General features: G+C 40.2%; 2 protein-coding genes and 1 pseudogene across 3 annotated transcripts; all 3 read right to left on the reverse strand.

Moving 5' to 3' along the window:
- Nucleotides 1–1289: 1289 nt before the first annotated feature.
- Nucleotides 1290–214975, reverse strand: ANOS1 (anosmin 1). Of its 2 annotated transcripts, none has more exons than XM_005592928.5 (14): nucleotides 214645–214975; nucleotides 182680–182727; nucleotides 103148–103210; nucleotides 69567–69789; nucleotides 60964–61148; nucleotides 58413–58542; nucleotides 43186–43391; nucleotides 41218–41359; nucleotides 27328–27471; nucleotides 12661–12755; nucleotides 9172–9343; nucleotides 8000–8220; nucleotides 6725–6866; nucleotides 1290–5474 (listed from the first exon to the last, which is right to left on the reverse strand). In XM_005592928.5, exons 1-14 carry the CDS (start codon nucleotides 214849–214851, stop codon nucleotides 5416–5418), a joined length of 2037 nt encoding a protein of 678 aa, XP_005592985.1. In that variant the 5' UTR covers nucleotides 214852–214975; the 3' UTR covers nucleotides 1290–5415. The 2 variants fall into 2 exon arrangements, with proteins under 2 accessions (XP_005592985.1, XP_005592984.1); XM_005592927.5 differs by having other exon boundaries at nucleotides 27328–27474.
- Nucleotides 214976–266052: 51077 nt separating this feature from the next.
- Nucleotides 266053–267102, reverse strand: LOC102131770 (draxin pseudogene; annotated as a pseudogene).
- Nucleotides 267103–273180: 6078 nt separating this feature from the next.
- On the reverse strand, nucleotides 273181–281279 carry FAM9A (family with sequence similarity 9 member A). Its single transcript, XM_005592929.4, has 8 exons — nucleotides 281154–281279; nucleotides 280547–280667; nucleotides 280332–280363; nucleotides 278425–278539; nucleotides 277355–277580; nucleotides 275932–276030; nucleotides 273583–273682; nucleotides 273181–273475 (listed from the first exon to the last, which is right to left on the reverse strand). The coding sequence occupies exons 1-7, from the start codon at nucleotides 281242–281244 to the stop codon at nucleotides 273614–273616; spliced, it is 753 nt and encodes a 250-aa protein (XP_005592986.2). The 5' UTR covers nucleotides 281245–281279; the 3' UTR covers nucleotides 273181–273475; nucleotides 273583–273613.
- Between the last annotated feature and the right edge of the window lie 7079 nt (nucleotides 281280–288358).

Here is a 288358-nt window from a genome sequence, read left to right on the forward strand (position 1 = left end):
CCCCCTCCCATAAATTGTGTTGCCAAGATTCGAGCCCCCATTCTTTCTGTAACCTCAAGATGGCATAAAAGCGTCAAGCAATCCTCCACTGATAGCCTTGATAGACTGCTTCCATATCTCTACTCTTGTGAATAGTGCTGCGATAAACATGTAAGTATCTTTTTCATATAATGATTACTTTTTCTCTGGGTAGATACCCAGTAGTGGGACTGCTTGGTCAAATGGTAGTTCTATTTTTAGTTGAGAAATCTCCATACTGTTTTCCATAGAGGTCATGTTAATTTATCTTATGATCAACAGCATGTAAGTTGTCCCTATATACACAATGGAATATTATTCAGTCATAAACAAGAATGCAATCATGTCTTTTGCAGCAACGTGGATGGAATGGAGGCCATTATCTTAATTGAAATGACACAGATACAAAAAGACAAATGCCACATGTTCTCATTTATAACTGGGAACTAAATAATGTGTACACATGGACATAGAATGTAGAATAATTGACAATAAATACTTGGAAGGGTGGGAGGGTTCAGAGGGTGGGAGGAAAGAGAAATTACTTAATGGGTACAATATGTATTATTTCGGTGAATACCCTAAAAGCCTTTATTTCTTATGCTTTTTTTCCTTAGGCATTTTTTCCAATTCATCAGCAGTTACGGGTCAATTGCATGTCAAAGTGGGGATGTACAAGCCTCTCAAAACCCTACTTAGATATTGGAGATTTAAAGGCTTTCACCATAGTAGGTAGTATTGAAAAACAATTGAGTAGTATTGAAATACAGGTGAATGCTTATCGGCATTGCATGTATCTACAATTTTAGAATAAATATTGGTGACAAAAGAAAAACAGCTTAAAACTGTATATCCCTGACTTAATATACCACTAAAACCATCAGAAGTTACAATTGTAAACATGATGATAGAAATCTGAAGTGTTGATTGTCAAACTGCAAGATACTTTCATTAGGATGAAGTGCTGTCTTGTTAACATTTACCAGACCTCAAATTCCATTCACACTGACATGGAAAGAGGCTTTTTAAATCTCCTTGGCAGCAGGAACTGTCCATTTTTCTTCTTAAATGCAATAAAGTTTCTTTTCTTTTCTTTTTTTTTAAATTTTGTTGGAGACAAGGCCTTGCTATGTTGCCCAGGCTGGTCTCAAACATTCAGGACTCGAGTGATCCTTCAAATTCAGCCTCCCAAGTAGCTGAGACTACAGGTGCATGCCACTGTGCCCAGCAAAAATGTTTCTTTAAGAAATAAATGAGTCGATTCCTTGATCTGGTTTAAGGATACTTTATTATTGAACCAGTATGTACAAACTCTAACATGAAAATAATGAGTCACAGAATATCAAGACTATTTACAATACTTTTTTGTTTTTTACAAAACATTTTTACAAGATTATTTCGCTCTAAATAACATGACAGACATACACAAAAATCCAACTTTTTTTATTACATACATAAATAAATATTGACTTTAAATGACCACTGTAAGGGACATGAATTCTACAGACCACTTGGATGAGAAGGTAGCAGTTTTGTTATCTGCACACTACAATATAATTAAGTAAAGGGGGAAAATAATTTTATATAGACCTCTGTTAATCACTCCGTAAATCATATAACTCACTAAAATATTCAGTAGAGGTAAGACAGTCATGAGAATCCTCTCCGTACCTGACACTGAGTCTGGGCATGCAAAATCACAGGTAGGAGTCAACATCTTTACAGATCTGTTTATATCTTATAATAAACTTTAAAGTACATGCAACAGATATTTAGCCATTGTGTTCTGCCTATAATATGAAAGTTTATATAATAAGTTTTAGAGTTATTTGCAACCATAGAAATGAGTAAACTTGAAAACCCACGGCATAAGAAAGAGCATTAAATAAATAAGTCAATATCACAAATGACATTTACGGATACATAGGGCAAAATTAGTATTTGTACTTGTATGATACAGACACAAGTCAAAATCCTGTCTTTTAATCAAGTCGTTTAGTGGACATAAAAGACACAGTTTAGGCCTTTGAAGTTAACCATAATAACTTCTTAGCTGTCCCTTAGTTTTTGGGACTTGCTCTAGAAATTTACCAGGTTTCTTATGAAGCGCAAATTCTCATCTATTCAGTAAAGATCATTCTCTAGCAACGGTTCTCAACCAGAGGTGCCGTCCCTCAAGGGGTAGCTGGCAATATCTGGAGACATTTTTGGTTGTCTCAACTTGGGGGAGGGTGCAACTGGCATCTGGTGAGGAGAAAGTGTGGATGCTACTAAAAACCTACAGTGCACAAGACAAACCCCCATAACAGAGAACTATCCAGCCCCAAAAGTCAATAGTGTTGAGGTTGAGATGAACCTCTGTATATAGTCGGCTATGTATCTAAGGTTTTCAGGACACAGATGTATTTCTAATCTTTGAACTTCGTTTAATACACATTACAAAAAATTACCTGCCACAAACTTTATCTTCTCTACCATGCCATATTAAAACAGTGAATGACTGAAAAGATCACGTTGGTTTGCAAACATCATTCTATGGAGTTCCAGGTAGAAAAACAGGGTAACACAGATAAATTCATCATTAAGGAGCAAATGTTGTAAATAAAAATAATGCATGTAACTGCAATGTATATCAAATTAACCACCTATATTTGATGACAATATTTTTGATGAGCTCAATTTTTTAAAGTTTCAATACTATTACTGGATATATTTTTCTCACATTAAATAAATGAATCTAATTTCAATAAAACATATTACAGAATTAGGCACCAAAACTATGTTTGTTAAAAAAACATAGATTTTATCCTTTATTAGAGCAATCACATTTTTAAAATTCAAAAAATTGTAACTATATTTTTGATCATTGAATAATATTGGAGCTTATTAAAATCCACAAGAGAAACACGTTTTTTATTAGCCCATTAATAGCATTTTTCTTCCAATAACACCAATAAAATTTAAATTATTTATTTATATCAAAATTAGAAGCCCATAAGAGCTGCTTTAGATTTTTTTAAGGGAGATGTAAGTTTCAGAATCACCATCTGAACTAAAAATATCTGTACAATGTCTATTACCCAGACAAAAGAAGCAGGATTAAATTTTATAAAATTAAATTTATGTACTAATTTAATAATATTTTGTATCTATGTATAGACTTCCAGCATTTTTATGTAACAGTACAAAAATTTGCTGGCATAAACATTTGGATTTGTTCATGACAAGTTCATGTAAAAGATAAATGGATAGCCGATAATGAAAAATTTTAATTTTTGAAATTTTAAGAACTTGAAATTCAGATGCTGGTGATGACACCAGAATAAAACATAGTTTTAGAGAAGCTATCTATGGTATCCATTTATTCAAGCTTAGGGATGTTTTCAAATGAAGACTGTTTTCTATTTTCGCCATTCAAAAATTCTTAGAACCAGGTAATTTCACGACTCAATGTGATAAATCCATCCCAACCTGTGACAGGAGCTGCAGAAAACCATTCAGAACCAACATGAACTTTCATTATCAGGTGTCCAATTTATGTTACTTGTACAAAGCTGCAAAACACTCCTGGAATATCCACTTTAAAAATAGTTTAACACACAGGAAACAGGTTTCAGTATCTATTATCAGGTATCCTTGTTTATAAATGTGTTTCCTAAAGACATGCATCAACATCGGAAAAGTATTTTCTCTGCATTTTAATTTGCCTCGGCCTTTAGACACTGCAGTGAAGCCGTGGAGTCAATGACTTCTGAGTTATCCACTCTTCCCAGGAATGGCCAGGCATCTGCATGAGTTCAGGAAACAGTGGAACAACGAGAAGCAAGCACCATTGTCAAAACCTAAGGATAATGTTACTGATTTTCTTCCTGTTTTACTTAGGTAGGTGAAGACATGTGGACACCTTTCTTTTACAGTGTTTAATTTTGATAAATTGCTCTTTTCTCAGAATCAGCACTGATGGGGAAACTATATTATCCTTATGACCTTTAAAAGAGCTGTATCTTTACTCACTATTGGTGAGCTATGAAAACGATTTCTTCAGGGATTCATGCTCAAGGTATATTCATGTATATGCATGTGTCTGTGTGTATATATATGTATATGTACATATATTTGCATATATATACACATGCATTTATAATTATATAGACATGCATATCTATGCACATTTCAAACCACGTATGTGAGTATTCCTTCAAGGAAAAAAACAGTATTAAATTAAACATCTCTGCGTTTTAGGTTGTTACAACATACACTGTAACACTCCATATTGAAAACACGTTTTGACTTAAGTTCATGCTACCAGGCACTAATTTGTAGCATAAAAAATTTTCCAAAAAGTAAGATATAATAGATTTGAAAGCATATGGGTGAATTAAATGCAAGCAACTGTCCTTCTCTATCAATCAAAGGCCTTTTTAAAACATTACCAAGAATATTCTAGCATACAAATACCTTTCTTTGCTTAAGGAAAGGCAAATCTCTGCAAAGATTTAAACATGCTCAATAGTTGGGATTTTTTCATTTGAAGCAAGGAGTTTTGTGAATTTTCAGATGGTGAAACAAAAGTGCACCAAAAGCTGTTATCCACATTGAGGAAAATAAGGGAAAATATAAATAAGATAACATATCAGGAAAATCTCTCACATAATACGATCAAATATTAAAAGGCATCCCCAAGAAATAATTTTCATTTCTCCAAGGTAAAATCTGGTTAGCAGCTTATTTCATTGAGTTCCTCTGGCTTGGGTGTCTTTTGTAAATCATAATTTATAGAGGGAACTTTCATTTACCTTTGCATAAAGAGCAGCATAAGGTACTTAAAGTAGGAGTATTTTTAGATTTAAATTCGTTGGTATATTTTAGATTACACATTTTCATTTAAAAATCACCTAGGATAAAAATGATCTTAGGAAAGATTTGAATAAACAAAGCTGTATAATCTTAGTTGATTTTTCATATTGAATCAATAATTTTGTCAAAAATATATTTTATTGATTAGATTTAGGCTTAGTGTTATGTGTGAATTGTGTACTTGTTACTCTCCTTTTTGGGGCAGAGTTTGGTACTCCAAATTCAGGGAAAACTGAGTTCTGTTGTAATTCAATAGAAATAAGCGACACCATACATGAAAACAAAATTTAGCATTAAACAGGCCTATTCTTCATTTTCTCCAAGCTTGTAGGGAACTGGTGTCTGTCTTCACCAATCTACTGTTTTTCACTTGTCTCCAGATGCATCTGTGATTAACAGAAGTTCTTCCTGCACTAAAGTCACATAGGAGAGTACGGGCCTCTGAGCAGTTCCCACTGCCTCTGGAAGTGTGCATGTCTCGTGGCCGAAGTTCAACAAGCTTACACATCTGTCCAATTTCAAAAAATCTTTTTGAACAGTTTAGTATCTTTCTGGAGAAGGCTTGTAATGATGTGGATGACGATGCTTAAGATGAGATCCTAAAAAGTGACAAAATATGTCAGTCACATCCATTTATATGTATCAAATAAATGATAGAATTACTTTTATTTGTAGAAAAAGCACGAGACCCTGGCAAATGTTCCTTCCTATGACCATGTCTCTCCTATTCTGAATCTGAATGTACAACCACACTCTTTCTCTCCTTTTCCTGTTTTTCTCTTCCTCTTTGATGCCTTCCTAAACCATAAAATAGTAAGAAAAAGACAAGCTCCTTTCCTTAAGCTCACACTTATTCAATCAAACCATAATCCTTTTTTATTTGCTCAAAGAAGTTTTAAAAATTATCAAATACTTTTGTTAAATGGAATTTCTATGAAGGAATATCAGAAAAGCATTTATTCGATAAAAATTTTAGAGGCTATCAAGCTCACCCATTGTGATAGTTTTTGTTTTTCTTCAAATTATAAACATACCAAGTTATCAATTATAAGCATACCAATCTATCATTTAAAAAAATCAGAGTTAAAACTATGACTAATTCTCAATGTTTTATCCACACACTAATCATCAGACACTTTTTTTTAAAATTTAAGCTTGAAAATAAAGTAAACGAAGTACATAATTTAAAAATCAGCAAGAGGCTGTTTTGAAAATCTAGCTGACAATTTTCTTTTTAAATTTTACTTGATTTAGCAATAAATGAAGTAGGTGGACTTGGGTCATATCATGAAGAAAATTCATGACATTTATTACAGTAATATCTATGTAACAAGAACATAAGTTCCTTAGGAAAATATTATTTCCTATATTGTGATATTTGAAAATATTGATTTAAAAATATTTCAGTTTGATATGAAACTATAGATTTTTTTCCTGTATGTATTTATGATTTAAAAGACAAGGAAAAAAGCATGCATTATATAGGGAAAAATGCAAGGAAGGAAAAAAAATAAAGGAAGGATAGAGGAAAGGAGAAAAGAAGAGAGGGAAGGAGAGAGGGATGGAGAAAGGAAACAAGGAAGGAGCAAAGAAAGGGAGAAAAGGGGGGAAGAGGAAGGGAGGGAGAAAAAGAGCAATTAAGCATCAACTATGCATTTTATACTACAGGTACCGGAGTAGAATCTAGTAAGTTGGTACAAACCAGGAGAAGGAATTTCAGATGATGACAATTTCCCTATCTCATAGAAACCTGTAATAGTGTATTTATTTGTTTTCATTTTCCAGCAAGATTTTTCTCTATGTTCACAAGACCTGACAGGACGCCTTAATGCCCTGGCACCCCACTCACTGTGTGCTGAAGAGGGTGGGAGCTCCGGCGTCCGGAACGTCTTGATGGTGGCTGGCCCCTCCCCTCCTGGGGTCAGCACTTGCACTTCCAGTCGGTAAAGAGTAGACGGTCTTAGATTGGGCACTGTTAGGACATAGTGATCCTAAGGGGATAACATAAAAGAGGATGCTCACTGACCACCTTTCAGAGACAACGCGCAATGCACAGAGAGCCTAGAACAGGTTTTCCCCCACTGGAGAATATCATACACAGGCAAGTTTGGTTGCTTTGTAAAGGCACAGTTTAATTTATAGACTTTTTCTCATTTGTGGGGGTTCTCTGCCATATGGTTTCTTAGCACCTCACTCAATTCTTGGCAGCCTAAGACACTTGGCAGAGTTAAAATATACTGAGGTGCCAGTTCTCAGGGCTCACTCCTGGGATTTTATTTATTTATTTTTTAATTTCTTAACATAAGACTTTTCCATGGTTTAAAGTCTTCAGTTGCACATCTTGTGATATGAATTCTTGATAATCCAAATTTCAGTGAATGAGCCAACTGTTTTTCTTAAAACACAGTATCTATCAATGCCCACAACTGAAAGTGTTTATTTTTATGCCAACACATTCTTCTCAAAACTCAATAAAACCTAGTACATTTATAGAATAACTACTCTCTAATTCCATGGAATTTTTCCTTCTGAGATTTCAGTTGTGTTTCTTTCCCTCCCCCGCCCCACCCCCCTTTTGGATTTTATAACGGTAGTTGGCTACTCTAAGGGCATTTTCAGGGAGGGCAAAATCCCACACTATTTTTTTTTTTTTTTCTGAAGCCAAGGAATTAAGTGACCTGGAAGACAGGCCAACTCATTACAGCCTCGAGCCAAATTTGAAGTTGGGGGGAAGACAGACAAACAACAAGCTTCTTTTAGCTATTCCCCCCCAACCCTCTCCAATTCAACACTTCAAACAGGGCATGTCCACTTGGACCAGAGAGACATGAGGTTAACAAAGATAGAAGAAAATGGCTCAATCACTTACATACAAGATAGGGTAAGGTCTTCTTATGAGTTGGCTCTAGCCATCAAACTTTATCTAGATGGCAGCTTATGCTACTTCTTAGCTATGCACAGTCACATTTGTAATGTGTTAATGCTTGCAAAAGCACTCAGAAGAAGAAAATGCAAAAATAAGACTCAATTGTACAGCACACAGAATGACAGAGGTAGCCACCTCTGAAGGCCAGTATAAAGGAGCAGTAGATACCGATGACATAGTATAAGAGGTGGGACCTACGGAAGGCAGGATCTGGGACTGTGAAATAATGCTGTTGGGTAGGCTGTTCTGTCTGCTTTCCGTAGTGACCTCAGCCCAAGTCACTTGAAACCCAGTCATGGGCTGATAGAGATTGGCCTTGGCCATCTTCCAAGAAAAGTGGCCCGTGATGTTCACATCCTGGACGATGAATGAAGCAGAAAGGTTCTCAGGCTTAGCTAGCACCTTAGAAAGAACATGACCTGCAGCAATGCAAGAAGGAAAACCAGGATTAGGTGACTGGAGAAGGTGTGCCCATGGGATCCACTGTAGGAATTTTCAGCGGCCAGTCTGTGGGATGATATTAATAGAAGCAATGTGACTTCGTTCTTTAAACATGGGTTCAGGCAATCACCCCTTTGACATATGGGGATAGGTTGAGTTGGAATCTCCTCACGACACCTTTGTACTAAATGCTCCTTCCAATCTTTCGGGGGTCATTTTTAGAATGCTCTTTTGAAGTTGGAAGCAGGAGAGCAGTTTAGACCCTGGCAGGACTTAACTATTTCTTAAAGAATAGCATGGACTGCAGTGAGAAGGTAAATATTAAAGCTGTTAGAAGAGTTATTAAATCCAAGGCTTTTTTTTTTTTTTTTTTTCTTTAGAGGCAGGATCTTGCTATGTTGCCCATGCTGGTCTGGAACTCCAGGTTCAAGTGATTCTCCCATCTCAGCCTCCCAAAGTACTGGGATTTCAGGCATGAGCCGCCATGCCTGGTCAAATCCAGGGCATTTAAAAGAGTTTTTCCCACTGCAAGACAGGGACTTTGGCAAGGAAAGGGGTTGGAAGGTACAGATGTGAGATTTGCTAGGTTGGCATGGAAAGTGTGTGAGTATAATCCACACAGCAAAGAGGTGGGATAAAAATGAAATAATTATATCAAACTTTGCCAAAACACAAGCGGTATCTAAATGTTTGCCTTCATTTCCAAAGGGTAACATTACTATCAAAGGACATCTTTCCAAGGCTGTTAGATTTTAAAATAACACATTCATTCCTACATATCTTCTGTCCACATTGGGCCATCATTACACAACTTAGAAAGAGAGGCACTTTTGGTTTTTCTGGTCTTGTGAAATGCAGTTTGGCAAGGTTTGCAAAGTGCTGCTGACACCTTAGACCTAGATGCAGAAGTCCTTCAGGTGAAAACGTACCTGCTTCGCCAGGGCAGCCAACGGGTTTGTGGCTCTTCCCCTTAAGAGCAGAGCATGGTGGAGTAGTGAAGAAAATGGCCTCTGCCTTGGAGTGACCTTTTGGCCGTATTGCTTGGACAGTCACCTTATACTTACAGGAAAATGACAGATCTTCAAGAATTATATAATTTTCCTAGAGCAAGAGAAAGAGAATTATGCTAGCAATAAGTCCCATTAGGGATTAAAAGCCACTGGCAAGAACTGAAATCATATTCCATCCAACAAGGATGTTTTCCTATCTAGTGTGTGCAATATGGCTTTTAATAAAAGTACAAAGCACGCACTGTCTACATTTTGATTAATGACAATTGTGAAACACTCCCATGGCTGCGGGATACACCTTCTAGAATTAAACGGTATCATAATAATTCCTCATCAAAGCACGCTACTTCTAAGGTCACAACCAGCATTTCTGAGCTGGCAGCAGTGCAGGCAGTGGTGTAAAGCTGTAAATACAAATCTAACTTTTTTCAGTTAAAAAGAAACTAATGCCAGCTTCTCTGAGACATAGAATTAGTTTATATGTAAGTTTTTCTGTTAAAAAATGATATTCTTTAGCAATGTAATTTTTCCCTTTTTTGGAGTGCTGTTACTGTTTTCTGCCATAATGTTGTGATTAAACATAAATAAAAGAAAGAGGCTAAATGGTAAGGAGTCAGGGGCTAAGAATATAACTTTACGATAATGTCGAAAGATGACATTTCCTGTGATAATAGGTGTGTACCTCTGTTTCTTTTATATTTGGCTAAGTTGCACTTATCCATTCTGTTTTGTATTTACCAATTCTTAATGTATATATATAAAAGTGCAGATGGATAGCTGGGCATGGTGACTCGTGTCATAGTCCTAGCTACTTGAGAGGCTGAGGTGGGAGGATCGCTTGAACTCAGGAGTTTGTGACCAGCCTGGGCAACACAGTGAGACTTCATGATTTTGTATGTGTGTGTGTATGTGTGTGTTTAATTATATTAAGAGAGAAAAAAAGGCACAGATGGAACATCTCTGGTACTCATTGGATGATGGGTGGGGGTCTTGCTAGAAAGCAGCAGGGCTGACGGGAAAAACATGAGACAATAATTAAAATGAAAACTGAGGCTTGAGTGATTTACTTAAGGGAGGAGTGGAAGTGGCTGCAGGTGACACAGCACTGAATGTTCAAAAGAGATGGGGAGTGACCTCCAGGCCTGCTGGCCCTTCATCCAGATGGTGACAGGAGATGGGGTGCACCCAACTCTGCAGCCAGTTAGTATAAACAGTGAATAGGAAACAAATCAATCTGGACAATGCAAGCCCAACCCAAGCCCAAGCCAAGGCCGCCATGTCTCTTTGGGAGTCTGAATTGCTTTTGTTTGGAAATAAATCTGCTCTTTATATGGGACTGTATTGGAATCCAAGGTTAGCTATTAAGGATCCTGTTTCACAGATATTTCAAGATTGCTTTCATGTTGCATAGGAGGCAGACATCTGCAGCAGTAAGTGAATTAGTGGATGCTCCATTGTAGCATAAAAACAAATTATAATAGGCCGGGCGCGGTGGCTCAAGTCTGTAATCCCTGCACTTTGGGAGGCCAAGACGGGCAGATCACGAGGTCAGGAGATCAAGACCATCCTGGCTAACACGGTGAAACCCCGTCTCTACTAAAAAATACAAAAAACTAGCCGGGCGAGGTGGCGGGCGCCTGTAGTCCCAGCTACTCGGGAGGCTGAGGCAGGAGAATGGCGTAAACCCAGGAGGCGGAGCTTGTAGTAAGCCCAGATCCGGCCACTGCACTCCAGCCTGGGCGACAGAGCGAGACTCCGTCTCAAAAAAAAAAAAAAAAAAAAAAAAAAAAATTGGATCTAAAGGTTTAAAAATAAATACAGATAAGTTCTAAGGCCCTAGAAAGATAATTTTTCAGGAGTTTGATTTTTATTTCTACCGGATACATTATATCTGCTCAGCAAATAGTTGTTACCACTCTCAGAGTTCCTAAAGATGATAAGCCTAGGATTGGGGAATCGCACTGACATAAGCCCAGTTCTGTGGGGTTCTGAGGCACGCACATATCAGTAAAACAGAAACCTCACCCCTCTGCCCACAAAAATGTTAATAATTCTCGCTTCTGTTTATTTCTTTCTCCACTTTTCAAATCAATTTCTCTATTTAGAATGTCTGTTGGGCCGGGCGCGGTGGCTCAAGCCTGTAATCCCAGCACTTTGGGAGGCCGAGACGGGCGGATCACGAGGTCAGGAGATCGAGACCATCCTGGCTAACACAGTGAAACCCCGTCTCTACTAAAAATACAAAAAATTAGCCGGGCGCGGTTGTGGGCGCCTGTAGTCCCAGCTACTCGGGAGGCTGAGGCAGGAGAATGGCGTGAACCCGGGAGGCGGAGCTTGCAGTGAGCTGAGATCCGGCCACTGCACTCCAGCCTGGGTGACAGAGCGAGACTCCGTCTCAAAAAAAAAAAAAAAAAAAAAAGAATGTCTGTTGAATTATTTTACTGAAGGTCACAAACATTGGAGCTAATTTAAGGATAAATAAAGGGAGAAACTTTGGTGAACATGAGACAAATCAAATTCAGTAAAACAGAAAAAGAAGCTGTGTATTTCTGAAAATCCAGTGACTTGTTTTATCTCATTATCTTAAAATTATGCCAGTAGGTCTGGTTCTTAAAATATGGTGCTTGCTTTAGAAAATGTTCAAAACAAAAATATTCTAGTTACATATCACAAACCAAAACACTGTATGTTTGGGGCCATGTTTTTGGATTTTTTAAACTGTCCTGAGGTATTACATATAAATTGCCATCAAAGTGTATTATACACTTTGTATAATACAATGACCTCTTAAACATTTTGTGTTGGTTTGTTGATTCTAATCTATAATTCATGTACTAACCCCAAAATATTTAGAATAATATTTTGGGCAATATTGACAGAGTTGCTATCCTCAGAGAGTTTAATGTTCTCTTAAAGTTAAAAGTCAAAATATTGGTGCATGCTATACAGGACAGGGAGATTATTTCACTAACTGAGCTGATGGCATTTAGGGACATGGTGCGAAATGATAGAGTCACATAGACATTCACTTGTATAATTACACCTTTAGATCACAGTGACGTGTCAAAATTCAGAAAATAATTCAAAGGTTTTGTCCAGTTAAGATGAAGCACACAGATACTCAGGCATATTTCCACCTGAAATATGGGAGTTCTTTAAGAACTGTGTCTTTAGTCTCTGCACTTTAGGTTTTGCTCTATGATGGTAACAGAGTAAGCTCCCAGTGCAATGGTGTGAATGGATAAAATAATGAGTGAATATAATGATCATTCTGTTTTCCACTTCCATCAAGTCATTACTCAATAGCTGATTTGTGAGAATGAGTTATCTGTTTGACATGTCTAGTTTGTATATCCTCCGGTCTAATTATGTTCACAGATCAAGTTGGCCCAGAGATCATGTCCTTACGTGGGTCATGCCAGATGATGCCTCTGATCCGGTTGTTCTGTTGTGGGCACACACTTCAGGAAACCACCGCACATGATATCGGTTGACAGTAGGATCTATAATGCCAAAACACACAACCAAAAATAATAGGTTGGATGTTACATTCCATGTAGCCTGGGGTTCTTGAACTTGAGAGGAGAAAAGGAGAGGAAATGAAACTCTACAGGTGACCAGTAAATGCACAGGTGAGCCAAAGGAGGTGAGATTCTGATTACTTAATAATTATAATAATTAATAATTCTGAATACTTAATGATTAAGAACAAAGTAAGGGAAAAAAGTAATATACTGCCAAGGGAAAACCTGTGCTGAAGTGCAAGTACTAAGTAGAAAAAAAAAAATTAGTAAAGTCATAGCAAAATGATTCAAAAGATGTCTTGAGAATAACCTAGCCGTGGTTTTTACAGCAGGCAAAGCCCTATAGTGAAAGGTAACACCTAGCAACAGCTCTCGTAATTCCTGTTGTAGAAGAGAATCATCAGAAGTTTCTCAATCCTACATTTTTTGTTTAAATAAAGGCGAGATACTATTGAATCCACACAAGAACAAAAACATTGCCTTCACACTTACAGAATTGGCTATCCATGTTTATTTCCTGTTACGTATTGCCATAAAGAAGTTCTTTTGTCAAAAGGATAGGGATATATGCTTCCCACTGCCCCTTAACCAAGTGCATCGTGGCATTTCTGTATGGCTGATCCCTACTGAAATATGACTTGGTGTTCTCAAACACAGGCCAGAAGACTGACCTTTTGAACATGTTTATTCCCAGAGCAAGAGGCATATTTTCTGTACATTTATTTACTTTGGACAGTAAAGTGGGGGAAAAAAAGAGAAAATAATGACAAGCAACTCAATGAGTGTGGGAAAGCAGGCCTTGACAGTCTCAGGTTTATTAATCACCCCAGTGTGTCCAAGGGGTGTGAAATGGCACCAAACGGCACTATTTTGCAGGTGATTAACATCTTGTCCCCAACATCATGCCAAGTGTTTGATGGGGGTTTTCAGAGGACAAAACTCTTTGATGAAATTGGGTTGATCTAGTGGGAACTTTGCTTTGAGCACTTTGGAACCAGAAAAGAAGAACTTTAAATGAGAGAAAGCAAACAGATATAAAAGTGGGCACTCAGGGCATTTAGTTAAAAGAGAAATCACGTACTAGAGGTTTTAATTTTTACATAGCAGACATCAAGCGTTTATTTTTTTAAAAAAGAATTATAGGCTATTCACAAGGCTGACATCAATCACTGAGTGTGTTCATGTTCTTCCATTCAACAGCAGTGAAATAATCACACAGGAGTGGCTGCTGCCCTCCTGAATTTTACATAGAAATGGGGCCAATAATAACAGAGAATAAATATAATACATAGGTAAGATAGGTATTATGTTAGAAGGTAATAAGTCTACATATAAATACAGAAGGTGGCTGGGCACCGTGGCTCACGCCTGTAATCCCAGCACTTTGGGAGGCCGAGGCAGGCAGATCACAAGGTCAGGAGTTCAAGACTAGCCTGGCCAACATGGTGAAACCCCCTCTCTACTAAACATACAAAAATTAGCCAGGCGTGGTGGCAGGCGCCTGTAATCCCAGCTACTCCGGAGGCTGAGGCCGGAGAATCTCTTGAAACCGGAAAGCGGGTATTTCAGTGAGCCGAGATCGCCACTGCACTCCAGTTGGGGCAACAAGAGCGAAACTTCGTCCCCCCCGCCCCCGCCCCCACAACAAAAAAACCCAGAAGGTAAGAGCAGTAGCGTGGATTGACAAAAAGTGCTGATTTTATATAAGGCGGCTGGCGTGTGTTCAATTCTGAGTCAGGACTTGAAGAAGGTGTAGCAGTGGGTAGTGGCACTGCAGAGACCTGTGGGAGGGCGTTCTCAGCCAGCCCTGTCCAACGGAACTGGCGGTTGGGATGGAAATGTTCTGTCTGTGGTAAACACTAGTCACCTGTGCCTATAAAGCACTTCACATGTCCTCTGTTTAACAGAGGAATTAGATTCTTTATTGTTTCATTTTAATTAATTTACATTTAAACAGCTGCAGATGGCCATGGTTACAATACTCGGCAGCTTAAAAGCTCTACCAGCAGGGAATACACAGCACGTGTCAAAGTGCTGACATGAGAACGGAGCATGACAGATGACCGAGGGTCTTTGGTGAAGAGCAGCCAGGGGACTTGGGGTGGCTATATTACAGGAATACGAGGAGGCTTGGCTGCCCTGGGGATCCTCCATATCCTAAAAATCCTTTACATATTTTACAATGCAATTATATTTTCATAGGAGGCAGCATCAAGAGTGACACACGGGGCACTCCTTTTGGGTTCCCTCCCTTTTGTTAGCCCTAAATCTCGCCTTGTCTGAGTTCACTGCACTTGCATCTTCTCTCTGTGTCACCTCCATCAATCACTTCATTGATTCCCATGGCTTGAAAAATTTTTCTGCTGACAGCTCCCAAACGTCTACTTCCACCTGAGCTAGTCCCATGAAGAGCTGATGCTCCCTCGTTCCTCTCCCATGTGGAGGCTTTCCAAACTCAACTTTGCTGAAGCTACCATGTTGATTTCTGTACCTCAACTTCTCCTAGCATTCACGCTTTTCTTTCTGGCTGTAGGATACAGAATTTTAACCCCACAGACGACCTTCGAGGAAGGTGGGCTTCAGCAAACAACTCCAGCAGCCTCAGTGAGCCTCATTCCCTTTATCTGAAAATAAGGATACTAATTCAGCCAATGCAATAGGTTTGGTGTGAGTTTTAAATGAGTTCATGTACTGGTTTTCTATAGCTGCTGTGACAAATTACCATGAGTGTAGCTGCATAAAACAATATAAATGTCTTCTCTTCTGTAGGTCTGAAATGGCTGTCACTGGCCTAAAATCAAGGCAGGCCTGTACTCCTTTCTGGAGGCTCCAGGGAAGAATGTATTTTCATGACTTTTCCGGTTTCTAGAGGCTTCTGGCGTTCCTTGGCCGGTGGTGCCCTTTCACCAGCTTCAAAGTCAACAACACTGGGCTGAGTCCTTTGCACCATGCCATCTCCCTGATTCTTGCACTCCGCTTCCCTCTTCTACTTTGAAGGACATTTGTGATTGTATTCGTTTCCACCCAAATAACTAAGGGTAATGTCCCCATCTCAAGGTTGGCTTTGAGTCACTGAATGGCTTTTCTCTGCCCTCTGAATAAAGACACTAATACTCCTTAGCCTGGCTTCCAGGTCTCCACTGCCTCTGCATATTCATCTCATGCAGAGACTCCTCTCATTCCCAATGTTTTGTTTGATTCTGTTGTTACTTCACGAATCCCTGTCAACCCCATTTGGCCAGAGCTCCATAACTACAAAGATAATGCCTATTTGCTGTCACTGTTGCATAAACAAAGATGAGCATGGCGCCTGGCAGGTGATAAACAGACAGTAAACATTTAATGAATAAATCAGTGAAAGAAGATATAGCAGTTCAAATTCACTTTTATTTCTCTACTCATTCTGGCAACAGTGAAAATAATTCCTTATAATCTAAGATATGGAAGAAATAGTGTGAGAAGACATGATATTACATAAGGTAATTAAAAGCAATCTGAGAAAGTAAAATATAAATTAAACTTAGATTTAAAATGCCCTGAAAGTATTGTAAATGGCACCCCCAAATGACCAGTATGGGGACATTTATTTTTTAAAAGCAAGCCCTAAAAATGTCCACACTCGTTTACGTGACTTGAGTTCAATTTTAACAGGTCGATTCATAGATATTTGCTTTGATGGAAGTTATTTATACAAACATCATGTCCTTAGTTTTATCTTGCCAATTAATAAAATCCTAAGAGCTTGTATTTTAGGTTATGACTGCAGGTCTCAATCTGTAACTAGAATATTAAAAATAGCAGAGTTCAGGCTGGGTGTGGTGGCTCATGCCTGTTATCCCAGCACTTTGGGAGGTTGAGGCGGGTGGATTGTCTGAGGTCAGGAGCTTAAGAGCAGCCTGGCCAGCATGGTGAAACCCTGTCTCTACTAAAAATATAAAAATTAGCCGGGTATGGTGGCACATGCTTGTAATCCCAGCTACTCGGGAGGCTAAGGCAGGAGAATCACTTGAACCCAGGAAGTGGATGTTGTAGTGAGCTGAGATCGTGCCATTGCACTCCAGCCTGGGCAACAAGAGTAAAACTCTGTCTTAAAAAAAATAATAAAATAAAATAAATAGCCAAACACTTCCTGAAGGGCTGTATATGAAAATTCTGGCCGGGCGCGGTGGCTCAAGCCTGTAATCCCAGCACTTTGGGAGGCCGAGACAGGCGGATCACGAGGTCAGCAGATCGAGACCATCCTGGCTAACCCGGTGAAACCCCGTCTCTACTAAAAAATACAAAAAAAAAAAAAACTAGCCGGGCGAGGTGGCGGGCGCCTGTAGTCCCAGCTATTCGGGAGGCTGAGGCAGGAGAATGGCGTAAACCCGGGAGGCCAAGCTTGCAGTGAACTGAGATCCGGCCACTGCACTCCAGCCTGGGTAACATAGTGAGACTCTGTCTCAAAAAAAAAAAAAAAAGAAAATTCTGTGCTAAATACCCAACTGATCTGGTTCCTTAGCTTAATTCTTTCCACAAATAAATGACATTACAAAGAAAGTACTTGAAAATTATTTTTAAGTGATAAAAACTTTACTTGTAATATGCTTCAACTATGGTTCAAAAATTAGATGGATCTAATTTTCTTTTCAAATAGATCTAACTCACAGTGTCTGGCATAAATAAAGGACTCTAAAATTTTTCATTAAACGTGAATTCCTCAGTTTGCAAAAGTCTAATGACCAAGAATGATAGGGTTATTGACATTAGAGCTCTGAGAAAGAGGCAATCCTTGGGTTCCCCAGAATAATAATTGCTGTAAAAAGAATTGTAAGTCATAGCATCAGGGAAGGGGGCACACACTTAGAGAGGTGTCACAGAATGCCAATTCCACCAGGGTGGGGATTTTTGTCTGCCTCTTTGCAGTATTTTAGCATCCAAAATGGTGCACTGCATACAGTAGGTGCTCAATAAAGGTTAGTTGAATGAAGTCTTCTCATGGATCAATGCCCCATACTCTATCTGTAAAAATGATTTGGTGAAACAGAACTTTCTGATGTTGTACAACTAAAGTAAGAATTTCTGAGTGCCACATAGACACGCTACTTAAAATAGAAGCATGAATGTTTCCTCTATGTCTGAGCTAACTTTTCACATTTATGTTGTAAAAACACAAAGTCTAGAGCTAGAAAACCATCAAGGTGCAGTGGCTCGTGCCTTCAACCCCAGCGTTTTGGGAGGCTGAGGCTGAAGGATCACCTGAGGCCAGGAGTTTGAGACCATCCTGGGCGACATAGAAAGACCGCATCTCTACAAAAAATAAATTTAAAAAAAAAATTAGCTGGGCCGCCAGGCACTGTGGGTCACGCCTGTAATCCCAGCACTTTGGGAGGCTGAGATGGTTGGGTCACCTGAGGGTGGGAGTTCGAGACCAGCCTGACCAACATGGAGAAACCCTGTCTCTACTAAAAAGACAAAATTAGCCAAACATGGTGGCGCATGCTTGTAATCCCAGCTACTTGGGAGGCTGAGACAGGAGAATCGCTTAAACCCAGAAGGCAGAGGTTGCAGTGAGCCGAGATTGTGCCATTGCACTCCAGCCTGGGCAACAAGAGAGAAACTCCTTCTAAAAAAAAAAAAAAAACCAAAGAAAGAAAAGAAAATTAGCTGGGCATGGTGGTGCATGTCTGTAGTCCCAGCTTCTTGGGAGGCTGAGGCAGGAGGATTGTTGAGGCCAGGAGTTTGAGGATGCAGTGAGCCATGATCATGCCACTGCACTCCAGCCTGGGTGACAGAGCAAGACTCTGTCTCTACGACAAAAAAAGGAAAGAAGAAAGAAAGAAAAGAAAAAGAAAGAAGGAAAGGAAAGGAAAGGAAAGGAAAAAGGAGAAAGAAAGAAAAAAGAAGGAGAGAAGGAGGGAGGGAGAGAGGAAGGAAAGGAAGGAAGGAAGGAAGGAAAAAAGGAAGGAAGGAAGGAAGGAACGAAGGAAGGAAGGAAGGAAGGAAAGAAGGAAGGTCAGAAAGCCTAAAACAATTGTTTATTCTATTATTACACAGTAAAAATGAACTAATATCAATGGAGTAATAAAATTACTAACAAAATTAGCTAAGTGAAATTGTTTTAAAATAGTTTGTTCTATAAATGCAATGTTGAAAATATTTATTTTCTCCCAGAGCATTCACTATTACAACCCAACTACTATGTGTATTAAGTAAAGAAAGCTAATATTTGATGTTTAATTCATTTATCTATGAAACTACATGCTACATCCTAATAACTGAAACTGTCACTGAAAAATGTTGAGGGAAATGAATAGATATGGGCTTTTAGGTCCCTAACTCCAAGTCCAAAAGCAATATTTTGCCCACCATCACTTTTAGCAATGTGACGTAAGAACCCATTTCTGTTTATAATGGAGTTTTGATTAATGAACAAGATTCTTTTCTTCCCTTATTTGCCAAAAGCATTAAGTCCTTTTAGGTTTTCAACTCAGTGTGTCCACAATTGGAAATACATTATAATTCAAAAATATTCAGCTACTTGTCAAGGAGTTTGAAACCACTTTAGATGGATCTATTGAGTTTCATACAGAGCAGACAATTTCTCATTTTACAAAGTCAAAAAATCCAGAAAATCCAGCCAAAGTGTCCTTTCCCATGACAGAAACGGTGCTGATATTCACATTCCATACAGAGCTCCTATGCTAGTAATACTGAGTCCATTTCAAAGGTCTCCTTTCCTACATGTGTGATAATTACGAATAAGAACATGTTTTATGAATGTCTGGGGAAACTTTGGTTTGGGATTCTGTAGATCATGTGGTGAGTACATAAAAGGTTTCTGGAAGGAGGGAAAATGTGGAATAAGTTTGAAACATACTTTCCTCTTCGTTGTTCTTTGGACTTTCCAAAGCTTTCTGCCACTCCCTTCTATCATGTGTTCAACATCATGAACTCTGCTACAATTTATATGTACATTTGGCTTTCAAATTTAAAATAGCAAGGGACATTGGAATGGATAAAATTTAAGAAAAAGGACTTTTTGGAAAAATACGAAACTCTAATTAGAGCATGAGCTGTTCTCAGCTCCTGATAGTGAGTGGGTGTGTGATCCAATGGAAATCAACTAACATTTGCAGATCCCCTGACAGTATAGGCAGTGGATTGACCATAGCTCCAGTCAAATCCACAATACTATCACACAGCTACCTCCTGAGCTACAAGTATGTATTTCTGACTGCCTATAACATTTTCTGGCTATCATGCAGTTATCTCAAATTCAACACACCAAAACCAAATTCTCCATAGCATGGAGACATATCCCAGGAAACATCATAATTCTACTGCTCACAATCTTTGTTAATTGAAGTACTGTTAGTCATTCAAGCTAGAAGGTAAACACTCCATTTAGATCCATTTCTCTTTTCCCCTTCAGCCAGGTCTTAATATCCAAGTGGCCATACATCCTGGCTCTCCTACAGTCTATGTCTGTTGGTGGGGAATAATGTTTACAAATGCCTCCTTTTATTCTCAAATAAATCCCACTTCAGACAATAAATTATGTGGACACTTGTGTAATACTCTTACGTAACTCGCCAACCTTCCTCCTACTACTGCTGTCTTTAATTCACGATCTGATTATTTCTCGTCTTGGCTACTGAAATTAAACGACATGCTCTCTCTGAGCTTTCCCAATCCATTCTCCTTGCACGCTTGCTTTTGCTAACATCTCCAAGTCCTACTCAGACCTTCCCCTGCTACTTCACATTCCTTTCCTCCACATAGAACAAAATCCAAGCTTCCTGGCATAACATATAAGCTTCTCCATCACTCGACATTGATCTGTCTCTCCAGCCTCACACAGTCACTTCCTCAGCCTCACCAATACTTGACATTCCTGATCTTTCTCCCAGCTGCACCTCTTCATTTCCTGGGTCAGAAGTGTTCATCTTCCCTGGCCAAAAAAAGTAATCCAGCCTTTAAAACGTACCTTAAACTTTACCTCCTCTGTGAAAATTCCTCTGCACACAACATCAAAATCTCTCTGCTCTCAACTACTTCAGCTGTTTATCCAGACTGCTGTGAAGAATAATGTCTTATTATGTGGCAACTGCCTATCTGCCTAAGCCTCAGAACTGCAGGTTCCTTAAAGGTAGGAAATATCCGTTATCCATTATTGTATTCCCATCACATGGCACAGAGCCTGGCATAAAGTCGGTAATTTGTGTCCATTTGCAAAAGAAGACAAAAAGTAAATAGAAATGCATTCATTGATATATCTAAGTTAATTCAAAGGTTTTTTTTGTTTTTACGGAGTCTCGCTCTGTCACTCAGGCTGGAGTCAGTGGCGCAATCTTGGCTCACTGCAACCTCCGCCTCCCAGGTTCAAGAGATTCTCCTGCCTTGGCCTCCCAAGTAGCTGGGACTATAGGCACGCACCCCCATGCCTGGCTAATATTTGTATTTTTAGTAGAGACGGGGTTTCACCATATTAGCCAGACTGGTCTCGAGCTCCTAACCTTGTGATCCACCCGCCTCGGCCTCCCACAGTGCTGGGATTACAGGCGTGAGTCGGCCGTGCCTGGTCAATTCAAAGTTTTAAAACTTCACATTTTCAAATGAAAGTTGAACATACCATTTTTGGATGTATTAAAATACTCATCTAAAGACTCTTATTACTGTTTGCAATGTTTACTATATATCTAAAGGATCAACTTAAAAGAACTATCAGACCTTTCTTCCCTTTCTTTTTTTTCTATATTTCCTTTGTCACTTTAATTGAAAATGAAAAGATTCTGCCACCAGCTGTCAGACACAGGATTTGTGTAGGAAAATGAAACTCTATTTGTTTTTACACCTTTTATTTTGGTAAAGGGCTTGGTGTACTCAGTAGAGTCATAAGTATTCTGTCTAGATATTTTTATACAATGTTCCTTTTAGATTCCAAACTCTTTGGGAGGATCTTCCTAAACAAGGTAAAAGCAAAATGCCAAATTCCATATTTTTGCCCTTCTTTTAAAGGGAATCCATACCAAGTGTTTTCAAGAACTTCCTGTTACTTCAAAGAAATTTTTAGCGTGAATACGTAGAGAGGGCATGAGTTGAAACGGCAAGAAACAGATGCGTGGTCTACAAAAAAATCCACAGAACAAATCCTGACATGTCACTAAAGATGTAGAATGAATCTCTGCCTCTTGAGTAAGCATTAACACTGTAACCACAATAGTTTTGACTGAAGGCTACAGTGTCAACTGTTGACGGCCACTGCACAGAACATTCTCTTTTAGAAATATATTTGACATCAGTTGTATCTTTGGAATCAAGGTTTTGGCCAGCCACAAAGAATGTTCTCTGGCCAGCATGGATGTGTACTTATTAGATGATGGCTTCACATTGGTCTGCAGTAGGAAGCATTCCTGGAGGTTGACAGAGCTCAGAGGCTGGAAATGGGTATGAAGAAAACAGTTTGAACACTAACTGACTGCGAGGCATTTCGATTCGTGAAACAAGTCATTACTGACAAATAGAGGCTAGTGTATCTCCGTCACAGGAGCTCATCACTCCCAGCTTCTCCTTTGTGGCCCAGGGTCCAAGTCACTAAACATCAATCAAGTCAGCATCACTTTTGGAACCCAAATCAAGGTCACTCCTTGCCTTTGGATCTTGTCTCTTTATCGTCAAGTCCACAATTTCATGCATCATAAATTGGATAACACTATGGACTCTAATATTGATTAATAAATATTGATACAATTCTCTGCTTATGGTTTCTTTAAAGATTTCAGTATTTGAGAAAACCACTGATATTCTTCACATTTATTTCTAACTTTGAGTTATTTAAAGTAATGCGTGTGTATATATGCGTGTATGTGTGTATATGTGTACGTATCTATGCCAACAACCATGTTTCCTATTTGTCATGCACTGAAATCATTATTGTATGGCAATACTGGTCATACTACTGCTTGCTGATACAGTGCAGTGAAGGTGAATCCCTTTTCTTCTGCCAAATTTAAAAAGATGCTTAAGTTTTATAGCACTTGTATTGCAAACTGGACAACTAAATCGTGTTTTAAAGCACTGCTCTTTGTTCACAAAGGAGAAAACATTGAGAGTCAGTCCTAAAGCAACACCAAGCCTTACAAGGCTGGGCTCAGAGGCTCTTTACCTCTGTTCTGACATCCTGTCTTCTCTCCGCACTACAAGCAGTGCCGTAAGAATCCTCACACTGAAACACCTAAGGTGTCTCCTTTGTGTCAGCCACCGGCCCAACCAATCTGGATGTGTAATCTCATTTATTCCTCACAACAGACCTAGGAGGTGATCTGTAATGCTTCCTCTAGTTCATCATGTTAATAGAATAAAGCAGAAAAATGTATGATCATGTCACTAGATGAAGTACGAATATTAGATAAAAATCAGTATCAATTAACCACAAAAACTTTGCAAGTAAGAAGAGTAGAGGATTGTATTAATCTGACCAGGGATGTCTTCAAAAACCCTAAAGATCACTTAAACATCATGCCTAATATTATCACTTTTAGTCACCATTGTACTGAAACTCTCAGCCAGTTTTAAGGCAAGGGAAAACTAAAACGTCAAAGATATGGAAAGGAAAATATAAAATTCTCATTATTTACAAACTAGATGATGGTTTTTGTAGAAAAAATGCAAACAAATCATCAGAGAAAATGTTATAATTAACAAAGTACTAAAACAATATTGCTGGATTCACAGTCAATAATATATGAATATAAAACATTTATAATATACCAACAATAAAAATCAGAAAGTAAAATTGAGGAAAAAGTATGCCATCTATAATAGGATAAAAATAAAAACAAGTATCTTGGAAAAAGCATATTAAAAAGTGTCATACTCTCTATCCAATATATTATAAAACATTGTTGAGAGAAAAATTTTAAAACTGAATACAGCGACATATCATGTTTGTAGATTGGAAGACTCAGTATTTTTAAGATGCCAATTCTTCAAAATCATTGATGTGTGGATGAATTCAATCTCTATAAATATCTCAGGAGGTTTTTGTGGAAATTGAAAAATTAACTCAAATATGTATATAAACATTCAAAAGGTCAAGAATAGTTGAGACAATTTGAAAAAGAAGTAAAAACTAGAGGACTATCATTAGAAATATTTATAAATCTATGGTAGTTAAGACAGTAAGGTATTGTCAAAACATTGGAAAAATATGCCAAAGACTCTATAGAAAGTCCAAAAATTAACTTGCATGTATATGCATTATTTAGGGCAAATAAGGCACTGTAGAGCTTTGGGGAAAATCGTCATTTGAAAAATACATAATGACGTATCAGAGAAGGAGATCAGAAGAAAAAAAAAAAAAAAGAACACTGACCCTCTACAACAAAAATCAATTCTGGGTAAAAGAGCTTAAGAATAAAAGGTGATATGGTTTGGCTATGCCCCTACCCAAATCTCATCTTGAATTGTAGCTCCCATAATCCCCACGTGTCATGTGAGGAACCTGGTGGGAGGTAACTGAATCATGGGGACGAGGTTTTCCCATGTTGTTCCCGTGATAGTGAGTAAGTCTCATGAGATCTGACGGTTTTATAAAGTGCAGTTCTCCTGCACATGCTCTTTTGCCTACCGCTCATGTAAGGTATACCTTTGCTCCTCCTTCACCTTCCGCCATGATTGTGAGGTCTCCCCAGCCATGTGGAACTGTGTGTCCATTAAATCTCTTTTTCCTTACAAACTACCCAGTCTCAGGTATTTCTTCATAGTAGTATGAAAATGGACTAATACAAAAGGTGAAACAGTAGACAAGAAGACAAGAAAGGAGTATATCTTTGTGACCTTTGTATGAAAAAGGATTTCCTAACCAGGACACAGAGAATACTAAACCTAAAGGAAACAAAATGAATTGCTTATCTCTAAAATTAAGAACCACTAGGGGCTGGGAGCGGTGGCTCACACTTGCAATCCCAGCACTTTGGGAGGCTGAGACAGGGAGATCACCTGAGGTCAGGAGTTCAAGACCAGCCTGGTCAACATGGTGAAACCCCATCTCCACTGAAAATACAAAAAATTAGCCAGGCATGGTGGCAGCCACCTTTAATCTCAGCTACTCTGGAGGCTAAGACAGGAGAATTGCTCGAACCCGGGAGGCAGACCAGCCTGGGCAACAAGAGTCAAATTCCATTAAAAAAAAAAAAAAAAAAAAAACCACTAAGAAGAAAGTTAAAAATGCAAGAGTGGATCAGAGTGGAAGAAAATACTTACATGAAAACAAATGATGGCTGGACGTGGTGGCTCACGCCTATAATCCTAGCACTTTGGGAGGCCAAGGCAGGCAGATCACTTGAGGTCAGGAGTTCAAGACCAGCCTGGCCAACATGGTGGAACCCTGTCGCTACTAAAAATACAAAAATTAGCTGGGCATGGTGGCACACGCCTATAATCCCAGCTACTCAGGAGGCTGAGGCGGGAGAATCGCTTGAACCTGGAGGCAGAGGTTGCAGTGAGCTGAGATCACACCACTGCACCCCAGACTGGGCAACACAGCAAGACTATGTCTCAACAAACAAACAAACAAATAAACAAACACCAAATGACTTTTATATACAATATAAAAAGCATTCTTGCAGGACAGAGTAGCTAAAGAGTTGAAAGAGTCCTTCAAAAAAGAGAAATCCAATTGTCAGTAAACTTACAAAAAGGTGCTCAACTTCTTGGACATCAGAAAAGTGCGAATTCAAATAGCAATGAGGTATTACTACGAACATACCAGAAAGGATAAACTTACAAAGATGGTAAATACCACATGGCAGAGAGAATGTGGAGCACCTGGAACCATCACCATGCCCTACTGGTGAGAATGTAAACTGGTACAACTATTTTGGAAAACTATTAATGTTTTCTAAAACTTGACATACTCTACGGCCTAAGAATCCCACCTCTATGGAAGAGTATGCGTCAAACAACATGTGCTAATAGGGCATTCACACACGTACTATTCTTAATAGCTCCACATCTGAATAAGTAAATCTCCATCCACAGCTGAAAGGATACACAGATTGACATATACTAAGGACATCCAGGCAGCAATATAAATGAATTGTTTCATGCAACATAATGCATTGGTTTTTCATAAAATGCTCATGGCAAGAAGCCAAATACAAATAGAAATTGAGTGACTCCATTCTGATAAATTTCAAATACAGGCAAAATAAATATTGAGTTTCAAAAGTCAGGATGGTGGTGGTTACTCTTGTATGCTTGAGATATTTACTTTTTCAATAGTAGATGTTTACATTTTCATTTTATTACATTATGCTTAAAATTTTAATATTAATAAAATATGTTATATTTTTAAAATATGAATAAGTTGATAATTTTAATTAATATAATAGATTAAATAATTTTCTTACTTAATATTTATTATAAAACTAATTGTAATATAGACATATAATATAATCTTAATGCAATAAATGTTGAATAAACTTTAATTTTAATTAACATTATAGAAATAAAATATATTAATGTTAATAATAATATTATTTTACTTGCAGAATGGATTTCAGCAGCTTGAAAGAAAATCCTGGAATAGGAACCACTCCAACACCAATATCGCTTATGGCACATGGCCCATCAATATCTTGAGTAAAAGTGAATTTCAGAAGAATGAGGAGAATTTTGAAAACCTAACTCTTGAAACAATCTATTCTGCTTATGTTTTTAAGAGGCGTAAGAGTGATAAAGATAAAAGACTCTATGTTGAATAAATTCTAAAACTACCACCTTGATAATAGAAAAACAAATATTCAAAGACAAAAAAAAATAAACAAAAAGAATTTATGCTAAAGATAAATGTTCAAACGAAATGAATCTATCCTAAGGACAAATGTATTGGGGCCTTAATTAGAAAATAGAAATTCTAAAGGAACTGAAATGTTTCATTGTACTGGAATAATGACATGTATTATGATATTAAGATATACCCATACAGAGTAGCATTTATAGAATGTTATGAAAAATGCATTACAATATAGCAGCTCAAATAATGTTACACAGAAATATGCGTGTATGTTTTATAAACACACTCACACACACACACCCTAACTGAGTGAAAGACAGATGCATAGAAAATTTCTGAAAGGAAACCCACCAAAATGCTGTTTCAGGAAATGATACTGAGATAATAGGTGACTTTCCCCTCCTACTTTCTAAATTATTTGTATTATGGATCTTTTTTTTAAAAAATAAATAATTTATAACAAAAATTACAGCTCAAACTAATGAGTATTTTGAGTGTTTCGGATATAACATCAGCCAATCAGCCCTCTGGGAAAGAAATGAAGACAAGCTAATATTCCTGAAATGAAAATATTTAAGTAATTGACTGTTGTAGATTTCCAGATGTGAGATAACTATCAACTCATTCAGACTTATACTATTTAAGTGTTTTGTTCAACAACCATTTGCCTTAGTATCGATACAGTGGCTTGACATTTACTTCTTCAAAACTACCTCTACATTACTGTGCTGTTTAAAGCAAGTAGGAAATAAGTAAGTAATGTTTATGTACCTTCTATTTTCTTCCAGTAGACTTTAACTTGCAGTTGGCCATCCTGATAGAAGGGAGCTCCAACTTCCAGCGGGCGAGTGGGTCGTCGTCTTTGAAAAGGGAGTTGTGTTTGAATTCCACCTTTTCTAGTTTTCGCAAGCTGTTCTTCTATAACAAAGTACAACATTCTAAGTTACTTGTTAAAAATAATTATAGATTCCTGGGCAAGGTGGCCAAATAGGAACAGCTCCAGTATGCAGCTTCCAGTGACACCAACACAGAAGGTGGGTGATTTCTCCATTTCCAACTGAGGTATGCGGCTCATCTCATTGGGACTGGTTAGACAGTGGGTTCAGCCCATGGAGGGCGAGCAGAAGCAGGGTGGGGCATTGCCTCACACAGGAAGCATAAGCCCTGGGAACTTCCTTCACTAACCAAGCGAAGCCATGAGTGAATGACAGCTATCTGGCTCAGATACTACGCTTTTCCCACTGTTTTCACAACTCGCAGACCAGGAAATTCCCTCAGGTGCCTACACCACCAGGGCCCTGGGTTTCAAGTGCAAAACTGGGAGGCCATTTGGATAGGCACAGAGCTACCTGCAGGAATTTTTTTTTTTTTTTTTTTTTTTTTAGATGGAGTCTCACTCTGTCGCCCAACAAAGATCAAAAGAGACAAAGAAGGGGAATATATAATGGTAAAGGATTCAACGCAACAAGAAGAGCTAACCTAAATATATATGCACCCAATATAGGAGCACCCAGATTCATTAAGCAAGTTCTTAGAGACCTATAGAGATACTTAGACTCCCACACAATAATAGTGGGAGGTTTTAACACCCCATTGTCAATATTAGACAGAACAACAAGACAGAAAATTAACAAGAACATTCAGGACTTGAACTCAGCTCTGGACCAAGTGCACCTATGGATATCTACTGAACTCTCCACCACAAATCAACAGAATATACATTCTTCTCAGCACCATATAGCACTTATTCTAAAATTGACCACATAATTGGAAGTAAAATATTCCTCAGCAAATGCAAAAGAATGGAAATAATAACACAGTCTCTCAGACCATAGTGCAATCAAATTGGAACTCAGGATTAAGAAAGCCACTCAAAACCATACAACTACATGGAAACTGAACAATATGCTCCTGAATGACTACCGGGTAAATAATGAAATTAAGGCAGAAATAAGTAAGTTCTTTGAAACCAAGGAGAACAAAGACACAACGTACCAGAATCACTGGGACACAACTAAAGCAGTGTTTAGAGGGAAATTTATAGCACTAAATACCCACAAGAGAAAGCGGGGAAGATCTAAAATCGACACCCTAACATCACAATTAAAAGAACTGGAGAAGCAAGAGCAAACAAATTCAAAAGCCAGGAGAAGACAAGAAATAACTGAAATCAGAGCAGAACTGAAGGAGATAGAGACACAAAAAAACCCTTCAAAAAATCAGTGAATCCAGGAGCTCGTTTTTTGAAAACATTAACAAAATAGGTAGACCACTAGCCAGAATAAAAAAGAAGAAAAGAGAGAAAAATCAAATAGACACAATAATAAATGATAAAGGGGATATCACCACTGATCTCACAGAAGTACAAACTACCATCAGAGAATACTATAAACACCTCTACGCAAATCAACTAGAAAATCTAGAAGAAATGGATAAATTCCTGGGCACATACACCCTCCCAAGACTAAACCAGGAAGAAATTGAATCTCTGAATAATAGCCTACCAACCAAAAAAAGCCTAGGACCAGATGGATTCACAGTCGAATTTTACCACAGATGCAAACAGGAGCTGGTATTATTCCTTCTAAAACTATTCCAAACAATAGAAAAAGATGGACTCCTCCCTAACCCATTTTATGAGGCCAGCATCATGCTGATACCAAAACCTGGCACAGACACAACAAAAAAAGAAAATTTCAGGCCAATATCCCTGATGAACATTGATGTGAAAATCCTCAATCAAATACTGGCAAACCAAATTCAGCAGCACATCAGAAAGTTTATCCATCACGATCAAGTTGGCTTCATTCCTGGGATGCAAGGCTGGTTCAACATACTCAATCCATCACATAAAGAGAACCAATGACAAAATACACATGATTACCTCAATAGATGCAGAAAAAGCCTTCAATAAAATTCAGCACCCCTTCATGCCTAAAAACTCTCAATAAACTAGGTATTTATGACAAACCCACAGCCAATATCATACTGAATGGGCACAAGCTGGAAGCATTCCCTTTGAAAACTGGCACAAGACAAGGATGCCTTCTCTCACCACTCCTATTCAACATAATATTGGAAGTTCTGGCCAGGGCAATCAGGCAAGAGAAAGAAATAAAGGTATTCAAATAGGAAGAGAGGAAGTCAAATTGTCTCTATTTGCAGATGACACGATTGTATATTTAGGAAACCCAATCGTCTCAGCCCAAAATCTCCTGAAGCTGATAAGCAACTTCAGCAACGTCTCAGGATACAAAATCAATGTGCAAAAATCACAAGCGTTCCTATACACCAATAACAGACAAATAGAGAGCCAAATCATGAGTGAACTCCCATTCACAGTTGCTACAAAGACAATAAAATATCTAGGAATCCTACTTACAAGGGATGTGAAGGACCTCTTCAAGGAGAACTACAAACCACTACTCAAGGAAATAAGAGAGGATACAAACAAATGGAAAAACATTCCATGAGCATGAATAGGAATAATCAATATTGTGAAAATGGACATACTGCGCAAAGTAATTTATAGATTCAATGCTATTCCCATCTAGCCACCACTGACTTTCTTCACAGAATTAGAAACAACTACTTTAAATTTCATGCGGAACCAAAAAAGAATCCATATAGCCAAGAGAATCCTAAGCAAAAAGAACAAAGCTGGAGGCATCATGCTACCTGATTTCAAACTACACTACAAGGCTACAGTAACCAACACAGCATGGTACTGGTACCAAAACAGATACATAGACCAACGGAACAGAACAGAGGCTTCAGAAATAACATCACACATCCACAACCATCTGATCTTTGACAAACCTGACAAAAGCAATAGGGAAAGGATTCCCTATTTAATAAATGGTGTTGGGAAAACTGGCTAGCCATATGCAGAAAACTGAAACTGGATCCCTTCCTTTCACCTTATACAAAAATTAACTCAAGATGGATTAAAGATTTAAATGCAAGACCTAAAACCATAAAAACCCTAGAAGAAAACCTAGGCAATACCATTCAGGACATAGGCATGGGCAAAGACTTCATGACTAAAATACCAAAAGCAATTGCAACAAAAGCCAAAATTGACAAATGGGATCTAATTAAACTAAAGAGCTTCTGCACAGCAAAAGAAACTAGCATCAGAGTGAACAGGCAACCTACAGAATGAGAGAACATTTTTGCAATCTATCCATCTGACAAAGGGCTAATAATATCCAGAATCTACATGAAACAAACAAATTTACAAGAAAAAAAAAAACAACTCTATCAAAAAGTGGGCAAAGTATATGAACAGACACTTCTCAAAAGAAGACATTTATGCGGCCAACAAACATATGAAAGAAAGCTCACCATCACTGGTCATTAGATAAATGCAAATCAAAACCACAATGAGATACCATCTCATGCCAGTTAGAATGGCGATCATTAAAAAGTCAGGAAACAACAGATGCTGAAGAGGATGTGGAGAAATAGGAATGCTTTTGCACTGTTGGTGGGAGTGTAAATTAGTTCAACCATTGTGGAAGACAGTGTGGCGATTCCTCAAGGATCTAGAACTAGAAATACCATTTGACCCAGCAATTCCGTTATTGGATATATACCCAAAGGATTTTAAATCATTCTACTATAAAACACATACACATATATGTTTATTACAGCACTATTCACAATAGCAAAGACTTGGTGCCAACCCAAATTCCCATCAATGATAGACTGGATAAACAAAATGTGGCATATACACCATGGAATACCATGCAGCCATATAAAAGAATGAGTTCATGTCCTTTGCGGGGACATGGATGAAGCTGGAAACCACAATTCTCAGCAAACTAACACAAGAACAGAAAACCAAACACTGCATGTTCTCACTCATAAGTGGGAGTTGAACAATGAGAACACATGGGCACAGAGAGGGGAACATCACACACCAGGGCCTGTTGGGGGTGGGGGGCAAGGGGAGGTATAACATTAGGAGAAATACCTAATGTAGATGATGAGTTGATGGGTGCAGCAAACCACCATGGCACATGTATACCTATGTTAACAAACTGCACGTTGTGCACAGGTATCCCAGAACTTAAAATATAATAAAAAATAATAATCATTATTATATAACCTGATATTAGTCCCAGTGTACTTCATTTCATCCTGTTATTTAGTCATATTAAATGTCTTCTTTTTTTTTAAAGTAAAAGATGGTATAACTGCATATTCTTTCATGTTCAAGTTAATGAACCGTCCCCCTTCAAAATCCACTGGAATACTAAAAGTATATTACACGTAATCCCCAGTATTTAATTTGGTAAGTAACATATATTCACCAGGCTTGAAAGATGCTCCAATGTAAATAATAAGTATAAATAATATTTCTCATTATAGTTTTTTTATAGTTATGGGGAAAATAAAATAATATTACAATACCATTTCGTGAAGCAATTGATAGGTTTTCGTGGAAAACCCATATGTAATATGGAAGTATGAGTATTATCCATCATACTTGGTGCAGGGCTCTAAACGGAAATGTGGTTCAGCTTTGTCAAATAAATAGTAAAGAGCAAATTGCACCTACTCAGTTGACAATGCCAACTTCAGCTTCAACACTCAGCAACCCATCTGTGTGTCATTCAGATTAGTGACAGACATCCAAATTCTGACAGATATTAAAGTGAAACTTTAAAATATCCAGCAAATGAAATGAAATGAAAAGGCATCAGGTTGGGCAATGGAGTACAAGAACCCATTCAGTAATTAGCTCTTTCTGTCAGCAATTCTGAGCACTTCCCAAGAGCCAGGCATTGAGCTGGGAGTTGCAGAGATGAAGTTTTTGTACCTGAGGGGCTCTTGAAATACCACCAGACAAATCGCTCTCATGATGGTGTGCCAGCAGTGAGCTTGACCAAAGGCACCTGCCCAGTGGAAGAGCATCAGTCTGACCAGCCACTGTTTCTGTTCTTTGAAAAAGTGGCCACAAGTTTTCTGAAGAATCGAGTCATGGGAGTATAACTGCTGCCATGTGACATGGTATTTTGTGAAGAAACCAGGACACTTTAGGAAAGACGAGGTGAAAGTATGTTCACATGTTCATTATTGGTTGCTATTTAAAAGCATGAACTTTTTTCCCCTATTGTCCATTTCAAAGTGTTTTCAACACATATTTGTTGCAATGCTAGGACACCATAAAACTGAACAAGAAGGATTCCAAGCCCTATGTATCCCATATCCAGTGGGAGATAGAGACATACTACTATAAATCAAAACAGCATTAAATATATCTTTGAATCAGGCAGTTCAAGATTTCATTCTTAGCGCAGGTCATTTCTTACTGTGTTGTTGTGTAGAGTCATGATCTGACTCTAGTTTTAGTTTGTTTTTTATTATTCTGTTTTCATTTAGCTGTATCTTTCTCTCTTTTGCCATTCCTAATTCTCCAAATCTGCTTGTTTTCTTTGTATCTATACTTTTGATTGCTTTAGCTCAGAATGGACCAGCACTACTTGTTTCTGTCAACCTTCTTTGCCCATGAAAACTTCTCAGAGGCTCTCCCTGGTGAAGATTTTCCAGAGTAAATCAAAACACACCACTCTTTTGTGTTCCTGTATTTTTTGTTTTAAGTTATTTTTTCTTCTTTAATTTGTTTCTCAAACTCAACCCAGAAGTCCTCTACAAAACAGAGCTCATCCTAATCTTCCTTGGATGAAATGAAATAAATAAAATTATGAATTGATGGCTGTTTATACCAAATATATTACCAAATACTCACTTGCCTCGGGCTATTTGGGGTGTTTTATTTATGTCAATATAGTTATCCTTTAACATGAGATTCAAACATGTTGCAGGAAGGGCAATAAACTTAATATTTTATTTTCTTTGGAAACAGGGTTTCACACCATTGCCCAGGTTGGTCTCAAACTTCTGGCTCAAGTGATCCTCCCATCTGAGCCCCCTAAGTAGTTAGGAGTATAGGCACATGCCACTGAACTTCACTTTTGACTCCAGGTGTGTTCCTGAGGGGCTTGGTTGGGGTGGTGAATTTTGACACTAATTTACATTCATAGAGCCATCCTATGAAATTAAGCAGGGGCCAGTAAACTTTTCCTAAATGGCCAGATAGTAAATATTTTTGGTTCTGTGCATCACATGGAAAATGTTTTCGGTTTTGCAGACCGGTCTCTCTCCCAACTACTCAATTACTGTTGTACTCCCCAAACAGCCAGACATGATATGTAAATGATATGCAAACAAATGTGACCCTGTGCCAATAAAATCTTATTTACAAAACCAGGAGGGGGCTGGATTTGGCCTGTGGGCCATAGTTTGCAGACCCCTGAGAAAGGAATTAGCGTGCACTGAAGATGAAAAAAGCAACACTCAAAAATACTAAGAATTGTATTCAGTTTCACATAATTCAAAGAGTGAAGGTGAAATTTAATCCCAGGGCCATCCCATGCCAAACTTCTGTTTCCATCACCATGTACTGAGTCTTACAGAGTACCCATTTATATGATTTAATAATTAGGACACCAAAAATTTCCCTAGGCCCCAAATTTCTCTCTCATCTACTCACTGAATTTAGAGGTTGCATACATAGAAATTCTGCCCTTTGATGCAAGATGTTTCTGCTTTCTGAATTCCAAATAGCCCTTTGAGAGATAAAAGGGTAAGCTGTATTGATTTTATGCTTATAAACAATGTGTTATCGAAACTCTTCTAATAAAAGCAGTGAGGTTTGCATTCTTGGGCAGGTGAGAGGAAGACAGAAGGATGAGATGGAGAGAACACGCCCAACCTGGGGTAAGACAAGATCAGTCAAGGAAAGCTGTGGACCCCAGAAGATAATCTACATCAACTCAATTTTTCCTGACACTGGCATGACCAATGAATTGTCTATCCAACAGACCAGATGAAAGGAAAATAAAAACACACATTTGTTAAATTCGCATTTAGGCTATTTTAGCTTAAAGAGTTCAAATCAATGTGTGGATAACAGAATCATTTATGAGGTTGCTACTTTTTGAGAGTCAGTATAACCAATAACATAGGAAGCTTAGAACCCAGGAGAAGAGATAGGAACCAGATATAGAAAACTCATGGTTATCCTAGCCAAAGTCCATCACTTTCTTGACACTGTCACGGAGTTAAAGAGTCCTCCTACTTATACCCAAAGTCTTCATGACATAACTAATTAAGAATTTAAGTTTTCTTTTGCTTTTATTGTTTTAAGGGTTAGGGTCTCCCTCTGTCTCCCAGGCTGGAGTGCAATGGCACTATCATGGCTCACTGCAGCTTCAAACTGCTAGGCTCAAGTGATTCTCCTGCCTCAGCCTCCCAAGTAGCTGGGACTACAGGCATGCACCACCAAGCCTGGCTAATTTTTTTTAAGAGACACAGTCTCACTATGTTGCCCAGGTTGGTTTCCAACTCCTGGCCTCAAGCAATCCTCCTACCTTGGCCTCCCAAATTGCTGGGATTACAGGCATGAGCTACCGGGCCCAGCCAGGATCTAAGATTTTCACAAACCCATTTATGTTTCTAATAATCTGTGATAATATTGAGAACTCACCACCAGATAACTAAGATAGATACTATGTTTAGATAGATATCATGTTTAGATACTAGGTTTAACCTCAATGTCAATCTTGTCTTCCTACTTGCTTTATATCCTAGGCAAACTTTTTCTTTTCTTTTCTTTTTTTTTTTAAATGGAGTCTTGCTCTGTCACCCAGGCTGCAGTGGAGTGCAGTGGCACAATCTCAGCTCATTGCAACCTCTGCCTCCCAGGTTCAAGTCATTCTCGTGCCTCAGCCTCCAGAGTAGCTGGGACTACAGGCATGCATCACCATGCCAGGCTAATTTTTATATTTTTAGTAGACACGGGGTTTTACCGTGTTGGCCAGGCTGGTCTTGAGCTCTTGACCTCAAGTGATCTGCCCATCTTCGCCTCCCAAAGTGCTGGGATTACAGGCATGAGCTACTGCGCCCAGCCCTAGGCAAACTTTAGTATTTAATTATATATGTAAAAACATACTTTTATATATCAAGATTGAACCATTGTTGCTTTACTAAAATGATTCAAGAAGAGAAATCCACCAACAATTAGTGTTGCTGACACATGCAACACTAATTTTATTCGGTAAAAACTGAATAAGGTGCATACTACAATGCTAGCAGTACGACCCTGACTTTATAAGAATGTCTCCTCTACTTTCAGTAATAAGCAAAAATGGAATAATATCATATCTACCATATTCTGAAAAAGTTATGATGTCTGATTTATACTCTTCGATAGTCATAGAAATTAAGAAAATAAAATACGTACACTATTTTTCAAACATCCAAGTTTTGATTAATTTTACAGATCATCAAGAGATTCAGAGTATTTTCTCTCCCATCAATTCTTGTTCTGGAGAGCCAGAAAATAATTCCAGTTCCATGAGGCAACTATAAAACATTTGGAACCTGTCAAACTTGAAAATATTCCTCCTGTCTTCAAAGAAACAAGCTACCATTCCATTAAAGACAATGCTATATCATACTTCCTTCAAGGGACTCTTTCATAAAACTGCATGAACATTCAGCCTTTACTTGAATAGAAATGTTTATCATTAAAACACCTAGTAGCCTGCAGACCTGGAAAAATATAATTCAAAAAGTAATTTATATACTGACATTTACTACTCTCCTTCCTATAAAATGTAATTTCCCTTGCTTATACTATAACGTTGTAATTATTCTTTACTTCTAGTTGGTTCATGATGAAATATATAATGTTCTTATAAAAGTCACAGACTAGTGTTTATGAGATTATATATCAACATTGGGATATAAAATCCTGACAAACATTCAACTGTATCCTACATAATCTGTTGAAAAGTCACTCTCTTCTGTGGAATCACCTGAGACCCAAACAATATGTGTTACTATAGGTACTTTGCACTATGACTTCTTTTTCTTACTTTTATTTTATTCCTTTTCTGAATCTATGTAAGAGGAATCAGTCTTTAGAATAAAGTGGTCTTTGATAGGTTAACTACCATATCTCTTAATTGGTCAGCTAAACTATTACCCACTTTTAAAAGATAATTAGCAAAAGACCTTAACACAGGGAATCAACCGGTCCAATAGATTTCTTTCATTTAACTGCTTGCTTTGTTCATTTAACTGCCATAATTCCAGTGTCTCCCCACCTGGCTAAAAACTCCCACTGGTAAAGATAATTCCTCTGAAACAGCCAACCAAGTGAGAACACAAACTCTTGGAGGACACAGTTAAAACATGCAAATGGCTTGTAAAAGATGTCCAACCTTGGTTGTTCCAAGATGAGACCAAAAGCCATTTCTTTCTCTCTTCCCCTTTAGTATTTATGACCATAGCAGATGAAAGCTTAAGAGAGCTGTAGTGCTGGAGTGTGGCACAGAGCAGGTTGAATGGAAAGACAGTTGCGTTCAGCTGAGTTACAATCAATTTACTGAGCTCTTACTATGTTCCTGGAAAATTCAAGAAACCTGTGGGTCCTGAAATAATTGCAGGACCTAGAAACAAACTGAAGTGAACAGGAAGTGGTAAAAGGAAGTCTCCCAAGCTTCTGGTCAGTAGTAACCTCAATGGAGACCAGAGATACCTGGGAACATCAAGCTTTGTAAGTGGAGGGAGTGAGTTCAATGTGGAGTATGTTGAGGTTGAGATGCCTGTATGACATTCAGATACAGGGAATGACAGGCTAGAGACATCGGGTATTAGTGGAGAAATCGAGGCTGGAGCTGAGTCATTGAGAACAGACCATGAGTAGGTAGTGACTAAATTGTCAGAGCAGATAAGGTAGAACCCTGGAGAGCTCCAATGTCCAAGAGCTGGACGGAGGCAGGAGATCCTACAAGGAAACTGAGGTACGAGAAAAATTAAGACATCTGGGAGTCAAATATACAAAGGTCAAGATGTAACAATGGGGAAAGTGTAGTTAAACAAGGACAAACTCATCAGAAGTGGTCAATAAAATTGCAATGGAAAACATCCACCAGACTTAGAAATTAGCAGGGGCAGATTTGGTGGAAAAGTGAGATTGAGAAATAGATTGCAGACATTTGAGAAAAAATGTGGAAAGGAGAAAGATAAGATGGTAGCTAGAATGAAACCAGCATCAGTGAAAGTTTTGCTTTAGAACTGGAAGCTGAGCAGATCAAGCCAGTGGAGAGGAATAGGTTGAGGTTGTAGGCAAACAAGGGAGTAACTAATTAACTTGGTTTCAAAAATATTTTTGTTGCCATGTGTATATGCCAGGGATTGTGATGGATACCGTGACCAGATATATAGATAATCCATGGTCTCTGACGTAGATGAGATTTGACTTCAGTCAGTGCAGGTATCTGAGTTGGGAAGGAATGGGTCTAGAAACCACATGGTGAAGTCCACCACATACAGAAGGCAGGCTGACTCCACCTTGGAATACAGAAGACAGGAGAAGATAAACCTGGACATGAGAATAGATATGTTTATATTTATGGGGAACTGCATGGCTTACTGAGAAGAAGGGATTTAGACTGGACTGTGCACTCCATGTGCAATGTGACTTAAAGGACAGAAAAAGGCTTATAATCATACTTCAGAGGGTAGCAGAAGGATCTAATTAAAGAATATCTCCCTGAGTTACAGGATTCTGTGGGGATGCCCCAGGAAGGGTGAAAAAGCTGTGGATATGCTACAGAGATCCAGGGTTTCATAAAAGTTTTGTCTGTGGGCTGGACCATGACAAGGCTCTAGATAATGTAACTTCAACAAGGACAAGCTGAGGTTGGACTTTTTTTCTCCTTGCTTTTGGTTCTGGAAATTAACAGATATTAAATTATGGGAATTTGCAATCCCGTACCAGTTTCTAATGGGGAAAGAATGTTGTTTATTGGAAGAACCAGGAGACTAAAAGACATGCTTATTTTATACAACAGATGAAATCTCCACCACCAGTAGAGAAAGACAGCTCTTGCATGAGCTGAAGTTTAAAGGATTTTGGCCTGAGAAGGGGGTTGGTGAGGAATATAGAAGAATATAGTGAAGGATGCAGTTTTGGGAAAAGTGAGAATTGAAGATAACTAGGTAGCTGTCTTGAGAGTGGACTCCAAAAAGAGAGAGATCTGTAAGTACACTGATATTTTCTAAAGAAAACTGACTGCTCTTTAAAGAAAATGACTTCTGCATGTTTGGCTTGAGCAAAAGGCTGAATCTTGGTACCATTTATTGAGATAGGCAAGCCCAAGAGAGGAACAGGTATGGGCAAAAATCCAGACCTCGTGTTTGAACATTTTATTTGAAATATCTGCAAGCCATCCAAGTGGAGGTGCTAAGTGGGTGGCTGAATGTAGGACTCCGGAGTTCAAAGAGTGGTCAGGGTGGAAGGGCAGGGAGTCATTAGCACACAGATGGTGGTTAAATCCCTGCAACTCATGAGACCTCCAGGGGAGAGAGCAGTGGCACATCCACCTTCATTCTTTCCTCACGCTGAGTTCTTTGCCCATGCAATATGCTTCTCTAACTCTCTACGCTCATCCACGCTGCTGCGTTTGTGTGGAATGATGTCCATTCCTTGTGAGCCTGCAGATCGCTCACTCTTCAGGACTTCATGAGGGATGATGTGACTCTCATTCCCACCTCCATGTCGGTCATTTCTGCTTCCACTGTTTCCTGTAGTTCTGTCTGTATGCAACACACAGATCTTTGTTATTATTTTACATATTTATCTCCCAAATTCAAAGTTAGGCACTTTTAAGGCAGAAACCAAAATACATCATCGTGCTGGGAATAATGTATGTGTGTGTATAGTTATGTGCATGTTTGTGTGTATTTGTAGACACATGTGTATATGTATGCATATGTGTACATGTATACCTATGTGCACACTATATTTATAGAAAAGTACGGAACATATTGCTATACAGTGCATATATATAGTGTATATAGTATATTACAGCATATAGTGTGTGTATATGTATAATATAGTATTCCTGGCGTTAGACACAGTGATGTCATAATTCATAGGCACACAATTTCAATGTGATGAGTAGATGGATGAATGGATTAAAAATGAATGAGGTTACTAAACATATTTCCATGAGAACTTTTAGGTAAAATTTATATTGTACCGAGACTCACATACAAATCGACCATTTCAAGTCCATTTAATCTCCAAAGAGACTATTTCTCAAACAGATAGAAATCTCTGTTTCTGGACCATTTTTTGAAGCATTATTTCAAACAAACCTGCCCATTTGGATCCTACGTTTTCCCAGGGGTGGAAGGTAATTATGAGCAACCCCTGTGTCTCACTCTGCAAGACCAGCATTGCCTTTCCTAAATTCAGACAAATGTTTAACACATTCTTCTCCTTCTGAACGAGGCCCACCGCCCTGATCAAAGGCAGCTATGATGACGGGGTCCTGCTAGCCTAAAAAAAATCAACATCGAAGGAGCCCCTGAGACAGAGGCCTCCTCCCTCCTACTCTCATTTAATCTGTCCCAATTTCCTGAAACCTTGCTAGGAGCCTCTACATGGAAGTTCTAACCGGTATCGATGTTTGAACAAAGCCAGAAACATCAAGTAACTTATTCTCTGACTCTGATATGAGTGTCATATAAGACTCTTCTCTTGTTTTGCTCAGTTCCCAGCAAACATACTAACATACTAGGTAAGAAAAAAAGAAACAAGGAAAAGCAATATGAGAAAGATTTAGTAACTTCACTCAATGGAGTATCAGGTAACCTTTCGAGCAGTAATTATGACCACTGTGTAGTACTAAGAAAAACAGGCATGCCACATCACTTTTTGTGTTCCCCATCCACTCGCGTACATACACACACATTATTCTCAGTACTATGATATATTTTGGTCTCTGCCTTCAAAGTGCCCAACTTTGATTTGGGAGATAAATACGTAAAATAATTGCACAAAAATAAGTGTATTGTATACAGAACTAGAGAAACACTGTAATCCCAGCACTTTGGGAAGCCGAGGTGGGTGGACCACCTGAGGTCAGGAATTCAAGGCCAGCCTGGCCAACATGGTGAAACCCTGTCTCTACTAAAAATACAAAAATTAGCCGGGCATGGTGGTGCGCACCTGTGATCCCAGCTACTCAGGAGACTGAGGCAGGAGAACCATTTGAACCCGGGAGGCGAAGGTTGCAGTGAGCTGAGATCATGCCATTGCACTCCAGCCTGGGTGACAGAGCTAGACTCTGTCTCAAAAAAACAAAACAAAACAAAAAAACAAAAACAACAACAACAAAAAACTACAGAAACAGTGGAAGCAGAAATGACATCAATTTGTAACAGTTTAACTGTATGTATTCGCCTTAAAAACAAGTATGTAATACGCACATGTACACGTCATGTAAACATAAAAACAGTCAATCTGTTAAAATGAGACAAGGTAAGTTTTCTTAAATTTCCATTACAACACCAAAATTGCACCTACAATAGATAAAAACCATAAGAAAGAATTCAAAAGTCAAACTGTTTTGTATGTCATAGTTTAAATACTATAGTCACATGCGTGTGGGTAAGAAGACTTGCCATGTAATTATTCCAAATCAAAGACTCACTCTCCCTCCATTGTGCCTTGATGTGATATGGTGCCCGTCAGGTCACAGTCATCTTGAAAAACATGACACAGTCACTTACTGTTGGTTGCATGTGTGGATGTGAAGTGAAGGGACACCTTCGCACTCTTCAGCCGTGTCTGTCCCCAGTACGTTATGGCTTGCAATTCCACAACATAGTCACAGTCTGGCTGGAGTTTCTCCAGGGTCACAGAATTTTGAAACTAGAAATTAAGAGAATATACCCAAAATGCATTACAAACCTTCCATGTCTCTCATCTTCATTGCAAAATCTCGTGTGTCATTATGAAGCATACCAACTTCTGATTTCTTTTACCAACTTTTCTATATCTTTGGAATCTGAAAATTCAGTTTTACTACGGATCAAAATAAACTTCAGGCCAGGTGCCATGGCTCCTGACTGCAATCCCAGCACTTTGGGAGCCTCAGGTGGGAGGATCGCTTGAGCCCAGGAGTTTGAGACTACCCAGGCAACATAGCAAGACTGTCTCTACAAAAAAAAGAAAAAAAAAATTAACTGGGCATGGTGGTGTGCACCGTAGTTCCTCAGGAGGCTGAGGCGGGAAGATTGAGCCCAGGAGGTTGTGGCTGCAGTGAGCTGTGATCGCACCACTGCACTCCAGCCTGGGCAACAGAGTGAGACCCTGTCTCAAAAAATATAATAAAATAAAAACTAAAAATAAACTTCATAGAAAGGCCAAATGTATTTCAAAAATACTGTTTCTAAACCAATTAGTGGTCTCAGATAACATGGAAATAAATCATTCTGAGCCCTCTGCACTCTGAGACACCACCTCTCAGAGGAAAGGGAGCTGTTTGTAATAAAGTAACAGAGGTTTATGTTGCCACATACCTGGAAAAATTATGAACTGGCACTAATTGTAATTCTTTGATATCTGTTCTAAATTTTCTAGGAGCAAATTTCCACCAAAAGCTATACAAAAGAAAAATTCACTTGACAAAATGCTTCAAGGTGCTTCATTATTTTCTGTCATAATGTACTGGGCGGGGGCTGGAGGGCGGGGCCTGTCAGCATGTCATCATGTCACCTTTTCCTCTAGATTCCTAAGCGACTCCCCAATTTCAGCTCTTTCAGCTCATGAGGTAAGTGTGCACTACCACTGTCATTTGTAGCAAAATCCTTCAATATGAAAAATGGAACTGTCATAAAATTTCATAAAAATAAAGTGAAAATAGTATAATGGCTAAATATCAATGATACAGACTTTTGAGGCATGTTTTATAATTCTGAAGGGCACAGATATTGAAATCTTTAGCCTTGCTATCTTTTCATTTCTAAACATTTATCTACGAAATTCAACTTTATAAGTGACAGGAAAAGGTCTTTATGTAAATTTTATGACAAGATAAAGGAATGTATACTAAAAGGAATCCAAGTAACTATTTTTATGCAGTAAGCATTTCAAATAATACAAGATGATTGATATCGTAAGAATCTCACTGCAGAAAATGGTTCAATGAAGATTTTATTTCTTGGCATCTGACGAATAAACCACTCCAGATCCTTTTAATCAATGAGAAGAACATATTGTGACATGTGCCCTTCCTAAGCTGTTACTGCTCAGTGATTAGATTATAGACGGAAACACCTCACAACAGAAAAGCCATGAATATCCATTCTTTCATTTACAAGGATCTCTCTCTCTCTCAAAAAAAAAAAAAAAAAACCCTAAAAGTAAAGCACATTTTGCATAATATCATTTTCTATGGCCAGACAGGTAAGATGGAGATCATTTAAACTGTTCCTTTGATTTCCAGAGTTGTGACTGACATTTAGATAGGAGGAGGTCAACGGTCTAAATGCCAATGCTTCTGCCTAAAATATAAAAGGCAGAACAGCTGGCATGACCCTGCATTCTGTGAACTTCCTTGGTAGACGTGAATGGGAGGGAAGCTTTCCTGCATCCATGGCCTCTCTCAGTTCAGCAGAGGCCTCTTTTCAGGCCAGTTGCCTTGAGTTGAAATTCACTCTGTGGGAAGAACAATCCTTCCTCCAGTTCCCACTCACCCCATCCGTAGTCTTTCTCCGCTTCTTCTTCGTTGGGACAAGAGACTTACTGCTGACTGTCCAGCTCCAAAAGACCTTGTAGTGATGCACAGGGATGTCTGGCTCCTCAGGGAGATCCCAAACTATAGTGATGGTCACACTCCCATCACTGTTGACGGTGGAGTTGGCCAATCGGAGGTTAGCTGGTGCTGGTGGGGCAGATGGATCTGAAATTCCAGTACAAAGACACATCATATGAATCCACAAAACTAACATCTTTGGACATGTAATGACTACAGGGTCAACACGTGAAGCATTGCTTTTTATAGGTAGGAAAGCTGAAAACGGGGGTGAAGGGGCATGGTGGCTCATGTCTGTAATCCCAACACTTTGCAAGGCTGAGGCTGGCATAGCTCTTGAGCTCAGGAGTTTGAGGACAGCCTGGGCAACAAAGTGAAACCCTGTCTCTACAAAATATAAAAAATTAGCTGGGCAGGATGGTGCATGCCTGTGGTCCCAGCTGCTCAGGAAGCTGAGGCGGGAGGATTGCTTGAACCCGGGAGGTCAAGGCTGTAGTGAGCCGTGATTAGCACCACTGCATTCCAGCCTGGGCAAGAGAATGAGACACTGTCTCCAAAAAAAAAAAAAAAAGGTAAAAGAAAAGCAAAGCTGACAACAAGCAATTAAGTAAGATCTCCTTGTTAAGCCTCGTATTAAAGGATAGCCTATTAAACAGTAATATAAATTCGTTTGGTCCAAATTTGTAATACAGAAGGATCGTTTTAGACATTTCCATACCAGGGCAACCCAGCCAAATTTTTACTGTGTTGAAATTGACACATTTTGGTAAAATATAGTATAATTCAACCGGGGTGAATTGACATTAAATAGGTAAGCAACAAAGAATCACCTTTTAACACTCTGAAAAGGAAAAGAAATTCAGCTCACACAAGTAATTGTTTTCATCTTCATGCCCTGTAGCTAGTGATTCTTGCATCAGCTAAGAGCAATAAAGCGAAATCAGAAAAGAAAAAAAATTAAAACCTGCACTATTTTTTATCCACATTGCACACTGGATGACTTACGGATAGCATTCATTTTTGTGATTGTACTATTTCTGGTTTGTCTTATTAACGAAAAGCTTCTCAGCTGTCAAGAGAAAGATGAGGTGCTGGAATTACCACCTCACAAATATCCATTGAAACTATATATATGAAGAAGACTAAATATAGCAAAGCTGGAGGGTCTTTACTTCATTTTCTGTTACAAATTGAGAAGTGGAGATGCTGCTCACCACCAGTGATTTACAGAGGGTTTCATTTCAAGATGCCATCATGGGAAGATGCTGTAAATAATTCTAATTATAGTACCATCTGTGTTGGAGGCTCAAAAAAGTCATATCTAACTTGATATAAATGAAGAAGACTGGAGAAAAAAAATCCATGTTTTTACTCTCAGTCATTCGTGGTTTTGGAATGATGGAAACATAAGGTATTTTTTGAAATGTATTGCTTTCCTCTATGATATATCATGTCTGGACATTTAGTTAGGTTAGTTCCTTTATTTTCTAAAATAAGAAAGCTTCATAGTATTTTTTAGGTAAGAGGCTAATTGAAAGCATATTATGTGATACTGCTAGTCAAGTCATTCTCTCTTTTTTTTAAACTAACTTTTATTTTCAGTTCCAGGGTACATGTGCAGGCTTGTTACAGAGGTAAATGTGTGCCATGGTGGTTTGCTGCACAAACCAACCCATCACCTAGGTATTAAGCCCAGCAACCATTTAGGTGTTCTTCCTGATGTTCTACCTCCCCACCTCCCCCAAGCAGGCCCTGGTATCTGTTGCTCCCCTCCATGTGTCCATGTGTTCTCATCCTTCAGCTCCCACTTATAATTGAGAGCATGCAGTCTTTCATTTTCTGTTCCTGCATTAGTTCACTGAGGATAATGGCTTCTAGCTCCATCCATGTCCTTGCAAAGGACATGATCTTGTTCCTTTTCATGGCTGCATAGTATTCCATGGTGGATATGTTCCACATTTTCTTTATCCAGCCTACTGTTGATGGGCATTTGGGTTGGTTCCATGTCTTTGCTATTGTGAATAGTGTGACAGTGTACACAAGTGTGCATGCATCTTTATAATAGAATGATTTATATTCCTTTGGGTATATACCCAGTAATGAGATTGCTGGATCAAATGGTATTTCTGAGTCAAGCCATTCTCAATCAACATCAGGAACCTCTGGAATGTCCAAGACTTATACTGGGATATGCTGATTCCCTGAGTGCAGGTGGGACCCAGAATTATGTATATCTTACATGAAACACACAAGTAATATGAGGTAGATGACCTGCAGGTCAAAAGTAGACAAGTACTGCATCAGGTGGCTCCTATGAGGTCTGAACATCACATATGTAAGGAGGAAATGTTTTTTTCCTCTTGTTATCGCAATGGGAAGCACCCCAGTAAGGAGATTTGGCAGAGCCATCTGAGGACTCCCCCAGTCATCAATATTCACAACACCGCTGATCACTTCCTTCTCTTAGAAATGCAACCTTCATTTGGTGTTCAGGACATTACTCTACTGGATTTTTTTTTTTTTGAGACAGTCTCGCTCTGTCACCCAGTCACCCAGGCTGGAGTGCAATGGCATGATCTCGGCTCGCTGCAACCTCTGCCTGCCTGCCTGATTTAAAAGATTCTCCCACCTCGGCCTCCCGAGTGGCTGGCATTACAGGCACCTGCCATCATGCCTGGCTAATTTTTGTATTTTTGTAGAGATGGGGTTTCACCATGTTTGCCAGGCTGGTCTTGAACTCCTGACCTCAGGTGATCCACTCGCCTCGGCCTCCCAAGGTGCTGGGATTATAGGCGTGAGCCATCACGCCCAGCCTCTACTGGATTTTCATTCAGTTTCAACAGAAGCTATTTTTCAGCCCCATGCTCCATGATCCTTAACATCCCATGATCTCTAGACAGGAGAGTGTTCTGCGTCTGAATTCAGGGGCCTCTCTCTTCTCATCTACACTCACTCTCTAGAGATCGCATCAAGTGTCACAGTTTTAAAAAAATCTTTGTGCTGATAACTTTCAAATTGATGTCTTCAACATAGACTATGCCCCTGAATGCAGATGCAATCATTCAAATATCAATACTCAAAAAAATACATTCCAGTAGCTCCACTTGGAGGTCTCAGAGGCATTCAAAACTAATGTGCCCCAAAGCAAAATCATGATCCCTACGCATAGCCCACCACCAACACACATCCCACCACACATAGACTACCACTGACACCCCCATCACAGTACATGGGAATTGCTCTTTCCAGTTGCTCTGGCCCCAACCCTGGAAGTCATACATTTATTTTCCACTCACATCCCTTGAGCAAACTGTGTTAGCACTACCTTCAAAGTGTAATGGAAATTTAACTGCCTTTCACCACTTAAATGTCCTGGGCCAAGCCAACATCACCTCTCCCTGATTATTGCCAAGGGCTCACCACTGCCTCCCTAGAGGTTTTTCTGAATACAGCAGTCTGATGGTTCTGTACTGCACAGTCCTGAATGCCCTGCAACTCATGCCTCAGTTACCTCCCAGAGCACCTTTCCTTTTATCACCTTCGCCCCTCAGCCCAGCCACACTGGTTCCCACGCTATTTCCTGGAGAGGAAAACTGCGATGCTCCTAAGGCTTTTCCTCTCCCTTTGCCTAAACGCTTTCCTTGATGTCTCCACAGCTGGCTCCTTTCCTGCTGCAGGTCTACTAAAGGTGACCCTATTTAAAAAAAATAGCTACATATGCTTTGCTCCATTTACCAAAACAAAACAAAACAAAACAAAACACCATGATTATGCCTTGCTTCATTATTCTCCAAGCCCTTATTACTAACTGTTATGGTAAATACTGAGTGTCAACTGGATTGGATTGAAGGATGCAAAGTGTGGCTCCTGGGTATGTCTGTGAGGATGCTGCCATGGGGATGAATATTTGAGTCATTGGACTGGAAAAGGCAGACCCTCCCTCAATCTGGGTGGGCACCCTTCTACTCAGCTGCCAGTGCAGCCAGAATAAAAGCAGGGAGAAGAACGTGGAAAATTTAGACTGGTTTAGTCTTCTGGCCTACATCTTCCTCCCGTGCCGGACGCTTCCTGCCCTCGAACATCAGACTCCAAGTTCTTCAGCTTTGGGACTTGGACCTTTGAACACAGACTGAAGACTGCACCGTCGGCTTCCCTACTTTTGAGGTTTTGGGACTTGGACTGGCTTCGTTGCTCCTTAGCTTGCAGATGGCCTATTGTGAGACCTCATCTTGTGATTGTGTGAGTCAATACTCCTTAGTATATATAAACTCCCCTTTATATATACATCTATCCTATTATTTCTGTCCCTCTAGAGAACCCTGACTAATACACAAACTGACTTATTAGGTACCTTATTTGCCGTCTGCTTCTACTCACAATAGTGAAAACTGCCCTGAGAGGAGGAATGTTTGTCTGTTTTTTCACATCTGTATCTCCAAGGTCCAGAAGAGCATTTAGCCCACAGTATGTCCTCAGTAATGAAGGAAGGACAGTCTTCTCCTAAACGTTAGCTTTGATTTGTAAGGTGATATTTCAGTTTCAGGTTCAAACCCTGTCAATCAGAATTGCTAAATCACAAGATCCTAAAGTGAATTGCAAAATCAAAGGAATGTTCTTCCCAGTTTGAAATAAAATAATTAAAGCAACCCCTCTTCCTCTGGTGTAGGAATCAATCCTTAACCTACAAAAGGGAGTTACCAGCCTTCCTGGGAGGGAACCTAGCTTACAACCGAATCATCACTTCAAGGCAAGAGAAGAATTAAAATGTGAGAAGATAATAATAGCTGTTCGTGTTCTCGGCAATGCACCTGAATGTCTATATGCTGAAAATAAGTAGTCATATGAATTTTGCAGATATTCTAGGCTCATAAGGAAAAGCTCAAAATAATCTCCTCTTCTAAAGAAACCCTTAACATTTAAAAAGGTCACTGAATTTGATCATCTTCTTTAATTTATGTTATTTATTACATCATTTCCTGCCCTGGAAAATTTTTCTTAGATGTTATCATAATAATCTAGAATAACATCATCTATTTTATGAAACATGAAACAACACAATTTAAGAAAACAACATTTGAGAAAATAATGGTTTAAAAGATATGAATTAATAATATTTTCTTTACATTTTCTCAAAAGGAAGGCCCATTTTGAGTTTACAATACCAAAATGGTGTACTTCCATTACCAAGACGAGGTACTCCCATCTCTTTCTCCCCCAAAATAATCACCATAAAATTGTAAAACCAGGTCAGGCATCATGACTCACGCCTGTAATCTCAGTGCTTTGGGAAGCTGAGGCAGGAGGATTGTTTGAGGCCAGGAACTCAAGACCAGCCTAGGCAATAGAGAAAGACCCTGTCTCTACAGAAAAAAAAAAAAAAAACAAACAACCATAAAATTAACTGGGGCATGATGTTGTATGCCTGTTGTCCTAGCTACTCAGGAGGCTGAGGCAGGAGAATTGCTTTAGTCTGAGAGTTCAAGGCTACAGTGAGGTATGACTGCACCAGTGCATTCCAGCCTGGATGAGAGAGTGAGATTCTGGCTCTTAAAAAAATAAGAACAAAAAGAAAACAAAACCAAAAGAAAATGGCAGAGATCACCTGTTTATTGCCGTGATTCTCCCCTGTAAACAAGCCATTCATTCATCCACTTATTCACTATGGGGTTCAGGTGAGACAGGGTCAATCCAGTTTGTCTAATCTGAAGCATTTTAGTCAGTCCTAACAAGTTTCTATATTTAAGCCATTCTCTGCCTTGAGAATTGGTTCCCTACATTATGAAACAAGGTGTATTCATTTGGCTGAATTATACAGAATGTTTTCTTTCATTATGCATGATGTTTTAATTGTTTTAGAATTTTGAAATGTAGTTGGAGATTTCCATGTGAAATTTATATCTATGTGTGTGTGTGTATATATATGTGTATATACATACACACATATACACACAGACACATACATAGATATACATATGCATAAATAGACAGTGGCTTATGAGAGACAGAGTCAGAGAGGGAAACTCTATACTCTATGTTATTATAAAGCCCTCAGGAATTTCGCAACTTATTTCACGTTTTTTTAACTGATGAGGGTTTTAGGGGTCAGAGAGGTAAAGATATATGTCCAAGGTCATTCACATCATTGATGGAAGAACAAGGAGTGTGAGAACAAAAATGAGAGCAGAAAAATGGGGTTGAAGGTCTAACAATACATACCTCTACGTGCCACACTCTACATATATATTCCACCATCATAATGAGGGACAATATTCCTACAGAATGTAAAAATTCAAAGCCTTTTAATGGGAAAAGTGTCTGTTACAATAGTCTAGTGTAGGCACTGATAGGCTTTTTCTGGAAAGGGCCAGATAGTAAAGATTTTAGGTTTTGTGGACCATATGGTCTCCGTTACAATCACTCAACTCTGCCCTCATAGCTCAAAAGCAGTCACAGACAATATGTAAACAAATGAGTGTGGCTATGTTCCGATAAAACTTTATTTGCAAAACTAGGTTACAGGCCAAATATGGACCCTAGGCCACAGACTGCTCTCCCCTGGTTGGGAGAATTTCAAAAAGTGTGATACCATTAGGTTTAGGAAACTCGACATGAGCACTGTTTATCCCTAATTTTACAAACATACAGTTGTATTTTGTCTATTAAATGTTAACATTGTTGTTCTCATTTTAGAGATGGGGAAATTGAGGATCACAGTTTGATTCACTACTTCAAGAGCAGAGTTTGATTTACTGCCTCTTCAAGTGAGAGGGTGGGAGTCACACCACAAGACCAGTGCTCTCCTCACCCTTCCTCTGAGTCTCAAATCGGGCATTTTCCCCCAGCTCACTTCTCTTTCTGTTTGATGCCAACTCCCTCCTTATAATCTTCACAATTATCTGCAGAAACACACTGCAGAGAGCAAGCACATTTTCAGAGATAACTGAAGTAGGAAGGCTGTATTAGCTCTTTCTACACTATACAATTAATGTGATTACCAACATAAAATATGCTAAATATTTAGCATGTATACCCAATTTCAGCCTTGGGGAAAAATAGTTCCTTTTATTGATGATCACATGGAACATTTGGATTTCAGAAAGATAAATTTCAGGTTTCGTCACTTAACCTCTTGTGTTTCATGCCACAAACAGGCAAAGTAACAAGCACGAAGGTTTGACACAATGGAAAGACTTTGAGCCTATGTTGGGTAAAGTGACAATAAAGTCACGTATCACCCTTGGAGAAATGCAGGCCTGTTATTGCACTGACATGAATCTCATGGGAAAAGACCACTTCTGCTTGTCCCAGCAGAAATGCCATCACTTTTTCTGAGGCAGGCTCCTCTAGGTTTAAGACAACACTATTTGTTAAACACAGGAACCCATGAGGCTACAAAGAGAGCAACGAGTATAGATCATCATAAAGAAACATGCACATGTGCACATGGAGAACAATACCTATTTCAAGAAAATGAATGTTGATTTTACTTATTTCATTTCTACCAATAATGTCTATAGATTAAACTTCATACAGAAATGCATCGTAAGAATACCTCGTAAGGTATACTTGTGGTATATACTTGATGTAACTTTGGTCAAGTGCAGTTATATCTTAAAAACAATAATATAACTATGTCACAAAGTTTTCAACTAAATAGAAGTTTGGTTCTAATAATATTTCAACCTTTTTTTTTTCTTTCCAGACTTGGCAGTTGGGGTAGTGTTCCTTCTCCCTTTAAAAAAAAAAAAAAAAAAAAAAATCTTAGCAAAGCTGCTGAAGCTACACTGCAGGCAAATTTCCAACTATTAAATAGTTTCAAGACATATGTACAGCCAAGCCTTTTGCCCATTGGAAATGGCACATCCCGAGCAGCTGTAGAACAGAGTAAAAAGTCATGGGTCCCCACGGGGCAACAGGGAACTTTATTACCATCAGTGATGTCTGCTGTAGTTTTACTGACACTCTGTAATGCATGCATGGAATAACATCCAGTGTGATACTTATATGCTGTGAAAACAATGCTGTCTGCTTCCTTTTCCTTTGTAATGTATCCTATGCACATGGGGAAATAAGGAGAAAAAGATGGATGAAGGACTTGGAATTTGGAGGGAAATGAATGTAACAACCAGAAGATAATATGCTAGGTTAAGGATAATTTAAGTTGGATTTTTATGTTTCTTCATAAGATCCCTTAAAAGTGTGTTATTTTGTAGTGTCAAATTGATATTGACTAATTTCAAATGAACAAACATATACTTGCCCGCTTTTGGCAACATATCGAAAAAATGAATTTGGATTTTGCCTTACACTATCCACAAAATCAGAACTCTTCCTTCTTTTACTACCCATATTGACACACAGATGTAGTCACAGTAGCCAGAAACAAACACGTCATTTCCCAAATTCAGCAAACTGGTAAATACTATTTTGTAATAGGTAGTAGCTACTTAGCAATATATATTTCCAATGCTAAGCATGCAATATTTTGTATTTTTGTATTTTGCAATTTTGTATTTTAAAATAACTATTTTTACTCATTTGATACATATCAGCAATATCAAGGAAAAGTTAAACACCAATTTACTGAAAAAGATAAGCAACTGCAACATGGAACCCAAAGGTATTTTTATATTTGTAACCCTGACTCCAAATTGGCCATTCCCCAAATCTGGGCTCTCTGTTGGTTAGACATTAGTGGTCTTCTCATTCCAAGAAGTGGACAATAACGTAAAGCTTCTCAGATTTTGGGAAATGAGAGAGGTGAAAATAAAAAACTAGAAAGGGATGCCTGTGTCTGATTATTAACTTTGTACCATAGAGGAAGAAGCTTAGGAATATTTAGTAATGTGGGAATTCCTTTTATGATTTCACCACATTTTATTCATGAAACTATTAATATATTTATTTTAAACCATAATTCAAAATGTATTAGATCCACTCTAACAGGAATCACGCTGATGTCGAGTTAAACAAGAGGTAAACAACAGATGTTTTCAGGGTCCCGCCCTGACTTTCTTGTGCTATGCTGTTTCAGGGCACATCAGCTCAACTTCTGAATGCCCTCCCACACCTCCTCACCTAAGGTTGTGTCTGGGCTCAGAGCAAGCTCTGCCAGCATGCAGACCAGATACGCTAGGAACAGCTGCAGACAAAGACTGACTTAACACCCTTAACCCCCCTCCAGCGAGGAGTTCTGAGGTGTGTGTGCTTCACGCTAGCTCCCTGAGTGCCCAGTGGAGAGGAAGCTTAGGTTGCCTATGGTAAATAATTCGCCCTTTATTGTATTCTTTCTACACCCTGTCCTACTTCCCTTCTTACCTACCACATTCCTGGATCACTTCCTAAGTAAACTGCTCACACTCAAAGCCTTCACTTGGATCAGGTTCTGAAGGTGTCTGATCTTTGATGGGCAATCTCTATTTGTTGAAATTTGTGTTTCAAAGCAGCAAATATCAACTTATGTAGGAATATGAAGACATATCAACATCTTGTACCCAGAGGTTTCATGTTGTTTGTTCCAAATGGAATAGGATAGAAAAGTTTAGGCAGACCCCCGGGAGTGACCTGTGAAGGTAACTTACTATGTGCAAAGATGCAGTCCCATATTCTAAATAAAGCAACACAAAGTAGAAATGAGCACTAGGCATTCATCGATTAAACTGTTATTCATTTTTAATTTCAAAGCCAATTTCCCATCTCAAGTACCAGGAGGAAATACAGTATAGACAATTTAAGTAGGCAAATATAAAAATTATCCCAAACGCTAACAAAAATTAATGATTTTGCCCATCCTATATTTATGCATTTTTTCTGGAAGAGGTAAGAGTTAGCAATAAAAACATTCAGAACTGGTATTCACCAGGAAAACAAAAAGCATGAAACTAATTTACTGATCTATGAATAACTTAGAGTTTTCCATAAAAATAGATATGTTGAGTTAGGTCTAAGTTATGGGAAAATAAATGACTTAAGAAGAAATTAAATAGTAGCCAATCCATTTTGCCAAACATGGACTAATTTTGTATATAAAGAAGATAAGGACAAGAAATTTGGCTTTTCCATGAAAATCAGCTTTATAGTCCATGAATCCTATGCAGTGAGCCTAAACTAACTGGAACTCATTTTATCTATTTTTGCTGTTTAATTTTACTTTTATTTGCTGAGATATTCATGGTAGATGAAAAAAAATAAAAACCCTTCCTGTTTTCCTTGACCCAGCCTTAAGTTATCAACACTGTCTCTCTACCCAAACCAAATACAATAGATAATTGCTTACTTCTTGCACAGACTACTACCTTGGAAGTGGTGACTGTTTTTTATAAGTAATTTTAAACCACCGGAAGACTGGCACACTTTCAATTCTGGAGCAAACAGGGATAAATCGGCATTTACTGAATGAAAATGCACCATTTTTTGAAACACCACGGTCATTGCAGTTATTATTAAAATGTTGTTCTATCTCTCACTTTGACAAATACACCTGATAGGGTTTGGCTGTGTCCCCACCGAAATCTAAACTTGAATTGTATCTCCTAGAATTCCCACAAGTTGTGGGAGGGACCCAGGGGGAAGTAATTGAATCACGGGGATGGGTCTTTCTCGTGCTATTCTTGTGATAGTGAGTAAATCTCATGAGATCTGATGGGTTTATCAGGGGTTTCTGTTTTTGCTTCTTCCTTATTTTCTCTTGCTGCTACCATGTAAGAAGAGCCTTTCGCCTCCCACCGCGATTCTGAGGCCTCCCCAGCCATGTGGAACTCTAAGTTCAATTAAGCCTTTTTGTTCCCAGTTTTGGGTATGTCTTTATCAGCAGCATGAAAACAGACTAATACGACACCCAAAATTTACATTTCCATATGTCTCAATTTGAGATGCATCCCAAATGTTAGTTCTTACAGTCTTACAAACCAAAAATGTAAGCACTGAATTCATAGTGGATTCCATTATATTTTCAGTAAAGATGCACCACAGAATTATGGGAGTTTAACAAATCAGTAAAACGGTGGAAGACAAACCCTCCAGGATATGTATAAAGGAGACTTAAACAGTACGTTAACAAGATGCTGCCACATCTTTCCCTACCTTCCTCAAGCTCATCAAAAGTAGAAAAGACCCTCACTGGGAAAAAATGTCTGTAACAACTTTTTTGAAATATATAATTTCCATACCATAAAATTCTCTCATCTTAAGTGCTCACTGACATTCTTGTATTTACTGTGTTGTGTAACCGTCACCATCACTGGGTTCTAAAATGAGTCCGTCAACCCAAAAAGATTGATCCTTCATCCCTTACTGAGAAAATTTAAAGGTAGAAACAACATTTTCTGTCTTACCTTCTCTTTTTATTACTCATGTTTCATTTCTTCATATATTGAACAAGGATTTGCTGAGCAGCTACTATGTGTCAGGTACTGTTCTAGGCAGTGGAAATAATAAGTAAAAAAGAAAACATACCTGCTCTTATGAAACACAGAAAGAGACACACACATTCATCCTGATTGGATGCAAGGAGAAACCGTGGACAAGATGAATAAGCAAAATACTAAGGCAGGATAGACAGTCTTAACAGAAAATAAAAACAAAAATACAACATGGACGACATGGATCTGTTTGCTTGTTTGTTTATACATATGAGTAGCATGGCTAAAGACGGTTTTGCTGGAAAAGAGATACTTGTATAAAGGAGGTGAGCCAGCCAGCTTTTCAACAATCTGAAGGAAGAACATTTCCCCAGTCCATGACCAGGTAAATGCCAATATCCTGAAGCAAGGGAAAGAATATAGTATTCAGAGAACACAGAAGAGCCTAGCGGGTTGAGCAGGAAAACAGGGAGGGTAGCGATGAAGTCTAAGAGGAAGGAGAAAGGGGGGTCAACTGGCTCTTAAAATCCATTGTAAAGAACATGGCTTCTACTCTGAGTCAGGTGGGGGAAGCTGCTTGGACACGTTGAGCAAAAAACTGACGGGAAGTGGCTCAGATTTTAGTAGGATCACTCAGGTTGCTGTGTTGAGAGAACACTAAAAAGGAGGGGATCCAGAAGTAGAAATCGGGAAGCAGGGATGACAGGCCAGGGTGTGAAACCCAGGATCCGGAAGTGAGGATCCGGAAGTGGGGATCCGAAAGCAGGAATGAGGGGCCAGGATCCGTAAACAGGAATCCAGAAGCCTTAAGGCAGAAGCCAGGAGGCAGAAGTGGGGATGTGATTGGGAAGCTAATACAATTCCCAGTTAAAGACAGAACTGAGCTGATTAGGGGAAACACAGGGAAAGGTGAATCAAGGCAGATCTGAGGATTTGCAGTAGCTTGCAGAAAATGTTTAGAATCGAGAATGACTGCAGGCCTCTTTTGCCACAAACTGCTGCAAGAGCAGCATTGCCGATTACTCAAATGGAGGTTATTGAGAGAAACAGTGCTTAAGGGGAAAGTCCTTAATTTCCTTGGGGATGCTTGTATTTCCAGAAAGAGAGTAATCATTTATCGATCACTGTGACTGCTATACTTTTGGCCTTTTTTTTTTTTTTTTCCCAAATAGGCTTTTCTAAGGAATAGATTAAGTACCAAGCTGCAGGATACTCCCACTCTATAGGACTGCAGTTCAGATAAATGGGTAATAAAAGAGGCAAAAGACACAGAATTAACTTTATTTCTATCTTTACATTTTCCCTGTAAGTCATGAAGGATTTTACTGGGGTGATGGGCTCATTCTAAAACTAGATGATGGTGATGGTTGTACAACTCAGTAAATACTAAAAATTATTTAACTGTACACTTAAAATAAGTGATTTTTATGGCATAGAAATCATGTTTCAATGAAGTTCTTTAAAACATTTTTCCCAGTGAGTCTCTTTTCAACATTTGGTGAGAATGAGAAAAGTGTGGAAAGATGTCCCACCTTGTTAGTGATTAAGTCTGCTTTAGAGATGTCATAGAAGGAATGTCTACCGCCTTTTGGCTGATATGTTAAACTCCCGTCATTCTGGGACTCATCTTCACTGAAAATATAATGGAATCTTCCACAAATTCTGTACAGACATTTTTGGTTTGTAAAATTGCAAGAACTAAAGTTTGGGATGCTCCTCACAATAAGCCATATGGAAGTGTGAATTTTGGGTGTATTTGTAACAGTGACAGAACAACATTTTAATGAAAACTGCAATAGTTGCATTTTCATTCAATAAAAGTCCACTTAAATTTGGGAGATGCAGCTTCCATTCTAGATTATTAAGTTGCTCCGATATATTAGGAAGTGTCAGGACAGCTTGGCCTTCCTACTTTCAGTTAGCACCCTCATGACCCTGGGGCTGCCAAAGGATCTCTCTCCAGATCCTGAGGATCTTGTGATAGCAAGGCTCTGTAACAATCATGGGAGCAAAACTACCTTGCTCACCTCCACTAGGCAGGAGGTGCCACTGCAACTCTTACAGGAAATTAATTCAGCATCTGTCTCTAGAGGCTGAGAACCACTTCTGTCTAATGTCTGATTTTGCAGTCTTATTCACAGAGCACCAGCCCAAATCCTGCAGGCAACTGAACAGATGGTAACACATTTTGACCAGAACATGTCTGGATCACATTTGAACCATGAAACTCAAGGTGAAGCATTCTGAGGCTTTTTATTGATCACTACACCTCCTAACCCACAATTAATTATTTATTTCACTTGCCTCTCTAAATTTTCAAATCAGTTGGAGACAGAGTCTTAAGACAAGGTTTGGTGTCTTTATTTACAATTTCACTTTAAAGTTTGTTTAGTTCATGAATTTGCCTCCCTGGGGAGAAAAAAAAAATACTTTTTTTTTTTTTTTTTTTTTTTAAAGAGGCTTTTAAATGTAAAGGGTTACATTATTCATTAATGTCATAATAAATAAATTTATTTAAAATAAAATAAATTTAAATTAGCTTCTGTGTAAGAAGATAACTTGTGATTAGTAAGAGAACAATGTAACTAATCTGTATTTATGAAACCAGATCCTTATAATTAGTGAAGCAGATGTCTAATTAATTTGGAAGGTACACAGCCATATGGACACAACTAGAAAAATAAACCTGAAGATATTATTAATAGCTGGTCAAATTATGTCCTTCAACCATCACAGATCAACCACGAATGTAGCATACTGTTCATCTGATTCCACAGAGGTTTTAAAATATTGATGCAGTCAGAACTGAACAAAATTATAGCAATGATTAAATGACTCGGGCGGGGTTTAAATTCTAGATGTTATGAAGCAAAGGTAGGAGTCAAATTCACTTTCAACTTAACAATCATTTCAAGAAAGGCTATTTTGTCTAGAATAGCTAAAATTCAGTTGAAACTAGGCCGCATAAAACTTAGAAACTAGGCCTCATAAAAAAAGAACTTAAAAAAATTAACACCAGGTGGCTCTGGATAGGGTCCCACCCTGCCTCGATAGGGTCCCACCCTGATAGGGTCCCACCCTGCCAATTCCAGGAAACAACCTCATGGGGTCCCACCCTGCCAATTCCGGGGGTCCCACCCTGCCTCGAAGTTCCCGGAATCAACAACTCCAGGAAAAAAACCTCATAAGGTCCTGCTCTAACCAATTAGAACAAGACACCTTGCTCAGGCCATAGACAGACCCAATTACCACGCGCCTAAAGCTTTGTTTGAATTTCGCGCCCTAAGCTGTGTTTGAACTTGTGTTTGCCTATATAAATAGCCTGTAACAAGCAGTCGGGGTCCCAGGGCCAACTTAGAGCTTGGGACCCTAGCGCGCTAGTAATAAATAACTCTCTGCTGTGAATCTCGTGTCGGTGATCCTTCGCGGCGACCCCTGCCCAGGAGGGAATCGACAGTTCGGTTCCAACACAGTGTTTCTCTTTGAAAATCAATTGAATGGTGCTCGATACAGAATATCTTAAAGCAAAAACTCAACAGATGTTGATAATGAAAACCCCTTGCCACTTCAAAGTTTAAAAAAACTCCCTTATGTTATCTTCTATGAGATACTGCAGGTAAAATTCCAATTTTGTCCTTAACCATAAATGTACATGGTACCTTCAAACACATCTGGTCCCGTTCTCTAAAACAGCAAAGCCACCTGTTGACTAACTATAAATATGAACATAGAGACAGTGAATCTGCATTCCATGTGTGCCTGGGAGCAAGGATAGTATTCTGTGTCTGGGAAGAAAAGGAGGGCTGACCTTTGGAAGAACGGAAGTGTTTGCTGGGGGCAGTGAAGCCTCGAGTTCCATGCACATTCACAGCAGCCACTCGAAACTGGTACCATCGGCTGGGTCTTATGTCAGTCAGTTGAACTCGCTCATCTGTGGTCTGAGGGGACATGTCACAGAGCACAGGAAACATGTCATTTTTTTATTCCAATATGTTGGTCGGATCTGTTTTAAAAAATACACTAACCCATCAGCCAATGCAACTCAGTCTATCTTCCTCCTGATAAGAGGGGCTTCTCATGCCCAGTTAGGAAGAGAGCTGTCAGGGAACAAGGAACCACTGATATTTCACCCCAAAGAATTAAACATCTCTTGAAGTCAAAACATTATGACAAGAGCTTGGGCTATTTTAAAATCTGGTGACTAATTACAGCATTTGAGATATTCAATCAATAGAGAATATTGATGTGTAGTAATTGTTACATTACAGCAAGAAGATGAAGTCATTTTCAGATTATAGAAAGAAAATTTCTTTTTAACTCACATGCCAAATGTAACAGTAAAATAGGTATAACAACTCACATGCAACCCACTAGCAATTTCTGGAAGTAAATTATAACCCAAGCCACTGTTTAAAAATCTCTGGAGTAAATCACATAACATCTACGAAGAACCACTCCTGATCTAAAAGGGCGAGATGTGTTAGCATATATTTGTTCAATAAAATGCCCAAAAGGAAAAAAATAGACACTGGGGAAGACCAGAAGGTTTTGCTGTCTCTAGTGCTACAATTTTAAGATGTCAAATAACTTTGACAGTCTTCATACCACATATCTGCTTTCAACAATGCTCTGTGTTTTGTTTCTATTGGTAGATTGGAAAACCTTTGCCCTGAATTCCAAGAAATAACCATCTACGGTCTATGCCCTCATCTATATCAGGTGCCAAACTCAACTTGGATCTGTGGATGAAACTAAGGAAACAGGATTGAATTTGAACACTCCCAAACTTCAGTTTATAATAACTGAGGTTATAATAACCTCAGCTTAAAATAACTTAATGTGAAAATGACTGTCATGTTTACATCAATATCTACAAGAAGCTGAACATTTCTGAGATCAAAGGAAGAATATGAACTCTTACATGTGGCTTTCTACCTGATTTGGCAGACTCTGAGAAAACACTTTCACCTTTGTCATTTAGAGTTTCAGCTGTGAATTTAAAAAGCTTAAAGTCAGCGTGGTATCCACAGCATTTAGCAGAGAAGGAAGTATTACATGTAGCATTAACAGGAAAAAATAATACCAACAACAATAATAAAATAGCTTTTCACTTTCCAAAAATCTTTTGGAGATAAAAGAGATGATATTATTGTCAGTTACTTTCATAAATCTTTATGTAATTTGGAAAAATTACAAACGAATCTGTGCCATGATTTATGAAAGCATGCCGTGTAAATCAAATGGAATTTCAGGCTGTATTCTGAGTAGCTTTATGTTTTACTGAAGCAAATTTTTTTTTATATAAAATATAGGTATAGAATAGAATTACTAAATTTATTTGCCCAGTTTTTTGTTTTCTTTTTTCTAATTTAATGTTGTATTTTTACATCAAACTTCTTATTTATTTTGGGGTCTTTACATTGTTTTATTTTAGTGCTTAACCCCTTTGAGATACTGCTATTCAGAAGATATTCTTCTTCCAAACACCTAAATATTGACATTTATTTTACATTTACTGAAAAAAAAAAAATAGGAATCTAGTCCTTGGAAAAAATGATCTAATCAACATAAGGTGAGATTTTTTTCCTATAGACATAGATGTGGAGAAGGCGTTTTAGTTGTCTAAAGGCATGAAACAGTTTCATATTCACATTCAGAATCTGTTACTTTTTATATCCATGTAGGGTCTTTTTTTGTGTTGGGGGGTGGTTGCAGCTGGTAGTGGATTTAACAGCTCTTAAAAAGAAAGAAAATATTTTGCTTTTCTCATCAACAAGACAGAAGAGGAGGAAGCACTCTCTGGGAGTGTTGCCATGCAGGTGGTGTATCAGTTTTTAAGTTGACTAAGACAAAGAAGAAAGCACTTAGTGAAGATTTATGGGCTGCTGGCTATGTCCCACTAAGTAATTTTGTGATACAAATCTTATCCCATGCTCCTAAAGTCTGTGGGTGGAATAAAGGTGTAAATGCAGGAGAAACAGAAGAGAAGGCATTTAGATTGTTAAATGTCAAATTAGTCCTCATAATGTTGCATTTCCCCTACTCTAGTTGGCTTTGAGTTTAGCCGAGGAAAATGTAGTTCTTGGAGAAAATACATGTGAATAATCAGGTTATAAAATTAACACCCTTCCATGTGTATTTGAACAAATTAAGCCAATGGTCCAGTTTCTGAGCACATTTGTTTGTATCTATGAGCCTCATCCTCTCTTTAGAAGACCCCTATGATGTTCATTTCATATCTGAGTAAGTAATTTCTGTAGTCAAGCTATTTTGAGGCATAGCAAATTAATTGTATGTGCATATGTATGTAGCAGACACTACCTCCAGGATGAAAATCAAAGTCTATATGAGGTTTTTACCTGGGCCACTGTCTGCCAATGAGTGGCATCATCTTCGCTAGGATGGATTCCGTAATTCCATCTTCTTTGTACCACGTAGATCACAGGCTCAATAGAAATATTGAATTTCGAGGACCACTTAACCTCCAGCTGTCCAGACTGCAGTTCTGTAAATCGTAACTCTTTTCTGGGCTTCAGGGGGACACCTGAAATAGGACCGTATCAATTAAAACAATCTGCGTGTGACTCAAATTGAAGTAAAAGTTGAGGAAGAACAAATATGGAAGAGATGAATCTGAACTGATGACAGCTGAGATTTCCTTTCACAAAAGTGGCCTCTCCATACAGGGTTTCACATCTGAAGTCTTCTGACACTCAGTTCATCAGTTCAGCTATTTGCTCCTTTTTCTTTTAACTTGCCTTGTTTTGTTTTGTTTTGTTTTTAATAAGACAGTCTAAATTGATTCCTGATTCTGAACAAGTGGCTTATTCTCTAGTAATCTCTAGAGCAATCATTTTATGTGCATTCTTGTGAATAAATCATGTTACAAGGTTGTTTCACTTGAGGTTAACATGGAATTCACACTAGGAGATCATTATAAAGAGTTTCAAGTCATTTTCCCATTTTTTATCATGCTCTGTGTCTATTGACATGTTCTAACGTCATTATAACACGGTTTCCAGATTTGATCTTCCTTCTTTCTTAAGGAGTTTTCCATTTAAGGAAAACACTGCAAAGCAAAATCTCTTCATGTGAAATCTCCTAAGAGTGATTTCCAAAGTTCAAGTCTTTTGGATTCCCCAATCGATTGCTCAAGCACTCCCCTATAGACTTAATGGCTTAACATTGGAAAATAATGAATTTATTATGTTTGGTTTTGGCATGAGTGAGTGCGCTGCTTCAAAAGTTTCTCACAGGTGTTTCATTTTAAAGTAGTTAATCATTCTGATTTGTTTCTCGCCTTCTGTACATGCAAGTTGTCTGGCAACTGATATATTGAAGAACCACAGTTCAAAATAGCAGGCATTTCAAAAAGGGAATTTGTAAAGAAATCTGTAATACTAATAGAATATGCAAAACTAACTGAAGGAAACAGAATCTATGGCTCCATGATGGTGAATGCCATCAACACCAAGAACACCAATTACCATTAATATCATTTTCTGTCCACAATTTGCTGAAAGCATTGAAAACTCATTTCAAACGCTAGTTAAGAATGCTCTATTTCTTCTTCCATTTTGTAAGTTTAAACACAGAAGAAACTGGAAAATGTGCAAACACCAAATGCAAATAAGGTTTGATGCATGTTGACATGCTTGAATTTCAACTCCTATTTCATTTTGATCTTAATTCATGGTAAGTCTTGTTTAAGAAAATTTTAAAGTCATCAAAGATTTGGATGGATGGAATTGAATAATTTTTTAAAGCATATTTATATATGGTCAAAAGTCATTAATCTAAAAAAAACTACTTTCTGGAGAAAATGTTGACTGTACCTATTGCAGTCTCCTTTATTACTGGTGGGTCATGGCTGAGGAGTGACCTCTAGTTTACAATAAATTTGTCTCACCTAATCCTTACTGTGAGTTTCTGAAGTGGGTAAAGGGTTAATTATCTACATGTTGAATAGGAGATAATTGTGTCTAAGGAATACTAAATTAGTTGCCTGGGGCTACAATCTGATCTCTGGTTTCTCTCTGAATTATCTGCTTCCTTCTACATTTCATATTAGAAAAGGCCACATAGAGAGATAGAGAAAAGAGGTGGTTTTGATAGATATGCAAATCCCTTGGACATTCTTATTCTAAGATGCTCAGCTTTCCTGGTGGATCTGGAACTTCACCAAGTCAGTCTTTGACTCCTGTTCTGCCAGACATGCATTTATTTCAAGCTTGTATCATAAACTTTTCATCTCAGTGCATAACCATAGCAATGGGGGTACCTTGACTTGGATGATTAGCATATTGCTGCTAAGCAAATGTTTTTCCAGTCTATCTCTAATCCCTGGCTAAGCTGCAGACCATCTTTTCCACCTGCCTGCTGAATTTCTCTGTCCTAGATATGTCCCTTCTCCTGCGATATCTACCTTTATGACAACTTTCTTCTTTAGGATGTCTAAGGGATCTTAGAACCTTTTTGATTTGTTCTTGCAGCTAACAACATTTAGTTGTCTTACTGCTTAGTACATTTTCAAGAATTATCAAATCATTCTGTCTCCATGATGGCCACCTGACTTTACTCCCTTCCTTGTTCCGACCTTTCAACCTATTTCCCTGAATCTCAATCTCTTTTTCTAATGTCCCCTTATTGGTACTTTGTGGTTATTTTTCTAAAGTAGAAGCGAAGTTCTCTCCTTCAGCTTCCCAAACTCTTTAATTGCATCCCATCTTCTCTAGAATGAAGGGAAACTTATTGGCATCCCCCTCAAGGCATCCTTCTTCATAATGGCTACCATTTATTTGTCAGTCTATCTCCTGGTACATCTTTAGTTTTTGTCACAGATATTATCTTTAAGCCCAGCTTTCCTACAAACACACTGCCAGGTACTTAATAATACCATGGCCTGTTTATTTTATTATTATTATTTTTCACTCTGAAATGTCTTGCCTTCTGTTTTCTAACTGTAGACCCTTGAATACTTCCAGGCTCGGACCAAATGCCATCCCTCTGTGACACTTCCCCTAAACCTCCCAATTGGAAATAAAGGCTTTATTATTTTGCCCCCCTTCAATGTTGAGCCTGTAACTGTCAAGACATGCATTTAACTGCCTCTTGCTGCAGCAAACTCATTTAATGATGCCTGTCTTCCCATTGAGCCACAGCCCCCAGAGGTCAAAAACCATGTCTCCTTCATTCCCGCACCTCACAATGTCCCAGAAGAGAACATTCTGCAATAGCAAATATTCAATGAACAGTCAATGTTTGCTGAATGAATAGCCAAACCCACTTTCTTATTCTTCACTCAAGAATATATCTGTGGAAATAAGAGACTAGGGCAACATTTATGCAAACCATAGCAACAATGGTAATCCCTACTCTGCTTGAAAGTCACCTAGGGCAGGGTGAAGATTTATCATAGATATTCTGCACTGCCATCTTTATCATACATTGTTTCAAGCAACTCACATCTCTTTTCCAGCATGGGTTTATTACTCACATGAACATTCACTCTGTTTTTTAAAAAGGTAAATACCAGAAAATAAAGCAATGCCAAAACGTTTACAAGATAGAACTTTTTATTACATTGACCATAGGACTTTCCCATTAAAAAGAAAAAAAAAAAGACCAATTCCTGATGGGATAGAAATTCCAAAGTTAATTGATTTTAATAGAAGCAGCTCTGTATGTTTTGTGTCAAGTAAAAAGTCACAAAAATTTGTTCAGAGTGATGAAAAAACAATCTCAACAAGGTGATCATTTAGTATCATTCTTGCATTGAAGGCTGGCCTGCGTATGCCAGACAAATAGTTCTACCGAAGGGGTAAGGCAAGAGAGAGCAGTCGCAGAGGACATTTCATGATTTACTTGATTCCTTGGTGCATAGTAAAAAAAAATGATGACTAATTCTTCAAACCCATAGAGCGCATTCTCCGAGACTTCTAAATCTACCTTTTTCTTTGGCTTTCCAGTGTATAATCTTTTGGAGTAACTACAGCTACAGTAAATAGCCTCCTAAGTAACCTGAACTCACCAGAAGCCAATCCAAGCAACCCAGTCCCCTCTCTGTAAGGTTTTAATCTTGAGTAGCATTCAAGGACCAACAGCCTTAATCAAATGTAATGAGCATCAGGGCGGTGTCAGTTCAAATTTCTTCATTTAAAAATCTCTTTAATTATGATGAAGCATGACCCTGCAATTTGCATGTTAAGAAATGGTCCATCTGCTTTCCATTAAAGTCAGTTGGCTCCTTTGATTGGAAGTAACTCCAGCACTCTACTGTAATTGTGTGCAGATGGGGCTCAGCCCTGCTCAAGACCTCCAGCCCTCACTGCCGGTGCGCACAGTCCACACTGGCTGAACCAGCATCCCAACTGCATAACCAGATGTGTAGACTGGATCTCTTCTCAATGTGTTTTCTATTATGTAAATGATTAGCATTTTTCTCTTTAAAATTATTTTTGAACAAATTAGTCATCTGAAATCTAAATGATTCTGTTGAAAAATTAGCAAACATTATCATATGGCACCCTGCAATATGTGACATACACTTTTTTTCTTTAAAATGCAAGAAATAATCTGCTGAAATCAAAAGAACAAAAACCCAATGCTTTTTAAAAATGTTGAAAATCTATGGATAGAAAAATCAATTAGGATAAGCAATCTACAATTGCATACTCATTGTGAGATTTTATTATTACTATTAATTTTTATCATGTATCTAAATGACATAAAAATGTAGCAAGATGTATTGTTCTAGTGATTTAATCACTACTTGATATCTCTCATAAAGGTAATTAGAACTCTAGAATTTGTATTTACATCACATTAAGGCATTGGGCTGGCTACTGGATGCAAAATGTTGAAAATTTATTTGTGAGAAGTTGTATAAATCTATTTCCAGAGGTCTGAAGTTTAAATATTGTATATATTAATTATTTGTGGAAATACTAAATCAACTCTGCGATCGCGTCTTTTTGAAAAGAAACCGATTGACGTACAATTAATTCTTGGTTTATCCACGGCAAAGGGAAACTATAGGTCACAAATTAGTCTGAATCTTTAGGTTTGTAAAATTTTTTAACTTTTCTTTCTCCCTGCCCAAACCATTTTTGCTACAGTTGGAAGCCAAGAGAGGCAGTGGGATTTGGCAACAAAACAGTAAAATGTATCACTCTCTGGAGGAAAGATTGTCTCACCAAGCCATAAAATAGACGTACTATAGAAAGGAAAAAGGAAGTGCCCCCAAATGCACTCATTTGTGTTCTACCTGTAGAAGATAAGCCTTTTAAAGTTTCTACAGCTCTATGAAGAATTGCATTTCATAGAACTAGCACCAGCAGGCATCTCCAATCATGTTACTATTTCCAAGCCTTCTATTTTGATGCTAATAATTTTATTTAAAAAGTGAAAGAAAGGATCTCTGCTGTTTGTTTTAAACTATAGTCTGTGAAGGTTAACTTACTTCCAGGCATCAGTTAAGTGCAGTTTTTACAGCATAGCCCAAATGCAGTGCTCAAATATAATAGGGAATTTTGTTGATCATATTTTCAAGACACCCATCGCTTTTAAAAACTCAAGTGACCAGTATAAAAAGCTCTTGAAGCTATAAAATCAGTACTTTCTATCTTCCCTTCCACAAACACAACAGACCAAACAGAAAGTATGTATGTACGGGTTTTTATAATTTTAAAATATTTTTAAAAATTAATTCAATAAGTAATAAAATGAAACATATACAGAGGTTGGTAAATGTCCATTTACTTAAAGGTTAGAAAAACAATTTGCCCACTTAAAGAGTATTGTGAGCATGACAATCTCAGTAATAACCTACTGGACCATGTGGGGGGTTAGTGTCACATGGATCCTTGTACCCCAATGCCCATTATAGATGACAGAAAATAGTAGGCACTCTATAAATGTGTATTTAACTGAAATGTGTCAATACTTCTCCAATCAAGTGACAGCAGCCCCTTGTAAAGGTAAACTGGGGAAAATGTTAAGAAAATGTTATTTTGGATTTCCAAACAGCAGTATGCAACACTTTAATACATAAATAATGAATGAATGAGGAACTTCAGGTTTTCAATATTTATCCCATAGAATTTGGTTCTCTATACAGCACACACTGTATCTAGTTTTATATGCTTCAACCCTACAATGTAACAATCCCATGTTATTAATTAGTCTAAAATGATTCATAAAGTAGTGATTTTGTTAGATTAAAAATATTCTATATTGACAAATCTTTTACTTGGCCTATTAGATAGACAGGTAGGTAGATAATGGATTTAGATACATTTTGGGACAGGGTCTCACTCTGTTGCCCAGACTGGAGTGCAGTGACATGATCATGGCTCATTGTAACTTCGAATTCCTGCGCTCAAATGATCCTCCCACCTCAGCCTCCCGAGCAGCTATGACTACAGGCACGTGCCACCATGCCTAGCTAATTTTATTATGTTTGTAGAGATGGGGATATCTTGCCATCTTGCCCAGGCTACTCTTGAACTCCTGCCTCAGCCTCCCAAAGTGCTGGGACTGAAGGGGTGAGCCACTGTGCCAGGCCTTAGTTAGCCTATTATATAATAACACAACGATGCCCAGTGAGTGTTTCCATTAGGGCTCCATACATTCAAAACAAAAATGACAGGCGAGCTAGCCCAGGTGGGAGCAGATATTAGATCTATTTCTGCTACCTACTACCAAATCACTTAGGCATAGGCTGCAACCTCAGTTTCAGCAGCTGTGAACGGAGAGCCAAGGACTAGTTAATCTCAACCCACCATGACTCCCACTCTTATTAAGGAAAACAATTACACAGACCTAGCAGAGACAGAGAGAGGGAGGCAATCTTATTTCACATTAGTTTGTTTGGGGCAATAAGAAGGCATCTTGGAGGTAGGAAAGACAGTGATTATGAGTATCCTACGATTGCAGGTTGGTTTGTGCGCTGACTGGGCACATGGTTTTCTCCTCGCAAAGTCAAGGGATGGGTTGGAACGGACTGTTTCCCTGGGGCTTGTGTATATCAGTCCCCCTCTCCTCTTCTGAGAGTGAAGAAGCAGCTGGACTCCAGGTTGGGAATGCCAAAAGGGGCTTCAAATGGCTCATTAGCTAAGATGGTGAAGGAGTTGCTACAGGCTCTATTTGCCCTCCTTTTACACACACTAACATATTCAGAGGCACTGTCAAAGCTCCCAGGATATGAAGACAGCCTTCCTTGAGGGACTACTGAAGAAAGCAAGAAAAAATATCTACCTGCATATATGTCTTTTTTTGCAAAATAACAATCTATTAACTAGACTGCCTTCGTTAGGCAAAAGTCATTGTCAGGTCAACAGAGTCTGTTTATTCTATTTGTAGTTGATTCCCATTGATTCTGTCTCTCTCCACAAAAATCTAAGTTAAGAGCTAATTTGTAGTAGAAGAGTGACTTCAGTACTTTAACAAAAGTTCATCTGGTTTCATTAAATGTAGTTTTACATTGAAAGTATCTCTGCATCATTAGTCATTTATTCTGGCCCTTTCTACAATATTCCGCTTATTCTCTAGTGAAACAGGCATATTTGAAATTCATAGTAACTCTTCAGTCCTTTTATAAAAGCGCATATTTTAATTTATATTATCTCTTTAAAACACTATAGGTTTTACAAAAGAGTTTAAAAAGACCATTCCAAAAGCATCCTATTTTTATGGTGAATGCTACTCATACATAGCATATTATCTTTAATGACAGATAAAATTTCCTATTAACAGAGGCTTTAAAAATTAGATGGTTTTAAATTTCGCAATAGTGACTTGCTGTAGTTTAAAATAAGAGGCATGAACACAATAAAACTTTAAAACTATTAAAGAAACATCACTTGGTAAGAAGAGAAAAGCAGCGATTATTTTGAATGTAAGACATAGTACTTATGGCGTGTTTCCAACGATAAAGAAAATAAATGGTTGAATTACATAGATTTCAGAGGAAAGTATTCCCAAGTGGGAGCTAAAGGAAGATGGGACAGATACCTAACTTCTGGGAGATGTGAATTGTTATGAGTGTTAGAGTAACATGGACTTCCAAAAACAGGCAGCCAGCACATAAATCAAAACTGGCATTGATGGTGAATACTGCTTTATACACATTTTTTTTTAAGTACCGGTATTTAGAAACAATATGGATTTGGCATGTGTGTGTGAAAGACACACAGAGAGAAAGACATCTGTTACTCTCTGTACTTTAATGAATACTGCCTGCTGACTGACTCTATATTAGGGGTCCCCAGCTCCCGGGCCACTGACTGGTAGCAGGCTGTGGCCTGTTAGGAACTGGGTCACACAGCAGGAGATAAGTGGTAGGTGGGTGGACAAAGCTTCATCTCTATTTACAGCCGCTCCTCATCACTCACATTACCACCCGAACCTCCTGTCAGATCATCAGCAGCTTTAGATTCTCATAGGAGCGTGAACCCTATTGTGAACTGCACATGTGAGGGATCTAGGATGCAGGCTCTTTATGAGAACCCAATGCCTGATGATCTGTCACTGTCTCCCGTCACCCCCAGATGGGACCATCCAGTTGCAGGAAAACAAGCCCAGGGTTCCCACCAATTCTACGTAATGCTGAGTTGTAGAATTATTTCATTACATATTTCGATTTATTCTAGTGTACCTAGTAGAGCTTACTTGAATCAGTCTGACTGGAGAAAAAGACAAAAAGCTTCCTGAATTGTTGCTGTCCATCACATCTGTCAAATTAAACAGAATTAATACGAATGACTTGCTCTGCCCCAAGTCGAGTTAATATGGTTGATCTCTATGGGTCTGTGAATATGTTAAGATGTCTGTATGTGGTATAAAATAAATTTTCTTAAGATTTTGTTTTTTAGACTTTTCACGCTTACGATGGACACCCTTCCCTAGGCACAGATACATGTGACACTGCATGTCTCTTCACACCCCCAGTGCTGCCCCTTACCTTTGTACAGAGTCTTGGGTACTTGGCAGGTGTGTCCACACCCATTTGAACAACATTTCTTCACCCCAGAGCACTCATTGTCAACTTCGCAGCTTTCAACACAGGCGGCCGCAAATCCACTGGCTTTCTCAGGAGCCGGGCAGTCCCCCTGCTTTACCAACAGGATGTATTTGAGGAACTCACAGCTGGTCAAGCATTCGTAGCTCTTCTTAGGGAAGAGAGGCTAAGACAAAGAAGAATTTTAAAAAATATTCCATTAAAGACACATGAAGTCTGATTTCCAAGACATCTGAAAGGAAGTTCCACATTTTTTCCCTGTCAAACTTTTGCTTGAATATTTGACAAAATGCATATATTTGTTTTCTTTTCTCCTACCAAAGTGACACATTTTGTGCTGATTTCCCAAAGGAACATAATCCATAAGTGATGATTTTATATTGCATGCAACAGACACACACCAAGTATATGCGCCCACGTTCACAGATCATATATTCTACCTTGGTCAAAGATGTTTGTCAAAAAAACTGACTATAAATAGTCACCAAACCTGTTCAGTACAATTTGAGGGCCCTTTTTGGATTGTATACATTACAGGTATAGCACATCACTCTCTTTAATTTTTTTCTTTCTCTCTCTGTTTTTTTTTTTTTTTTTTTTACAGTTAAGGTCTCACTTCGTCACCCAGGCTGAAGTACAATGGTGCAATCATAGTTCACTGCAGCCTTGAACTCCCAAACTCAGGCAATCCTCCTGCCTCTGCCTCCCAAGTAACTAGAACTATAGACACACACCACCATCCCTGGCTAATTTTTATTTTTTGTAGAGATGAGGTCTTTCTATGTTGCCCAGGGTGGTATTAAGTCCTGGCCTCAAGCAATCCTCCCACCCTTAGCCTCCCAAAGCACTGGGATTGCAGGCATGAGCCGTTGCACCTGGCTACTTTTTCATGTATCATAAATACTCATCAAAATAGCAGGAGCTCTAAAAAACTTTACAATTCTCACAATGATAGCATATTTGTTGGAATTATATAGCACAGTTGTCTAAGCCTGCTAATTGAACATATTTCAATAATCTCCAGCCTTTATGATTAACATGGAATTGTCAATGAGCTGTGCAGTAGAAGAATGTGAATCTTCTTTAAAAATCAGCCCACACCTATGTCATCTGTGACATAGTTGGGGTCTGAACAGCATCTTGCTGAGGACATTTTGGTTGAGCCCAGAATCAATCAACCATTAGTGAGAATAGGAAGCCCTGGACTTATTAGAGGAATGCATTATTGAAAAAGCCTGAGTAATGTGAAAGAGCCATTTATCAAATGCCTATTTTTCCTTAGGAAAAAATGGTTCAGGACAGCACTCGGTCATCCCTAAGACAGGAGCTGCAATCGGAAGATAATGGCTTTTTTCTGCCACTGAACAGAGGAGTTGCTGAGACTTCTAAAAGCTGTCCCACCCAGGGAAAGAAAGGGAAGGATGCTCTCTGTGCTCTTGCCCTCCTTTTTCCTATGGAAGAGAATGGCCAAGACAGCCCCACCAGCCCCAGCCCTCCACCCAGCCCTATCCCTAACCCTCTTTTTGCTTTATAGAAGATGGCTGAAAAGATGATCACCATAACCCTAACTTTTACACCAAGCCTCCTTTTATCCTTATGGGAGATGGTTTCCATGATAACTACTATTCCATTAAAGACACATGACGTCTGCTTGAATGTTTAACAAAATAGATGTATTTGTTTTCTTTTCTCCTATCAAAGTGACATTTTCTCTTATCAAAATGCATTTTCACCTGGAATGCCTGTGCACAGCCAGGTTAAATTTCACTGTCTTCCTTTTACCTAGGGGTGGCTATGTTGTTGTGAATGGAATGTAATCAGCAAAGTTCTGTGCCACTGTGGACCGAGGCTTGCAGATGGTGGGGGATGGTGCCCTCATGTTCTTTATTAGCTGGATATGGGTAGCACCACAGCTGTAGGGAATGGTGGGGCCACAGGAGGAGAGATGCCAGAATGCTGTCTGCCCATATGGAGAAGGACAGCACCCTGCCGGAACAGCTACCTTGAACCGCTCCATGGGCATAAAACAAGTACGCACATGTTTGAACTCTTGTACATATCAAGTTCCGTTCGCTACAACCATTCAGGCTACTTGAACCAATGCAAAGGCCATCCAGTGAAGGGCTGCCATGGTTGCTCAACGTTGGAAGTGGAAGATGGACAAGGAGGACCCTTTCTGTTTATCTGATGTCACAACAGGGTTAGGAATATAAGAAATAAATGTGGTGGCTTTGGTGAACAGAAGTCCAGGGGGAGAATAGGAACATCATGCAGCTCAACGCCAGCATGCTGTTTGATGCTCCACAGTGATCCCTAACCAGGGCTCATTACTGGTAACAACTGGGAACACCTGGGTTACACCTGAAGGATACCTGGGAACACTCGCCTGTGTGCTGCCTGCTGCTGCTCCCTGATGACTAAATATGCCTCTGTACCATCGTGACACCTGTGTAACACCAGGTCATCCCTACCACTGCCTCATAATGCCTGGGCAACATCTGGAAAACACCTGATAAGACCAGCCCATGTGTTGCTGTTGCTTCTCAATAGTGATTGAATATGGTTCCCGACCGCAAGGTAACACCTGCCAAACCTGCCAGCATGCTGCTGGCTGCTCCTCACTGTCAAACAAGCATGACCCTTTAGTCAGATAGGTGTCTGGTAGCACCTAGATACCCTGGAGACAGGAGGTTATCTAGGCAGGAGACAGTGAATGGTTTGGGCTATTAACCAGAGAGTATTTCACCAATAGCGGAGGTATGTTATAAAACAAACACACAAACAAGCAAACAAACAAAAAAACCACCATTATCAAAGTCTCTAGTGGGAGGTGGGAAGTTGGTGGGAGGAATATCTCTCTTTTCCAAAAAGACAGATAGTTCATTAATTTTAGCCTATGATTCTCAGATTGATGATGACTGGAAATTCCACTGAAGACTCAAAACATAACTTCAGCAAGGAATATCTTAGTAATCCTAGGATAAACTACCATTTCAACATAAATTATTCTCCACTGTCTCACCTGGTTATTTCCCCCAAACAATGTTCAATTAAAATATGCGTAAGAGTTAAGACAGCAAATGTTATATTATGTGCATTTTACCACAATTAAAAAAAAAATTGTGATGAGAATGTGTGCAGCACCACATTGTATTGTTTCATAGTGACAATAATCTTTCTGATACTGTAAATTTAGTGGATGACAAAGCATCAGCACTTCATTACAAGTTAAATACAATTAAATGCCTGTTCTTTTCTTAGATTAACAAAAGGAAAACAGTGGAAACACTAGATAGAAAAACTATAATTTCAAGGTTTGAATTAGCATTGTAGATGTCATATAAAGTTGTTTGTTAGTAATTAATCATATATAAAATGTGAAAATAACATGAGTTGACTGAACTAAAATTATTTCTCAATTTAAGAACTTTAAGGTAAAATTTAGAAGGGCCATGGTGTCAATATTGAATTGTGATAAATTTACAGCTAATTAATTAAAATAAACTTTATAAGCACTTAAAGCATTATCAACTCTGAAGGCTTTTCTCTCTTACTCTATTTCGCAGTTCATTTTTCTGTTAGCTGTTAGATGTATTTTACTTCATTGAGTTTTGAAGCTCTAAATTTAGTTTCAGATCTAAGTTAATAATGAAGGAAGTATGCTAACAGATCTGTGACAATTATATAGTGTTTGCCAACTTTCTTTTTTCAACAGTTCATATACATTACACACAATGAAAGAAAATACTTAATACCAAAATCATTGGCCACTGCCTCATGGGCTGAGATTTCCAAGTAGAAATACTTGTATTAAATCCAGCAAGTGTTTCCTGCTTGGTAGCTTGGAAATCACAGTGACTTAGTTTGCACCATGATATAATGAAATCAACTCAGTTCATACTCTTCACCTATGAAAACAGAGTATGAGTCAAGAATCAGATAAAGTTTGGATCCTCTATTCATATATTATTCTAATTATCTCTATGCCAACTGCCACACACTTGAACTGTGAGGGACAGGAAAACAGAGGCCATGTCTCCTTATCTTCATTATTTACTGAACTATTGGGGCAGACATAAAAACAAATAAACAAAGACAGTGACCTAGAATAGTTACGAAGTATGTGTTCCCAATGACTCTAAAAGGGGAATGATCAAAATTAGCTCAACAATTTAGATCTTTCAGTTGATATGAGAGTTATTCTGTATGGATAATCAATGTTTTCCTTTTTGGTAAGGATTCAAACATGATTTCTTTGATTATTTTGGGGATCATAGAAACGCATATGTTCATCTTTGCACTCATGCTTCCTAGACTGGTTTATAATCTTGAAATAATACAGGTAACATTATGAATATTACATGAGGTAATGCACACAAAGAGCTAAGCACTATTGTGCATAGTTGGCCCATAATACATACTCAATAATAATTAATTTATGTCTTTTTTTCTTTTCCCACTGCTACAAGCTTACTCTTTATTTTATTTTTTTTTTTTTGAGACGGAGTCTCGCTCTGTAGCCCAGGCTGGAGTGCAGTGGCCGGATCTCAGCTCACTGCAAGCTCCGCCTCCCGGGTTCACGCCATTCTCCGGCCTCAGCCTCCCGAGTAGCTGGGACTACAGGCGCTGCCACCTCGCCCGGCTATTTTTTGTATTTCTTAGTAGAGACGGGGTTTCACCGTGTTAGCCAGGATGGTCTCGATCTCCTGACCTCGTGATCCGCCCATCTCGGCCTCCCAAAGTGCTGGGATTACAGGCTTGAGCCACCGCGCCCGGCCAAGCTTACTCTTTAACATTTCAAAATTCTTCTGCTATGCTGATGAAAATTTTGTAAGATCCACAGACAGAAGGAAGTCTGTATTTTTCCACAGTGTGTCCAGCCACTAGATCCCAACCCACTACTTCCAGATTAAGCACTGAAATCTGCATCTAAGGAATTGTACCCTGTACTTAAATGAAGTTCATCTTAGAGCAGTGTGGATTTGGTGCAACAATCTTACAGAGGAGCTTTATTTAGCTGTCCTATTAAAGGCAGATTTATCAAAGGGAGGTTTTGATGCTGTCTATTAATTTTCTTTCATAATTCTCTTGGATTAGGTTGAAAAAAATTATTTGTTTGAATATAAATTAGAGAACATATGGTATGTGTACATAAGGTCTCTCTCCAGGTCATTAATCATAGTTTAATGAGAATTTACTAATTGAATGGAATAAGGAGAAAAATGTGTACAGGTCAGAGAAAATGCTGTGTGAATATTAATACTCTAGATATAAACAAAATCTGCAAATTGGTCTCCAGCAGGAAATCCTGTGAACAAAGGTAATTTGAGTGTCACAAAAGTATAATAACTTCTGACCATTAAGCATGTAAAATTTCATGTGATAATACAAGTTAATTACTCAGAGATTTGTTAAAAGGAATGAGAAAATATTAGAAAAAGACATTCAAATCAGTATGCATGTAATACCCATCAATTTTATGGTGAATAAACACGTGTGACAACATAGATATATATATATATATATGCTCCATGTTCTATTTCCTGTTTCTACAATTATATGCAAGCAATGAAGGCAAATTGTTAACTGTAAATTTAGTTTTTATAACTATAATGCAGTTTTATACAACTATTCATATGATTAATTTCACAAATCACACAAATGTCACTTTCAAATTATTATTATTTTTATTTTGAGACAGAGTCTCACTCTGTCACCAGGCTGCAGTGCAGTTGCACAATCTCAGCTCACTGCAACCTCCAACTCCCTGGCTCAAGCAATTCTCCTGCCTCAGCCTCCCAAGTAGCTGAGACTACAGGCATGTGCCACCATGTCCAGCTAATTTTTGTATTTTCAGTAGAGACAGGGTTTCACCATGTTGGCCAGGATGGTCTCGATCTCCTGACCTCAAGTGATCTGCCCGCCTCAGCCTCCCAAAGTGCTGGGATTACAGGTGTGAGCCACCACACCCAGCTAAATGTCATTCTTTTGCCAGGTCATTGGCTCCAATTTAAAATTTGAAAAGAATATGGTCACTGCACCCATTAATTTTGTTTATTTTGCCCTTACTGTCCCCAAAACTAAGAAAGAAATAGTCTGCAAAGACTATGTATTTTTCTAGATCAGTGATTAATAGTATCTAATGGATGTCATTATGCCTCCAAAGAAGAGATAAAGCAAAGTGTTTAAGAAAAATATCTTTGAGGTGCATTGGATTAAGTAAAAAATCTTTCATATGTTAAGGAATAGATATGTTATACTATATATTAATATGCAGTATTAATGAATTCTCATATATCCCTCCTACATGTCATCTCCTAAGAGCTAAAAACTAAAATGTGGTTTTTAGTGCCTTACCTGGGTAATATGCTACGCTCCACTAAGAAGAAAATGAATAAAACATTAATTTATCCACCTGTGGCAAGTGGCTAAAAATAAAATTAAATACTAACAAAAGTAGGCAACATTTCTTGAACACTTTCAAAAAGAGAGACAGTACTATCTTTGTTTAGTTTGGCATAAAATGCAAGGTATTGTACAGTAAAATAATCTGTTCAGCAATCATGAAATGACAAAGACATCCAATTCAGTAAATTACCTTAATGTGTTTAAAATCACATAAATACTAGGCTTCAGCTTTGAAGAGAACATTGCATTTGGCTATTTGGTACAATTCAACAGACTTCTACCATATGTCAATTCTCTAGGATTATAATTGCCTTTGCAAAGAGTCAAGGAATTGGGGGCTTCTCTTCCTGCTCCTAGCCAACAACCAGGATTGTGGACTACAATGAAACTTCGAACATACAATTTCCTGAAGTGAGTGCTCCATCATTATCACCACTGTCATAACCACCACCATCACCGTCATTACCATCATCATTAGCAGTGGCAGTTAGTCACCAAGAGATGCTGATGTCTACCACATCCCTCACTCTACCCCAGCTGCTTTACTTTCTCATTTCACCTATTCTTGCCCAGTCCCCACAGCTGTTATTATTCCCACTTTACAAATGGGGAAACAGCAGCTCAGGGAGATCCTAACATAGCCCAGATCACGAAACACGTAAGAGTCTGGGCAACGATGAGAGCCAGTGTTTTCTGAGGACCCCACCATATCAGGGTAAAATAAGAAGACTGCGCTCGCCCAGTGGCTCTCAGCTTGCTTCCCTATTAGAATTTCCCAGGGAGCTTCTAAAACTGATGTCTTGGGTGAACTTTTGACCCGTTTCTTCAGCATTCCAGGCATGGACCCCGGAAACTGCACTTTGGAAAGAACTGTAGATGGTCCCAATGTCTGGCCAAGACTAGAAATCTGCTGGATGAATAGCTCTCTAATTTGTGTTCAGTTATTAGATTTCATGATTCTACATGTTTAGAAATAATCTGAATATTCAAAAATGCAATCTTACACTTCCTGGGAAGAGACAGTAGGGTGATTTCAAATTTCTTTTTTTGTATTCCTTTTCTTTAGCAAACGAATTTTTAATCTTAATTCTATGCTGAGTAGTTGAATAGCTCCATTTACCTAGATACAGAAAAAACAAATGCATTTATAAACAGGAAATCTAAGTGTACATAAACTCCTAGAGATCACTGAGGGTAATTAAATTAAATTACTCCAAACTATAATCCAGGGGTTACTGAAAATCTGATTCTGATACATCAGTCTCTGTATGTACAAAAGATATATTTCAGGATGCTCAAAATTAAAGAACTGACATTCTAAATACCAAGCAATCATTGAATTAAAGTATGTTGGTAATTCTTTGTACACAATGTCTCTGAAGTCAGTGACATCAAAAAAATAGCACATGCCCTTCCTTTTGTATTTTCACTATATTAAAAAGCAACATACAAATGCTATGGTGTTAAAAAGGATCCTTAATTTTAACGAATGAACTTTTATAAACAACTATGTAATAAAAGAAAAATAGTATCTTAATACATAAAAGTTTTTGTTAAACAAGATTTTACAGTTTTTAAATCAGAAAATGTTAAGATTAAATTCTTTCAAAGGTTCAAACAAAAAAAGCAACCTGCACAATTTCCATAAAATGTGTCTTTGTACACATGTCCTGGGCACTTTGAAAATGTTAAAATCATTAAAGTTTGACTTCCGCCGCTGCTGCCCCCATCTCAGCGTTGCCCTCTCCCTAACATGGCCAAAGGGTCTGATTCCAAATTTCTGAAAACTTCACTCCCAAAACGCACAGTGAGGTGAACAGAACGTGAATTCAATACAAGAGCATGAAGACAAGGTAGCGAGACAATGAAATGAGATGAAAAGGGATAGAAAAGAGTTAAACAAAAATATAAAATGTGAAATAAGACAAAAACATAAAGTTAAGAAATAAACTAGAAGTATCAAGGATCATCTGAGGTCAGGAGTTTGAGACCAGCCTGGCCAACATGGAGAAACCCCATCTCTCCTAAAAATACAAAAATTAGCTGGGTGTGGTGGCAGGCACTGTAATCCCAGCTACTCGAGAGGCTGAGATGGGAGAATCCCTTGAATCCAGGAGGCAGAGCTTGCAGCGAGCCAAGATTGAACCACTGCACTCTAGCCTGGGTGACGGAAGGAGGGAGGGAGGCAGGGAGGGAGGGAGGGAGGCAGGGAGGGAGGGAGGGAGGAAGGAAGGAAGGAAAGGAAGGAAAGGAAGGAAAGGAAGGAAAGGAAGGAAAGGAAGGAAAGGAAGGAAAGGAGGGAAGGAGGGAGGGAGGGAGGGAGAGAGGGAAGGAAGGAGAGAGAGAAAGAGAGAGAGATCAAGGAATGAAATAGAAAAAAATTATAAATCAAAGGGCATGTTATGTTCCAGGAATAACTGAAAAGAACAAGCAACACTGGAATATAGCTTCTGCTTCTGAACACCAAAGGGAAAACTTTAAATTTTCAGACATTCAGGTAAAAAAGGCAAGCTGATTATGAGGAATAAAATATAATTGCTACCAAATGTCTCTCTACTAAATTTAGTATGTGAAGCTAACAAAGCAATGTCTATGTAATTCTAAGGAAAATAAACTCTGTGTGAGTGGATGTGTCTTGTGGGGGGGTTGTGTGGGGGGCAGAGGGGAGGAAGTGCCATGCAATGGCAAAACCTAGCGATCCTATCGTAAACAGAAAACAAGAACAAATGGGCTAGTACAATATTCAGTGCCCAGATAAAATAAAGTAATACTTACAGAAGAAAAAAAAGTTGTCCAATCCAAGTGTACTTTAGATATAACTGTAGGTAAAATTTCTCATGCATAAACTTAAAGAAAACATGTGTTCATCCATAGACCCCTTTTTAAAAACAAAGATATGAAATAAATTTACAAAATTAAGCATAAAGTGGACAAAAGAATCAGTAAAATTATTTTTCTATGTACATAAATATGAAACTAATATTAAAATAAGAATGATGGTTAGGAGGGAGAATTTGCTATGATAAAACTAAGAATTTTCAAATAACAATTTATTAGTAAAACTGGTAGGTGGAAGGAGTGGTGGAGAAAACCTATGAGTGTGACTTATCTTGAACTTTATATTAGAACATCAGTAAATAATAAAACAAATATAGAATTGAAAGAGTAACAGTTCCAACCTCATAATATCTTTTATAATATTTTCTTTTTTTTTTTTTGAGACAGAGTCTCGCTCTGTCCCCCAGGCTGGACTGCAGTGGCCGGATCTCAGCTCACTGCAAGCTCCACCTCCCGGGTTTACGCCATTCTCCTGCCTCAGCCTCCCGAGTAGCTGGGACTACAGGCGCCCACCACCTCGCCCGGCTAGTTTTTTGTATTTTTTAGTAGAGACGGGGTTTCACCGTGTTAGCCAGGATGGTCTCGATCTGCTGAGCTCGTGATCCGCCCGTCTCGGCCTCCCAAAGTGCTGGGATTACAGGCTTGAGCCACCGCGCCCGGCCTTACAATATGTTCTTTATAATATTTTGGGGTCTCTTTTGTCTTCTTTTGCCTTCAAGTAATATTAAACTTTAAGCATTTATTTGAAACTAGTGTGCACAAAACTTCCAGGTGCTGGCCTGTGGCCAGTCATTTAAGTAGGTATTAGGAGAACAGTCTTGGCCTTGCTGTGTTCACACTTTTCTGCACGGTAAACCGTGGCTGTTTCTACGTGGTAAATCTGGAGTGATGGTTTGGTTTTACTTTTCTGTGCAGTTTGTTTTCTTAATTTTTAATGGACATGCATAGTTTCTATCAAAAATAAACAGTATACTTGGCTGGGTATGGCGGCTCACGCCTATAATCCCAGCACTTTGGGAGGCCAAGGCAGGCAGATCACTTGAGGTAATGGGTTTGAGACCAGCCTGGCCAACATGGCAAAACCCCATCTCTATTAAAAATCCAAAAAATTAGCCAGGTGTGGTGGCACACAACTGTAATCCCCGCTACTTGGACGACTGAGGCAGGAGAATCTTCAAACTAGGAGATGGAGGTTGCAGTGAGCCAAGATTGAGCCACTGTGCTCCAGCCTGGGCAACAGAGTGAGTGAGACACCATCTCAAAAAAAGAAAATAGAGTGTACTTTTTAAAAAGTAAGGAAAATTGCCAAGTGTGTCTTTCAAAGAAGACATCTAAACACTATGCATGAAATAAGAAAAATAACTCTCCATTCAAATGTTACTAATTTATGCTTGGAAGTATTACTATAATTTGTTTGGAAACCCAATTATAAATACTAATTTGTTAGATGTGATTGCAATTAATTGGATTCCCAGGCAAATTATAGACATTGGCCATGGAAAATATAAAATTAGGAAAATGTAAAATTAGGAGAAAAGCAGAAACATGCATATTAAGGAAGTCACTTTTCTACAAGTACATACCCTCTTCTTTCAATTATAGTAATCTCTACTTATGTTTATCTTGGCTTCCTTCTTCCTGACCTGGCTCTTCTATTTATTTTGAAAACAAATGTATCACCTTGTATGAGTCAGCCTTCAGAATCTTGCTGCAATATTTCTAGAAGATCATGAGGCACATAAATAGCTCAAGAAGTTCACAAATCCCTAGAGAATTAGCGATGGTTCAGGTACCACATTTAAACTATGATTTCTTTCCCTCTCCTACTTTCTGCATTTGTTAGTAGTGATTACCAAGAATGCCAATGCAATGTTGAGCCCACTAAACCATTTATATACTGATTTATAGACCAAACTGGCATTCTAGGTACTAGGAATTTAACGGTGAACAGGTGCAACTGTGAAAATGATGACCCACTATGCTTATAGTTTACATGTTTACTAACAAACAGGTAAAAATCATTAAACACTTTAGTTTGCATTATAATAAAGGTAGACACAGGAAGTTACAGATATATGCACGAGATCAACAAATAATTAGACAAGGACAAAACTTTAAAGACAAGTCATCAATACTGATGATTTAAGCAGGTAAAAGTGATGTGGAAAACAGAAGAAAAAGAGAGAGGGAACAGAAACAAATACAGTCTGTCCCCTTCAGAGCATGACAAATACTTAAGTAAGATAACTGCTGTACAATTTGGGGGGCAAAATTAATTGGGCAACTGTCAGTTTCTTCAAAATATTAAAGGAGGATAAAATATTATCCTAAGCCTTAAATAAAGCTTCCAAAACACTTAGCACAGATCCTAGCACATAATAAAGGTGGCATCAGTGCTAGCCACCTTTATTAGCATCAGAATTAACATAGTTCTAGAAATTTTACAAGAAACAATAGGAATCCATATACTTAATTATAGATGGCCTAAAATCCTCATGTAAATAATTTCTTTTGAAGAGGAACAAATTAGAAAGTTGTCAAATATAGTTGTTTACTCTTTGATTTATATTGTTCAGTTTCTTTGTTCATCTCATTTTACAAACACTTTCAAATTCTACAAACTCATCACATCTATCCAAGTTACAAGAAAAAAATATCCCATATTTTATCTCTTAGAGATATTCCTTGAAATTTCTTATTTCTTTGTTTATACACAACTATATTATACCACTTCTGGACTGGTTAAATCATCACAAAATGAGATAGAAACTAACTGATATGATTAGGCTTTGTGTCCCCACCCAAATCTCATCTTGAATTGTAGTCCCCACAATCTCCATGTGTCAAAGAAGAGACTAGGTGAAAGTGATTGAATCATGGGGGCAGTTTCCCCCATGCTCTTCTTGTGATAGTGAGTGAGTTCTTACGAGATCTGGTGGTTTTATAAGGGACTCTTCCGCCTTCACTAGGCACTTCTCTTTCCTGCTGCCTTGTGAAGAAGATGCCTTGCTTCCCCGCTTCACTTTCTACCTTGATTGTAAGTTTCCTGAGGTCTCTCCAGCCATGCTGAACAGTGAGTCAATTAAACTTCTTTCCTTTATAAATTGCCCAGTCTCTGGCAGTTCTTTACAGCAGTATGAAAACAGACCAGTACACTAATGTACACAGAACTTAAGTTTCCTCATTATGAACAAGTAAGGAAAAGTACAAATTCCATAAGTTAAAGGACTGGTTCCCAGGGGACATTAGGTAATATCTGGAGATATTTTCGTTCCTCACAACTGGAAGGAATATGTTATTGGCATCTAGTGGGTATGATCTGAGAGACCAAAATAGATGCCTCTTTATCAACTGAGAGGTACACTAAGGTTAAGGAAACCAAGTTACCTATGGGTAGAGGGTTTGGGGCTTGGTTGGCATGGCACATTTCTAAATTCCTACAGCTAAACTTGTTAACAATAAGAGCTATCAACTCTGATTTACAACCCAGACCTCTACAACTATGACTGGACAGAAGACTGGCCTTACAAAGATTATTTTCTGATAAGCAACTGCAGACTACAAGCCAGTTTCGGCTAGATTACAGAGGCTGTGCACAAACTCTATGTCCTGTAGTTCACTTTTCAATGTAAAGAGCCAAGTTCCACCTCATTTTAATGCTAAAACCCCGTCCCAAAGTGAACATTGACTGTTATGTTATTATGAGGGTATTTTAAGAAAGTTAACCCAAGATTTAGCAGAAAAATGCCTGAGAAAGCTTCATCAGAGAGCCTTTCTCCACCACAGCAGTGGCCCTGCTCATTCCTCTCATCAAATAACAGCAATTTTGCCAGAGTTTCAGTGAGAAATCATTAGGCATCCACCTTACAGTCCTGATTTGTCTCCTTCTGACTTGTTTTTATTTCCTGTTCTTATAAGACTCTTTAAAGAGCACCCATGTTTCTTCAGTGAATAATATTTTTTAAAACCTACATTGACATGGTTAAATTCCCAGGACCCTTAGTTCTTTAGGGACGGACTAGGTGGCTGGTAACATCACTTACAAAAGTGTCTTAAGCTTGATGGAGCTTATGTTGGGAAACAAAGCTTATACATTTTATTTTTAGCTTTTGATTCCATTTTTCCATGAACTTTCTGAAGTCTTCTTGTGTATGCAACCATGTTATTCAGACATTGGACAATAGGTAGCACAAGACAAGAAAACTTACAAGGACACAAATGAGATGAGCTCTAATTTTGCCAAAAAAATGATTTGACATAGTTTCAAATCCACAGTGCAAGGAAGGCTGATCCGAAGATAGCTCTGCAATTTTTCCAAGTTGTGGAGAGATTAAAGCTTGAGGCTGAGATGGCCAGATCTTGTGGGCAGACTATCAAGCAGGATGAAACTGCATGAAGAGAGAAACTTAGAGGGGTTTAAAGGGACCCTTTGATTTCTGGTTGAATACTGACTTTAATGTACATGGCTTCAAACTGCGTAAGTCTGGGGAAAGAATAACCAGACAGCAATAAAGGAAACCATTCTAGCAAAAACTCACATTTCAACCAGTCAGAGTGGAGAGAATGCACAATTCATGAAGCATTGGCTAGAGTCCTCAGAAGGATATCATCTTAGTAATGAGATTAATTGGGCCTAGTCTAAAGGCTACTCTAAACCCTCCCCCAAGAAAGCTGAAAAGAAACCTCAAAATAAGAAAATGAATCTCAAAAGGAACTTAACTACATGCCAGAACAAAGTCTAAAACTTTCTAGAAAGATAAGCAAAAATCAACACACGAAAATTCGACATCCAATCAAAAATAGTCCAGTGTGCAAAGAAGCAGGAAATTGTGGCACAGAAAATGAGAAAAAAGGGATCTACAGAAGCAGGACCAGAAATTATAGAGATGGTATAATTAACAGCAAAGGACATTTAAGAACTAATATAAATATGCTCCATATGCCCAGGAATGTAGAGGAAAACATGGACATAGGGAGGACAGGAATGAAAGATACAGAACAAAGCTGCATAGAAATTCCAGAAGTAAAAAAACAAAGAAACGAAAAATATGGGAGGTTCCAAGATGGCTGAATAGGAACAGCTCCAGTCTGCAGCTCCCAGCATGAGTGATGCAGAAGACGGGTGATTTCTGCATTTCCAACTGAGGTACTGGGTTCATCTCACTGGGGCTTGTCAGACAGTGAGTACAGCCCAGGGAGCAGGGTGGGGCCTCGCCTCACCTGGGAAGCACAAGGGGTCAGGGAATTCCCTTTCCTAGCAAAGGGAAGCCATGACAGATGGTACGTACCTGGAAAATTGGGACACTCCTACCCTAATACTGAGGTTTTCCAATGGCCATAGTAAACAGCACACCAAGAGATTATATACCGTGACTGGCTCAGAGGGTCCCATGCCCACGGAGCCTCGCCCACTGCTAGCACAGCAGTCTGAGATCGAACTGCAAGGCGGCAGCGAGGCCTGGGGAGAGGCGTCCACCATTGCTGAGGCTTGAATAGGTAAACAAAGCAGCTGGGAAGCTCGAACTGGGTGGAGCCCACCACAGCTCAAAGAGGCCTGCCTGCCTCTGTAGACTCCACCTCTGGGGGCAGGACATAGCTGAACAAAAGGCAGCAGAAACTTTTGCAGACTTAAATGTCCCTGTCTGACAGCTTCGAAGAGAGTGCTGGTTCTCCTGGCACAGAGTTTGAGATTTGAGAACAGACAGATTGCCTTCTCAAGTGGGTCCCTGACCCCCGAGTAGCCTAACTGGGAAATAGTTCCCAGTAGGGGCCGACTGACACCTCATACAGCCAGGTGCCCCTCTGAGATGAAGCTTCCAGAGGAAGGATCAGGCAGCAACATCTGCCGTTCTGCAATATTTGCTGTTCTGCAGTCTCCGCTGGTGATATCCAGGCAAACAGCATCTGGAGTGGACCTCCAGCAAACTCCAACAGACCTGCAGCTGAGAGTCCTGACTGTTAGAAGGAAAACTAACCAATAGAAAGGACATCCACACCAAAACCCCATCTGTGCATCACCATCATCAAAGACCAAAGGTAGATAAAACCATAAAGATGGGGAGAAACCAGAGCAGAAAAGCTGAAAATTCTAAAAATCAGAGTGCCTCTTCTCCTCCAAAGGAACACAGCTCCTCACCAACAATGGAACAAAGCTGGACGGAGAATGACTTTCACGAGTTGAGAGAAGAAGGCTTCAGACGCTGGGTAATAACAAACTTCTCTGAGCAAAAGGAGGATGTTTGAACCCATCGCAAAGAAGCTAAAAACCTTTAAAAAATATTAGACGAATGGCTAACTAGAATAAACAGTGTACAGAAGTCTTTAAATGACCTGATGGAGCTGAAAACCATGGCATGAGAACTACGTGACACACGCACAAGCTTCAGTAGCCAACTTGATCAAGTGGAAGAAAGGGTATCAGTGATTGAAGATCAAATGAATGAAATGAAGCAACAAGAGAAGTGTGGAGAAAAAAAGAGTAAAAAGAAACAAACAAAGCCTCCAAGAAATATGGGACTATGTGAAAAGACCAAATCTATGTCTGATTGGTATACCTGAAAGTGACGGGGAGAATCGAACCAAGTTGGAAAACACTCTGCAGGATATTTATCCAGGAGAACTTCCCCAACCTAGTGAAGCAGGCCAACATTCAAATTCAGGAAATACACAGAATGCCACAAAGATACTCCTCAAGAAGAGCAACTCCAAGACACATAATTGTCAGATTCAACAAAGTTGAAATGAAGGAAAAAATGTTAAGGGCAGCCAGAGAGAAAGGTCGGGTTACCCACAAAGGGAAGCCCATCAGACTAACAGTGGATCTCTCAGCAGAAACTCTCCAAGCCAGAAGAGAGTGGGGACCAATATTCAACATTTTTAAAGAAAAGAATTTTCAACCCAGAATTTCATATCGAGCCAAACTAAGCTTCGTAAGTGAAGGAGAAATAAAACCCTTTACACACAAACAAATGCTGAGAGATTTTGTCACCACCAGGCTTGCCTTACAAGAGCTCCTAAAGGAAGCACTAAACATGGAAAAGAACAACCGGTAACAGCCACTGCAAAAACATGCCAAATTGTAAAGACCATTGGTGCTAGGAAGAAATTGCAACTAACGAGCAAAATAACCAGCTAACATCATAATGACAGGATCAAATTCACACATAACAATATTAACCTTAAATGTAAATGGGCCAATTGCTCCAATTAAAAGACACAGACTGGCAAATTGGATAAAGAGTCAAGACCCATCAGTGTGCTGTATTCAGTAGACCCATTTCACGTGCTGAGACACACACTGGCTCAAAATAAAGGGATGGAATAAGATCTACCAAGCAATTGGAAAACAAAACAAAACAACAACAAAAATAACAGGGGTTGCAATCCTAGTCTGTGATAAAACAGACTTTAAACTAACAAAGATCAAAAGAGACAAAGAAGGTCATTACATAATGGTAAAGGGATCAATTCAACAAGAAGAGCTAACTATCCTAAATATACATGCACCCAATGCAGGAGCACCCAGATTCATAAAGCAAGTCCTTAGAGATCTACAAAGAGACTTAGACTCCCATACAATAATAATGGGAGACTTTAATACCCCACTGTCAACATTAGACAGATCAACGAGACAGAAAGTTAACAAGGATATCCAGGAATTGAACTCAGCTCTTCACCAAGTGGCCCTAATAGACATCTACAGAACTCTCCACCCCAAATCAACAGAATATACATTCTTCTCAGCACGACATCACACTTATTCCAAAATTGACCACATAGTTGGAAGTAAAGCACTCCTCAGCAAATGTAAAAGAACAGAAATTAAAACAAACTGTCTCTCAGACCACAGTACAATCAAACTAGAAATCAGGATTAAGAAACTCACTCAAAACTGCTCAACTACATGGAAACTGAACAACCTGCTCCTGAATGACCACTGGGTACATAACGAAATGAAGGCAGAAATAAAGATGTTCTTTGAAACCAATGAGAACAAAGATACAACAAACCAATGAGAACAAAGATAGAATCGCTGGAACACATTTAAAGTCGTGTGTAGAGGGAAATTTATAGCACTAAATGCCCACAAGAGAAAGCAGGAGAGATCTAAAATTGACATCCTAACATGACAATTAAAAGAACTAGAGAAGCAAGAGCAAACACATTCAAAAGCTAGAAGGCAAGAAATAGCTAAGATCAGAGCAGAACTGAAGGAACTAGAGACACAAAAAACCCTTCAAAAAAATCAATGAATCCAGGAGCTGGTTATTTGAAAAGGTCAACAAAACTGATAGACTGCTAGCAAGACTAATAAAGAAGAAAAGAGAAAAGAATCAAATAGATGCAATAAAAAATGACAAAGGGGATATCCCCGTCAATCCCACAGAAATACAAACTGCCATCAAAGAATACTATAAACACCTCTATGCAAATAAACTAGAAAATCTAGAAGAAATGGATAAATTCCTGGACACATACACCCTCCCAAGACTAAACCAGGAAGAAGTTGAATCCCTGAATAGACCAATAACAGGTTCTGAAATTGAGGCAATAATTAATAGCCTACCAACCAAAAAGTCCAGGACCAGATGGATTCACAGCCAAATTCTACCAGAAATACAAAGAGGAGCTGGTACCATTCCTTCCGAAACTATTCCAATCAACAGAAAAAGAGGGAATCCTCCCTAATTCATTTTATGAGTCCAAAATCATCCTGATATCAAAGCCTGGCAGACACACAACAAAAAAAGAGAATTTTAGACCAATATCCCTGATAAATATTGATGCAAAAATCCTCAATAAAATACTGGAAAACTGAATCCAGCAGCATATTAAAAAGCTTAATCACCACAATCAAGTTGGCTTCATCCCTCGGATGCAAGGCTGGTTCAACATATGCAAATCAATAAACGTAACCCGTCAGAACCAACAGAACCAAAGACAAAAACCACAAGATTATCTCAATAGATGCAGAAAAGGCCTTTGACAAAATTCAACAGCCCTTCATGCTAAAAACTCTCAATCAAATCGGTATTGATGGGCCATATCTCAAAATAATAGAGCTATTTATGATAAACCCACAGACAATATCATATAGAATGGGCAAAAACTGGAAGCAGAAAACAGGCACAAGACAGGGATGCCCTCTCTCACTACTCCTATTCAACATAGTGTTGGAAGTTCTGGCCAGGGCAATCAGGCAAGAAAAAGAAATAAAGGGTATTCAATTAGGAAAAGAGGAAGTCAAGTTGTCCCTGTTTGCAGATGACATGATTGTATATTTAGAAAACCCCATTGTCTCTGCCCAAAATCTCCTTAAGCTGATAAGCAACTTCAACAAAGTCTCAGGATAGAAAATCAATGTGCAAAAATCACAGGCATTCCTATACAGCAATAATAGACAAACACAGAGCCAGAACATGAGTGAACTCCCATGTACAATTGCTTCAAAGAGAATAAAATACCTAGGAATCCAACTTACAAGGGATGTGAAGGACCTCTTCAAGGAGAACTACAAACCACTCCTCAACAAGATAAAAGAGGACACAAACAAATGGAAGAACATTCCATGTTCATGGATAGGAAGAATCAACATTGTGAAAATGGCCATACTGCCCAAGGTAATTTATAGATTAAATGCCATCCCCATCAAGCTACCAATGACTTTCTTCACAGAATTGGAAAAAACTAATTTAAAGTTCATATGGAACCAAAAAAGAGCCCGCATTGCCAAGACAGTCCTAAGCCAAAAGGACAAAGCTGGAGGCATCACGCTACCTGACTTCAAACTATACTACAAGGCTACAGTAACCAAAACAGCATGGTACTGGTACCAAAACAAAGATATAGACCAATGGAACAGAACAGAGCCCTTGGAAATAATACCACACATCTATAACCATCTGATCTTTGACAAACCTGACAAAAACAAGAAATGGAGGAAGGATTCCCTATGTAATAAATGGGGCTGGGAAAACTGGCTGTCCATATGTAGAAACCTGAAACTGGATCCCTTCCTTATACCTTATACAAACATTAATTCAAGATGGATTAAAGACTTGAATGTTAGACCTAAAACCATAAAAACCCTAGAAGAAAAGCTAGGAAATAACATTCAGGCTATAGGCATGGGCAAGGACTTCATGACTAAAACACCAAAAGCAATGGCAACAAAAGCCAAAATTGACAAATGGGATCTAATTAAACGAAAGAGCTTCTGCACAGCAAGAAAAAAACTACCATCAGAGTGAACAGGCAACCTACAGAATGGGAGAACATTTTTACAATCTACCCATCTGACAAAGGGCTAATATCCAGAATCTAAAAAGAACTTAAACAAATTTACAAGAAAAAAAATCAAAGAACTCCATCAAAAAGTGGGCAAAAGATATGAACAGATACTTCTCAAAAGAAGACATTTATACAGCCAACAGACACATGAAAAAATGCTCATCATCACTCACCATCAGAGAAATGCAAATCAAAACCACAATGAGATACCATCTCACACCAGTTAGAATGACGATCATTAAAGTCAGGAAACAACGGCTGCTGGAGAGGATGTGGAGAAATAGGAACACTTTTACACTGTTGGTGAAAGTGTAAACTAGTTCAACCATTGTAGAAGACAGTGTGGCGATTCCTCAAGGATCTAGAACTAGAAATACCATTTGACCCAGCCATCCCATTACTGGGCATATACTGAAAGGATTATAAATCATTCTGCTATAAAGACACAGGCACATGTATGTTTACTGCGGCACTATTCACAATAGCAGAGACTTGGAACCAATCCAAATGTCCATCAATGACAGACTGGATTAAGAAAATGTGGCACATATACACCATTGAATCCTATGCAGCCATAAAAAAGGATGAGTTCATGTCCTTTATATGGACATGGATGAAGCTAGAAACCATCATTCTGAGCAAACTATTGCAAGGACAGAAAACCAAACACCACATGTTCTCACTCATAGATGAGAATTGAACAATAAAAACACTTGGACACAGAGTGGGGAACATCACCCACTGGGGCCTGTTGTGGGGTGGGGGAAGGGGGGAGGGATAGCATTAGGAGATATACCTAATGTAAATGATGAGTTAATGGGTGCAGCACACCAACATAGCACATGTATACATATGTAGCAAACCTGCACATTGTGCACATGTACCCTAGAACTTAAAAGTGTAATAATTAAAAAAAAAAGAAAAGAAAAATATACCAAGTAGGATTTTTAAAATGTTAGACACCACAGAAGATAAGATTACTTAAAAGGAATGCAAAGACAATGATTTAAAATAAATAAATAAATAAATTTTATTAAAATTGTATGTCCAAAGTTAGAGGAATCTCAATTACCCCTAAGCAGAAGAAACAAAGATAATTAAATCAAAGTATACTTAATCATATTGCTTCATATGCCAGATACTGAAGGAAAATCCTCAAAGCAGATAGAAAAATTAAAAGACACATTATATACAGTAAAACAAGGATAAGAATCTCAAAGGTTTTTCAGAAAATATGCATGCCAGAAGAAAATAAAGCAGTATCTTTAAAACACTATTTAAAAAAAAAATCAACCTAGAATTGTATACCCATGAAATATCTTTGAAAAGGGAAGATGCCTTAAAGACTACCACAGGTATACAAAAGGTGAACTCATAGCCACCAACCCAGCATTATGAGAAATGTTAAAAGCAAAAGGAAAATGATAACAGATGAACATTGGGGTCTACACAAAGGATGAAGAGCTCTAGAAATAATAACTACATGATTATATTTAAAAGATGATTTTTCTTATTTTTATATCTCTGGAAGAAGATAAGTTTAAAGCAAAAACCATAAAAATGTGATGTGGAGCTTGCAACAAATGTAGAAGTATGATTTAGGACACTAATAATACAAATGAAGGGAGTAAATAATGAAAGTATATTGTTGGCCGGGCGTGGTGGCTCAAGCCTGTAATCCCAGCACTTTGGGAGGCTGAGACGGGTGGATCACGAGGTCAGGAGATCGAGACCATTCTGGCTAACACGGTGAAACCCCGTCTCTACTAAAAAAAAATACAAAAAACTAGCCGGGCGAGGTGGCGGGCGCCTGTAGTCCCAGCTACTCGGGAGGCTGAGGCAGGAGAATGGTGGGAACCTGGGAGGCTTGCAGTGAGCTGAGATCCGGCTACTGCACTCCCGCCCGGGCGACAGAGCGAGACTCCATCTCAAAAAAAAAAAAAAAAAAAAAAAAAGGAAAGTATATTGTTATGACATTTTCATATTACATGAAGTCATTCAAGATAAAACATACTGTGTTCCAAAAAGCAATTCTCAAAAAATTTAAAAGGATAGAAATCCTAAGTTTTGTCTTAACTAGATATCAGTAGGAAGATATATGTAAAATTCTCAAAAATTTACAAAATAAACCATACACTCATATGAAATTCAAAAATGGAATCACAGAAGTAATTAGAAAATAGCTGTGTAAAAATAAAAACACGCTGTAACACAAAATGTGGGTTGTAGCTAAAGTAGTGCATAGGGCAAAATTTATAGCATAAAGCTCTTATATATGAGAAGAAAATAAGGTCTCAAACTAATTATGTCAGCTCTTGCAATAAGAAATTATATAGAGTCAAACTAATCAAAATTAAGCAAAAGTAAGGAAATAATGAAGGACAGCAATCAATAGCATAAAAAATGACAAAAATAAAGAAAAACAATAAAACAAGAAGTTTTTTTTTTTAAGGAGCACTAAAATTGACAAAATTCTATTGGGATGTATCAAGAAAAAAGTAGAGAATACATAAATTACCAATGTCATTATTGCAAAAAGGGTTCATCACTACAGACCTAACAGACATCAAAAATGCTAACAATAAAGGTAGATTAGGCAATAATATGACCTACTCTATTTTTATCAATGTGATAACTTTGATGAAATCATTTACTTCCTACAAAGACACAGGTTATAAACACTACTAAAGAAGAAATAGACAACGTGAATAGTCCTATGTCTACTAAAACATGGAAATAATATATAAAAGTCTCAATAAGTAAATAAATAAACTTAATGCTCATACAGGAGCTTCTACTTCTTAGAGAAGATAAATATCAGAATTATTTCTAAGTTCCTCCATGAAAGCTCTACCAACTCAGATAAAAGGAGACTCTCTTCATTCATTGACTCATTTAACTGGAGTACATCATTCTGCTAGTTACATGAGACAGGAAGGCTAAACTTTATTCCTGCTATCATGTTTAGACTGCATTGGGGAATAAAGATAAATCAACAATTATAATTCTGTATCTTGAATAATAAAATAGCGTTTTTCATTTTTATTTATAAAGAACCATTTTCATCTGCTGATTTTTTCTTTTTCTTGTTCCTTTTTTTTTTTTTTTTTTGAAACAGGGTATCATTCTGTCACCTAGGCTGGAACACAGTGGCACGAACATGGCTCACTACAGCCTCGACCTCCTGGGCTCAAGCAATCCTCCTGCCTCAGCCTCCTGTCTAACTGGGACCACAGGTGACCACAGGCATGTGCCACCATGCTTGGCTAACTTTTTTTTATTTTTTATGTTTTGAGGAGATGGGGTCTGACTTTGTTGTCCAGGCCGGTCTTAAACTCCTGGGTTCCAGTGATCCTCCCGTCTTGGCCTCCCAAAATTCTGGTATTACAGGTGTGAGCCACTGAGCCTAGCATCACCTGCTGATTTTTAATCATTTTAAGCAATTGCACATTTTCTCCCTATAGAATATCACTGCACAAATCACAGAAGGTTTCACAGAATTGATAGAAAACTTCAAGTGAGTGCTTTTTTGTTGTTTGTTTTTTAAAACAGGGTCTCACTCTGTCACCCTGGCTAGAGTGCAGTAGCACAAACATGGCTCACTGCAGTATCGACCTCTTGGGCTCAAGCAATCCTCCTGCCCCAGCCTCCTGTGTAGCTGGGACCACAGGCATGTGCCACCACAGGCACAAACATGGCTATCCCTAAAATAGGGGGCCCCAGTATCCAAGAAGGACATTCACATACTTGCTACTCAAAGGCTAGGCCTTAGTTCAGCAGCATTAGCATTCACTTGGGAGCTTGCTGGAAATGCAGACTCTCCTGGCCACACCACATACCTTCTGAATACCATATGCCTACCGAACACCATATACCTACTTAATCAGAATCTGCATTAAAGCAGATTCCTAGATGATCTGTGTGCGTGACCAAGTGTGAGAAGGCCAGTTCTGGATCATGCTGGACACTGGAGTTGGCATCTTTGGACGCATGAGTGTCTCCCTCTCCACATTGAAATTTCCTTCGCCCCTAGTTCCTTATTCCAGAAATCAAGTTATCCAGTTTGCGCTCCATGTATCTCTGACTTCACACTCCTGACAGCATTCATTTCCCCTGACATATAAATGTATTCCAGTCTTTCCAAGGTAAAACACAAAATTCACTTTCTCAACTGTGAATTCCCCCTAACCAGAGCCTCCTCTCTCTCCTCTATGCTCTAGAGACAGTCTTAGGGAAAGACTTTAAACTTATAGAAAGAGTTGCATGTATTTGGTCTCAATTTCCTCCTTACATTTTATTCTATAACCCAGAGTTGTATGTGTTACCTACTATTGATCCACAGAAAGTCTCCCACACAGATTTCTAGTGACTTCCTAACTACAAAACTCAGTGAGCCCTTTTAGTCCGCATCTCACTGACCTCCAATACAATTAAAAAGTGTTGACCTTGTCTTCCTCTTTCAAAGTAAAAGTAGCTAATAAATATGTAATGTATGTTATCTTCAGATACTGGTTAAGTGCTTTACATGCATTCAAAAAAATTTTTTTTACTTAAATTTAGTGCTTTTGCAATTTTCATGATGCTCCCCTAACTCTTTATGTGCCTACTTGCCTAGCCCTTCTTTTCAGACTTAGGTATTCAAATTATTCTGAATAATCTCCAGTCTTGGTCCCATAAATTTTCAAAACTCATCAATTCTCCTACGATTGAGTCTAGAATAATTTGATACTCCCCCGAGTAATATAAAAAATCCAATGAAAATTGAGTCTCAGTGCTTAAAAAAGGAAAAAAAGTTTATGTTCCAGAACTATAAAATTTGATACAATGCAGATTGCACCCATCATATGGTGGTTGGCAAAGAAAATCTCATAATAATTATAAAAATTCATAAGCATTCTTCAAAACATTTCCACTCTACTACTACTACACCCCCTAAGTTGAAAAGAAGAAGACTTAGATGAATTCTGCATCTCTTCACTGGTGCCCAAGTAACACCATCCAGAAATACAAGTAACACTTTTATGTGTTACAAAAATGTAAAAGACCAATGTTAATCATTTCTAAAAATAAAAGCCTATTATTTATAATATTAAAAACTTTTTGAAAATTGTCTATGTGGCTGGGCGCGGTGGCTCACGCCTGTAATCCCAACACTTTGGGAGGCTGAGGTAGGTGGATCACGAGGTCAGGAGTTCAAGATCAGCCTGGCCAAGATGGTAAATCCTGTCTCTACTAAAAATACAAAAATTAGCCGGGTGCAGTGGCAGGTGCCTGTAATCCCAGCTACTCAGGAGGCTGAGGCAGGAGAATCGCTTGAACCTGGGGGGCAGAGGTTGCAGTGAGCCGAGATCATGCCATTGCACTCCAGTCTGGGTGACAGAGCAAGAACCCGTCTCAAAAAAAAGAAAAGAAAATTGTCTATGTGTCAGTCACCCCAGCCTCCATCCCTTTGTCTGATCCTTACTCTCAGCTGGTCACCCTGATTCCTTTTTCACTGAGAAAAGTAAAGCATTCAAAAGACAAGTTCCACAGATGCCATTTTCACACCCACCAATGCACTGCATCTGGTCCATTAAAATCCCATGCATCCATGAATTCTCATGCATCTCCTGTCCCAGGACGTAGAAGCTTGCTCCCATTTCAAACCTGCCTCCACACACACACACAATGGTAGACATTGCCATTTAAGGTTATGTGCTTCAGCAATTCCTCCCTTGCTCCTCCAACATCAAATAACCCCTCTCTTCTGAATAATTCCCATCTGCTTGTAAAATATAATTAGTTATCTACTGTAAAAACAATTAAATGTTTGATTACCTTGTTCACACCTCTTTCCACAATCTCATTTGCGCCCCTCATCACTTTTTTCTACAGTAATGCTCACTGAAACGCTTCTGTACTCCCTCTCTGTTTCCTCCAACCATTTATCTGAAATTCATGCTAATTAGGCATTTTCTTCTGCCACCCAATAACACTGGTCTTGTCAAAGTCCACAGTGAGCTCCCTGTCACAGAATCCAATGATCAAATTTCAAGTCTCCATGCTCTTGCAGCATTTGATGCAACTGATTACCTCTTCCTTGTTGAAAAGCTTTCATCGTTTGGCTATCGGAACATCACACTCCTCTGTGTTTTCTCCCAACGTATTGGCCTCTCTTATATCTCCTTCTTTATCTCCCCGTTCCTCTTATGTTTCTGTGATTCAGAGTTTAACTCATAGACCTGTTTTCTTTCTGTCACCTCATTGAGCTTCATGACTTTAAACAGTACCTTCACGCATGGCATTTGTTCTTTCAGCCTAGAACTCTCACCTAAATTCCAAACTCCTGTGCCTATTTCCCTACAGCGCATCTCATACGGATTTCCATTTGCATCTGAAACATACCAGGCTCAACACCAAACTTCTGGTCTATTCTTTCTCCCCACCTCACCCCCAAAACTATCTGTGTCCGACACATATCCCACATCTCGTACATTCCAGCTTTCTTACCCTAGTTTTTAAGGACAAAAGTTGGCGACACCACTGACTCAACCCTTTCTCCCATTCCTCATGTTGAATCTGTCACCATGACCACTCTGGATTGAGCCACCACTATCTCTCATTTGCTCAGTTGATCAGATTGTACCAAGTAAAAGAAAAAGCCTGAGTGTCTCACCCACTAGACACACTACCGCAGGTCCCATTCTAGTGTTTCTGAAGAATTGACAACTTCCTTAAAAGGAAGTACTCAAGAGCCATACTATAATGCTTGTAGGAAAATATTTCCAAATCGAAAATCTTTGTAATAAAAATTGAGTCCATCTTTCAGTTTGGACATATATCTGTTTAAGAAGAATAGCAACAAAGTTCATCTTTATTTCCCCTTCACAAATATATTCTAACTGCGGAAGCTATTGTTCGGATATGTTAAAGCAAAATATTGCTAAATGGTACTAAATTCTATGTGCTTATCCTTTTCCACCCCAACACACATCTGGGGCATATTATGTCACTTTCACGTTTAGCTTTCATCAGCTTCTTTCAAGACCTTTAACTATTTTACAGACATATCCAGACAGGTACAGGTTCGTTCCAATTCCTACAGGGTTGCATTTAATTATCACTCTAAATTTTAAGACATAAAACCGGTTGTAGAGCACTGAAGAGATAAAAAGTTTTGAGTGCAAGAAATCCCCACAGGAGAGGCATGTTAACCCTCTTACTTTTCGAGGTCTCTTTTCAGTAGTGTTGGAATATTTCTTTCAGAGCCACGTGAAGGGGCAAGGAGCCCTGTCTTCCTTCTCTCCTTGAGGTGCCATTAATTAACTATGATTTGGCTTGGCACCGTGGCTCATGCCTGTAATCCCAGCACTTTGAGAGGCCGAGGTGGGTAGATCACCTGAAGTTAGCAGTTCAAGACCAGCCTGGCCAACACGGTGAAACCCCGCCTCTACTAAAAATACAAAAATTAGCTGGGCGTGGGGCAGGTGCCTGTAATCCCAGCTACTCGGGAGGCTGAGTCAAGAGAATCGCTTGAACCTGGGAGGCAGAGATTGCAGTGAGCTGAGATCGAGCCACTGCACTCCAGCCTAGGTGACAGAGAGAGACTCTGTCTCAAAAAAAAAAATTAAGTATGATTTTAAACCACTAAAACTTCCTTCTCATTTAAGGATAAGCCTGTCCAAGCAGGGATGACTGGGCCAAGAACTTTACATTTGACACAGGCTCATCTTTTATTCCCTGGTGAAGGAAGTAAAACATCATCCTCTGCTCTGTGTGCTGTGACACAGAATAGGTTTAGGAGGGAAACCCTACAATACAGCAGGAAAGAAATGTAACTAGAAGCTACACCACCTGGATTTTAGATCTTATACTCCACTAACCAACCATGTGATCTTGGACAAATAAATTCCTTCTCCTTGTGTATCAGTTTCCTTGTCCATCAAGCTTACCTAATGAAATTCACATCTAACTTCTTCCAAGGACTGTTATGGGAATCAAATCTATAAGCCTGAGAGACATTTCAAAATGCAAAATCGCAAATAAATTACTTGATAATTATATATGTAGTAAAGTGAAAACCTCCTTTTCCTTCCCATTTCCAGGCTGAGAAAGACTGCATATCTCAGGATGCATATTCATCCCAAACAACTTGTATTTTTAGCTTTGATTGATCCCTGAAGTCAATAAGGTTTCAGCTTTCTATGACATTAACATGTACTGCATACTTCCAATGTTGACATCCACTGAGTTCTTACTTAGTGTTGAGATTTCATGAATCAGAAACATGAAAGTCAAAGATGGCAGCTGTTTTATCCAATGCCGACGTCCACTGAGTTCTTACTTAGGGTTGAGATGCCATGAATCAGAAACATCAAAATCAAAGATGGGAGCTGTTTCATCCAGCAAGGAAGCAAGTCATAAACAATGATATATCAAGTTTCACCAAAACTAAGATCATTAAGAATGAGAAAGAAATATTGCCATTTAAAATTTAAGATTCCACTGATTGTGAAAAAGGAAAGTTTCAATCTAGGAAAATGTACCTTTTGTATTTGGTTAAAAAAATAGTTTGTCATCATTTGTAAGACTTTTGAAAATAAGAGAACAGGCCGGGTGCAGTGGCTCATGCCTGTAATCCCAGCACTTTGGGAGGCTGAGGTGGGCGGATCACCTGAGGTCAGGAGTTTGAGACTAGCCTGGCCAAGAGGGGGAAATCCCATCTCTACTAAAAATACAAAAATAAGGGGGAGTGGTGACACATGCCTGTAATCCCAGATACTCAGGAGGCTGAGGCAGGAGAATCGCTCGAACCTGGGAGGCAGAGGTTGCAGTGAGCCAAGATCATGCCACTGCATTCTAGTCTGGGTGATAGATCGAGACTCTGTCTCGAAAAAAAAAAAAAAAAAAAAGAAAAGAAAATAAGAGAACAGTGATAATGGTTAGTTAATAAACTGAATCTACAAAACAGAATCTATTTGCCTATCTATGTATCTATGATTACATGCCATGTTCCAAAAACTTGATACATGAAAAAAAATCTCATATAATCCAGAGGACTGCTGAAATATCTCACTTTTTTCCTGTTTTGATACAAACATTGAACTTCTTCATTTAAAAAATGACATTTACTGGGCTGGGCACGGTGGCTCACGCCTGTAATCCCAGCACTTTGGGAGGCCGAGGCGGGCAGATCACAAGGTCAGGAGATGGAGACCATCCTGGCCAACATGGTGAAACCCCGTCTCTACTAAAAATACAAAAATTAGCCGGGCGTGGTGATGCGTGCCTGTAGTCCCAGCTACTCAGGAGTCTGAGGCAGGAGAATTACTTGAACCCGGGAGGCAGAGGTTGCAGTGAGCTGATATTGCACCACTGCACTCCAGCCTGGCAACACAGCAAGACTCCATCTCAAAAAAATAAAAAAATAAAAAAATAAAAAAGAAGACATTATTACCTCTGACATCAGCCTAAAAGTAGCAAAAGTAGCAAAAGTTACCTTGCAAATTATAATAAAATAGGTAATCAGATGAGAAGTGAGAGAGATCAGGATATGAGTACGAACTGAACCAATTCTAGGTATGTTATTAATGTGCCTCCAAAAGTCTCCTCCATGTAGGAAAATTTATTTTGTGATTAAAATTACCAAGAACAATGTTTTATGTTTAGAAATGGGTGCTGGTAATACAGATTAAGAAGTAACAATACTCTAAATGGTAAGGTGAGTTTTGTGATATAATTATGACTGTTCTTTGTTTTATTGTTTTTTGTTTTGACACAGGCTCTTACTCTGTTGCCCAGTCTGGACTGCAGTGGCATGATCATAGCTCGCTGCAACCTCGAACTCCTGGCCTCAAGCAATCCTCCTGCCTCGGCTTCCCAAAGTGCAGATATTACAGGCATTAGCCACTGCGCCCAGCCTGTTCTTTTTCTTGGAGCAAGAATTAAAAAACTGTTTCTATAAAGGGCCAGATAATAGATATTTTCAGCTATAAGGGCCATATAATGTTACAACTACTCAATTCTGTTGTTGTAGCACAAAAGCAGCCATGGACAATATGTAAACAAACCAGTGTGGCTGTGTTCCAATAAAGTTTTATTTATAAAACAAGAGGCAGACCAGTTTGCCTTGCGAGTCATGGTTTGCAAACCTATGCCTTAGAAGACAAATAAGCTCAGACTGCCCTGCAAGTAAACATACTGGGCCGAACATGTCTAACAGTGTATAATTGTTTCAATTGAAGGATAATGTAATCTAGAGTCCCTTTTGGGTCTGAACTTTTACAAAGGGAAAGCTTGGAGTCATGACAATATGGACTTTGTATGCATTCTTAACAAATAATGTGAGAATGGGGAGAATGAACAGGATTGTATTAGACCTGTCTCCATAAGTGACTAGGCTTAAAAATGCTGAAACAGCCATCAGTGTTTTCAAGGTTCAGCCTACTTCAACACAATAGTCAGATACTTACTGCAAAATAAAACAGATGCAAAAAACACACAGGGACGTAAAAACAATCAAAGCCACTAAAATGGAACATCAAGTCTTGAGTTATTTAACCGTTGGGTTGAAGCAACTCATCAAAGCTCCTCACATTAAATGGCATCTGTTTTCCCCACCTTTCAAGTTTCAATTAACCTTTCCTGCCAGAAGGGATCACAATTCAAACACCTGAGTCCCATTTTAATAAACTGGATTTGGTTCAGAACACCTCACAGTTACCTCAGAGAATGGCAGTTACAGAAACCTGCTCTTGAATTTGAAATTTACAGGAAGAAAGCTTTCAAATTACCTTCAATTATATCTTCCTTCTCAGAGATCAGATGTAAAAATATCAGCCCAGAGTCACTGATATTTAGGGATAACAAATTTATAAAACAAACACCTTGTTCCTCAAGATTCTATAAACAGGTCAGGCGCAGTGGCTCATGCCTATAATCCCAGCAATTTGGGAGGCCAAGGAAGGTGGATCACTTGAGGCCAAGAGTTTGAGAGCTGCCTGGCTAACACAGCAAAACCCCCGTCTCTACTAAAAATGCAAAAATCAGCTGAGCATGGTGGTGCATGCCTATAATTCCAGCTATTTGGGAGGCTGAGGCACGAGAATCACTTGAACCCAGGAGGCGGAGGGTGCAGTGAGCCGAGATCACGCCACTGCAATCCAGCATGGGCAACCGAAAAAAAAAATATTCTATAAATCTATTTTTGTGCCTATAGATGTATAGTTTGTGTATGGAATAGAATAGAAAATTAAAGTTAAGAGCACAACAGTCACTCCACTAGACAGTGTGCTCTAATTGTGTTGACAAGGATTACCAATGTGGGTAAAAATTCAGAATCAATAGTTGATTCAGATACTTCACAGAGCTGTGACCCGCAAGCCTATAACACATAATACAAATCATTGTATTTGTATACAATCATAATACAATATCATTGTGTTGCTTTTGTACAGCTTGATAAGCTCTGTACCATGCACTCACATTCATTATCTATTTTAATAAACACCGTGTAAGATCAATAGGATAAATCCCTCATCTGACAATGAGGTTGAAGACACAGGTTAATTGATTTAACTGAATTCATACAGTAAGTTGGTTTTGCAGTTAGGATTGGAATCAGGTTACCATCATTCACAGCTGAGATCTTTCATTGAGGAGAAAATAAGCCCCACAAAGGCTGGAATTTTTGCGTGATTTGTTTACTACCACATCACTAACAAACTGCAGGGCACGTTACAGGTATTCAAAAAGTTCATGTTGAATCAATGAATGAATAGATATTTTTAAAATATTAACTAAAATAGGAACACAGAAAAGGTAAAAGCAGAACACAGACATGGGATGGCCTCACTCTCTTTATCCTTGCAGCAAATCATCGGTTTTGTTTATTTCTGCTGCGTCTTTTCTATATCTCAAGGGGCCCAAACCCATTATGATCCCTGGTGACTGGCCAAGTGGAGTTAACCAGGAACAACACTTAGATAATCAGTGAGAGGGATAAAAAGACAGGAGTTTTAGACCCAGCCTTTCTACCTGGAGGGTTGGCCGTGGACAAGCCATTCATTTGAGGAGCTTCAACTTCCCAGTCCTTCTTGGCTTCTACACACAACTCTTGGGGACTTACTACCTGCCTTGCTTAACTACAGGAATATGGGAAAGGTCAAGTAAGATTTGGAAGATATTTTACACACAATACATAGTGATGAAGCCATTATTGTCCTAATTCTGCAGTCATTTTCTCAGAATAAGATCCAGAGTGAAACATAGGCAATGGGATTACACTAGTATTTATTTGCTGTAGTGGATGAGGACCAGACCAATGTCTCTGGATCCTTGGAAGAGTTCCCTTTCACCCCCCAGTTCTGTTCAAAGATAATCCATAACACCATTTCATTCTGATGTCGGGGCACCTCTTCTGGCCAAGACCCTTAACTGAGCTTTCTTGACTGCCAAAATGGACTCTTTTGACTCATTCTCTACTGTTCCCCCCAAACCTTCAGATTCTCCTACTTCTCAAGTCCACTGTCCTTGGAACCCTTGGAACCAGGCAGTCTGCTTGGCCTTGTGTCTGGTTACTTCTCAGCAGAATCCAGGCTGGTACAGGGCCTGTGCCCCCTGTATTCCCTGGGGAAGACAGTCCAGTAAAGCAGATCTTCTCCTTTTTTGCGCTATTGGTGATTTTAGACAGTAGTCCTTCAGGACAACATTACACATTCTTCTAGTAAGGATGATAGAGAGATGAATGGGTAGATATAAGGGTGGATGGCTGGATGGATGAATGGATGGATAGACAGATAAATATATATAGATAATAGATAGATGGATAGATGAATGGATGGATAGATGATGGATGGATGGATGGATGGATAGATGGATGGATGGATGGATGGATGGATGGATGGATGGATGGATAGATGAATGGATGGATGGATAGATGGATGGATGGATAGATGATGGATGGATGGATGGATGGATAGATGATGGATGGATGGATGGATGGATGGATGGATGGATAGATGGATGGATGGATAGATGGATGGATGGATAGATGATGGATGGATGGATGGATGGATAGATGGATGGATGGATGGATGGATAGATGGATGGATAGATGGATGGATGGATGGATAGATGGATGGATGGATAGATGATGGATGGATGGATGGATGGATGGATAGATGGATGGATGGATGGATGGATAGATGGATGGATGGATGGATGGATGGATAGATGATGGATGGATGGATGGATGGATGGATGGATAGATGATGGATGGATGGATGGATGGATGGATGGATGGATGGATAGATGGATGGATGGATAGATGATGGATGGATGGATGGATGGATGGATGGATAGATGATGGATGGATGGATGGATGGATGGATGGATGGATGGATGGATAGATGATAGACGGATGGATGTATTGATAGATGGATGGATAGATGGCCAGCTGGCTAGCTGGCTGGCTGGCCGGCTGGAGAGATGAACAGATAGATGCTAATCTAACTGATAGTTAGGTGAAGTAAGATGCCTCTCTCCTGTACAGTTAACAGCGGGCAAGCATTCTGCCCAGGATATGAGGAGGAACCCCAAGGGGGAACAAAGAGATAAAAATATTTGAGAAACACCATTAGTAATAATACGAGTCTCTTCTCCCAAATGGCATGAATACTTCAAAAGCATGTAAAAACTGCTCAGAATAGCTATGATATAAGGTGAGAGGGTAGTGACAATCGATACCTTTAGAAAGCTTGTAGTCTTCCATCTATGCATCATAAATTTGTTTTTGTCTGGTTAGCCAATAATGCAAGCAGTGGGTAGCCAGGTTTTAAGAAGGTTTTAAGAAGCCAGGTTTTTACATGAATTTACATATACCCACACACACCTGCAGTTAATGAACTCCCCAAGCTGCAGAAGAATAAGAGGGCCATTCATTCCCATGACCCACATAAGCATAGTCAGATTTGGGTCAAGTGTTTTAAGTATCACTGACGGTCTCCTACCTCACAAAAGCTTTGGCACTGGTGTTTCCTCAGGTCCCCGGATTCCTTGCAGGGCTCCAGACACTGGAAGAGAGGAACAATAAAAATAAATAAAACATGGAAACAAAGAAACAAAGCTGAGAGGAAAAAAGAATTCACCTGTGATTGTTGCTTTTCAATGCTCGTTTATTCGGGTTAGTTTAGAAAACCAAAGAATCAGCTGCTTTTTTAAACTGGGTATAATACGAATCTGAGCAAAAGCATCATTACAGAAAGCAAACCAAAAAATGTATTTCAACACAATTGAAAAGGAAAAGTTACAGCGCCTGTCATTGACTTACAGGAAAAGTAATGATTGTCACCATCAGCTGGAGGAATTGGGGTAAGAAATATTTTCTATTCAGTAAGAAATACTTTCTTTTCCTTTTTTTTTTTTTTTGAGACAAAGTCTTGCTCTTGTCCTCAGGCTAGAGTGCGATGGTGCGATCTCGGTTCACTGCAACCTCCACCTCCCAGGTTCAAGTGATTCTTCTACCTCAGCCTCCCAAGTAGCTGGGATTACAGGCGCACGCCACCATACCGGGCTAATTTTTGTACTTTTAGTACAGACAGGGTTTCACCATGTTGGCCAGGCTGGTCTTGAACTCCTGACCTCAGGTGATCTGCCCTCCTCAGCCTCCCAAAGTGTTGGGATTACAGCGTGAGCCACTGCACCCAGCCAAGAAATACTTTCTAAAGGTTGTTTCAGAGGAAATTTTTCTCATAAAACTTAATATTACATTTCCTTTAAATTAGCAGCACAGGGCTATTTTTTTGTATACTCTTCTACAAGTAATTAAGTGAAAACGCATTGTATTAAATTTATGTCTGTATGTATGTGCACATATGTATTGTTAACTTGTATCCTTATCTCAATGAATTCAACAGCATTCAGATACATCCAGTTTAATCACTCCATTAAAATACACTGAATAAATCTGTTAGATTATGACATGAGAGTCTCATAACAGAAAATGAGGTTTCCTTAAACATACATGCATATAACTTATTACTATATACATTCCAATAAATCAAAGACACTAGCCAGACTCCAATATTGGTTCAAGAACGACTGTAACAATAAACAGTAAGATTGCTGGATAAACAAATTATATACACATATAATATAGTTTATTACTAATACATAGTATATATATTATATATATACATGATATATAAAATATATATAGTCTGAGGCCAGGTGTGGTGGCTCAAGCCTGTAATCCCAGCACTTTGGGAGGCTGAGGTGGGCAGATCACTTGGGGCCAGGAGTTTGAGACCAGCCTGGCCAACAAAGTGAAACCCGGCTCTACCAAAAAATACAAAAATTAGCCTGGTGTTGTGGCGCCCGCCTGTAGTCCCAGTTACTCAGAAGACTGAGGCAGAAGAATCGCTTTAACCCAGGAGGTGGAGGTTGCAGTGAGCCAAGTTCGGGCCACTGCACTCCAGCCTGGGTGACGGAGCAAAACTCTGTCTCAAAAATAAAAATAAAGTATATATAGTGTGTACATATGGGATGTCTGTGTGTGCCTGATTGATAGTAGCCAGGTCTCATGGTTGAAAAAAAAAAATGTTACATTCATATGCATGGAAACGTGATTCTCAAAATTATATTTCATGCAAGTTGTAATTTTAAACATTAATAGTCATATATAGTCAGATGTCAGTCATCTAAATATAGGCATAGCCCTAGCCCTCATACATTCATGGTTATTTTATCTATATTATTTCTATTTCATTATTGACGAATTTTCCAATGACAGTAAAAAATTCTCAGTTAAATTTCAGACATGTATAATGTAGAGTTCCGGATATATGGTGAAGCAATACTACTTTTTCACTCTATTTTCTAGTACTCTCCTCCATGTTTTAAAATACAGATATAGTTAGAAGATACACTGGAAGACTCTATGAAGAAAGTTAATTATCAATATTTATTGCCATTTTTTAATCAAATATATGTATGAAATCAACTGCCCCTGTGCCAACTGTCAATTCTTTATAACAATAATGCTCAAAGTGCGATCAATTACTGATATTATGGGCACCCCTTGGAGTTTGTGTGAAATGAAAACTCATGGGCCACATTCTCTACCTACAGTCCGAATCTCTGGGACCATGGCCTAGGAATCTCTTTTTAACAAGTTCTACTGAAAATTCTGATGCTTACTAAACTTTAAAAAGAACTGCCATCAATTTGATGTTTGCATTTAACAGTGTCTTTATGGAATAAATGGTCGTTGGATGTTTCTTGAGTGAAATGACAAAGACTTACCTTGCAAGTAGCTGAATCTCTGCCTGTGAACAATCCCCAGACCATTACTGTTTGGAGTAATGTCTCTTTCTTGCTTCATATAAGTGTCATTAAGAACATATATTTCTCATAAAAATATTTTAGATTTCATAAGTAATGTTGCATATGAACATTTTTAATTATTTTAATTTTTTTAAAAAAACTGGAGCTCTTTAACAATTCTTTTCTAAGACATATATGAGCCTGTCCCAAGTTACAGTACTTACTTCTCTCAAGCATGTTCAAAAACAAAATTTTCACCAATATAGTAATTATAAAAGTAAAACAATTTTAATAGAAATTAAACATTGTTTAAAAACTTACCTAACTTACTTATCTCATGATTTCCTTAAAGAACCAGTTTTTTGTTTCCTACGGCTACATCAATGCTTTGTCCTTAAAACTCTTGTTACTTATTTTTTCTAGACATTTGCTTCAAGGCAAAAATGTTTAGTAGTTATTTAATAAGTATGCTAATACCTAATTCTTCATCAAGACCATTTGAAATGAATACATGACACTCTTGCCACTTGCAAGTTAAGTCTTTATCATTTCACTCAAGAAACACTCAACAAACATTTATTCCATAAAGAAACTGTTAAATGCTATGTGGCTAACAGTGTCTGAAAATAAGCATGTGATTTTTGTTTTCTCTCATTGCAAAAAATATAAATTATGAAAACATGCTGCTACATGTGTACACAGTTGCATTTTCACAACTATAGACATCGGTGCACAAAAAATCTCAAGTCTTTGAAATCTCCATAATCCCACATAACCATTGTCCTGAGAGCTTGTGGAATAGTCAAATACCTTATACAAAACAAATACCATTTACAAAAACAGGCATATTTCTGGAATGCTAATCAAAGCAATGCACAACACACTTGTTTTGCTATTAATCCAAAAGCTCTGCCAAGTCTAGCATCAGTATATGTAATTCATTTAAAGCTCTATTTTAATTGCATTCCTGCTTCAGATCTAATAACTAGTAATCAGCAGTATCTAAAGACATTTTTCAAAATGTTATTAATGACAGCCAACATCTTCTTTTAGTAATCCTCCATGAAATCTCTCTGACAAGCACAACCTATATACGATCATCTGAGTAAATGTTTGCAGGATAAGTTTGCCTAAAGTCTATTTCTTTATAATACTCTGGCCAGTAAGAAAAAAGATTTCAACAAAAGCTAAAGTGTTGCAGGAGAAAACAACAATGACACACTTTCTCTCATACTTCATGTAGAACAAAAAACTTCCATTTTTCCAAGCAATTAAAAAGAAAAAAAGTATGTCAAAAGACTGCAGCCCTGCCAGAGGTGTTAGAACCTGAAGGACTCTATCTTGAACAGGGGCTGGGTAAAATGAAGCCAAGAACTGCTAGGCTGCATTATCAGGAGGTCAGGCATTCTTAGTCACAGGATGAGCTAGGAGGTCGGCAGGACTAGTTTCACAAGATACAGGTCACAAAGACCCCACTGATGAAACAGGACGCAGTAAAGAAGCCAGTCAAAACCCACCAAAACCAAGATGGCAAATGAAAGCAACCTCTGGTTGTCCATGTGCTCATTATGCACTAATTATAAGGCATTAGCTTGCTAAAAGAAACTCCCACCAGCGCCATGACAGTTTACAAGTGCCATGGCAATGTCCAGAAGCTACCCTATATGGTCTAAAAAGGGGAGGAACCCTCAGTTCCAGGAATTCCCCACCCCTTTCCCAGAAAATTCATATATAATCCACCCCTTATTTAGCATATGATCTAGAAATAATGGTAAGTTTACTCAGTCAAGCAGCCCACGCCATTGCTCTGCCTATGGCACAGCCACCCTTTTATTCCTTTAATTTCTTAATAAAATTGCTTTCACTTTACTCTGTAGCCTTGCTCTTGAATTCCTTCCTGCATGAAGCCAAGAACCCATGTGGCCTCCCAGACTGAACCCCAATTTTGGGGTTTACCGTGTGACAATCCCATATATCTCTTCCACAAGAGGAGTGATTATGAGAGAAATACTACTTCCAGGAGACAACTGCTTTAGAATCTATTACATAAACTCATAGAGGCACCATGATCATGTACTACCTAAAACTATCCAAAAGAGTAACCAAAGTTTATATTTTTAGCAAAGGTTTTAGGCTTTCAAGTTTTAGGATGATAGACTAAAATCATTTCTTCTGAGGCTACTGCTTCAATTCCAATGAAAAAACACTTTAAATTTCAAAGAAAAATATGTAGATTGAGAGAGCTAATCGCATATGTCATCATTTGGCAGGTAGATAGCAAGTATGTTTCTACTTAACCTAGAAACTTTACAGATTATGGACTATTTTAAAAACTGTTTGTCTAATGGAGCCTCATCACAACACATCTATAGAAGTATGTAAAATTATGCACTATTGGCTGGGAATGGTGACTCACGTCTGTAACCCCAGCACTTTGGGAGGCTGAGACGAGATGATCTCTTGAGCCCAGAAGTTCAAGACCAGACTGGGCAACATAGTGAGACTTTGTCTCCACTAAAAATAAAAAAAAATTAGCTGGGCATGGGAGTGTGCACCTGTAGTCCCAGATATTCTGGAGACTGAGGTGGGAGGATCACTTAAGCCTTGAAGTTTGAGACTACAGAGTACACCACTGCACTCTGCAGCCTGGGTAACAGAGTAAGACCCTGTCTCAAAAAAAAAAAAAAAAAAAAAAAAAAGGCAATTATTCTTACATTTTAGAGAGGAAATATTGAAGTTAAGACAAGTTAAGGAAACAAAGCTAGTGGCTCTGGGAGGGACTGGGGCAATTGGGATTGAACCCATGCTTTAGTACACTCAAAGAAAGGGTATTTTCCATGATAAAGCACTTTATGCCACTTGCTACAGGGGATTCATGAGACAATGTATATAAAAGATATCTGTACACTGAAAAGTACTTTGCAAATCCATGGGATTAGTAAACTATGATATTCTCAGACCTCTCTGGGATTCAGTTCCAGAATGCCCTAGGTGTTACGCATTCCAAGATCTTCATATAAGCACAACCAATAAGACTATTTCATGTCACAGAGAAAGACCTCCAACTCATGAGTGGAAGTACTGATCAACAAGGAAGTTGTGGATACTAATTTGGTGAATCACCATCTGGCCAGTTTAGCACCAAATTCCATACTTTACATTTAACCAAACACTTTCATAAAAGGACAGCAGAAGAAATGTTCTTACCAAAACAGCCATCACAATAAATTCTAAAGCAAAAAAGGTTCACACAAAATTCAAAATTTTACATTGCCCAATAATCAACCAGTAGAACTCATGATCAGGTTATGCTAAATGACTAGAACCCAAAACAAAGCAAACAGCAGGTCCATAGATTTCAATCTGTTCAAATTAGCAACAAATTAGCTAAATCAACAAATATGGATTAATATTTCCTATGTACAAAGTACTTATCTAGTCACCAAGATGGAGGAAAATGTGGCATGATTCATTCTGCCCTGAGGGAGTGTAGAATCTCTTATGGGAGAAAAATATGTAGTTAAGTAAGTCTGCATCAGTGAAGCATAAAATAAATGAGTTAAGAACAAATGCTGGCCAGGCACGGTGGCTCACGCCTGTAATCCCAACATTTTGGGAGGGCGAGGTGGGCGGATCATTTGAAGTTGAGAGTTCGAGACCAGCCTGACCAACATGATGAAACCCTGTCTCCACCAAAAAATACAAAAATTAGCCAGGTGTGGTGGCAGGCGCCTGTAACCCCAGCTACTTGGGAGGCTGAGGTGGGAGAAATGCTTGAACCTGGGAGCTGGAAGTTGCAGTGAGCTGAAATTGTGCCACTACACTACAGCCTGGGTGACACAGTGAGCCTCCATCTCATAAATAAATAAATAAACAAATAAAACAAACAAAAGTCATAAGAAATGAAAAAAAAAGGATATGTATTTTATTTTCTTTTTTTTCTTTTTTTTTTTTTTGAGCAACATGGCTGTTTATTTCACCTGGGTGCAGGTGGGCTGAGTCTGAAAAGAGTCAGCGAAGGGAGATAAGTGTGGGGCCATTTTATAGGATTTGGGTAGGTAAAGGAAAATTACTGTCAAAGGGGGGTTGTTCTCTGGCGGGCAGGAGTGGAGGTTACAAGGTGCTCAGTGGGGCAGCTTTTTGAGCCAGGATGAGCCAGGAAGAGGAATTTCACAAGATAATATCATTGCTTAAGGCAAGGACAGGCCATTTTCACTTCTTTTGTGGTGGAATGTCATCAGTTAAGGCGAGGCAGGGCATTTGCACTTCTTTTGTGATTCTTCAGTTACTTCTGGCCATCTGGGCTTATACGGGCAAGTCACACAGGATGCAATGGCTTGGCTTGGGCTCAGAGGCCTGACATTCCTGCAGTCTGATTTAAAATTGGTGAGATGTTCCTTGGGCTGGTTGGTCTGAGGACCAGAGGTCATAGGTGGATCTTTCTCACGGAACAAAGAGCAGGAGGACAGGGGATTGATCTCCCAAGGGAGGTCCCCAATCCGAGTCACGGCACCAAAATATGCGCGTCCGTGTGAAGAGACCACCAAACAGGCTTTGTGTGAGCAACATAGCTGTTTATTTCACCTGGGTGCAGGCGGGCTGAGTCCGAAAAGAGTCTGCCAGGATATGTATTTTCATAGAGGATCATTGAAAAGAACTTCATAGAACTAGGGACCCATAAATCAGCTTAGAAGGGTGACTGTGGGCCGGGCGCGGTGGCTCACACCTGTAATCCCAGCACTTTGGGAGGCCAAGGCAGGCGGATCACGAGGTCAGGAGATCGAGACCATCCTGGCTAACACAGTGAAACCCTGTCTCTACTGAAAATCCAAAATCTAGCTGGGCGTGGTGGCGGGCACCTGTAGTCCCAGCTATTCGGGAGACTGAGGCAGGACAATGGCGTGAACCCGGGAGGTGGAGCTTGCAGTGAGCAGAGATCGTGCCACTGCCCTCCAGCCTGGGCGACACAGTGAGACTCCGTCTCAAAAAAAAAAAAAAAAAAAAGAAGGGTGACTGTGACTAGGATTTGACCAGCTCTAAGTAAATTTGGGATGAGGATAATATTGAATGTATGGAGTGGGGAGTATGGTGTGTGATTGCTAGTAGGAGAAAATACATAGCAGAAAACAAGGCTGGAAGGATAGCCCTTGGATTCAATGAGGAGCCACTGACACACTCAGAATGAACTGTTTGCTCCAACTTGTGTTTATGAAGACTTGGGTGTTGGAATAGAGGATGGATTAGAGAGGTGAGACATTGCAGTGAATTAAACCAGAGCAAAAGTCTTTACAACATCTTTCAATCTTCTCTCTGCCATTTCTAGTGTCAATATGCCACCAGGGTGTCAGAGGACATTGGGTGAAAGGAGGAAAAGGATGTTAACCTATGAAAGGGAATATGGAAGTGCAATCCCATCAACATAGTCACCAATTGTTTTGAGAAGTGGGGATGAGAGAAATCAAATGGGGAAAGGCACCAAAGTTTCCAATCTAGATCTCAAGGGAAGTGATGGTGTCACCAAGATCAAGGAAGAAGGAGAAACAAGTATGGGGAAAGATATGGAACTGAGTGCTTAACACAACGAGTTAGAGGTGTCCAGGGAACGTACAAGGAGGGTTGTCCAACAAGCTATTGAAATTGTGGATATGCAGTTTAGGATAAAGGTTAAAGTTAATGATGGCATTATAAGTTTCTTTTGTCTTTCTCTCTTCATTAATTTATTCCTTTTACAACCATTTCCTGAGTTCTAACTATAACCACAGTATCATGGTAAGTGATGGGTCCACTGCTAAATCTATGAACCACACAAGGGACTGACTTCAAGGACCTTACAGTCTCTAGAAAGATCAAGGCAGCATGTACATTTACAAGCAAACATTGAAGATACAGATAGAGAAGAGGTACAGAAAAAATTAAATTGGAGTGTCAAAAATTTTGGGAGTTGGGCTATGTGAAAACTAGAATGGCAACCTGTATGAGATTTCATGGTTTAGTAAAGTTTTTTTTTCTTTAATCTGTTTTGTTCTCTCCTTATGTGTTTGTGCTTCAAAATGAGGTGATTGGAACATGTTAGAAGGCAGAAAAAAAAAAAAAAAGGATCAAATGGAGGAAGTCTGACTGAAGATCAGGATGATTGAAGATGTAGAAGAAGTAGGAAATTATCAATTGACCGAGGTCCCAGAGACTGTTGTAGGGGTTACAATATGAAAACAATGAATTTTTAGAGAGGCAACATATCACTCATATCATTGAACCCAACCCTATACAGCTTCCAGATTTGAGAACGGAAACATTTTCACAGAGGCAATGGCCAAGTGGTAGGGTTTAGATCCATGGCTCTGCCTAGGACTGGACATGAATGTACAGTTTCACTCCAGCTTAGAGGATGTAAGAGTTTGGATGTAGAGAAATGTGACAATGATCATGTGGCATGTTGATAACCTGTGCGAATAAGCCACAGGTTTCCAATATGGTGGGAAGGCACTGATGTTTAGATGTGTGTGCCTTCATGGATGCAATTCTGGTGGCTGGGCTTTAGTAGTCTTGAATGGATAGATAAGTCAGGCCACTTTCCAGGTGAGGGACTCAGAAAGTCATGATTCTAGCCAAGTCTGAAGGTAACAGAAAGAGCACTGAGTTTTAGATTTGGACTGACCCAGAGGAGAATCCCTCATCTACCTTATGCTAAATGATTTTTTCCCATTCAGGTTTTATTTTAGCCTCTTTAAACTATAGGTTTCTGATACATAAAAGAGTGAAAAAATATTTGCTCAGGTGGACTTTTTTCAAATGAAATTTATAAAGACCAACTTTTAAGGTGTCTACACATAGTAGGTACTTAGTGAATCTAGTTCTCTTCCATTTCTAGAGGACCAATAAGGAGACTTTATTTTATAGTTCTTTCATATTTCCCTAATGCCTACCTACATTTTCCCTTTTAATTGGAAAAGAAATTCAAATTTCTCTTAATTCCAGTCTCTCAAGCATGTTGTAATAATTGTTTTTTAAAGTGCCAAATTTCTTGCCCACATTTCCAAAAGCTAAGATTGAGTGGGGTGGTAATATTCTGTGTGTGGCCAGAACGTGGAATGAGAAGGGATATCCTGAGACCAGAGCACAGTACCTGTTCTTTCACAAAAGTATTTTCTATTGAATAATTTAAAAATCAAATAATGCTTTATACTTAATTTTGTCTGGAGTATTGCCTAGATATAAGGAATAAGCCTTGGGGTTCTAAAAAATAAAAATAAAAAAATAAAAAACACCTCCAACTTTTTATTTTATATGGGTATACATTCATATCATATAACAATGTTATCTACAAAAGTTTACAAAGACCATTTCTGTTTTCTGAATTAATGGCAGCAAGTTTCTCTAAAAAGCTGTAGACCTGCTTTTTAGATGAAAGCTGTATTTTTTCTCCCAAATATATTTCCTAAAATATGTGCACCCTACTGCCTTTAGAAGTATTCATGGCCTCCCTCCAGCTCTAAATTGGTACTGTATAGAAATTGTTACAATCCTGTGTGTTGAAAAGTACACTGTGTCTTGCCAAAATAATGAAATCTTTTGGCAGACAGCCCTCTGAAGTGCAGTTGAACAATCATTGCAGCCTCAACCACAGAGGATTAGCATGCCAGCCCAGCACAACAGCATCAGGCCTGAGACGGTTCACATCACAAATCAACTTGCTCTGAAACATCCGAAAGGTAATGAGTCTCTCACTGCGAAGCTTATCAGGAAACATGGGCCTCATTTTATCACAACTACTTTTTCACAACAAAGGCAGTCCTTTGAGTTTCAGGGGAAGTGTTTAGAAACTACATAACTAAATGAGAGGAAAGCAATTACTCAAGGTAGTTATTATCAGAAAACCATACTCTCAATGTAATTCTTTTTCACTTAAATGATACCATCATGCATATCATTAAGTTTCTTGAAGTAGACAAAGTCATGGAGTTCTGTTACCTGGAAGACAAAGCACACCTTCTTTGCATTCTTATATTTCAACCGCAATCTTCTAATATGGCATTTTTAGTACAGTATTGAAGCTTCAAATAGTATTCCCATGGTCACTGCTCAAATTTAAAAGATACTAATTATGAAGAGAAAGTGCTAACTTTCCAGTGTAGAAACCTAGCAGAGCGCACCTTAACTAAAGGATCAAAGACACTGCCTCCAAGAATGGGGGAAAAATGCAAAACCAAACTCGGGTGTCCCCTGAAAGGATGCACTAGCAAGGACTCAGCATCTCACAGCACCAGGATTCCTGCCCATTACAGAGAACCTGAATCTAACCAAGAGGAAATACCGAACAATCTACAAAGCAATTAGCCTCTAGTCTTCAAACATATCAATGTCCTGAAAGACAAAGAAAGACTGAGGAATGATTCCAGACCAAAGTAGACTAAATATACATGACAACAAATGCCACACATAATGATGAATTGGATCCTGAATCAGAAAAAATAAGGCTATAAAGAACATTATCGGGACAATCAGTGAAGTTTAAATATAAACCATAGATTAGATGTTGGTATTACATCAATGTTAAATCACCTACACTTGATAATTTTATTATCAAATGATGGTATTATATCAGTGTTATCACTTACATTTGATAATTCCATTCTCTTAGTAGTTACTAAGAGAATGCACTTGTTCTTAAGAAGTGCATGCTTAATTACTTGGAGGTAAAGAATCATGATGGCTGCAACTTCTTTTCAAATGGTTGGAAAAAAATCATTACAAGTGTATGTGTGTGTATATATACACATAGTCTATATGTATACGTTACACATTTGTGTATATGCAGAGAGAGAGAATATGATGAAGCAAATATGGCCAAAAAGAAAAGGAAAAACGACTGCTAAGTCTAGACTGGGTCAAGCAACTAGAAACCAAGGACCAAATGTGGCCCACCTCTTGTTTCTGTAAATAAAGTTTGTTTGGAACAGAGCTATGCCTGTTCATTTGCATATGGCATGTGGCTGCTTTTGCACTACAGCAGCAGAGTTGAATAGCTGCAACAGAAGACCAAGCCAGCAAAGAATAGTTAGGAATCTTTGACAGAGAGCTTGCAATACCCTGATTTACATGAAAAGTATATGGAAGTTCTTTGCAGTGTTCTCATAACTTTCTTAAGTGTGGTTTTTTTTTTTTTTTTTTTTTTGAGATGGAGTCTCGCTCTGTCACCCAGGCTGGAGTGCAGTGGCCGGATCTCAGCTCACTGCAAGCTCCACCTCCCGGGTTTACACCATTCTCCTGCCTCAGCCTCCTGCCTAGCTGGGACTACAGGAGCCCGCCACCTCGCCTGGCTAGTTTTTTTTTTGTATTTTTTTAGTAGAGACGGGGTTTCACCGTGTTAGCCAGGATGGTCTCGATCTCCTGACCTCGTGATCCGCCCGTCTCAGCCTCCCAAAGTGCTGGGATTACAGGCTTGAGCCACCGCGCCCGGCCCTTAAGTGTGTTTTTTAAAGTTAAAATTAAAAATAAATTCATAAAATAATCTTAAAATTATTTAAAATCTCAAATTACAAGTTTTCTCTAGCTGGCATTATTAAAAAGCTATTATGGATATAAATATATGGGCAAAGAGTATTTAAAAATTTAAGTTCCCATCAATGGGCTTATAGGAATAAACAGATTTAAAGACAAATGCTGGCTGGGCGCGGTGGCTCAAGCCTGTAATCCCAGCACTTTGGGAGGCCGAGGCGGGTGGATCACGAGGTCAGGAGATCGAGACTATCCTGGCTAACATGGTGAAACCCCGTCTCTACTAAAAATACAAAAAAAAACCTAGCCGGGCGTGGTGGCGGGCGCCTGTAGTCTCAGCTACTTGGGAGGCTGAGGCGGGAGAATGGCGTGAACCCGGGAGGCGGAGCTTGCAGTGAGCCGAGATCACGCCACTGCACTCCAGCCTGGGCGACAGAGTGAGACTCCGTCTCAAAAAAAAAAAAAAAAAAAAAAAGACAAATGCTTCAGATCTGAAACCTCATACCAACTAGATAATATGTCTTCCCAAGCAACTGTTCAAGAAGAAAGAGACAAAACCTAGAATCTTTTAGGCTCTACAAAGTCAGTTCTAATAGGCTGTATAGACTGGTGGTTTAACCATAGCCTCGGAAACCCTAAAGTAGAGGACCCAGCATAGCTTCGGTCATCTTGGAAGTCGCAGGTAAGCTCCAGGGTGACTCTGTAAGGGTCCCAATTGTCCTTCCTCTCTGCCATCACCTCTAATTACAAAACACAGGAAACGAGGTCACTCGGCACTGTGGTCCAATTTGCCTCTTGGACCCACTTTGTCCCTCTCTCCTTTATACTAGATAAATCCTTCTTACAACATCCAAGCAAAATGTTCCTCGCAAGGAAGATACGAGATGGATAGAACCTACTTCTTTTGCAGTTGCAAACTACTGCACGGCATGTGTATTAGCTTTCAGGAGTATGCTCACTCCCTGGCTACATTCATACCTGAATTCTAAAAGCAGCAGAATCAGTCTGTGTTTATTAAAAGCCCAATGAAGGAAAACTGATGTTGGTGTTTTGCCAAGACAGAGCAGGAAAGGAGGGGTAGGTGTCCTTTCCTCACAGGAGGAAGCTTACATCCTCACATGAACATTTTCCTAAAGACACAAAAAACTCACCCTCAGTGGGAAATGTATTGGCGCACGGACAACTTAATAAAATGATACACATAACAAGACAGCTTTTTCTGTGTGAAAATAAAAGTGCATATTTAATCAAAGTGCTAAAAAATCAGTGAGGGCTAGAAAATATTATCTGTACATGTAATTTCCAACCCAGAAACTGTAACACACACATACAATTTTTTAAATTATAATCTGATTATAGGACATCTGTATATATCCTTTGGCAGACTATCAAATCCACCGCTCAGCTTTCTCCAATACTGACCCCCAGGTAATCAAAATAACTCAAGAATCCTGGCAGAGCCATTAGCCAGCTTTTGCAGGCTGAATTAAGGGGACCCATGTTGTGCGTCCAGAATCTCAAGTGTTCATTAGATCAGATTTTGCGTAACTTAACTGGAATCACCAGTCACAGCATTCCAAGGGCTTAAACAGCCAGGCCCGTCTCCCCAGTGAAAGTCAGAATTGAATCTGCACAGCATGATTCTGACATCACTGTGCTGCAAGGTTAAAAAAAAACTCCTCTGTGACAAGTTGAATGGAGATTAGGATTTCCCTCACTTGGTGCTATGTTTAAAAGCTTATGCACATCTATCTCTGATCCTTATCTCCATATATATATTTTTTCTACACATTTTCTTGACAACACACATCTCCTAAGAAAACATTTGATTGGTAGTTCTGGAGAACCATGTCAATCGTATTCCCAAGTTGGGTGGCCTGGTGTCCTTTTTTCCTGTGCTAATGACCTTATAAAATGCGGCACACATCACAGGAGGAATGGGATTTTGCTCTTTGTCCCTATGTTAAATCTCACAGAGCTACTTAAAAGCCTGTCTTATTTATAATATCTGCTTCTTGCTTAACAAGATTCTTTATATCAGTAATATATAAAAAGGTCATGGGTAACTATATGCTGTTGGCTTACTGTTTCCAAGAAATGCATCTCTTTGTCTGAGAGGTGAGTGATTATAGTAGGTTCTAAGAGAGAACCTAAAATGAAGCATGTCTGTGCAGTGAGACCAATCAGCAACAGTGTCAACACTAATCCTCTTCTGATAGAAGGAGCTTGTAACACTGACAGCTTAATATCTATCTGTGTGGCTCGGTTGTCTGATATGTCAAACTCAAGGAAGGCATGGTGTGCTCTTGAAAAGACCAGGGAGCCAAATCTCATGGGGACTTTCATGTTTCCTGTCTCCCTTGCCAGATCAAATCACCCCAGCTTTGTCAACATGAAAGCTCCTCTAAGACATTAGTGCATCCCTGAGCAAACCCATTCAATTTGGCATTATGTGGTAGGTCTGCTCCAGATTAATGAGTTAGACATCATATTCATAACTTTTCAGATGCTTAAAAGGAAACACCATGGTGGAGAATGTATGTTAGTTATGGATGGAAAACTCCATTTATAATAGAACCTGTTTGGCCTTTAACCCAAACTTGAAATGTGTACAACCTCACTTTCATATTAATTTTATTCTCTCTTCACCCCAAAAAGAGTGATGTTGAAGTTCTTGTGGCCAGTGGAATGCCATCATAATACAATAACAATGAAAGCTATTTGTGAACCCAACCAAAACGAGCAGCAAACACTAACTCAGTAAATTTTGATCATGAGGGTTTGTTAAACTATTGCAGTCTTTCAAGAGACTTTGCACAGGGTTTAGAAGCACCTCCTTCATACTGTGGGCAATGCAAATGTCAGTTTCTTTTGCTTGTTTTCCCTTATTATCCCCTTGACTGAAATACACATTTAAGGACTCAACCAAAGATGTCTCCTCCTCTTGTTGTTTTGCATTTTACAACTTAGCTAACTTAACACCGTTTTGATTAACTCAGCTTCCCTTCATAACCCCTTTACCCATTCATTCATCAGTTGCTCTGCCGAACCAAAAAAATGCAGAAAAAAGAAAAAAGGAGTAGCTCATATTATCTAGAGCAGTGGTGTCCAACATAATGCAAGAATGGAATTGTTCTGTACATACACTGTACAATATGGCAACCAGCAGCCACATGGGGCTGTTGAGCACTTGAAATGTGCCCAATGAGACTGGAAGATGAAATATTTAATTTTAATAAACTTAAATCTGTAAAGCTATATGTGGCTGATGGCTACCATATTGGAGAGAAGAAACTGAGCAAGTTAAAAGGAAAATACAAAAGTATGCATTCAACTTCCATCACACCCACCTTCTAGTGGAAGAGGAAGTAGAAGCTATATTTCCCAGATGATCATGCCACTAAAATTCTGAATTCAATTAGGTTATGCTTATCAATATATTTATGCAGCATTTGAAGGCAAAAAGAAAACAGAAGGTATTTTCTTCCTTGTGCCTTGTTCACTATTTCTATGGTTTAGAACCTTGTGGAAGTGTGAAGGTTTTCTGCTGCAGTCTTCAAGTCTTCATTCTCCAGCTTCCTGGGTATCTGCAGAGGCTTCATCAGGGGACTGCTCTTGACTCCCACATTGTTACACCAGAGAGGGCTCAGAGCAAGCAGGAGAGTCAGCTCTCGATTGTTTTAGAGTCATTTCTGGAGGCTGAGCCTAGAGTCCATTCCTTCAACACCTCTAATCATTTTAGAAGCATCTAATCTCTTGTATTAAGTTCGTTCCAGTTTATGTACCTGGAGTAGTTTGTTTTCTTCACTGACACTACCTGATGCAAGCAACTAAGATGATACATGTGAACTGAAATTTTTTAACTCTTGTGACATCAAAAATGCAAAGAATGTAGCCACAGCTTTTCTGATTATCTATTGTGTCACCAATATTCATTTCTAATCTTACAAGAGTCTCCCTTTACTTTGTAACCTCCCTCTCTACCTTCTCTGCATATGTATTTATTGATTCACATTTATGTGTTGGGCAATCCAAGAGATATTGGGGGCACATGGATGCATCAAACACACAGTCTTCATGCTTTGACCTTAGAGTATGATGGAGAACAAAATTAAGCCATTACAGTACAGTGGGCTCAAAGCCATGAGACAAAGGTATACAGAAGTACAGATGGGGAGAACCTAACCCAAGTGACAACTATGCAAAATTTCCTGGGCAAAGGGATATGTGTAGACAGAAAAAAAAAAAAAAATGAGTAGGATTAACCAGGCAAAAGCAGGTGGGATGAGAGAAGAGTATGTTCCAGATAGATTTGATCTTTTTAAGCATGAAAATAAAACTGTAAATTTCAGCAAGCTAGAGGCACTCCAAAGGTTTCTGCTGTGTTCTGAGATGAAGACAAATGATCTACAATTCACAGGCTATTCAGAGTCAACTTTAGCTTTGGGGCAAGTGGGAGCTTGGATCTTAGCAATGCTTACAGCGACTGCTGGATATATTTTAGAAGTATAGCAGGCTTTATGTAGACCAGTAGAACAAAGAAAAGAAAATGACTCTTATTGAAGAAATGTATGTTTCCTTTATCAGAGAGAAAGAACCTAGCTTTCCTTTCCCAAAAGCATGCACACCATTGGTAAAACTAGTAATTTAATTACCCCAAAAGACAGCACTCAAAGGTCTGCTTTATCAAATGATAAGATTCTCTAAGTGTTGGCCGGCCGCGGTGGCTCACAACTGTAATCCCAGCACTTTGGGAGGCTGAGGTGGGCGGATCACGAGGTCAGGAGTTCGAGATCAGCCTGACCAACATGATGAAACCCCATCTCTACTAAAAATACAAAAATTAGCCGGGCGTGGTGACTTGCGCCTGTAATCCCAGCTACTCAGGAGGTTGAGGCAGGAGAATTGCTCAACCTGGGAGGCAGAAGTTGCAGTGAGCTGAGATGGCGCCATTGCACTCCAGCCTGGGCAACAGAGTGAGACTCTGTCTCAAAAAAAAAAAAGAAAAAAAAAAAGATTCCCTAAGTGAAATTCTAATGCACCTGAAAATAACTTATATAAGAACATCCTTATTATAACAGACATGTGATAATTATGACATAGATGATGCCATTAATGCCTGCTTTCTTCCACTTGGGGGGAGCTTAAAAAGAATCTCACTCACACATGAAATCATTTTGGGAATTTAAAATAAAGTGTACAAATCCCACAAATTTGAATAGGCAGCTTCATGTAATTTAATGCCGCCATATGTAACAGTTTAACTGGACAAGAACACACAGGAGGAAGAGTAAAAGACACTGTTTTCCAAGTTTTATTAGTTTCTTCCCAACTCATTCAGATTGTTATACATGTATCAATTCATAAGAGTAACTTAAATACCCTGTATCCTCAGAAAACTGTTTCACCAAGATGCTGCCGCTAATGTACCCTCACTTCACCAAGAGGAAACAGATTTGCTTTATTTCTATTGTCACTGAATGCACGTTTATAATTTATAGAATGCTTCTCTTCTGCTTCTTTAATATAATAGAAATGTCTTCATGTTTATAGAAAAACAAGAAACTCACATCCAACTTACTCATTTTCAACAGGAAATGTGATGGACTAACACGCAAAGACTGTATTACAAAGAGAATGCAAGGCAAAAATATCAGAATGGCATCTTCTGTTGGAAATAGAGTGGACTAAATATTTTTGGAGATTACACATCTGTCAGATAAGGCAAGTCCTTCCCATGAAGTGGTAAGCTTCTCTCTCTTTCTTTGGGAAATGTACTTGCTGTCGCTCTTTGTTAATGAGCAAAATCAGTGACCCCTCTAGCTCAGAAAAGGCTCCTTCCTGATCACTGCCTCCGCCACATCCCCACCCAGAACACTAAATGAACCAGTGACAACAAAATGCTCTTGTGCCCTAGGCCCTCTATTTCTCGGAGTTTATAGACCACCTAACAATCAAAGCAGGGCAGTGGGGGGAGGCCGCCTTTGTCCCTGCTGTTACTTTGTGTTTTTTCTCGCTGGCTTCCCAATTCCCTCCGGGCACCATCATCACCATATCCCTCATGGCTAAACAGCCAGAGGCATGGGGCTTTCACTCCAAATTTCACGGCGTGATAAAATGCAGGGGCTGCCTCGCTGGGGATCTCAAAGCCCTCCTTTGTGGGCCTGGTTGAGGGTCAGGTTAAGTAGCGCATTTTGGCAGCAGGCATCTGTTTGTCTTCACGCCATGATCTTCCTAACAAGGGGGAGGGAGAGGAAGGCAAGCGGGAAGAGGAGACAGATTCAGAAAACTACCTTCACAGTGGCAAGCAAATTCCCTTCTGCCGCTTGACAGACTATGAGGCCAATGTAAATCCACTGCCTACCACACTGATGGCCCCACCGAATCAATTCGATTGAGCCGTGAGACAGGGAGCTTTTCCTTTCTTATAGGCTGAGGCCTCACTTGTTGCTCTAAAGAGAAAAAACAAAGCAAGACCCTTTCTTGCTCAGACTTTTTATAAAGAAAATGAACCTGTACAAAAAAAAAGTGTTGGAAAGATCGCATTTCTTGTTTTTTTTTTTTTTTCCTGTTGTAATATAATCATAGAATTTTAAAATTTATTCTTCTCAATACAGCAACCCTGTTGCTATAATTGGGAGACATTTGCTAGTCAAGGCCAATAAAGAGCTCATTCTATTTAAAGAAAGCCTTTATGTAGAAAAGCTTTATAAGACATGATTAATATTAATTATTTCTACAAGTCATAGATACAATTTCTACTCTGGAAAGAAACCAGTGGGTGGGGATTGTTCCCTAAAAACTCAAACCACTGAATATGACCAAAGTCAGTAGTTCAAAAGTAGAGTTGGTTTTCTAATATAATTAAAACCTACATATCAATATTTTCTCAGAAAACAGAATTTTACTTGGTTCCCTGTGTCATTCTCTAAGAACAGATACTTACTTCCTCATGTCAGCCTATATGCAAGAAGAATAAGCCTTTTAAAATTATGAGAAAATTAGTAGGAAATGATAAATAAGAAATAAGTAGGTCAGTCAGACGTATGGAGTATCCAGAAGAGTAAGGAATATCACAGGGGAGAAAGCAATAAAAAATAACATACTTCATGAATCTGAAGAGTCATTGTAAAAATCCTCAGATGCGGCCGGGCACGGTGGCTCATGCCTGTAATCCCAGCACTTTGGAAGGCTGAGGCGGGTGGATCATGAGGTCAGGAGATCGAGACCATCCTAGCCAACACGGTGAAACCCCATCTCTATTAAAAATACAAAATTAGCCAGGTGTGGTGGTGTGCACCTGTAGTCCCAGCTACTCAGGAGGCTGAGGCAGGAGAATCGCTTGAACCCAGGAGGTGGAGGCTGTAGTGAGCAGCAATCATGCCACTGCACTCCAGCCTGGGCGACAGAGCGAGACTCCGTCTCAAAAAAAAAAAAAAAAAAAAAAATCATCAGATGCAGACAGACACACACATGCATGCACATACACACAGCACAAAGAAACAAAGGCATAAATTGCCAACTATCTAGCTCACCCTTGGTAAAGGAGGGAATAATCAGATGTGCAGAAAGAGGGAAAAGGAGGTATCACATGATATAAAATAGCATTCCTCACATTCATCTTCTCATTAAACCATTATTTCTGTGATCCCTTTTTTCTTCAGCAAAGTGGATGATATTATTCCATCAATATTTTAAAAAGAAAAATAGTACCCACTGGAGAATCAGTTTCTTTAACAATTGTCACCATTGCTCCACTACAAATATCACACACACACAAATTCAAGACCTGCACATCAGGAGATGGAAATGCAAATTACACTGGTGTGCATACACACACAAATACAAAGACTATCTTATTGGAAGTCCTCATGGATTTCTTAAAGCCCATGGGAATATTATGTCAAGTACTAAATACACACCGTTGTCAGTTCGGCCCATGAAAGTAAATGTCATTCCAAGGCAATGATTTTAAATTGTGTGGTGTTTAGGTAGTCTGCTCATCTTTTCTAAAAAGCATTCATCAAAATTCCCCGAAAACTGATTTAAGGTTAATGCTTAGAGTTCTAGATAGGCATCCATTCTGCGGATTTTTTTTGTTTTGTTTTCCTTTTGTCAGGGATTTTATTTTATTAGGTCAGGGGTTTGCAATAGGGGCAAAGGAAGAAATACAGAGTTTATTTTAATATTGTAATGTAATTCTAGAGTAGATTAGTAAAGTTTTATGTATAAAATCTCACAATAAAATAAATACAACATATTTATAATTCTATCTATACCATTAAGACTTGTACACAAATGCTCCTTACAGCATTATTCATAATAGCCAAAAAGTGGAAACAAATTTCATATATAATTATTGATGAATGAAAGAATAAATAAAATGAAAAAAGAATACATGGAAATATTATTTGGCAATGAAAAGAAATGGAATACCAAAGCATGCTACAGCATCAATGGGCCTTTACAATATTATGCTAAGTAAAATAAAAAGCCAGATAAAAAGATCACATGCTGTATGATTCCATCATTTATATGAAATATCTAGAATGAGTCAATCTATGAAGGGAAAGAAAATAGATTAGTGGATATGTAGGACCGAAGGAATTGGAGGGAAATGGGAGTGACTGCCAATGGCTTTGGGATTTTTCTGGGGGTAGTGATAAAAATATTCTACAATTCTGCTGATAATTGCAAGACTATAAATACATGAAAAACCAATGAACTGTTTAAACGACTAAATTGTACAGCATGTGAATTATATTTCAAGAATGCTATTAGGCAAAAAAAAAGTCTCTAAATTCACCAGTATATATATATGTAATTTATATTGAACAATGATTAAAAATGTACTGACTTTTCCTGCCAAATAGATTGTAAGTTAAAAATTCAGTGATCTTCAACTATCCCATTTTGAATAGATTCATATTGTCAAACATGTCTATTCCATTCAATGGACTAAATAAGCATGTGGATCGGTGTCTCTTAAAGTGTGGGTTTGGTCCTCCCCTCTCCCACACTCCACCAAGATTAGGATTGAGTAGGTGTGAAGTCGCAGCCAGAAAAATGCATCCATAGGCACACCCCAGGTGATCCTGATGCAGGCTGAATTACATGAAGTCTGAGAATAGATCCTGAACACATAAAAATGGGAAACTTTATAAAGAACTTTCAATGTCTTCTCTTTCGTGTTAATTTTTGAATAATAATTTCTCATGCAACATAACCATTCAAAAGCAATAATTCTAGAAAATGTTAGACAGCAATTACATTATCTTAAGCTTTATGAGACAATTGAAACACACTTTTTTCTAGGTGTTGATGACCTAGAGGAAAATGATCATTTGAAAAATTAAAAACTTAGAGACATACCAATGCAAGAATTGGCACTCAAATGAACTCCTAATAATGCATATAGAGAAGGTCTTTATTGAATAAAATAGAAGTGTTTGCAACTCAGAATCATCTACCCTTCTTAAATGTCAATTTAACAAAATAATGTATCATTTAAAGATACTAGTGACTAAAATTTTCAGTACAAATCATGTGTTGCATTAATAAATTGGGCCCTTTCATTTTGTGTTATGATATTGTTCCATTCTATTTGAGGACTAAGCTCTGATTCTTTCATGTTGTCCAAATTCCTACCTAAGGGCTCTAGGGAGTCATGCCCTACAAACCATAAGTTCTCATTAGATGGGCTTTATTTAACTCTATATATCGTGACTTATTTTCCAACCTGACTCTGGCATAACATTACAAGACAAGGAAGAAAATCAAAATATTTTACCCCCAAAATACATTTCTTGTTACATTTTGAAATGGCCCTGCAAGCCATCCTTTGTGAGGGAAAATGCATGTCTGTAAAGAATCCCTATTAACATAGCTAGACCTTTTCCTTCCAGTCTACCACCTTTTAAAGGGTCTGAATAGGAAACATTTGTCATCTATTGTTTCTAACAGCAGCCACTGTGAGACTTCAAAAGAACTTTGGTCTCCTCAATCTTTTATCTTAACCTGAACATTTCCTTTCCATTGATTCCAGGTCTTTAGACAAAAACTCAACCAATTGTCAATCAGAAAATGTTTAAATTTACCTATAGCCTAGAAGTGCCACCCCCCACCCCCCAACCCCGCCTCCGCTTTGAGTTGTTCCGCCTTTCTGAACCAAACCAATGTATTTCTTAAATGTATTTGATTGATATCTCATGCCTCCCTAAAATGTATAAAATCAAGCTGCACCCCGACCACCTTAGGCACATATTCTCAGGACCTCCTGAGGGCTGTGTCATGGGCCATGGTCACTCATATTTGACTCAGAATAAATCTCTTCAAATATTTTACAGAGTTTGACTCTTTTGGTTGACATACTTGTGTTTAAGATTTAGCTTGACAAAAATACCGTTATGCAGAGGACCATTCAGCCTGTAAAGTAAAAATAATAATAAAGTTCAAAGCCTCCACCAGCTCAATGGACCCCACCTTAGCCAAGGGGTCCCAAATAAACCTGAAAAATTAGCTCAAGTCATGACAGGAAAGAGGGGACAGACATGCCTCCTTCCTTTGGAGTTTAGGCACAACGGACCAGAATTCATATTAGCATGCGGATCTTAAGACTGACAAAACAGACTCTTTGTAGCAATAAGATACCCAACTCCAGCCTGACTCCAGTATGGTATCACACGACAGATAGCAGGCCCTGAAAAAAATAGAAGTATTTTACCTCAAAATATATTTATTTGACATATTCTGAAACAGCCTTGCAAAGCCATCTCTTGTGGGGAAAATTTGCATTCTGTAGAGAATCTCCTTCCCTTATTAGTTCTTTTGCAGAGAATCTGACACCTTTTAAGGTCCAATAAGAGGTATTTACCATCTATTCTCTCTGAAGCCTGCTACCTGGAGGCTTCACCTACATGACAAGAACTTCGGCTTCTTCAACCCCACTGTCCTTACCTTAATTCAAGCACTTCTTTCTGCTGACTTCAACATTTCAGGCAGAGCTTAACTCTTTCAACCAATTGCCCATCAGGAAATCTTTGAACCCACCTATGACCTGGAAGCCCTCTGCTTTGAAATGTTCTGCCCTTTCAGGCTGAACCAATGTATATTTTCCATGTATTCATTTACATCTTTGCTTGTAACTTCTTTTTCCCTAAAATGTATTGAGAAGCTGCAACCCAGCCACCTTGGGCACATGTTCTCAGGATCACCTGAGGCCATGTCATAGGCCACGGTCCTTAACTTTGGCAAAATAAACCTCTCCATTGATTAAGAACTGTCTCCGATACTTATTGGTTTACAAACCTTAACATTATATTAGATGGGTTTCCCATGTGTAATTTCAAAATGCAATGTCACTGTAAAAGAACTCAGCTGCAAACACATGCCCCTCAACAGGCAGCTCAAAGTTCCTCCAGGGAGAAGCACTGAGGCAGAGGTGAAGCTGGGAGCTGAGTGCAACATCGACGAAGGGAGTCCAGGCATCCTGTTGTCTGTCCAGCAGGAGGGGAAATGGCCATGTCTCAGCAGAAAGAGGAACCAAAGAGTTTTCTGCAGGTGTCGGCAGAATGTGAATTGACAAAGATTCTCAACTTCACCTTTCTGAAGAAATATTTCTCATGTGGCCCCTCAGACCCCCATGCTCAAAACACATGCACCGTTCAGTCAACCTGATTTCAGTAAACATCCTACATAGCAGTAGATTTACCTGTCTGGACTTTGTGTTTTTACTATTACTTCCCCTCTTCATTTTTCTCCACTCTTTCAAATGTGTTCTCTTTAAGCTTTGTTGTTGTTGCTGTTGTTTCCATTTATTTTAGTTTTAGTTTTAGTTTAGTTTAGTTTTGTTTTGAGACAGGGTTTCACTCCTGTCGCCCATGCTGGAGTTCAGTGGTGCTATCTTGGCTCACTGCAGCCTCAACTTCCCAGGCTCAAGCGATTCTCCCACCTCAGCCTTCTGAGGAACTGAGACTACAAGTGCAGGCCACCATGCCCGGCTAATTTTTTTTGTACTTGTGGTAGAGATGAGGTTTCACCACATTGCACAGCTGATCTCAAACTCCTGGGCTCAAGCAATCTGCCCGCCTCCAACTCCCAAAGTACCGTTATTACAGGTGCAAGCCACCGCACCTGTCCTGTTTCAATTTATTTTGAAGCCCAACTTTCACTTCTAAGTGAAGAAACGTGAGCTCAAACCCTGTCTGAGTCCACACAACTGGGTCCACCCAATACAGTTTTTCATGTCTTTCCTCTGATACAAGAAGATTTTCGGGGGGTGGGGTGGGGTGGGGAGTGTTATATACAGATGAATTCCTTAGTAATAAACTTGTCTAAGAAGATTGGAAACCCCATGACTAAAATTCCACTGAATCCTTCAGAGCAAAATAATCTTGGTAGATAAGAAGACTGGTGGCTACAACACTTTATGAGAAATATCTGTAACAAAATTTCAGCTTTGTCGACAGCCTTGATCCCAAAGCCATGTGCTCACACATACCACCTGATATTGGCAAATCTACCAAACCAGTCTACCCCTTGCACAGCAAATGAACAATGTGAGTTTCTCTACATAGTGGATTCCCAGAAAGATCCTTCCATCTGATTCTGGAAGGATGATAGCTTGTTTTCAAACTCCCCATAATTTATTTTTCCAAAAGAGATAAGAATATATATCTAAGTATATCTAAGCATTTACCCTTATGAGAATTTTTGCCTAGGGGAGAAAAGTTGAGCAATATGACACAAGGTGTCTACCATAGTTTTATTCTTTTTTGTTGTTGTTGAAACGGAGTCTCACTCTGTCGCCCAGGCTAGAGTGCAGTGGTGCGATCTCGGCTCACTGAAACCTCTGCCTCCCGGCCTCAAGCAGTTCTCCCACCTCAGCCTCCTGAGTAGCTGCGATTACAGGCACCTGTCATCATGTCCGGGTAATTTTTTTATTTTTGTAGAGACAGGGTTTCACCGTGTTGGCCAGGCTGGTCTTGAACTCCTGACCTCAGGTGATCCACCCCCCCCTCAGCCTCCCAAAGTGGTGGGATTACAGGTGTGAGCCACCGTGCTGGGCCAGTTTTATTATTTTAGGTTATTAATAAAGAGCGAAAGGAAAGATGGTGAGTCTAGCAACAGGGCAATAAACATAGGACAGTCAAGGAAGACATCTTTATTTGAGACATGGTTTTACTCCTGTCACTCAGGCTGGAGTTCAGTGGCATGATCTCAGCTCACTGCAGCCTTGACCTGCCAGGCTCAAGTGATTCTCCCATCTCAGCCTCCTGAGGAGCTGGGACTACCTGTGCGTGCCACCACCTGTAATAGGCGTGCCACCACCTGTAGTAGCCACCACCTGTAGTAGGCAGATAAAGTAGGATTTTGTGGGCCTAGTGATTTTGGAAACCATGGCTAGGCCTTTAAAGTCCTTTGAGAATTGCTACATTGAAGTGATACTGTATTTTTCAGCATGAAAATAAATGCGAATGCTAGCACTCATTTTTCATCTTTTCATGGCTACAATAGAAAGCTTCATATCTTTTGTAGGTTACAATTATAAGTAAAGGCTAACCCCCTTCCCCACCAAAAGGTGGAAGCCTTGAGAATAAAATCCTATTTCAAAAGAAGATTTCTGGCCAGGCATGGTGGCTCACGTCTGTAACCCCAGCACTTTGGGAGGCTGAAGCGGGTGGATCGCTTTGAGGTCAGGAGTTCAAGACCAGCTTGGCCAACATGATGAAACCCCACCTCTACTGAAAATACAAAAATTAGCTGGGCGTGGTGGTGCACGCCTGTAATCCCACCTACTTGGGAGGCTGAAGCAGGAGGATTGCTTGAACCCAGGAGGTGGAGGTTGTAGTGAGCCGAGATCGTACCACTGCACTCCACCCTGGGCTACGGAGTACGACCCTGTCTCAAAGAAAAAAGAAAAAAAGAAGATTTCACAGGGCATTTGCATGCTACCAATGAGATCGAGGTGGAGGGTTCGATCCTTGTCTAGGGAACAATTTGTCATGAGCATAGAACGCTTTGTTCTACCATCGAAGGCAGAAATGTACTATTCACCTTGCATAGGCAGGGTGTCTCAGCCTCCACGCTACTGACACGCAGGCCTTATCCATAAGCATTTGTTGTGGGAGGCAGTTCTGTGCATTGGAGGATATCAGCAACTTCCTTGACCTCTACCCACACGATACTAGTAGCACTTCCATCCTCAGGTGTGAAAGCCCAACATGTGTCAAAACATTGCCAAATGTCCCCCAGGGACAAGAACTGTCCCTGGGTTGAGAACCAGTGATATAAGGTACAAGCTTATAAGTAAATAAGCACAAAACCATCACCACCATGGGGAAAGGTATTCAGAACAAGTCTTTCTGGTTATGACTCAGAACCCTCACCTCCACAATATTGATTTCCCAATAACACAATCCAGATGGAAATTCTAAGAAAGGGCTAACTCAAGTAGGCTAGGAGAGAAGCAATTCACTGTCACCTCAATTCAAAGGATGACAGAAAAGAGCAAGCAAAATATATAGCAAGTCGCACTAACACTTGAAAATAACTTCAGAGGTTTCAAACAATTCCCACAAATCCACACTGCTTTGAAGCGTATTTCTGTGGTAATTCTGGAATCTTGATGTAAAAAAAAAAGTGAACTCTTAGCTTTTGAGTGAGTTGAGTATATTGTCAGCTTAGTAGTTATTTTAGAGACATTTTTCCTCTTAGCTACAAGCAGTAAGCAAGTGCAGTTCCTATGTTCAATCTCCTTAAGAAAAGACCTGGGACTTCATTAGGGTGAATGACAGAGGAGAAAATGAATCGTTACATAACCCAAATTCCCTCATGATACTCTTTTGAGCCAAAAAAGCATCTTAAACCTATACCTTTTAATAATTTCTCATTTCAATACCCTGAAATGCTCTATGCAGCTTGGGCATCTCATTAGGGGCAAATAATATCATCAGAACTTCCCATCTCCACAAAGCATTTGAAATCCAGTGAGTTTATTAAATGGCATATGTGTTATAAATTGATAAATGCCATAAATTGATCAACTGTATAAATGTTATAAATTGATAAACTGTACAAATATTATAAATTGATAGACAAAACAATTAAAATAATGCTTCCGGGATGAACCAATCTTCATAGTGGAAAACAAATTATATGCCTCCAAAGTGGATCAATATAATATATTAAAATAGAACAATTAGCCAGGTGTAGTTGCTCACACCTGTAATCCCAGCACTTTGGGAGGCTGCGGCAGGTGGATCACCTGAAGTCAGGAGTTCGAGACAAGCCTGGCCAACATGGTGAAACCTCGTCTTTACTAAAAATACAAAAATTAGCCGGGCATGGTGGTGGGCGCTTGTAATCCGAGCTTCCCAGCTACTCGGGAGGCTGAGGCAGGTGGATCACCTGAAGTCAGGAGTTCAAGACAAGCCTGGTCAACATGGTGAAACCCCGTCTTTACTGAAAATACAAAAATTAGCTGGGCATGGTGGTGGGCGCTTGTAATCCCAGCTTCCCAGCTACTCGGGAGGCTGAGGCAGGAAAATCGCTTGATCCTGGGAGGCGGGGTTGCGCCACTGTACTCCAGCCTGGGGGACAAGGCAAAACTCCGTCTCAAAAAAAAAAAAAAAAGAACAATTACATGGAAATTATTGTGTGACTGAGTAAACAAATTTAACTGGATCAGGTAAATGCCATAAAAATGCAATAAACATTCAAACTAATAACTATTTGCCATAAATCTAGTCTAAAATAATGACATTAATTTAAAAATTGCTGTATCTAAGTTAAGGAGTTAAAAATTGTTTGCGTTAATTTTTAATTCTTTATATTTGGACTATTGTTCATAAAAGTAATATCATAGAAATTACACTTATTATCAAGTAACAATATTATTTTAACAATGCTTTCATGAATCTCCAAATGTCCAGATATGCTATTAAATAGCCAGTTTTGACATATATGCTTTCTATCTTCCTATAATTTTGTTGATGTCTTTGTTCAGTAAATGCAAAGATTAGTCCTGTGGGATGTTAAAGAACACTACCAGCATAGGTGCACTCTAGGTGTTTAGTAAAGAAAAACTGAATCCAAGAGAGACTAGCCACTTAGACACCTTTTCTTTGATATAAAGGACCAATAAACGGACAGTCTCCCCAGTCAGCACCTCCTTTATCAGCCTCCATTAAAATGGTTCCAATACAGAAAGGTGTTAAGAAGTGAAAATCCACTAGACACACGCTTCACTACCCTTGTCTACTGCTCCCCCAGGAACGACACCCAAATTCCTTTAGTGCCCAGAGTATTCACAAAAGGGCCGGTCCTGACCTCCAAGATGTTTCACAAAATATAAAGTCAAATCTATTGTCTACATCTCTGATGGTGAGAGACAGGTATGGATGGAAGCGTTGAGAGAAAACAAAATGTCAGGGTTTATTAACCCCAAGTAAGAGCCAGACGAGTCCCAATTTTACTGCTGAGGAGTTTATAACCCAGGGAGTTGACATATGTGACTATCTCTAGGGCACTCTATCTTGATAGTGACAAAGCTAGAACTTGAAGACATGTCTCATAATGGCCAGCCCACCATAATCCCCAGGGATTCACCGATGAGCCATCTTATCAACATGGTCCACAGAGGTAGGACCTACCATTCCCATTCCCATCTCCTTCTCCACTTTATTTGTTGCCATACGCCTTATGAGCCTCTCATATCCATATCCATGAGGATAAGACTTTTGTCTTTGTCTCTATCAGTATCCCCAAGAATACTTTGCACAAGCAGTAGGTACTCAGTGAATGAATACAATAATAAAATTCCATCAACCTGAGTCTTAACATGTCCAAGTTCCCCAATTTAAAATTTCTCAACAATGGTAACAGTCATCTCAAATTTTGCCTGCACACAATGGTGCCCCAACAAGTCCCATCCACTTCTGAGCTCCACCTTCTGGGTGTAACAGCCTGCTGAGCCCCAATCTGGGGGTTGCAGTGAATTTCCCAGGAAGCCAATCAAGTTCAAGGTGGCCCCTCACTTGTAGGAGCCCCTTCCATGGCACTGGAAGAGACTCAGGCAATGTGTTTACACGCAAATTATAAAATTTGCAAAATTAACCTATTTTCTTTTTTTTAAAACTACATAAGCTTGCATCTCACACACCTAAATCCTGTTCATATTTGACAATGACTTGCCCAGTGTTACTTGTGTCTACTGCTTATGATAGTTTCCTGGGGGACCCATAAGTAGTGTAATCCTCTTGAGACTTCAACTTTTTCTGGAGGTTTCAGTTCTCCTGGGTCCCTCCTGGCATTTCCAGGCAGCTGCAGAACAGCCTTGCTAAACCATTGCTTTGGAATGTGCTGATAAACACATCTGCTGGTGCATTTCCCGTTTTCTGTTTCTGAGGACATCCTGAAGCCTTCTTGGATAATCAGGAGGAGAATCTGAACATGTCAAATCATATGTATTTGTAAATGAGAACAGTATGGTCAGAAATCAGAGCCAGAAGATGGGTTAAATAGAACAACTGTGGGCATTTCAAGAGGACAGCAAAAAAAAAGAGGGTTGAAGATATTCTACTATAAAATATCATCTGAAAAAGATAAACAGGCTAGGCCAAGGTGGGTGGATCACTTGAAGTCAAGAGTTCGAGAGTAGCCTGGCCAACATGGTGAAACCTCATCTCTACTAGAAATACAAAAATGAGCTGGGAATGGTGGTGGACGCCTGTAATCCCAGCTACTCAGGAGGCTGAGACAAGAGAATCTTTTGAGCCCCGGAGGCGGTGGTTGCAGCGAGCTGAGATAGCGCCACTGCACTCCAGCCCAGGCGACAGAGTGAGTGAGACTCCATCTCAAAAAAAAAAAGATACAGGGGCTGATGAGAATGAATTATCGCCCACAGGAGGCTGTCCTTTTGACCACACTGCTGAATCAAAGTCAAAGGAGAGGTGTAGACAGGGGGAAAAAAATCCAATTTGTAGTCACAGAGGGAGTACTGGGTGAAAAACATTTTGAAAAGGAGTCGGGGCTCAACAGAACTAGTTTATCAATGAAAGACATTTCAAAGCCTTGAAAGAAAAATTACTAATGCCCATTGCTAATTAATCATTCTACAGATTCTCATGCAAATGTTCTTTGGATGGCTTTGATCTGCACTGACACCTGAAAGAAAGCACACAGTGTCTCCGGACGGGAGCGATGCCTGGGAGGCAATGGCATGTGTGGGTACACAGCCCCCTGTATGATCCCCTAATACCCTGGGAACTCTGGTGCCGCTGAGGGCGGCCAAGCCACAGAAAGCAGGGCTCCAGCCCAGCCCATGCTAGGACCTCGGAGATGGCTCCACTGTGGCCCTTTACCTCCCAAACCACAAAACACACACCGTGATCAAAAGCAGATGGCCTTCCCATGCCCTCGTCCTTAACACCAATGCAAATCGCCTCCCAGAACTGTTCAATACTCCCATACGCACTGAAAGGAGAACTGAATATGTTAAGGCCTTGAAGAATTGGGGAGAAAAATGTTAAATAAAATTAACTAGATATTGGCAAAGTAACAAAACTGTTGCCTCATAGATGGAAAAAAAAAAAGACTACTTGGGGAAAATTAAAGAGAAATCCTTTTTCAAAGCTATGTTCTCAGCAATGGGTAGCCAAGTGTCTTCAATTTCATAGTTTTACCTGATTTATAACAGGGGTTTGTCTGAGAGACAGACCTCATTTAAAATTTAAAATTATGTGAAATCAAGAAACGATTTCCCAAGTTGAGATCTCTCCACTGGCTTCCACAAAGTCGCACAATAATAAAACATTTTGGAGTGGGAAATTGCTCGTACAAAACTAGACAGATTGCTGCCTTCCTACCCATGTGGAATAAACTCCTGTCTGCCTAGTAGTTTAGCTGACATTTCATTTACTTTCCCAAAGTTTCAACCACAATTAGTGATCAAAGACATCAGGGGTCCTGTCTCCCTAGGGTGTACTCCCAGGGAACATTCATTTTAGACGGCAGGTAAAGAAAACAAGGAAGTCGTTGGCACTGGCCTGATTTGCATTTATTTTGTATTTACTTGGTTTTTTGTTTTGTTTTGTTTCTGTTTTTTGACGGAGTCTCACTGTGTCACGCAGGCTACCATGTAGTGGTACAATCACAGCTCAGTGACACCTACATCTCCTGGGCTCAAGCAATCCTCCACCTCAGCCTCCTGAGTAGTTAGGACTACAAGCATGCACCACCATGCCTGGCTAATTTTTTTTTCCTCATTAATTTTTGAAATATTTTTGTATAGGTAGGGTCTTGCTATGTTGCCCAGGTTGGTCACCAACACCTGGTTTCAGGCGATCCTCCCACCTCGTGCTCCCAAAGCACTAAGATTACAGATGTGAGCCACTGCACCTGGCCTCCCATGTACATTTAGTTTCTGATTTTTGTTTTTAGGAATGATTCGACGTGATATACATATTCATAAGAAATAGCAAAATAACCTAAAATGGAAGTTAGCAAGAAGAAATAAGAGGGAATGAGGACATCAAGTGGAATCTATAAAGAGTTTGATACCAAACTACACTCTACTGAGTCCTCAACACCCACTGAATGTAGGCCACAAATTTGGATTTCAGCTTCCTAATCTCTAACGGGAAAAGAAGAATTTGATCAATTCCTACAATGCAAGTATTCACATAATTTAAAAGCATATAAGGAACCTGGAAGAACAATTATTCCCAATATAAAATCTAAAAAGAATTTTCTTCTGAAGTTAAGAAATACTACATTCTAACAATAGAAGGTACTCAAGTATCCTCACCATGGCAAGGTTGAGGAGTTTCATAGAGCTCTTCTTCACGGCATGCCTCACACAAGGATAGAATCTCACCACAGCAAAGTCAGTATCATCAATTCTACAGGGTCCAACAAATCATGTGAGTATAACCAGTCCTCTGTCAACCTGGACCAAACCAATCTTTGTGCGCAGTTATTTAATTAAATTTATTTATTTATTTATTTATTTATTTTTATTTTTGAAACAGAGTCTTGCTCTGTCACCCAGGTTGGAGAGCAGAGACACAATCTCTGCTCACTGCAACCTCTGTCTCCCGGGTTCAAGGGATCCTCCTGCCTCAGCCTCCCGAGTAGCTGAGACTACAGGCACGCACAACCACACTCAGCTAATTTTTGTATTTTAAGTAGAGACGGAGTTTCACCATGTTGGACAGGCTGGTCTCAACCTCCTGGTCTCAAGTGATCCACCCGCCTCGGCCTCTCAAAATGCTGGGATTAAAGGCATGAGCCACTGTGCCCAGCCGTCATGCTTACTTAGAATACTGAGTATAATTCAGTATTACTATAGCCACACTCACTCACACTAAGATCTGTTTCTTTTGTTCTTGCTCTTATCATCTGCTCATCTCTTCATTGCAGTTGTTTTAGATTTGGTCATTTTGGGGTAAAAGAAGAAATAGGGCTCAACCTGTAGCTATTGGAACAGGTCTACATGAACCCACTGTCATTTTGTTCGGATGCTCTCCTAGATTGGATGCTCTCCTAGATTGAATGCTCTCCTGGACTGAGAGCCTAGTAACCAGATAGTGGATTCTTGTTATCTACTGCAGTAAGTGAAGTGGTGCCTCCATCCTTGGAGTCATCCTGGACCTCTCTCCTCGCAATTTCAATCTTTCAGCAGATCCTGTAGGCTCCACCTTGAAAATACTTCCCCATATGCCTACAATCTCTGCCTTACTTCCTCCAGGTTTCTGCTCATGTGTACAAATACACATGACCTTTTTACCTTACTTGTTGGAAAATAAACACCCCCCCAAACCCTAGTTCCCCTTATCTGGCTCAATTTTTCTCCCTTGTTCTCCTTACTAACCACTGTACTTTAATTGGCTCATTGCGTTTTTTTTGTCTGTCTCACACTAGAATGGAGTTTCATGTGGGCACGGGATGTGTCTGTCTTTTCACTCTATGGTCCAGCGTCCATAACAACTTTCAGCACACAGTAGGTATTTGATAAATGTCCAGTGCATGAGTGAAGAAGGAGACAGCATGACATGGAGCTGCAGATAGGAAGCCAATGACTTTTTTTTCCTGTTAAATTGTACTGAGTAGCAAGCATGATGCCACAGGTGAGGGATTCAGTAGTGACCAGAACTGACATGGCTGTAGCCCTCCAGCCAGCTAAATCCCTTGGCACTGATTCTGAAAGGCACAAAATTCATGGATGTGAATATGAGCTTGAGCCTCAGATCCTTCTCTGTCCTTACTCTCAACTTCAAGTCATCCAGCCCCAGGGCGAGAGCTGACACTGCCTTTGTCAAGCCTGTTCTCCTGGTTCTTGAAGCCAAATTTGGTCTTATGTCTCCCATGGGTCTGTATCAGGAGGGCAGATGATTCTGGCACAATACTTCAGTATAAACAAACCACATGTGTAACCAAAAAGCAACCAATAAAACTAAGTACAAATGTCCCCCAGCAAGACAATCTGTGCTCTGCCACTAAGGAATAGAATTCCATAAAAGAAAAAAAGAAAGCTGTGGTTTTCTTGAAGGTCTCTCTCTATTCCATTCGCCTGTACAGATATTTATCTCAGTAACCAAATATGTTTTTGACCTACTGCTAAAAATTCACCACCATGGGAACTAAAATAAAACAAAAGTCTTTTTACAACAAGCACAGATTTTACAAACCTCGATTCTGGCTTTCATCTCCATTTTATTCACCAAGTGTATAAGCAGTACACTTTCTAAAGAATTAAACCTACAGAGCCTTTAACATCTCCAAGAAGCAAAGTTCGTGAAGAGCCCACCCTGTGATTCCCTGTCCCGTGACTACTGCTCTCAGTACGGTGTGTTGACATGATTTCCCATCTGTTCACTGCTCTAGAATAGTCTATCAGTTCCTTAAACTCAGGGTCTGTGTGTCTCATTCAAAGTTTGTCAAGCTAAGCTCACTGGGAAATGAATTCACTCTGACATTTGCTTTTGTACAGCCTGTAACTTCACAGTGACTTTTAATTTTCAAACGGTTGAAAAAAAATAATATTTTGTAACACCTGATAATCATATGAAAATCAAACATCAGTGTCCAAAAACGAAGTTTCATTGGGATGTAGCCATGCCCATTCATTGCCAGATTGCCTATGGCTGCTTTCACGCTATGTCAGCTACATCAGCAGTCCCCAACATATTTGGCACCAGGATCTGGTTTTGTGGAATATATATATATTTTTTCCGTGGACTGGGTGAGGAGAAGGGGGATGGTTTCTGGATGATTCAAGAGCATTACATTTACTGTGCACTTTATTTCTATTATTATTATATTGTAATATATAATGAAATAATTATAAAACTCACCATGATGTAGAATCAGTGTGAGCCCTGAGTTTGTTTTCCTGCAACTAGACAGTTCCATCTGGGGGTGATGGGAGACAGTGACAGATCATCAGGCATTAGATGCTCATAAGGAGCCTGCAATCTAGATCCCTCACATGTGCAGTTCACAACAGGGTTTGTTCGCACTCCTATGAGAATCTAATGTTGCCACTGATCTGACAGGAGGCGGAGCTCAGGTGGTGATGTGAGCCATGGTGAGTAGCTGTAAATACAGAATAAGCTTTGCTTGCTCACCCAGCACTCACCTTTTGCTGTGCAGCCTGGTTCCTAACAGGCCATGGACCAGGAGGGGTCCGAGGCCCTAGGATTGGGGATACTTGAGACACATCACCACAATCATGCTACATCGTCACACTGAGTAGTTGCAACAGAGACAACTCTGTCCCAGGAAACCCCAAACACTTGTCATCTGGCCCTTCAGAGAAAGAATTTGCCAGCCCCTGGTCTAATTTATCTCCTCCTCCCCACAGTGCAGCAAGGACCTAGAACATAGCTGATGTTCATCAATGTTTATTAAAATGAACTGAAATTGTCAGCAAAACTCTGACCTCTGGAAATAGTCTGAGATCCCCCAAATTATTATTTTTTATCTTATAAAGCATTTCTAATACAATTAGCAAAGGCTCTAGCAATTACAAAGCAAGCTCATCTCTCATAGAAAGTTCCCTGGCTAGGAAAAACTGGAGAAGGTAATTTTATCTGTTGGTATGTCATTCAGTCCAAGCCCCCGAAAACATCAGTGTTATGAGTAAGCAGAACCGTCGAATCGTTTCTTTGATTCCAGGAATCCTAGAATCAATGCCCAACACCATTATCGCACACACGAGCATTAGCCCTTGCCAAGGGTAGCACCTGGTAAATATCAGGAACGGAGTTAAGGAATCAGAAAATTGAAAGAGGCCCCAATTTTTATGCCTGCAATATCTGACCAAGCCACCACCTGCACATCTCCAGCACCTTCACAAGACATATTTTTGCATTCCTGCAAATGTGTCAAATTGGGAGAAAATCCTTCCTCATATCAAAGCAGGGCTAAACCTGTTGCCTCTATACCTTTGATCCAGCAGCAATGGTTAAAAGCACAGGCTGATGCATCAGAATGCCTTGTTGTGAAATGTCCTGGGAGCTTGGCAAATTGTGTAGCCTTTCTCTGCCTCAGTTTTCTTGTCAATACAATAGGGACAAAAGCACACCTGTGAGTCCTGCCCAACAATATTTAAGGCACCTACTTTCTTGGTTGCTTTCATGATACGAGTCAGTCATACCCTGTCCATCCAGCTGCTTGGAACCTTTACTGCCCTCATCCTTTGGGGCAGACTTTCCATTTTCCTTTATGCCCTGAGCCACTCATTCATCCTCATCTAAGTTGCTAAGCTTTTCTACTGAAGTTATTGCAATTATTGCAAATATCTTCTTACCCATCTCCCTGCCTCCTGAGTCTCTACAAATTGGTTCTTCCCATGGAAGCCAGTACCTTTGTGCATGGCATGGATCCCTGTTCTACAAAGTTAGGCTCTTTGGAACACAGTTCTCAAAGCCATACATGACTTGACAAGCTCACTTCCCGATGTGAGGCTCTTGGCATTCACCCCCAGATGACCATATGTTCCCCCAATGAGCCAGTACCTCAGGTTTCCCAGACACATGCTGAGGGAGTCTGCGCAGTAAGAAATCTGGTCTCACTCAAAGGGGGTCTGTTGTCCCTATCCCTGGGAGGCAATCTCTAAACTTGGGAGGTCCTGAGTGGTAGATGTCTTTGTTATTCATGGTGCCCCTAGGACCACGCCTGTTAGTTTTTGCTAGTTAGGAGACACCTGGTAGAGCCCCTCCAGGCCAATTGGTATGAGCCCCATCTCCAGAGAAGTGGGAAGCGGGCAGGCAGAGAGTGATTTTAACCACATGGGTCATAGCTCGATTAATCATGCCTACAGCATGAAGCCTCAGTAAAAACTCTGGACACTGAGCTCAGGTGATTTCCCACGTTGGTGATATTTCGTGCATGCTACCATGTGTGGAAATGCATTCTGAAAACAATGGAAGCTTCACATTGGGAACTTCCCCAGACTCCACCCTGTGAACTCCTCTTTAGGCTGGTTCAGATTCAGATCATATCCCTGTAATAGACGTGAGCCTTAGCGTAACAGTCTGCAGTGAATCCTGGGGGCATTTTTAGCAAATTGCAAAACCTGAGGGTGGTTTTGAGAAACCCTTACCTTGTGGCTGGGCAGACGTCTTGAACATACTTGGCAATTTGGAGAAGTGTGCATTTTTTGTTGTTGTTGTTGTTGTTGTTGATGGAGTCTTGCTCTGTTGTCCAGGCTGGAGTGCAGTGGCACGATACCGGCTCACTGCAACCTCCGCCTCCCAGGTTCAAGCAGTTCGCCTGCCTCAGCCTCCTGAGTAGCTGGGATTAAAGGCGCGTGCCACCATGCCAAGCTGATTTTTGTATTTTTAGTAGATATGGTGTTTCACCATGTTGGTCAGGCTGGTCTTGATCTCCTGACCTTGTGATCCGCCCACCTCAGCCTCCCAAAGTGTTAGGATTACAGGCATGAGCCACCATGCCCAGCCAGGACTGTGCTCTTAACCTCAGAGCTTGGCACAGTCTGGGTTTACATGATCCTAAGATGGAGAATAAGGAAGAAGGGAAGTGAGGCAGGGGATGGAAGGGAGTCCAGGGTACATTAAGGTAATGCTTTATGCTCTGAGTACCTGGGAGTCACCTGCACTGGGAACCACTGGGAGTCTGTTCTCCTTCTTAAGTAACAGGGAAGCCACAGTATTTCTCATCTACTACCTCCTGTCTATTGGCACTTGGGGGCGGCTCCCGAGGGCATTAACTCCCAGTGCCTCTAGCCTGCTTCTCAGTCAGAATAGGGAATTTCTCAAGTAGAGAGTGGCAGATGCAGCAGAAAGAGCTGTGGGTGCTCAATGCATTGGCGAGCACCATGGAAGGGACATGGTTAATGCCCTACCGCATGAGCTCAGCTACTTTCAATGCCTCAGATATGCCCTGGTGCCTGCTGCTTTCTTGTAACACGCTGTCCAACCTCCCTAGGACACTGCCAAACCCCTCCACCTCCCACGCTTCCAATTAGCTAGCTCTTCCTGAGAGGTCAGTTTTAATTTGTCCCAGGGTTATGGGTCCTTCTCCTATTTTCCCTGTCAGTTCACTTACAGCATTTTCAAGCTATTAAAATTTCCTCTTTATTGCTTGTTTTCCCTCCTGAAACTATGCATTGCTTAAAAGTTGGACTCGTCTGTTTTTTTTCTCCATGCCAAAGATACTTATGAATTGTTCAATGAATATCTATCTGTTGGATGGATGAATTCATTCTGGGACTGAATGTATGAATAAATGTAATACTTGCTCTCTGGAGCAGTCTCATCTTAGAGGGGGTCACAAAAATTCGAATGGAATAATTGTAGCCCTGGAACAACCTCCTTGATGAAGATATGCTGGAAAATATCCTCACAAGCCCTCAGATTACACCACCTAGATTAGAGGACTACCTCTTCTGCTCTCACTTTGCAGGTAAAAAGGCATGCACCACCGGGCGCGGTGGCTCACGCCTGTAATCACAGCACTTTGGGAGGCCGAGGCAGGCGGATCACGAGGTCAGAAGATCGAGACCATCCTGGCTAACACAGTGAAACCTCGTCTCTACTTAAAATACAAAAAATTAGCCAGGCGTGGTGGCGGGCGCCTGTAGTCCCAGCTAGTCGGGAAGCTGAGGCAGGAGAATGGCGTGAAACCAGGAGGCGGAGCTTGCAGTGAGCCGAGATCACGGCACTGCACTCCAGCCTGGGCAACAGAGTGAGACTCCGTCTCAAAAAAAAAAAAAGGCATGCACCAGAATGTTGTGGAAACATAATCAAGAGTGGATGGCAGCCTGGGCACAGTGACTCACACCTGTAATCCCAGCACTTTGGAAGGCTAAAGTGGGAAGATTGCTTGAGGCCAGTAGTTTGTGACCAGCTTGGGCAACATAGCAAGATTTTGTCTCTACAAAAATAAAATAAAAAATTAGCAGGGAGACCCGACGCAGTGGCTCATGCCTGTAATCCCAGCACTTATGGGAGGCCGAGGCGGGCGGATCACGAGGTCATGAGTTCGAGACCAGTCTGGCCAACATAGTGAAACCCTGTCTCTACTAAAAATACACAAAAAATTAGCCAGGTGTGGTGGTGTGCGCCTGTAATCCCAGATACTCAGGAGGCTAAGGCAGGAGGATCGCATGAACCTGGGAGGCGGAGGTTGCAGTGAGCCAAGATCATGCCACTGCACTCCAGCCTGGGCGACAGAATGAGACTCTGTCTAAAAAAAAAAAAAAAAATTAGCAGGATGTGGTGGTGTGTGCCTGTAGTCTCAGCTACTCTGGAGGCTAAGTAAGGAGGATTGAATGAGCCCAGGAGGTAGAGACTACAGTGAGCTCTGATTGTGCCACTGCACTCCAGCCTGAGTGACAGAGTGAGACTCTTTCTTTATCTTTCTTTCTTCCCTCCCTCCCTGCTTTCCTTCCTTCTTCCCTTCCCTTCCTTCCTTCCTCCCTCCCTCCCTTTCTTTCTTTCATTCTTTCTTATTTTCTTTCTTCTCTTTTTTCTGGGTCTCACTCTGTCACCCAGGCTGGAGTACAGTGGTGCGATCTTGGCTCACTGCAACCTCCACCTCCCAGGCTCAAGTAATTATCCTGCCTCAGCTTCCTGAGTAGCTGGGACTACAAGCATGTGCCACCACGCCCGGCTGATTTTTGTATTTTCAGTAGAGACGGGATTTTGTCATGTTGGCCAGGCTGGTTTCAAACTCTTGGCCTGAAGTGATCCACCCGTCTCAGTCTCCCAAAGTGCTGGGATTACAGGCGTGAGCCACTGCGCCCAGCTTGTCTGTCTCTAAAAACAAAAACAAAAACAAAAAGCAAAAAAGAGAGTAGATGGCAGGTTGGAGGAGGGACACTTTCGCACTTTGGCCAGGTTCTCAGGCAGACATAGGTAGAAATGTTCATGGGAAACAGGAACAAGAGCAGACAGCAGCCTGACACCCACTGAACACAGGGCAGCCAGCATAGAGGGGAAGGGGCTACAACATGAAACCCATCCCTGAAAATGACTTCCGAGGCAGCTCTCTGGGCAACACTGTCTTGTTCCACACACACAAAAACTTGTGTCTTGTTCCACACACACAAAAAGGTCTCAGGTGGACATTTGGACATTGTCTTTGGGAGAGTGACTTAGGTTTGTTTGTGTTCTCCCCATTCCTCTGCCTTCTCCTGACTAGGCATCAGACTGAAGTTTGGCCCTTGCACATACTTCTCCCTGATGGGTTATTAATACTAACCTTTGCTTGCACCATGAACTTTAATGACATGCCCAAGGTCAGCCAGCTTGCCAGACTGGCACTAAAACCCACCTCATTTTATGGCCAAGAGATATGGCCAGGGACGGTGGCTTCATATCTGACATCCCAGCCTTCTAGGAGGCCAAGGTGGGAGGATTGCTTGAGTCCAGGAGTTCGAGACCAGTCTGGGCAACATAGTGAGACCCTGTCTACAATTACAAAAAAAAATTTGTTTTTAAAAAGAGAGATGTATATAGACTTTAACCCAAAACTATGATATAATCTTGTTGAGAATACAAACTCTGCTTCATGCTTCCTATGAATACATGCCCTAAAGAATATATAGAGTATCCTGTAAGTAGCATGTCTTTGATATATATTTATCACAATAAATAAGACTTTAATGTCCCAGAGAGTGCTACAAGCTGGGGCAGGCCTAGAAGCTGAACAGCAAGCAGGAGGACAAGAGAACCACAGCAGTGCAAAGTAGAAGACATTTTTAAGTAATACACTACACGTTACAGCGGTACACAGAGCAGCCAGGTGAGAAATTATGAGGATCTAGGTGGATGGGTCAGTTTTCTACAAATGCCATAATACAATCGCATAGACTGGGCAGCCTAAACAACAGACTATTTATTTTCCCACACCCCTGGAGGCTGGAAGTTCAAAATTAAGGTGTGGGCAGGGCTGGTTCCTCCTGAAGCCTCTCTCCTTGGCTTGTAGATGCTGTCTTCTCCCTGTATCCTCATGTGGTTGTCCCTCTGTGTGTGTCTATGTCCTCATCTCCTCTTCTTTTCAGATGTCTTAGTTCATTTCAGGCTGCTATCACAGAATACCATAGACCGGGCAGCTTATAAACAACAGACATTTACTCTCCCACAGTCCTGAAGGCTGAAAGTCCAAGATCAAGGTGTGGGCAGGGCTGGTTCCTCCTGAGGCCCCTTTCCTGGGCTTGTAGATGCCATCTTCTCCCTGTGTCCTCACCAGGTCATCCCTCTCTATGTGTCTGTGTCCTCAACTTCTTATAAGGACACCAGTCCTATTGGATCAGGGCCCTCGCTAATGGCTTCATTTTACCTTCATTACCCCTTTAAAGACCCTAACTCCAAATACAGTCACATTCTGAGCAACTGGGGGTTAGGACTTCAACATCTGAATTTGCAGGGAAGACAGAATATAGCCTATAACAGGAGACATTTTGGAATGCTGTTGGCTGTTTGATTTTAATGAAGGATTACATTTGACTACAAGTCCAAACACTAGAGATAGCCCAGAAGGGTTGCAGCCATAACAAAGGTAATAAAGAACCACCTTCCCCATGATCTCCATGTGGCCCTTGCCCCCTGATGGTCCTGGACTGCTCAGACGGCAAGCACACTTGATCACAATCCCAATTAGCACTGTTACTTCTAAGAGCTTAAAAACAACAGCATCACATTTCAACTAGCCCTTCTGCCAGGGTGCATGTGCTACGATCACATACTGTAAGGGACGGACATCAAACAGGAGCACGTCCTCTCCGGGAAGCTGCAGGAAAGAGGGTTTAAAACACTCAAATGAAATGGAGCAAGCTGCAGTGACCATTAAGGACACGCTGAGCGCAGAAAACTCTACAAAGATGAAAGAAGAAAGAGGAACTAAACCAACACTAGTCCTTGGTAAATTACATGAACCTCGTTTCTTGGTATCTTTTGATTATACTCAGGCCTGATGCCTCTGTGGTCCTGCATCAGGCTGATGCCCCTGAAGCCCAAGCTCTCACTCCCAGCTCTGCTCTTAATGCAGGACCAACAATTTTTGTTTTCTTCTGTAAATGACCAGATAGTGGATATTTTAGGCAGGGATGGCTTCATGGGTGAGCAAACTGCAGTCACACAGGGCCCCACATTTAGAAGGGGCCCAACCTTGGTTTAATGCTTTGCCATCTCTGTCTTCAGATTCTTAATTTTTCAAAGGGGCCTTGCATTCTCATTTTTCACTGGGTTCTGGATATAACACCACAGGTCCTGGTTTGCATCTTCGCAGGCCAGGCAGTTTCCGTTGAAATTATTTGACTCTGCCGGTGTAGTGCAAAATCAGCCATAGACCATAAGAAAATGAATAAGTGTGGCTGTGCTCCAATAACATTCATGTGGGATGCTCTCATGGGTTGGACTGTGTTCCCCCCAAAATTGATATGTTGGACCCCCAGTACCCTGGAATGTGACCTTATCTAGAAATAGAGTCTTTGCAAATGTAATTGCTTAAGATGAGGTGTTTAGGGTGGGCCCTCACCCAATGACTGGTCTCCTTATAACAAGGAAAAATTTGTACATAGACAGAGACATATAGAGGGAAAAAGATGTGGAGAAGGCCAGGTGCCGTGGCTCACCTGAGGTCAGAAGGTCAAGACCGGTCTGGCCAACATGATGAAACCCCATCTCTACTAAAAAAATACAAAAATTAGTCAGGCGTGGTGGCAGGCGCCTGTAATTTCAGCTACTCAGGAGGGTGAGGCAGGAGAATCGCTTGAACCTGGGAGGCAGAGGTTGTGGTGAGCCAAGATTGTGCCCAGCCTGGGCAACAAGTGTGAAACTCTGTCTCAAAATAAAATAAAATAAAATAAAATAAAGATGTGGAGACATAGGAAGAACATCTACAAGCCAAGAAGAGAAGCCTGGAACTCATCCCTCCCTCATAGCCGTCTCAGAAGGAACCAACCCCGCTGACACCCTGGTTCACACTTCCAGTCTCCAAAATTGTGAGACAATTAATTTCTGTCGTTTAAGCAAAGCTGTTTGTGATACTTTATCACAGCAGCCTGAGAAAACTGATAAGAGATACGGAAATTTAAATTGCATATAATTTTCATGTGTCAAAAAACGTTCTGTTTCATTGGATTTTTTTTTCATCATTTTAAAATGCAAAACCCATTCTTAGCTCATGAGCCATATAAAAATAGGTAGCAGGGCAGATTTGGGCTGCTGGCAGTAGTTTCCTGACTCCTATTGAAACTGTGCCCCAAGGAGTTAAAGAAACCAATGACTAACAGAAATTCTTGAGTTTGCAGGATGGCAGATAAGAAAAGAAACAACCTGCTGAAATGCTGAAACTCCCTATGCTTGTAAGATAACAAAACTGGCTGAAATCAGTTGGAACCAATAGAGCCAACTGGAGCCTGGCCAGAACAAAGCTTGCTGGCATCATGGCCCGAATTTCCATCTTGTGTTTCCTACTAACTCCCCCTGAATGTGATCCATGAGGTACTGTGAAGAGGTAACTGTGCCTGCCCAAAGACTTTCCACGCCTTCACTGTCCTTCCACCAATCACCCACTAATCCCAGGATCTACCTTTTCTAATACAATTATTACATTACATGGAATCAACCCAATGCCCATCAATGATAAACCAGATAAAGAAAATGTAGTACAAATGCACCACAGAATACTATGTAGCCATAAAAAGAGATCATGTCCTTTGCAGGACATGGATGGAGCTGGGAGCCTCAGCAAACAAACACAGGAGCAGAAAACCAAACCCCGCATGTTCTCACTTATAAGTGACAACTGAACAATGAGAACACATGGACACAGGGAGGGGACACACACTGGGGCCTGTCAAGGGGACGGGGGAAGGGAGAACATCAGGATAAATAGCTAATGCATAGGTGATGGGTTAATAGGTGTGACAAACCACCATGGCACATGTTTACCTATGTAACAAACCTGCACGTCCTGCACGTGTATCCCGGAACATAAAATAAAGTAAATGTTTTTTTTGGTTTTGTTTTTGTTTTTTTGAGACAGAGTCTCGTTCTGTCTCCCAGGCTGGAGTGCAGTGGTGCGATCTCGGCTCACTGTGAGCTTTGCCTCCCGGGTTCACGCCATTGTCCTGCCTCAGCCTCCAGAGTAGCTGGGACTACAGGCACACGCCACCAAGCCCAGCTAATTTTTTTGTACTTTTTTGGTAGAGACAGGGTTTCACTGTGTTAGCCAGGATGGTCTCGATCTCCTGACCTCATGATCTGCCCTCCTCGGCCTCCCAAAGTGCTGGGATTACAGGCGTGAGGCACCGCGCCTGGCCTGGGATTTTTTTTTTTTTTTTTTTTTAATATGGTACTTTGTAGCCTCTGCGACAGCAATACAGAAATTCCAGTCACTACAAAATAAACTTATGCGTGCATACACACTCACACACACACCCCTTTACCTTTTCAGTTGGGCATCTTCCATAAACAAATTCGCCCTCCCTTTTTTTTTTTTTTTTTTTTTTTTTGAGACGGAGTCTGGCTCTGTCGCCCAGGCTGGAGTGCAGTGGCCGGATCTCAGCTCACTGCAAGCTCCGCCACCCGGGTTCACGCCATTCTCCTGCCTCAGCCTCCCCAGTAGCTGGGACTACAGGCGCCCGTCACCTCGCCCGGCTAGTTTTTTGTATTTGTTTTTAGTAGAGATGGGGTTTCACCGGGTTAGCCAGGATGGTCTCGATCTCCTGACCTCGTGATCCGCCCATCTCGGCCTCCCAAAGTGCTGGGATTACAGGCTTGAGCCACCGCGCCCTCCCTTGATGAACTTGATTTGCAAGCCTAAAACCAAATAAGGTGTAAGTTAAGAGGAGAGCCTGCTGACACAAGGGTATCTAGTGGTCTCTGCAGATAGGTTTCTCCTCCTGGTAAAATCTCAGCAGGCACAGAGGGCAACAAAGGCGGCCAGCCATGGCGGTGTCTCTGCCTCCGTCACAGGCTCTTCTGCATTCTTTCTCCAGCACCGTTTCTCTTTTTGAAGAATTCAGTGTTTACGGTTTTGGGGCACATTTTCACAGGTCTGCAGAAGTAGATGTTTTTATGCACATCGTCTCCCCCAGGGCTCTCTTATGAACACTGTATAAGAAGCAGGCACACAAAATGATGAACAAAGCGTCCCCGGGACCCCTCTGAGATAGAGCTGATCCCAGGCATGAGCAAGAGAACCACAAGACAAGCCTGAAGCATCCCGTCCGTCATGCTGCAAAGACGGGACGTGCTCCCAGAATGACAGGCACGCATCCAACGCATGCAGCAGTGTGCTTCAAAATTCCCCACAAGTCAAACCTGTGACAAACTGGATATCAAAACAAATAATGGCGGGAGTGGATTCCAACCCATTTGAACACTTCAGAACCCATGAGTCCATAGTGACAACACACACATAAGAAGATAAAGCTCTGCCTTAAAACAGAGTGCAAATTACTAAATGCATAAAGAAAGTGCCTGGCAGTGCCCAAGCTGACCTGTCACAGAGTTGTACTTCGGAGGTGAGATATTGCACTCCCTAACTCAGTCACTAGTCAAAAGGTCTTGTTAATACGAAAGACTTTTCTAATCTTGGAAAAAAATAGTGGAATGTAATACTGTCCAATGCTAATAGCTGGGTGGTAGATATATGGACAACATTTTTCCCCTCCAACTATTTCCATTCTTTACATATTTTGAATGGGTGTGTATTGCCTTTCTCATGCTCGTAAAGACAATTGTTGAACTCTAAAACATCAAAGTATTTCATTATTAAGACTACTCAATATGGATGTAAATATTGCAGGTGCTGAGATGTTGGGGACCCAATTCACTGAAATATTTTTTAATTCTCCTTTTATATAAGTTACTAGTATTGGAAAATGAAACAATCAGTTAAGTTGACCTTCCATAACTTAAAAAAGATAATGGTGGCAATATCCACCATGATTATTATAGCAAAGCAAATTACTTTGGATGATATTCTTTAACATTTAAAACGCTGGCATTTCTTTACTCCAAGTCTTCCATGCCCTATTTTTTAAAAAGAAAGAGAAGAGAAAGACCAGACTTGGTGGCTAACAGCTATGATGCTTGAACTTTGGGAGGCTGAGGCAGGAGGACTGCTTGACCCCCGGCGTTCAAGACCAGCCTGGGCGATATAGCAAGATCCTGTCTCTTCCAAAAAAAAAAAAAAATTAATTAGCTGGACATGGTGGCATGCACCTGTATTCCCAAGGCTGAGGCAGGAGGATCGCTTGAGGCCAGGAGTTCAAAGCTGCAGTGAGCTATGATCACGCCACTGAACTCTAGCCCAGGTGACAGAGCAACAACCTGTCTCTAAAAACAAATATGATACTAATAAAAGAAAAGAAAAAAAATTCCAAATTTTAACCTTATTATATAATCTTTGATGTATATTTACCAGTATGAAGAGTCCCCTTGGTTGTATTTAACAAATTCTAAAGAATAACATGGTTATAGGGAAAATAGAAATAGAAAGAGGTTAAAAATGTTTACATTTTCACTATTAGCAATTCAACAATTCCCCAACCAGTATTAGATTATTTTCCCTATATCATAAATGTTATAATAAAAAATGAGTAAGGTTCCTGGAGCCTGAGAGAAAATGTATACATATACACACACAATGGAGTCATAAAATCTGCAAAATTGTAAGTTTTCCTGTTGTAACTTTCAATGTGTTGAAGCATCTTCATAGTTGGTTACAATGAACATTGAAAAATCTAAATTGATACATCCCCACAGTCACAAAATGGTATCTCGACACAGGGATGACCTTCAGAGGAAAAATGCTCCACATTCCCCACATGCCCAAGAAGCAAAAATGGACAGATTGTTTTTGTACTAAATGAAACTGTGGCGTCCATCCAAAATATGGAGATTGACGTCGGCACTGATAAGTCCCCTTCAACTTCCCATTTCCTCCTTGTCTCCAGGCTTCTTCATAACTGGAAATTTTGACTCTCACACAACTCACTTCACCTTGTGTGCCCCAAGATGAGGTTGAGGGGGGCCCAGACAACATCACCCCATGATGGGAAACTGCCCCAAACAAATACACCAAATATCAGCAGTGGGAATAGCCAGGGAGAAAATATACCCTGCTCTAGGCTAATTTGACTATGAAAAAGTTCCATTTTCAGGCCAGCCATTACCCATGGCTTGGGCTGAATGGTGCAGAACTCCATAGGTGTTAGAAATTATAAACTCTATCCTCCTGATGCTTTCACCCAAGGCTGTCCCATCAGGTGCTCAGAGCTGCTGAAATTTTTCCTTAAAATTCTAGCACCCCAACATTCTAGTCTAAAAAGTGGAGGAAATGAGTTTACATTGGCTTGACTGGAGATTCAAGCCTTCCTGTATTGGACAAATGAAACGCTTCTCTAATTTCCATCAAGTTTTTTTTTTTTTGCGGGGGGGCGGGGAATGGGAGTGGGGAGTTGGTTGGTTGTTTTGTTTTCTTGAGACAGAGTCTTGCTATGTTGGCCAGCATGGACTCAAACTCCTAGACTTAAGCAACTCTCCTGCTTCAGCCTCCAGAGTACCTGGGATTAAAGGTGTGCACCACTGTGAGAGCTTCATTCAAGTTTTAGAACTTCATCCTTAATTTTAAACAAAAACAGAGGAAGCCATCTCATCAAATCACTTCACACTTTAAATAGAAAAGCAGAGTTCCAGAGAATGAAAATGACTGTGGGCTGGGGCTTGCACAGTGGGCAGGAGACAAAGTGTTGACTGTAACGTGGGTCACACACCCTTTGTCCATTTCAGACCCAGATCATCAGCCATATGGGGGTTGCTTCTTAGAAGGAGTAAGGTAAGGTAGAGTGAGATAAGGGATTTAGTAAGAGAGTAAGGTAAGGGATTTAGTGGCCCAATACTAGAAAGGAGCAGTGTATTTTTAGAAGGCATTCTCCCAAATCCTGCCTGGCCAGAAAGGGGAAGAGTATAGCTGTGGAGGATTAGGGGAGTAGGGGAGCTCAGAGCATGAATTGTAGAGCCAGATGGGCTGGATTAGAATCTTGTCACTCCTGCATTCCCCACATATATAATAAGAAAAGAAGAATAACTATTTGGTAGAAGTGCAATGAGGTCTGAATGACTGCAAAATGCTGACGAGTGTCAAGCGTCAGGCGCATTTATGGTCTTTTTAAAATTTTTTTTTTATTTTACATAGGTTATTGGGGAACAGGTAGCATTTGGTTACATGAGTAAGTTCTTTAGTGGTGATTTGTGAGATTTTGGTGCACCCATCACCCGAGCAGTATACACTGAACCCAATTTGTAGCCTTTTATCCCTCACCCGCTTCTCACCCTTTCCCCGAGTCCACACAGTCCATTATGTCATTATTATTCCTTTGCATCCTCATAGCTTAGCTCCCACTTAGGAGTGAGAATATACGATGTTTAGTTTTCCATTCCTGAGCTACCTCACTTAGAATAATAGTTTCCAATCTCATCCAGATTGCTGCAAATGCCATTAATGCATTCCTTTTTATGGCTGAATAGTATTCCATCATTCATATATATATATATAAAACAATTTATCCACTCATTGATTGATGATCATTTGGGTTGATTCCACATTTCTGCAATTGTGAACTGAGGCACACATAAGGTCTACTAAGTTAAAACAATAGCAATGAAAACCTCCACGTCTATAGTACCAGAATTGGGATTATCAACAAAGGTGCAAGGTGCCAACTTCCAGAAAACCACCGACCCAATTGAGGCAAATCAACCTGTGGGAGCCGTTAACCTTCCACTGTTCTAGCCACAATCCATCGTTTGATTGATCAACTTTGAGTCAAAAGGTTTGGGATGAGAAAGGGGAGTCACAGTATCAAAAGTCTCCAGAGCCTGGTAGGAGTTCTGACTCACTCTCCTTTTCATCTTCCTCCTTGCTTATCTGCAGCTGTTCTCTGCCACCTGACAGCCTTTTGCCCAGGAGGTCAGAGAAGGCAAAGCTGTCTCTCAGTAATTGGAGATGTCTGGCTCTGTGTGTGGGAAGTTGAAGGGACACTTGGTGGTGCCTTCCTCCCTCAAAGCATCACAGCAAGTCCTTTCATTGCGGCTAAGCGGAAATAGCCAAAAGAGAAAGGGAAAAAAATCATCTCTTATGAAGACAACAAGAAGGCCAGGGGTGTGGAATGGGAGAAGGATGACCAGGCACAGCGCACGGTATTTCTAGGACAAGGAAATTATGGTATAAGATACTGTAAAGGTGGATGCATGACTTTATGGGTTTGTCAAACACCACAGCATATACAACAGCAAGAGTAAACCCCAATGTAAACTATGGATTATAGTTAATAGTAATGTATTGCTATTAATCCATCAGTTGTAACAAATGTATCACACTAATGCAAGAAAACAGTAGGGGAAATACCAGGGAGGAGGAAGGCAGGATATGGGAACTCTTTATTTTCCACTCCAAATCATCATATGGCTGATGATATTCAGCATCCAATAGACCTCACAGGGTCTGAAATGGAATGCCTTATCAGGCCCAAAACTGCTAAAAAAAAAAGATAGCCTATTATTTTCTAAATCCCAGATTGCTTAATATTCTTATATACACGATTAATAACACACCTACTATTATGTATGTACATCATACTATAGGTAATTTCATGTGTAATATTTAACTAAGGATAATACCTCTGAGAATTTATCACTTAAGTACAAAGGCTGTGTGTTGAAATTAACAGTCCTTCAAAGAAGGTGGATGGGTAGGGATGATGTGGTAGATGAGAAAGAAAGCACAATTTAGAATCCTATATAGAAGTTTTCTGAAAAACAGACACACAGAACCGATTGTTTTAATTATCTTACCGTCATTTGCATAGGGTAAACACACCAGTCTGCATATACTATTAAGTAACTTTCATCCAAGTACAGCTGACATAAAGGTAGCTTGCCCAATAGATAAACAATGAGAAAAAAGTAGAGAAAACATTTACTATCTTTTTTATTCATAAATTCTAACCCTCCCCTACAAAATGTGTTGGAACTATGTGATTACTTCCATTCAAAGTATGCTCGTTCTGTTTGTAAATCTGTGGAGTAAAAAATAAATAAATAAATGAAATTCAGGAGTGGTTCCCCATCATCAGCATCTGGGCTCATCATTTCCTTCTTCCCCGGAGTTTATAAAGTATCTATCAGCATAGCGCCTAAGATGTACCAGAACATTTACAGAAATCATGATTTCCTTATGTTTTCGAAGCCTCATGAAACTGCAAGGTAAAGTTTTATTTTTCTAATCATTATTTTGGAGAAGAAAAGGGCAGGGAGATAATGGTGATGGATGCAGCCGAGAGTTGGGATTGGAAGTGGCGTTGGCCTCATTCCTCAGCCTCTGATTCCAATTGGCTGTACCACCTAACATCCATCATGTCGCCTTCTCACTGAGGCCAACATTTCAGAAAATGCCAGTCCTCATCTCTCCAACCACGCTTGCTAAATTACCGTTGAGGGAAGCAACTACAAATATTCCTAGGGCCAAACCCTGGAAGAATCCCAGCAACGCACAGAAATATTGAACTTACACAAGAATTTTCCTAGATGGCCATAATAAATACCATGCAATTCTGGACAACTCGAATTTTACATCTCTAGTCCTGTTTCTGGGCCAGAGACTTCAGATGTCCACCTGTCTGTTTAGTAGCTCCCCTTGATATAATCTCACAGGCTTAAACTTACTATGCCCAAAATGAATTTTAATGGGGCTTCCCGTTTTCACACGATGAAAAGCCCGGCTGCTCCTCCTCCAGTCGCCTTCACCTAAGTAACTGGCCTTTCTCCCCACTCTCCTAAGAAACTGGCATCAGAACGGATGTTTCCATCTCCCTCACTTCTCGTATCCAACCTTGGCCAATTTTGCCTCCCGTCTCCCGAAATCCATCCACCTCACCCCGCCTTCACTGTAACCTCACCTGAGTGAGCTACCCACCTCTTCTGCCTAAATTAGTGTGTTTGTTTCGGAACCAGACGCCCGCTTTCCATTCTCAGCCTTCTCCATCGTTCCCCAAAATATCTTGTGTCAAATCATTCCCCTACTTATAGCCTCTCTGGCTTCCATCACTGCACTTTATACAGAATATAAAAGACTTGATCCTCTAAGGCCCTGTCGCCAGGTGTCTTGTCATGATATAGCAGCTTCTTAAACTTCTCTAAAGTTACCAAATAATTTTCCACCTCAGTGCCATTACACCTGCTCTTCGCTTTACCTAGAAAACCCTACTCTTCAAAAGTTCATATCCTCAGAGAACTTTTGCAATAATTCATATCTATCTTTCTTAGCATAGTACCCTATTTTCTCAAAATCATGTAATACCATGCGTATTAACTGAGCAAATGCTGCCTTCCTTACTTTCTTAAGACCTTCTGTGTTTAGTGTACTAATTCTGCTCCATGAAGGCAGGATCTATATCTGTATGAGTAGCACCTTGCAATCTTTTGTCAAATAAATCAACATTTATACATAACTTACATGATAATGCTGCATATTATGTGTGAGTGTATATTTATTTATTTATTTATTTATTTATGGTCCTGTATACTACATTATATATATATACTATACACAGTATATACTGCATAGTATATATATGCACCATATACATGGTATACTATAGTATAGTATATATACAAGACCAGTATACGAGTATACAAGATCATAAGTGAAAAAATTCCAATGACAGGAATTAATTTGCTTTCTTTTTTAACTTTTAAAAAATTATTATTTAATTGGCAAATAAAAACTGTATATAATTATTGTGCATAACATGCTTTAAAATATGTATACATTGTGGAATAGTTAACTCAAGGTAGTTAACGTATGCATTACTTCACATATTGATTTTTTTGTGGTGAGAACACTCAAGATCTACTCTTTCAGCGATTTTCCGAATACAATACATTATTAGCTGTAGCCACCATGTTGTACAACAGATTTCTTGAACTTACTCCTCCTAACTGAAATTTTGTATCCTTTGACCAACATGTCCCCAGACTACCCCCTTCCCAATTTTCTTAAATTGCATTCAAAAATCTCTCCCTGGAAGAAATCACAGTAGTAGACTGATGTCTGGCTTTACATACACACAGGTGCACACACACGCACACCCCAGTCATGTTTACAACACCCCACTCCTCTGAGGTCAGACTGAGGTAAAACTGGAGCCCACTCTGCATGCAATGGGAGCTTGCAAACCCACCTTTATGGCAGGGAGCATCAGGCCCTCAGTGGCCCCTGCATGTGAACTGCCTCCATGGCCTGATGCTGAGGACACCCTGCTGGTAATGCAGAGAGCTGTGCATATAAATCCCTAATCTGCCCGTCCAGTACCCCCTGAATTGGCTTGAAGCAGTGGGAAGTCGAACCACACAAGAGAGTTTCCTTGTCAAGTGACCGGAGGTCAGTGTTATTATCTCTGTCAGCGGCCAGGGGTGCACCGGTTCCCAGCGTGTGAGTCTTTCATTGCTAACAAGCTCCACTGCATTTGAGAGAGCCCCCAGGATAGGAGAGCAGGGAGGCTTATCTCCTGTTCCCTGGATGAGGTATTGAGAAAGAGACACCCTCCGCACTCTGCACCTCACTGACCAATGAAGGGACTCACAAATCTGTTAATTTATCAACTGGGGTGTTCGACCTGAACACTAGTGGTATCCTGATTGTAACAGGAAATCTCATCAATTACAGGATGTCCGATCTCACAGGGCAGGAGACCATAATTGTTACTTGTATTCTTTCAGGGAGCAAAAAACAAGAGTGAAAGAAAGCATTAACAATTGAGAAAGCATTTCCTTCATTTCTCCAGAGAAAATAAAACCCAGGAAAATAATAGAAGCAATAAGGAAATTAAAACTTTATCCAAGTAGCATGTAACTAAATAAATGCCATCTAATATTAGGCATCATCAACGTACTTTCAACTTTATGTCCGCACATCATAGTATAAAAGAGAACTGTAACAAAAGACAACTAAGTTTTACACTGAAATCATTTGTTATATCAGATGTTTTTAAATATAAACATATGAAGGTGATATAACAGGATATTAAGATGAAACCTGTATTTTAACATTGTTACTGTGTCACCATAAATTTACCTTTTGGCATTATTTTGGTAAACAGTACTCAATGTACTCAACAGTACTCAATGCTTCATGCACGGCAAACAACAACTAATTTAACGTAGTTTTTAAATTGGCAGGCCAACCTAAAATTTCGCTATTTTCTCTGCTTACTGATGTCATCTAGAATGATGCTTTTGTTGTTCTTTTCCACAGACTTACAAGCAATTTTATGCAACATGACGCTGCTTCCAAAGCATCCAGAACTATGGAACTTGGCAGGTTGACCAGTTTCTGCTCACCCCAACTACAATCTTCATGCAAAAGGAAAGCCTGTGTCAGACAGGACTGGAGAGTTTTTCCAAATGCCCTCAAAAAAATGTACCCTGGCTTGAACAAGAGAGCCAGAACAGCCTGGTGGGATGTCAGCCTTCTAGATTCAGCATGACATGGGCAGCAGTGCAGTTCTGAAGAACTCCCCTGCAACACACACAGCTCCTGATTTCAATCTGTGCTCACTGGTCTGGATTTTGAGAGTTTTGAGAAACGAATTGTGCATCCTGTTATGCCTTGAAACTTTAACTCAACTCATATTTTTAAGTGGTCACGTTAGGTAAGTATCCCCTCATCAGAACAGAGACAATGCTTGATTCATTTTCCAGGTTGAGTTGTGGTTAACATGTGAGTGGGATGGAACCACCATAGGTACAGATGCTTAGAGAACAGTAACAGCAGAGAAGGGACAGAGAGAGTGAAGGTGGCTGTATTGTCTTCACACCTTTGCAGGCAGGGCAGCTTCAGCAAGAAGTAATTTACCACCCACACTAAGCTCTTTATCCCAGATTTGCTTTACTGTCTCTCTCTAACCAAGGTGTCAAACACTCACTCTGTCATCATGTTCCAAATGGCACTAGTAGAGGAAACTTCCCCAGCTCCCAAGAAGGGCCTTATAAACCAAATGAAAGAACCTTTTGGCTTCTTTCTTTATAATGAGAAACTCATTAGCTGGAATTTTTTTTTTTTTTTTTGACATAGAAATAATTTGGGACTCCTTTCACTTTTATGTGATAGAAAGATACACGGCAGAATCAACATACAAATCTGCTATAAAGAGTGCAGAAAGCACTTCCTCAAAGCCTCAACTAACTTTTCCCCAAAAAATTATGCTTGATAAACTCATGTTTTTTTAGAGATGGGTAAAAAAACATCTACTTAGTCTGTTTTGCTGTTTATGTTAGCAACTCTGTGATCCAGTGAATTCAGACTTATAAAATCAACAAGTTTCACAAAGAGAATAAGAATCAGTCCCTAAAATAACAAATGCTACCCGTTGAGTGATGTGATTACTTTACCATCTCTCTAAGGCAGGGGTGTCCAATCTTTTGGCTTTCCTGGGCCACACTGGAAGAAGAAGAATTGTCTTTGGCCACACATAAGATAGACTAACACTAATCACAGCTGATGAGCTTAAAAAGAAATTGCAAAATAATCTCACAGTGTTTTAAGAAAGTTTACAAATTTGTGCTGGGCCGCATTCAAAGCCATCCTGGGCCCCATGCGGCCTGAGGGCCGTAGGTTGGACACGCTTGCTTTAAGATCTTAGGGAAACGGAAGGTTAAAATGATAAGCACGGAACTGAAAACTTCATAATAAAATGCACATGTCCCATTCATGTGAAATTCGTAATTCACACATGTAACTCCCTGACTCACCCCTAAAATGTGGGGGACCCCAGGAACCACACAGAAGCTCCAAATGGATTTTCTCAAGCTAACTGTAATGTATAAATATATATTTTACCTCCTAACCAGGTCATCTCTGCCCTGCCTTCTGCCCTGTCTTCTTTCCATACAATCAACTTCATCTAGTGTAACAGCAAATCCTCATTCCCACAGCCCGCTTTTGGTGGGAGAGTCATTTTTCCCAAATATGATCGAAAATGCATTATGTGAGCCAGTGAAGGAAGTCCAGAAATAGGGTCTAGCTCGTCTGGGCTTCTGTACATCCTATACAAGAAATGAACTTTGCAAAATCCCAAAGCTGTGAATTTGGCACCTCTCAACTAGCACAAATTTCCTTTCAAACGTTAAGAAGAGAACGAGAAAAAGAGACTCCAAAGTATTTTGTAACATAATGTATTCCACATTTCCATAGGCATCATTTTTAGGCCAAAACATATGGTAATACATAAACTGATCATATGTTGCCTGCCATGCTCAGCAGAGAAAGGCAGCATCTCAAAGGATTTCCTCAAATCCTTTATTCTAAGAAAGGCATGGAAACCGTTTCATCAGAAATCATTCCCTCCGTGGCAGTGTGCAAAGACAGTCCACCCAGATGCATAATAAAGCCTCAGGAAATAATGACAACAGCAGCCTCTATTGCAAGTGGAGCTGAAAATAGCGGTGGGTCTTAACCACTGATGCAATGCAATCATCGAGATACTTAAATATAAGAAGCCCATTTCATGGGTCTCTGAAGCTTAATGCTTCTATCTCAACAATCCAGTGTAGAAATTGTTATGAGGGGTCTCTCTTTGGGTGCCTTAATTTATATTTCTTTTTTTTTTCAATTTTTATTTTTATTCTAAGTTCCAGGGTACATGTGCAGGATGTGCAGGTTTGTTACATAGGTAAATGTGTACCATGGTGATTTGCTGTACCTATCGACGCATCACCTAGGTATTAAGCCCAGCAAGCATTACCTATTTATCTGGATGCTCTCCCTCCCCCTATCCCACTCCCTGACAGGCCCCAATGTGTGTTATTCCCCTCCCAGTGTCCATGTGTTCTCATCATTCAGCTCCCACTAATGAGTGAGAACATGAGGTGTTTTGATTTTCTGTTCCTGCATTAGTTTGCTGAGGATAATGGCTTCCAGTTCTATTCATGTCCCTGCAAAGGACATGATCTTTTTCTTTTTTATGGCTGCATAGTATTCCATAATATACACGTACATTTTCTTTATCTAGTCTATCATATATTTTTTACTTCTGTAAGCAAAATTTCATTTTGACTGTTTCTCTTTTATCTAACCCAAATGGCCAATTAGCCACCTTTATTTTGTAAGGCCAGCAAAAAACTAAATTTTAGTATTGGGTTCCTATATGTCTCGTTTAATATTATATACTTTGATTTTCTCTCCAAATTACCTCATTTGGCCAAGATAACATAACTAATGTGCAACTACTTAAGCCCATCCCTGAGTTTTCTTTTTAAAGTAGAAGCTAAAGGAAAACTAAGACACATGTATTATGTTATCTTTATTTGTATAAGCGAATCTGAGTAAAATGGTCTTCCCAAATGTGAAAAATAAAATGACTTGATACATTTCAAAAAAGGGCACATCATCTGTCAATAAGTCCTGTTGAAGTGTGAGGGGAAGGGAGTGAAGTTCTGCTTTTCTTTAATGAGCTGTCCCCATAAAAATATGATCTGTGAATTTGTAAGGATCCCTAACTGTCACATAAAGACCTGGACTCCACCATGTAACATAGTCACGGTCTAGCCAGTTTTCTTTTTTAAATATATTCTTTTTTTTATTGCAAGGGTTCATCCTACACATTGTTATAACAGACAAATAAATCACCCCACTTTTCTCATCTGTAATATAGAGAGCTTCTCTGTTTTACAGTTTTGCAAAAATTAAATAAGGCAATTTATGACAAACCATTTGTGGATCGTGGAGTACCCCACAAACAGTTGAGTACTGTTACTAATAGTATGACTTCAGTGACAATCATAACTTCAGAAACTTAAGACAGAGTCTGTCTATGGCAAAGAAATCTAGAATCTTGTGGTGTCTCATTCAAAAAATGTATTTTGTTTGTATTTTCATGAGAATGTATGTTCATGAGAATATCACTGCCCTGCTCCCAGTCCTCCTTAACTTTCCCTCTTACCTGCGACCTCGCTGCCTGATAGAACCAAATGTCAGCAGTGACAGTGAGGAATGCTCTAAGTTGGTGCTGCCCAATATTGCAGCTTCTAGCTACCTAGGACATTCAGCACGTGAAATGTGACGAGTGCAGTTTCTCACTCTTACCACTGTTGACATATTGGGCCGATGGTTCCTTGTGAGGGTGGCTGTTCTGTGCATGGTAACGCTACCATGCAGCATGTTGAGCTGTATCCCTGAGCCCCCCACTAGATACCAGCAGCACCTCTTCCCTGGTAGTGACAACTGAAAATGTCTCTAGACATTGCCAGATATTCCCTTGGGGACAAAATCACCTCTGGTTGAAAACCACTAGGCTACAGAGATGGAGAATTTTCACTGTATTCAATTTAAGTAAATGTAAACCTAAATAGCAAATGTGGCTGATGTCTACCATACTGAACAGAATTGCTTTAAAATTTACTGAGATTCAAAAGATAAATGCTCGAGGGATGGATATCCCCTTCTTCATGATGTGTTTATTTCACATTGCATGCCTGTATCAACATCTCATGTACCCCATAAATAGATACACCTACTGTGTACCCACACAAAGTTAAGGAAATAAAGATTTAAAAAGAAAATTTACTGAGATTATTTTTCAAAAACAGATACAACAGGTAAGAAATATGTTGGAAAGTTTAGATTACATATATATATATATATATTTTTTTTTCCTCTGAAAGAGCTAAGGATAAGTTAAACAATGTAAGCTTTCATTTTATTTACACATAATTATTGATGTGCTGTCTTTAACTCAGAGCAGTAAGAGAGCTCATAACCTAGCAAGGCATAAAAAGGTACAAAAGTAATAATAAAAAGGAGGAGGGGGAAACTACCACAGCGGTTTTATATCCATTCCTGCCACCCAGGGAGGGAATAATGAGATGAACAGATATCGATGGGTTGTAGGGTCCAGAACTAAATTAAAAAATTAACAGCCATAACCACCCCAAGCTGTTCCTGCTGGGCTCGCCATGCTCACCCCACCCAGGCAAGGTCTGGATTGTTCACAAGCAGCAGGAATGACCTGACCCACAAGCTCTCTACAGACCTGCGCTGATGGTTTCTCATTTCCCTCATTAGACACTGAGCCAAGGCAAAGGAACTTTTTAAAAAGTGTTTCCAAGGGTTCATCCTACATATTGAACAGTTTAGTAACTATCACTTTCATTTGAGGAGTGAAAACAATTCCCTATCATAGTGGGGCAACTGTGTTAGGTTAGGGAATCCTGTAAGTTACTTAAAGTCCCAAAGTGAATCCAAGTTCAAATGGAATATTGTGTAAAACAAACAATATCCCTGAGAATTTCAAAGGACATTGAACACCAAATGCCTAGAGACTCCAATGTCTTCATTTCTGGTTCTACATGTGGGGAGACAATCTGAAAGAAATTGGGGAGACAATCTGAAAGAAACAATGTTCAGTATGATGAAAAAATTAAATTTTATATTTCCTTTCCAAATGCTTGGAGAGAGAATCTACTCAGTTTCTGATGCCAAGAACAGAAATTTAAAGTCTGAAGAAAGAACATGGGCTTGAAAAACAAAAAGTCCTGCCATGTAACCCCCAACTGATACGTTCTGGGAACCTTGTCCATTATTCCATCTGACCCTCAGTTTTCTACATTGTACAATGAGGAAAATGACAGCTACTTCCTTGGGTTATTGGGAGAACTCGAAAGGGCCCCTAGACCAACCGGTATATGTCGCCCATTTCACATTCTCTAAACTTCAATTCCCTTTACTGAGCATGGCCAATCTTGGTGCTCAAAGGCACAGGAAAGAATAAAAGCTTGCTCAGCCTTTTAAGGAGTTCACATGAGCCCCAGGAGTTGTAATCCACAGTCTCTTTTCCCAAGGAGACGCCAAACGATCTGGGGAGACAGACACATAAACAAGTTACCAAAACACTGGAGCAGATGAAAGAAGTCCATCATGGAAACACACACCACTTACTGTGAGAGCACCCGAACTCACGGCTCATATAATCCACAGAGACAATGTTCCCCCAAGTGAACAACCACCCAAAGAGAGCAAAGTAAACAACTCTAATTACAAAACACAAACTGTCAGGCATCTGGTAGGTTCAAGGGGCCTTTCCAATGGATAAACAGTTCTAAAATCATGGGTTCATATATGCAGTTATTCAACTCAAGAGACCAAGAGACTGAGGACAATATCGTCCCGCCAACCTTCAGTTCAACAATTCAGAGTGAAAATAATAATAATAATAATACAATTAAAAATTGGTTGTAAGAGGTAAAGCATGCTAAGAGAAATAAGGCAGACACAAAAGGATAAATACCCTATGATTTCATTTGTATGAGGTTCTCAGAGTACTTGAATTCAGAGACAGAAATTAGAAAGATGATTGTGGAATGGGGGGAATCAATTAATAATCATATTGATTTTCTTTACAAGAGTCCCTATAAGAAGGCCTACTGAGATCCTTAGGCCTCCGGAGATACAGAGTCAAATGTTTCACACTTTTAAATTATTTATGCTTATAATATCCACCTTTAGGGATTTTTTGCAAAAAAAAAAAAAAAAAAAAAAAAAAAGTCTTATCCTTCAAAAAGATTACTTCTACAGTCAAATTCATAAAAACAGAAAGTAGACTGGTGGTTGCCGGGGGCTGAGGGAGGGGGAAATGAGAAGTTGTTATTTCATGAGTATGGAGTTTTTAGTTTGATAAGATGAAAAAGTTCTGGAGATCTGTTGCACAACAATGTGAATATACTTAACACTACTTAACTATACACTCAGAAATGGCTCTCACGCCGGGCGCGATGGCTCACTTGTTGCATTTCCAACTATGTCCCAGGTGATCTGAGGCTGCAGGATCCATCAACCACACTTTGAGTAGCAAGAGTCTAACCAACTAAATTGTGAATACTGAAGCTCAGTAATCCCAGCACTTTGGGAGGCCAAGGTGAGTGGATCACTTGAGGTCAGGAGTTCAAGACCAGCCTGGCTAACGTAGTGAAACCCGTCTCTACTAAAAATACAAAAATTAGCCAAGTGTGGTGGTGTGTGCCCATAATCCCAGCTACTCGGGAGGCTGAAGCAGGAGAAAGAATTGCTTGAACCCAAGAGGCGGAGGTTGCAGTGAGCCGAGATCGTGCCACTGCACTCCAGCCTGGCTGACAGAGTGAGACTCCATCTTAAAAAAAAAAAAAAAAAAAAAAAGGCTCTCGTGGTAAATTTTGAATTAATTCTTAAATTATTTATTTACTTATTTATTTATTTATTTTTAGAGAGAGGGTCTCACTTTGTCACCTAGCCTGGGCTGCAATGATGTGATCATAGCTCTCAGTGGTAAATTTTATGTTTCGTGTGTGTGTGGTTTTCTTTACCACAATAAAAAATAAAAATGTTACTTTTATAATAAAAGAAAAGCTGTTTATTAGAAAGAAGTAGTAGTCATAAAACGCTAACTTTCTTCAACATACTTCAATGACATTTCTTCAAATTAAATTTCCAAATAGACAACTGTAATAAAAATTTTGAAGCAGGAAGTTTTTGTTGGTGAGGAAACGTTTTAGAGTTGTCGATTAGATGATAGCCCAGGAAGACATAAGGCAATCTAATCAATTGTGCTTATTTCTCCTATTTTAATACAACTTAAGTGACATGGAGGCACCTGCTCATTTCACCTTTCCACACTGAGAACACTGCCCTCAGCTCATGTCCAGTAATCTCCTCCTTCCCGTCATTCTCTCACTCTAACACTGAGCACGAATCAACTCTCATACTATGTGATCAGGTTATGTATGGTCCAGATTCCCTAGTGAAGAGTAGCAGAATATGCCAACCCAAAATATGCTACTTTGGCATAAGGATTATTTGGAACTGAGAGCAATTGAGAAGCAGTAGATGCAGGAAGAACTCTCTGCCTTCCCCATTTCTGCTTAAAAGGAGAGACATAAACTTCCCCTTTGTAAAGGCAATGTAAGTTTCCATTTGTAAAAAGGTTCCCTTCTTCCAAATAACTCTTATCTGCATAACAAGCCTTAGTGAACAAGCCTTATCTACCACACATTTCCAGGTCACTTTCCCACAATTTACTGCCCGGAATCCAAAACCCCCTTTTCTTTGTCTATTCTCTTCTCCACAATGTATTGCCCTTCATTAAAATGGTATATAAACTTCTAGGTGTAACCACTTCTTTAAGTTTTTATTTCTTTTCTGTGAAGCCCCTGTGCATGTGAAAATATTATCATCTAATAAGCTTTGTTTGCCTTGTTTTCCTGTTAATATGTCTTTTGTGAATTAAATTCACAGGCCCTAGTAACAGAACCCTATGAGGGTAAAAGGCAAGTCTTTCCATCGCTATGCTAGTCTAGTCACCTAGCAATTTTATATAGGACGAAGAAAATTAGTATCAACACAAACCAGTAAAATGTGAAGATGAATATTTATGTGCTTTCAAGAGAATATAGCTACATCTCTTGTTTGAGAGATTTCCCAGCCTCTCAAAACCTGACTTTCCTCTTTTTTCTCTTCCTCATGGCCACGCTACCAAAAGAAAGGAGAACCATACCCGGAATGAAATTTCTCCCTTTCCACACTTTCCTCAAGTAACATGCAGTCTGCCTCCGGTCTTCCAGGCTTTCCTAAGACTCCTCTTTCAAAGTCTCCAAGGACATCAAGACCCATTCTATGGTCCCCACATCTTATTAGCCACGGGATTTTGAGAGGGTCACTCTATCCAGCATTTTGCATAATAATCAAGGAACGTTAATACTTTCCATTCCCATCTCAGAAAGATACTTTAAAAGCAAATGGTATTCATTTATGTGACAATTCTTTGCAAACTCTAAATCCTAACCAAATGTAAGATATTAAGATAATGACCAAAGATCAAGCCAAAGTTACTATCAATATATTTGGGGAGAAATCCAGAAGTAATAAAAACGTCAAATTACCCCTAATGTAAGATACGGAAGTGAAAGAATCACATTGATCAGGGGGTACACTTCTGAGAGCACAGAACCTAAGATTTCTGATTTAGATGACTGAATTTATACCCAATCCACTCCCCACACAGCACTTCATCACCCAAACGAACCCTTTGCAAGCACGGGGTCAGGCACGTGGATGGCATACATTTAACACTTAACAAATGAAAAGTGAGCTAAGAAGGAGGAATGGGGGTAATGAGTTTCCAAGACTCAAGAATTTCAGGCTCTACTTGCAAAAAATACGTAAGCAAAAAACTACAAGACAGTGAATGCAAGCATCAACATGGCATCTTGCTAACAGGCAGGAAGGATTCATCAACTGGTCCTGGGACTAAAGGAAGATAAATGTCAGAGAAAGCTGCAGAAACAGAGAGAGAGAAAAAAAAAAGGTAAGCTCTGGCCTTTGTCGGAAAATGAGAATTTCACAGCAAAAAAAAAAAGGGGCAGGGAGAGACTGGAGCAACAGGTAACGTACTAACTGTACAGAGAACAACAAAGAAAGTTAACACATGCTACATGGCTGTTCAAGACCCGTGGGATGCATTAAGTTGCTTAATCATCACAAAAATCTATACAGTAGCCCCTATTATTATCTGTCCCATTTTTCTTCAGATGAAAAAATTGAGGCACACAAAACAAAATCACTTGCTCAAGATCACACAGCCCCTAAGTAGAGAGGCCATAATGTGTTGATTAATTCCTCAGCTATTTTAGTAGTCACAGGCTTGCCACTTGCTCTTCATCTCCACACTGTATTACCTCTCTCTCCAAAGTACTACAAGCAAAAGCAAAGAGGTATGAAAGAATGTGGCATGCTGAGGAGTCTGGGAAAATTGTCTAATGAGAATGAAAAAAAGGAACCCCAAGAAAATACACACACACAAAAAGAGCAGAGTCATCTGGAAAGTTAGATGGAAGCTCAATATAAAGGATGCTGAAAAATGTGCCAAAAATTTGATGTGATCCTGTAGGTTAGGGCTACTGCAGACCAGCATCTACTGGAATCCTCTTAGAAATGCAGACTCTCAGGCCCTAGCCCAGAAGTACCACATCAGAATCTATGGAGGTGGGGCCCAGGAATCTGCATTTGAGCAAGCCCACCAGGGGATTCTTGAGCATACTAAAGTTTGAGAAACACAGCCTCTAAGACCTTGGGATCTGTAAGAGCAAAAACGGGGAGAAAAAATGGAGCTATGGGATTACCACATTTTAAGGACAGTAAATGCTTCAGTGATATCAGAGGGGATAGCCAAACAGTCTGAGAGATTTATCAGAAGGACTTTGCAGACAGCTAGATAGAAAGGTAAAGGACGAGGAGCGATGAAGGAGGATTTTGAGTTTTTTAGCTTGGGTGCTTAAGATATATTAATCTTTTAATTAATATTAATAATTCCAGAGAGAAACACAGGTTTGGGGAGCATTAATCAGTAACTTGGCCCAGGTGACGGAGCTAGTGAATCTCTTCAGCCTTCAACACTGGTGCCCAAAGACCAAACTCTATTGTGCTTCTCACTCAAATGGTAGAAGGCATCCGATTAAATCAGGACACATCAATGTCAAGGATTTAGATAGGATCTTAAATCAGAAATAGCCAGTAAAAAGTTGAATCTAGAAGTCAGGACAGGAATACTGCAACGTTCTACATGTGTTACAGAAACCAGGCAAGTAAAGAAAAGGTATTTCCTTGGCCAAAAATAGAATTCTTGCTCTGCTTCCCAAATATCAGAGAGCAACGCCATTGCCCTCATTTCCTTTAGATTACGGTGATTGTGAAAGAGAGGCTTCAATTCTAGTCTTTAAATCATCTTAAGGCTTGATTTATGCTGCTGCTGCGAATGCATGACTGACATTATCCTGCAAGTCCAAGCAGAATGCAGGCAAACTACTGTTGCCTTTGTCCGGATCACGAGGTAACCTGTCAGCAGAGTGACAGCTAATGTTATAACACTGGGGGTTTCACGACAGTGCACACAAAGGCTAGGAGATGTCACCCTTCTGAGCTATGCTACTTTTTCCTGACAAATACTATGCTAGGACTGCGCAGAAAATGACTCAGAAGAAATATAGAAAATCCTCCCCATGTACTTACTCTATCTGAGCTTATAATATGGCCTGCTTATAATATGGCCATTACCAACTAGAAAACAAAAGTTCTAAGGAAGGTTATTGCCTTTCTGCCTCAAAACAAAATAGGGAGACAGGCAGAGGATGCACAGGACACATGTGGGGAATAGGGCAACATTCAGGAACGTGAAAACACAGCAGACAATTGCACTTGCGGCAAATTTGCCTTGGGTCTTGGAACTGCTATTTTTGAAGGGCCTCTGCAACAGGGCTTCCCGGTCATCAGGGGACTTTTCGGTGCTGCTTCATCCAAGAGGGCTAAGATTTACAGTTGATTAGCCTGCATAGTTCAGTTGCTTTTTCAAAAGATTCTAGGAAGGGATTATTTCTGTGCCCAAAGAGCCCCTAGAGAATAGAGAAGGGCCGCTTGCCGGCCGTAATGTGAATTCCCCAGAGTCGGTACACTGTGCTCACTGAAGCAGACGAAGTAAAGTTAAAGAAGCATTTAGTTCTTCAGAATGCCGGCCTTAATAAGTATCTTTTTGTGGAAGGATTTAGGAGGAGGGGAGGGTTATCCTTAGTGCAGGCATTATTTCCTCATACAAAAAGGGAAAATGTGCATACAGTCGGATGTAAAAAAGCCAACCTCGAATGCCTGCCCCCTCCCCTTCCCCGAGGAAAAGTTGCTGAACACACACTCCCAAACACGAAAGCATGAATCTTCACAGCTTAATAGTCCCGAAGCCATTGTGAAGTTTCTCTTGGGAAATGCTGTTCATTCATCTGCGACTGACCAAGTTCAACCATTCAGCTGTGAGAACTCAGAGACTTGCAGCCATCAAAAGACCCACCTTCCTCAGCAAGCGGAAGCCAGAGGAGCTGCCTGCCCGAGGAAGATCTCGGGAACTCGCTTCTCCTCTCCACAAGGACCCCTTCCGGCCCCACGAGAGAAGGCTGCAGAAGGCTGAATCTGGGTGCATCTGCAAGCAGCTGAACACTTAAATGATCTCTGCTTGCACAGTTAAGGGCTTGTCCTGGCTCCTGCGGCTCTCACAGTTCTCCCTGCAAACAGTGCTCCTTATGTGGAATTTGATGCAGCATTAGTCACTTGCAATGAGTTAAAATGAGTATGATTTAATTAGACAGTTTCGCATAAGCCCAATTTTCTAACCAACAGCAACTTTTTCCTATTTAAACCCTGTGTTTTCTTCAACCTGTCATCACACAGGAATATACACATTGACATCAACTGAGCTATTGCTATTAATATAACGAACACAGCATCGACAGAGCGGCCATTCCATTATCGTTAAATAAGCCAGAAGCCATTCATTATACCCCTCTATGCTTAAAAATTTCAGCCGGGACTCCCATAACTTAAGGCAGAGAGAAAGTCTTTCATGGAAATCAACATAAATATTTACCACCCATAAGAATAGAGAGAAAAAGGGACAGAGAGGGAGGGAGGGAATCAATGAACAGAAGAAAGAAAAGAAAAGAGAAACAAAGAAAGAGAGAAAGAGAGAGGAGGAAGGAGGGAGAAAGAAAGAAAAGAAAGAAAGAAAGAAAGAAAGAAAGAAAGAAAGAAAGAAAGAAAGAAAGAAAGAAAGAAAGAAAGAAAGAAAGAAAGAAAGAAAGAGGAAGAAAGAAAGAGGAAGGAAGGAAGGAAAGAAGGAAGGAAAGAAGGAAAAAGAAAAGAAAGAAAAAGAGAAAGAAAGAAAGAAAGGAAGGAAGGAAGGAAGGAAGGAAGGAAGGAAGGAAGGAAGGAAGGAAGGAAGGTGGGAGGGAAGGAAGGAAGGAAAAAGAAAGGCAGGAGGGAAGAAGAGAAAGAAAGAGTGCACGAGCAAGATTTACAAAGTGCCCACTTTAAGTCATTTTCCCCCACACAAATGGAAAATGAACTTACCCACATTGGTAGCTATGCTCTGAAAAGACCCGGTTGAGAGAAGTCCTTTCTTTATTGTGTAGTTTTAAAGACGATTCTTTGACCTCTGCTATTTATGACTTGAGATCTGTGAAGACAGGGCCAAACCCCTCTGGCTCCCATGGCCCACACAAACAAAAGCACCCCACCTTTGTTCCACTACCACATTTCCCATCAGGACACGTTTCTACCGCACTCCCTGTTTTCATAATTTAAGTTGTGTTACTTAAATTTTTCTTGCCCAGTTATAGCCATTACCTAATTTACAAGAGGCTCTCATTGCTCTTTTCTAGTAAATCTTTTCCCATAATCATCACTTCTCAACTGAAAGAACTTTGGTATGAATATAGACGTCTTGTCACTTCATTTTGTTTAACCATGAAATTCTGGATAAAAGGGTTCAAGAGACTAAACAACTCATCGGGCAACATGCTCAGCCACAATATGATATCCTTCTACCGATTTATTATTTTATGGATGTGTGCATTTATCTATGGCCTTTCTCACTCTTAAACTAATTCAAGACAATTTACAAAGCTACATACGATTACAGCTGGAAAACACATCTTAAGTGAGTGAAAAAAAAATGAGATAAAGGGAAATTAAAATGGGGAGAAAATAAATACTATCAGGGATAAAGCAAGTTTCCTAAATACATATGATCAATTTCAGCACACTTGTTAAAGACAGGCTGTTTTATTTAAGTTTTAGCGTTCCAAAGACCAACTGTAAGAGGAAAACACTATTGATTGCAAAATCCACAGTATCCATAGGCCAAAAGTATCTACCCATTTCTAAAGGAGGCACAATTAGTACTGATAATGCAATCAGAATGAATGTCTCTAGGCCAGGCGTGGTGGCTCAGGCCATAAATCCCAACACTTTGGGAGGCCAAGCTGGGCAGACCACCTGAGGTCAGGAGTTCTAGACCAGCCTGACCAACATAGCGAAACCCCCTCTCTACTTAAAAAAAAAAAAAAAAAAATAGCCAGGCAAGGTGGCAAGCATCTGTAATCCCAACTACTCAGAAGGCTGAAGCAGGAGAATCGCTTGAACCCAGGAAGTGGAGGTTGCAGTGAGCCAAGATCGCGCCACTGCATTCCACCCTGTGAGATGGAGCCAGACTTCGTCCCCCCCAAAAAATTAATTAATTAATACTCTCCATTTCCTCCCCAAAATGGCATGACATAAGAGACCAATGTCCTCAACAACTTTCTTAGAGCAGCCCCAATGACTAGGTTTGTAGGACAATTTCTGAGATGATCACCCATACTGCATTGCAGCAACATACCATTCAGCAAAAGCCATTTGTTAAAGGAAGATTTGAAACGGCAAAGGCACAGTTTAGTCGTGTAATCAAGGCATAGATTCTAGAGCACCTGGAAGTGATACATCCATCAGGCAGGTATAAATACTGTGTCTCCAGTGGCTTTTGGTACCACCAGGATATAATGAGTTTCATATTCTACTCCTTGGAAAGTTCCAGATGCTTGGTGGCTTTGCTTATACTTCATTGTCACTTCATAGCTAGCAGAACTTTCATTAGCTCTGACATTCACTGTGAAATTAAAGGTCCTAACAGACATTTGTCTAAAATAAATAAATAAATAAAAATAAATTTAAAAAAGCAAACCACTTCCTGCATAGATATGCATCAAACAGGGAGAAGGGAGTATTTGACAAAAATCCGCCTTAGAAAATGTGATTTTATTTTCCAACCCAGAAGAAAACAGAAGGTGTAATCCAGTAAAACACACACACACACACACACACACACACACACACACACACACACACACAGATTACGCAAAGAACATCATGTTTTGAGCAGCGAATCTTACAAGGACATTCTTAGACCTAAACTAGTTGAAAAATAAATTTGCCAAGGTGGTTGAATGTCATTATTTATGGGGCAAGACAAGTTCTTCCCCATTGAATAGCTAAAAGATCTCTTGAGAAAGGCAAATCATTTTAGTTTGAAACAATTACTCTATATTCTCTTTTTCAGGCAAGTTAGACAGCAAGAGTGTCCATGTTAACCCAGTTGGTAAAAAGAGTTAAAATTAAAACCTCCATTTATTTTCCTACAATGACTACTCTTTCAGAAACACAGAGAAATGAAAAGTTTCCAAAGTAGACTACGCACAAAAACAAATTAGGTTTTCTAAGAAGAACTCCTGTGTGTGATTCGGGAGACAACTAGACTTGAATCTCATTCCAACGATTACCTATAAGGTGGAGTCAAAATTACGGATATAGAAAAGCAAATGTGAACCCCTTAAATTCAAGTTAGAGTTTTCTACCCCAGTAGAGAATATTTTGACAGTGACTGCCATGGCAGAGATAAAGCAACATGATACAATCTCATGCTCAATGACCACAAATTCTATCTACGAGAGATTGAAATCCAATTCTGTATCCTTTCTCATACATAAGGGTCCCCAAACTTCAATCAGCATTGGTGTGTTTTTCCAGTTGCCAGAATAAACCTCAACATCTTCAAACAAGCGGCGCTCATCCCTGCTCTGCGTGCTTTCTGATGAACACATTACAAGTTCAAAACATCTGTCAGACTGTAATCACCATGTAATGCATCTTGACTCAGATGGTTTTCATATGTTCAAAACAGATTCCCTTTCTAAAGGCAGCTTTATGGAACTCGTCTTCAACTGTGAACCAAATAAGAGATTTCGTTTGCATTTTCTTTCATCAGATGGAAGAAGAAATTAATCGTAAGCGATTAGGAAAAGACTTACACAGAGGTGCATTTCCCCTTCCGCATGTCTTTCCTTTGAAGTTTACAGCAGGTGGAAGAGTCTTTCACACCCGTAAAATTGACATGGAAAAGCAGAAACACACTGAGCTATTAACTTGTCACATATTGGATTTAAATCTAAATAGGAACCCGTTCTTTCCCTTATATATTGATTGTGTACCAGCTTAGCAGGAAGCTTTGCATGTTCTTTCAGCAGACAGGCCAGTTTCTAAGCTAAAATAACCTGGAATGTTTCAGCTACCGCAGGCTAATGATCACCCAAATGCACACTAATATGTTTGATAAAAGTTCTCAGCGTGAGGGCAGAAAACGCTTACCATGAGAATGACAGTGGTCAGGGGAAGCAAATCAGTGGCACCAACTCATGCCGCCTTCAATGCTGGAGGCTCCAATTAGAACTGTGAGTCTGCATTCCAGGGGGCAGTGACAGATGGAAGTTTGCAGCAAATCTCTAATTGTTTAAATCATTAACTCATCCATCCACCTGCATTATCACTAGAAGGGACCCTGCTGGAAGCCTTCAGTGGTTTCTCAAAAATCTCAGGACTATTTCCTGGGCAGTTAAGAAATGGTGTTTTGAAACTAGTTGTTTATGTAGCTATTTGTGAGTTCTTTTTTTATCTTTTTCCCACGCTCTCACTTTTTTCTCTTCTTTTTTCTTTCCATTTCTGCCTTTGCATCAGAGATGATATCCACTTTAATGTCCTTATAGAGCAACATTGGATGAATTACTTATAAATCATGCCACACGTCCAGCCCTAACTTAATTTTCAATTGCCTCAACTCCCTTAAGAGAGACTTCAGGCCGGGCTCTGTGGCTCACGCCTGTAATCCCACCACTTTGGGAAGGCTAAGGTGTGCAAGTGGCTTGAGCCCAGGAGTTCAAACCAGCTTGGACAAGATAGTGAAATCTTGTCTCTACAAATAATAATAATAATAATAAATTAGCCAGGCATGGTGGCACATGCCTGTAGTCCCAGCTATTCAGGAGGCTAAGGCAAGAGGACTACTTGAGCCCGGGAAGTCAAGGATCCAGTGAGCCATGATGGTGCCACTGCACTTCAGCCTGGGCAACAGAGCAAGACCCTGTTGTCACGTGCATCCACGTGAAGAGACTACCAAACAGACTTTGTGTGAGCAATAAAGCTTTAAAAAAAAAAAAAGAGAGAGAGAGAGAGAGAGAAAGAGAAAGAGAGACTTCATGTCTTACTAAGCAGAAAAGGCCAAGGCTACTAATAATTATCTTTTGGCATCATGCTATAGGACAGCTGGAGAAATTTACATCCAATGGTTTATATTAATCATGCTAATATAATATTGTACATAAGATGGCTTTTTCAAAAGAACACTAGTTGAAACCTCACACACACTAACAATTTTTTTCCTCATGCATTCTACACAAATGTTAAGTCCAAAATGTTGGTTTAAGGAAATAATAGAATATTTCTCTTATCTCCTCTAATGTTTATTATCACATCATATTTATTTTCTCCTGAAAAATAAAGACATGATCTCATGTAAGTAAAGATATGTACTTGTGGAAATAATAACATTAATATCCAAAATGAAGGGGAACTAATTATACCCGACTTGAGACGTTTTCTGCATAAATCTCTCCCTTTGAATTACACAAGCCTGCACTTCTCCTGAAGTCATTGTCAAATGTGATTTGGCTGTTAAGTCATTGTTTGCTCCAAAGGAGATGAATAAGTTGAACAACGGATGCTTGGTGAACAGCAACATTATTCTTGAAATGTATCATATATAAAGTCAAGAGATATTGTATAAGCATCAGTAAGTATTGCAACAGGTCTAAAGTATCTAAATATTTAAAATTTTGACCCACTTCATATTAGAATTACAATCAGATAAAAAACGTTCACCTTTGGGTCTTGGGTACTTGGGCACGGTGCATTTTCATGTATGTCCGAGTTTTCATTTTGCTCCTAAGAAATGTCTTCCTTGGGCTCTATGGATTTACGGTCATTACCACATAAATCTCAGAAAGCATCTCATACAAAACAAAAACTTCCACAGTCATATTCAGATGTGTTTCAGAGGTTTGGCCCTCACTCAATAAATTTCACAGATGGCAAATGAAGCCGTCCAGATTTTTATACAAGCAAAACCAATCTTCCTCACCTCTAAACTTGGTTCTGAATAAAGCTGGAAAATTACTAACAGTTTGGAATTGTAGCCCTTATAGGAACTGAACTCCCACTGAGATCAAAGCTGGAGTTTTGATTGGGCCCTAAATTACCGCTTTTCAATACATACACTCCAAACCAAATGGGGAACAAAAGTCAAGCCAGTGAGTTCCGGCACCCAAAGGCAGAGAGAGAAGCATGCAGGCTCCCCACAGACAGATGGTTGTTACTAAGTGGCATGCCATTGTTTGTTAGATGCAAGGTTTTGAAACATAACTCTGAGCTGAAGGTTAAAGGAGAAATCTTTTTTTTTTTTTTTTTTTGAGACGGAGTCTCAATTTGTTGCCCAGGCTGGAGTGCAGTGGAGCAATCTCAGCTCACTGCAACCTCCGCCTCCTGGGTTCAAGCGATTCTCCAGCCTCAGCCTCCTGAGTAGCTGGGATTACAGGCGTGCACCACCACACCCAGCTAATTTTTGTATTTTTAGTAGAGACGGGGTTTCACCATGTTGGCCAGGCTGGTCTTGAGCTCCTGACCTCGTGATCTGCCTGCCTCAGCCTCCCAAAGTGGAGAAATATTTTATAAAGTGAAGATAAGACTCATGCAAATATCAGATGAAAATGTACCAAAGATTTTATTTAACTCAAGAAATAGTCATATGTTACATTTGGTTCAAAGGAAAAATCCCATAGATAAATAGACAACAGATAAAGGACAGACAGATTAAGATGGATGGATGGATGGATGGATGGATGGATGGATGGATGGATGGATGAATAGGGTCAATAAGGAATGCTGGTGCTGAAATGGATTTACAAATATATGCAAAATGTTGTATTCCTGGAGGAAGCATCAAGTGTATTCCACTAGACAAAATTTATTTTGCATTTTCACGGACAAGAGTTAGTTATTTTCATTATCAATTTTCTACCATTTGCAGAGTGGGAAAATAGTTCAAAGCAGTGAACACTGGACAGAACTTGGAGAAGTGCAATAGAGAGAAAAATAATCTTTACTTTTGCCAATTTTCAAGTCTTTCACAATTTTTCTTGACTCTGATCATCACATTTTAACACTGGATTTTCAAAAATTAGCTGTGATTTATTTGAAGTTTTTTTTCACTATTGCTTACTATTCATTATTTCAAATCCCTGCAGTTTGACAATGTTCTATAAGCAATGTCAGAAACTGTCCATTTTTGTTTGACTTTAAATATTTTAAGATATGTCTTTGTATTGTCAGAAGAATGCATTTTTATTGTTTCGTTTGGGTTTAGTTTTGTCTGTGTGAATGTAATGTCATAGAAGAGGGGTTGACAAACTACAGCAGCAGGCCAAATTCAGGTTGCCACCTGTTTTTGTAGAACCAGTGAGCTAAGAATGGTTCTTTCATTTTCAATGGTTGGAAAAAAAATAAGTAAAATATTATAACGTGAAAATTACAGGAAATTCAAATTTTAGTATCTACAAATAATGTTTTATTGGAACACAGACACTCTTCTTGGTCTATGTATTTTCTACTACTGCTTTTGCGCTGCAGAAGTAGAGTTGGGTAGTTGCAACAGAGACCTTATGGGCTGCCAAGACAAAGATGGCTACTATGTGGTGTTTTTATAGAAGTCATTTGCTAACCACTATCCTAGAACACTGCTTTTAATGAAAAGTTACATTGAAAAGGATGATGGGATTCAGGACACACTACTCAAAATATGGCACCTTGGCATATTAAACAAACAAAAGCAGGAAAGTCTCTCGGACCTCCCCTCCTCACCCACACATACGCTTCTCCCTGATGCAGGGTATCCTGCTTAGGAAAGCTTTTCCAACATTCCAAGAGGCAGGTCAGAAGACACTCATGTGAGGGCCTCCCAATCCCTGGAAGAAAGGAACATGCTCATCTCTGAAGATGACGGGTCACAGAGAGGAACCTGAACAAACAGGCCTTGCTAAATTCCCCAGTTTATCTCCACTAGTTCACACCGTTTTTGTCCTATCATATTTCTCTATCGGTATTCACTCTTTGTCAAAGCTACCATAAAAATACACAGAATTAACCATTTACTGGAGTCTTCATTTCTTTAGGAAGGCTTCCATATCATGTAAATCTTACTAAATAAATTTGCAAGTTTTCCTCTTCTTAATCTATCTTGTGTTAAAAGGACCTAAGTCATGAACATAGGATGGGTAGAGAGAAGGATATTTGTCCTCCTCTACCCGAAAAAGCCACTGGGAAACATAGATATTAACATGGCTCATTACAATATTTTGACTCTGTGCTATGACTACATACCAGGGCATCTTGCCCATGAATTTGAATTTCCTGTCAAATGCTCCAAATCATTCCTAAGTGGGCTTTTAGGGAAATTACATACAATGAAAACAGAATGTAAGAACAAGCATTTCCTCTGAGCTGGAGGCTGTCTTTGGTTGGATATATCATTGCTTCAGGCCTCAGGTTCCTGAAGTGCACAATGAAAGAACTGCACTGGATATTCCTAAATATTCTCTCTAGCTTTAGAATTCTTCTCTCCATCCTTCATGCAAACAATGATCTCAATGGTCTGTATCACCCATGTTCCCCTACTGAGAGGAGCCATCTAAATCTTAACACAGTCAGTCCTAGGATCCATGTGTCTGTGGCTCATTCAAATAGTTTTCTCTTTCTTCATCAAGTATTTCCATCCCAGAGGACCAAATAAGTTATGAACATGAGAACTGAGCCTTAGGACCATGAGCAGAGCCTAATAGAGACTGGGTAATTCACACATTAACCTTTAATGGGTGAGTACAGAGGAACTTCAGAATGATGGAAGAGTTAGAACTGTGAGATTAGCAAAGAGAAAAAGCAGAAATGGATTCTAAAGGTGCACAAATGCTCTAATGGGCAAAGTAAAGGGGAGAAGATGGTTATGTCCCCATTGGTACAGTAATGGGGACTCATAAGGAATATTGCATGATTTTTTTTTTTTAAGACCGTGTCTCACTCTGTTGCCAGGCTGGAGTGCAGTGGCGTGATCTTGGCTCACTGCAAACTCTACCTCCAGGGTTCAAGCGATTCTCCCACCTCAGCCTCCCAAGTAGCTGGGACTACAGGCGTGCACCACCACACCGAGATAATTTTTGTATTTTTAGTAGAGATGGGGTTTTATCATGTTGGCCAGGATGGTCTCCATCTCCTACCCTCGTAATCTTCCAAAGTGCTGGGATTACAGCCTCCCAAAGTGCTGGGATTACAGGCATCGGCCACCGCCCCAGGCTGGAATACTGCATGAATTTTTAAGAATGGATGAAGTAACAATAGCTGGGAATTTTCTCAGTGAGCAAAAAAGTAAAAAATTAATGCAAAGACCAAGTTCACCCTTTGTATCACTTTATCACTAGGGCCTAGGGCATAGTAGATGCTCAGTGAGTATCTACTGAAATGGGATTAATCAGACTCTATTGGAATGAGCAAATGAAATGTATTTAAAGAAAATGTTAAACTAGAAACATAAACGCAAGGGCTGAACAGCCACAACATTATAATATATGGGAAAAAATAGGACCTGATTTACATTATATCTGGCATGGAGTAATTTGCTATTTAAGAGAAAGGTTAATGAAAATAGGTTCTTAAAGGAATAGGCCGGCTGCGGTGGCTCACGCCTGTAATCCCAGCACTTTGGGAGGCTGAGGTAGGTGAATCATTTGAGGCTAGGAGTTTGATGCCAGCCTGGCCAAAATGGAGAAACCCCGTCTCTACTAAAAATACAAAAATTAGCCAGGCATGGTGGTGGGCACCTATAATCCCAGCTACTCAGGACGTTGAGGCTGGAGAATCACTTGAGCCTGTAAGGCAGAGTTGCAGTGAGCCAAGATTGTGCCACTGCACTACAGCCTGGGCAACAAAAGCAAAATTCCGTCTAAAATAAAATAAAGTAAAATAAAATAAAATAAAATAAAATAAAATAAAATAAAATAAAATAAAGTAATGTACATTGTTAAGATTGGACCAACTTAAAAATATTATTAGAATGGAAATATATCACATTTTATCAGTATGTTTTACATTACTATAGTAATATTTCATTCCAAAAAGTATTTAGGGTGGCTTGGACTGAAAAAAAAAAGAAATTAAGAAAAAAATTGTTTGCAAAAGATATTTAGATAGAATTTTTAAAACACATTATTTTTTACACCAAAGGTGTATATTTACTTTCTTGATTAAAAATAGGTGATCTTCTTATTAACTTACTACTAAAATTGAAGTACTAAAAATAAGTTATTGTAAAGGCATCATTTTAGGATAGATTTGATATATTTTAAAAGGCTTGGCCGGGCATGGTGACTCACGCCTGTAATCCCAGTATCTTGGGAAGCTGAGGGGGGCAGATTACTTGAGGCCAGGAATTTGAGACCAGCCTGGTCAACATGTCAAAACCCCATCTCTACTAAAAATACAAAAATAAGCTGGGCATGTTAGCAGGTGTAATCCCAGCTACTGGGGAGGCTGAGGCACAAGAATTGCTTGAAGCCAGGAGGCGGAGGTTGCAGTGAGCCGAGATCGTGCCACTGCACTCCAGCCTGGCAACAGAGCGAGACTCCATCTCTAAATAAATAAATAAATGGTTTGCCCTGTTCTGAGACTGAAACTGTGTTTAGATGTCAATTTTGCGAACAGTTTATTCTGGAGTGGCCAAGGGCATACTGCATTCTTATGGGTTAAATGTTCTCTCAACATAAAAAGAAAAGAAAAGAGAAATCACCTTAATGGAGGAATTTCTAAGGAATCTATTTCTGTGGGAATCTACTGTGTATCCCTAAATGAAGCTGAATCAGAAGAGTGGGCCATCTTTAGGCTGTATCTTTCTGACTTCCCACCAGACAACAGGAACATAAAAGCAAGAAAGAGAAAATATGGCTCATTTGCTAGAATTGGGTCACAGTTTTGCCCCGAAGTTTCACTATTCACAGTAGTTATAAGGGTGAGGAAAAAAAACAAACAACAAACTAGCGCATCAAGAGAATCAACCACTAAACTGAGCAAGAGCTCTTTCATAACCTTAAAAAAGTTATTCTATAATACTTCATATGTGTGAGGTGTACAATGAGAAAATCACTGGCTTTTAATTCCACCGGAACTCAGTTCGAATCCCGTGTAGGGGATATACTAGTTTAGTCAAGTGACTTTGAAAGAAAGTCACCCACCTTTTCTGAGCATCTGTGACATGAAGGTGGTCATTCCAAGATGAAGCTGAGATTAATTTCACCCACACACAATTCCATCTTCATAGAACAAAAGAAATGTAAACTAACAGTAACTTAAGAGAGATAGAAAGGTATTTCCTCTTCATGTGCAACGCTGGTATGGGGCCCACAGTATCAAAGAGCCAGATTCCTTCTATCTTTCTTGTCAGTTATTCTCAGCCTGGACTCCATCCTCAGAAGTACCTCATGGCCCAAGAAAGCTGCTGGGGCCCCTGCCATTGGTATGCCCTCTAAGAAGCAGGGAAGGACAACGGGAAGAGAACAAATGAGTGCATTTTCTAGCTAAATCAGTTCCCTTTAAAAGAGGCATTTTGAAATTTCTTCACAATGATTCCACTTGGGCAAGAAATTAGCTACTGGCCATATTTAGAAGCAATGGAGCTTGGGGAAATATAGATGTTTAACCCAAGGTGACAACGTACTCAGGTGACGAATGAGCTTTCGATTAGCAGAGAAAAGGAGAAACCGGATTAGTAGGCAAAGAGCCATCTTTCTCACCAGTGTTAGAGAGTACATGATGACAATCAGAATTCCTAAACATAATGAGCCCCTAAAAAGGTGCTTGGCACATTCCTTGTGCTCAGTAAACTATACATTTGTTTTCTCTCATATAATAAAGTAAAACTGCTGAGGACTATACTCTTAATTTTTTTTATAACTCCACAAATGTGTAGGCCAGGGTTTGTCAATCTCAGCATTACTGACATTTGGAGCCAGATAATCTTTGCTGTGGGAGGGCATTTCTGTGCAGTATAGGTTCTTTATTAGCATCCCTGGCCTTGACCCACTAGATGCCAGTAACTCCTCACTCCCAACTGTGACAATCAAAAATATTTCCAGCCATTGGCAATTGTTCCTGGGGGAGCAAATTGCCCTCGGTTGAGAACCACTGGCCTAGATCTGTGCTGGACAATAGGCACTCTTCTATATTCTCTAGGGTTGAGTGGTGCAGGGGCTAAAGACCCTTGAGCTCATAGTGCTGATTCCATTATGTCGAACCCCGCATACTCTTGAAGTCAGATGAAGCATAGAGATGAATCTCTACAGTTAAAATGTTTTCTTCCAGCCTGGCCAACATGGAGAAACCCCATCTCTACTAAAAAATACAAAAATTAGCCAGGCATGGTGGCAGGCACCTGTAATCCCAGCTACTCGGGAGGCTGAGGCGGGAGAATTGCTTGAATCTGGGAGGCAGAGGTTGCAGTGACCCAAGATTGCAGCACTGCACTCCAGCCTGGGTGACAGAACAAGACTCCATCTCGAAAAACAAACAACAACAACAACAACAAAGTTGGGGACAGAGCACAGGCAGACAAGAGAGAGCCAATGAGAATCAGGGTAGGGCTTTGGATTTTAGTCTGAGTGAGATGGAAATGCATCATTGGGTTTAAGGTAGACAGCAGTGTGATGGCACTTATATTTTTGAAGGGTTTTCCCAGGAGCCACGAGGAAATGTGACTGTTTGGGGTCAGAGTGGAAGCTAGGAGACCCATCGGGATGCTCTTGGATTCACCCCAGACAGAATGGCAGGTTGGAGGTGGGAAGAGTGGTTAGATGAGATCTATTCCACAGGGGTCTGAAGGAGGAGCTGACAGGCTTTGCAGATGATCACCAGAAGTGATTAAAAAGTGTGTCGTTTCTAGAAAACATTATGCAAACCTAATCTTTTAAAATATATCATCAGAAAATTATATCATTAACACTACTTCTGACTTTTCTGAGTTTTCTGACTTTTCTCTCCCTATATTTGTACAAACTGGTTTCTAGAGTTGTTGGCCTGTAAGAAACACAATGTAGAAGACAGGGATCTGTATGTCTCTACTGGTTTGTTGAGTGACCACAGAACCATCATCAATATGTACGTGACTGAATTTTCCCATCTGTAAAACTGATGACTATGTGACTACAGATTACCAGTAACCTTGTTAACCTACATGTTAAGAGAAAAAGCCCACCTAGTACTTCATGAATCCCAAAAGAAATGCAAATTGTAATTATCTGCACAGGTATCCAGACATGATAACATCCAAAGGAGACAAACTTTGATTAATAAGCAAGATTCAATCCCAAAGAGTCCCAAAGAACTGTATTATATCAAACATAAAGGATCCCAAGTTAAAGACAATCCTTAAACTTCTGTCAGCTTTGTAATATATTCCAGAGTTTCAGTTGGGCTTAATTGTGACTTACTGATTGATTCTTGCTTTCTGACAAAAAGGATTGCTTTCTTTCCTTGTGAAATTCAAAGTCTCTCATGGCAGCCTTGATTAATCATTTGCAAAATATGGTTTAACTATCTATGATCCCTAGTGTACAAATTTCTTTCATTGCAATAATTTTAAAGTAATGCAAATAAACCTGTTCTAATCAAATCCCTTGTAAGTCTGTAAAAGATAATTTCTTGATGGGATATGGAAAAAATGTGTGCTTAAATAAGTAGTATTACCAATGTAACAAATTATCATTCCTATAATACACAATTAATACGACATTGAACAAAAAGAATACTTAGGAAATTTAATCGACCTCATAGCATTCATTATGTGCTTTATCTGGAATGATGGCATGAAAAAGTTATCTAAAATTCCAGTTGAAGACCAATTAATATAATCAATACCAGAAAATGTCTGGACAGAACAAATGCTTAGGACACTACATAAAAAGAGTAAGTGGACTGTAACCAGGCATTTCATTCCTGCCCAGTATCTAGACAGTCAGAGATAAGCAAAGCTTATCTTCATCAAATTATTTAACATTCACGTAGGAACTCTGTTCTATTTTATTTTATTTTATTTTATTTTATTTTTTTTTTTGAGACGGAGTCTCGCGCTGTCGCCCAGGCTGGAGTGCAGTGACCAGATCTCGGCTCACTGCAAGCTCCGCCTCCCAGGTTCACACCATTCTCCTGCCTCAGCCTCCCTAGTAGCTGGGACTACAGGCGCCCGCCACCTCGCCCCGCTAGTTTTGTTTGTTTTTTTTTTTTTTTGTATTTTTCAGTAGAGACGGGGTTTCACCGTGTTAGCCAGGATGGTCTCGATCTCCTGACCTCGTGATCCGCCCGTCTCGGCCTCCCAAAGTGCTGGGATTACAGGCTTGAGCCACCGCGCCAGGCCTCTGTTCTATTTTAAAATAACACTCGTGTATTCAGTGAGCATGATTGTGGAAATGCATCCTTAGAACAAAGTTTTTGGTTTAGGAATATTATTTTATAATCATTTATTGTATGTATTTGAAAGACCTTTCACAAATTAATCCTTTTCATAAATATGCTATTTCAAGATTATTATATATTCCTTAGATTACTTGTTGTTTATCAAATAAAGGTGTATTTCTATTTTAGGACTAAAAGTAATATCCATGAAATACACTGTATGAAACACTATTATGATCTCAAAGTTTTGCTCCAATGTTTTTAGCAAACTTTGTAAACTTCACTCATTTACATAACCTGATTACAAAACCTACTTCAGACTGCAGCTAGAGTACCATCATATATATATATTTAGAAAACAAAGGTTTTGGTGTATTGGGATTGAGGTAAGAACTGTATTATATCAAACATAAAATGAGTAACATAATAAAGTTCATAGTACTTTAGTGTGAGGCAAAGAATACTCAAAAATGGAAAAGAGACTGTTTAATGAAAAAATCAAATTATTTAACCAGCAATTCCTACAAAGAAACCAAAATACATGCAAAATAACATAAGTATAAATAGAACACATTAAATCTTCTCTGGTCTAACCAGAGGGCATTTTCTTCTTAGTGTTTTTTAACAGAAAATTACAAACAACAAATAAAATACAGTAGTATACAGAACCATCGATACCTGTATCTTGATGGCAGTGCTAGCTATGCAAATCGAATCTTACACATGATAAATGTCAAAAAATCATATACATATGTTGCATGCATATCGATTTTGTGCTTTTGATATTGTTTTCAATTACTTAAAGTGTAACCATTGGTGGAAACGGGGCATACATGATTACTCTGTGCTGTCTTTGCAACTTACTGTGAAACTATGATTATTTCAAAGTTCAAAGTTTTTTGCATCATTCATACAGGTATAGTAAACGTACCTTAGAACATTGCTTGTGATTCTGGCACCAAACCAGGGAACCATTGTTCTGCAAAAAGAAAAAGGAAAAATATTCATTATATACTCTTCTAATAGAAAGCTACACATACACAGATTTCTAATTTAAAATTATAATTTATGCATATAATTTTTGAATATTTGCATTTTAACAAATGCAAAACCTGATGTCCTTCCCTTCCAATGACAGAAAATGTGTTTGTAAGTTTCATTTTGTTGTTGATTTCATGATGTAAACAAAGACATATAAAATACTAAAGATTCCAAGCTGTCTGAAATGAAAAAGGGTCTGAGGCAACTTTGATGGTGTGTTGAGCAGTGAAGCAGGTAAATGAACACTAGACGTTCCACCAATAGTCAGCGGTTTTGAGAAATTTACAACTTAAGCATTGTGGCTGCTTTTGACCTCAACCAATTTACAGGAATAAGAGTTTGGGATTGGGAGAAAAATCTTGTATTGGTCTGTTCTTACACTTCTATAAAGAAGTACCTGAAACTGAGTAATTTATGAAGAAAAAAGGTTTCATTGACTCACAGTTCTGCAGGCTTAACAGGAAGTATGGCTGGGAAGGCTCAGGAAACGTACACTCATGGCGGAAAGCAAAGCGGAAGCAAGCACATCTTACCATGGCAGCGCAGGAGAGAGAGAGAGCAAAAAGGGAAGTGCCACACACTTTTAAGCCATCAGATCTTGTGAGAACTCACTCACCATCATGAGAACAGCAAGGAGGAAATCCACCCCTATAGTCCAATTACCTCTCACTAGGCCCATCCTTCCAATTCGACATAAGATTTGGGCAGGCACACAAATCCAAACCACATCAGATTCCATGTGAAAAGCCTTCTCTTACTCTTTCACCAAACATATGATCACAGACAAGAGACTTAACATCTCCATGCCTCAGTTTATCCATCAGTAAAGCAAGCCTAACAGCAATATCTCATGCATCAGGCCACTGGGATAGCTAAATGAAACAATAGATACACTAAATATATAACAAATATTTGGGGCAGTGTGGTGGCTCATGCCTGTAATCCCAGCACTTTGGGAGGCCAAGACGGATGGATCACCTCAGGTCAGGAGTTTGAGACCAGCCTGACCAACATGGTGAAACCCTGTCTCTACTAAAAAATATAAAATTAGCCGGGTGTGGTGGCGCATGCCTGTAATCCCAGCTACTGGGGAGGCTAAGGCAGGCGAATCATTTGAACCTAGGAGGAGGAGGTTGCAGTGAGCTGAAATTGCACCATTGCACTCCAGCCTGGGCAACAAGAGGAAAACTCCATCTCAAAAAAAAAAAAAAAAAATTGGACTATGATTTATTATCTTGATCATGTTTTTTTTGGTCATGTTTTTTTCTCTGGTTGGGATCTTTTAAGTCACGTTATGCTAGGCTGGAATAGGTGGCAAAGCTAGCAGAAACCATCACCCAATAGCTAAGACGTCATGACCTCTAATTCTCTGAAGTTCAAGGTGGAGATGAGACAAAATCACCCATTTCCTATGTTTGAACGTCTAAACTTTTAATATGAAGGATACCAGTATGGATAGAGCAAGATGATACATGTTTGCAGTTATGAGAAAAGAAAATTGAACCAAAAGATATCTTTTAGAAAATACTTTTATAGCAAGTTTATTGAGATACAATTCACAAAATTCACTCATTTACACTGTACAATTTGAGTATATTCAGAAAGCTATACAACCATCATCACTATTTAATTGTAGAACATTTTCATCAGCCCAAAAAGAAACCTGGACCTATTTGTAGTCACTCCCATTCTGTCTTCCCCACTACTTGCCAAACCCTGGCAAACACTAAATCTACTTCTGTCTTTATCTATTTGACTATTCTGGACATTTTATATAAGTGGAATCATACAGTATGTGTCTGGCTTCTTGATGCTAAATGCTACAGCAATCTTGCTTCATGTACATTGTAGCATATATTGGTACTTCATCTTTTTTGACTGTCAGTTTCAGCTATATGGATATACCACATTTTGCCCATCCACTGCCAATAATATATCTGAATATGTCCCTTCCCAATAATAGCTTAATTATAGAATCCCCCACAAACCAGTAAATAAATCTCAGCTGTATAGGATTGGCAATCTTCTTCAATGTGAAGATTATTGGCTTAAAAGATCTCAGTCCCATATGAATGCTTTAACTATGAAACCTCTCTAGCATACGGCCCTACCTTTTACTTCTTCTCAGCCTTAACTCCCAATAATTCCTACACATGCTTAGGATTTTAGCCAGCCTTAACTCCCAATAATTCCTACACATTCTTAGGATTTTAGCCAGCCTTAACTCCCAATAATTCCTACACATTCTTAGGATTTTAGCCAATCTCCTATGAACCTACATACCACCTACTGAATTCCATACGTCCACACCTGGGCCCTCATCTCTCCCCTCACATCTATGCCCCCCATGGAGAGAGCAAGGTCTGAAGCTGGAGACGCATATGAACAGCCTAGGGTGAAGTTCGGTATGATTTTTGGCAGGGATTACATCAGATAAATAATTAGATTGGGCAGAGGCCAATGCTGGACAAATGATGGGCGTGGTTGAGTTACTGGAAAATGAGGTGTTAGGAGAAAGCGTGTAAGAGGGCATAACATACCCTTTTATAAAACTGATGTTTTATAAAGGGAGCCATTGGCTTGGTTATAAGCTAAAAGTTTAGAGGGCCAGGCTGACTAGGGGATGGTCATAAACAGAGTGACAACTGCAAAAAGCAGGGGCCGGGCATTGAGCATGCAGAAGCTGGGGGCTGGGACAGGGCAGCTTTGAAGAACTTCCTACATGACGGCCAGCCTCAGCATGTTGCGCGGTGTGTAGGTTCATATGCGATCGACTAAAATCCTAGGTATGTGAAGGAATTATTGGGAGTTAAGGTTGAGAAGAAGTAAATATTAGGGCTATATGCTAGCGGGGTTTCATGGTTAAAGCTTCCCCTGCTTCACCTGTGCAGAGTTGGCTCCTGCCAGGACTTCCAAGGACCATACCTGTCTGAGCACATCCTGGACTCAACCTGAGTGTTCCAAACTCCTCCCCACCCAGTGATGGGAAGCAATGACGCACCTTCTAAAGAGATTCAGGGTTGAACTGGACAGCCTCAGACCTTGGAGACTAGATCAAAGCCAGTTCCCGAAGGTCTTTTTTAGCACCATCTTGGTTTGAAGGCTTTGAGTCTTCTTGAGTCAGGTCAGCAGGGTCCTGTTCCTTGGTCTAGAAACCTCAACATGGGCACGGGTGAGACGTCCTTCGCTTCCAGATGTTTCTTTTCCTAGGCAGATGGGCAGGACCTTATCTCTGGATGAGATCAGGGGACCTTCAGCTATTTCTGCACTTGCTGGATTCCTCTTTGGAGTTTTATCACACCCTCTCCTGCTGAATGATATACTTTACTTTGTCTGTGTCTTCGTTGCTCAACTAGATTTTTCCCTGGGGACAGGACTCCATGTTTCCTCTTTACCTGTCTGTATCACGTTAGCAAGGGAGGGCAGGTCCTGGTCCTCATAGAGAAGGTACATTTCTGAGGCCATGCAAGGGTGACTGGGGTTCCAAAAGTAGGCACAGCAACTGTTGTTAACAGGTTGACAAAATATGACTAATGTGGCAATACATCTTTGACTATTATTATTATTACAGTGGCCAAATCTATGTGGCAGAAATGTGCCTTGATGTTTTAATACTCACCCCATGTAATCATTCCACAAAATGACATAAGCTTCATTTATTCATTTTACTGTTAAGAAACCTGTAGTCAGGGAAACCAAGTAAAATACGCAGAGTGACAAAGCCAGTGATTAACCTCAGTGGTAAACAACACAACAGGTAAAGCCACAGGTGAAGAAAGGAGCAAGATGCACACTCGATTTTGAAGGAATTTCCAGATTTATAACCTTGAAAGGAGAGATGAAGATTGGTCCAACAGTCCTAAATACCGTATGTTGAGGTAGCAGCAGTTCAGATGGATGGGGTGAAGCAGAGAATAGGAGGGGAGATCAGGTACATCGACAGACAGTAGACTGCAGGATTTTCATTACAGAAGATTTTATCTCTGGAAATAAATTTTTTAATTTAACAAATATCAGAGAGTTAATTAAAACAAAAATAAAGAATTAGAGTCCTGAGAAGCCCTGTGCAGGACACACCTTGATATGGTTTGGCTGTGTCCCCACCCAAATCTCATCTTGAACTGTAGCTCCCACAATTCCTGCGTGATGTGAGAGGGACTCTATGAGAGGTAATTGCATCATGGGGGCGGGTTTTTCCCATGTTATTCTCATGATAGTAAGTCTCACAAGATCTGATGGTTTTATAAAGGGCAGTTGCCCCCACACACCCTCTCTTGCCTGCCACCATTTAAGATGTGCCTTTGCTCCTCCTTTGTCTTCCACCATGATTGTGAGGCCTCCTCAGCCATGTGGAACTGTGAGTCCATTAAATCTCCTTTTCTTTGTAAATTACCTAGTCTCAGGTATGTCGTTATTAGCAGCATGAGAACAGACTAATACACACCTTGATTAGCTATCTTTTGTTCCCTTCTACTGTGTTTTGTTGAATGGCCAAACTTCAACAACAAAAGCACAAAGGATGCAGCAGAGATTGTCTTCAGCTGTCCAACCTCCCCTTCCCAAGTGAAAACCCTCCTGCCCTGCTCCACACCAGCTCTCCTTCTTTCCTGGAATTCAATGTTCCTGATACCATTGGCTTATACACACCCATCAAAATGAGAACAAAGCCAATAGCCACAGAGCCTATTTTGAATTGGGAATTAATATCAATGCATTGCGTTGATCAAGGCATTTTCATTTCAAGCAAAATTTTCTACTAATCACAAAATGAAAAACTCTGTCATTGCAAAGAAATATTTGGGGCAATGGCAAGCATGCATAAACAATTATTATGATTAGAATTATTTTTTAAAATTAGTGAGGACAGCATGTCATAGGCTGCTTGGGATGATTAAAACGATAATCCTCGTAAAGTATTTATCAAAATGTTTGGCTCAGGATTTTTAAAAAATCCTTTGTTATCATTGATGTGATTTTGTTGTCATTTGCCATTAGTATTGTCTTTAGCAGTTTGGGAGTAATCCTAGACTTAATAGCTCCCAGCTCACAATGGATAATACCCTAGACTAACTGATTCAGTCTTATTATAGTGAGACTCAAAAGTATTTAGCATTGAAAATACTAAGATACAGTATTTTAGCAATACTAAAATACAAATAAAACTTGCAGTAAAAGGATGCCTTTCCATTCTGTTTTTTTCCTTGGGTGGAAGCAATTTTTCAACATTTGCCAACAGGATGAGTGGGCAATGGTATTGGTATTTTTACTTTAATTTCCTGACTGGGCATTTATTTTCCTTTACCACGGATAGTCTGTCTCTTTTACCATATCTAATTGTGGATTGCTCACCATTTTTAAAATCAATTTTAGCAACTATTAGTACCACTTAGGTTCAATGATCATTTGTCTATTGCAAAAATTCTCAAGCCCCTCATTCATCTTTTGCATTTATTTGTGAGGTTTTTCCACAAGGAAATTTTATATGCATGCACACACACAGATGCACACATGCATGCATTCACATATATATTTGCCCTCAAAATGCATCCCTAGTTCCTTTTTGGATTTTGGGTTTCCTGTTTTTCTTAAATAATTGCCCCCATTCTAAGGTTTTGCAGCTGTTCTGTGCTTTTACCTGTATCAGTCATCATGTGCTAAGCTATTTATCTCTACTAATAACTTCTAAGAACTCTGCCCACTAGCATCAGGGATGCCAAAAAAAAAAACCCAATTAATGCTGGCCACTTTGTTCGGCCCAGGTGTTACCCCATCACGATCCACCTATGTTGCTTACATATAGTACTCTTTGAGCAGAAGAGCAATGAAAAAATACAAGAATCCAGTATATTTCAATACCCTGCCCCAGGGGAAGTCCTTCATCAGATTACAATAGCCTTCACCAGTTAAACCATTTGACAACAAAAATAAAATACAATATTTGCAATAAAGTCTTGTACTGGCTTAAAGCCAACAAAGATAAAGAGTCAAAGTACCTTAGTCTAGAAACACATTTGCCGCTAGAACCATCATGGTAACCTCCAGGTAGGATTAGACAGTGGGACTTTTGTAATTATATAAAGATTACATCCTGTATTTTATTGGTTTAACTAGATCAAACATGAATGTTAGTCAATTCGACTTTCAAAGAGTTTATATAAGTTCAATCAAGTGCACCCTGCCATTATTTCAATGACATTTTCAAAGTCTTTTCATTTCTAGCCTTTTGATTTTTCCTTAAAGAAAGGTAATTCTTCAAAAGCTTCAAGTAAAGAAAACACATCATTCATGCAAAGACAACACACATGGGAAGAATAAAGATAAATGAAAGCTAGTTCTCTGGATACAACCATATGAAAAGAGAAAACAGGAACAGATCTCACTCATTTCCTTCAACATAGCCAGGTGTCGGCATGGAACAACTAAAGAACTAGTCAGTCTAAAGTTTCCAAAATACACACCAAACTAGTGTCTAACAATGGAACTGAACATTTGAAATAGAAATCAGTCAGGAAACCCACCATAGACCTTAACTTTACCAATCAATGCTTTGACACTACAAATAATTAGCTCTGACCCTGAATGGACAATTTTGTGTCCACGCTTGGTGTAAGTTATTTTAAAGCAATAGATGAAACTATGGATACAAGTCATTATATATTTGTCCAAACCCATAGACCATACAATATCAAGAGTGAAGCGTATGTAAACTATGGACCCTGATGATGATGATGTGTCAATGTAGGTTCATCCGTTGTTCACAAATGTCCCACTCCGGTGGGGGATGTTGGTAACGGGAGAGGCTGTGCATGGTGGAGGTAGAGAGTATGTGGATATTCTCTGTACCTTCTGCTCAATTGCTATAAACCTAAAACTGCTGTAAAAAATAAAAAGTCTATTTAAAAGGTTCAGTAGGAGGGCTTTCTTTATATATTTGTTTGTTCATAAGTAAGATTTCTTTCAAATGTTATGGAATATCCTCAGCAGTCTTTTCATTAACCAAGAAAAAAGTCTCTCTCTATTCTACAAACATTTCACATTTAATAGAATTCTACAGGAAACAAATATTTGATCATACAGAAAGAAATACACCTGCCTCCAGACACCCAGCCTTCCCATACTGTCCTTTCTTCATAGTAAATGCCACTTCAACCAGGAAGCCTTCCCTGACCCCCACGCCCTGACTACCGCAGCTCTCTCTCTCTTGCTTGCTCTTATAACATCCTGCACTTCTCCTCCCAGGAACTCTATCACACAGTGGACAAGTGTTAATTATGTGTGTTGTTTTAATTTAACGATCATCTGCCCCCCAGCCTGGAAAACGTTTGGTGGTAGTGTCTATCCCTAGCACATGTTTGCTATTGGCTCTCTGGCACACAGCAGCGTGCCTGCCACAGAGTAAATGGTCTTCGCAAATGGTACTGATTGAAGAAATAAATGAATGGAGTAGGAGGTCATATAAAGGAATTTAAGCTTTAGTTATTAGGTCCTGAGGAGCTAGAAAGAATGATATAAATAGACTGAGCTGACAAAATGTTTCATCTTCTCTGGATGGAGCTCTTAGGAAGTAGGCTCATTATTTTGTTTCCTATGATGTAAATGTCCAAGAGATTTGGCATGATAACACCCAAAACTGAACAAAGACTTGCATTTGGGATCAAATGTTATTTATATGTTATATTTATTTACATGTTATTTAATAAATAAAAATACGAATTATCTTTTTATAGGATGTAGAGTTATCTAAAGAAAATGTATAGAACAGCAAATGCCAGACTTTTCTTCTTCTCATCATTCCCTAAACAATACAGTGTAACAGCTATTTACATAGCATTTACATAGTATTAGGTATTATAAGTAATGTACAGATGATCTTAAATATATAGGAGGATATTTGCAGGTTATATACAAATATCACACCATTTTATTTCAATAACTTGAGTATCTTCAGATGTAGGTGTCTGCCGGGGTGGGGAGGGGAGGCAGGTCCTGAAACCCTTAGGGTGCATTATAACTTCATTTCAGGTTGATATACTTTTCCTGAAACCAATAGAATTGTGTTCTTCAAGTATATTCATCCAAGAAGAACATATTGTTGTTTCAATGTAACCAGCAGTTATTTTCCATCTGTACTTTTAAAAACAACTGGCCAGGCATGGTGGCTCACGCCTGTAATCCCAGCACTTTGGGAGGCTGAGGCAGGCGGACCACAAGGTCAGGATTTCGAGACCAGCCTGGCCAACATGGTGAGACCCCATCTCAACTAAAAATACAAAAATAAGCTGGGCGTGCCAGTACATGCCTGTAATCCCAGCTACTCGGGAGACTGAGGCAGAAGAATTGCTTGAATCCAGGGGGTGGAGGTCGCAGTGAGCTGAGATCACACCACTGCACTGCAGCCTGGGTGGCAGAGTGAGACTATGCCTCGAAACAAAAACAAAAACAAAAACAAAAAACTTTAGTGGGAAGCTGAGTGCCAGATAGTTGAAAGGAACAGTAGAAATGTCTAAGAAACTATCATCAGAGTGAACAGGCAACCTACAGACTGGGAGAAAAATTTTGCAATCTATCCATCTGACAAAGGGCTAATATCCAGAATCTACAAGAAACTTAAACAAATTTACTAGAAAAAAACCAAACAACCCCATCAAAAAGTGGGTGAAGGATATGAACAGACACTTCTCAAAAGAAGACATTTATGCGGCCAACAAACAAGAAAAAAAGTTCATCATCACTGGTCATTAGAGAAACACAAATCTAAATCACAATGAGATACCATCTCAGTTAGAATGGTGATCATTAAAAACTCAGGAAACAACAGATGCTGGAGAGGATGTGGAGAAATAGGAATGCTTTTACACTGTTGGTGGGAGTGTAAATTAGTTCAACCATTGTGGAAGACAATGTGGCAATTCCTCAAGGATCTAGAACAAGAAATACCATTTGACCCAGCAATCCCATAACTGGGTATATACCCAAAGGATTATAAATCATTCTACTATAAAGATACATTCACACGTATGTTTATTGTGGCACTATTCACAATAGCAAAGACTTGGAAACAACCCAAATGCCCATCAGTGATAGACTGGATAAAGAAAATGTGGCACATAGACACCATGGAATACTATGTAGCCATAAAAAAGGATGAGCTCATGTCCTCTGCGGGGACATGGATGAAGCTGGAAACATTCATTCTCAGCAAACTAACACAGGAACAGAAAACCAAACACCGCAAGTTCTTAGTCATAAGTGGGAGTTGAACAATGAGAATACACGGACACAGGGAAGGGAACATCACACACCGGAGTCTGTCAGGGGGTGGGGGGCGAGGGGAGGGATAGCATTAGGAGGAATACCTAATATAGCTGATGGGTTGATGGGTGCAGCAAGCTGCCGTGGCATATGTATACCTATATAACAAACCTGAATGTTCTGCACATGTATCCCAGAACTTAAAGTATAATTAAAAAAAAAAAAAAAAAGAAAAGGAAAAAGCAGTACATATACACAGTGGAGTATTCTTCAACCATAAAAAAAGAAATGTCTTTAAGAAAACAAATGTCAATCTCATTTCAAAGTTCTTTTGAATAATGAAAATCATCAAAGAAGAAAATTAAGAAAGACCAACACAGAGAGAAAACAATATTAAATAACTTTACATGACTCTGAATTACATTGTTTGCTTTTCTTTTCTTTTCTTTTCTTTCTTGAGACAGGGTCTCACTCTGTCACCCAGGCTGGAGTGCAGTGGTGAGATCACAGCTCACTGCAACCTTCACCTCCAGGGACATTCTTCAGCATGGTTATCTGAAAGGAGTATGACATGATGAGAATTTTTAACTGGCTGTAGTGTACCTTAGGTGATATGTAATAACTAGAAGTGCTTTGAAGTCTTCTTAGGTCTTTTATTTCCTTAACTGTTGTAGGTGTTGTGTTCTTAATATAGGATGTTTTATAAATAAATATAACTAAAAATTCATCAAGAAAAATTTTAGCAGAAATTAAAGTTGCATAGACAGTTGCTAAAACCATGACTTGCGACATTTCTTAGCTACATCAGGATTCAATCTTGTCCACCTTGGGAAAGGTAGTGTGCAATAGCTGCTCTTATGCACAAATGATTGAAAGCCATTATTTGTGTTACCTTATTATTATTTTTTTCTTTTTCTGAGATGGAGTCTCGCTCTGTCGCCCAGGCTGGAGTGCAGCGGCGCGATCTCAGCTCACTGCAAGCTCCACCTCTCGGGTTCACGCCATTCTCCTGCCTCAGCCTCCGGAGTAGCTGGGACTACACGAGCCCGCCACCACGCCCGGTTAATTTTTTTGTATTTTTTTAGTAGAGACGGGGTTTCACCGTGTTAGCCAGGATGGTCTCGATCTCCTGACCTTATGATGCGCCCACCTCAGCCTCCCAAAGTGCTGGGATTACAAGCGTGAGCCACCGCGCCTGGCCGTGTTATCTTATAAATTTATTGAGGGTTTTTGAAATTCTGACTGTACAGTCAATCACATGAGCCACATAGGACTCCAGAGCTCTCTGAGAACTTCTACCTCACCTGCAGTCCTTCCGTGCAAAGTATTTTCATCAACGGGCATTCCGGTCTCTGTCAAAGTGTAAGATTTATTTGAATGTGACCAAGCCTGCTCTCTAAACACAACCAGGATAAGAAAAAGGACCAACACGTGATTCCAAATACCCACTCAAAATGTTTGTAAACTGTAGCATTCTGACTCAGATGATACCATATCATTACAACTCAAGAGAAGATCTTTGAGGGCCATCCAATCCATCTTCTTGGTGCAAACAAGACAAATGTAACTCATTAATGACATGTCATTGTCTCATAATACAGGGAACTTTCCAAGGGAAAGAGGTTACACTGTCCCTGTAACATGTTACCCCGTCATGCTGACTTTTCCATCCTGAATTCCTAGCGAAATCTCTCAAAGCCGTTCAAGGGAAAAGGGGTGAGGAGTTGCAAGTGATCAACTTTCAGATTTTCTGCCTGCTAATATTTTATTCTCTAATTAACTAATTCGTCTAGTAACTCTCTCCAAAACATTTACCATGCCAAAGGAAAACATCAAAACCAGAAGAGAAAAACACAATGCAGGGACCATGCTGCCTGAGTGTGAAGAAGGAAGATCACACACATATTACTGAATTCCATAATACTCAAGGGCAGGACCAAGACGATGACACAAACCACATCATGGAAATGAGCATATAGTGAGGAACTTAGAATTTCCACTAATGGCTAAGGAGAAAGGAAAAGTAAAGAATGGGGTTGGAGGAGAAATCTAAGTGTCCAATAAACCTCAAAATTACCATACTGAAGAGGAATCTAAGCGTCCAATGATAGCTCTAAACCTCAAAATTACCAAGCTTAAGACTGTGCCAAATCATCAGGTTAGTCATTGTTACGCATTGAATAACATGTGAAAGTCATTGGAAACAGTGGCAACACAAGAGTCAGAGGAAAATTCTACATCCTGAGAATTGCAAGTTAATAGCAATTCAAGTTCAACAGTCTCCCTTTGTAGATGAGTCAATTGGGGCTCAGGAAGGCTAAAAATGTATGAACTACTACAGATTCAAACAAAAAGAATATTTTAATAGTAAGCACACCTTACTTAAAGTAAAAGGCTTTATTTCACATGCCAGGCTACTACTCATCCATCATGGGTGGTAAGCTCTCAGAAAAATTAATGTCTTCTTTTCTCAAATGAGATGAATAATGCCTTTACAAGATAATCACAGAGATGTCTACGAAAACCACCTGTGACCATCCAAGGTCAAGGCTGTAGTCTAGCTGGCAAGATGCCAAGTTCAGTGATATGACCTTTGCACACAAGGAGTGACTTTCGATAATGTAGAAGAAGGTCTCAGAGAGATCTGGGGTCCCACCTAGAGGTTGATTAATCCCAATTAAACATGCAATTTGCCATGGAGAAGTCAGAATTCTAAAATCCCTCAGTAAGTTTTGGTACATCAATAAAGAAAATGGTTTCCAGTTGCTTATAAATAAGAGCAGCCTAATTAATTTCTACATTGTATGGTTGTTTCAAGTCTTTGCAAAGGCATAATATCCATGTAAAGCATAGAATCTATACAGTTGTTTAATGCACGGTTACACTAAATTAGATTCACATATCAAAACCCCACTTGGGAGAACATGAAAATGCAATACTGTCAAGTGCTATTCTTAGTATAATTCCAAATTCAAATTGAAATATATGACTTTGTTTCCTACGGCTGCCATGACAAAGCACCACAACCCAGGGCGGGCTGAAACAGCAGAAATTTATTGTCTCTCGGTTCTGGAGGCTGGAAGTATGAGACCAAAGTATCGCAAGACCATGCTCTCTCAGAAAGGTCATAGGGGAAGATTGACTCCGTGACTTTCTTTGAGCTTCTGACAGTTCCTTGGCTTGTGACAGCATTCCAACCTTCACATCCGTGTCCTCACATCTCTGCATGTCTGTGTTAAAATTTCCCCTTTCTGTAAGGACACCAGTCATATTGGATTAGGGGCCCACCCTCCTACAGAATGACTCATCTTAACTAATCACATCTCCAACGACGTTATTTCCAAATAAGGCCACTTTGCCACTTTCTGAGGTACTGGGGGTTAGGACATCAACATATGGAGTTAGAGGTGCATTATTCAATCCAGAAAAGTGACTAAAATAAATTAAAGCCATGGGACAAATACTACATTGTTTCAGCCACATTTCAACCTGCACCTCAGTTAATAATCTCTGTCTTAATATGTTCACGTATTATTTTTTCAATTTGCTTCAACTCACTATCAATGTTAATTTCTTCACTTTGGCCTCCTTGCTACCTCCCAGCAAATGTCAGAACATGGTGTTTTGTAACAATCCATCTGTCCATCTCACTGACAATGGTTTTTCCTTTCATAAAGTACTTCAATCTGACAGCATGTGGGTGCATCATAAGAAGGTATTTGTAATCCATAATGTAAACTGTTTAGAATCAAGTAGTCCAGTTTCGGTGAAAATGGATTGCCTGAATAAACATGGAGAACCACACAGTCATATTGAGGTGATTTGGCCAAGCACACAATTCTCCCCAGGTGTGACCAATCTACTCTTAAAATGTTGCACCCTCTGGTGAAACCTTCAGCTTCATGTTCCTGATCTTTGTTCCATACCTGGACCTCGATTACTAATGACCCATTCTTTCCCAGGAGACCCACTCTGTCTCCCTGAACACATACGTTCAGAGGAATTGACAATGGCTTCTTCATCCGTCAACAAGTTGGAATCAAAACTCGTGTTTCAAAAGAGATGGCAGCCATACAGTGACTCCAGCCCTCTCATTTGACAAATGAGTCTACCGATTCTAAGTGAGCCTACAGTGATGTTTCTGCTGAGGACACCACCACAGACTTCTACTTAGTAAGCTCACACTTAATCAATTGTACATAACCTCAATCAAAAAGGGCTGCCCAGAAGAATGTCCAAGCTGGTGGATGGAGAATGGACAGTTCCAAAGCTAGAACTTGGCACCTCTTATCAAGCAAAGAAAGGTACCAGAGAGAAGCCCAACAGCATGACTAACTGAAGCAGTGGCCTTCAAAGTGTGGTACTGGAACCAGTGACATCAGCCTCACCTGGAAGCTTTTGAAACATGCAAATTCTGGTGATACACCTCACACTCATAGAATCAAAACTCCTGGCGCTGGAGAGCAGTGAGCTGTTTTACAAGTCGTCCAAATATGGCTGATCCCCACGAAAGCCTGAGATGCTTACTCTTCCCTTGCTTTATGGGACTTCACGAAATACACTCCAATTGTCTTTCTTCTCTCCCTTCCAAGTGTCCCAAATAAATGACTGAGACCATTACTCAGTTCTTACGGGTCTCTTATAGGATTCTTGTCATTGAAAAGGAACAACCCTCTTTGTAAAGCAGTAAGTTGGTCTTTGCATGTGCTGTTTTCTTTTTCTGCAAGACCGAGACTCAAGGTAACAACATTCAGGGCGGTCTAGACCTCTCTGGCCTCTGCTTTCTTGGCCTCATCTCAGTCTCTGGCCATTTTCATACAGAACAACTGTAGAAACACGTAATTTCTTGCTGGGGATGACCGTGTGGCAAAAGCACAAAGCTGACTTTAAAGGCACTCTCAAATCACCCTATTATTTTTCAAAATAGATGCTTGGCAGCTGCAAGGCTTGACAGGTGCAATATGTTATGCATAATAAGTCATTCCCACAAGGCGCATTACTGCCTGGAATCTGGCACGTTGACCAGCAGAGGTTAAGGATTAATGTTAAGTTATCAAGCTAATTACTCACATGCATTAAGAGTAGCTGGAGAGGATATGCTTCCGGATAACATGAGCTGGGAACTATTGCTATTATCACTATAACCATTAAAAAAAATCTAATTGAAAAAACGTACCGTGCCCCAGAGACAAAAACTACTATTTCCATGTGCTTCCCTACTGAATATTTTAGCAACACATTTTGGAATATGCCTGGAATCCTAGAAGTTGTTGTTTTAATGGTAAAGCAAAACCTCCATCTTGCTATACACACGTAAACTGGGAGAGGCAGGACTTAGTTGCGCTTCATTTGCAGTAGGGAACACCCAAGAAGGGGAAACAGATGACTAAAACTACGCGTTTTCCCCTTCTAATTGACTTTACAAAGTGTCAGATTTTTGTCACATTGTTTTCTTGTGATACATGCTTTTTCATTATGCTAATTTATGTTATTCATTAAAGAGTGCAGAATAATTCATCAAACTAAAATAGAGCACCTTGTAGTCCATTATGCCCTGACTTACATTCCAACCCATTCATCATGATTCTGGGTTATTTTAATATAAACTTCAAAAGACAGTGTGTTTTAATGAGGGACCACTTGAGAAAACATGATTAATTAAATGTGATGCAAGAGAAAAGAGCAATAACCCCAAGAAAAAACTTTGCTTTGCAAAAAAATAAAACTCATTCCAAGAAAAATGTGTTCATTGCAGAATTAGAAGCATGTCTGAAAAGTCAGGTATGTTTTCCCAATAGAATAGATGACTTGGAATTAAATGAGTTTTTTTCCTTATACAATATTTATCCAGGATTTCAAATTTCTATAAAAATCTACTTAATCTTATCCGATGCATCATATGGAAATGGGAAATCTTTCTTTTTTCAGAGACAGGGTCTCTCTGTCACCTAGGCTGGAGTGCAGTGGCTCAATCATAGCTCACTGTAGCTCAACATCCTGGGCTCAAGCAATTCTTCTGCCTCAGACTCTCAAGTAGCAAGGATGAGAGGTATGCACCACCACGCCTGGCTAATTTTTTTTTGGTAGAGATGGGGTCTCACTTTGACGCCCAGGCTGGTCTCAAACTCCTAACCTCAAGTGATCCTCCCATCTCAGCCTCCCAAAGCACTGGGATGACAGGCCCACTATGGCCACCCAGAATAGGAAATCTTTAAGTAACAAAAGCACATCCAAGAGATCTGCATATCATGCTCTACCGATTGAACTAGATACTTCAAAACAAACTGGAAAGAGTCTCTTAAATTAAAAGTGAAGTTTTTAAATCTCTTTTTTTTTTTTGAGGTGGAGGGGTCTCTCAGACCAGACTGTAGAGCACTGGGGATCCAGGGTTACACACTATTCATTTTATTTTATCTTTTGTAGCAATGGGGTCTCACCGTGTTGCCCAGGCTAGAATAGAACTCCTGGGCTGTGATCATCCCTCCTCAGCCTCTCAAGCAGCTGGGGCTACAGGCGTGCACCACACTATTTTTGAATCCCAAGATCATCAGCACCAGGCACTCCCTCTAGGCCTAACTCATCTTGATGACAGCCAGCGCATCTGTAAGCCGAGTAAGAGGCTCCGTTCTGAGTAAAATGCATGGCATCCCAGAAAACTCAATGAAGCAGCACCACCATCGAAATGGAGGAAAGGGCAGTCGATGGTCTGAGAGAGAGGGTAGAGACAACAGTCTTCAGAAAGGAAAAGAAGTTTACATGCCAACAAGTCCCCAAAACAGGAGACCTTAGGACCAGTTCACCAACAGAAATAATGATAATGTGAATTTAAAGAAGATGCAGCATAACTAAGTTTGCACGAGTCTGCTCAGAGGTAAAAACCATCCATCTACTTATACGATCATGCTCACATGCCACGACACATCTTCACAATCAGGGTTGCTAAAGACACAAGGAAAATGAGGCTTTTATTTAGGAGAGAGAAACTTAACAGAACGCTACAAGGTCTCATTTATTCAGAAGATGAAAACTTGTCAGGCTAACCCTGTCCTTTTGTGGTGATCTCAGGGCCCAAACCTCCTCCTCTGACTGTGAATGGGGATGCCCATGTCTCCCCGTAAGCAAGAGAGTTCACAGCATCGGTTTTGATTCCAGAATTACTTACAGCAGAGATATAAGCATAGGAAGGGACAGAACCAGGGTAGGGCACCAGCAGTCTGGATTCACAGTGTGCTCTGGATCACCCCGTAAACCCCATCTTGTGGCCTCCCATCTCTGAGCTAGTGCCACCTGATGCCTCCTTTGTGTCTGTGCACCCCAGTTCCCTGACACGGTCCTTTGGGAATGAAGGCGTGTGCCTTGGTCATCTTGGCAACACCAGTGCTTAGCAAAGAGCCTGACATAGCACAGACCCTTAGCGTTTCCTGAGAACAAGAAGCTAAGACATGTCATGACTGCCAGGATGTTTGCCATAGAGTGGAAGCAAAACATATACAGAGATAGAGACAGACACAGAGATAGAGACCCAGAGACAGAGATGAACGGAATAGATATGGATATCCCGATACAAATATTCACATATTGCTGTTTGGAGACATCAGTTTTATTATGACTGAAGGTGGGAGGGATGGTACTGGCATTGAGTAGGGAGAGGCCAGGGATGCTGTGGAACCATTAAAATGCACCAGACAGCCCCTCCAGTCAACAAAGAATCTGCTCCAAAACGTCCACAGTGCCATGGTTGACAAACCCTGAACTAGACACGCATGCATAATATACACACTGACAAATATATGGAAATTAAATTCTAGCCCTAATTTCATGAGGTTATGTAAAAAAGCAACCTCTATCTTTTTTTCAAAATTGTGGAGTAATAAATTGAACTAGAGTATGCAAATATTGCCCTACTAAAAACAGGTTTAAAACATTGCAAAAATCTATAGCTCCTGGATAATAAAAACATGAAAATACAGACGGCCAACTAGTCTATATTTGTTTTTCTGGTGATTGTGATACTTAACCAGAAAATATATTCTATCCAGATTTTTTTTTTTTAAATTTCTTTGCAGCTGTGAGGACGTTAGCTCATAACTCCGGATACAAAAATGTGGAAACAACAAAAACAACCAAAAGATGTTCTCCACTTTCTTTTAAATTCTGGCCCAATGGGAAAAAAAAGAATACTTCCCAGATGTAGGCCATTTCTGGAATGATGACCACTAGGTTTGGCTGTACTGCTTTCAAAATGGTACAGCCAAATGTCAAAATAGAAAGAAAGGGAGAGGGAAGACAGGGGGAAAGAAAAGAGAAAACAGGAGAGAGCGAGAAAAGAGAGACAATGCATTTCTTCTCAAAGATATGATGGGCTGGCCTGGCACAGTGGCTCACACCTGTAATCCCAGCACTTTGGGAAGCCCAGATGGGAGGATCTCTTGCGGCCAGAAGTTCAAGACCAGCCTGGGCAACATAGCGAGACCCTATCTGTATTTTCAAAAAATAAAAACTCAAGCCTAGGCAATATAGTGAGAACTTGTCTCCACAAACTGTTAAAAAATTAGCCAAGTGTGGTGGTACATGTCTGTAGTACCAGCTACTTGAAAGGCTGAGGTGGAGGGATCCTTGAGCCAGGGAGTTTGAGGCTGCAGTGAGCCATGATTGCACCACTGCACTCCAGCCTGGATGACAGAGTGAGACCCTGTCTCAAAACGTAAATAAATACAATAAATAAAAATTCAAAATTTAAAAAATAAATGATTAAACAAAAGATATGATGGCATTATCCATCAAGGATATATGGGACATACATTTTAGATTTTAAAGGCAAAGTTCTAGTTCCAAATGACTTTTCTGTTTTGTGGACACAGTCTCACTCTTGTCACCCAACTGGAGTGCAGTGGTGCCACTGGAGCTCACTGCAGCCTCGAACTCCTGGACTCAAGCAATTCTCCCACCTCAGCCTCCCAAAGCACTGGGAATACAGGCATGAGCTACCATGCCTGGCCCAAAATAGCTTTAATAGCCCAAAACATGGAAAAGAAAATGGGGAACAAAGTGCCCACCTTCAAACAATGACTGTTTTTAATGGTGGACACCACCCTAGGTGACGTCTCTGTCCCTTCTTGCCACAGATGAAATTTAAAAGAACCACAGTTGTCAAAACATGTTCACAACAACTGGCCTCCCATTTTCTTCTAATTCTATCTGAAAGGAGTCAGTAACTTCTGCATGAACTTGGCATTCATGGCATCAACAGGATTGGTTTCAACTCCAGGGAGCAGGTACCAATGCTGTGGTGTGGTTTATAATTCTGCCCTTATGCGGGTCATTCGAATGGCAGGACTGTTGGGCAGGAATAGGTAACCTCCGATGTCTGGTTGCCATAGCATCTCCTTACAGCTACATCATCCTCTGCTCCTTGTTTTAGGCACAATTACGCCTCTACGGTGAGCAGAACTCTGTCCACTGGGGAGAAATGACCATCAAGCAAGGGATAAAACAGGAGTTGGCAGAGACAAAAGTAAGTATCTGGCCATGAAGAAGAAAAGACGGAAATCTCAGCACTGCATCAGAAACTGTTGGCGCACAGTTCTCAGGAAACATTTGTATACTTCCAATTGTGGGAATGATTCTATTATCACTATTCCTTATGATTGTAAAGGATCTTGCAATTTGCATTCTGCGGGAGTCCTATCAGTTGGAAAGCCAACTAATGACCCTGAAACGCAAACCTCCTTGGCATACCGGATTTATTATAACAACACTCAGGACCTGTCCAGTTGATGGGGTTACACGTCAATATAAGCTGTGTATTCTGTTAAAAATCTCTCTCCCATATTTTAGGTTTACAGATTTTGGCCAACTTTCTTTCTGGTATACACGGTATAACAAGGAGTTTACATTTCAGAAGAGTGTTGTTACTTCCAACGGTGTAGGCATTTAAAGACAAGGACTGGGATATTTGTGTAAGTCTAGATGGACTGTCTCTTGCAATAATGCCCTGTTAGAGATTTAAACAAGAGTTAATCAACTTTCCTTGAATGAACCCTTCAAAGAACTCAACAGGTTCTTTGCCACCAGGCTGGAGTACAGTGGCACAATCTCGGCTCACTGCAACCTCCACCTCCCAAGTTCCAGGAATTCTTTTGCCTCAGCCTCCTTAGTAGCTGGGACTACAGGTGTGCACCCCCACACCTGGCTAATTTTTGTATTTTTAGTAGAGACGGGGTTTTGCCATGTTGGCCAAGCTGGTCTCAAACTCCTGACCTCAGGTGATCTGCCCGCGTTGGCCTTCCAAAGTGCCGGGATTACAGGTGAGAGCCACCACGCCTGGCCCATTATGTGACTTTTTAAGTGGTAACAACATATCTGCCTTATCTTTATGAGAATCAGGGTAATGTGAAACACAAAATTATGTATTTTTGAGCTCACTAAGAAAATATTTTCTGAAGTATTAATAACCTGAAGATAACTTGAAAAGTACAGAAAAAACCTTATGAAATAAAAAAGTTATAATTCAAAACAAAAGGGTAAACAGAATGTGAATTAAGAGCCTTGATTAGCTGCTGGATTCTTTTCAAGCCTTTTGATGGGGTATTGTTTCTCAGACTCCCCTGAGGAGAGGTTTTAAAGCTTTGGGGATTAAAGAACCCCAAAACTTCACATCTTTACCATCTTGTTCTCATGTGCAGCCTTGAGAATTTTCAAAATTCTTTTTTTGAAAGATTTCCTCACTGCCTAACTTTTATATTTTGCAGAGATGCCGGAAAGAATTATAAAGTGTAAACACACACACACATAACCAAAACCCAAACAAAAGGCAGTGAAGCAAGCATGTCAGGCACACTGCGCTCGTGGAAATGGCTGTCACATACATGCAAGCTACAATTACCACGCACAACGACTCCACACATGTCCCATCAACATACACAACAGCAACACAGCCAAGAATGAGGACACCATGACTTTTGTTATTCGCAGGCAGCAAACATCCCCTGTGATGTCCAGGACTCCAGCTGCTTGGAACGCTTCCCCAAGAATGTCAAGAAAACTATTTCATTACATGCATGGAAAATTGGATGGGCCTAAACAAAAGCAATTGATGAAAAACAAAAAAAGGCGTTCTTCATCTGAAAAATATCAATACCCATGATCATGAGTTAAATTACTATATGTAAGGACTTAAAAGATGATTCATGGCTTTAATAGTTTCTTTCTTCATGTCCACAACTTGCAGCAATTTTATTAAACGTTTGTCCCTCTCTCCAGTAGAAAATAATTATCTTGACCAGGTACAGTGGCTCGCACCTGTAATCTCAGTACTTTGGGAGGCTGATGCAACAGAATCACTGGAAGTCAGGAGTTTGAAACTAGCCTGATCAACAAAGCAAGACCCCATCTCTGGAAAAAAATTAGCCAGGTACAGGGTGTAACACACCTGTAGTCCCAGTTACTCAAGAGGTTGAGGGAGGATTTCTTAAGCCTAGGAGTGCAAAGCTACAGTGAGATATGGTCATGGCACTGTACTCCAGCCTAGGTAACAGAGGGAGACCTTGTGTAAACAACAAACAAAAAATTCTTAAAGAAAGGAATTGTTTTGGAGGCAAGAAGCACATCTCACATATGCTGGGGCCTCACAATCTAAGATACCTGAAAGACAAGTTGTGTTTTGCAGATTCTTATTGGTTAGAAGAATGAATTGGGTGGGTATGTGCACCACCACTCGGTATTGGTATTGATGGACTGATATTTTTCAAGCCATTTTCTATCACACCAGCAACCTTTCAATTGTCCTCACCTGTGCAACTGTGGTGCAAAACTGTGTCCAGAAGCCAATGAGTGAGAAATCCCGTCCTAGTTCCCTCACAACTGAGTGTCTCTGGATCGTAATATAGGTGCTATTTCCCCTCTGTCTTCTCTAGCAGCTAACATACTAAGAAATGGGGTCATTCAGTACAAATATCTAGGAATGTGACAATGAGGGCTTGAGTTTCTGCTATGGATCCTTGGTTATCTCATTTTCAGGCCTTCAGTTTTCTTATCTGGAAAGAAAAATAACATTCCTGACCTCACAGAGTAGTTGTGACGGTCAAATAGATATTTTATGTGAAACAACTGTGTCAACTTCAAAACACTGTAAAATGCAATGCTAAATGCCTTCTGTCCCGTGGCTCAGGAATTTCGGAGAGCTTCTACCTTCCACTAATTCAGAAGCTGTGTCCAACCGTAAGCCAAGAGATGGACAGCCTCCTTTTCCTCACTTCTTCTTTCTTAGGCACTTTCTTAGGGGTGCGGCCAAGGATCTCCATAGAGATCAACTGAAAAGCATTAAGAGTTGAAATTCAAGCAGATTAGCAAGAACCAGCAAGACACACACTCCTGAGTGTTGTGGCTTGAATGTGGCATCAGGTTACAATGGGCATGCTCTTAACCTGCCTTGCAGAACAAAGCACTTGAGCTTTGTGGCTATTTATTCCTTCTCTAACAAGTTCCCAAAGCCTGGCTGCTAGCTGGGAGGCTGATGCTGTATCATGGCCATTTAGGTTATGGTCCCCAACAGACAGACCACACTGTTGCAAGACTCTCTATTTATACACATGCTGTTCCAAGCTGGAATAACTCAGCGAGCAATTATGAGACGTTCCCTAAAAAGATAAACACCCTCCCTCCTCTGAGATCTCATACAAAAAACTCCATCTATTGAGCTGAACTCGTCTGTTTACAAACAAGTCTTAGCCTCAAATAGACCCTAAGTTCCTCATGTACAGAGGTTTTAGCTCATCTTTGGAATTGTAACAATCCATTGATATTAGCTGAAATAAATGGAACTTATTAAATCAGTACTTTAAAAAAAAATATTTCTATACGTTTTGGGGGAGCAGGTGGTATATGGTTAGACAAGTAGGTTCTTTAGTGGTGATCTGTGAAATTTGGGTGCACCCATCACCCGAGCAGTATAACTGAACCCAGTGTGTAGTCTTTTATCCCTCACCCCCTTCCCACCCTTTCCCCTGAAGTCCCCAAAGTCCACTGTATCACTCTTATGCCTTTGCATTCTCATAGCTTAGCTCCCACTTACAAGTGAGAACATACGATGTTTGGTTTTCCATTCCTGAGTTACTTCACTTACAATAATGGTCTCCAATCCCATCCAGGTTGCTGCGAATGCCATTAGTTCATTCCTTTTTATGGCTGAGTGGTATTCCATTGTGTGTGTATATATATATTTATACACACACATACACACACACATATATACCACAGTTTCTTTATCCACTCATTGATTGATGGGAGTTTGGGCTGGTTCCACATTTTTGCAATTGCAAATTGTGCTGCTATAAACGCTATAAACATGCGTGTGCAAGTATATTTTTCATATAATGACTTCTTTTTCTCTGGGTAGATATCCAGTAGTGGGATTGCTGGATCAAACGGTAGTTCTACTTTTAGTTCTTTAAGGAATCTCCACACCGTTTTCCACAGTGGTTTAACTAGTTTACATTCCCACCAGCGGTGTAGAAGTGTTCCCTTTTCACTGCATCCACATCAACATCTACTATTTTTTGGTTTTTTGATAATAGCCATCCTTACAGGGGGTAAGGTGGTATCGCACTGTGGTTCGACAAAGCAAACAAAAACAAAGTGGGGAAAGGACACCCTATTCAACAAACGGTGCTGGGATAATTGGCAAGCCACATGTAGGAGAATGAAACTGGATCCTCATCTCTCATTTTATACAAAAACCAACTCAAGATGGATCAAGGACTTAAATCTAAGACCTGAAACTATGATTCTAGAAGATAACATTGGAATAATCCTTTGAGACATTGGCTTAGGCAAAGATTTCATGACCAAATACCCAAAAGCAAATGCAACAAAAACAAAGATAAATAGGTGCGACTTAATTAAACTGAAGAGCTTTTGCACAGCAAAAAGAACAGTCAGCAGAGTAAACAGACAACCCACAGAGTGGGAGAAAATCTTCACAACCTATACATCTGACAAATAACTAATATCCAGAATCTACAAGGAACCCAAACAAATCAGCAAGAAGAAAAAACAATCTCATCAAAAAGTGGGCTAGGAACATGAATAAACAATTCTCAAAAGAAGATATACAAATGGCCAACAAACATATGAAAAAATGCTCAGCATCACTAGTAATCAGGGAAATGCAAATCAATCAGTACTTTTTAAAGAAAGAAACAGACCCAGCACCTAAACAGACAGTGATTTACATGAAAACAATCTACAAATGCTACATTTGTTCCTTTCTGGGCGTTTTTTACATATTGGCTAATAAGGATAAGTATTTTTATCCAACCCTCTTTACCATCAGGGAAAATTTCTCCCCTCACCTCTTTGAAACCATACATAAATTACATTTTTAAAATATACAAAGGATTGCAGGTCCCGGAGGAGGCAGTTTTTCGGGGGTATAGCTCCTCTGGTTGCATGCTGAGTAAATCCAATGTTGGCTGATACCTGAAATATTGGGGCTCCCTTGCCTTCTTCCTAGACCTGTCATGTAGTACTGTCGTTAATGATGTCCTCTCACTCCAGCTACTGCCTACCTACCCTACCGCTATTTCAAGCTTGCCTGAACAGTGCGTATTTTCACATTTCATTGAATTCTCAACAATGAGGGAGCATGATGTGCTTACCTACTAGGTCCAAGAATTAAAATCCTTTTACTGAAGTCATCAGGAGCTAGAAACTAAATTCAAGTAACAGAAAATCTTCTGAATCTGTTTCTTTATTTAAAATTATGTTTAGGCCAGGCGCGGTGGCTCACGCCTGTAATCCCAGCACTTTGGGAGGCCGAGGCGGGCTGATAACGACGTCAGAAGACGTCAGAAGATCGAGACCATCCTGGATAACACGGTGAAACCCCGTCTCTACTAAAGAATAGAAAAAATGAGCCAGGCGTGGTGGCGGACTCCTGTAGTCCCAGCTACTCGGGAGGCTGAGGCAGGAGAATGGTGTGAACCCGGGAGGCGGAGCTTGCAGTGAGCCAAGTTCGTGCCACTGCACTCCAGCCTGGGTGACAGAGCGAGACTCCGTCTCAAAATAAATAAATAAATAAAAATAAAATAAAATAAAATGACGTTTAAACTTTGTATTCTCTCTCAATTTTTTAAAGGATAGTAAATGAAGTCTTAGCTGAGAGTATAAAAGCTAGATTGTATTTTTACTTCTTCTACCTACTAGCTTGAACAGGTCATTTCTATAAGAATCGAGTTGTCTGATCAGAAAAAACAAAAGTGTTGAACTGGACCAAGTGTTTCTGAAGGGAGGTGTCTTAGACTGGGTTTCCTAGAAGCAGAGGTTGAAATGGGGTTTCTCGGACATGGGGTAATATTGGGGCGGGGAGAGAAGCTCTCAGTAGAAGAGGGAAGAGAGGAAGCAGGAGAAGGCAGAGATAAAACCTGTGTGGGGATGGGATCTCAGCCTGAGCCCTGCATGAGCCTGATCCCATGCAATGTTTTTGGGCATGAATTGCATTACAGAGCTGATTCCAGCAGGCGGCTGACCTCCTACATCTCCTGAGCAGAGAGCCAATTGCCATGGTCTGCCCACATCAAGGAAGGAGGATGCATGACCTTGCAAGCAAGATGGTGCCCATCGGTCAAAGGTTATTCCCTTAAAAGGAAGCAGCTGTAAGCTATTAGCAGCTGATACAGGAGCCGGGAGATGGTGGGGTGAGAGGCAAGAAAGAGGTCAACAACTGAATCGACTGGAGAAGGAATTGGTGTCTATCACCTCTTTTAAAATATTTCAGAAAACTCCCCAAAATGACACATTTTCCTAAGATGATGGTGCAAAGAGAACTAAAATGTCATGACTATTCATTTTATCAATCAGTTCTGGTCATGGCGGCAACCTAATGCTAATCTAAAGCTTGAAAGAGTTATGGATATCTTGGATTAATGTAAAGAGGAAAAACTAGGTCATACTTAATAAATGCCATATGTTGACAGACAACCTGCTTTCAAAATATGGAGCCCAGGGTAAGTTAAATGGAAAGGTTGAAAGGTAGCTGACTTCAGAACCCTAAGGCTCTGTGAGCTTAGATGATGCCCAGGAATTGTGTTATTCTATACTTTACACAAGGCATTGCAAAGAGGCATTTTCAGTTATTTCTGTTCCTATTTCATAAATAAAAATGCCTTTTGATAATATAGATATGCTTCATTAATTGCTGCCCCAAACCTCCCTTCCCCCAAAAATGGTATGAGAGTCCAGTTTCTGGACAGCAATACCAAGTAATCCATTGGAACTTCTCCATTTCTGACTTAATACAAGCAGTGCCCCCTAATACTTTCATAAGTCTCTCTACCTTAACCCCAACATTTTATACTCACTCACTGAAACATACCTGGTAGGTTAGAACATGAAAGGTGGTGAATTTATTTTGAATAAATATGATAACCTCCAAATTTATGATTACATTTTTTAAAGTGGGAACACTTGCACCAACAATATTACCTTTTTTATTTAGGTGTCCAAATACACACATGTGCATAAATAATATCACATATATATATATATATATACACAAGTATATATATATATATACACACAGAGATATATATCTGATATATATTTGATATACTGCATGAAGAAATAAACAAGTTAGTAAGTGTATTTTCTATTGTTTTTAAATGTTCTATTACAGTCACAATAAGGTAGAGTTTTAAATCATGTTCAAAGAGAAATACCATATTAAAAACACAAAAAATTACAATGAATAGCATAAGGTTTCTTTTGGGTCAAATTCAGAACATGTTAGAAATGCAGCCAGAGAGCCAATAACTCAGACCAGGAAACACCAAGACCAAACTGCATCGAGCCGTGTCTCTGCCAGCGGCTCTCTAAATGCCTGGCTATCCTGCAATATAACTGAAAACTCAGCACAGGGCAAAGGGACACATTATAGGCTGGGTATGAGCACCACAAAATCCGTTCCTCTGAAATCTGTGAGTCTGGGGCTGATTTGTAGCTGCTGGGGTTTTGATGCACTAATTGTTTGTTTACTTTTCTTGGAGGAGAGGCTGGTCCTCTAAGTGGAATGATCTCATCACCAGCTTCATTCTCCTTTTTGCCAAAACAAACAGCTTCCAATTACTGCTAGGAAGAGCCTGTGATCTCGAATCAGCTACCGAAGGGAGTCTATCAGTGGTACTTTATAGGGTGAATAATGTCCCATTAAGGAAAAATCTCTCAACATCAGTACAATTCTGGAACCCTAGGGCCAAGCTGCTGGCAACCTGCTATTTGTCTTCCAGCAGGATCCCATCCACTTTCTCCCTGGGCATTCTGAAATCTGGCAGAGACACACCTCGCCTCACTTGCCCACGGACTACTACTTTTCCTCAAACGCTACTCTCTTGAGCCTCCATTGAGAAAACACAGGCAGAGAAAGAGCAGGTTCCAGGCCTGCCAATGCTGAGATTGCCAATAGCAGGTCCCAAGCCTGCCCATGCTTAGGGAACTTATTATGTGTAGAGCTCAAGACTCTGCTACACCTGTGCCACCATGGGCAGACCCAGGGGAGGTCAGAGGAGCAAGAGTGTCCAAGATGAAGCATAAGGCATGAAGTCACTCTCAAATGCATAAAGAGTCGCCTATAAAGAGACAGGGCTTATCTCAGGCACCACCTCCCTCCTTTCCTTCTTCTTTAATCTTCTAGGGAAGTTGAGAACATAAAAGGAGAGATGTTTCTCCCTAAGTGAGCATATGTTAGCATCGTACCCTTTAACATTACAGGTGACCCTATGAGGAACCGCCACACTAGAGTAGGTTTAAACTTTCCCAGATGGCTGCATCCTTGACATACAAACAAAGCAAACTAGGTCAGTTTCACAGACGTATGACCAGTGCAGTCCACTCCATGCTCACAAGAGGACCTAGGCTTGGGGTATGCTCTGCAATGGCCATGCTGAAATTCTTTGAGTTTGAGTTTTGTATGTAAGAGTCAATAGCACACTGCAGTACTCACTGGAGAGTGGACATGTCAGCTTACAACCGATCCTGACTCCCACCGCACCCTCACCTCTCCAGGACAGGTTCTCGCAGCCCATTCCCCCATCACCAGCACCCCAGGCCCCACTGGCCTTCTGCTCACCACCTCCCATCACATGATCCCTGCCCACTATGATCCCTGCAGGAACCTGGGCATGGGTGTAGGGAAGATCAGGGTTGGCCATATGCATGTCCTACAGTGTCCCATGGTATGGTTGTGTCTGTCCCCATTCCATGCTAGTAGCATCATGGCGTGTTTGGTGGGTGGCCAGCCCGATTCTGAGACACTGGAATGGCACACCCACTGAGGAGGTTGCAATACACCTGGGAGCTGCCCATCTGCTGGGGGCAGGAGGAGCTGGCCTACGAAGGGGAAGCACCTGGCTCGAATTCCAGAGGACGTGTGCCAGGCAAGAGTACAATCCCTGGGTGCAGCAGCAGGCAAAAGAGGGGACCTGGCCAGCATCATGCCTGAGCACATGTGTCTGAGCCCAAGGCCCTAGGTGCCTGTGAGACATGAGTGTTCCCTGGGCACACCCCAAAGCCTTGGGGGAGCCTTCTCTTCCTGCTTCCACCATTCCCGAGTCTGGCCTGTTGAACCCTCTGGCCATTTCAGGGCTCCCTCCAGGAATTAAGTGCTCTGATATTTGCGTGTAAAACTGGCATTGCACAATATAAAGAAGAGTTAGTGTCATGCTAATAATTAAACTTTTAAATTTTCTTTACTGAGAACTACATGGGATAGGAAATTTAAAACACCATGACTAGTTAAGAGAAGCAAGTGGCAAAAGAAAGAATACGTTTTATATCTTATTTCCTTGGACAAACACTTTTTTTCTTGCTGAGTAAGAGGCCCCATGTTTTTATTTTGCACCAGGCCCTGAAAATTAGGTAGTCAGTCCTGAAGTAAATTATCCAGCTAACCAACAAAATCTTAAAAATAGAAACAAAACCAAAAGCTAGAAGCCATCCTCAGTGATAACCCAGCTAAACAGTCAATGAACTGTGTGATGAGCCAACTTTTCAAGACCTCTGAGTTCTTCTCTAATTTAGTAGCTGCCTTCTAGGAGTGTTGTGGGGATTAAAAGAATAGTACTTGTAAAATACCCAGAAGAGTGGCTGCTCCTTAGTAATCTTCCGGGTAGAGCTAGCTGCTGTATTACCATCACGTGCATGACCCCAACATGTTTTGCATCCTGATTGCATCTTGCAGGGCAGGTGTTTCTCTCCCCCACCGGGCACATGAAGGGTTGACATTCAGGAAGGTGGCGTGATGCACCCAAGCTACCCATCTGCGAACAGCAGAGCCTGGGTGTAGAGCAGATCTGCCCAGCCCCAAAGCCCACTTCCCTGCTCCATACCTCACAGACCCATAGCTCCTCTTCACTCTACTAACTGCACTTATGTATTCTATTTGTGAGCCTGAAATAGCTCCGTGCCAAATGCCCTGGACAAAGCACCCTGGAGCCAGGTACTGACATTTCAGGAGATGCTAACATGCACTGTTTCTTTTCGTGAATGAAGGGCAGCATTCAGTAGTGAAACGATGGGGTTTCCATCCCATCTTCCTTTCTTCCTTTCCAGGTCGGAGCAGTGTCGGATTACTCAGGTACCCCTGGTCTGCACTCTCACGCCCGTGCCTCAGTACTGAGTCCCTTGTGTTTTTGGGCGTGGTTGACAGCCACTGTGCGCAGGTGGGGCAGAAGCAGCCTGCAGACCTGGAGGTGTCAGGTGTGAACATCTACCCACCACTTTTCTGTCTTGTTGCTGAAGGGCTGGGCAGTGGAGGACAGTGGGGACAACTGGGACACAGACTATGAGACAACAGCTTCCGCTGCAGGCCTATGACAGCAGGTCACTGACCCAGGGAATCTGCGTCACTGCCTACCCCATGAGTGCATAGGTTGCGCTCTCCTGAGGCAAGGCCTGACAGCTTTCATACTTGAGAGTCCACATGCCTGGCGGGCATCCAGGCTGGAGGCCACGCAAGCTTCTTCCATCCTTAAACACAGCCTGAAACCATGCAAGAGAAGATGGAAACACGCACCTGCTCCACAGACAGCTTTATGGGTGGGCTCATTAGCAGAAGTTGGGGGGGTGACCCTGTAGGAAAGGGCTCTTCCTAAGACTTCCTGTAGCCCAGCCTTTATAAATAGACTAATAAACACCACATGCAGTGTCATGAGTTGTCTGCAGACTGATTTCTCTACCTTCCTTTCTTTTTTTTTTTTTTTTTTGAGACAGAGTCTTGCTCTGTCACCCAGGCTGGAGTGCAGTGGTGTGATCTCGGCTTACTGCAACCACTGCCTCCCAGGTTCAAGGATTCTCCTGCCTCAGCCTCCTGAGTAGCTGGGACTACAAGCATGCGCCACTACACTGGGCTAATTTTTTGTAGAGACGGGATTTCACGTTGGCCAGGCTGGTCTCGAACTCCTGACCTCAAATGATCCGTCCGCCTTGGCCTCCCAAAGTGCAGGGATTACAGGCAGGAGCCATTGCGCCCGGCCCATCTTCCTTCTAATTTTATATATATGGCAAGCGGTGGGGAACAGGGAAGCTTGGGGTTTTAGAAGGAGAATGTGTTGCTGTCTTTTCAGATCTTAAAAAAGCTTAATCCCTGCAATTTAGATAAATCAGATAGGCATTACCAGGTTAGGGTTAAGGCTCCCAGAATGGCTTTACAATTGATTACAAACACAGCAGTTATTAAGTCTTAACTGAGTAATTTGCAGCTTATTTCACCCCCAGCTAATTAAAATGTAATCAGGATTGTCTAGCAATGTGCATTCTGTCAGCAGTTTTTCTTCCAAAGAGAAATCATGCCAAGGAGACCACAAGAAAAGCCTTTCACGGGAACTGGCTTCATCTAAGCTGCTGCTTTAGCCACTGAAACTGTAAAACAAATAAATGACAGCACTGACAATTCAATAAAAAGGAAAAAAAAAGGTACTCTTTCTCCCTGGGAATAGGCAGCTCCGTTTCGTTTTCTGTTGTTTCAAATAATAGTGTGGCATCTTCTTAGGAGAGTGACTTTCAGGGTAGGACGCGGAGAGCTGGAGACCAGGTGCCTGGGGACCGGCCCTCTCCCGGCTCTGTCCAGGATGTCTGGGAAATTTCACCACCGGAGGTGAGCACTGGGTCTTCCATTCCCTGAAGACGCAGGAGGACTGCAGAGCCTGCCCATTTCTCTGACACCCACGAGATGCTGCTTCTATGACTTAGAACAAACTCAACTGCACAGCTTCACCAGCTTCACCAGCTGGTTCAAGATCATCCCCGAGGGCTAAGGGGAATCACTTCCACACTCCACCCGTATTAATATAGCCTCCTCTGGCAGCTTAATTCCCAGGGCCCCTAGGGGGACCCTCCGCCCCTTGACCCAGCCCCGGCAGGAGGGGCGCCCAGTTTAAGAGCCAAAGGTTTGGCTTCCAGTTCCCGCCCAGTCCCCACTTCTCCTTTTGGTCCCTTCAGAGTTTCCCTGAGGCGAAAAATTGGGAACTTGGAACAGGTGGGCACCTAGGGATAGAGGCGATAATGAGAAGGAGAGAAGGATGAGAGAGGTTCAAAGTAAGTGGAGGATTTCAGAGCTTGCGCGCTCGACAGGGCTGGTAGAGGCAGCAGCTGCACTCGCTCCCGCTGAGTCCGGAACCTGCTCTTGTGCGCCCACCAGCACCCGGAGCCTCCGCGCAAGTCCCGGGGGGGTCCGCGCCACAGGGCAGAGTCCCGGCAACCCGCTGGAGCCAAGCGCGCGGCTCCCGGAGCCTCCCACACAAGCCCGCGCGCACACACACACACTCCCCCATCCTCAAAGAACCTACGTACGGGGCTTGGGGGACGGTGCCCTCCGGACTCGTTGCGGAGTATCCAAATACGGCCCCGCCAAATCCCCTGTCTCCGGCACTTCTTCCCTGACGCTCTACGGTAGTCCAGAGCAAGACCTTGAATATTTGGGGTTCCGAATTGAGGCGCGCACAGCCACCCGCACCCGCAACACGCGTATACGCGCACCCTGGAACACGACTCGGCACAAGTCCCCCGGCTGGGGCTCCAAGGGTGGGCAGCGAGCTCTGAGCCCGCAGAGGGTGAAAACCATCGTTCAAAAGAGACAAAGTGTCGGCCGGCGGGCACCTGCAGGGCTGGGGCTCGAGGCGAGGTCCCCGGGCGCAGCCGGGCGCGCCTGCCGGACTCCCTGCCAGTGCCTCGGAGCGCCTGGGACTTTGCAGGAGTCGCCACCCGCCCGGAGTCTCGCGCACTCAATTCCCGGGAAACAGCCACATCCACACACCCACCCTCGGCATTCACGACTCTCCCTCCCCAAGGAAATCGCCTTTGGTTTCCCGCTGGGAAGGAGGGAGTTGGGACAAGATGCCTCGGGCTTCTTTTTCGTTTCGGGAGCCTGGAAGAGGCTGGAAAGGAGGGTTCCAGCACCTCGACTGTATAATCCACGCCCAGGGGAAGCCAAGATCAGCCCGCGGCGCTGGCCGAGAACTTTGCGCGCCCAGGCTGGGAGGCGCGCGCCCCGGTGCGCCCCCGCCGCGGCCGCAGCCCCAGAAATAACCCTGGGCGGGCGGAGGCCTCCCCGTACCTGGAAGTGCTGGAAGAAGGCGGAGATGCGAGTGATCTGCAGGCTCAGGCACCTGGAGGCGCAGCGGGCGCGCTGGACGCTCCCGGCAGACAGCGACTCGTCCAGCCGTCGCGCAGCAGCCGCGCCGGGGCCGGCAGCCAGGCAGACCCTGGAGGCCGCCAGCCAGAGGCAGAGGGTCAGGACAGCGCTGGGCACCCCAAGCACCATGGCTGCAGGTCGTGGGCGAGGGCGCCGGGCGCGGGCCGAGGCTCCCTGCTCCGCGCCGGGGCTGCACTGCTGGGGACCAGGCAGCCGCCGCGACTAAGGCGGAAAGTTCAATCCTTCAACTACTGCCGGACCCTCCCATCCGACCTCCCTCCCAGCTCGCCCTCGAGGGGTGGGGTGAGGGGGACAGGCGGCCGCACCATTGGCTGGAAGGCGTGTGAGTGACAGGGGGGCCGGGCGCAGGGCCCGTGGGCCGGTCTCGGGGACTGCTAGCTCGCGCGCTCCGGGGGAGGGCGACGCCGAGCGGCTTTCCACGCCGCGCGGGTCTCAAGGGGCCGGGCTCCCACGCAGGCGCCTTTCCCGTCCGCACCAACCGCTTCCTGCCCCTCCCACCTCCCCCCTCCGTCCAGGTAAACGTCAGGTGTGAGCAGGTCCAGGCCTGCCAGGAGGGTTGCTCCCTTCAGCAGGAGGGAAGAGGCCTCAGGACCCCCAGGGGCGTCCCACCTGCCTGGGGATTGACCCCGCGCCCCTAAGTGGCCTGTTTTCTCCCCGACCTCCCCTGGGTCCAGGCTTTTCCAACGCTTTCACATATTCGAATTCCCTTTGCCCAGGTAGTGGAAAGAAGGGAAGAAAACTGAAATGGCAGTAAGGCAGACGGGGAGGGGAGCGTGGACATTTGCCCTACAGTGTCCCGAAGACATGTTGCTCCTTCTCTCCCTCCTGCATTTCTTCCGTCCTTCCCGCATCCCTCCCTCCCTCCCTTCCTTCCCGCACTGTTTTCCCTGGAGACAGTCTCAGTGCATAGCTAACCACCTTTAGGTCCACACGCCTTGTTTCCTCAGGTGTCTGTTTTTCTAGTAAGCCTTGCACGCCCCAAGTGAGTGATTTATTCTAAATAGACTTGCGTCTTAATCTCTTTCTTTCCCCACGATTTGCCCCGAGCCTCTTGACTCAGGCTTTTTAGCTTTGGAATGGCTGCTCCGGCCTCTCCTGTCGTTTTTTCTAGTGTTCTCTCAGCACAGGAATTCTCACTCCCCAGCCAGGATCCTGCCACAGAAAGACAGGAGGCATTGATAAGACACAACCTGTGACAAAGCTCTACACTCCCCTGAGCTCCATCAGGAAGTGACAGTCCCCGTGCAGGTAGGAGAACCCAGAGAAGAAAGACCCAGGCACACTCCTGTTCGAATGGACAACAACTGACTGCTGTTCATTTGCTCTGACATCTCCACCGTCTCCTACCCAATTGCGCTTTCACCTTCGAAAACATAGGATCTCCATAAGCACCCAGCTAAACACAGTCAGGGTATCTAGATGCACTCGCTCTACTCAAAGCTACATCAGAAGGCTCGAACCCTCTTTGCACAAAGCCTGTATAGTTGTTTTGCAATTTCCCACTCTTTCCCCTATTCTTATACACAGGTTCCACTCTGCAATTTTGAGATCTGCCTGTTAACAAATTGCAATGACAGCCATCTGCAGCTATCCTATTCTGAGTGCTTTTCAAGTACATCATCTTACATGTGTATTTCTTCACATAGCTTAAATCAGGAAGGCCAGTCGAATTAATTGGCCTTGGTGTGTTTCTCAGCGAATTAGAAAATCAGGGTCATCTTGTTCAAAAGGTTCTATAGGCAGAGCCAGTTTCATGGACATATAAGCTGTACAATGGTACAGTCGCACTCTTAGAAGGCCTGTTCTGCCATCACCATCCTGAAACTCTTCACAATATTTGAACAAGTTTCCCTGAATTTTCATTTTGCATGAAGTCTCACAAATGATGTAGCTGACCCTACCTGTAGGTTTTAGCCATGACAATGCTTTACTTCAGGGGTCCCCAACCCCCAGGCCTTGGACCAGTACCTGTCAGTGGCCTGTTAGGAACTGGGCTAAGGCAGGCTGGGGAACATTACTGCCTGAGCTGCGCCTCAGGTCAGATCAGTGGTGACATTAGATTCTGATACGAGCTTCAATCCTATAGTGAACTATGCATGGGAGATATCTAGGTAGTGCACTCCTTATGAGAATCTAATGTCGATCTGAGATGGAACAATTTCATCCCCAAGCCATCACTCGCTACCCCCAGGTCCATGGAAAAACTGTCTTCCATGAAACCAGTCCCTGGTACCAAAAAGGTTGGGGCCACTCTTTACTTGGGCTGGAAACCTAGTAATTTTGGCATAAGCTTACACGACTTCAGTGATTTGTTTTAAAATTGCTCAGAATTGCAAATGGAAATATTTTTTAAGTATGCTAAACATAATATTAACGAAGAGTAAAGAAGCTAACTATAGTGACCCCAAGCAAGCATGTGTATAAAGCGAAGTGTCAATAAATAATGTCTGAATACAGAGATTGTCTTCTAAATGTTGTCACTTTAATTTGTGAATTACTAAAAACATTTCCAAAAGCTTAGGGGATCCTTTCCTAGTGTTTCTTTGGAGTTTTTTTGTTTTGTTTTGTTTTGTTTTGTTTTGTTTTGTTTTGTTTTGTTTTGGGACGGAGTCTCATTCTGTCACCCAGGCTGGAGCGCAGTGGTATGAGCCCCAGGGCCCGGTCTGTTTGGAGTTTTAAAGTTAAGCAAGGCTGGGCTTGGTGGCTCACGCCTGTAATCCCAACACTTTGGGAGGTTGAGGAGGGCAGATCACGAGGTAAGGAGATCGAGACCATCCCGGCTAACGTGGTGAAACCCAGTCTCTACTAAAAATACAAAAAAATTAGGCAGGTGTGGTGGTGGGCGCCTGTAGTCCCAGCTACTCAGGAGGCTGAGGCAGGAGAATAGCCTGAACCCGGGAGGCGGAGCTTGCAGTGAGCCGAGATTGCACCACTGCACTCCAGCCTGGGCGACAGAGAGAGATTCCGTCTCAAAATTAAATAAATAAATGGATTAATTAATTAATTAATAAAGTTAAGCAAATACATGGTCTTGGTGAAGGCAAAGATATTATGTACACCGACATTTTCTTAGGTAACTTTGATTTATAATTTTGCATGTCATATCATGAAATGCATATTCTAGAAAGTGAAATCACGAGGACAAGCATGCTGAGCTTTTAAAAACAGCCTTTGGATGTTCACAGGGGTTGCCGTATTTTTTTTAAAAAGCAGTGTATGTGCTGCTTACATGGGTTCCATAGCATATGAATTTCTATGAATAAATGCATTTTATAATAAACCACAAAGGAGAACAAACAGTTTAACAGAAAGCTTCGGTTTAAACATATAGGGCCACCTTATTATAAATATGTTAAAATAATATTTGTGGTTATATTGCTTTCTTCTTTTAGAATAATCACAGACATCCTCTGTGATTATGCAGGCCTTTCTCATATTATTTATTTTAATTGCAGTTTAAAGTAACTTTTTAAAAGAAAACATTCTAGTAAAGTCAGAATAACAGTCAAATTTCAGTGTTTTTTTGTTTTGTTTTCATTCTGCCCATGTATGCCTAACTTATTATGCAGCTCACCTTGCAAATTGAAGCATGGAAGTTCTCTGACTTTTGACATACCCGGGTAAGCCACAACCTAAGTTAATGAAAGCCAACCCCGGGGAGGAGAAGCCTAAGAGTATGCTGAGGAATGATGGATAAAGGGGTAGGACCCTCGGGTGCAGCTAGTAAGACAGTGCTCAGTATGTCTTTCTCCAGATCTCCTTGACCCCCATGATCCAAATTTGTCTAGAGAAGAATTGAACCTCACATTGACTTTGGTTTGACTTAAATAGACAAGCACACATTTAACAAAGAGAGAAGAAAAGCACCTTAATTGTCTCTTGTTTATATCTACGTGAACAACGATAGACTAAAATGTATGGTTGTCTTGATCGGGTTGTGGAGGAATCACACAAAATAAAGCCCTCATTCACAGTTTCCAAAAGTTATTATTTTCCTTTTATTTTCTTTAGCTATTGGTTTCTTTTTCTTTTCCTTTTTTTTTTTTTTTTTTTTTTCTGTTTTTCTGCAGAGAACGAGAAGCACCTGAAATCTTTACTAAAGATAGACCCCAGGGCCCTAAATTCAGAGATTCTGAGTCAGTATGTCTGGGGTGGAGGGTTGAAATGTCAGCTTTTAAATAATACCCCAAGTGATTCCATACAAATTCAACCAGAGACTACACTTTGAGGGATAATTGATTTTAAAAGTACATCTGAGGCCCGGCTCGGTGGCTCATGCCTATAATTCCAGCACTTTGGGAGGCCAAGGCAGGAGGATCACTTGAGCTCAGGAGTTTGAGACCAGCCTGGGCAACAAGGTGAAACTCCATCTCTACAAAAAGTACAAAAATTAGCCAGGCATGGTGGTAGGTGGTAAACATCTGTGGTCCCAGCTACTCAGGAAGCCTAGGTGTGAGGACTGCTTGAGCCCAGGAGGTCGAGGCTGCAGTGCACCCAGATCATGCCATTGAATTCCAGCCTTGGTGACAGAGCCAGACGCTGTCTCAAAACAAAACAAACAAACAAAGTACATAACCATTAAAAATGGTACAAAAAATTTATTTAAGTAGCCTCTATGATTTAATTTTGTTTAAAGTATCTTTTTTTAGATGTGTGTTTATGTGGATTGGACATACTAGTCTATTTCTTAACAATCAAATGGACGTATTTTTCCAATACATTTAGCCAAGACTCTCTTAGACTCATTGTTTTTTCAGACAGCAACTTGCCTTTTTTTCAAAGGTCTTCCAGCTACATTGGATAAGGATAAAGTTCGAAGGTAGCAAATATAATCTTTATCTGATATGCTTCCCTTAGAAAAGCAAAATGAGAACTCACTCGAAACCTGAAGAACAAATACTTAAATATGACAGCATTTAAGAGTCATGAACAAAACGACATCATCCCTGGTTTTGGTTCTCAGGGGAAAGTAAAGTGAGGGGAAGAAAGTCCCAGATGAGGTCTAGTTTCCTTTCTAATTGCCTCCACTTGATGATGCGAGAGTGTGCATCTTCCCTTACAGACTGCAGTTCACTTCAGGAAAAGCAACAGTGGCAAGATGAAGGAGTGTACCCTGCAAGCTCACTGGCCGTGACCCATACTTCCACCCTCTCAGGCAACGTTCTCAGGCTTTGCTAGCTCAGCTCTGCTAAAGCCCTTCTTTAACCGCTTTCCTTCTCCTCCAGACTTAACTTCTCTTCCGCACAGCACAGGATACAATTAACAACTGAATGGATAAATGTCAGATTTGCATCTTTCGCAATGTGGTTTCAGGCAAGAATGAGGTATACCTTTATGGTACTGTACCCATCTGTTCCCCAATGGCCAATCTAATGATTTTACAAATAACAATGACTGCTTTTGGCATAGGGTCTTTGAATATACACTCTAGTCGACACGAAAGACCACCGCATCCATTTACAGTCTTCTGCTTTCTTTTATCACCTCTCAAGGCTAGATACCCTATTTGGGGATAACTTTAGCATATAACACATTTTTTACCTTCAACGAGATTATAAAAATTTAGTTGTAGTCCATACAATTTAAAGAGATCACTTTTATTAGTCATCTTGATGTTTCCTAAGATTTTACAAAGTTTCAGCATTGTGTTTCCTATTACTTTTGTGCACTGAAGACTATTTTAATGACATTTTGCAAAATATACGAAAAATTGTCAAATACTATGATTTCTAACTACCACCACTTCTCAAGAATTTGTCTCTTTGCCCTTTCACGTTGTCATGTCACCATCAATGAGTGTTAAATTTGTTTGCTGCCTGTTCTACACTTGTGCTGAGAGTCTAGACTAAGAAATTGCTAAAGTTTTTTTCCTGGCTGCAATCGTCACTAAAGTTAAAATAATTAGTAAAAAATAGGCCGGGCATGGTGGCTCACACCTGTAATCCCAGCACTTTGGGAGGCCGAGGCGGGCAGATAATAAGGTCAGGAGATCAAGAGATCCTGGCCAACATGGTGAAACCCCGTCTCTACTAAAATACAAAAAAAAAAAAAAAAAAATTAGCCAGCCTCGGGAGACTGAGGCAGAGGAATCACTTGAACCTGGGAGGCGAAGGCTGCAGTGAGCTGAGATCACCCCACTGCACTCCAGCCTGGTGACAGATCGAGACTCCGTCTCAAAATAAAATAAAATAAAAATAAATAAATAAATAAAGTATCTCAGAGGATGCATTTTCATGTGTCAAGAGCAATTGTCTGGCGATGGGAATGGTGATGTGCAATGGTGATGTTCGGCTGTGGGTGCACTTTCCCTCCCAGAGCCCCACCATGAATCTCTCTCTAGTACAGGTGATGGCCTCTGCTGATTCTGGTGTCTTACACAGCAGAACAGATGCTTCACCCAGCAAGGAGGGTGGGTTTTTGAAACCCCAGTGGTTTCACGGGCTGCTTGACGCCTGTAAAACTGAACGCTTGCCCCAGTGACAAGGCAGTTAGCTAATTTTACCCTACTTCTAACGTTACCAACACTACTATAAGCAACCGTAAATACTTAGGGCCCTCATGTCAAATTCTCCATACAAGCCATAGATACTGAAAAACATACAAATAGTTAGAAATACTTAAAGTCAAATGTGGAGGCTATTAGAAATATAAACAGTGACTACTGTATTTCAAAAATGTATGACAAAATTGTTACTGGCTTGCCCCTAAACAAATATTTGGAAAAGCATAAACAAATTAATAGAAGCATGAATTTAATGAAGTCTTAAATGATATAACTTTAATTAAAAATGACATTTCTCACTTTTGAGTGGCCTGCTTTTCATGTGCATACTGTACTTTTCAGTAAAATTTGTACTTAAAATTTTGTAAAACAAGACTTTTTTGAAGCAGTTTTTTAAAACAAAGCTCAAATAAATAATCGTGTTTATTCTGAATTTCATGTTAAACATGAAAATAAATCTACAGGTGCGCTTCAGAATTACTGAAACTCTATTCTGTTAAAAGTCTTAAGTGGGTTTTTGTTCTCTGATGTTTTCAAGCCTATTGAAATTGACATTGAGCCACATAAATACCAAGGGATTTGGAGAGAAGCCGCTGGAAATTACAGAAGTAGCTTTTTAACAGGAAACAGCGCCACACGCTGGCCATTTAAATAAAATGGGAAGGAAAGCACAGAACTGTCTATGTGTGATAACCTAATTTTAGGACAAAGCTGTCCACTCTACAGCATATATCTGACTGGGGTAATCACGCCACATTCTCACTTAGCACTAACTCAGTTACTTCCAATGTGGATTTAAATATTGCAAGGCGTTCCTGCATCTCTACAGTCACACTGACCTAAATTAGGGAAATTAGTATAGCAGTTTCAAGCAATTTTTTTCCTTTTAAACACTTTACAAATATTCCCTACAAAATTAACTGACAAAGGTAGACTGTCTGTGAATTACATCTATGGAGGCGTCTGTTTGGAACCACTTTTTTTTTTTTTTTTTTTTTTTGCAGCTCCTGCATGGCTTTTTAGGATTTTGTAAAATGTGAGAACATATGAATAAAATTTGACGCCAGGGAAAACAAGAGCAAAAAAAGTTGACAGGCTTTATCTGCTGCCTTAGAGAACATGAAGAAGACCCAGAAACTACCTTTCAACACTCACCAGCCACTCTGCACAAGATGAGACAACAGCCAAGAGATGAAGATAAACATGTTTGGGAGCCTGGGGGAAGCCTGCATTGCTCAAAGACCAAGTGGGCAGGGCCTATGAATGTAACTAAGGTGTGAACTAACTGTTTCCTCTTCTGTATCCACCGGAGCCAATAAAAAGCATCCCCTAGGACCACAAATAAAACAAAGAGACACATTTTGTTTATTTCCAGGATTTTCTATAGCGGCTAGCATGAACCAACTGGAGAATAGTCTGCTCTAAGAGTGAATTTTGGGTGTTTCAGAGTCAGAGAGCAAAGCTGACTCCCTTCCAGTCTCTTCTCATTGTTTCTGGGCCTCTGAATGCCCAGCCCTCCTCACGCACTATGTAGCACATCAAAGGTCAACTTCGAGTTCCAGGGAGTGCCAAGGCCAGGAGTTCACTTCGCCTTTTGTTTTCTTAGCAATCTGTGTTTCGCTGGGACACACATGGACAACAGTTGGATATCAAACATGGTAAATGGAGCCTGGGCAACATAACAAGACCTTGTCTCTACCAAATAAATAAATAAATAAATAAATAAATAAATAAATAATAAAATAAAATAAATAAACATCAGGGAAAGTGGCACACACCTTTAGTCCCAGAGAGGCTGAAGCAAGATCACCTGAGCCTGGGAGGTTGAGGCTGCAGTGAACTGTGATCGCGCCACTGCACTCCATGCTGGGTGACAAAGCGAGACCCTGTTTTCTAAAATAATAAGAAAACAGAAAAGAAAAAAAGATGGTGAATGGGATTCGCTTGATGTTTAAGTGGGGATTCCTAATGGGAATGTTTCTCCCTGGTCTTTCTGGACATTGCCTGAGATAGCTAAGGTAGTTAGCAACACGGTAACAACTTCTGTCCTCAAAAAGAAACTGAAGGGGAGGTGTCCATATGTATTCCACAAGTTTCTTTTTCTTCTGCAAATAATTAGTAGCTACCATTCTGAATTGATGAGAGTTCAGGTGGTATTTATCCCTGAGGGATTTATTTCCAACATCTCAGTGTTCATAATGCTTTTCATACACGGAGGACGGTGCTAGGAAAATCATTCAGTTGAGAGCATTCGTACAGGCAGAGATGCTCCTCAATTATTCATACAGAGAAAGCCAGTGAAGACCAGTGGCATGATTGGAAAACTGGTCAACTCATTCATATTAGTAGGATATAGCCAAGTGAATTACTGCTTCCTGGCATTATGCACAAACAAAGAAATGAAAAGAGATCTAAACCCTTTCCTGTTTTCAGAGGATTAGATGCACATGTTCACTGTTTATTTAATATCAAAGACTTTTTATCATTGTCTGCAAAAACTTTAAAGTCATGACTATCATAACTGCCTACTCAGACATTAAGGGATTGTAAGACATCATAGATAGATAGATAGATAGATAGATAGATAGATAGATAGATAGATAGATAGATAGATAGACAGACAGATAGATATTTAGATAGATACAATTTTGTATGTATATATACACAAAATTTCCCTAAGTACAAGGACTATTTGTAGACTCTGTTTTTTTTTATTTGTCAGTTTGTACATTTTAATTCTAATTATATAATTTAAATTTTACAAGCCTTATTATTTTTGTTTTATATACTCAATATTCATTATGATTTAATATCTATCCCTTCCATTGCTTCTTCTTTCTTACATTTCAATGCTTCCATCTGGGATCATTCCTTCTGCTGCAAGAAGTTAAATATATGCAACTGTGTGTGTGTGTGTATATATATATAAAAGTATGGTTCTACTGGAAGCAGATTTTCTCAGATTTATTTATTTCCTTCTTTCCTTCCTTCCTTCCTTCCTTCCTTCCTTCCTTCTCGCTCGCGCTCTCTCTCTCTCTCTCTCTCTCTCTCTCTCTCTCTTTCTTTCTTTTTTTGATGGAGGTTCGCTTTTTTTGCCCAGGCTGGAGTGCAATGGCATGATCTCGGCTCACCGCAACCTCTGTCTCCCGGGTTCAAGTGATTCTTCTGCCTCAGCCTCCCAAAGTGCTGGGATTACAGGCATGAGCCACCGCGCCAGGCTTCAGATTTCTTTTTGAGGGGATGTATTGCCGTGTCTTTGTTTCATTTTTATTTTTGGAGAATACTTTTTCTACAATAGAATTCTAGATAAGCAGTTATATCCTTTCCCCATTATCACTGTTCATTTTTTCAAAGTAGAATAGGGGTCTTTTCTGTCATCTTGGATCAGAAGATTTCCCACTCAGAGGTCTTCAAGCCACTCAGCACGCCAGGGAATTACTTCTTGCTGAGGATACAAAATCTCCCCAACTGTTTTGCTCTTACCTTGTTGAGCTTATGGGACTGACTTATTCCCAAGACTCCTTCCTTTGAAATTCCTGTTTCTAAACAGCACATTTGCCTAGCTTTCCTATGTCTCTTCCCCAGTTTTCTTCCCTGGAGCCTCTTTTTGCATCCTTCTGGATTCATCACTGTTCTTGAAATAATTCTGTTCCATGTGATAGAATCAAAGGGCAAGTTGGACAAGGAGGCTTTGCATGGGAAAGAAGCTCATGTGGCAGGAATTGGGGATGCTCTTGCTCTACCTTACAGAGCCCAGTCAGTACTGGGGCTCTATCTTCTCCTGTCTATGCTGTATAGACCCGAATCTCATTTGCCCAGCCCTGGCCCGGTGTCCACTTGGGTGAGAAGCTCTGGCCCAGGTGTGGGTCATTTATTTTTGACCAGGGCCCACCGCAGACCCTGAGTTTCCTTCCCAGCGATGAAGACTCTGCTTTGGGTCAAGCAGCTATGCAAAGAGGCGGTGTCTATGAGTGGCTCCTTGGGCCTTTCCCTAGTTGTTCTGCAGAGCTGTCAGCTTTGCACGTGTCTCTCTCAACCACCACTGCCCTGAGCTTTCGCTACGTAAGACCAACCCCCCGTTGGGCATTTCCAAAGGGCGAGACACACGCACAATCCTGCCTCAGGAACCCAGCCCCCATTGCCCAGTGCAGGAAGCGTGCCTGGCCTATTGCAAAAGTACCCAAGACAGTCAGTTAAATAAAAGCTGCTGAAACCACAGAACCTGCAAAAGACTGCCTGGGTATGAACCCCAGTCGACCCTGTGGAAGCTTTTAGAAGTGTGGACTTGGGGATATTATTTATGTTCTCTGTAGCTCAGTGTTCTCAAATGGAAAATGGGAAAAACATACCAACTTTGTGGTGTTGTCGTAAGTATTCACTGAGTTAATATCGGTGAACACCACCGGAAGTGTTAGCTCTTATCACGTCTTTCTAAAATTAGGATATGCTATTATTGCTGCCCTGTTTAAAAATCATGGCTGGATCCCCCCGGCTGACGTGACAGTTGTTTATCATGCAGTAAGAGTTGCTTTATAATGTCTTCCATCCTCAAAGCTCATCTTTCCCCAGACCCATCGGTGTCAGCCACGCTACCGAATAACTAAACACCTGGCGCCTTCACGCTGTCACTCCATGCCCATGCCAGTGGTGGATGTTGTTCTCTCTCCTGAAATGGCTGTCTCTACTCTTGGCCTGCCAACCCTGGTGCACTGAGAAATGTATAATTGTCCCCACCTTAGGTAACTGTATTGTCCTATGGGCAGCCTTTCCTAACATTCTCAGATGACATCTCCTGAGTATTTTCTTCATGCTGTTCATATTTATTGTGTTCGTCACACCTTATCAAGTCTTTGTTTACATGTCCATGTCCATCTCCACTTTTATGGCTGATGGCTATGTCTTATAGGTGCTCAACAAATTCTTTGCCTGGGCTGGAAATACTCGACGCTCTTCATTATGCGGCCTCTTTTTTTCTTACAATTTCTTAATCGTTGTATTCGACATGTAATTTTTACTCTGGGTGTTCAAAAGTATGATATAAGAGTTTACGAATAGCATAAACATTATCTGAAACTATGGAGGCCTAAACCCAAAATTCATCAGACCACATTCTCTCTGCTTCCCAAAATGTTATTTGTAGTTTGGCTGATTTAATGCTGGATGTCCTGGTTACACTTGCCAGCAGGGGGCACCAAAGGGCTGTCCTGGGAGGACGCCCCAGCACTTGCTCCCAAAGTCAGAGTTGACACTGCAGTCTGAAGTTCCCTCATAGGCAAGACACCTTCAAAGACAAAGCTTAAGATGGCAATAATGACTTATCCTCCAGCAAAGCCTGAAGAGGACCAGCGAAGCAAGGAAGGAAATCCTCAAACCATTACCTGAGAGACAAATCAGGTGTCAGCCAGATCAAAGATGAATTTAGTATTAGAGAGATATTTCTTAAGTAAAGCACAAAATGTGTTAACTTAAAAAAAAAAGAGACAGGCCGGGCACAGTGGCTCATACCTGTAATCCCAGCACTTTGGGAGGCTGAGGCGGGAGGATTGTCTGAGGTCAGGAGTTGGAGAATAGTCTGGCCAACATGGTGAAACCCTGTCTCCACTAAAAATACAAAAAAAAAAAATTAGCCGGGCATGGTGGCGTGTGCCTGTAATCCCAGCTATCTGGGAGGCTGAGGCAGGGGAATTGCTTGAACCAGGGAGGTGGAGGTTGCAGTGAGCCAAGATCGTGCCACTGCACTCCAGCCTGGTGACGGAGGGACTCCATCAAAAAAAAAAAAAAGAGAGAGAGAGAGAGAGAGAAAATTTCAATCCACTTGGTCATATTAAAATTAAGGCATATTGTTTACCAAAGACATCTTAAAGAAAGAAAAGAGACTAATTACAATGTGGTAGAAAATGCCTTCACAATATACACTGGACAAAGTGTTGGAGTAAAGAATATGGAATTAATTCCTACACATGAAAAGAGCACAAACAGATCAAAAAAAAAAAAAAAAAAAAGAGAGAGAGAGAGAAAAACTTATAGGCATGGACAGAGGAAGAAACGTATTTCTAAAAGACATGTTTAGAATCATTGATTGGAAAAAATATAAAATAAGCCCACACCCTATGTTATTTTTTAACTTTGGCAACAATTTAATAAGAGTCTGATCATGCTAATTCAGCTGCAATTTAGAAATCTGACCATGCTAACTTCTTGGAAAGTGTATGGCTCTACAGCATCTTTTATTTTAAAAAAATTAGAGATGGGGTATCACTATTGCCCATGCTGGTCTCAAACTCCTGGATTTAAGCGATCCTCCTGTCTCAGCCTTCCGAGTAGCTGGGACTACAGGCATGAACCGCTACACCTGGCTTCAAAGCATCTTTGATACTTTGCTGGTGCGAGTATCGATTAATGCAATGACTCTGGAAAAGAGTCAGACATCACCACCAAAAAACCGACCACCCACATAGATGACAATCCCTCATTTTCACTCCTGGTGCAACCCAACTGAAACTACCGCATATATATTATCAAAGTCTTGACCAAGCAACTTTACAGCAGCACAGCTCACATTATCAAAACCCTGAAACCATTAAAGTGTCCATCGATAGGACAACAGATGCATAAACTCTTGTACATTCACATACTGAAATATCGTACAGCTGTTAAAATTAACTACAGAAATGCATATGTTCAACAAAAATGTTAATAATATGTGAAAAAAAATGCCAACAGACTGACTACACATGGTAAGATATGCTATCTTTTTATAAAGTTAAAGGTAACTAGAATTAAAAAGATACTTATTAGTAACAAATATATGCAATAGGGCAGGCGCTGTGGCTCATGCCTGTAATCCCAGCACTTTGGGAGGCCAAGTACCAACTACTCAGGAGGCTAAGGCAGGAGAATAGCTTAAACCCAGGAGGCAGAGGTTGCAGTGAGTTGAGATTGTGCCACTGCACTCCAGCCTGGGTAACAGAGGGAGACCCTGTCTCAAAAAAAGAAAAAAAAAACACAAATATGTGCAATAAATTTATATAAGAAGGGAAGAAGAGATCATCTTAGGCATAGGCTGTAAGATAATAGTGAATAAAACAGGAGGATTTGTTGATTGTATAAGGCCTAGCTTTTGTTAGTGGCAGTGGGATTTTCTGGTGTCCATTATGTTATTAACAATACCTAATTAAATAGCTAGCTAAATAGGTAAAATTGGCTATACCTGGAATAATGCTGCAAATATGCCATGGACCAGGAGTTATAATTTATCTAACTCAGTGTTCCTGAAATTTAAAAATATAATGAAGTCAAAATAACAGTGTCAGACACTACATGTTCACTTAAGCAGCGACACAGGGTCCTAAGCTTCTGTTGCAATATTAAATGCATCATTTGTTAAAACAATGGGTCAGAAAGCAATGGTTTGTTTGTTTTCTTTTCTTTTCTTTCTGGATGGAAAGTCAGAGGAGAATAAGGCTTAGTAATCGAGTGTTATTCTTAGGAATAATAAGGAACCAAAAGGTAGCGTTCAGATGACTGAAAAGTGTTAGCCTTGGGGATGAAACAGTCCTAGACTTTTGTGGAGCTGTCTCAAGTACCTAGTGAAACAATATGTCACTGTCAGAAAAAATGAGAAGGTAAAGAGTCCAAGACAGGGAATTGACACATGAGGAGAAGATGAGAACTCCGTGGTTTAAACAACCCATGCTTGCAATGACACTGGTCTTCTTTTTATTATTATTATTTTTATTTTTCCATAAGTTATTGGGGTACAGGTTGTATTTGGTTACATAAGTAAGTTATTTAGTGGTGATTAGTGGGATTTTGGTGCACCCATCACCTGAGCAGTGTACACTGCACCATGTTTGTAGTTTTTTTCTCTCTCTCGCCCCCATCCCGCTCTTCTCCCCAAGTTTCCAGTCTTTGGCGTGGATGCAGTGAACAGGGAACACTTCTATACTGCTGGTGGAAATGTAAACTAGTACAGCTGCTATGGAAAACAGTGTGGAGATTCATTAAAAAACTAAAAGTAGAACTACCATTTGATCCAGCAATCCTGCTACTGGGTATCTACCTAGAGGAAGAGAAGTCATTATTCGAAAAAGACACTTGAACACACATGTTTATAGCAGCACCATTCGCAATTGCAAAATTGTGGAACCAACCCAAATGCCCATCAATCAACAAGTGGATAAGGAAACTGTGATATATATATATATATATATGATGGAATACTATGCAGCCATAAAAGAACAATGAATTAACAGCATTTGCAGTGCCCTGGAAGAGATTGGAGACTATTATTCTAAGTGAAGTAACTCAGAAATGGAAAAACAAACATTGTATGTTCTCACTGATATGTGGGAGCTAAGCTATGAGGACACAGAGGCATAAGAATGGGGCTGGCCTTCTGTGGGGCTCACTGTGCCGGTCTGCAGGGAGGGAATGCCTTTCTTTATAGCTTTTCACTCTCCTGGGAGACACAGATTTCAGGATCAGCATTATATGCATAATGTTCAAAATCAAATGGGCCAAATGAGATCACATAGGAGTAAGTGTGGGTATAAAAGAAGAGCTACAAGGAGATTTCAGAGGATTTTAAAAGGCACCACAAGCCGGAAAAATAGTTACTACAATAATATATCCTTCCTTATATCTACGGGTTGGTGAGCTCTGGAATATGCAGACAGGTAATTTGGGCAAATTTTAAGTAATGCAATATTGGGAAGTAATATGTGGGAAATCTCTATCTGTGTCAGTCATCTGAGGTTTTCTCTGCTACTTTTATTGAATTGTATTCTCTTATCTCTGTTAAGACTCATTTACTTTCCAATTATTTGGGTGAGTTTTAGGAGAGACTCCTGTTAAACGTTCTTTTTAACTGCTATTGGGAGACTATTCAGTAATATGATAAGTCAACTTCTGTTTCTATCTCTAACCTAGTAACTAATTCCAGGAAAGTTCTGAGCACATGGAGAGAGACGGAGAGAGAGAGAGAAAGAAAGAGAGAAAGAGATGGGGGTGGAGAGAGAGAGAGAGAGAGAATACTTGCACCACTGTAATTAAGGTGAAAGGAAGTGAGTAAGAATTCAAGTAAAAAAGCAGAGTGTTTAAGTTCAAATCACAGCTAATTATTCTAAAAGCTATTTTAAAATTCTCAATCCACAGGTATTTGTATGTGCTGAGTTTTGTTGTTGTTGTTGTTCTTTGTTTGTTTGTTTTTTGAGATGCAGTCTCGCTCTGTCATCCAGGCTGGAGTGCAGTGGCGTGATCTCAGCTCACTGCAGCCTCCGCCTCCTGGGTTCAAGCGATTCTCCTGCCTCAGCCTCCTGAGCAGCAGAGATTGTAGGCGGGCGCTACCACACCCGGCTAATTTTTGTATTTTTTGGTAGAGATGGGATTTTGCCATGTTGGCTGGCTGGTCTTGAACTCCCAGCCTCAGGTGATTCACCTGCCTCAGTCTTCCAAAGTGCTGAGATTACAAGCACCTCGCCCGGCATGTGCTGGTTTCTAATTACAGAGAAATTATAATGGCTTTGATTTAGACTTGCAATCTCACACACTAACAGCATGAAATACTACATAAGGTAAACTATTATTATTATTAGCTTGCCTCTCTGATGAGTCACTGAAATATTCAGTATGAAGAAATGGGCTTAGAAATTGACAGTTGCCCCAAAGTTGTCAAAACAATAGACAGAAATACTTTTATTATATTCCAAAACTTTCTTTCTGAAACGAGGAACTTTTTTAATGTGAATTTTTCTTTAAGTGAAATAAAATCTTCTTTTACAAAATATAAACAAGTACATAGGAAGTTATGGAGTAATGACAGCTGTTAAATTCTGGTTTAAGTTGGAGAATTGTATCATTTTATTTGTGGATACTTTTAGTGTGGATAAGATAAATCAATTGTGGGTGGTTTTGAGTTGCTGGGTTATATCATTTATTTTATTTTATTTTATTATTTTATTTTATTATTTATTTACTTATTTATTTATTTTTGAGACAGTGTCTTGCTTTGTTGCCCAGGCTGGAGTGCAGTGGCACGATCTGGGCTCACTGCAAGCTCCGCCTCCCAGGTAGCTGGGACTACAGGCTCCCATTCTCCTGCCTCAGCCTCCCGAGTAGCTGGGACTACAGGCGCCCGCCACCACACCCGGCTAATTTTTTGTATTTTTAGTAGAGACAGGGTTTCACCGTGTCAGCCAGGATGGTCTCGATCTCCTGACCTTGTGATAGGCCCACCTCAGCCTCCCAAAGTGCTGGGATTACAGGCGTGAGCCACTGCGCCTGGCCTGCGTTATACCATTTAAATGGGTGCCGTTCAATGCTAATAACTATTAGGAATTTTAAAATGCAGAGGCCTAGGCCCTACTGCGAGACATCCACATTTAATTGGTCTGGGGTGGCTTTGGTCAGTATTGTTTAAAGCACCTTGGTGATTTGAATGCCCCCAGGTTAGAAAATCCACAAGAAGAATACTTCTTCCTAAATTCAAATAGTAGATTTCAGAAAAGTCCTGAGAATTGAATTAAAATGATGGGAAACTCATGGTTTCTCAACATCAACCCCATTGACGTTTTAGACAGTTTTAGACAGGATCCCTCTTTGTCTTGGAGACTGTCTTGTGTGTGGGATTTTTAGCAACATCCCTGGCCTTTCACCACTAAATGGTAGTAGAACCTCTTCCCACTTACACCACCAACAGTGTCTCTGACACTGCCAAAGGGACCCTGGTGGGGCAAAATCGCCCTGCTCCCCAATTGAGAACCACTGACATAACCAATCCCACGTTTTTCAAATCATTTATTAGTTCTAGGAGAACCAACCAAATAAATAAACACATCCTTCAACTAAAACAGCATTATATAACAATACCCACACAGAGACACACACAAACACGAACACAACACACACACACACGTGTGCACACAGACACACACACACACAACACATGACACAGTATTTTTAAAAAGATGTTAAACAACCCATAGCACAGAATGTTCCATTCAAAACATTTTGGGTGATGTTTCAAATGAAAAGTTAACCAATGTGGATGTTTTCCATTTCTTCTACTGTTCCACTGCTCCATGCCCCACCCAAACCCTGCCTTCTTGCAGTTCCGATTTAAATAGTCTCAATGGAACTTCTTACAGAGATGAAAACCTTTCGGTCTTCCTCTCTCTAACTAGAGGAAGGCTGGAAATAGCACCTGCGAGAGCTCCCTCCCAATAAACTGCAATTTACTGACAGTTTATCGTCTATCAGCTATCAAAGGTGTCCACAGGAAGAACAATGAGAAGCATTTATTTTGTTCCATTTGTTTGCTCTTACTCTCCTTTTTCTCTTCATGGTGGAAGAAAAGTAAGCTTAAATAGCTTTGTTTCTAATTTGATCTCCCCTCTCCAAGTGATTTTGTGTTTCACCTCTCTGGCAGCAAGTTCAATATTATTTATTCACTCAGTAACTCTCTGAGCCTCTTTCTATGTTCCAAGCCCTGGTCTAGACAGGGTGATATAATAGCAGGCTACATAAAGTCTCCACCCTCTTGAAGGTTACTTATTAACAGCCAGAGTTATCGCCATCACTCCACACTTTATTTCTGACTATGCAGTTTGCGTTTTCTATTGCATGAGCTCCTGTTTTTAACAAACTTATGAACATTTGTGACTAAAAATGTTAAGAAGTTTTTTTTCAATGTTGAACTTGCAGTCCTCTTCATGCTCTGCAGGGATCATATTGTAACCAGCATGCCATTTTGAGTGATTTGACAAACATTCCTGGCACTGTGTTCAATAAGTTCTAAAGTAATGAATGTTGAACAAGGAGGGGGCACCTCCAGTAGCCCCCAAATGGGACCTCAGGTCTGAGGTCATCGCTGGCCCCATTAGGAGTGGGGTAATCTGAGGGACACAGCTTTATTCCAGGTAGCCTCATCAGAATAGAGCCCTTGAAGGGGTTATCTGCAGAGGCATGTCACAGGCCCAGTCAGCTGCTGTGATGTATGAATTTTCCAACTGAGAAGCCCCTGCAAGTCTGTAAAATAAAACAAGGTTCATCAACAGAGTCTTGGGCAGAGCTGGGAAAATGGACTTGAGTTCTCCCCACTCCAGGTTTTGCCTGGACGTTGCTGAAGTTGAACATCCATGGCAACACAGTGGATACTATCGGGTTTCATCTTAGGCAAACCATCTGTGAACGAGGCCCTGGTACTTAGGGGAACCTTGGGGAACCAAAGGCCCAATTCAACAAGTGGGAGTGGAGCAAATAAAATTTCCCAAAAAGAAATAACTGCCAAAATGCAAAGCTGAGATGCCCTAGAGCCAGGTGAGCTGCCTTCTTGAAAATTCCATTTCCACTGGACAACTGAGGCTTGTTGGGCCCTTTCCTGCCTTGTTAGTCATGTAGTCACCATTGATGCACCCCAAAACAGTAATAGCAGGCTGGAAAACAAGAGACCTCCACAGCTCAGGTGTTCAGCTTTGAGAAGAGCCCTGTAGCAAGCTAAGTGCTGCCTTGCAAAGGGCTGCACCTGACAGGTACATTAGGGGAGGCATGAATCCACGACCCCAGGAGGCCCCTGGGTGGAGGCTGCTGTCCTCTGCCAGAAGCTCCACTTGGCAAATCGCCAGTCATAGAGATTATAGCTCAAAAGGGACGTCAGTGTTGTGGGGGCCCCAAAACACTAGCAATTCTGTACCTATGGTTCTCCACGATTGGAAGTCCCTGCCCCTGCCCCTGTCCCGACAATCACAGGACAAGAAACAGACTACAATGCATCAGTTTCTAATACTTATTCACAAGTAGAAGCAACATAAACAGTGTGCTGAATTGCCTCCAAAAGGCCCCACCCACACAAGGGCATTCCACATGTCATAAGGAACCTTATTCCCCAAAATTAGCTGAACTTGAATGTTCACTCACCACACGGAACCCGGTAGGATGGTGACTTGGGAGCCTGTATTCAACAAAGCCGTAATAATTTGAATCACTTCTCTGCAGAAAGTTCTCCAGCACAATCGCAGAAATGCACATGGTGCTCAATTCAGCCTGGTGGCAGAGAGACCTTAGCCCTAGCCTTCCTGTCTAAAGCAGCTGAGGTTGGCTGGAGGTTGAGGTAGGGAGGGAAATGTGGGGGTAGACAGTACATCTGCTCAGCACTTTTATTTCTGCTTTCAAGTGATCTGCAGAGGCTTGCTTGTGTGATTAAACACATAGTATTTTTTGTTTTGTTTTGTTTTTGTTTTCCTCATCAATTCAATCAACTACCCCTGGAAGTTAGGAAATGTGTATTAGAAATCAGCCTGACGTTTCTTACAAATTGAAGTCTGAGGCCTTCACGACAGCTCTGGGAGATGCTTGGGTCAGCTACAATAGCTTCCCATAGTTTGAAATAGATTTCTTTGATTTTCAGAGAGGTGACAATTCCTTCTGCTGTCAATGGCATCTGCTGGGCATACAGAATTGCCACACGTAGGAACAACAGCTCACAAAACTCATTTGAACTGACTATGGCCAGGCCCAGCACATGCATGTGCAGGTAAAGATGACCATCCTGCTTGCTGTCTGGCCAAGAGTGACTATAAGACACTGTTGATTATGCTGTGAGATACACTTCAATTTCAATGATGTTAATATATGTAAACAGCAGGTGTTTCGGCCAGTCACGGTGGCTCAGGCCTGTAATACCAGTGCTTTCAGAAGCTGAGGCGGGAGAATCACCTGAGCCCAGGAGTTTGAGACCAGCCTGGGCAATGAAGTCTCTACAAAAAAAATACAAAGATTGGCTGGGCATAGTGGCAGGTGACTGTGGTCCCAGATACTCACAAAACTGATGTGAGAAGATCTTGTCAGCACAGGAGGTTGAGGCTACAGTGAGCTATGATCACACGACTGTACTTCAGCCTGAGCAACAGAGACCATGTCTCAAAAAATAAAATAAAATTAAATTAAAAATAAATAAATAAATAAATAAATATAGGTCTTGTGAAATAGGCAGCTCTAGCTCACAACTCATAGGTTGGTTATGAGGCTGAAGCACCCCAATCCTTATTCTGTGTGCTAAGTGTGAGACATGGTAGCATGCACTCAGAGTAGGTCTCTTTTAAACTGACACTTGGTTTGCTTTGTTCTGCGGACCAGCTAATTTGCCTATACTCGTTCTTTTTGTGACGACAAAAGAGAACATGAGAGAAAAGAACCCACCTTTTTCTCATGTGATGTTAAAACCGCATTTTGGATGAAGAATGGAACAAATAGTTCTGTAGAGTAAAGCTAAGAAAATGAATTAAATGGTCAATTGCCTTCAAGATCCTTAAACTGAGTCCATGATTTCTACTAAGGTGCTGAAATGCTCCTCAACTCTGCTGCACCCAGTCAAGATCACGACTCCTGCCATACCGAGTTACAACCAGGCTGGGTTTTCTTTCTACATTCTAAATGTGTGTGACCAATATTTATTTCCAGTATTACAGGATTTCTAGGAGATATATTAAAAGCAATTCTAGAACCATCATCTCAGACTTTAAAATTACATTGACTAACTGTATTGATTTTTATTTTTCATGCTAAATGACCAGTCTAGGAAACATGAAATGTCAGTAAAAAAGAGATTTTTGGTTTCTAATGAAGTCATAAAACCGGTGACATAAAGACGTTGGTAGATTATTACTAGCTGGGTTTCTAAGACTAGCACGCACATTAACATGACCCACTAGGAATGAATAAGATAAAATGCGTGGTGCTTTTTAAGAGATTACTATAATGTGCGGCTTATAACTGCAAAATGTGAGATCTTTCTTTATAGTATTTATGAAGTGCAGTAGATGGCTTAGAATATGTTTAGTTTTTTGACCATGACCAATGTTGCTACATTAACAAGCTCTGCTCTTAGAACGCTATTCACTATTTTTGCCGCCATAAATTGATAGAACATTTTAACAAACAGGTGTGTGTGTGTGTGTGTGTGTGTGTGTTTCTGTATGTTGTATTTTTTAAGAATAACTAAATATTGCATTATCTCTTATAAATATATGCTCATATTTTATGTGCTTTATTTGTTTTCCATTTGTCCTTCCATCATCACTTAAGGCACCCCTTCCTTCCACACTTGCCCTCTACACTATTTGCCAATGTTGGCCAGCGGCAGCTTTTTTTATTTTTTACTTTTTAATTTTAGAGATGGGATCTCACTATATCATCCAGGATGGAGTTGAACTCCTGGGCTCAAGTCATCCTCCCACCTCAGCCTCCCAAAGTACTGGGACTGCAGGTGCAGGCCACCATGCTCTGCTGAGTGAGCTTGTAAAGTACAAAACATGACAGCCTACCCTGTCCTCCACCCCCTCGTGATATCCCTTCCTTCAGAGATGAGAACCAACCTCTTCTGCCTGGCCTGCTCAACCCTTTCTCATCTGCATTGCCTTTCTTGGATCTAGTCTCACCCACTCCTCTGCCCACTGTAACCCCAGTGGAATTTCTTGTGGCACTGAAGCTTATGCCTTCTTCAGAAGATTAGCAAATGCTCTTCCCTATGCCAAATACATTTTCACACCAATCTTCCTAGGTCCTCCAGTCTCTGCTCAAACATCACTGCCTCATTCTTCACCAAGAGCAAAACACTTCTACAACATCTTACAGAAACAGACATAGCCTTTATGAGTATCAATGTGCATGTTGAATGGGATTAAACAGTACTTAAAATACAGTATTTAAGTAGATTTTAATTTCTAGCTCTATATAACTAAAATAAAAAATAGATCATATATAAAAGTTATATAATAGCCATTGTATAGCAATAAAATATATAAGTGGATGCATTGCATTATCACATATATGTACACCTATTAGATATTGATGAAAACAAATTTTAAAATAAAATGGATTATCATAAGCGGAGAAAGGTGTTTATGTGAAGACCCTCTGATTTCTCCATCTATATATACCCTCTACCCCATCACTCACTAAACCCTTATTCCCCTTCAGTTTTCTTCCTAACGCTTCCCTCTCCCTCAAGTTGTATTATTTATTTTTACATTCACTTGCTTATTTTATTTACTTGAGTGTTCTGTATCTCTCCAAGTAGAATGTAAGCTCCATGGAGTCGGAGCTTTGTCTACCAAATTTGCCACTATTGACACACAACAAACATTCATTAAGTCTTTACTGAATAATGAATGAATTATTCACGTTTACAGATCAAATACTATTTTATAATAAATGCATCTTGTTGTTGCTTTGATGTGATTTACACACTTAGGGCCCGACTGAAGGAAGAGTCTACTTTTCAGCCGCCTGCTTCTCTCCTTGGTGTGGAGTCCGGGGCATCCTCTCCTTTCTGACTTTAAGTGATTCTGCTCTCAGTTTGCATGTTTTTCTTTCTGTTTTATTGCAAATTTTGGAACATTTCTAGCCTGCTTCCCTTTAGGATATGCGTTCTTATTGTTTCCTCTGCCTGAAAAACACCGGGGGGAAGTTTTGCACAACTAACACCTTACCGCTGTTGAAAACTTGCTCCAATGAAACCTTAGTAAAACCTCCCCCTGACCTAAATCTTTCAACCTGGAAACTGACCCTCATCCTGGACATGCTGGCTCTTCTTGCTCTGGCTTTAGTTTTCCTTCCTGCCATGGGACTCAACAACAACAACAACAACAACAAATGTAGAATGAAGGTATCATTATGTAAAATATAAAAATAGCATAAAATCTTATTATAAGTAATATTTAATGCTTATTGTTTATTATGTCCCTGTGAGAGTACACATCTCTGTCCATCCGCTACTTTCCTTGTACCTGCCCTCACTGTTCCTGGGCTACATCTTCAAGCTCTGGCCTCAGGCTCTCTTCCAAGCAGGCACCCAGCTGGTTGGGCCAGTGGGAGGCAGTGGCAGGTGTCTCCGGGTGTTTGTGTCCTTTGTGCGTTTCCAGCATCTCTGGATATGCCTGTTTGGGTTTCAGCTTCCACCAGGTGGTGCCACCTTGAGCTTGCTAGTAACTGCCTCCCACCTAGGATCCTCCCTCTAGGGGTCTTAGTAGCTTCCGGAGTTTGCTCTTTCATCACTTCCTGAATTGCATTTCCTCTTTTAAACACTCAGAGTAGTTTTCCTGGCAGATCTTGAAAGATTTTTATATTTCTTCTGGTTTTTAAGTTGTCTGGAAAGTCAGGTCAGAATCAACGCAATGGGCATTAAGTTCTTGTCCCACCACATAATAAAACCAAATAATTTTGCAGCTCAATAAGTTCAGCAGAAGTACTCTCATTTTATAGGTTTTCTTCATTATTAGAAGAGAGCTAGCTGCATCATCAATCACCACGTGTGGACAAGAGCTATAATCTGATGTACAGCATAATGGCAGTTGTATATGGCAAAGTAATTTATCATGAGCTTTTAATGATACAAAGAGACACATTAAATTTATCTCTGTGTCCTTATCATTCAGTTCAATGCCTGGAATGTAACAGTTACCCGATAAATGCTTATTTAATGATGAAAAGAATGGACTGAAAGTATTAAAACATTATGCACAGGATGGCTATATGTTACACATTACAATACAAGATAGCACAAGAATTCTGGCAACCCATGAGCACATGAATTAAGAAAGATCTCCCTGGTTTGCAACACAAAAATGCTAAGGATGAAGGTGTCGTGCAGACAGACATGCTGTGAATCATAAGAGGGGGGAATTTCCAGGGAGTTCTCAGGATACCTGGGCAGGCAAACCTGCTGTAACCACATCTCTTGTTATTGGCTTCTCAACAGTGTCTTGGAACAGGTAACGGTGATTGATGTTCAATAGAGACAAAGAAGCACTCAGAACTCAGACCTCTGTGGGGAAGGTCATTCCCATAAGGTTTTGGGCCTACTTCTTAAAGGTCCTGGTGTTTAATGGACAAACAGTGAAACAGATGCAAGACTACAGAGCAGGGACAGAGACAAACTTGGATTATTGTGCCATCTTGCACACAGGACTACAGAGCAGAAGACGGAGGACACAGAAGACAAACTTGGATGATTCTATCCTATTGCCCAGGGTATAATCAGCAGGCTTGAATGAGTAGCTAAAAGAACCAAGATTCAATAATGACTTGTGCTCCATCATTTCATTAGCATACAACCCCATGTGATCTTAAACTGGCCCTTCCAAAGGCTGGCTTCACAAGTTGCTTGTTGGGCTACCATTGCAAGAGCTTCTGCTGGATCAAAGAGGACTCATGCTGTGTAGCATGGGTTTTCGAGGCACAGATTCCCTCCTCTGGCACTGATCAATTGTTCGTAGGCCAAAAGGTGCCACCATGCCCAGCACCAAATGGGCCACACAGGCAAAGGTTGACCACATTCTGCCCCATGTCATGGTGGGATACCCCGCAATTTCTTCTGGAACCAGAGAAGATAACCTGGTAAGGAGCAGCTAAAAGGCATTTCCCCAACCCCACCTTGGGAAGACAGGCTCTCGGCCCTTCTCCATCTATCTCTCTACTTTGAGAGGAATACAGGCCCTTCTACATCTTGCCCCTTTAGGATACAGCTTCAGGCTTCTGTGTGTCTCTATAAAGCTGCCTGGCTGTAGGTTAGAGATAGGACCTCAGCAGAGGGGCTACCCCTAGCTCACGGCATCTGTCACCTGGCCCCCCTGGTTTGGTATTGCCAGGTGGGACTTGAGCCTTGGGGAGCTGGCACCATACTGACTATACTTTTGTTGTCTGTGTAAGTCATACACTCTCAGAATCCATCTTGGCTCATCACCTCCTTACTGACCAAATCCATGAGATAGTGGCAAGCAAAGCTAGCAGGGGCTGCCACACTGTTGTTTAGGGGTGGTATGGCCACTTGGCTTGGTTTCACCTATGCTTCCGCATCCTCCTCTGTTAACTGACCCCAGTGCCTGCAAGGATGCTCTGCTGCCAGGCCAACTTGGGAGGACACGGTTGTACAGGACCTCCCCCCAGTGATGTGGCCACAAGTCTCTTTTGCTGTTCCTAAAAGGTTGGTAAACATTTTCCACATTTCTGTAGGTCAAGGTTCTCCTGTAATCGTAGTAATCCATTGCACCATGCATGTGGCAAGTCACTGCCCCGAGACACCGGGTTGCAGCAGAGAAAGAGGTTTAATCATGGAGCTGCCAAATGAGGAGATGAGAGGAAACCTTAAATCCATCTCTCCATGGAAGGGGCTAGGGGCTTCACGGGTTTTGGAGTGAAGCGTGGAGATCACTGATTGGTAGAAGAGTGCAGGGTGAAGTCATGGGCCAGGGAGATGAAGAAGCTGTGTTCTCACGCTTATTGGGTTTCTCTGTGGGAGTCTTCGAACTGGTTGGTGTCAGCTGTTTCACTGGAATTCAGGATCTGCTGAATCAGTACTTAAACAGAAGCCTGTTATTCTAACATCAGAGATCCTTTCAATAGGAACAATGGGGATGTAAATGGTCAGGATCTAGTGCTACAGGACTTGTGGTCACAAGGAAGTGGGTGCAAGGGCAGTCTGAGGAATGCTGAATGATGACTCTATTTCTGTCCGGAATTCTTGGTAACCCAGTGAGGATGGCTTCCTTCCCTGAGAAGCCCCAGAACTCTTGTGGAGCATCCACTAGGGATGTATGAGGTAAAGGGGTTGATTCTATGAGATCCTCATATTGCTCCAGGTGTATGAGTCACTACTTGTCCTCAAATACACTGAATACAAAGGCATTTCCATAAGAAAAAAGAGTGGGCTCATCAAATCAATACCACACTGTATTTCATCAGTGAGAGCCTTCCTCACACATCCACAGCATGTGAACATCCCCCTCACTCAAAATACCCACAAAGTCCCCTGAGCAGACCCGGGAGCAGGATCACGGTTAAGTAAAGTGTTCAAGTCTCACTGTAGAGTATTTTCCTTTGGCCCCTAAGCCCTCTCCTAGCCATAGCTTTAAAATAAATAAATAAAAGCCCCAGCTTTCTCAGCCGACTGTCAACCTGTCATGTTTTCAGCTGTGGCTCTTGCCACAGTTGAACTCAAATTCGTTTTTAATGATAACATTTCTATACTTTTGCAAAGTATAACCCAGATGTGATACATGGAGAATAAAAAGCAGATGTCTTCATCCGATCCTTAATATGCTCCTCTCATAAAACATATCTGATCATGAATGTCTGAGGCTAGATGATGATTTATTGGAGCTGAGCTTTTCATGCCCCACCAAAAGAAAGCCTAGAAGCAAAGGTGTGGGAGTTTACCAGCTGTCCTGATGGAACAAGAGAGAACCCATTCATGTCTTCATCACTATTTTGCCCAAGGACAGTTTTTCTAATCACGCTATGTCGAGTTTTATTGCAAAGAAGGTTGTAATTTCCTAGTTCCTCTCTTCAGAATCACAAGTTACTAAGGAAAAAAAGAAATGAAAATTTAAAAACCCTAGGGAGCAACTTTACCCCATTTGTAACTGCAGAATACTCGGAAAGAAAAAAAAAATGAAGGTTTATTGTAGACACAAACGAGGCTACAATTTGTGAAAGTTGTGAGAATGAAATGGGGATCACTAACGTTAAGAAAATCCTGGCAAACAGAACCAGGGAAAACCATGGAGACGGTTCGCATGCTTGTAGGTCTGATAACAAAAACTATCACAAAAGGCTGCAAAAACCACAACCTTGCACAAATGTCATCACAACCTTACACAAAAAATACTTCTATAAGGACATCTGCCAAACAACTCCCTGTTCAAACTCGGACTGGTGTCACCTTTTTTACTGACTTTTGTAGCCAGAGATAATTATTTCAAAACAATTACATCATCCTCCTCATTTTTCCCTTTAAAAACCTTTGTCTTCTTTTACCTCCCTGAATATGCATATAGTTTACTATGGCATGTGTGTTTCCATTGCAATGCTCTGTTCACAAATAAACATCTTTTCTTTTGGAGAGGCTCTCTGTTATTTAGGTTGACAAAGTAAAATGTAGTTTTCACTATTTTGACTTCATGGGATTTCCTTTAAGTCTCAGGCTCACCAGTGCATGTTTATATGGAACGAAAAAAAAAATCTATTATTTGAACAGACACTGCCACCATAAGAATGTGGGATTTAAAGATGGTGTATTCTAACTTCTTGAGGGTCTGAGTTTAACATTGATTCCAGTGTGCTGAGATTCCTTTGTCTTTGGGAATGACCTGCTTGTGTTTGGGTGGTAGAATCCAAGGGCCACTTTATAGAAACAGAGAATCCCAAGTTCAAGGAGACTTTAAATATTGACCCGTCCTAAATCCACAGAGACAGAATCCAAAGATTAGTGGTTGCCAGGGGCTGGGAGAATGGAAGATTGGAGGGTGATTATTAATGGGCTTTCTTTTCGAGGTGACAGAGATGTTCTGGAATTAGATAGTGGTGATGGTGATACTTGTACGCCCTTGTGAATATACTAAAAACTAGTGAATAGTTATAAAGTGGTGAATTTTGGACTACGTGCAATATCTCAATAAAAATGAATGAAAAGGTCAGTACTATGTTAAAGTTCTTTTGTGTGCATGCACGCACACACGTGTCACCAGTCAGTCTACATATTCATATAGCAATGCTCACATCAGCACCCTTGCCATGGGATCACCCAGCTTATGTACAAATACCCCCAGGATAGAGAACGGCACCACCTTTCAAAGCAGCCCCTTCCATCGTTGAATGACTCTCGTTGTTAGAAAACAATTCCTCTGGCCAGCTGAAATAGGCTTTGCTGTGGCTTTCACTCATTGGCACTGATGTTATCCACTTGGAGCTTGAGAAAATGATTTTATGAATCTTTATGAAAAAGGTTCCTTAGGAACAACATTCCCATTACTCCTGGATCATCTCTTCTCCAGATTAAATAACTTCAGCATCTTCAACCACACATCCTGCAACTTGGTTTTGAGTCGCATTTCTCATCACTCTCCTCAAAGTGTGTTCAGTTCATCCAGGTTTTTTCAATAGTGTGGTGTCTTGAGCTGGAAGAAGTACTCCTGAAGTCATCCGATGCAGCTCTCCAAGAAGCAAAGCCCAAGTCCCCAACATCTCCCCTGACACTGTGGTGAACACCAAGAAGGTGTAATAAGATCAGATGTCTTCTCTCAAGTAGGGCTGCCAGATAAAATAGAGAACTCTCAGTTTAATGTGAATTTCAGGTAAACAATGAAACTTTTTTTGTATAATCATGTCCCAGAGACTGCATGGGACACACTTACACTAAAGAAGTTTTTGTTGTATATCTGAAATTCACATTTATTTGGGTACCTCGTAATTTTTGGGTCGATTTTATTTTTTAGAATGGGTTTAGATTCACAGCAAAATTGAACAGTAAGTACATAAGGTTCTCTGGTATCCCCTTCCTCAACAAACCCACATGCACACTTTCAATATTCCACATCAGACTGGTACGTTTGTTACCATTGATGAGCCAATACTGATACACCGTTATAACCTAAAGTCCATAGTTTACATTAGGGTTCACATTGACGAATGTATAATGATGAGTATCCACCTTTATAGTATCACACAGTATTTGGACTGTCCTGAAAAATCGTCTGTGTGCCACCAATTAATCCTTTCCTGCTCCCAACCCCTGTAAACATTAATCATCTTACTGTCACCGTACTTTTGCCTTTTCCATAATGTCATCTATATAGCAGGAATCATACAGCATGCAGCCTTTTCAGATTGGTTTTTTTCTTTTGGCAATATGCATTTCAGGTTCCTTCTGATCATTTCATGGCTTGCTAGATCATTTCTTACAATTGCTGAATGGTATTCCATTGTATGAATGTACCACAATTTGTTTAGGCACTCGCCCATTGAAGGACATCTTAGTTGCTTCCAAATTTTGGTAATGATAGATAAAGCTGCTTCAACATTGACATACAAGTTTTTGTGTGGAAATGAGTTTTCAAATCTTTTGGGTAATTACCAAAGAGTGCAATTGTTAGATCATATGGCACATCTATGTTTAGTTTTGTAAGACTATGCTTAGTTTTGCAACACTTGGCAACCCTATTCTCAATGAGTTGCACCTCTTTTGAAGAGGCAAAGAACAAGCATTACTTCAATGAGAAAAGGCTGTGAAGGACATCTGAAACTTGTGTTCACTCATTCATGCATTCATTCATTCATTTGATATTTATTGATCACAGTCGTGTGCTAGACCCTGGAAATACAGACATATGTAATGGAAAAAATTCATGCTGTAAAACAAACCAAAGCAACATAACAAGGGCAGCAGGAAAGGCTCCCAATATGCAAGTGACAGAACGAAGAAAAGATGGAGGAATTTTCCCTGCAGTGGCTTCAAGAGAGGCTTAGAGAGGTATGAATTAGCAATGTAACACATTATCCAGTCAACATCTTTTACCTTTCTCCTACACTGGGTCTGAGGACACAGCTATCGTGAAACAGGTGACCCCGCCCAGGATCCTACAGAACAACAACTAAAGCACGTTTGTGCAACTAAGAACTACAAGCTCTTCCTCATGATTTGGACAATAGAAGCCTTCAAAGAGTGATTATTTTTCCTATGTTTTCCTTCCTTTCTCTTAATGGAGAATTCCTTCTTCCACCCTAAAAAGGAAACATGACCATCAGTTTCCCAAATATGAAGAGGAAAATGCATGTGTGTGCTAACAGTGGTTACCACCTAGTAGAATTTTAAGCCTTTGTTAAAGGATTTTTCCCCTTAATGGTTGAAATTTTCTAAGTTGAGTAAACATTTAGTACTTCAGTTACTATTGTAATATGTGAGATTTTTTTGTGTCTTGTGTCCAATGTACTAGTTAGGTATTTCTTTATAGGCTTTTTAAGATTTACAGGTGTACCTGATCAAAAATAGGTGCAAGGATCTGAGATGTTTTTTACTGAATAATTTATTCCTTGTGTACCCAGAAGCCAAGCACTTGGCAAATGACCAAAAGATATAATTTTAAAAGTAAGAATAGCTCATGCAGGAAATAAGTAGCTGACAGATAAAGTAAAATGGTAACTTTATGTTTTAATGGAAATGTCAACTATCTAGAAGGGACATTTATCAGTTCAACAAGAATTGATTTTCTTCACTCTCAACTCCTATTAACAAATCTTCACTTTCTAAAAGGTAGGAATGTGTGCTCCAGTAATTAATTTGTTTATGTGTAACTAGTACATTGTGAGAATCTCTATAGGACATCTTTCTCTGGCACTTATTTTGTCTTGATCCTGGACGGAAGACAATGATAACCAAGTGATCTGTTTGTTGACTAGGGAACACTTCAAAGCAGGTATGAATATTTGATTTCATGTACATTAGCAGGACATCGATGCAAGTGTTGTGTGAGTACTGAGACAGGTAGGCAAGTGGCGGGGTGAACTTCACTCCTTAAAATCCTGAGCTCAAGAGATGTGAACTACCTAAGCCGTCTGATTTTTTTCCATGTGCTCTTTTAAAATGACATATGGCAAAAGATATTTAACTGCTTAATTAGTGAAAATCTAACAACAAAGGATGTCTGGTTAATTCATGGAAAATGGGAAGTTAGAATACATTTCAAGATAATGTTTGAATTAGGCAAATACAGTTAATTCTTGTGTTTGCATAAACACATAATTTGGAGAATTGCTGTCATTCAGCATTTATTATTTCTTTTTCTTTTCTTTTCTTTTTTTTTTTTTTTTTTGTTGTTGTTGAGATGGAGTTTTGCTCTTGTCGCCCAGGCTGGAGTGCAATGGTGCAATCTCAGCTCACTGCAACCTCCGCCTTCCAGTTTCCAGTGATTCTCCTGCCTCAGCCTCCCGAGTAGCTGGGACTATAAGCACCTGCCAGCATGCCTCGCTAATTTTTGTATTTTTAGTAGACACGGGGTTTCACCATGTTGGCCAGGATGGTCTCGAACTCCTGACCTTGTGATCCACCCACCTCGGCCTCTCAAAGTGCAGGGATTACAGATGTGAGTGAGCCACCGCGCCAGGCCAGCATTTATTATTTCAATTATTTAGTACACGTGTATTGTGCACCTTCTGTATTGCTGGGAACACACCAGGCTCCAAAAATATAACTAGGACTATGATAAAATTTTTACTCTCAGGGGTAACAGTTAAGTAAATAACAGCCACAATATGGGGTTTGAGAAGTACAGAACCACTAAAAGAGAGGAAAAGGGACACAATTTTGTTTGAGAACCAACAGATTCCAGAAGAGGTGAAGAATAAGGTGGTCTTTGACACAAATCTTCAAAGATTAAGTAGGCACTTGCCACACATAGATGAAAGAAAGTGTAGCAGACAAAGGATAGACCGGTCATGATTATTAACTATCAACTAGTCAATTTTTACCACTTAATTGCTATTTATTCCCGGACACAATTGATCTCAGGGAGGTAGTGAGTAGAATGGTAGCTACCAGGGGCTGGAAACAGCAGCAGGGATGACCCGGAAAAAGAAATCCTGGACAATGGGTACAAACATACAGTTAGAGAGAAGAAATAAGTTCTAGTGTTCAAAAGCACAGTTGAGTAACTCTAGTTATCCTGTATTTCAAAATATCTAGAAGAGACTTGCAATGTTCTCAACACACAGACAAAAAAAATGATAAAAGTTTGAGGTGATAATATCCTAACTGTCCTCATATTCCTAACTGTCCTCATATGTCCTTCCATATTCATGTATCAAACTATCACATTTATCCCATGCACATTTGCAACTAATATATATGAATGAAAATCATGAAGGTATTGGTAACTAACAGTTAACATTAATTCAACATGTACCATGTGTCTAACCTTCTCACCATCATTGTTTCCTCTGTCACTCACAGTAACCCTCGGACACAGATACCAACAGTGATGATCACTGTCTGTTTTACAAATAAATAAGAATTGATTTCAGTGTACTTTGGATGAGCAGTGCTGAGCGAGCCTCGATTTGCCTGGATAAGAATGCAATGTGCTGTCTGGTTCTGGTTCAGTTTCACATCTCAGAGCTTTTGTACTGTGCGTGCAATAAATTAGGTGTGTGCACAGAAATCAGGGAAGAGCTAAGTTCCTCCTAAGGAGCGAGTAGAGTATTTTGTGATTTGACTGGATCACCTTAATTTAGATATCTTCACAAAGATATGAACCTATCAATCTAAAATGAAATTTTAACTAACATCAGGGAGATGAGATGGCCATTTCCCTCTGGTATCAGGAGAACCCCTCTCCAAGAGGCAGAGGCAAGAGACTCTGCTTCTCCTGGGTTTCAGTTGCTAAAGGAAAGGACTTGCCACTAGGCTGTAGGCAACTTTCTTGGGAGCTGTCTTTGCATATGACCTCTAAATTTTGTTCAATGCATTATTGCTTTAAGGATATATTTAGTGCTTTGTGACTGTACATTTCAATATTCAGCTGTCGAGTGGGACAACATTAGGAGACATGATGCTCTTGATATCAGCCATCCTTCAAAGCAAGTGTTTATTATGGAACAAAAGAAAATATGTGCTTCAATCCAGAATTTAAAAGCACTAACTACAATTTTTCAAGCATATGTATGTAAATAAAAGTTATTTGTCTTACCATTTTCAGGAGAAAAGTGAATCTTTACATTTCTTTTAGTGTGACTTATTTCTGGTATTCGAACCTAAAATTTAATGGTCACAAAAAAGAATAAATTAAATGTTATCTTTATGAAAAGTAAAATATGGGGCTATAGCACAGGTGATGTGAGAAAAATAGTCACTAAAAAAATAGTAACCAAGAGTGCACCCTAAAATAATCTATGTACTTGGGGTGATAATGATCTGTTGATGTAAGTTCATGGAGTGTAAGAAAGGCACCACTGTGGCAGGGGATATGAATAGTAGAGAACAGCATGGTGGGAGAACAGGTGGTAAATGAGAAATCTCTAGACCTTCAGATTAATTTGTTGTGAACTAAAAACAATTCTAAAAACAAAAGTCATATATATGTGTTTGTGCATCGATCTACACATATATGTATATATGTATATGCATATATACACAGATATGTATGCATACATGTATATGCATATATACACATATATACACAGAGACACACACATATACATACACACACACATATATATACACATTTATACACACACATACACATATACACACCCCTAATAACTTTTAAGGGCAAAGACTTTCTTCCCTTCAGAATATCTGCCAAAGGGACTTCAAGCACACAGTTACTTATTCGAAGTACTAAGGGGTAGCATAAATATCAACTGCTCCACATTAAGTACATTGTGACCTAATTATCGTCCTTCCACTTTATAGTTAGATAGGCCAGTATGTATAATAGAACTCTCACATGGACCTCAGCAGTGCTTATTTTGCCTCTGTAACTACTGAAAGACGTCTCAAATAAGGATCTTCTTAAAAACTTGAAGGAGTACTTAGACTTATATACCAACACATGCATTGGGTAAAAGGAAAATCCTTTATGAAAATGCAACTTTAGGAATTAGATGCTCCCTATAAGGACCCACTTATTCCTGTATAAGTGATTGGAGGCAGAAAAACAGAATGTGAATGAACTTGCTTTTTTTCTTGAGCTTGGAAAATCTTGAAAAGGTAAGAATGGTACATAGGGGCCAATTAAAACGAAAAGCACAAGGAAAAATGAGAGGAAGTCCCTCGTCTACTCTCCCAATGGGAGTATTGTGTTTTGAATGATTCATGAATGGAATTTCAGAAACTCAGCCAAAAAAATACATTTAACTGACTTACTCCAAATACATTCTGAATTATATATTTACTAAATAAAGCATTTGGAAATGAATATTTTGTATGCTGTTACATATAAAAACTGCACATTACAAAAGGAAAGGTAGGAGAATTCATCATTCAAGTTTTCAGATGCATGTATACTTAAACTTCCACATGCTCCACAAATATTAAACTTGAACAAAGCACTCTACATAATTTACCTTGCCACAGATGTGAAATAATGGTAAGCATATATAAATGGTAACAAAATAATTTCAATCAATGCTAAGGGAAGGTATCATTGAATGGTGGACCAAAACAAACTACATGGCAATTGATGTCTTTGTGGAAATAATATACTCACAAGTCAGTGGCTCAACGCTGATGTTAATATATCTTGCACAGTTGTCTTAATTATTTATTAGTTTAACTTTTTCAAAAACACAGATGTTAAGGTGCTAGTAAAAAATTTGATAAGGCCATAGAGTATATCTATTTTTTGAAGTCATACTTTCATTGGAATTGCTTCTTAAACCTACTGATAAATAAAGAAGAATGCACAGATAAAATAGGTTTTGTCTTCTTAGAGACAAATGTACTTTCCCATGTCCATGCTTTCTACAGTTTTGGAACTGATACAGATCCACAGTGGCCAAACCTAAAACTAAACTATTTTTAATGTTGAAATTTAACTGACCAAGTATATAACTGTGCAATTGCTGCTTTCTCTTAGAACTGTCTAGGGTTCATTCAACAGATTGCAGAAACAAGGTCTAACATATGTGGTTTCGTGTAACTGAAGTTATGCTTGTATCACATAACAGAGGTTCAGGTTTTTTCTTCAGTCATCAGAATAACAGACATTGAAGAGACAAATGCGTAAGTGCCAACTCTTGCTGCAGCTGTTTCAAAAAAAAGAAATTTAAGTAATTTTGATAACATTTTTGCAAATAAAATATTCCAGTGCTTACATCAATCCTGAGTTATTAAGATTAAATATGCATTACTTACAGTCTCTGACAGTTTTACTTTGGAAAACAGTGATTTCTTTTTTAAGTTGACTTCCTTCATCAAAAAGAGTTCTTTCATCATACTTTTCCAAGTTCTTGATACTTTAAAACAAAAAGGCTAAGTCACTGACAAACCACCACTTTACATCTCTCATTTTAAACAGGGTAAATTAAATGTCGAAAGGAAACAATTTTTGGTATTCACAGGATGCTAGTTATTTATTTCAAATTTAAAAACTGTAATCAATACATGGAGCTCCAAATACCCATTAAATTTTTTAACGCCAGATTTTAGTGAAAGATTATAGCACGTCCAAAGGTTGGGTACTTTGCTTGGAAAAAAATGGGTTGATGAACATCTTAAGGTCAAAATGGAGCAAAGGCAGAAAAAAGCTAGCAGTCTGATATTATCAAATATCATATTTTTTCATCTGGTAGTCACCCATCTATAATCACTAATAGTCCACATAACATGGTTTCCATTGAAGGGATAAAATGGGCTGTGATATTCAAGCGGCATGGTTCATATGAGGTAATAGCCAAGGTTTGTTGTCTCATGCCAAGGAAATCAAGGACATGAACTACACAAGGAGTGAGTTTAAGAGTGGAGGTTTAATAGGAAAAAGGAAGAGAAAACAGAATAGCCCTCCTTCCTGCAGAAAGAGAGGGGCACCCGAGTGGGTCTTCCAGTTTTGTGGTGGAGTGCATAGGGTTCTACAGACTGACTTGAGGAGGCAATGTCTGATTTACACAGGGCCCAAAGATTGGTTGGACCAGGTGTGATGTTTTCATAGCACACAAAGAACCTGGCCGCCCCACCCTAATCTTTTGATTATGCAAATGTGTTCACTACTTGGTAGCTCCATGTTGTCTGCTCCCTTCTGCACACATGATTGGCAAGGAAAAGGAAAGATGGGGCCACCATGTTGGATATGCCTAGCTCCCAGATAGCCTTTTCCTGCTGGCACAGCTGCCACCATGCAAGCTTTCAACTTTCTTATCTATGTCTGCAGCTCGATCTTAGAGGCTGGTCTTTATTAGAAAAGAAAGGATTTGGGGACTGCTTTTTATTAAAAGGGAAACCTTACTGAGGACTTCTTTACCCTATCTGCTTAAATAATTTCTTTTTAATTCCTACACTATTTCCCCCTAAGGAGTGGGGATCGTAACTGCTCTTGGGAGTGTTGGACAATGACTCTTTCTGGCTGCTTTCTGCTGAAAGGGGGTGCTTTGTGGGCAACAGAAGCTAGGGCTGCTCCTGGGGTTGATCTGAGTCCTCAGAAGAAAGGTGTGTTGTGGTTTTGTCTGCAGCACCATTTGAAATTTGATTGCTGTCAGCCATTCCCCAGTGGGTTTTAATACTGGTTTGCCTCCACCAGATATTACTGAAATGTTAATTTAAAAGTAAAATTCTTTTTAGGATAAGTAGCATTGGATTTGGGTGGCTAGTGTAACTTTAGTGTTAACCTTGGCTGAATCTTTGCTGCAATTTTTAATCCTTTAATGACTCCCACAGACCATCTACGGTATGCTTAAATTTTCTAACTTGTCCTAAACATCCCTCTTTTTAACAACCAGTTATTCTCTTTAGGACAAGAATTTACCATGCAAGATCCTTTCTTAAATAAACCTCCATTTTTTACAACCCACTTTGCATAGCTAGGGTGTGACATATTACCAAATTCAATAAAAAGTCCCAGCAGACTCAGAGATAGTAAAACCTTCGTGTTTACTGCTTGTCAGTAGCTATTATTTCTGCTATAAGGATAATACTTAAGCAAAATGCAACAGTAATGGAAACTTTCTGTCCAACATTTCAGTTAGAAGGTGCTACTATGTATAGCTCTAATGCAAATAGTAGAGTGAGTATAGCGATTCCCACAAGGGTGCGATAGTAGATTATTTCCATCTAAAATTTTAAGTTGTCAAGATATAGAATTTCCCTTTTAGGGGGTCTATGAAGTTCTTTGGTTTTATTTTCCCAAAGAAAACTCCAGGTTATGGGCACCCTATTTATTTTCATTACCTGGCAGGATTTTCAGGATAATTGCCCAGAACTAGCATATTGGTCCAGATTTTTACTTTACCCATCCCTTTTTGTTTCTTTGGAGCTGCAGGAGATCTACTTGGTTCACAAGAGTAAGCAGGGTTCATCTAAAATGTAGGCAAAAACACTTAAAAACAACCAATGAGACTAAAATTTTACAACAAATGTATGATAAGTTTTGGAGCATAATTTTTCCCTCTCCAGTCCTCATTTTTGGTAAAAACAAATTATGATAGAACCGTATTGTTTGTAGAATGAACTTTAGTTTTATACTTCACCTGATGGTGTGCATAAAGTGCAGCAAGAATAATTATCTTTCCCATGGGCTTTTAAATTGACTATGGTGGAACTCTGTTTCACAAGGAATCGTAGATAAGACCTCTTAAAGCCAAGTCCAGCCATGGGTTTATATCCTCAAATACCTGTGAGTTGAGTGATCCTTTCCTCTTAAAGTCCCAAGATAAACTCAGAGCTCCTAGACCTGTTATAAAGTGACATTCTTTGTTGACTACAGATCAGGAACCTTGTACAGGGACTGCATAGATGAGGGTATGAGGCCAGTCTATTTCTTTTTTTCCCCAAGAGGCTTTTACAAAGAAAATGGATACTTAATGCAAACCATATTGCCATAAATTAAGAATACTCACAGTTTCTGAATTTTAGAGAAACCAGGCAGTGAATAACAAATATGCTTTGGCCGGGCGCGGTGGCTCAAGCCTGTAATCCCAGCACTTTGGGAGGCCGAGGCGGGTGGATCATGAGGTCAGGAGATCGAGATCATCCTGGCTAACATGGTGAAACCCCGTCTCTACTAAAAATACAAAAAACTAGCCGGGCGTGGTGGCAGGCGCCTGTAGTCCCAGCTACTCGGAGGCTGAGGCAGGAGAATGGCGTGAACCTGGGAGGCGGAGCTTGCAGTGAGCCGAGATCGCGCCACTGCACTCCAGCCTGGGTGACACAGCGCGAGACTCCATCTCAAAAAAAAAAAAAACAACAACAAAAAAAACAAATATGCTTCAAATTTTGTTCAACAAGCATACCTTACTTAATTGACAAAAGCAATAGATATCTTAAAGGAAAAGTTTCCTTGACTTTGAAGAGGAAAATAAGGATTAGCAATGTTTCAGGCAAAAAGTTAAAGAAGGTTACTTCAGACTTCTATTAGTGTAGTTTATGCAGTTAAACTACTGTTTGATATTCAGGAACATTTCAGCTTCTCATGAGTCCTGAATATTTTTTCTATTCCAATGTTATAATCTTCAAAGCGATTAGAAACCTGCAGTTAAGAACAATCGTTAAAGTCCTATAGCTTGATTATAAACCATCTTTTGAAAGGGAAAAAAGCAAGACAACAATTGTCTGTGAAAGACAAAATTTCCAGGGTAGTTGCAGCTAAAAACATGACTGACAGAGATTTGGTAATTTCTGTTGTTTACTATAACTTCAACCTTAATTATAATTGATAGTATATATTTAAACATTAGAATTTTAGAAATCCCACACAATTTTGAAACACACACTAATATTATTCACTAAAATATAACCTGAAGAAGAGTAAACATCATTTTGACAATCTAACATACCTAACCATGTTAAATAATCCTGTTTATCTTTTTTTCTGGACACTTTAAGGGCCCTTCTGAAGTCTCCAAAAAGCCAGGTGTCAGGAAAGACAATTTTAAAACTGAGGTTTGATTTTGAGAAACCTCTTAAGTATGTTAGAGGTTTAAAACACTTGATGTTATGAAATAGAATTCCAGATTACCATAAATTATTTATTTTGCCAAAATGATGACTCATAAGGCAAAAATCTTTCATTAGCCTTTACTATTACATGAAAATCCTCCTCAAAGCCAAATTTTATCCTTGAATTAGTTTATTATAGTTAATCCCAATTTTTAGTGAAACCTCATAGACAATTACACCTAATCTTAGCCAATTTGACCGTGGGTAAAATGTTTGCAAACCTCTTATAACCCTTTTGCTAAAAGGCAGACTAGCATCTTAAGACCATCTTGCTGTGCCTTTATTTCAATGCTCAATTTATGAAAAAACCATGTAGTACCCTTTTGAATTTAGTTACTGTTTACACATGGAATTTTTTGCAAGATTAATTTTTGCAATCTTTCATAACTTGCTTAAATCTTCAGCTTTAGTTTATCTAATTTAAAACAATCCTTTATTCCTAGGCAAAATTTACATTTCCATGCCTTCTTATAATCCTTTACTAAAAGTATATGTTACTGTCTCTACACGCCTTGAAAGTAAATCTATTTTCAGTAGTTTAAATTACATGTTATGATGATAACTTCTAGTAATTTGTAACTTTAATGTGAAACCTGGTGAGTTATTTTGATTATATACTAGACACAGAGAAAGTCTGACTTTTTTCAGTATAATTAGGGGTGTGGTTAATTTTCTATGTCCCCAGGCCTCACCAAGTAGTAAAGCAGGCAGTTTACAACCTTGAAACATTTAGCAAACCTAGTATTAGACTTGTATGATTTAGACCACCTATTTGCATTTTGACAACACTTGTATTTTACCAGTAATCCTTAGGACTACTTTTATTTATTAAAGATTAACACCACATGAACTAAAAGGCATTACAGATTTTATTTTTCCTTTAAAAATATTTGATTTAAGCACTTTTTTCTTAAGACAATCAATTAGAGCTCTTTTTATAGACATACACAACACATGTATAGCTACACAGACAGAAGACTCAGCACTTGTAAGATTTTTGATTTGCCATTTTCTTAACTGGATTACTGGCTTCAAGGTGGAGCCCTTCGAAGAACAGGGACAGGAAAGTGGGCATTCCCAGGGTCTGATAATCAGGCACAGCTGAAGGCAAAGCCAGATCCCCAAAATTAAGAGTGCCATTTTTCACCAGATCCTGGATCCCCCAAAGGAGGGAAATGCTATGGGAAAAGATAGCACAGTGCTTCTACCATGCATTTCATTGCAAGGCAACCCAAAGATAATCAGTTCATTTTGCAATCAGCCCATCCTCCGTGGGAGTCTCATTTCTCAGGTCTAATTGGGGATGTTTTTATGTCTTCTGGGTGGCCAAGAGAATGCCTCTCTGTTCCAAATGTGCAAATAGTTAAGCAGCCCCCTATAACTAGTATTAGCCATCACTTAAAGTATATTTCCCACCTGGTTATTACACATCAACAATCTCTCATAATGTGAAGTAGTTTCTGATATCCCCCAAACTCAAAACCATCAGATAACACGATGCAAAACAAAACAGAGTCCTGGATTTTGAGAGAGATCTATCCACTTTTAACTCCTGGGATTTCATGAGGAAAATAGAGGTTTTCTTCTAAAATGGACTCTGTGGCACCTCCTCTGTTCCCAAGGAGTCTCAGGCTAACAGATGTTATCCTAGGGCCTCTCATATGTGTATTAAGAGTGGCAAGACAGAAAATGGAGAAAAATAATTCGGTTGACTGAGAACAAAATGAAACCTTTTTCACCCGATTGCTGGCAAGATGGCCAAATGGGAACAGCTCCGGTCTGTAGCTCCCAGCGAGATTGACGCAGAAAGCAGGCAATTTCTGCATTTCCAACTGAGGGACCCGGTTAATCTCACTGAGACTGGCTGGACAGTGGGTGCAGCCACAGAGGGCAAGCCAAAGCAGGGTGGGTGTCGCCTCACCCAAGAAGTGCAAGGAGTCTGGGGATTTTCTGTTCCTAGCCACTGGAAGCCATGAGAGGCTGCACGGGAGGAACAGTGTACTCCGGCCCAGATACTGCACTTTTCCCATGGACTTTGCCACTGGCAAATCAGGAGATTCCCTCTGGTGCCTGACTTGGTGGGTCCCACCTTCAGAGAGCCCAGCAAGCTAAGATCCACTGGCTTGAAAGTCTCACTGCTAGCACAGCAGTCTGAGGTCGAACTGGGATGCCTGAGCTTGGTGGAGGGAGGGACATACACCATTGCCGAGACTTGAGTAGGTGGTTTTACCCTCACAGTGTAAACAAAGCCACCAGGAAGTTTGAACAGTGAGGAGCCCACCACAGCTCAGCAAGGCTGCTGCTGCCAGACTGCCTCTCCAGGCAGGGCATGTCTGAAAAAAAGGCAGCAGCCCCAGTCAGGGACTTATAGATAAAACCCCCATTTCCCTGAGACAGAGCACCTGGGGGAAGGGATGGCTATGGGCGTGGCTTCGGCAGACTTAAGTGTCCTTGCCTGACAGTTCTTAGGAGAGCAGTGGATCTCCCAGCACAGCGTTCGAGCTCTGATAAGGGATAGGCTGCCTCCTCAAAAGGGTCCCTGACCCCCGTGTGTGCTGACTGGGAGACACCTCCCAGTAGGGGTCGTCAGACACCTCATACAGGAGAGCTCTGGTTGGCATCTAGCAGGTGCCCCTCTGGGACAAAGCTTCCAGAGAAAGGAACAGGCAGCAATCTTTGCTGTTCTGCAGCCTCTGCTTGTGATACCCAGGCAAAGAGGGTCTCGAGTGAACCTCCAGTAAACTCCAGCAGACCTGCAGCAGAGGGGCCTGACTGTTAGAAGGAAAACTAACACACGGGAAGGAATAGTAGCAACATCAACAAAAAGGATATCCACTCACAGACCCCATCCAAAGGTCACCGACTTCAAAGACCAAAGGTAGATAAATCCACGAACATGAGGAGAAACCAGTGCAAAAAGGCTGAAAACTTCAAAAACCAGAATGCCTCTTCTCCTACAAAGGATCACAACTCCTTGCCAGCAAAGGAACAAAACTGGATGGAGGATGAGTTTGATGAACTGACAGAAGTAGGCTTCAGAAGGTGGGTAATAACAAACTCCTCTGAGCTAAAGAAGCATGTTCTAACCCAATGCAAGGTAGCTAAGAACCTTGATAAAAGGTTGCAGAAACTGCTAACTAGAATAACCAGTTTAGAGAAGAACATAAATGACCTGATGGAGCTGACAAACACAGCACGAGAACTTAGTGATGCATACACAAGTATCAATAGCTGAACTGATCAAGCAGAATAAAAGATATCAGAGATTGAAGATCAACTCAATGAAATAAAGCTAAAAGATAAGATTAGAGAAAAAAAGAGTGAAAAGAAACAAAGCCTCCAAGAAATATAGGACTGTGTAAAAAGACCAAATCTACGTTTGATTGGTGTACATGAAAGCGACGGGAAGAATGGAACCAAGTTGGAAAACACCCTTCCAGATATTATCTAGGAGAACTTTCCCAACCTAGCAAGAGAGGCCAACATTCAAATTCAGGAAACACAGAGAACACTACGAAGATATTCCTCAAGAAGAGCAACCCTAAGACACACAATCGTCAGGTTCACCAATGTAGAAATGAAGGAAAAAATGGTAAGGGCAGCCACAGAGAAAGGTCAGATTACCCACAAAGGGAAGCCCATCAGACTAACAGCAGATCTCTCAGCAGAAACCCTACGAGCCAGAAGAGAGCGGGGGCCAATATTCAACATTCTTAAAGAAAAGAATTTTCAACCCAGAATTTCATATCCAGCCAAACTAAGTTTCATAAGTGAAGGAGAAATAAAATCCTTTACAGACAAGAAAATGCTGAGAAATTTTGTCACCATCACACAAACCTGCCCTACTAGAGCTCCTGAAGGAAGCACTAAACATTGAAAGGAACAACCGGTACCAGCCACTGCAAAAACATACCAAACTGTAAAGACCTTTGATGCTGTGAAGAGACTGCATCAACTAATGGACAAATTAACCAGCTAGCATCATAATGACAGGATCAAATTCATACATAACAATATTAACCTTAAATGTAAATGAGCTAAATGCCCCAATTAAAAGACACAGACTGGCAAATTGGATAGATGGTCAAGACCCATCAGTGTGCTGTATTCAGGAGACCCATCTCACATGTAGAGACACACATAGGCTCAAAAGAAAGGGATGGAAGAAGATCTACCAAGCAAATGGAAAACAAAACAAAACAAAAGCAGGGGTTGCAATCCTAGTCTCTGAAAAACAGACTTTAAACCAACAAAAATCAAAAGAGACAAAGAAGGGATTACATAATGGTAAAGGCGTCAATGCAACAAGAAGAGCTAACTATCCTAAATATATATGCACCCAATACAGGAGCACCCAGATTCATAAAGCAAGTTCTTAGAGACCTACAAATAGACTTAGACTCCCATGCAATAATAGTGGGAGATTTTAACACCCCACTGTCAATATTAGGCAGATCAACAAGATAGAAAATTAACAAGGATATCCAGGACTTGAACTCAGCTCTGGATCAAGCAGACCTAATAGGCATCTACAGAACTCTCCACCCCAAATTAACAGAATATACATTCTTCTCAGCACCACATTGCAGTTATTTTAAAATTGACCACATAATTGGAAGTAAAACACTGCTCAGTGAATGCAAAAGAATGGAAATTATAACAAACAGTCTCTCAGACCACAGTGCAATCAAGTTAGAACTCAGGATTAACAAACTCACTCAAAACTGCACAACTACGTGGAAACTGAACAACCTACTCCTGAATAACTACTGGGTAAATCACGAAATGAAGGCAGAAATAAAGATGTCCTTGAAATCAATGAGAACAAAGACACAACATTCAAGAATCTCTGGGACACATTTAAAGCAGTGTGTAAAGGGAAATTTACAGCACTAAATGCCCACAAAAGAAAGCAGGAAAGACCTAAAATTGACATCCTAACATCAAGAGCAAACAAATTCAAAAGCTAGCAGAAGACAAGAAACAATTAAGATCAGAGCACAACTGAAGGATATCGAGATTCAAAAAACTCTTCAAAAAATCAATAAATCCAGGAGCCTTTTTTTGAAAAGATCAACCAAATACACAGACCACTAGCCAGACTAATAAAGAAGAAAAGAGAGAAGAATCAAATAGATACAATAAAAAATGATAAAGGGGATATCACCACTAATCCCACAGAAATACAAACTACCATCAGAGAATACTATAAACACTTCTATGCAAATAAACTAGAAAATATAGAAAATAATGGATAAATTCCTGGGCACAAACACCCTCCCAGGACTAAACCAAGAAAGAGTCGAATCCCTGAATAGACCAATAACTAGTTATGAAATTGAGGCAGCAATTAATAGCCTACCTGCCAAAAAATGTCCAGGACCAGATAGATTCACAACCAAATTCTACCAGAGGTACAAAGAGGAGCTGGTACCCTTCCTTCTGAAACTATTCCAAACAATAGAAAAAGAGGGAATTTTCCCTAACTCATTTTATGAGAGTAGCATCATCCTAATGCCAAAACCTGGCAGAGACACAACAAAAAAAGAAAATTGCAGGCCAGTATCCCTGATGAACATTGATGTGAAAATCTTCAATAAAATACTGGCAAATTGAATCCAGCAGCACATCAAAAAGCTTATCCACCACGATCAAGTTGGCTTCATCCCTGGGATGCAAGGCTGGTTCAACATAGGCAAATCAATAAATGTAATCCATCACATAAACAGAACCAATGATAAAAACCACATGAATATCTCAATAGATACAGAAAAGGCCTTTGACAAAATTCAACAGCCCTTCAGGCAAAAAACTCTCAATAAGCTAGGCACTGATGGAACATATCTCAAAATAATAAGAGCTATTCATGTCAAAACCAAAGACAATATCATACTGAATGGGCAAAAACTGGAAGCATTCCCTTTGAAAACCGGCACAAGGCAAGGATGCCCTCTCTCACCACTCCTATTCAACATAGTATTGGAAGTTCTGGCCAGGGCAACCAGGCAACAGAAAGAAATAAAGGGTATTCAATTAGGAAAGAGGAAGTCAAGTTCTGTCTGTTTGAAGATGACATGATTGTATATTTAGAAAACCACATCATCTCAGCCCAAAATCCCTTAAGCTGATAAGCAACTTCAGCAAAGTCTCAGGATACAAAATCAATGTGCAAAAATCACAAGCATTCCTATACACCAATAACAGAGAGTCAAATCATGAATGAACTCCCATTCACAATTGCTACAAAGAGAATAAAATACCTAGGAATATAATTTATAAGGGATGTGAAGGTCCTCTTCAAGGAGAACTTCAATCAACTGCTCAAGGAAATAAGAGAGGACAAAAACAAATGGAAAAACACTCCATGCTCATGGATAGGAAGAATCAGTATCGTGAAAATGGTCATACTGCCAAAAGTAATTTATAGATTCAATGCTATCCCGATCAAGCTACCATTGACTTTCTTCACAGAATTGGAAAAAAACTACTTTAAATTTCATATGGAACCAAAAAAGAGCCCGCATGGCCAAGACAATCCTAAGCAAAAAGAACAAAGCTGGAGGAATTATGCTACCTGACTTCAAACTATACTACAAGGCTACAGTAACCAAAACAGCATAGAACTGATACCAAAACAGATATATAGATCAACGGAACAGAACAGAGGCCTCAGAAATAACACAACATATCTATAACCATCTTGTCTTCGACAAACCTGACAAAAACAAGCAATGTGGAAAGGATTCCCTGTTTAATAAATGGTGTTGGGAAAACTGGCTAGCCATAGGCAGAAAACTGAAACTGGACCCTTTCCTTAAGCATTATACAAAAATTAACTCACGATGGATTAAAGACTTAAATGTAAAACCTAAAACAATACAAACCTCTAGAAGAAAACCTAGGCAATACCATTCAGGACATAGGCATGGGCAAACACTTCATGACTAAAACACCAAAAGCAATGGCAACAAAAGCCAAAATTGACAAATGGGATGTACCTAAACTAAAGAGCTTCTGCTCAGCAAAAGAAACTATCATCAGAGTGAACAGGCAACCTACAGAATGGGAGAAAAAAAGTGGGCAAAGGATATAAACAGACACTTCTCAAATGAAGACATTTATGCAGCCAACAAACATGAAAAAAAGCTCATCATCACTGGTCATTAGAGGAATGCAAATAAAAACCACAATGAGATACCATCTCACGCCAGTTAAAATGGCAATCATTAGAAAGTTTGGAAACAACAGATGCTGGCGAGGATGCAGAGAAATAGGAATGCTTTTACACTGTTTACGGGAGTGTAAATTAGTTCAACTATTGTGGAAAACAGTGTGGCGATTCCTCAAGGATCTAGAACCAGAAATACCATTTGATCCAGCAATCCCATTACTGGTTATATACCCAAAGGATTATAAATCATTCTACTATAAAGACACACACACACGTATGTTTATTGCAGCACTATTTACAATAGCAAAGACTTGGAACTAACCCAAATGCCCCTCAATGATAGACTGGATAAAGAAAATGTGGCACATAGACACCATGGAATACTATGCAGCCATAAAAAAGAATGAGTTTATGTCCTTTGCAGGAACATGAATGAAGCTGGAAACGATCATCCTCAGCAAACTAACACAGGAACAGAAAACCAAACACCGCATGTTCTCACTCATAAGTGGAAGGCGAACAATGAAAACACAATGGAAACAGGGAGGGGAACATCATACACCAGGGCCTATCAGGGGGTGGGGGGAAAGGGAGAGAGAGCATTAGGATAAATACCTAACACATGCGGGGCTTAAAACCTAGATGATGGGTTGATAGGTGCAGCAAACCACCACAGCACATGTATCCCTATGTAACAAACCTGCACGTTCAGCACATGTATCCCAGAACTTAAAGTAAAATAAATAAACAACTAAAATAAAATAACCAAAAGAGTAAAAAAAAAAAAAAAAAAAAAAAAGAATTAATGAAATGCTTAGCTAGGCATGGCCAATGGAATTAGAATTAGCCCAGTCTTGCCATAACTTTCTGTTTCCTTATTGTCCTGAGTTTCAGTGGGCAACAGATTCATCTTTGGAGATTACTACAGAAATCTCTGCAACACTGTCTTTTTCCATTCATAACTTAAGGCTTTCATAATTATTGCAGAAGTTTCTCAGTCTCTCCATGTGAAATTTCTCTTAGCTATTGGATTTCAGATATTTCACAGTTTCTTTTGTGCTTTTAAACACACAGGTCCAATTCTGCTACTTAAAGTGGTTTCATGTTCAATTCACCCGCTGAAAATATGCCTGTTTAATCCGTCTTCTATGGTGATTGATCTGTTTACACTATACTATAGTATATAGTATAACTTCCCCAGTATAGACTGGGGAAGTTTTAAAGTTGATTCTAGCTTTTTAGGATGTAGACAGCAGCTAAATTCATGACAAAAATGACATGCTACCTTAAAAAGTCTATCCAAATGTACCAAAGGTATTTGCTGTATAGGTCATGTTCTTTGCATCATAACTTCCTTTGAAAATGAAAGCTATGCACTTTTCGAATTAATAATAATGGTGCACATAGATAAACACATACTCCTGTCCATGCACACAGGCGAGTGCATGTGCACACGCATTCACACACGCGCCTCCCCCCTACACATTATCTTAGAGTGTGCCTTGGCATCCTTCACACAGACATACATCATTGCGGAAGAGACCCAGCTCTGTGTGCTCAGTCTGTGTGCCACAGCATCACCTTCGTCCCTCCACGGCTATGTGCCCACTTTGTGTGGTCTTTATATTGTTCTGAAGAAGAGTCAGGTTACTCATTCACTTTCTTTGTGTACACACTTCAAAAATATATATTTTAATATTTCTATAATATCCAATAAAAGGATAAAATTAGAAGATATAACTTCTGACCAAATAAAGGAGAAAATAAAATGGTAATACTCAAGCTAAAATGAAACAAACACAAACAAGATAGACAGAATAAAAGTGATATGAACAGCAAGTATACTAATAGAAAGTACAATATAAGATGATAGAAATGAATCCATAAACACAATGGATACAAACAGATTAAACTCTATAATGAAAAGATAAAGACACAAAAGGTTTGAAAGGAAGATGGAAGCCGGGCGCGGTGGCTCACGCCTGTAATCCCAGCACTTTGGGAGGCCGAGGCGGGCGGATCACAAGGTCAGGAGATCGAGACCACGGTGAAACCCCGTCTCTACTAAAAATACAAAAAATTAGCCGGGCGCGGTTGTGGGCGCCTGTAGTCCCAGCTACTCGGGAGGCTGAGGCAGGAGAATGGCGTGAACCCGGGAGGCGGAGCTTGCAGTGAGCCGAGATCGCGCCACTGCACTCCAGCCTGGGCGACAGAGCGAGACTCTGTCTCAAAAAAAAAAAAAAAAAAAAAGAAAGGAAGATGGAAAACAAAAGACCAAATATATATTAACCCAAGGAAAAGAGGCTTAACTGTATCAACATCAGATAAATTAAATATTAATGCTAAAGTCATCCTTCTGGATAAAACAGTCATCCATATGAGAAAATCTGTTAAGTTCTCAGATAGCTATAACAATTTAAATCTACATGCATTTAATTAAATGGCATTAATATATATAATATACACAAAAGAAAAATTAACAGAACAAAAATAGAAATGAACAAAACCACCATCATACTGGAATCATTCAGCATATTCTCACCAGCTGTGAGAATGGTCTATGACTGGCATAAAGACCAAAAGTAATATAAATATAAAAGATTTAATAGTTTAATAAGCTCCTTATAATGAATATATATAGAAAACTACACCAAATAATTGGAGAACACACAATCTTTTCAAGTGTTCCAGAAAATTTTCTAAAACTTGGTTACCCACTTGACATAAAGTATGTCTTCTCAAATTTCAAAGAATCTGAAATTTTCTAAATATAACACAAATATTTAAAAATTAATATCAAAAGAAAACCTTCAATGGCCCTGTATATTTAAAAATGTAAAAAGACACATAAAGATTTCTGTGAGTTAAAAGTCATAATAAAAATAAAATTCTGCCTAGGAGACTTTGATAATAATAACAAACTTAATTTACCCCACTCATAACTTAAGGCTTTCATAATTATTGCAAAAGTTTGACAAAGTACATATTTAAAAGAAAAATTTTACCTTTAATTGTTATGCATGGATCATATTTGGGCCATAAGTCAAGCACATGAATATATACATATGTATGTGTGTGTGTGTGTGTGTGTGTGTGTACACAAGATATTCTACTCTGGGGCAAGCAAAAATGTCTAGGAGTTGGGATGAAATGGAATTGGCCACAAGTTGATGACTGCGGAAGCTTGGAGAAGGTCTGTAGCTGTTTCTTGGACCACTCACTCCCTCTCATCCTTCACCCCAATGAGTCCTGTATCTAGTCCCATATAACAGCACCACACACTGAGACAAATATTTTTGTCAGCTTCTTACATACACGTTGATATGACTTTATACATTTACAAGAAATAAGTAAAGGCATAAATGTATTTTCCCTTATTCACATAATATATAGTATATCGTACACATCCGTTTACAACCCACTTTTTTCACCTAACATCATATCTCAGAAAGTCTTTCTTATCATTTGACTGTCGTGGCATTCCCACCATTTGGACACATGGTATTTTATTGAATCCTTCCTCTCCTGAGGAAGATCTAGGGTGTTTGCAACTCTGTGCGAAGGCTAGGGCTGCCGTGAACAAAACGGTGCATCTGCCACATCACCCGGGTGCAAGTGTCTCTGCAGGAAGCGTTCTCAAAAATGGAACAGCTGGGAGAGCTGGGTCCCATATCTGATCATTAATACATTTTAATATTGGTAGATGTTACCAAATATTTCTCCTAGGAGGATTTGTACCAATTTACACTTGTCCCAGAAGTGTGCAGGAGTTATTTGCAATACTTTAATAACCCAGTGCATTTGCTTCCTTTGCCTGGAATATGCGTCCTACCTCATCAGATGCCATCCTCTGGGAGATGATTTAAGAGGGATGCCTTCCATGACAACACCTCCTGGGCTGCACTAGGAGACAGACATGTGCCCCGAGGGGTCCCGCAAATGCATTTCTCATAGCACTTCTCACACTGCATTGTGATTGCCAGGGTTCTTCATTTTCTCAAGTTCCAGAATACCAGTTCTGTCTTATTTGTCTTCTTTCACCTGTACTTCCTACCATGCCGAACCCACAGGAAGCTATTGGAGGGTTTGTAACATGAATCATTAAAAATGGGCTGGGGTCTCTATGGATTATATATACTTTCTAAATCAATTTCCAAATACAAAAATATACAAGCAAGAAATCAAAAGCACATATTTTAAAAGAGCATTACAGTGTGGAGATTCCTTGAAGAACTAAAAGTAGAACTAGCATTTTTTTGGTTATTTTTGCATTTTGTTTTGTTTTTAAACATGATACACCGTTGTCCAGGGAAGGCAGAGAACAGTGAAGTTATTCCAGCCACAGAGAAAGGTAATACCAGGGTGCAAGCCTCTCTTGCCAAAAGCCTTGGAGAATCTAGAAGAAGTTTTTGGTAGTGGAGAGGCAGGAACGTGGATCTTGGAGCTGGACAGCCTTGGCCCAGGTTCAGGTCCTTGCTCTGCCATGTACTTCCCCGGACCTCTCGGTGGGGTCCCTGGGCCAGCAGCATCGCATGCCCGGGGAGTTTGTTAAGAGCAGAGTCCACTGAGTCAGATGTACAATTTTAGCTAGACCGCCAGGCGATTGTTGGCATGTTAAGTTTTGAAGAGCATTGACCTGGGACTCTGGGCAAGCCAGATCAGTCCAGCGTGCCTCAGGGTCCTTATCTGTCGCATGGCGATAATGCCTACTTGAAAAGGTCGTTGTGATAATTCAATGAGATAAGGTAGTCCAGCCCTGAGCATAGTGCCTGCTCCATAGGAAGTGTTCCATATTTATCTCCAGCCCGTGGACCTTCTTTCGGGAAGTTTACATTACTTTTCTACTCTCAAAAAAGCCTCTTGGTTTTGAACTTGAAGCTGTTGTAGTGCTGCAGTCGGACAGTAGGGGGCAATCTCGGTATTGCCATCGCGGAGAGCTGGACACCGGGCTGACTGGGTCCGGACTGTGCGTGCACAGGTGATGCCTGCCGGCTCCTGGGCACCCACCCAGCTCGCTTACCTAGTAGCTCCCCTCCCGGGGTTGAGAGTCCTGGGCCTGAGCCTACAGCCTCGGCCATCTGGTCCCCCACTTAATCTCCCACTGCTAGTTATAAACAAATCTTGTGCAAACCTCCCGGGCTCACCCCCAGTCCCGCGGAGCGGCTAGACGTTGATGAAGGATCCCTGGTCGCCTTTGGCCGTCTCGGTCTCCAGGCAGCGCCCCTTCTTCTGTGTGACGTGGGGTTCCGGTGGAATCTGGCATAGCAGCGCAGCCCTGCCAGGCAGTCTTGGTGATGGTCGCACGGTTCCGCTTCGGCTGATGATGTTTCGTTACTGTCACTGGAGAGTTTACCCTGGTTTTTCTTTCTTCTTTGCAGAGGGCCCACCATCAGGTTTTAAGTCTTCATAATCGGTGCAGTCGAACAAGGCCATGTCCAACGTGGGTATCACCTCCCCGTCAGGCCTGCGCTGTGCCTGGGGCCGCAGGGAGGTGATGGGCAGGATCAGGGACTCTTCTGTGGCAGATGCTGCCTCAAAGGTGGTGAGGAAGATCATGGTGGAGGACCGACTGGCGGAAGATTGCTCCATGGCCGCATCCAGCTCCTTGGCTTCGGAGAGCTCCGCCTTCATCAGGGAGCTGGGACCTCGGACCAAGGCTCGGCCTCGGTGCAGCCTCAGCCTGTCCCTGCGTCTCTTGTGCTCCCTGCTGCGTTTCCTGGCCCTCTCCCACCCTGAAGACCGATTCTGCTTCTTGGGGTAGGGCAACTCGAGCCCCAGGAGCAAGTCCTTCACCCGCAGCAGGCCTGCAGGACTCTGCTCAGGCAGCGGCCCCTCAGACCCTGGCAGTCTGGAAGCCTGCCTGGTGGCGGTGACCACAGCCCCATCCTGGGCCTCCCTGGGCAGGCGTGAGCCCCACTCCTTCTTGCCTGGGCCGCGCTGGCAGTGGTGGCTGGCCTGAGGCGACCACAGTGCTGGGCCAGGGAGGTCGATGTGATTCTCGGGGAGATTCTGAGCAGGAGTCCCAGGTGCAAGGGCATTTGCCAGGCTCAGCTCCAGGGGCAGCAGGAGGACTAGGACTAGGGCCGCCAGGGAGGAGGCGGAGGGGGGCCGGGCCGAGCACCCGCGGGAGCCTAGCGCAGCAGAGGGCGAGCCGCAGAGCCGGGACTGCGGCGTGGAGGTGCGCGGGCGGTGGGAGGATGTCAGAACTACCATTTGATCCAGCAATCCCACTACGGGGATTATACGGGGATTATATCAGATTTATCAAATATATATCAGATATATATTTATCATATATATGATATAAAAAACTATGCAGTCATAAAAAGGAATGAATTAATGGCTTTCCTAGTGACCTGGATGAGACTGGAGACTATTATTCTAAGTGAAGTAACTCAGGAATTGAAAACCAAACATCGTTATGTTCTCACTCCTAAGTGGGAGCTAAGCTATGAGGATGCAAAGGCATAAGAATGACGCAATGGACTTTGGGGACTCAGGAGGAAAGGGTGAGAAGGGGGTGAGGGATAAAAGACTACAAATTGGTTGAGTGTATACTGCTCGGGTGATGGGTGCACCAAAATCTCACAAATCACCACTAAAGAACTTACTCATGTGATCAAACACCACCTTCTCCTCAATAACCCATGAAAATAAAATTAAAACACATAAAAATAAATTTAAAAAAATAAAAAAGCATTACGAAGTCAAATTCAGAAAAAGAGATGAAAACATGGTTTAAAATGACCCCAAAATAACAACTTTCAAATTCTGAACACAAATAGGGATGTGGCTATTTGTTTGTTTTAGTGCCTATAGAAACTGTATTATAACCAGGCTTTTATAGCTATTTGTTGAAAAAAAAAGTACAACGTAAAGTGAATACACTAATCAAGAAAGCTGTATATATGCTATATATATATACATTTTTCATGTATGTCCATAGGGCAATGTCTATCATTCTGGAGAAGTTGCCTGGAGCTGTTTAGTACATTTTAACTAATGTTCCTAAAAAAAAAAAAAAAAAAAAAAAAAAAAAGAATTTCTCCAAAATTCAGACACCGCTTCATTGGTTAATTCATTTTGTAATCCATCCATTCACTCAGTATCTCAGCAAATATTTTTAATGGCCTTTTTTTTTTTTCCTTTTAGTAAAGGAGTATGCTAGGCCAGGCATGGTGGCTCATTGCTTGTAATCCTAGCACTTTGGGAGGCCGAGGTGGGACAATTACTTGAGCCAGGACTTGGAAACTAGCCTAGGCAACAAAGTGAGACCCTGTCTCTACTAAGAATAATAGCTTATTTTAAAAAAGGACTATGCTAGTTCTATAAGGTATCCAAAGCTTATTTGATAAAAATTCCAGGCTCTATAAATTTATAGAAGAATGGGAAATAATTTTCTTTTATCAGTAAATTATATCATTGTACCTAAAATGTTTCGATTTGGCTTTGATTTTAAGAAATGCAAGGAAATATAAAATGGTTTACATTAATTATATATTATACATATTTATATGCAAATATTTACAATATGTATTAAAATGTATATGTGGTATATTATTCAACCTTGTGAATTTAGGAAAAAAGAGATTTATACATTTTAAAAGTTCCTTGTATGAAAAAAAATTCTGGAAACTGTAAGTGTGAGCTATCTACATTAGTGTTTCTGTGTTTGCCAAAACAGTATTACAGCCCAAAGGGGAATGGCTGAGGACAGATAACTTGGCCAAATGTCCCCGGCTAGAAAACCAAGGAGACTGCATCAAACTCACTCCAAAAGCCAATCAAAGAATAACTTAAAACTGCTGTCACTCACTTAGATTTTGCTTCCTGGTCCTTAGTGGTAGCTGATGAGGTTTAGAAATAAGCACATGTATCTGTCTATACTGAAGGGAAGAAAATAAATCTACTATGGCACCAGTTCAAAACACTGCATGAGCAGTCGAGAGAAACAATTTACCAGAACATGCTTAATGGTAAATCAGAAATGACATGTATGAAATGACATGTATGAAAACATGGGGCTGCAACTTGAAAATGTTGGAAAATGAGTCATCTATCAGATCTTGGACTGATAACACTTTGTAAGTTGCAATTGCTGGATATCATGTATCTATGTGATCATTCTGTAATGATGAATGGTTCATGTTCACACAGCTTCAAATGCCTGATTTCTGAAATGATCAACTATTTATTAGCTGTAAGGTAAGGGGAATGATGCATATTATCTTCTCCTGTGCTTAGAGGAGTTGTTAAAATTCATTTATGGAGCTACAAAGATTATGACATGCAATAAAACTTCTAAACTATGTAATAACATCCAAGGTAGGATTTTGTGGATTATGTGTTAGTAATGATATTTAAAGAGAATATTAACATTTTGTTAAGCAAATATATTATTAATTATGTGATAATTTTAATTTTAATTACAATAAATTAATTTTATCATAAGCATCTTCTTTTCTATTTATACATAAAACTCTTACAAATTCAAATAATAAAAAATGATGTTTTTAATCTGTACTCAAGAATAGACAGTCATATGTTTTATATATAAAGAGAGTCTATTTCAACATGGCAAAACTCCTTCTCTACTAAATATACAAAAATTACCTGGGCATGGTGATGCATGCCTGTGGTCCTAGCTACTCGGGAGTCTGAGATGGGAGGATGACTTGAGGCCAGCGGGCAGAGGTTGCAGTGATCTATGATTACACCACTGGCCTCCAGCCTAGATGATAGAGCGAGACTCTGTCATAAAATAAATAAAAAATAAAATAATAAATAAAATAAAATAAAATAAAATAGAAGGCGTATAGGTCAGCTGGATGCAGTGGCCCATGTCTGTAATCCCAGCACTTTGGGAAGTTGAGGCAGGAGGATCACTTGAGGCCAGGAGTTCAAGACCAGTCTGGGCAACACACTGAGACCACGTCTCTAGAAAACACACACAAAAAAATTAGCCAGCATGGTAGCACACGCCTATATTCCCAGGTACTCGGGAGGCCTGAAGTGAGAGGATCACTTTAGCCATCGCATACAATTTGCAGCCAGGTGGCAGACAGTACAGACCTCAAAGCCTCCATTAACTCAATGAACCCCTTCCCCAGCACACGGACACATACACAAAGACTTACACTCATGTCGCTTGCTTATGGGAGCCGGTGTTTCTCCTTCGGGGTAGCAAGGATGAGCTTTTTATTGTCACTGTAGCTTCTCGGCTTATGCAAGTCAACACCTTTGGACAAGGGCTGAGAAGAAGATGGAATCCATCCTACCTCCCTCTTTATAATGGTGCCATTAAAAAAATTATTTTGTAGAGACGAGATCTTGCTATATTGGCCAGGGTGGTCTCAAACTCCTGGCCTCAAGTGATTCTCCCACCTCTGCCTCCCAAAGCGCTGGATTGCAGGCATGAGCTACTGTGCCCACCTAAAACAATGCTATTTTAAAGGTGAGGTGCATTTAAAGAAAGGGTGTATTTGGTAGGCAAAATAAGTACCCTCCAAAGATGTCCAGGAACTCATCCCTGGAACCTGTGAACGTGTGAGACGACAAGGCAAGGGAGGAAATGAACTGGAAGGTGCTAATGACAGGTACCAATCAGCTGACCTGCAACATGGATATTATCCTGGGTTATCTCTAGGGGAGTCCAGTGGAATCCCAAGGGTCTTTCTAAGTGTGAGAGAGGCAGGAGAAAGGAACCAGACAGCCACATGAGAAGGCTCTGACCCCCCAAAATACTGGCTTTTAAGATGAAGAAAGAGGCCATGAGATAAGGAATGGAGGGAGCTTTCAGAATCTGAAAAACATAAGCAAACAGCTCCTCCCCTACAACCCCCAGAAGGGACACTGCCCCACTGCCATCTTGAATGTTAACCCAAAGGCACTCAGTCCAGACTTTACATTGAAACTACAGAACTGCAGGGTAATAAATGTTTGTTTTTATGTTTAATTCCAAACATTTCAGAAACTTATTTTAATTGACAAACTTAAATGATATATACCATCTACAACAGGTTGCTTTGAAATATGTATATATTGTGAAATAGCTATGTCAAGCTAGTTGACATTTGCATTACTTCACCTAAGTATAATTTTCTTTGTGGTGAGAACTCTTAAAATCTACCCTCTTAGCAATCTTTAAAAATCCAGTATTATCATTATCTGTTGTCACCATGTTTTACAATAGAGCTCTTGAACTTATTCCTCCTGTCTAACTGAAATCTTGTACCCTTTGGCCAACATCTCCCCAACCTTCCACCTCCCCCAGCTCCTGGTAACCATCATTCTATTCTCTGTTTCTGTGAGTTCAGCTGTTTTAGATTCCATATAAAAATGAGATAATGCAGCCAGGCTCGGTGGCTCACGCCTGTAATCCCAGCAATTTGGGAGGCTGAGGTGGAAATATCACTTGAAGCCAGGAATTTGAGATTGGCCTGGGCAACACAGGGAGACTGCATCTCTCAAAAGAATATATATTTTAGTTGGGCGTGGTGTGCACACCTGTGTTACCAGACACTCTGAAGGCTGAGGTGGGAGGATCGCTTGAACCCAAAATGTCAAGGTTGCAGTGAGCTATGATCACACCACTACTGCACTCCGGCTCGGCCAGAGTGAGACAATATCTCTTAAAAAAAAAAAAAAAAAAAAAAAAAAAGTGACTTCAAGTACACAGTTACTCACTTGATAGTAAGGGGTGGTATAAATATCAACTGTTCCATCACTAAGTACATTTTGGCTTCTTTCTCATCCATCCACTATAGAAGAAATAGTCAGATAGCCCAGTATGTACAATAGAACTCGCACATGGACCTCTGCAGTGCTTACTTTGCCTCTGTAACTACTGAAAGAGATCTCAAATAAGGATCTTCTTAGAAACTTAAAGTAGTACTTAGGAGTACTTAGTACTACCAACACACGCTTTGGGTAAAAGGAAAGTTCTTTACAAAAATGCAAACTTTAGGAATTAAATGCTCCCCACAGGGACTAACTTATTCCTGTATAAGTGATTATAGGCAGAAAAACAGAATCTGAATGAACTTGCTTTTTTTCTTAAACTTGGAAAACCTAGAAAAGGTAAGAGTGGTATATAGGGGCCAATTAAAATAAAAAGCACAAGGAAAAATGAGAGGAAGTCGCTCCTGTCCTCCCAATGAGGGTATTGTGTTTTGAACAATTCATGAATGTAATTTCAGAAACTCAGCAAAAGAATACATTTAACTGACTTACTCCAAATATATTCTGAATTTCGTATTTACTAAATAAAGTGTTTCCAAATGAACATTTTTTTACATGTTGTTACATGTAAAATTCCTTTTACATGCAAAAACGTGTACATCTTTTAAACATGTTTTTGCATGCAAAAATATCTTTTTAAACATGTTATATGTTGTTACATGTGAAAATTGCACATTAAGAAAAGGAAAGGTAGGTGAATTCATCATTCAAGTTTTTAGATGCAGGTAGACTTAAACTTCCACATAATCCATGAATATTAAGCTGGAAAAACAAAGCACTCTACATAATTTACCTTGCCACAGATGTGAAATAATTGTAAGCATACATAAATGTTAACGAAATACTTTCATTCAGTGCTAAGGGGAGGTATCATTGAATGATGGACCAAAACAAACTACATGGCATTTTGATGTCTGTGGAAATGACATGCCCACAAAGCAGTGGCTCGACACTGATATTAATATATCTTGCTCAGTTGCCTTAATTATTTATAGTAGTTTAATTTTTTCAAGAACACAAATGTTAAGGTATTTTAAATAATTTTGATAAGGCCATAGAATGTATCTATTTTTTGAATTCCTACTTTCATTGGAATTGCCTCTTTATCCTAATGAGTAAATACAAAAGAATGCATAGATAGGATAGCTTTTGTCATCGTCTTCTTGTTTTCTGAGAAAGAGTCTTGCTCTTGTCGGCCAGGCTGGAGTGCAGTGGCACAGTCTTGGCTCACTGCAACCTCCAACTCCGGGGTTCAAGCGATCCTCCTGCCTCAGCCTCCTGAGTAGCTGGGACTACAGGTGCATGCCACCATGCCTGGCCAATTTTTGTATTTTTAGTAGAGATGGGGTTTCACCATGTTGGCCAGGCTGGTCTCAAATTCCTGACCTCAAGTGATCCACTCCCCTCGGCCTCCCAAAGTGCTGGGATTACAGGCATGAGCCACCGCACCCAGCAGGTTTTGTCTTCTTTTACTAAAGAAAAATGTACTTTTCTATGCCCGTGCTTTCTACATTTTTGGAACTGATACAGATCCACAGAGGCGAACTGAAATCTAAATCATCTTTAATGTTAAAATTTAATTGACCGTGTACATAACTATGCAATCCCTGCTTTCTCACAGAAGTGTCTAGGATTCATTCAACAGATCATAGAAACAAGGTCTGGCATTTAACAGACAAATGACAGAGGAGCTATACTGATTTATACAAGAATTATCAAAACACTGTCATGCAGTTTACTGTAGTTCAAGTTGTGCTTGTATCATATAACATAGGTTCAAGTTCTTTCTTCAGTCATCAGAATAACAGAGGTTGAAGAGACAACTAAGTGTCAACTCTTCCAAAAGCTGTTTCAAAAAAAATTTAAGTAACCGTGATACACATTTCTGCAAATAAAATATTCCAGTGCTTATATCAATCCTGAGTTTTTAATATTTAAATATGCACTACTTACAGTTCTGACACGAGTTTATTTAAAAACACGGCTAGTTATCAAGTTCACTTTCTTCATCGGAAGAAATGATGCAATAATTGTCTTTAGAGTCCTTGGTAGCCTAAAAGAAAAAGTCTAGTTCACTGACAAACCACCACTTTACATCTCACGTTTTAAACAGGGTTAATCAGATGTCAAAAGGAAACAACTTTTAATATTCAAAGGATGCTGGTTATTTATTTCAAAGTGAAGAAAACTGTAATCAATACATGGAGCTCCAAATACCCACTTAAATTTTTTAATGCCAGATTTCAGTGAAATATTATTTTAGCAGGTCCAACTGTCATGTACTTTGCTTGAATAAAATGGGTTGATGAGCATCTTAAGGTCAAGGTGGAGCAAAGACAGAAAAAGATAGGCAGGCTTATATCGTGAAATATATTTTTTCAGCAGGATTATCAGCAATAGTCTACGTAACGTGGTTTCCACTGAAGGGATAAAATGGTCGGTGATATGACCTCATCAAGTTAGAGAAAACGTAACTATGTTTGAAACATACACTATTCCCTCAACAAATAGTTCAACAGTTCCTACTCCCTAAAATGTTGTATGTTAATGCTGAGGAAGATGTAAAAAATGTAAGCATAATCTCTTCCATAATCCTGTGACATAAGCAAATGCACAAACAAAAAAATTAATACAAAAATTGTGTAATGCTATGGAAGGGCAACTCACTCAGACGTGTAGCCAGAAATGGAGACTGATGTTGACTTAGTTGGCAAAAGGTTTAAATTGGTCGAAAAAATTTTTTAAAGCATTGTGAAGGAAGAGCATGAGTAAAGCATGAGCGTAACAGTGAATTCCTTCAGGGAAAGCTGTCAACCTGGATAGGCAGGAGCAAAGACAGAGGGCGGCAAAACAAGCCTAAGAGGGGTCACGTAAAGTGGGGAGTCTCTGAACATCTAAGAACTGAGACGGGGCACCACTGACAGGCTGGGAAGAGCGAAGGGTTAGGAAGCATTTTAGGAAGGGGAGGGTTGTAGGAAGGTAATATTGCCGATCAATGAAGGATGGCTCAGAAGAGAAGAGAGAACTCAGAAAAGAGTTTAATAGTACAAGTAAGGAAGAATGAGGTCTTGAACTAGGGCAGCTGCAGTGGGAATTTTAAAAAAAGAAATTTAAGGGCCATTACAGAGGTAAAACTTGCCTCATGGTAACTGTATGGGAAGGATAAGGGACTCAGAAGAGTCCAAGACGATAGCAAAGTTCCTACCTTAAGTGGTAACATGTAGCATTAACACTGACAGGAAAACTTCTAGTTTCATGTTCATACCAATTAATAAATGGTTTCTGGGGAACATTATAGCAGCATGTTCTCTACTTGTGACTTCTATTTAAATAACTGTTAGATCATTCTCAAGTTGCTTGAAAATGTTATTTTCAAACTCTTTTCTCAGTTTATTTAACACATCTCAGTTAGTGTAGAAGAGTGACATATGAACATGTATTTTCACAAGGTTATTAAAAAGAATACCTTATTTCCCAGAAAAGAATTCCACTATTACCTAAATAATATACATCTACATGAAGAAGTGATTGTCCGATGACAACTTGCTAATGTGCTATACGACAGCAGATAATTCACAATTCACAACGTGTTAATAATCAGCTGGCTTTCCCATTCTGTTATACATCTGAATCATCCCTTATTATTACAAATTGTCATGTAAAACCATTACTGATAATTTTGTAAGTGAATATGCCATAAAACACTCCTATATTATAGCAGGAAATAAAAGAGACACTCAGTAGTTACACTTGCCTACTTCCTATTTAAAACTCTTGAAACATCACAAGTAAAAAAGACACCCAGAAAGGATTTATGGTCTTCTTGCCTTCCACCATAGATTTGTCACTGACGTCCTGAAAACTGAAAATAAAATCATTAAAACTCATTTATGCCTAGTGTTCCATTATTGGAACGCTAACCTTGTGGGAGTCATGTATATCCTACCACTCAAGATCATCGCCAAGGTCTGATTTTTCACACACAAAAAACATGCAGCCTCTGGCATAAATGGGTCAATGTGTTAATAAAATGTCAATTTTATACACAAGATGTATATTTCCAGGTAAAATTTCCAATTTACCTTTTCCTGTTCTAAGTAACTCCCACAAAACTATTCATGAATCCTAAAAATACATTTACCAATTATGTTAAATTTGGAACAATACATTCAAAGTGAAAATGGTAAGTAATTTAAAATGTATAACCAAAATGTCTTTCTATACATTCAGAAACAAGAAGACTTTCTTCTATTATGCACGTGGTGTATTTTATAATGTATTATGTTACCAAATAGAACAGACCTTTATGAATTGCTCACGTAGCGGCTTCACCTCTTTCAGCCCCCCTCTCCTAACACTTGTATGTTGTTGACACCTCTTCTGTTTTTCTTGAAATGCTTTCTAGAAGTACAAAAAAGTAGTGATGAAAATTGGGTAACTTTTAATACTTACAAAACATAATTCTGCATTAGCTTTGTAGGAATACTCTTTAAATCTATACTTCTTAACGCTTTCTTTTAAACAACGTTTATGACCAATTTTAAAGAACTGTGTTCACCACTCATATGCTAAAATGATATAATGACCTTTTTCATCAGTCATTGAGTAAGGAATTTTCTTTCTTCTACATACATATTCAACACATATGTCTTAATTCTTGATTTCAAATGTAGAGTATATGATGACCCTTCCTATAATTTGTTGACTACAGATGGGTAAGATTTATACAGAAATTAACTAAGAAACATTATCTCTTACTAAGATTTTAAACTGGTATTAAATCTTGGTCATTTCAGTATGCACATAGATGAGCCTTACAAAAATGATGGCCTTTCTGCACCTTGACCTAATCTCCAACAACAGTGTTCTCCTCTCCTCTACATGGCACTCACTTATACAGTCATCCCCTAGATTTTGTCATTCCCAATGACTGCAACACCTACGTAATATTAATAATAGCAATGATAAAGAGCAATCATGGGTCAGATCACATCCTGAAAAACTTAAATAAACCCGTTACACAGGAACCTTTCAATCCTCCAAATAACTCTGACATAGGTACTCTTACCATGTCTCCTTTTGTAGACAAGGAAATTTCGGCACAGAGATAAATAGTTTGCCCGTGGTTCCTGAGCTAGCAATGGTCAAGCTGGAGTTGAATCACAAGCAGTGGGGCTGCAGTGCCCCAGCCCTTGACCACTGCACTCAGCTGTTTCTCCATCTTCCCAACATACAGCCACTACCTTCCTGCCACTGTAGGTCACTCACTTCAGTACTACAGCTCAGGAGTCTATTGGGATATGACACCCACCGAATGGAACACTTTTCACTGCCCATTGCCCACCCCCATGTGCTCAGGTAACTCAGTTCCAGCTGAAATTCCACAGCCAGTCATCATATCCCCATCCCTGCGTCTATTCCCTGCCCAACTCTTCCTCTATCAACGTGCTTGGCTACACCCCAACCCAGGAAATTCCAACCCTACAGCTGCTTTTGCACAAATATGCCAACTGGGCTCACTCTGACTTCTTAATCGCTATGATGCTGACCTCAGTTGGACCACAAATGCTTCATGGCAATTATATTCCCCTGGTACATGAGTCCACTAACGGGCCCCCTCTCTGGGCTCATGCTCTCTTCCTTCTTTGCTGGATTTCTGCATGAACAATTACTCCCTGAGACACTGATACAATAGGTTAATCATAAAGCTAAGCCTGATACCAACAATTACTTCTTCTTCTGTTTCTTCTCCTTCTCCTCCTTCTTTCTCCTCTTCCTCCTCCTTCTCCTCCTCCTCTTGTTCTTCTACTACTATTACTTCTGCTGCTGCTGCTGCTGCTGCTGCTGCTGCTGCTGCTGCTTCTACTTCCTCATCATCTTTCTGCTTGTCTGCGATGTATTCTTTAAGGACATTCAGCAACTTCCGAGTATGTCTATAATCACGTTTCTGCCTGTAACACATAATATGTAACACTGTCATATGTCATAGAGAGATGAAAAATTAATCCTATTCAAACTAAAACAGACTTGACATAATTTATACTATAAAGTAGCAAGGGAGTAATAGCAGCTGAAATCTTTTTGGGAAAAGGTGAAATGAGTTACTCTCATTCTGAAAGGATCCCTTCCTAACTGACTACTAGAGCAGCTATCTCACATTATTTACATGCTGAAGACAAAGGAGGGTTTATAGCACTATAAATTTCCCAGAAACAATCATTTTCTCTAACAGCAGTTTACTTTTCATTTTCTCAAACTAAACAACATATGGGTTCTCATAAGTAAGTTCAAGAATATAACAGCCATTCATCCCATAAGATTTCCCAAAAGAAATGCTTCACTTAACTATTTCTCCACATTGGCACAACGGTGATTTTCTAAAGGGAATAGTGAAAACAATTTAACTAAAATAGATAACTTATTTACAACATAAGGTTGTCCCTTTCCACATAACTTAATATTGTTAAGGATCTACAGACTAAACGTTGAAGACATTTATCTTACATGCAGCTGCCGTATTTCTAGAAACGGATAAAAATTAATTTTACAGGAAGACTATTTTTATCTGGAAGGCAAAAAGAGGTCATCTTCATTGACTTTCTAGGTAATATCTCTCAATTCTGTTAAACTGAGGTTATAAAACTAAAGAAACTTACCTGCTTAGGGAACAATCAAGTAAAATATGTTGTTCCCTAGAGACACCAATATGTACAGGATAGTTTTTGAAATTATTTGCACCAACAAATACAAAGAAATGATATAAATATCATTATGCAAAAAAGCCAACAATCATACCTTTTTAGTTGTTTTTTTCTCAAAGCACGTTCAATTGTGTTCTTGGTTTTCCTATAAGCGGCTTTATCTATTTTTATCATTTTTCTTTTTGCAGCAAGGTCCTCTTTAATGTCAGCTGGGTAGTAAATGAAAATGCATTAAAAGTTAATGCTGAAAAGTAGTTTCTTCGCATACATTGAAATCAATGTGAGACATGATGGTTCAGCAATATCGGAAGGACATTTACATTGTAAAATGCAAAGATCACTTCAAAAAGCAAGATTTACTCATTTGTTTTCTGTAAAACCTTTTAGGTATTAATATTAGCACTCTAATTCCAATTGGTATAACTGCAAATCACTTAATTGATGGATGATGAAAAAAAGCAAATAATTAAAAGTTTCTATTTTTTAAATGTGCAGAAAGGGTTACAAACACAGACTCTAATTTCTACATTTATAAAATGTCTTGTAATTTAAAGGACATGTTTCCATGAAATACTGTCACAATTCGTTATGCAAAACATACAAAAAAGTATCTTATTTAATAAGACCATCAAAAGGGTAGAAATAACACACAATAAGAAAAGCATTTTTTAAGCAATCTAGTGATTGATGCTATTAACTGTATTTTAATAAAAGAAGCATCGTCCATGGGTGTAAAAATTTAGGCTTAAGTAAAGAAATACATTCAAAAACACTTTTGAAATATTTTCTTGGAGCTTTTTAGATGATATTTTTATCCATAGTGTTGTGTTTCAGAAAACTGTAATACTACAAGGAATGCTTTCCTAAACATGGTTTCACATTAGAGATCTACCATCAATTGCTAAAGATAGTTTTCAGCAATCATAAAAGATCTGCACCATAATACAAGTCTCCATCTATAAGGAGTCTCCATTATATAATGGAGACTTTTTACAGTCTCCATCTATAATGCTCAGTTAGGCAGCTCACAAAACCAGCACTTAGTCACTAAGCAGAGCAAAGCTTTCCAAATATACTGCTTGTATGAATTATCGCTATAGAAGAGCTGAAAACTGAATTGAGCTTTTTAAAAATATGAGTATTGTCTTGTCGTCTTTACAGAAATTTTCTCAATTTTTTTTGAAAATATGGTCCTATAACAGTCAGTGCAACTAACAGTTCACATGGCAATACAAAATGTATGAGCTTTTGGATCCAGTTACATGTTTCTCACTGGGTAGAAAACTTGTCTTTCTTTTTCTAGTACACAGTTTATTACTGAAATAATAATAGAATATCATCATTTTAGATAATTCGATTTTCTCTTGTACTTTAAAGAAAACAAAATCAGAATGCTGTGACAATAGAATAGCTAAATTAGGAACATAAAAACTCATATTAAAAACTCTGAGTACATACGGACAGGAAGAGGGGAACAACAGATACCTGGGCCTACTTGAGGGCAGAGGGTAGGAGGGTGATGATGAAAACCACCCAGCAGGTGCCACGCTTACAACCTGGGTGACAAAATAATCTGTATACCAAACCCCTGTGACATGCAATTATCTATATAACAAACCTGCACATGTACCCTCAAACCTAAAATAAAAGATAAAAAAACTTATATACTTAATCTGTGTACACTAAAAGAAACGAATACAGCTGTTTCTCCTCCAGTGTCCTCTAATATTCCCCAAATAATTAAATTTCCACGTGTATAAAAGAAAAGCCATCCCTCTCATTTCACCATTGTTAGAAGCATTCTCACATTCCACATCAACAATCAAAAAGGTAAGTATGAAAATTTATTAAACACATTACATTAAATACGTATGTTAAACGCTATATATGAGAAGAAGGCGTGTAAGACAGTCTTGTCATCCACTAATTCATATAACCTACTGTAACATTTGTATGGTTGAAAATAATTTTCAAAAACTACAAATAGCTCCTAAAACATACCTGCAATATATTCTAGCTTCATGGTATGAATCCTGTAAAAAAAAAAAAAGTTACATCAAAATTTTAACATAATGCTACACAAAATGCCATGTTTGTTGGGAAGAAATGTCTTATGTGAAATGTTCTGCATAGAATAGAACAGTGATGACATGATTCGAAGCTGACTTTTCCCAAAATACTTTATCCGACAGGCAAAAGTGACTTAAACACTTTACCCCATGTGCTCATCTTTTTCAGCAAAAGGTTCTCTTTCCCCATGCTCATCAGTTACATCTTTCTCCCTTGTTTCTGTAAAAGGGTTTCTTTCCTCATGTTCATCATTGACTGGATCCTTTCCTGCATTAAAATTTAAAAGACAAATCTTTTTTAGAGGAAAACGCTGTTGTAGACATTTTTCGTGGAGAAAGGTACCATTTGTGGACTTTTTTGGTTCTCTACCAATTAAAGCTTTAAAGCAGAGCTATGCATGGAATCACTGGGCCCCTGGCCATTTTACGGAGGCATTTTTGGAAGCCCTTCGGGTTCAAGTCCCAGTAAACAACGCTCACAGGTCAGACCCCTTGGATGTTAGGACCACACTCATGGAGAAGAGCTGCTCTGAGAGCATCTGTAACCCTGCTATGAGGGGGAGCCTCCCACGGGAAGCCTTAGGCCCTCGATCCTGCTTTGAAAACCTGGGGCCTCTTAGCACATGCATGGTGGACTCCAAAGCCACGAAGGGGCCAGGGGTCTCGGGCTGCCCGTGTGCCCCCCGCGCAGAGAGCAGACAGATCGTCTCCTTGGGCGTGCACCTTCTTTCGTGGCCCCTTGGGCTGTGTTTACCTGCATGCTCCTTCACGGGGGCGGCCATAACTTGAGCCTCCAACTGAACCTTGGCAGCCCTCTTGCTGCGCTTCCTGCCCACGGGCTCCATGGTTGGCTGTCCTGGGAAGTTAGAGGCGACCCCTGAACCTGGTTGAGTGCAAAGTCAAACTCAGTAGGCTAAGGAAACAGGACATGTGAAAGGAGAGCCATCGGGATTGCGAGTTCAAGAAAGGGTGGGGCTGGCCCACCCCGTGTGTCCTGTGGGAGCAGGAGGGGACGGAGAAGATGTCAGTGTCCCCTTCTATCCTTCCCGGCCCGTCCAGCCCGTCCCTGGCGCTGGCTGCAGAACTCACAGCTGCCTCGCACACCTGAATGGCCCCTGCAGGACCCTTGCAGTGCCCTTGGGACACAGCTCGGCCCTGCCCCTGTGTTCCCCAGAGACCTGTGTGGCCCCAAGGACCATGGGTGACACAGGACCTGCCCAGCCATCTCTGGGGGAATGTCAGGGGCTGCACTCCCACTCGCCCGCCTGGATGCCCAGGTGACCCCTGGCAACTCCAAGTGTCCTGTCCTGATGAGCAGCCGGGCTGGAGGGACCCACTCGGACTGTCCCCCACAACACCCCCGCCCATCCCCTCCACACACACTCCGCCCCTCCTCCTCCCCTCCTCACAGTCCCTGCCCATTCCCTCACCCCACGCACCCCACACCCCTCCCCTCCCCTGCCCCCATCCCTGGCCCCACACCCAGCCCCCGCCTGTCTGCCACTCCCCGGACCCTCCCCCCTCCGCCACCTCCCCTCCCTTGCTCCCCTCTCCACCCCCTCCATTCCCCCACTCTCCCCTCCCCTGCCCCACCCCTCCCCCCGCACACACGCACAAGCCCCCGGGACACTCCCGGGCCCTGGGGATCACTCAGGTGTCTCCAGCTCCCTCCCTGCCCTCATCCATCCCATCCCACCCTCAGGGCCTCGCCTTGACCCAGGCCCCAGGCGACGATGCCAGGGCCATTTCTTCACAGGTCAGCCGGCCGCTCAGCGCTTCACAACCTGGTTCCCAGAGGGCCTCGTGCTCACCTTCCCGCCTCCCCACCGCGAACGCTTCACCTGAGAGATCCCTGATGCTGCTTCCTCACAGAATCTACAGACACTGGCACCACGAGGCTTTCTTACAAAAATGGGTCCTCAGTTCTCGTGAGAGCAGCTGGCCTGGCTACCCACGATCCTTGCTGATTGGTCAGCTCAGCGCGCATGCGGGTGAAGGATCGTGTGGGGCCACGCCACCTGCTGGCACGCTCTCCCCACTGCTTAAGGGGCCGCGCATGGTTGCTGTGGACTGGGGTAGGGGTGGCTCTTTGGGGCCTCTGTTGCCAGAACCTTTCAGCTCCTCCTCCTGCAGAGGCACGCAGGGACTCGGGATGGAGGCCAAGTGGATGGGGCCTAGGACCTCGCCCCTGAGCTCTTTCCAGCCACCCCTGCCCCTTTGCCTGGAATGGCCTTCGCTTTGCAGGTGGAGCCCAGGCTCCCTCCCATGCCCTGTGTGTTTCCAACATGCCCAGCTGTACCCTTTTTATCAATGGATTGTGCTTTTATGTTTTTTTGCTTGCTTGTTTGTTTGTTTTTTGAGACGGAGTCTCTCTCTGTCGCCTAGGCTGGAGTGCAGTGGCACGATCTTGGCTCACTGCAACCTCCATCTCCCGGATTCAAGCGATTCTCCCACCTTAGCCTCCCAAGGAGCTGGGATTACAGGTGCGTGCCACCATTCCCGGCTAATTTTTGTATTTTTAGTAGAGACGGGGTTTCGTCATGTTGGCCAAGCTGGTGTTGAACTCCTGACATCGAAGTGATCCACCTGCCTCAGCCTCCCAAAGTGCTGGGATTACAGGTGTGAGCCACTAAGCCCAGACCCAAAGTCGTGTTTTTAAAGGCATCAACTGTATGATGTATAGTTGTTTCCAAGAAATGACGACTAAAAGGTACTGATTGAGAAACTCTTGTCATTTCTTTCTTCAAAAAAAGTCAACTAGTCTCCTGCTAGTTCTTTCCACTTAAGTTGGCCATAGAAATCCCAGGGGTGACCCTCAGGTTGTCACCTTTCTTCTTGTTGCTGTAAGGTGTCCTGCTGACAGTAACAGATACACCCCACTCTCGGTTATTTCAGGATCAAGTAGATCCATTGGCCATGGAGTGATGGTCTTTTCAAGTCAGGCTATTTTGAGAGGTAATAAAATATTCGCGTACTTTAATTTATTTCTCTTTTGTACTTGCTTGTTTTAAAATACAGTTCTGCACATAAATATTTTTGACAAGATGAACAATATAGATCTATTTTGTCACATTGCAAAACAAATTATTAAGTCAACAATGACTGTAAGTAGAACATTCTATTTCGTTATTAATTTTCATTAGGCTTTCAAAACATTTTTCTGTATAACATATTCAGATATTTTGAATTCAGCAATGCAGTCAGATGCTGGGTGCAGTGGCTCATGCCTGTAATCTCAGCACCTTGGGAGGCTGAGACGGGCAGATCATTGGAGGCCAGGAGTTCGAGACCACCCTGGCCAACATGGTGAAACTCCGTCTCTACCAAAATTACCAAAAAAATTAGGTGGGACCATGCCTGTAATCTCAGATACTTGGGTGGCTGAGGCGCGAGAATCGTTTGAACCCAAGAGGCGAGGTTGCAGTGAGCCGAGATCGCATCACGGCCCTCCAGCCTGGGCGACACAGCGAGACTCTGTCAAATAAAATAAAATAAAATAAATAAAATAAAATTCTTATGTGATGATTATCTGAATTGTTTCTTTTTTCTTTACTTTTATTCTACATGGGTATTACTTCACTTGTTTTAAATAGTTGTGTGTTCATAATAAAGGCTCCCTTTTCTACGTAGTTGGTTTTCCCTTCTTCCCTCAACATTTAAAAAAAAATTCTACAAAATCTAGACAATCAAGGTTCTTCCTTTTGATTTAAGCTCAATTATTAATTTCTCCCCAACATTACAGTTTTTCTGCAGCTGGAAAATGGAACCAAATGATGTCTAATTCTTCCAGCAGTGATGTGAGGAAACCTGCACAGACTATTGCTGCCCAGGGAGCTCCCCCAAGCCTGACATCCGGTGTGGTTTTGGGAGCATGAAGGCATGGCAGACTGTCTGCATGACCGAACTTAGTCGCCAGCCCCTCCAGAGGTCAAGACTGATACCAGGTGGCCCAAAGCCCCCGCTATAAATCATCAGCATTAACTATCTAGCATGACTCAAAGCTCCAGGTAAACAAACACATTATGATCAGGCAGGATATTCCAAGGGCTTAGAGGTTATCTCCTGGAAGGCTGTCAAAGAACAGACCTTTCTTTGGAAAGTGCAGGATTTGGACAACACAGACCTGCTGAGCTACTACTGCACTCTCAGTGAGTGGCTCATTCAGTTCTTAGAGTTCTGTCTCTCTCTTCCTAAAATGTTCAGATCCTTATGGATGGAAAATCTGGGAAACACAGCACTCATTGTAAACACACCATTCCTAAAATTCAGCTCCTCTTCAACAACCCGGGCTTTTGAACTGGGGCAAAGTCACTATGCCAGGATGACATTTTTTTTTTTTTAACCTTAGAATGAATTCCTCCCAGGTGGCTCCTCATCATTCAGGTAACAAGGCTCCTGGATGACCCATGGCATCTACAGGGCACACCAGAGTCTGAATCACAGCTTATTTTCTGGATTGCCCTTGGACTCAGCAGGATGATTCCACATCTTCCAAATTCTAGATATCCTGATATCACAATATTTTTTATCCCTGTTTCTTAATAAAAGGGTAAATGGAGGTAGAGGTGTTTCTCAACAACCTGCAACAACACATTTTTCTTTCAATTATTCAGTACTTAATTGGAAATCAAAGCCCTTTTCTAATGTATTGATAACATTGGGAATTGATGACTATTGTGTAGTTGTACTTAATCTACACCATGCTCATTCCTAACATGGGCTATGGAAGCAGCAGAGTGGCAGGTGACAACATATGCACTTCTCTCCCCCTCTGCCCAAAGCTGCTCGTAGTAACTGTCAAATGAGCAGAGGACAGGGGAAACAATAGGAATATTTTAAAACTGTGGTTTTCAGGATGGGAATGTATTAATATCATACAACCTAATTGTTTCCTTACTTTGCCTATATTGTTGTATATTGCCCAAGCTTCAGAGCTGTCAGAGCAAACCTCAAAGATGAGGAGCCAGCTGACAGGTAAAAAGCCAAGCAAAACAAAAACAGCCCGTTTCTCATTGACTAAGATTTTTAGTTCAATTACATTTCCTTGTGATCTAAATAGCCAGATGCAATGACCCATAGATAGAGCCAGTGTAGAAAATATTTCAACCTAACATAATAATGTCTAAAGGGGTTAGTAATTGTTCTACTCAATTTGTTTCAGCCATTCTATTGGAATTCCTATTAATTGGAATTGATTATAAATATATGGAACGTCATGTAGTGAAACAAACAACCTATTTAGAACACACCAAGTTTCATGGACAACAAGTAACAAATTACTTTTTAAAAATCAATACTAACCAGGCCAGGTGTGGTGACTCACACCTGTAATCCTAAAACTTTGGAGGCTGAGGTGGGAGGATTGCTTGAGGCCAGGAGTTCAAGACCAACCTGGCCAACATAGTGAGACCCCCATATATAAAAAAAAGAAAGAAAAGAAAAGAAGAAGAAAAAAATGAATAACGACATATACAGTGAGATCAAAGAACACTAGCTACCATCTACCCTTGGTTTAATACTCTTAAATCCTTGAGAAGGCTGGCATACATGGAGTCTCTCCAGGAAGACATTTGAGGCAGAAAACTGGAATAGGAGCAGGCAGTGTGTCATTTCATCATCTGAAATGGGGACTTTATTAACTTGCCTGAGTATAAAGTCAAGAAAGAAGGTATTTTTCAGGACTGTTTGATTAAATGTCATTCTGTTTATCAAAACAGGGAAATCTGGCAGCAATTTCTAACCATATGGGATTTTTGAAAATATATGAGAAACATGTGATTATGTGTTTAGCTGAGTATTATTTAAAATGTATGCAAAATCCTGAGAGGGCTTTTGAACTAAGTTCCTAAAATCATCCTCTGGTGCATTCTATTTGATATGCCGTTGTGTGCATTAAATTGTTCCAATAGAAATAAAGCAGATCCTTAATAAAACCAACCCGGCCCCCTTTAATGACCTGCTTCCTATAATTGTAAATTCCATAATCGTTTCTTTTGACTATAGGCAACATAACAAGACAAAACCTATAATGTTCCAAAGGAATAGAATCAATACAAAAACAAAGGTGTTTCATACTACTTACAGAAGATAAAGGTATCCTGCAAGCTGAATGATGGTAGATCAGCTTGTGCTTTTCTAAATCATCTAAATATCTTCAGTGCCTTTGATTACAGCCTCATGCCCAGTTCTTAAAAAATCAAAGTCCACTTTCAAGGAATGTCATTTAAAAACTGCTGATCATCTAAGCCTTGGGAGGTCAAGGACACTCTTATTTCCTTTATACTGACAAGTTTAATTTGATGTTTGCCAAAATAGACTTAGGTATAAATTTTATATCAAGATGCTAAGCAGAGCCCCATGCAAAATGTTTCTAAGTGAGATTGTTAAATATAAGATTACTTTTATGACTGGGACATTAGAGATGCAACCATCAATGAATAAAAAAATAAAATAAATTTTAACAACTTTCTCTAGCATCAAGTTGAAACTCAAGTCTCAATAGAACAAGTTTCAGGAACAGATGAGATTTCAGGAAGTTTCAGGAACAGCAGCTCAGATCCTCTTCTTAAAGGGGGATTCCCTCTTGACACGAGGCCAGCAACTCACTCTGCATGCAGAACATGCAACATATTTCTATGCCGGGGAGAGAAGGATGTGACCTCATTCATTCACTCATTCAGTCATTCCCTTATTCATCTATCTAATAGCTGTCAAGACTCTTAGTATGTGTTGGGCATTGTACTATATACTAAGTATATAGAATCTCTTTTCTAAACTCAAAAAGTTGTAAGTAGGTGGTAGTAGTGGTCAGGTTAAAACATTTGTGAAAAGAGGAAATTACAGTGACAAGTGCTACAATAGATAGTAAGTGATGTAGGATCCATAAGGAAGAAGGACAAATTATTTATAATGTCGATAGGGAAGACTTTACAACAGGAGAAATCATCTGAGATTAGTTTGGAAGGATAAGGACAAAAAGGTATTCCAGTAGAAAATGGGGACAAAAAGTAGAAAAATAGGGCACTTTATTCTGGGAGTCATAAAAGGTGGGGTATACTTGGAAAGAGTAAATTTTTTGTAGAACTATAAGAGATTTCAGGGTGTGTGTGAGTTATAGTTTTAGGAGATAAAGTTGAAGATATTTGGGTACAATATCTTGAAGTATATTATAAGCCAAGAGGTAATATAGATTTTATTTTTGCAGATCAGCGGTTCTCAATCAGGGGCAACTCTGTGCCCCCTCCCTGGGATATTTGGTAAGGTCTATATTTTTCTGTTACAACTGGGGAGGCGGCAGGCTACTGGCATCTGGCAGGTGGAGACCAGGGATCCACTAAGCATCCTACACTGTACAAAGTCCCTACAGCAAAGACTCTGGCCCAAATGTCGACAGTGCTAGGGTGAGCAACCTTGCTCTAGATAATGGAGAGTAACTGAAAGATTTTACACGTGGGAGAGAAGTAAAGAGGCGCTGTCTAGGAAAGTGATGTGACATCTTCTAGGAGGTTTGCCACATCACGATGGTCATCAAAACGCTGGGTGTCAATAAGGGAAACAATATTCATCTACAGGGAGAAAGATGAACTAACTTCTTAAGCATCTATTCTGTGCTGGATATTCAATGTGTTATATCAATTCCCCCCATGATATTGGCAACTGCTACTTTCTGCAGCAGTGGGAACTGTCAGATGAAGCAGGATGAGACTAGAGGCTGGGAGACTAGAGGCTGGGAGACCATATAGATCGATGTTCACTCTCACATGGAAACAGTGGAGGTCTGGACTGTAGCAGTGTCCATGGAGATGGAGATGTCAGAGCAAAGAGGAAGGTCAAATCAAAAGGAGTTCTTTACCAATTACATGTGAGAAGGGTTTAGCCACCAAATGGAAGGTTTACAGAATGACTTCGAGGTGGCTGGTTCGGAAGAGTGGGTAGCTGGAGAGACTGTAAAAGGAAGTC

Source organism: Macaca fascicularis, chromosome X (assembly GCF_037993035.2).
Source record: "Macaca fascicularis isolate 582-1 chromosome X, T2T-MFA8v1.1".
Lineage (NCBI taxonomy): Eukaryota > Metazoa > Chordata > Mammalia > Primates > Cercopithecidae > Macaca > Macaca fascicularis.

Bases quoted from the DNA above. Each gene is read 5' to 3' on its own strand.
- ANOS1 (XM_005592927.5), bottom strand. From the start codon at position 214,851: ATGGTGCTTGGGGTGCCCAGCGCTGTCCTGACCCTCTGCCTCTGGCTG. The intron at 103,211-182,679 runs GTACGTTTACTA...CCTCTCTTCCAG, and splicing joins ATCACAAGCAATGTTCTAAG to TGTCTGGAGCCCTGCAAGGA. The intron at 27,475-41,217 runs GTAAGTGACTGT...ACTTTGTTATAG, and splicing joins ATCCACACATGCAACCAACA to AAGAACAGCTTGCGAAAACT.
- FAM9A (XM_005592929.4), bottom strand. From the start codon at position 281,244: ATGGAGCCCGTGGGCAGGAAGCGCAGCAAGAGGGCTGCCAAGGTTCAG. The intron at 280,364-280,546 runs GTAAAGTGTTTA...TTTTTTTTACAG, and splicing joins GAAAAAGATGAGCACATGGG to GATTCATACCATGAAGCTAG. The intron at 276,031-277,354 runs GTTGGTATCAGG...TTGTACTTCTAG, and splicing joins AAACAGAAGAAGAAGTAATT to AAAGCATTTCAAGAAAAACA.